The sequence below is a fragment of the Oncorhynchus nerka genome, linkage group LG28 (genome assembly GCF_034236695.1).
Source record: "Oncorhynchus nerka isolate Pitt River linkage group LG28, Oner_Uvic_2.0, whole genome shotgun sequence".
NCBI classification, from domain to species: Eukaryota; Metazoa; Chordata; class Actinopteri; order Salmoniformes; family Salmonidae; genus Oncorhynchus; species Oncorhynchus nerka.
This window is the reverse complement of record NC_088423.1, coordinates 42,225,825-42,444,658: the sequence shown is the minus strand read 5'-3', so window position 1 is coordinate 42,444,658 and position 218,834 is coordinate 42,225,825. Positions and strand designations below refer to the sequence as shown.

General features: G+C 42.9%; 2 protein-coding genes across 5 annotated transcripts in view; one reads left to right on the top strand and one right to left on the bottom strand.

The window, feature by feature from the left end:
- The first annotated feature begins 11,356 nt into the window (after positions 1-11,356).
- On the top strand, positions 11,357-161,525 carry LOC115113236 (potassium voltage-gated channel subfamily KQT member 5-like). Of its 3 annotated transcripts, XM_029640648.2 has the most exons (16): positions 11,357-12,723; positions 115,666-115,756; positions 135,592-135,718; positions 136,970-137,145; positions 137,398-137,523; positions 138,172-138,282; positions 138,401-138,496; positions 140,811-140,905; positions 141,987-142,013; positions 145,803-146,038; positions 148,483-148,591; positions 150,950-151,081; positions 151,281-151,415; positions 151,845-151,964; positions 154,153-154,279; positions 155,210-161,525. In XM_029640648.2, exons 1-16 carry the CDS (start codon positions 12,275-12,277, stop codon positions 156,320-156,322), a joined length of 3,270 nt encoding a protein of 1,089 aa, XP_029496508.2. In that variant the 5' UTR covers positions 11,357-12,274; the 3' UTR covers positions 156,323-161,525. The 3 variants fall into 3 exon arrangements, with proteins under 3 accessions (XP_029496508.2, XP_029496509.2, XP_029496510.2); XM_029640649.2 differs by lacking the exon at positions 151,845-151,964; XM_029640650.2 differs by lacking the exons at positions 151,281-151,415; positions 151,845-151,964.
- A 54,258-nt stretch (positions 161,526-215,783) lies between these two features.
- LOC115112699 (cyclic GMP-AMP synthase-like) overlaps positions 215,784-218,834 on the bottom strand; it is a 4,804-nt gene continuing 1,753 nt past the window's right edge. Inside the window, exons 3-5 of one of the 2 annotated variants that reach the window (XM_029639725.2) lie at positions 218,706-218,834; positions 218,251-218,350; positions 215,784-218,075 (exon numbers count right to left, since the gene is read on the bottom strand). The exon at positions 218,706-218,834 is cut by the window's right edge and continues 135 nt beyond it. In XM_029639725.2, coding sequence (XP_029495585.1) covers positions 217,739-218,075; positions 218,251-218,350; positions 218,706-218,834 — 566 coding nt within the window. In that variant the 3' untranslated portion in view covers positions 215,784-217,738. Of the gene's footprint in view, positions 218,098-218,250; positions 218,351-218,705 lie in introns of both variants that reach the window. The other variant, XM_029639726.2, reaches the window with a different exon arrangement.

Below are 218,834 nucleotides of genomic sequence, written 5' to 3'. Positions count from 1 at the left end.
TTGAGATTGCCTGCAATGAATCTGACCATCACCACTGGTGAGACAAAACCGCAACTCGTCAGTGAAGAGCACTTTTTGCCAGTCCTGTCTGGTCTAGCGACGGTGGATTTGTGCCCATAGGCAACGTTCTTGCCGGTGATGTCTGGTGAGGACCTGCCTTACAACAGGCCTACAAGCCCTCAGTCCAGCCTCTCTCAGCCTATTGCGGACAGTCTGAGCACTGATGGAGGGATTGTGCGTTCGTGGTGTTGCAGAATCTGTACAGAAGCACCAGATCATCTGAAAACAGTAGACATTTGACTTCAGATTCTAGTAGGGTGAGGCCGGGTGTTGCAAACTGTTCTAGTGCCCTCGCCAATTTGTTGATATATACAGTGGCTTGCGAAAATATTCACCCCCCTTGGCATTTTTCCTATTTCGTTGCCTTACAACCTGGAATTAAAATGGATTTTTCGGAGGTTTGTATCATTTGATTTACACAACATGCCTGCCACTTTGAAGATGCAAAATATTTTTTATTGTAAAACAAACAAGAAATAAGACAAAAAAACAGAAACTTGAGCGTGCATAACTATTCACCTCCCCAAAGTCAATACTTTGTAGAGCCACCTTTTTCAGCAATTATAGCTGCAAGTCTCTTGGGGTATGTCTCTATAAGCTTGGCACATCTAGCCACTGGGATTTTTGCCCATTCTTCAAGGCAAAACTGTTCCAGCTCATTCAAGTTGGATGGGTTCCGCTGGTGTACAGCAATCTTTAAATCATTCCACAGATTCTCAATTGGATTGAGGTCTGGGCTTTGACTAGGCCATTCCAAGACATGTACATGTTTCCCCTTAAACCACTCAAGTATTGCTTTAGCAGTATGCTTAGGGTCATTGTCCTGCTGGAAGGTGAACCTCAGTCCCAGTCTCAAATCTCTGGAAGACTGAAACAGGTTTCCCTCAAGAATTTCTCTGTATTTAGCACCATCCATCATTTCTTCAATTCTGACCAGTTTCTCAGTAACCGCCGATGAAAAACATCCCCACAGCATGGTGGTGGCAGGATGGTGTTCTCGGGGTGACAAGAGGTGTTGGGTTTGCACCAGACATAGCTTTTTCCAAAAAGCTACATTTTAGTCTCATCTGACCAGAGTACCTTCTTCCATATGTTTAGGAAGTCTCCCACATGCCTTTTCGCAAACACCAAATGTGTTTGCTTATTTTTTTCTTTAAGTAATGACTTTTTTTCTGGCCACTTCCATAAAGCCCATCTCTGTGGAGTGTACGGCTTAAAGTGGTCCTATGGACAGATACTCCAATCTCCGCTGTGGAGCTTTACAGATCCTTCAGGGTTATCTTTGGTCTCTATGTTGCCTCTCTGATTAATGCCCTCCTTGCCTGGTCCGTGAGTTTTGTTGGGCGGCCCTCTCTTGGCAGGTTTGTTGTAGTGCCATATTATTTAAATGTTTTAATAATGGATTTAATGGTGCTCCATGGGATGTTCAAAATGTCAGATATTTTTTTAGAACCCAACCCTGATCTGTACTTCTCCACAACTTTGTACCTGACATGTTTGGAGAGATCCTTGGTCTTCATGGTGACGTTTGCTTGGTGGTGCCCCTTGCTTAGTGGTGTTGCAGACTCTGGGACCTTTCAGAACAGGTGACAGATCATGTGACACTTAGATTGCACACAGGTGGACTTTATTTAACTAATTATGTGACTTATGAAGGTAATTGGTTGCACCAGATCTTATATAGGGGCTTCATAGCAAAGGGGGTGAAAACATATGCACGCACCACTTTTCACATTTTTTTATTTAAGTTTTTGAAACAAGTAATTTATTTATTTTTATTTCAGTTCACCGATTTTCACTATTTTGTGTATGTCCATTACATGAAATCCCCCCCAAATAAATTTAATAACAGGATGTAATGCAACAAAATAGTAAAAATGCCAAGGGGGATGAATACTTTTGAAAGGCACTGTACATTCCCAGAGTGCGACAGAACTGCAGGAGTTGTGACCCGTTTTTGTTGGTTATGTTGTCATTGTTGTGCCTAGGGCAGCATATGGGGGAGAGAATGCTGTCACCTCCAGGCAGGTGTTTATCCCCCTGTGTGCTGAGGGTGTCAGCTTCTTGTACGGTTCTGGCATTTAGGTCACCACAGACTAACTAGTACATGTCCCTGGACCTGGAAATGATGGATTTCCCCCTCCACGATGGAGAAGCTGTCTTCATTAAAGTATGGTGATTCTAGTGAGGGGGATATAGGTAGCACTCACTCTCTTACACACACACACACACAAGGCAGAGGCGTCAATCTATCACCTGTTGGCTCTGTGTGTCTCCCAGGACAGGCCAATAGGCAGAGTTATGAACCTACGATGCAATGTGAACATTGCTGTGACTAAAATGTGAAGTGCAGTCGCTAAAACCATCAAGTGCTATGATTAAACTGGCTCTCATGAGGACCACCACAGGAAAGGAAGACCCAGAGTTACCTTTGCTGCAGAAGATACTTAATCAGCATAGCTACCACAGCATTCTGCAGCGATACACCATCCAATCTGGTTTGTGCTTAGTGGGACTATCATTTCTTTTCAACAGGACAATGACCCAAGACACCTGCAGGCTGTGTAAGGGCTATTTAACGAAGGAGAGTGATGGAGTGCTGCATCAGATGACCTGGCCTCCACAATCACCCAACCTCAACCCAATTGAGATGGTTGGGATGAGTTGGACTGCAGAATGAAGGAAAAGCCAACAAGTGCTCAGCAAATGTGGGAACTCCTTCAAGACTGTTGGAAAAGCATTCCAGGTGAAGCTGGTTGAGAGAATGCCAAGAGTGTGCAAAGCTGTCAAAGACAAAGGGTGGCTATTTTGAATAATCTAAAATATATTTTGATTTGTTTACCACTTTTGGTTACATGATTCCATGTGTTATTTCATAGTTTGTCTTCGCTATTATTCTACAATGTTGAAAATAGTAAAAAATAAAGCAAAACCTTTGAATGAGTAGGTGTCCAAATGTTTGACTGGTACTGTACAACAAAAACATGCCTCAATGAGAAGTCATGCGTGGCACCAGATTTAACAGCTAATTTACATCTTGTCACGTTGGTAACAATGATTCCGAGAGACGAGTGTAGGAATGAATACGTTTTTTAAAAATTACACCTAAAATTACAGCGTGCCGTGTAAAAGGCACGGGGACAAGAAACAAACACGTACACAAAACACAGGGTTGAAACCCAAACAAAAGAGCAAGGAGTACCTCAAATAAATAACAAATGCACAATGATTATCACACGGGACGAGACCTGTAATCATCTGCGCAATCCACAAGGGCACGAAAGTCCAAAACACACAGCACAGGTACTCACACGCACCAACGGACATTGTAACAATAATCGATCAGACCATGGAAACCAAAGGGCACATATATACACATACTAATCAGTGGGAATAGGGGACAGGTGCGCGTGATGAATGTTCCGGAGGGATCCGTGACACATCTGAAGTCCCCGGGCAGGTGGACGTATAAACATGAAAACATTACATACGAACAGACAACATACATATAAAAACAGAGGTCAGGACATACAGTACAGACACATTTCAAAACAGAAGTCAGAAAAGTTATTGCACCTATTGAAATTGCACATGTGCTTTAGTGTGTCTTCTGCTGAATTAAAAAGTAATTGTGACATATTAGATTAAAATCAGTGTGAACACATCTGATTGGACTCCATGTTTTTGTCTCAGATGAGAAGGCTTGGAGGCTGCTAAAGCTTTCAGGGAGGGAGAAAGGCCATTCCATGTCTTTATTGCTTTGTATGAGAAGGCATATTGGGAGAAGGTGGTTGACTGTTTGGGGATTCTACAGTTCCCCCTGGTGGAGGTTCTTGTAACCCTGTGACCCTGATATTTAGGTCTGAGCAGAGGTTGACGAAGACCTGCAGAGGTGGAGGTGCTATACTGAGCTTTATCTTGAATAACAGGCAGATGTTTCAGTATAGAATGAAGTTGTAAAAACTGAACATGTCTAAACATATAATACATAAAGTATGTACTGTACATTAATCACCTTTATATGTGCTGACAGATGCTGCTGTACTACAAGAAGATATTTTTCCTCTTTCTATTTTTTTTAGTATTTTTTAAATTTTTTATATATTTTTTGCACAACTTTTAAATAAAAGGTAAGTTGAGTCGTGGACATAGATGTACATATGGACGAGCCACTGCAGGTCAAGGTAAGTTGTCTGTTACTGGGGGTTTGGTGTGTGTGTGCTACCCTGTCTGTCCGTTAATGAAGTATGTGTGTTACATTTGTTTGCTTTAGCTTACTGGGCGCCCTGCTTTCATGCTCAAGGAAGGTGACCATAAGAAAAAATGATACATTGTATGTATCAAGCAGCTCAGACTATGAATAAGGAGGTTCCCGACAGGTTAGAAATGCTGAGAATGACTCACATTTTGTCACACATGTATGTGTAGGAATAAAAGCTATTGATTGAAATGATCTATACTTCAAGACCCAATACAGCATTTAAAAAAAATGTCAATAACAAATATTTCCTGGGTAACAATTAAGTACCTTACTGTGAAGGGCCGTCTATAAGCGTAGATGTAGGATATCAAGGATCTGGAAAGGCTCTGTATGCAGTATTGGTCTAAGATCCCTCCTAATGTGTTCTACAATCTCACAAAACATTTTAGAAAGAGGCCCAGAGACGTTTTCCTTGTATATGTATATGTTCTAATACTATTGTAATACTCTATATATAGAATACTGTATATGTTCTAATAGTATAGTAATACTCTATATATAGAATACTGTATATGTTCTAATACTATTGTAATACTCTATATATAGAATACTGTATATGTTCTAATAGTATAGTAATACTGTATATATAGAATAATGTATATGTTCTAATAGTATAGTACTACTCTATATATAGAATACTGTATATGTTCTAATAGTATAGTACTACTCTATATATAGAATACTGTATATGTTCTAATAGTATAGTACTACTCTATATATAGAATACTGTATATGTTCTAATAGTATTGTAATACTCTATATATAGAATACTGTATATGTTCTAATATTATAGTAATACTCTATGTATAGAATACTGTATATGTTCAAATATTATAGTAATACTCTATATATAGAATAGTGTATATGTTCTAATAGTATAGTAATACTCTATATATAGAATACTGTATATGTTCTAGTAGTATAGTACTACTCTATGTATAGAATACTGTATATGTTCAAATATTATAGTAATACTCATATATATATATATTTTAACCTTTATTTAACTAGGCAAGTCAGTTAAGAACAAATTCTTATTTTCAATGACGGCCTAGGAACAATGGGTTAACTGCCTGTTCAGGGGCAGAACGACAGATTTGTACCTTGTCAGCTTGGGGGTTTGAACTTGCAACCTTCCAGTTACTAGTCCAACGCTCTAACCACTAGGCTACCCTGCCGAATAGTGTATATGTTCTAACAGTATAGTAATACTCTATATATAGAATAATGTATATGTTATAATAGTATAGTAATACTCTATGTATAGAATACTGTATACAGTATGTTCTAATAGTATAGTAATACTCTATGTATAGAATACTGTATATGTTCTAATGGTATAGTAATTGTCTATGTATAGAATACTGTATATGTTCAAAAAGTCTAGTAATTCTTATTAAACAACAATATAATAGATTCCCAATCAATGTACCACATTTTTCTCCATAAAAGTGCACATTATCCTGATATATACTGAACAAAAATATAAACGCAACATGTAACAACTTACAGTTCATATAAGGAAATCAGTCAATTGAAATAAATGATTGAATCTATGGATACAGATACCTTTAAAAAAAGGTGTGGATCAGAAAACCTGTCAGTATCTGGTGTGTCTACCATTTGCCTCATGCAGCGCAACAAATCTCCTTCACATAGAATTGATCAGGCTGTTGACTGAGGACTGTGAATGTTGTCCCACTCCTCTTAAATGTCTGTGCGAAGTTGCTGGATATTGGCGTAAACTGGAACACGCTGTCGTACACGTTGATCCAGAGCATCCCAAACATGCTCAATGGTTGACATGTCTGGTGAGTATGCAGGCCATGGAACAACTGGGACATTTTCAGCTTTGAATGTAGAGATGGAGATAAAACTGTCCAGTTTGAATGTTTATTGCAGCTCGTACCAGTCGCTAGCTGCAACCAATTGAAAAGAGGAGTGACCCAGTGATGTGTGTGCTTTGGGGACCCTGAAACGAGATGTGACTGGCAGGACCAGTGTTGTATGTGGAGGATGAGGGTTGCAGTAGGTATCTCAGATATGGTGGAGTGAGGCCTAAGAGGGTTTGTATAAATAAGCACCAACCAGTTGGTCTTGCGTCGGGTATACAGAGATGGCCAGTTCACAGAGAAGTATAGAGTGCAGTGATATATCGTATAAGGAGCATTGCTGGAAAATCTGATGGCCGAATAGTAAAGAACATTTAGCTGCTGGAGAGCAGCCTCACCTGCCAATCTATAAATTATGTCTTCAAAATCTAGCATGGGTAGGATGGTCATCTGAATCAGGGTTAGTTTGGCAGCTGGGGTGAAAGAGTAGTGATTACAATATAGGAAAGCAAGTCTAGATTTAACCTTAGCCTGCAGTGTGGATATGTGCTGAGAGAAGGACAGTGCACCGTCTACCCATACTCCCAAATACTTGTGAGGTGACTACCTCAAGCTCGAAAGCCTCAGAGGTAGTAATCACACAAGTGGAGGGGGTGGGGTGGGGGGGTATTGTTCTTACCAAACCACATGACCTTATTTTCGAGGTGTTCAGAACAAGGCTAAGGGCAGAGAATGCTTGTTGGACACCATGGAAACTTTGTTGTAGAGCACAACATGGGCCAGCTGAGTGTAACTGTATGATCTGCATATAAATGGATGAGAGTGCTTCCTACTGCCTGAGCTATGTTTGTTGATGTAAATTGAGAAGAGCGTGGGGCTTAGGATCAAGCCTTGGGGTACTCCGTTGGTGACAGACAGTGGCTGAGACCGCAGATGTTCTGACTTTATACACTGCACTCTTTGAGAGAGCTAGTTAGCAAACCAGGCACACATTCCAGGCACACAGGAAGCAAACCAGGCACACAAGAGGTAGTTAGCAGACCCACAAGAATGGAATGGTCTACTATATCAAAAGCTTTGTCCAAGTCAATAAAAATATCAGCACTACATTGCTTAAAATCAAAGGCAATGGTGACATAATTTAGGACCTTTAAGGTTACAGTGACACATCCATAACCTGACCGAAAACCAGATTGCATACCGGAGAGAATACTATATACATAAAGAAAGCCAGTCAATTGATTATTGACATGTTTTCCCAAAACTTTTGATAAACTGGGAAGTAGCATTGCTTGGTTCTCACTGTGTAGTGGCAGCAGGCTCCATGGCTCTGAGAGATAGTTAGTTCTCGGGCAAAGTGGAAGCTAGCTAGTGTTCGCCTCGTGGGCAAATAACCTCGCTAGTTAGCACAATGCTAGCCGGAGACAGCGCATGCTTTCTTCATCTCTCGATGAACTAAGCGTGTCTCTCAACTGACAAGCTGTGAAGCTAGGACAGCCAGTTTAGTCAACTCGGCACAAGGTTTGAGCTAATCGAGAGAGGAGAGCTAGTAAATTATACATTTCCAGGTAGAAAACCTAGTTTGGTTCTACAGCTGGCCTTGCGGCGAGCTAGCCAGGTTGGCTAAGCCTTGCGGCGAGAGCTAGCCAAGTCTCAGTAGCTAGCAGTGTGATGCTAATTCTACAATAACCAAAATCTTTCCTTTTGGTCAGTTGGACGAGAGCTGAAAAATCCTACATTTGGCAACATTAACCTCGCGGTTCACCTGAGAACAGTTAAGCAGGATGACAGGGATCAAGTCATGCTGAGGAGAGCTTCAAAAGAGCTCTTTGCAAGGAAGAGACGAGAGAATGACCAAAGGATGGGCGAGTGGCGCCTTATAATGAAGGGAGGGGCTCACCTCATTTGCCACTTGACCTGTCTGTCTCCGACTTTGATTTGTCCTTCCCCGATTAGTGATTCTGAGCAAATCCCAATGTCATACATCGAAACTAGTATATGAAAGAGAACCCTATTTGGTTGCTCACTTGATCTGAGTTTATTTCAGCTGGAGGTGAGAAGGTGCTCAATCTCCCTGCCTGGCACAGCATTCCACTATCAAAATTACCACCACTGTGGTATAAAAAAATATATTTTAAAGGAATCTGATTTATACCTGGGCTCTAGCAAATATGCTAAGAAGCATGTCAAGACTGGAGCTCATCTCCCACTAGCATCCACTGCTTATATTTAAAGGCTCATTACTCATGGGGCGCAACCTTGATCCCGATAGCCGTGTAATCTCCTCAGTATTTTTACGGCCCGCGTTACGGGGGCGTTTGTCTGGCCTCACGCTATGCCTCATAGCTGTGCCATACTCCGGCAGCTCTGAAAAAAATACTGCACAGGAGGAAGAGAGGCCTAAACATCCCATAAACCAAACTGGCCTCTCATTGTTCTCGTTCTCTCTGTCTGTAGCACATTTGCTCTTTCTCTCGTGCTCTCTATCACTTTCCACTCTCTTTTCTTCACCCCCATGGCCCTCTGTCTTGTTCTCTCTCTCGCTCTCTGTGGAGGCCTAGTCTTGTAGCTCTTTTTGACACCCCATATATTGGTTTAGGCCTAATGGTTGAAAGATTTGTGCTGTCAGTGGCATTGTTTTCCAAAATGGTGGATCAGCTAATTCCTTTTGCAGAACCATTGATTTTATAAAGCCGTACCAAAGGAGATGAGTTGCTGATAGATCCCACAAGGCTATGACTTACAACTGAGTTCATGTATGCTTGTATGTTTGGACTGTCTGCTGTGAAGGGAGACCTTTAATTGTGTGCAAGTTTAATTACCTCTATTGCAGTTTAATGAGCGGATTTACCTATATAATTAAATATGTATACTTTATCACTCTTATCCCTTGAATGCGTCCATGATTAAATGACAATTGTAACAGTGGAGCAAAAGTGAAATGTGAACTTTCATACCTGAGTCCCCCCCAAAAAGACAGCTTGTGATGTCAACCTGTCACCACTAGAGGGGGTACTTATATTACGACGCAGACAGCCTTACTGATGTTGGGGAACAGGAGGATGACTTCTGCCCTGCTGAGAGAGGCAGTGGATATGGCTCAGTAATGGCCTATCAGTAACCCCTGAAGGACATCATCTTCGTAGACACCCTGTCCATAGAGCTCCCTCATCCAACATAAACACAGCAAATGCACAATCATGCACGCACGCACGGACACCCACACACACCCAAGCACTTGCTATGCTCCTCTAGCCAAGTCTCCGCTCAAATCCATTGTATTTATTCCTCTGGTGTTTGATATCCTGTCATAAGGATGCCTGTGGGCCAAATGGTAACTCTATTCTTAGTCTAAGAGATTAATTTGAGGGACACATTCCCTGTCTTCTTTCTACTGTATTTGAAAAGAGTAGGGTGCTACAGAATGTTTGGATATAATGTGTCTGTCTGTCTGTCTGTCTGTGCGTGCGTGCGTGTGCGAGAGAGAGATGCATGCAGAGCAGAATTAGGGCTATACCTGCTAGTTATCAAAATCCAGCAAAGATTGTCCAACCACCTAAAAGGAAGCGATGCCCACACATTCCACCCCAAAGTCCTCACCTACAGAGAGATTAACCTGGAGAAGAGTCCCCTCAGTCAGCTGGTTCTGGGGATCTGTTCACAAACACAAACAGACCCCACAGACCCAGGACAGTAACACATTTAGACCCACCCAAATTATTAGAAAGCAAAAAGATAACTATTTGACACACTGGATAGAATCAACCAAAAAACAGAGTAAATTGGAATGCTATCTGGCCCTAAACGAACAGTACACAATGACAGAATACCTGACCACTGTGACTGACCCTAAATGAAGAAAATCCTTGACTATGTACAGACTCAGTGAGCATGTACAGACTGGCTCTTCAAAGATGACATGCTCCGTGCCCACTGCCCACAGAATTAGGTGGAAACTGAGCTACACTTCCTAACCTCTCCAATGTATGACCACTTTAGAGACACATATTCCCCCAGATCAACAAAGAATTTGAAAACAAATCAAACATTGATGAACTCCCATATCTGTTAGGCGAAATACCGCAGATACTGCAACAAGATTTGTGGCCTGTTGCCATGACAAAAGGGTAACCAGTGGAGTACAAACATTTGAAATACAACCTATATTTATGTTTATAAATATAAATAATAACTACTTACACATTGTTACAACACTGTACATAGCCAAGAAAATAACATTTTAAATGTCTATTTTCTCTTAAAACTTGTTTACTAATGTTTCCCTTGTTAATTTCCCCTTTGTTTATTGTCTATTCCATTTGCTTTGGCAATGTTTCCCATGCCAATACATACATTTGAATTGAGAGAGAGAGAGAGAGAGAGAGAGAGAGAGAGAGATGAGGTATCTCAGTCTCTGTTTTACCAAAATAAGGAGGCTTTTAGAGAGCAATCACATAAATTGATTGTGAGGTTTTAATTTACTAAGCGAGCAATCAGAAATGTAACTAGAGGCACCCCACTGGTGCTTCCCTGGGTATAGATAACGAAATTAAATAGTTTATATATAGGCTACATGACATATAGGCCTACAACACATCACTGCATTTTAAAGCTAACGTAGGTTGCTCTGTAATTGCTTTACATACAGCATCTGCACTGTCTGCAGTACTGTATAACATAGGCCATGAGATTTGTAGGTTTTTTTAAGGTCTGTCTATGTTTTAGTTTTTTTCCAGAATGAATATGATTTCACAAACATTTCCCTGCCCTGACACAGTCCATGTGCAATTGAAACGTTTTTCAATGAGAGTGTAGGCTATACCCACTGGGCACAGATGTCAGATCAACTCCATATACATTTGGTTAAATGGCCAACTAACGTGAATTCAACGTGAAATCAATAAATGCCACCATGACATTGGATTTAGGTTAAAAGTTGGGTGGGAAAAAAATCCTAAATTCCCTTAGGTTGATGACTTTTTGCAAATCCAATCCGCTTTCCATCAACGTCATCACATTGAATTTTTGTTATTGAAATGACCTGGAAAAAAAGTTGATTCAACAAGTTTTTGCCCAGTGGGTAGTTTGTTTTATCCCGCTGCATAGGCCTAAAAGGCTACAATGTATAAAGTGTGTGTGTGTGTGTGTGTTTCACTTGAGGTCACGTGGTCGGACAAAATCCATGTTGCCTGTGAAGAGTGTGACCTAGAGTCACAAGCGCAAAAAGTTCAAATACACGTATTTACATAAACGAAAAATTAGGAGAGAAAATCGTATTTGAAACGAAAGTAAACGAACATGGACATCAGACCGACGACTCTTTGGCCACGGATGAATCTCGTTGTAATTGTCAATGCCCATATTCAGCGCTACATGAGAGTCTACAATCCGACAATCTGGGACACCGTGAGTAGGAGGGAGGACAGTGAGGAACTGGATTTACCCAATGTGTATATCTGCTTTTGACGCGAGTTAGTTTCTTGTTTTGGATGACCGCTTATTCACCCGCCTTTAAAATGGAAGTGTAAAAGCCTACACGCGCTTAATTGGAGTTTATTCCATAGGAGCCCGTTGATATTTTAGAGGTGAGGTCGCAGTGTGTGATTATATCGAGGCAGTGTTTCCGAATACAGATTATTACACTTATCCCGAATAGATTTTCCCTGGTAGCCATGGGCTTGTTGGTGCTCTCTAATACCACATACTTGGTTTCTGAGTGATTAAACTGCCGTGTCATGATTGAAGACGCGCGCAGTGAAGAACCAAACAAAGTGCCACAATTCGGAAAGCTAGCTCGCACCTGGTTCAGAAACATCAATCCTCTTGTCTGTCTGTGCAAATCCTGAGCCGCGTGGATATTACATATCGAAGTCAGAGAAAGAGAAGGGGGAGGGAGTTAGTGTCGGGTGATTTCCTCCCCTAGCCAAATTTCTGTCCGGGAGTCGTTGACACTCCTTCATAACCCTGCTATTTCGCGCAGATGGCCAATGCGCCGTGGGCACAGAAGTCTCCAAACCCCAGAATTCTACTTACCGCACCGAACCCCAGTAGACAGACCACCGAGATAGAGGATGAGACCATAAAATAGCCTAATGTTAATTGTAGTTATTTCAATTAATTCATGAATATAGCCGTATGGTTTTCTTTCCTACACCTTTGTGCAAACTCATCTACACTCTATGTGCACGTCCCCGGTACCAGCTGCACATCCCCAGCCGGCGTTGGTGATGCCATGCCCCGCAACCACAGTGGCGATGAGGCCGGTACTGGGCTCTGGATGAATACCTCCCCAGGGCGTCGGGCTCAGGACTACGGGTTGAAAGATGTGGAGTCTGGACGGAGGATGATGAACAACGCGGTTCGAGTCGGAGACAGGATGCTTTCGCTGGGCCCTGCAGGTGCAGACGGCGCGGAGAGGCAAAAGGGCGCCCGGATGAGTTTGCTCGGGAAGCCGCTCATCTACAGTGCGCAGAGCGGGCGCAGGAATGTGCGCTACCGGCGTCTGCAGAATTACCTCTACAATGTGCTGGAGAGACCCAGGGCATGGGCGTTCATCTACCACGCCTTCGTGTGAGTATACGAGCTGTTATCATGTCATCTAAACACATTTAAACAGTACTTTTATGGCAGGGCACTAAATCAGTCACCTGTTGCTGGGAATTCTCCCAGCGCACAAAGCTACGTAGGGGAAAGGGAATGATTAGAGGTTTTGTCCAGGTGAAGTGTAGGCTACCAGAACCACACTGTTAAAAAAATCGTTATTCAATCTTTTGTGTTAACTGCGCATTTTTAATTGGCCCAAATTTAGCTTCAAAATGAGAAAATGTTGGCAAACATTCAGTCAATTTAAAATTATTTTGATACCGTGCTTTTAACATACAATGTTTTCAATTGACATATTTGACACACATGATTACATTGTGCATGTTAATTTATACAGTAATTATTATTCAACATGTTCTCAACTGGGAACACACAACCTATTGGTTCACAGAATTCCAATCTTTCTGCTATGCCACTGTGTAAATAACAGATTTCACCTGTATGGCCACACTTTGCTGTTCAAAGTAAATCTAAGCTCTGTTAAAAGTACACTCAAGAAAAACTCAATTAAAGAGAAAATTAAGGAGTAACATTAAAACATATATGCCCAACCAACATTAGACAACTATACAGAACCCCCCCAAAATAAGTAAAGCAAATCAATGATGAGGGAATAGACAGATTAACTGATCATTGACCCAGACATAGTGGCATAGCAGGAAGATCAGAATGAACCAAGTGGTTGTGAGTTCAAATCCCAGGTCAGTAATACAATTTCCTGTATACATGGGAAATGTCAATGTGTATCAAATATCTAAGTTCTATGTTAAAATCACTGTATGTGTAACCAGTTGCACAGCCTTTTCTAGTTAAGATGCCCAAATAATAATTCATTGTAGAATGAACATACTGTATGAGACAAATTGAGCAAATACATCATTTAAAATTTACAGAGCTAAGTTTAGGCAAACTATTTTTTTCTGTTCAGCTAACACCTGGACCGAAAAGTTTAGCAAAATGAAAAAAAAGGCTGTGGATCCAAGTGTCCAAGTGCCTTGTCTGGATTGTTTCATTGTAACAGTTGGATGCTGCTGTTGTAGAGTAGTGCCATACGAGTATGTTTACACGCACGATAATCATGTTTACACGCACACTAATCACTCGATATTAAAGTGATTATGGTAGTAGGCCACGTATGGTATTAGTCATGTAAACACCTTACTCTGCTCATCTTAATCGGCGTAAAGTCATAATTGAAGTAAGCATACGCCGATTGAAACATCTGGTTTTCTGAGCAATCTTTCAAATGATTAGGACATGTAAACAGCTTCATCAGATTTCCAGTGGTGTATTTAATCTGCGCATGTGCCAGCACCATATGTTGCATGCACGTCTCCATTTCAACCAACAATCAAAGTACAAAAATAGGACTAAATCATATCCGACTTTGTTTGAAGTGCATTTACATTTTTTGGGGGGTTGAGATAGAGATGTGAATCCAACATATCAATTATTGATTTGTAGACAAACTGGAATTAAATCCAGACTAAATGGCACAGATGGAACTATCTAAGCAGAAGATAAATCTCCCTCAAATGTTGATATTTGGTTGCGTTGACAACCAGACACAATTCAATATCACATTTGAAATACAATAAATAGCCTATGAACTTGTGAACAAGTCAACAAATTATATGTTGGATTCACGTCTTCAACTCAACCAAAAATATAAATTAAAGAATGGGATTAAGCCAGTGGCTCAGATGGAACTATCGAAGCAGTAGATGCATCTCCTTTAAATGTTGACATTTGGTTGCATTGTCAACCAAACACAATTCAATATTACTATTGTAAAACAATAAATAGCCTAAAGTTAAGGCTATCTCACAAACTAATGTAACAATCAACCTTAGAATGAGTAACACATCGAAGGCCACATTTTGAGGTTACTGCAACTCTAAATGTTTTATGTAATCATATAAAGTGTGCATGTTCAAGATAGCATGCATAGGTCATTGCAGATCTGTGGAGATCTTCACAATTGCTGCAATAATCTGTGCAGAATCTCGAACAGCATTGATACTTTTAATGTAATCTCAACAGCAATCCAGGTCATTTGGTTCTGCTATTAGATAAATCATAGTGATAACACATGAATCTTGATAGGCTACCCATATTCCTCGCACCGGCCAAACGCTACATCACACCCACGGATGTTAGTTTCTTCTCTGCAATGAGTGTGGCTCTGAGTACCTCCCTGACGATTTGTAGAATGGAAATCCATTCCAGACGGTCTGATTTGTCCCAGAAACCGATGGGTTGGGCCAGAGACAGAACACGAGGGTAAAGCTGCGATTTGATAATTCGTCATTGGCTTTAATACTCTGATTGGTCAGAGATGATCCAATCTCTGATTACTTTGTTTTGTACAACATCCCTCATTTTTTGATGTCACCACAAACGACTTCAATAATAGCAGTCTCAGACTGAAGTACACCATATATACAAAAGTATATTTTGATATTTCAAGTATATTTCAAATTAGTGGATTCGGCTATTTTAGCCACACCCGTTGCTGACAGGTGTATAATATTGAATACACAGCCATGCAATCTCCATCGACAAACATTGACAGTAGAATGGCCTTACTGAAGAGCTCAGTGATTTTTGACATGGAACCGTCATAGGATGACACCTTTCCAACAAGTCAGTTCATCACATTTCTGGCCTGGTAGAACTGCCCAGTCAACTTAAAGTGCTGTTATTGTGAAGTGGACACGTCTAGGAGCAACAACGGCTCAGCTGTGAAGTGGTAGGCCACACAAGCTCACAGAATGGGAAGGCCGAGTATTGAAGCGCATAGCTTGTAAAAATCGTCTGTCCTGTGTTGCAACACTCACTACCGTGTTCCAAACTGCCTTTGGAAGCAATGTCAGCACAATAACCGTTTGTCGGGAACTTCATGAAATGGGTTTCCATGGCCGAGCAGCCGCACACAAGCTTAAGATCACCATGTGCAATGCTAAGCGTCGGCTGGAGTGGTGTAAACGCGTTCTCTGGAGTGATGAATCACGCTTTACCATCTGGCAGTCAGACGGACAAATCTGGGTTTGGCGGATGCCAGGAGAACTCTACCTGCCCGAATGCTTAGTGCCAACTGTAAAGTATGGTGGAGGAGGAATAATGGTTTAGGGCTGTTTTTCATGGTTTGGGCTAGGCCCCTTAGTTCCAATGAAGGGAAATCTTAATGCTACAGCATACAATGACGTTGTAGACGATTCTGTGCTTCCAACTTTGTGTTTCAGCATGACAATGCCCCTATGCACAAAGTGAGGTCCATACAGAAATGGTTTGTCGTTGTGGTAAAAGGTTTATTTTGATTGGCGATTTTCTGCATTTATCAAACTCTCATCAGGAAGCCTGATTTCAGATGTGTCCATGTAAACAGGACTATTAGGGTAATCATTCTTCTTGCAAAGCATGTAAACGTTTAAATCAAACTATTATTGTGTGCACATAACCGTACTCGGTACAGTTCGGGTTGAGAAATCCTATTTTATGTTATCGGACTCCTTTAGTCAAAGTTAGAGATCTAATTTCTCATCATGGGATCTGAAACAGTAAATTACATTATAGGTAGACTCAGTAGGTTGGGTGGTAGGTAGCCTCGCGGTTAGAGTATTGGGCCAGTAACCTAAAGGTTTCTGGTTTGGATACCTGAGCCGACAAGGTGAAAATCTTTTGATGTGCCCTTAACAAGGTAATAAATCCTAAAATAGCCCTTTTCCTTGTGGGGACCAACGAAATGTCCCCACTTATCCACATTTTCATTGATGAAGTATCCAGGACTTCTGGTCCTCACAAGCATAGCAAAACCAAACACAAACAAACAAACAAAAACACACATGAGACAGAATCAATGCGTGTCCAATTCCCATCAGTTGCAGACTCAAAGTTCTCTCTCTCACACACACACACACACACACACACACACACACACACACACACACACACACACACACACACACACACACACACACACACACACACACACACACACACACACACACACACACACACACACACACACACACACACACACACACACACATATTTGTGCTGACTTTTTATTTGATTTAAGTTTAAATATTATCCTAACACTACAGCTTATTCGTGCCCGTGGAGTGTAGGGAGGAGTATGTGAAGGTAATGGAGCTATCAGGTTGGGTAAGATGGGGCACGGCGAGGGGCTGTGAAGCAGGATGTTGATGGTTTATTTGTTCAGGCGGGACAGCAGGGTCACCGGGGTTAAGTCCTTACATCTGCCCTGACCACAACTCAGCCTCACAAGTGGCGTTTATTCATTGATGCCAAGGGAAGCCAGGCTTCCTCCAAAAAATGACCAAAAAAAAACCATACAAAGTTTCATAAATGTCCTTCAATTCACAAGAGGCTGAATGTGTCTCCCGGGGGAAAGCATCCAAGCGAACGGAACAGCGTCCGTCTGTCTCTTTATGTGTAGCCTATCTATGCTGTCGGGTCAAAAAGATCATGACATTGTTGCAGGCGTAGCACTGAATGCTAGGGAAGCCAGCGAGCATTTCGCCTCCCTTGATAAATAAAAAATAAATAAATAACCAATCAGCATTGAGCTAAACTGAGTGAGCTCAGCTGTGAATGGTCCTGGCGTACCAAACAAAAGTGTCAAGGGAAGCCAGTTTGGATTTGGCTTCACACCAATCACATTACATTAGAAGCCAAATGTCATTGACAGAAAACTTGAATTGTTGCATCTCGTTGTGTCGTTGTTCTCCGGTGGCCAGTTAGCTAGCTAAAATCATCCCTTTCCTAACTAAGCTATGGATGGAGATAGAGATTTTGACTTTTTTAATCCTTTTTTATTATTTTACTGTAAGTTCAACATGTAGCTAGATTTAGTTGGCTGGCTAATGTTAACGAGCTGGCCTGGCGCATCGTTTGCCTATGAAAGGAAGTCAGTCTAGTGAGCAAGCATTTTAGCCAGGTAGCCTAGGACAACCAAAACTAACAGCTTGTACTGGATGGCAGAGTCATAGACCATTCAGGCAACATGAAAGAGGATGGCATTGGCGTTTCTCTACAAGTAGGGTGAGTCAACATGTTTTTGCTACTTGCATGTGCGTGTACACACAAACACTACTACTGCTATTCTCTCTTCCGGGATGCCTACAAGGCCCTCCCCCGCCCTCCCTTTGGCAAATCAGATCACGACTCCATTTTTCCCCTCCCTACCTATAGGCAGAAACTCAAACAGGAAGTACCCAGGCTAAGTTCTATTCAACGCTGGTCTGACCGATCGGAATCCATGCTTCAAGATTGTTTTTATTACACGGACTGGGATATGTTAACATTGATGTATACATGGACACGGTGACTGAGTTCATCAGGAAGTGTATAAGGGATGTTGTTCCCTCTGTGACTATTAAAACCTACCCAAACCAGAAACCGTGGATAGATGGCAGCATTCGCCCTAAACTGAAAGCGCAAACCACCTCATTTAACCATGGCAATGTGACTGGGAATATGGTTGAATAAAACTGTGTAGTTATTACCTACATAAGGCAATCAAACAGGCAAAACGTCAGTACAGAGACAAAGTGGAGTTGCAATTCAACGACTCAGATATGACACGTATGTGGCAGGGTCTACAGACAATCACAGATTACAAAGGGAAAACCAGCCACATCGTGGACACCGACATTTTGCTCCCAGACAAGCTAAACACCTCCTTCGCCTGCTTTGAGGATAACACAGTGCCATCAACGTGACCCGCTCCCAAGGACTGTGGGCTCTTGTTCTCCGTGACTGACATGAGTAAGACATGTCAGTCAGCTCAGCCTTCAACACCATAGTACCCACCAAGCTCATCATCAAGCTCGGGGCCCTGGGTTTGAATCCCAGGACTTCCTGACGGGCCGCCCCCAGGTGGTGAAGGTAGGAAACAACACCTCTACTTCACTGATCCTCAACCCACAAGGGTGCATACTCAGCTCCCTCCTGTACTCCCTGTTCACCCAATGACTGCGTGGCACACATGCCTCCAACTCAATCAAGTTTGCAGAAGACACAACCATAGTAGGCCTGATTACCAACAATGACGAGAGCCTACAGGGAGGTGAGTGGTGCCAGGAAAATAACCTCTCCCTCAACGTCAACAAAATGAAGGAGCTGATCGTGGACTTTAGAAAACAGCAGAGGGAGCATGCTCCTATCCACATTGACGGGACTGCAGTGGAGAAGGTGGAAAGCTTAAAGTTCCTCGGCGTACACATCACTGACAATCTGAAATGGTTCACCCACACAGACAGTGTGGTGAAGAAGGCACAACAGCACAACAGAGGCTGAAGAATTTTGTCTTGGCCCCTAAGACCCTCAGAAGTTTACAGCTGCACAATTGAGGGCATCCTGTCAGGATGTATCACCGCCTGGTAGGGCCACTGCACCGCTTGCAACCGCAGGGCTCTCCAGAGGGTGGTGCGGTCTGTCCAACGCATCACCGGGGGCACACTTCCTGCCCTCCAGGACACCTACAGCACCCGTCACAGGAAGGCCAAAAAGATCATGAAGGACATCAACCACCCGAGCTACGGCCTGTTCACCCCGCTATCATCCAGAAGGTGAGGTCAGTACAGGTGCATCAAAGCTGGGACTGAGAGAGTAAAAAACGGCTTCTATCTCAAGGCCATCAGACTGTTAAATAGCCATCACTAGCCGGCTACCACCTGGTTGTTCAACCCTGCACCTTAGAGACTGCTGCCCTATATACATAGACATGGAATCACTGGTCACTTTAATAATGTTTACATACTGCTTTACTAATTTAATATGTACATACTGTATTCTATTTTACTGTATTTTAGTCAATGCCACTCCGACATTGATCGTCCTAATATTTATACATTTCTTAATTCCATTATTTTACTTATAGATTTGTGTGTATTATTGTGAATTGTTAAATATTACTGCACTGTTGGAGCTAGGAATACAAGCACTTCACTACACCCACAATAACGTCTGCTAAATATGTGAATGGGGCCTCCCGGGTGGCGCAGTGGTCTAGTGCGGCTTGGTTTGGTTATGTTTCGGAGGATGCATGGCTTTCGACCTTCGTCTCTCCCGAGCCTGTACAAGTTGTAGTGATGAGACAAGATAGTAACTACTAACAATTGGATACCACAAAAAGGGGGTAAAATTCATTTAAAAAATATACAGTGCCTTGCGAAAGTATTCGGCCCCCTTGAACTTTGCGACCTTTTGCCACATTTCAGGCTTCAAACATAAAGATATAAAACTGTATTTTTGTGAAGAATCAACAACAAGTGGGACACAATCATGAAGTGGAACGACATTTATTGGATATTTCAAACTTTTTTAACAAATCAAAAACTGAAAAATTGGGCATGCAAAATTATTCAGCCCCTTTACTTTCAGTGCAGCAAACTCTCTCCAGAAGTTCAGTGAGGATCTCTGAATGATCCAATGTTGACCTAAATGACTAATGATGATAAATACAATCCACCTGTGTGTAATCAAGTCTCCGTATATATGCATCTGCACTGTGATAGTCTCAGAGGTCCGTTAAAAGCGCAGAGAGCATCATGAAGAACAAGGAACACACCAGGCAGGTCCGAGATACTGTTGTGAAGAAGTTTAAAGCCGGATTTGGATACAAAAAGATTTCCCAAGCTTTAAACATCCCAAGGAGCACTGTGCAAGCGATAATATTGAAATGGAAGGAGTATCAGACCACTACAAATCTACCAAGACCTGGCCGTCCCTCTAAACGTTCAGCTCATACAAGGAGAAGACTGATCAGAGATGCAGCCAAGAGGCCCATGATCACTCTGGATGAACTGCAGAGATCTACAGCTGAGGTGGGAGACTCTGTCCATAGGACAACAATCAGTCGTATATTGCACAAATCTGGCCTTTATGGAAGAGTGGCAAGAAGAAAGCCATTTCTTAAAGATATCCATAAAAAGTGTCGTTTAAAGTTTGCCACAAGCCACCTGGGAGACACACCAAACATGTGGAAGAAGGTGCTCTGGTCAGATGAAACCAAAATTGAACTTTTTGGCAACAATGCAAAACGTTATGTTTGGTGTAAAAGCAACACAGGTCATCACCCTGAACACACCATCCCCACTGTCAAACATGGTGGTGGCAGCATCATGGTTTGGGCCTGCTTTTCTTCAGCAGGGACAGAGAAGATGGTTAAAATTGATGGGAAGATGGATGGAGCCAAATACAGGACCATTCTGGAAGAAAACCTGATGGAGTCTGCAAAAGACCTGAGACTGGGACGGAGATTTGTCTTCCAACAAGACAATGATCCAAAACATAAAGCAAAATCTACAATGGAATGGTTCAAAAATAAACATATCCAGGTGTTAGAATGGCCAAGTCAAAGTCCAGACCTGAATCCAATCGAGAATCTGTGGAAAGAACTGAAAACTGCTGTTCACAAATGCTCTCCATCCAACCTCACTGAGCTCGAGCTGTTTTGCAAGGAGGAATGGGAAAAAAATTCAGTCTCTCGATGTGCAAAACTGATAGAGATATACCCCAAGCGACTTACAGCTGTAATCGCAGCAAAAGGTGGCGCTACAAAGTATTAACTTAAGGGGGCTGAATAATTTTGCACGCCCAATTTTTCAGTTTTTGATTTGTTAAAAAAGTTTGAAATATCCAATAAATGTCGTTCCACTTCATGATTGTGTCCCACTTGTTGTTGATTCTTCACAAAAAAATACAGTTTTATATCTTTATGTTTGAAGCCTGAAATGTGGCAAAAGGTCGCAAAGTTCAAGGGGGCTGAATACTTTCGCAAGGCACTGTATATCACGGTGTCAAAGCATATGAACTAACAGGTTATAGAGCAAACAACGCAATTATCGCAACACATAATCTGGCATGGTTTCCATGGTGATTTTACCCACACACCGCTACTGAGCCTCACAATGCACCACAAGAGATGGACACACATGCAGTTCATTTGGAAAGTATTCACACCCCTTGACCTTTTCCACATTTTGTTACGTTACAACCCTATTCTAAAATGGATTAAATAAACAATATCCCTCATCAATCTACACACAATAACCCATAATGCCAAAACAACAACAGGTTGTTCGAAATTGTAGATAATTTATTAAAAATTTAAAAAGGAATATCTTATTTTCACAAGTATTCAGACTCTTTCTTATGAGAGTCGAAACTGAGCTCAGGTGCATCCTGTTTCCATTGATCACCCTTGAGATGTTTCTACAACTTGATTGGAGATAGAAGTACCTTCCAGAAGGACAACCATCTCTGCACTCCACCAATCAGGCCTTTATGGTAGAGTGGCCAGGCGGAAGCCACTCCTCAGTAAAAGGCACATGGCAACCCGCTTGGAGTGTGCCAAAATTCACCTAAAGACTCTCAGACCATGAGAAACAAGATTCCCTGGCCTGATGAAACGAAGATTGAAGTCTTTGGTCTGAATGCCAAGCGTCATGGCTGGAGGAAACCTGGCACCATCCCTACGGTGAAGCTGTGTGGATGCTTTTCAGTGGCAGGGACATAGAGACTAGTCAGGATTGAGGGAAAGATGAACGGAGCTGTAGTTTCTGTGATCTACATCTGTTTATATTAGTTACTATGCTGTTACTAAGCAGTAATGTATTACGGCAGTGTTACGTTACTACATCTAATAGGAAATGCACATGCACACTATTGTGCCGGGGGCTGGAGAGCATGAGAGTTTTTGACTAAACGAAACTAACTGTACTCCCGTCTCCTGCCTGGTAATTTTTCCACAACACAAATATTGCAGTGGCGATGAGGTGATTAAGCTTCTTAAACGGACATTACTTGAAGGGAAGAATGTTGCGTGAGTAAGGAAACTCTAAATAATTATGTATATCGTCAGGTATTTTTTTTTTCTTCCGCCAATAGAAAAGTTTAAGCACTGCTAGCAGGCACAGTGTTCAGGAGCTGCCAAGTAGCAAGCATATTGGAGTCCAGGATAGCGACACTGTCCTCTGGTGGTTAAATTAAAAAACAAATTGAACCCATTGAAATTAGGCGATCTCAGTGGAGAAATATTGTAGAAAAAAAAGCAAGAAGGAATGTAACACTATGTGTACATTATTACAAATGAGTGCAGTGAATGAAGTAATTGCAGAAACTTCTGAAGTGAAGAATTAGATTAGAAAATTAAGGAATACAAGGAATGAGGAAACTGAACAATTAACTGTGAAAATGGCAACCATTGGTCGAGTACTAGAGTTTGAGGCTACAAAAGAGGATTTTGAGTCCTATTTAAAGCGTTTTGAGCGTTGGCTGGCTGCAAATGAAATCAAATATGAAAAGAAAGCAGATGTATTTCTCAGTGTTTTAGGTCCAACTGAGTATGGATTGCTGAAAGGTCTCATTGAACCAAGAAAAGCAGTGGACTTGACCTATGCAGAACTGACTGAAACCCTTTCAAGGCATTTCAAGCCTAAGCCAATTCTCATTGCAGAACGTTTCAGATTTGACCAACGTCCCCAGAGTCCAGGGGAAACCGTGGCTGACTACATCCTTGTTTTTAAAAAGGCTGGCAAGTACATGTGAGTTTGCACAATTTCTTGATGATGCTCTCCGAGACAAGTTTGTAGGTGGTCTCACAGGTGAAGCATATCACAGAAGGCTCCTGTCAGAGAAGGACCTGACCTTTAAGAAAGCCTGTGATATCGCACTTGGACTCGAGCTTGCCCACAGGGATACTATTGAGCTATCGGGACATGCAGAACATCAGAAAGGTGTTCACAAGGTCAGTGAGGCATGTGGTGAAAAAGGCTCACAAAAGTCACACTTTTCTCAGTCCCGTCCTCAAGGTTACACGGGAACAAAGCAGCCCACATAACAAAGGTCTAAGCCAAGTTGTGGGGGAGATAATCACCAGCACAGTGAATGTCGATTCCAAAATGAAAAGTGCCACAATTGTGGACACATCTACAGACAGTGTGTAAAACTCCAAAACGCATGCCTAAGGCACGTTCACGCAGATGAGGAGGGACCCTGGGCATCCTTCTTTTGGTGTTTTTCAGAGTCAGTAAAAAGGACTCTTTAGTGTCCTAAGTTTTCATAATTGTGACCTTAATTGCCTACCGTCTGTAAGCTGTTAGTGTCTTAACGACCGTTCCACAGGTGCATGTTCATGAATTGTTTATGGGAAACAGTGTATAAACCCTTTACAATGAAGATCTGTGAAGTTATTTTGATTTTTACGAATTATATTTGAAAGACAGGGTCCTGAAAAATGGATGTTTAATTTTTTGCTGAGTTCATTTTCACCTACTCAAAAAGACAGACAAAAGTTTGATGAATTGCCAATGTGTTTACCACTATGCTTTCAACCATCTAAAAGCGCAACCAAAATCCAATTAAAATCAATGTCTGATTTGTTATTTAGTTGTCACCTAAATGTGTTATCACTGCACATTCAACCATTTCAAATGGGGAAAACAATATCAGATATTTTGTTTATTTATCCAACAACTTAATGTGTTATTACTCTGCGTTATCTAATAGTACAACCAAATGATCTGGATTGCAGTTAAGATTACATGGTGCAAGTGATCAATGCTGTTTGAGATTCTGTGCAGATTATTCAACGTGCTCTCACAGCCTCCCAGCATAATTAGACGTTCATCCACATTCATCAAATGTCAAATTTCAAAGCTTCTCCAACATCAAATTTGGGGGGGAAAAAATGTTTTTGTTGCTTCTGCTGCCCTGTATAGTTCCTCATCTCTCTCTGTATCGTTTCATTTCTCTAAACGTAAAATGCCAAAGTTATAAGGGTTAAGTTTAGGCACATTCCGATTGGCTACAGTAAGGGTTAAGGTTTGGGATAGGGTTAAAACATTGTTTAACTCATTCCGATTGGTTAAAGAGTAGGCAGCATAAACATATCCACATACAACATATGGATTTGAAATGTCCCAATGAAAAGTTACACCTCCCTTTTCTATTTTTCAAGTTATTACATCAAACTTATCAGAATTCCAAAGAATGCCAAAGTTACGTCGGAATATGGAGGACCTGGCAAGTCAGTCTATTCCCTATAATGTAAACTCCAACAGAAATAACTTCAAATGAAACCAAATTGTTAGCACTCATGACTACTGGTTTCAATGACATTTTCAGACAACTTACAAGCAAATACTTAATGAATTTATTGTTACAAATCAACTTACAAGGTTGCTAGTCAAAGTTAGCCCTACTAGCCTGCTAATGTTTGGTTAGCACTACATGAGTCAGCCAGTTGCTATCAACACCTACAGTAGCTTACATTAAAGTAAACCAACATTTTGGAAATACATAACGCCATCTAACCAGTTATCAGAGAATGTTAGCTATATGCAGTTATATTAGCCAGCAAGCGAGCCAGTCAGCTAACATTATCTATTTAACCAACCAGCTATTAGCCTATCCAGCCACCATTGTTATGGTCGGCAAGCTAGAGCTCAACTACTGGAGACTAGCTAGAACCCAACTAACACAACACAACTAAAACATAACCACAGATCAAAGCAAAGAGAGAGCAGAGACTTACTGAATGATGGCTGGGGCCCATTCAATGGTAAATATTTTAAGTGTGCAGGCTGAGTTAGCTACCAAAGCCAGGGGGAGGCGAGCGTGTCACTGGCCGATTGAGAATCCCAAATAGATAGGTTCAGACATATAACACTAAGCCAAGTTGTAAAAAGTTACCAAACTCCCGTAGCCTACTTCACAGAGAACATGCCGGAAAGTTGACAAAACAAAAAGGAAAACAGACTAGGTACTACAAAAGCATATCATTCTCTCTTTCGTTTTGAACCCATGGGAAGAAGGCACCAAAGCCTGCCATGCTAATGAGTTCCCACTAGGGGTGTGACTAGGGGTGTTTAGTCTAGTTTATTATTTCTATGTGGGGTTGTAGGTTTATTTTTCTATGTTGGTGTTTGTGTATGATTCCCAATTAGAGGCAGCTGGTAATCGTTGTCTCTAATTGGGGATCATATTTAAGTTGCATTTTTTCCACCTGTGGGTTATGGGATATTGTTTATGTTTAGTTGCCTGTTCACACTGAATTGTCGTCACGGTTTGTTTATCCTTTATTTGTTTTGTATTTGCTTAAGTTTCACTTTATTCATTAAAAGTATGTGGAACTCGAAGTACGCTGTGCCTTGGTCCGACCATCATTATTACGAACAACGGGACAGAATATCCCATCTACAAAGGACCAAGCAGCGTGCCAGGGACGTAATGGCATCCTGGTCTTTGGAGGAGATTAGGGAGATAACATTCTGGACTTGGGACGACATAATGGCAGGAGAAAAGAGCCATGGAAGCAGGCGGAAGCAGCAAAGGAGGGACAGCGACGATGTCCGGGAGGAAGGTCACAGAAACCCGAAGAACATTTGGGCGTGGGCACATGGAGCAGTCGGCGGAGCAGTCGGCGGAGCCGAGGAGTGAACCAGAGCCAGTCTGGGAGAAGAAGGAGAATTTGGAGGAGAGAGAAATTGGAGAGTTGTTGAGTTGGTGAAGGATGCATGATTTGGAACTAAAGGAACGTGTTGTCAGTTTGGTGCCACCTGAGTCAGCTCCCCGTACTCGTCCTGAGAAGTGTGTTAAAGTTCCGGAACAATTGATACCGGCTATATGCACCAGGTCTCCAGTACGTCTCCACAGCCCGATAGTCCTGTGCCTGCTCCTCGCACCGTCCCTCAAGTGTGCCTTCCCAGTCAGGTGCGTCCTGTTCCTGCTCCTCGCACCGTCCCTCAAGTGTGCCTTCCCAGTCAGGTGCGTCCTGTTCCTGCTCCTCGCACCGTCCCTCAAGTGCGCTTTCCCAGTCAGGTGCGTCCTGTACCTGCTCCTCACACTCGCCCTGAGGTGTGTCCTGTGCCTCCTCCCCGCACTCGCCCTGAAGTGCGTGTCACTAGTCCGGTGCCACCTGTACCGGACCCACGCACCAGGCCTTCAGTGCGCCTCCCCAGTCCAGTACGTCCTGTGCCTGCTCCTCGCTCTTGCCCTGAGGTGCGTGTCACCAGCCCAGTACCACCAGTGCCGGCCCCCCGCACCAGGCTGCCTGCGTTGAGTCCCAGTCCAGAGCTTCCGGCGACAGTTCCAGGTCCAGAGCTTCCTGCGACAGTTCCAGGTCCAGAGCTTCCTGCGACAGTTCCAGGTCCAGAGCTTCCTGCGACAGTTCCAGGTCCAGAGCTTCCTGCGACAGTTCCAGGTCCAGAGCTTCCTGCGACAGTTCCAGGTCCAGAGCTTCCGGCGACGTTTCACAGTCCGGAACCTCCAACGACGGTCCCCGGTCCGGAACCTCCAACGACAGTCCACGGTCCGGAACCTCCTGAGACGGTCCACGGTCCAGAACCTCCTGAGACGGTCCACGGTTTGAAACCTCCAGGTCATGGCCGGAGCCATCCCCTGCGCCGATGCCCAGGCTAGGCACAGCGTCCAGTCCCGCTCCATGGCGGGAGCCTTCCCCTGCGCCGATGCCCAGTCCAGACAAAGTGTTCAGCCTGGGTCCATGGCTGGATCCACAGGATGAGCGGGTACTTCGTCCCGCACCAGAGCCGCCCCCAATGCTGGCGGATGAGCGGGTACTTCGCCCCGCACCAGAGCCGCCATTGACACTAAACACCCCCGCTAACCCTCCCTTTTTGTTTCAGGTTTTGCAGTTAGATTCCGCACCTTATTTTCTATGGTAAAGTAGGTCAGGACGTGACTAGGGGTGTTTATTCCAGTTTATTATTTCTATGTGGGGTTGTAGGTTTATTTATCTATGTTGGTGTTTGTGTATGATTCCCAATTAGATTCAGCTGGTAATCATTGTCTCTAATTGGGGATCATACTTAAGTTGCATTTTTTTCCACCTGTTGTGGGATATTGTTTATGTTTAGTTGCCTGTTCACACTGAATTGTCGTCACGGTTCATTTATCCTTTATATGTTTTGTATTTGCTTAAGTTTCACTTTATTTATTAAAAGTATTTGGAACTCGAAGTACGCTGTGCCTTGGTCCGACCATCATTATTACGAACAACGTAAAAACTGTGTCCACGACTGGGATCGAACACGCAATCTTCTGATCCAGAGTCATAAAATAAAATATAACTTTAAATTCCCTTTAATACAGTTTGATTTGATTTAATCCTATTCTTTCACTTTGATTTTTGGTAGAGATGTAGACGTGAATTCATCATATTTATTATTGACTTGTATATTCCATTTGATATCAATCAAAGTTTGAAAACCTAGGCCTATATGTATTGTCTATTTTTTGTTGAATCCTTGGCTGAATTCAAACAATAGCTGTGGATGACTTCCAAAATACTATATTGGCCTAAATAGCATCTTGGATGAGCGATTAACCGAAATGTAAGGTTATTTTTTAAACAAGAGGTTCGCAATCTTTTTCACTCGGTGTCCCCCTTCCAGCATCTCGCGACTCCCCTGCGCGTGCGAGCCCACGCCATGTCTATTTCTATGGGCACACCATTGGTGGAGAGGTTTAAAGCGTATTTCCTGAAATTCTACACATTTTGTCATGGGTGCAAAGAAATGTTGCAGTTTTAAAGCTAATTTTCTTGCACTTCTAAACATTTTTCAATGTCTAATGTGTATTCATGTCATATTTGAGTGACAAAAAAATTACAATGATATCGATGAGACAATTGTTTGGGGAGGCTGACATGGACTAGTTGATCTGGACATTTCTGACAAGTTATAATAGCTCTCTAAGGTATGCAATGACTAACATGACAAGAGGAACTGATGAACACTACCAAATTTCAAAATTGTGCATTCTACTATTACAACTGTCAAGAGAAAGTTTAAAGCTGGACTCTAATTCCTTTAATATATATATATATATATATATATATATGTATTTATTATTATTTTTTATATATTTATATATAAAAAAGTAAAAAAGCTTTACTTTTATGACTGCTGAATACCAACTATTAATAACTTAGATCATGTATTTTCAGGTAGAGATACCTCGCGAAGCAACAGCTGCTCTCTATATCACCTCTATATCACATGCTTCTCACTTCCGTAGTAGCAGGCGTAAAAGAAGCACAGACCGGACAAGTATATGCGCAATGGATTGTGGTCATTGTAAATAATTACCACATTTTATGCGCCAAACTATGTTGAATATTGACCTGTTGGAAACTACAACTCCCTATTACATCACACAGTTCAGTCTGGATCTGATTTATCTCTAGAGGAACTGTGCGACGTGCGCATTGAGCTCACGGAAAGTTTAAAAAACTCAATGGAATTAAAATAATTGAATTGACATCGGCCAATAAATTGTTTAAAACAGTGGTTCCCAAACTGTGGGGTGCACCAAATTTGGCAGTATGTCCAAACGGCCTCACAACCGCAGACCATGTGTATGGGGTCTTGTGGGCGAGCGATTTGCTGATGTCAACGTTGTGAAAAGAGTGTCCCATGGTGGTGGTGAGGTTATGGTATGGGCAGGCATATGCTACGGACAATGAACACAATTGCATGTTATCGATGGCAATTTGAATGCTCGGAGATACCTTGACCAGATCCTGAGTTCCATTGTGAAGCCTAATGAATTGATTTCAATTGACTGATTTATTTTTATACAACAGGTGTCTCATGGTAATGAACGTGTCGGGAGTAGGGAAGAGACAGAGAGGCATGAAGCGTTTCTCAACCAGTAGTAATCATGAATCAGCTGCAATAATTTGTATGGATATATACAAAGAAATGTAAACTGAAAAAAGGTCAAACGAAACAAAGTGCAGCTAGTTTGTTGTCTTTCCAGCTTCAGTTTGAAATGATTGTGTTAGCTGTGTTGTTGGCTAGGTCCTCTGAACAACAGAGCATTCTTTTCAAAAACAAGGACATTTTTAAGTGACTGAACTTTTTAACGGTAGTGTATGTCTCAAGATAGAGAGAGAGCGATGTGGGCACAGGTAGGAAGCTCTCTGAGGATGGTTGTGTATAAATGTTATGAGCTTGTGGATGCCAAGGTGAGTGCTTAACTTACTCTGGATAGTAGTTGACCATAGATACCTTCCACATCATAAAACTTACCTTCACTCAGTCTATGGGCAACTTCAATCCAGGCTTATTCCCCCTCAACCCCACTCTCCACTCACTAATCCTGTGTGGATTTCCCTGAGTTGTTGATATCTGCGGTTCTGGTCCAACCACTCTAGCATGAATCCAATAAAGACCAGGCCCTACCCTTGCCAAATAGTGCTCCGTTATTGAATCAATAATGACACTACGATCCAATCTCGTAATGTGCTGCTGTGTGTTTGAGTAATCACATTTGCTGAGCCGGGACAGAACCACCAATTTGCATCATGTGCTAGTCTAGGAGCCAAAGTTAGTTTCCACTGACTTATCGTGCGTGCGTGCATGTGTGTTTGCGTTTGTGTATTTGTGATGAAGAGCCAGTTTGTACTAAGCTTACGCAGCAGCAATAATTGGATTGTGTTGCTCACTTTTCAGCTAAGTGCGTCAGCACAATTCATTCAAGAGCCTCTGCGGTGCATTGATAGGTAACACATCTCATCTTGATGGCACTCTGACATTACGTACGTTGACGTTACCTCACCGCTAACCTCATTTACACAGTAACTCAGTGGGATTTTCACTCCTTTTTGCGTCACCGGTCTCACAGACAACTATATACAACCTACATGCACATAAAACACCTTGTGTTTTGGTCCACCGTTAAAAGGTACATATGGAGACCGGTGTTGGCAAGTACCCAATGGAAAAATTAGGCAGTAGAATCCAGACAGATAGGATGTTGTGAGAGGGAAAGAGAGAGAGAGGGGGGGGGGGAAGAAAAGATGAGAGAGAGGTGCATGGAGGCACATAAACAGTGTGACAGTGTGTATTCCAGTAAGAGTATGAATGGGCAGAGAGAGGCATTAGGTGAACATGACACTGTTTGATCCTTTACTGGGCTCTGTGACACAACACAGTCACCACATCACTGCTGAGCTTCTTCTTTCATTTGTGCCCAGAGAGAGAGAGCGGGAGAGCGAGGGAGAGAAGGAAGGGGAGAGAGTCTGGTGCCTGTGATTAAGAATGTGATGGTTATCTCATTATCTCTAAACGATCTCCTTATCCACCAACCCTAATGCACATAAGCACAGACACCCACTCACCTACGCAAGCACCCGTCTCCCATGACACTCCCATGACACTCTCCCATGATCTCTTAATGTAAAATCATTTTCTGAAAACCCTTTCATAATGATATAGTCTTGTATACTTCTTATGAAAAGTAAGCCAGATAGGTTTTTAGTGCAAATGTCTAAACTACGTCTGAAGTAAGCAAAGAAGGTGCTTTAAAGGGATTAAAGGGATCTTTAACTGTCCCCATATAGGAGAATTCACTGAAAATAACTACTTTTGGTTCCAAGTGGAACCCTTTCACTAAAAACAAGGTTCTACATGGAATCCTTTCCCCACTTAAAGTAGGGGGGTGTACGTTTAAACGTTAAAATGTTTAAACAAAATTGGGATCCTTAACATTAAGACAATTCCCTAACCGAACACCTGTTATTTGTTTTCTTAACTGCACTATTATTTACATTATATTATCACAAAACATATTATTTTACATGTTATAGCCTAACTAGACGATAGATTATAAAGGCTTGGGGAAAATTGGGTAATTTAAAGGTAGACTATGCGATTCAGAAAGTAAACAGTATATTGGGTCAATTAACGCAACAACAAAGAGCTTTTAAGCACGAGGCTCATTCTCTCCACTGTTTTGGTGCCCTGGAACTTTATACCTCAGTGGCTAGCACCCTGTGAACCCGTGCACATGCGCAGATACTGTGTGTTACTGTGTGAGAGCGAAGTTTTGATCATTTCATTTCATTGCGAGATACAGATTTTGATTGCTGATAGATAGGCCTAGTGCACGGTTCTGACTCTGTCTGCCTGGTGGCCGACCTGCATATATTGTGCCCCTGCCCTCTCTCTCGGTGCTCACTTGCTACGCTATGAAAGACGCAGGTGTTTGTGTTCTCTGAAGTACGGCAACTAATCAGTCTCCTCGGTTCCAAAAAATTAAGAGCAAATACTTGGGAGTGACATTTGACACTCAGAAATTAGACGGGAGTCGACGTGCAAGGAGTTGCGGAATCAATTATTTTGGAGTCGACACTCCGCCACTATATCATTGTCGTTAACAGTTGGAAAAATGGCAGAGAAAGGCAAACGACAGCAGTGAAGTCTTGCATGGCAATACTTAGAGAAAATACTATTGCTATTTTTAAAACAAGCCATAAAAGGTTGGTTGACATTTCAGTTTAATCCACTAAAAAAGACAAAACAAATAATACAACAAATATTATGGTTAAACTCAAATATACTAATTGATTAAAACAATTAAAATAATTGGAAAAGTTATAATCTTTATAACTTGTGGAGAGTTGTCGCACATGCAGCTAACAAAAATATATGGAAATGTCTGCTCTACCCAAAATTACAACTGATTGCAGCATTACCTCAAAAATGGAAGAGGCAAGTGGAAGGAGGACAAAGTAAGGAACTTGTCTGTCGGCCCTGCATTACAGACCAAAATTGGTTAAAGAAAATTGTGATAAATAAAAAAGCATACCAGTTTCATTTACGGACCAAAAAATTGACAGCTGTGCCATATAGATTGCAAAATAGTTGGGAAGAGATTTTCGATATACCGATTCCATGGCACATGGTTTATGAACTGATACACAAAACGACACCAGATTCAAAACTTAAAATCTTTCTATTTAAATTATATTATTTAAATTATATTATACAAAATTCTTGCAACCAATAAAATGTTATATGTACAGTATGGGGGATACAACTATGCCAGCTATGCAGATTTTACGAAGAGACAGAATCATTAGATCATTTGTTTCGGTCCTGTAATTGGTTCCTCAATTACAAGTTTAGAGCTTATGCTGCAACAGTTTGTGGTAGATGGTGGCAGACGGTGGTAAATGGCATCATTCTGTCATTGCGCCACACTATCACAAGGGGTGTTAGAATGCTGATCTATCAGTAGTCTAAACTGTGGCACAAATTGGGGTATTTTTCACACCGAGCTGAGCTATTAGACTATCCTTGGGTAAATTCCCGGAGGTGTGAATGTTTCCGTCCGAGATTCTCTCTCCTCTGGCACTAGAGCCCTGCTTCAGATCAAAAGAGTATTAACTGGTGTGGTCCTGGAGGTGAGATAGATATTGGGTAAGTAAATACAATGGCACAATTACACTTGACATGTGGACTGATGATTTTCAAAAAATAGGCAAGTGGGCTTTTGGTTTCTCTCCCTCTAAAAACAGAAAGCAATAATTCTAAATAAACGTACTGGCTTTATTTACCACAGTGTGAAAGAGTGATATCCCCTCTGTATAAAGTGAGTTTCTGAAACACAGAGTCCTTCTTTGCTGATGAGAAGAAGAAACTGAATGAAAGAGGGTCCAGCAAGGGGACAAAGGTTGCCCATATTTTAAAGACCTGAGCTACTTAATTCATTTTATTTATGAAATGTACTAGTTTATTTATGCAATTTAATATATAGTGCATTCATAAAGTATTCAGACCCCTTGACTTTTTCCACATTTCCACAAACTCCAAGCGGGCTGTCATGTGCCTTTTACTGAGGAGTGGCTTCCGTCTGGCCACTCTACCATAAAGGCCTGATTGGTGGAGTGTAGCATAGATGGTTGTCTATCTGGAAGGTTCCCCCATCTCCACAGAGGAACTCTGGAGCTCTGTCAGAGTGACCATCAGGTCACCTCCCTGACCAAGGCCCTTCTTCCCCGATTGCTCAGGAAATGTTTTTATTTAATCAATAGAGCTGTAACGTAACAAAATGTGGAAAAAGTCAAGAGGTCTGAATACATTCCGAATGCACTGTATTCGTTATTTTTTTATATATTTTTTTCTCAGCATAAAGCTATACTTCTCAGCATAAAGCTGAGTGACTCACTCATTTGTGGCTTTGGATCCAAATAAATAAGTGCCAACACTGTTTCTGATCATCTTTAATAAACAAATGTTTTGACCAAGTTAATCTGCTCATGTTGTGTGTGTGTGTGTGTAAGTGTTCAAATATGTGTGACAGCGGTTACAATGAAGAATGGAAAGGAAATAAATCAAATAAATCCCATTCATAATGAATCATCAGATGTGTGTTGCAAGCTTGTCATTTTTCCTTTTTAACATTTTATTATATTTTTTGAGACATTACAAAACATACACACAACAACTACATCACCAACCCACCATACTCTGGGCCACATATTACATTTACGTTATTTTGCAGACATTCTTATCCAGAGTGACTTACAATAGTGAGTGCATACAGTACATATTCATACTTTTTCATACTGGTCCCCCGTGGGAATCCAACCCACAACCCAACAAGTGCCATGCTCTACCAACTGAGCTAGACAGGGCATACAGCCTCAGATTTCACCATTTTGTTTCTGTCCGTTGCCCACCCACTTTAATCATTTGGATAGTAAAGCATTTAAAGGCTGACATTGGTTGATTTTCAGTTAAGTATACGTTTTTTCAAGATGATTGACAAGAAAAGTATCGTCCAACCCATAGGGTATCACACGGCACCCTTAAATGTCATCTCTTGAAGTATGGAAACAGACAGATTGAAAGTTGATTTCCATTGTAATAATTCTGACAGCCCACGACTGGCTCGGAAGAGGCGAAGTCATGCGTCCTTCGAAACATGACCCGCCATGGCCAGTTGTGGCACAGCCCATAAAATGAACCCGGGCCTGTAGTAACGCTTCTAGCACTGCATGCGATGCAGTGCCTTAGACCGCTGCGCCACTAGGGAGGCCTGACAGCTGACTTTCTAACTCCGCCCATATCTTTTAGACTTGATAACATTCCCAGAAGGCATGGATTATTATAACCTAATGAAAAATGAACCTGGTAATCTAATTTAATTTGCTGCTGGCCTATAGGTTTAACCTTCTGAATGAATGATTATATTGAAGATAGAAGCCGCCTCTTAATGAGTTCCGAGAGCCTATAACATCAATTTATTTAGTCTAATTGTTTTTTATGACAACAGACAGTAGGCTATTATTCCTCTTTTAATGCATTAATGTATTTGCCTGCATGGTCTATTCAACCTTTGGCTAAAAAGAAAACATGCATGAATCATGAATGTCACAATGCAATGTGGCACATTGACAACTCAAATCGCTTTAAAGAGCCTTCTAATATTAGACAACAAATAAATATACTAAAACAATAACTAGTCCATTCATCACTGGATTTCTTCAAATTGATGTGCAGGAAAAGGACGTCACCCACCGTGCCTGGAAACAGGCTCCCAACTGGCTTCTCTCTGAAACCACAAATCCATCTGTAGATGATGCGTTTTCCTTTGGAACCACACAATTACCAGTTGGACAGTAGGCCTCTGCAGTTTTGAGCTGCATTGTCCCACTCTGTGGTGGATAACAGCCACTCTTCATTTATGTAATGGGTAAATGCACAAGTATCCTATTTTTTGAAAATTGTCAGTCCACATGGGAATAAATATCGCTGAATGTCAAAAATATTTGAGTAAATTAGGCTAATGCAATTGACGGCAACAAATTGTTGCTTACTGATACAATCATCCCAGCTCTGCAGATTTTGCTGCGAAGAGACAGAATCATTAGATTATTTGTTTTGATACTGTCCATATGTAGCTTGCTTTTGGTCGCAGCTTCAGGATTGGCTGAAGAATTGCAACACTAACCTGGACTGTCGTGTCTCTTTGCTTATTTGAGCTGGTTTTTGCCATAATATGGACTTGGTCGTTTACCAAATAGGGTTATCTTCTGTATACCACCCATACCTTTTCAGAACACAACTGATTGGCTCAAAAACATTTAGAAGGAAAGAAATTCCACAAATTAACTTTTAACAAGGCACACCTGATAATTGAAACGCATTCCAGGTGACTACCTCATGAAGCTGGTTGAGAGAATGACAAGAGTGTGCAAAGCTGTCATCAAGGCAAAGGGTGGCTACTTTGAAGAATCTCAAATATAAAATATATTTGATTTGTTTAACACTCTTTTGGTTACTACATGATTCCATGTGTGTTATTTAATTGTTTTAAGGTCTTCACTATTATTCTACAATGTAGAAAATAGTAAAAATAAAGAAAAACCCTTGAATGAGTAGGTTTGTCCAAACTTTTGACTGGTCCTGTACATCACAGAAGACTGAAATATAACAAAACCGTTTAACATAGAAACAGCAGATTTTCGTCGTAAAAAAAAAGAAGTTATTGAACTCATTATTGAATTATGAAAAATATTAATAGCATTCCACCCATGAGGCCACTAGGTCATTTGACTACAGGAAGGGGCTACAAGTTCCCTTTTCATCACCAAGGAGTTCTACCTGGAACCAAAAAGGGGACAAACAAATAACTTTTTTTTCTAAACGTGTAGATAGAGCTGGAGTGGAGTTTGAACTGATTATAATATATCAATATGGCAATATGTGTAACTCAGAGAGTTAGAGTTAGACATCAGGGTCTAAGCCAAGTAAAGGGCTTGTGTATGTACAGTATGTTACTGCTGCTGAACTGGTCGTAGGATGTGAATGTCAAAGTTATAATGTGTGTGTATGTGTGTTTGCGTGCGTGTGTGTGTGTCCGTGCGAGGCAATAGTCAGAGAGCGTTTGTGGTAGAACCAATAATGGTAGAACAGTGTGTGCGTGTGTGTAAGTGGTCTTATTTGGGAAATGTGTGCTTCAGTGTGTGACTGTTTGCCTTTTTGTGGCAATGTGTGTGTGTTACCAAAGGTTCTAGAAATCACTGTGCTCAGAAGTTGTGGTGTGTGGATCTCTGTGTGTGAGTATTAGTCATACAGTAGCCCCCTATCAGCATAGGTGCCACTTCCCCCAGACAATTTTGGAGCTGATTGATGGAGACAGGCAACTGAGTGCTCTCTGCCCACACAAAATGCACTGCGACTGGTGTTGAGCTACCCTGGGCTCTCCTGCCCAGCAACACTGGAGCAATCCCTCTGTCATATCTTACCATGCAGTGACATCCCCCTACCTTCAGCCCAGGGGATTGTGTGTCTGTGTCTGTGTCTGTGTGTGTGCGTGCGTTAGAGATTATTTTGGTTTTTACTCACGTTCCCCCTGTGCCCCCCTCCCCACTACATTATCTTGCTGTTGCGTTAGTTAGTCATCCAGATATCTCCCTGACAGCCTTCCTGATTCACGCAGAGGGTTCTCTCACCTCCCCCACACTTCCATGTCGCTTTTCTCCAAACACAGTTTGGCAAAGACCTTTCCTTCACCATGGGAGAGACAGGCAAGCGCTCAGGGTGAAGTACTGTACATTTTCACCAGGATAAAATAGCTGACAGTGTCCAGGCGTGTTTAAATTGTTTTATATATTACCTAGCTCTCCCTGTTTCCCCCTTTGTCTGAGTCCACAGTGAGATGTAGAGGTAGAACTGTCTGAAACTATGTCCAGGGGCAGGTAGCATTGGTGATTCATCCTGGAAATTACACATTTTTTCACCCTGACCACTCTCTCTCTGTCTTTGTTTTTCCATGTCTCTCTCTCTCTCTCTTGCTCTCAAATCAATTCAATTCAATTCAATTCAATGGGCTTTATTGGCATGGGAAACATATGTTAACATTGCCAAAGCAAATTAAGTAGATAATAAACAATAAAAACAAACAGTAAACATGAACAGTAAACATTACACTCCAAAATAATACAGACATTTCAAATGTCATGTTATGTATGTATACAGTGTTGTAGCGATGTGCAAATTGTTAAAGTACAACAGGTCACAAATCTTGCTGCTGTGATGGCACACTGTGGCATTTCACCCAGTAGATATGGGGGTTTATCAAAATGGGGTTTGTTTTTGAATTCTTTGTGGATCTGTGTAATCTGAGGGAAATATGTGTCTCTAATATGGTTATACATTTGGCAGGAGGTTAGGAAGTGCAGCTCAGTTTCCACTTCGTTTTCTGGGCAATGTGCACATAGCCCGTCTTCTCTTGAGAGCCAGGTCTGCCTACAGCGGCCTTTCTCAATAGCAAGGCTATGCTCACTGAGTCTGTACATAGTCAAAGCTTTCCTTAAGTTTGGGTCAGTCACAATGGTCAGGTATTCTGCCACTGTGTAGTCTCTGTTTAGGGCCAAATAGCATTCTAGTTTGCTCTGTTTATTTGTGAATTCTTTCCAATGTGTCAAGTCTCTCTGTCTCTCTCTCTCTTTTGAGGAGCAATTTCTCTGATTCCTATGTTGGTCTCACAGTTTGCTAGAAAACCCCAAAACAGCTATTGTTCAAGTAAGGCAATTACTTCCAGGTCATCTTCTGACGTGACCCCTTGCAGAAAGTGACGTGTAATGCCCTGGCCTGAGGAGGGTGGACCTTGTTGCTACCTGTCTAGCAACCGTTGCCTGGGAGTTTAATTGTTGGTGAAGAACCTGTCGAGCACAATGCCTGCTCCCCAGCCAACCTGACACATGCAGGAGGAGAGAGAGTGAGGGAGGGATAGGAGGAAAGAAACAAAGAGTGGAAGACAGAAAGAAAGAGAGAGGATGAGTGTGGGGCAGAGATTGAGGGAGAAGGAGAGAAAGTAAGGGAGTCAGGAGGGGAGAGGGGAAGAACTGGAGAAACACGGGGAGAAAAGAGTTATGGGAGGAAGCTGTATAGAGAGAAAAAGACGAGAGATAGAAGAGAAGGAGAACGTCGTCAGGGTGACGTTTGTCTCATCTGTGCCTTCCCACTTCCCATCAACGTTGCTTCCACGTCATTTCAACAAAAACATTTAATCTGATGACATTGAATCAACATGGGGAAATGATTGGATTTGAAAAAAGTCATCAACGTCAGGGAATTCGGTCTTTTTTTCACCCAACTTTTAACCTAAATCCAATTACAGGGTGAAATGTTTTGTTGATTTCATGTTGACTTCACATTAGTTGACGTCTCAACCAAATGTAAATCAAAACTACACGTTGAAATTACGTCTGTGCACAGTTGGTTTGCTATTTCCCATTGCGATCCATATTATGCCTTTGCGATAGGGGCTTCCTCAAATGTGACTGTTTGCTCATCAGTGGCTCTTTGGCATCAAAAGTGGACAATGAACACCTAGTCTTTGATAAGAAGTTGTTGTGGTTAATTAAAATTGAATCGAGTTAAACCTGAGTGGTTATGAGGATAGGAGACAAGGAGAGGGTAGAATAAGCTGTATTGGGGATTCATTTGGGGACAAAGCCTCCATCTCATCACGTCATCCCTCGCTCTGCTCCTCCTCCCCTGGAGCCAGCCTCTGATGGTCGTCCAGCCATTCCCCCCCCCCCCCCCTCCGTGTGTGTCCCGTCCTGATGAAATATGCATTGAAAGCACATTAATGGAATGCGTCTGTTTGTCTTGCAATCTTTTGATTTAATCAAATATTAAAATAATTTTGACCGCCTCGCTCTTTTTTTTGCAAGCTGTTGTGAATCAAGTGCAAACTTGAATCATGAGCGCATAGTGCGTTATTGCTGTTTAAAGATTGCTCTTTTGTTGTGGCCCGTCTGCCCGTAACCGTCCTTTGAAGTTCAGCGAGTGTGGAATCTTTGCACATGTGTTAGTAGGCTTAATGAAAACGACTGAAGCACATTTTTTCCATTTGTCATCAGAGCCATCAGAAGCTGTGAATCCCGCATGGATACCATTCCTGACAGGGACTCATTCCAAGTGTCAGGGCTGTGTTCAGAGTTCAGATCGATAGACAGTGTTCATTTCTCAACACTTGAATCGTGTGACTTTATCAGCTGGGAAACCCCTTTATTGGACGAAAATGTATAATGATTTTTTCCCTGGACTTTAGTACTACCTTACAGTCTCACTAGTGTGATGGAAAGAGTGTGCCTATTGTGTGTGTGTGTGTGTGTGTCTCTGTGTGTTTGTTTGTACAATGAGGTATGAGATATGTGATAATGAATTTGGCTTGATGTGTGTGTGTTTATTCAGCATCATTGTGGTTAAAAACAGTTTGTCTTGCATTGAGGGTAGGTGTGTGTGGTGTATGCTCACAGATATTATGTTCTCCCCAAAGTGGACATTGCTATTATTGCTACCAAGAGCCTAACCAGAAGGCAATGACTCAAATTACCCAGGATAAAAAGCTCACTGTGTGATAGAATGTGAGAGTGTATGAGAGTGTCTGTCTGTTTATCATTCTTTCTGTGTGTTTGTGTATTTCTGTTGGTATGTTTATCTGTGTTTGTGTCTGGGATAGTTATGCATGTGTGGATCGGTGTGTTTATCCAGGCTTTGGGCCCAGTCCATTGACTGGAGCCTAATACACTCTGAGTCTGTTTTCTCTAAGTAAGCCTGCTCCCAGGACTCCAGCCAGCAGATGAGCGAGCCTGACACAACAAGACAGCTGAGTGTTTGAATAACAAGGTGTGTGTGTGTGTATAAAAAAGAGAGTGAGAGACAGAGAGAAAGAGTGTGGTTTTTGTGTGTGTGTGTGTGTGTGTGTGTTTGTGACTGCTAAATGTCACATCTGAATGACATGATTTTCCCAATGAAGTTTCCAAAGTGTAAATCTGACACTTATTTAATCTCACTTTGTCCAAGGATGACGCCCTCTCCTCATCAATATAATGCTCTCTCTAAGCCTGTTCTCTCGCTCCCCATCCCTCTCTTCTTTCTCTCCTGTCTTCTCTCTCCCTACCTTTTCCTCTCTCCCTTTCCTTTCTGTCACGTTTATAGATACGCTGTTTTGGATAGGATAGGGGAGAAGCAGCCTTTCAGAGGTTTGGGTAGGCTTAAATAACTTCTGTTTCTTTGGGCAAGGCTTGGGATTGCGAAACAGAGTTATTGTCCCTGACACTTAGCAACAGATGGAAAACCCACCATTGTTACAGCCTTTTTGGAAAATTAAGAATGATTTTATCAACGATTTATATCTAACTTTTATTCAGTCACAATCCTCAGAGAGGGCCCTTATATACAGTTGAAGTCGGAAGTTTACATACACTTAGGTTGGAGTCATTAAAACTAGTTTTTCAACCATTCCACAAATTTCTTGTTAACAAACTATAGTTTTGGCATGTCGGTTAGGCCATCTACTTTGTGCATGACACAAGTATTTTTTCCAACAATTGTTTACAGACATATTATTTCACTTATAATTCACTGTATCACAATTCCAGTGGGTCAGAAGTTTACATACACTAAGTTGACTGTGCCTTTAAACAGCTTGGAAAATTCCAGAAAATTATGTCATGGCTTTAGAAGCTTCTGATAGGTTAATTGATATCATTTGAGTCAATTGGAGGTGTGCCAGTGTACTATTTCAAGGCCTACCTTCAAACTCAGTGCCTCTTTGCGTGACATCATGGGAAAATCAAAAGAAATCAGCCAAGTCCTCAGAAAAAAATGAGTAGATCTCCACAAGTCTGGTTCATCCTTGGGAGCAATTTCCAAATGCCTGAAGGTACCACGTTTATCTGTACAAACAATAGTACGCAAGTATAAACACCATGGGACCACGCAGCCATTATACCGCTCAGGAAGGAGACGTGTTCTGTCTCCTAGAGATGAACGTACTTTGGTGTAAAAAGTGCAAATCAATCCCAGAACAACAGCAAAGGACCTTGTGAAGATGCTGGAGGAAACCGGTACAAAAGTATCTATATCCACAGTAAAAAGAGTCCTATATCGACATAACCTGAAAAGCCGCTCAACAAGGAAGAAGCCACTGCTCCAAAACCGCCATAAAAAAGCCAGACTACGGTTTGCAACTCCACATGGGGACAAAGATCGTGCTTTTGGAGAAATGTCCTCTTGTTTGATGAAACAAAAATAGAACTGTTTGGCCATAATGACCATCGTTATGTATGGAGGAAAAAGGGGGAGGCTTGCAAGCCGAAGAACACCATCCCAACCATGAAGCACTGGGGTGGCAGCATCATATTGTGGGGGTGCTTTGCTGCAAGAGGGACTGGTGCACTTCACAAAATAGGTGCCGTCACAAGTAAGGAAAATTATATGGATATATTGAAGCAACATCTCAAGACATCAGTCAGGAAGTTAAAGCTTGGTCGCAAATGGGTCTTCCAAATGGACAATGACCCCAAGCATACTTCCAAAGTTGTGGCAAAATGACTTAAGGACAACAAAGTCAAGGTATTGGAGTGGCCATCACAAAGCCCTGACCTCAATCCTATAGAAAATGTGTGGGCAGAACTGAAAAAGCATGTGCGAGCAAGCCTACAAACCTGACTCAGTTACACCAGCTCTTTCAGGAGGAATGGGCCAAAATTCACCCAATTTATTGTGGGAAGCTTGTGGAAGGCTACCCGAAATGTTTGACCCAAGTTGAACAATTTAAAGGCAATGCTACAAAATACTAATAGAGTGTATGTAAACTTCTGACCCACTGGGAATGTGATGAAAGAAATAAAAGCTGAAATAAATCATTCCCTCTACTATTATTGTGACATTTCACTTTTTTTTTAAATAAAGTGGTGATCCTAACTGACAGTGAATTTTTTACTAGGATTACTAGGATTAAATGTCAGAAATGGGGAAAAACGGAGTTTAAATGTATTTGGCTAAGGTGTATGTAAAGGTTCGACTTCTACTGTATGCGCTTGCGTGTATGTGTGTGTGTGTGTGTTTGTGTGTGTGTGTGTAGTTGAGGACCAGCAAATGACTCGGTACACCTACAGTAGATGCACATACGCACACAGTACAGTATTAACTATTTTCATGTCATCCAACAAATGTAAAATGCCTGAAGTTTCGTCAACTTCGACACTTAGATTGGAACCGGTGTTATGCTCAGACGACATGAAAATAAAGCTATTTTGCCACGCACACCAGTGGTGGGTTTGGCGTTTAAATAAAGATGCATAGGCAGAAAATAACTTGCTTCAAATCAAATCAAATCAGATTTATTTATATAGCCCTTCGTACATCAGCTGATATCTCAAAGTGCTGTACAGAAACCCAGCCTAAAACCCCAAACAGCAAGCAATGCAGGTGTAGAAGCACGGTGGCTAGGAAAAACTCCCTAGAAAGGCCAAAACCTAGGAAGAAACCTAGAGAGGAACCAGGCTATGTGGGGTGGCCAGTCCTCTTCTGGCTGTGCCGGGTGGAGATTATAACAGAACATGGCCAAGATGTTCAAATGTTCATAAATGACCAGCATGGTCAAATAATAATAAGGCAGAACAGTTGAAACTGGAGCAGCAGCACAGTCAGGTGTACTGGGGACAGCAAGGAGTCATCATGTCAGGTAGTCCTGGGGCACGGTCCTAGGGCTCAGGTCAGTTGAAACTGGAGCAGCAGCATGGCCAGGTGGACTGGGGACAGCAAGGAGTCATCATGTCAGGTAGTCCTGGGGCATGGTCCTAGGGCTCAGGTCAGTTGAAACTGGAGCAGCAGCATGGCCAGGTGGACTGGGGACAGCAAGGAGTCATCATGTCAGGTAGTCCTGGGGCATGGTCCTAGGGCTCAGGTCCTCCGAAAGAGAGAAGGAGAGAATTAGAGAACGCACACTTAGATTCACACAGGACACCGAATAGGACAGGAGAAGTACTCCAGATATAACAAACTGACCCTAGCCCCCCGACACATAAACTACTGCAGCATAAATACTGGAGGCTGAGACAGGAGGGGTCAGGAGACACTGTGGCCCCATCCGAGGACACCCCCGGACAGGGCCAAACAGGAAGGATATAACCCCACCCACTTTGCCAAAGCACAGCCCCCACACCACTAGAGGGATATCTTCAACCACCAACTTACCATCCTGAGACAAGGCTGAGTATAGCCCACAAAGATCTCCGCCACGGCACAACCCAAGGGGGCGCCAACCCAGACAGGATGACCACAACAGTGAATCAACCCACTCAGGTGACGCACCCTCCAGGGACGGCATGAGAGAGCCCCAGTAAGCCAGTGACTCAGCCCCTGTAATAGGGTTAGAGGCAGAGAATCCCAGTGGAAAGAGGGAACCGGCCAGGCAGAGACAGCAAGGGTGGTTCGTTGCTCCAGAGCCTTTCCGTTCACCTTCCCACTCCTGGGCCAGACTACACTCAATCATATGACCCACTGAAGAGATGAGTCTTCAGTAAAGACTTAAAGGTTGAGACCGAGTTTGCGTCTCTGACATGGGTAGGCAGACCGTTCCATAAAAATGGAGCTCTATAGGAGAAAGCTCTGCCTCCAGCTGTTTGCTTAGAAATTCTAGGGACAATTAGGAGGCCTGCGTCTTGTGACCGTAGCGTACGTGTAGGTATGTACGGCAGGACCAAATCAGAGAGATAGGTAGGAGCAAGCCCATGTAATGCTTTGTAGGTTAGCAGTAAAACCTTGAAATCAGCCCTTGCTTTGACAGGAATCCAGTGTAGACAGGCTAGCACTGGAGTAATATGATAAAAATTTTGGGTTCTAGTCAGGATTCTAGCAGCCGTATTTAGCACTAACTGAAGTTTATTTAGTGCTTTATCCGGGTAGCCGGAAAGTAGAGCATTGCAGTAGTCTAACCTAGAAGTGACAAAAGCATGGATGAATGTTTTTGCATCATTTTTGGACAGAAAGTTTCTGATTTTTGCAATGTTACGTAGATGGAAAAAAGCTGTCCTTGAAATGGTCTTGATATGTTCTTCAAAAGAGAGATCAGGGTCCAGAGTAACGCCGAGGTCCTTCACAGTTTTATTTGAGACGACTGTACAACCATTAAGACTAATTGTCAGATTCAACAGAAGATCTCTTTGTTTCTTGGGACCTAGAACAAGCATCTCTGTTTTGTCCGAGTTTAATAGTTCCACTGGTTCTGGGGCCCTTGTTAAGGTTTTTTTATTTTTCATTTTTTATTTCACCTTTATTTAACCAGGTAGGCTAGTTGAGAACAAGTTCTCATTTGCAACTGCGACCTGGCCAAGATAAAGCATAGCAGTGTGAACAGACAACACAGAGTTACACATGGAGTAAACAATTAACAAGTCAATAACACAGTAGAAAAAAGGGGAGTCTATATACATTGTGTGCAAAAGGCATGAGGAGGTAGGCGAATAATTACAATTTTGCAGATTAACACTGGAGTGATAAATGATCAGAAAGTCATGTACAGGTAGAGATATTGGTGTGCAAAAGAGCAGAAAAGTAAATAAATAAAAACAGTATGGGGATGAGGTAGGTGAAAATGGGTGGCTATTTACCAATAGACTACGTACAGCGGCATCATGAACTTTACCTAGTACCAGGACATTTTTGGTTAAGAAACCTGCTTGCCTCTACTAGGAGGCTGAAACTTGGCTGCAAGTGGATCTTCCAGCAAGACAATAACTCTAAGCATACTTCAAAACACTCAAATAAATGGTTAATTGACCACAAAAATCAACATTTTGCAATGGCCATCTCAGTCTCCGGATTTGAAACCCATTGAAAACCTGTGGTTTGAATTGAAGAGAGCTGTCCATAAGTGCAGACGAATGATATCAAGGATCTGGAAAGATTATGTATGGAGGAATAGTCTTAAGATCCCTCCCAATGTGTTCTCCAATCTCATAAAACATTTTAGAAAAACACTCAGGGCCGTTATCCCTGCAAGGTGAGCCACTGAAAGATATTGAAAACGGGTGTCAATATATATTATATTATTACATGTTATACAAAATCTATTTTTCTGAGCAATTGTATTACTATAAAATATTTTTTTTGGAGCATACAATATAGCTCAGTATTTATCAAGCGGGGGGGGGGGCAATCATTTTGGACCTGAATGCATGTGTTTAATTAGGGCTGGCAACTGTAACTGATGATTGTTGATGAAAGTCCATCATGAAAAAAAAATATATATATATATATACTTAAATGTTCAAGTTGGCAAACTTTACCCAATAGCACGCCTGGTGTACATCTGTGACTAATTTCAAACTAGGCCTATGTCTTGCGTCACTACTTCACAGGAGAGGCATTTGAACTAGTACATTTTTTCATCAAAAGGCGTTTTCTTTTGGCAGAAATGCCTTCTGGAACATGTGAACTTTCATGTGCCTTAATAACAAACTTGTATGTCATCTGTAAATACAAATACAATTGTTAAATTTAGAGTGGGTTTAGCCATGGAAAAAACTAGGAACCTTCCCGCTAGCCATGATTGGCTGAGATAATGGATGGGCTGGACATGCCGAGAGATGAAATCGGATTGGTTTGACATGTAGCACGCTACTCAGTATGTGTGGGTAATCCTTTCTAATGCTGCTTTAAAAAAAATATATTGCGAAGAACTGAAGTCCACTTTCTGTAGAACTGAGTTTTGAAATCAGTGGAATGTCCGGTGGAAGCAGAGTGTGATAGTTAAGGAGATGGAGAAGATTATGGCTTTTGATTGCAAATATGCGGAGGGAGTTGAAACTAGAACACATAGAAGGCTGTTGTATAAAACACCTGTCTCCGGATTACATCTTCAAACTAAGGGCAACCATGGCATCCGTGACAAAGAGGGAGAAGTGTTTATCTATGTATATGGGGAAGAGTCGAGCAACATTTTAAGTTATTATACGTTGATGATTTTGTCAGAAAGTTGTTTTCATTGCAAGTTAAAGCTTACTGTTAGCTATCTAGCTAAAGTTAGCTGGCTGGCTCGCTAGCTAGCCTTACATGTATGATCAATTTAGTAAAATTATTCATTTCTCAGCGCCATTTGCATTGCTAGTTATAGCCTAATGTTAGCTAGATAGCTAACATTGAACCTGGTTGGTTAGTTTTAGCTACCTGCAGATTCTTGCAGGGTAGTAATGTTATGAGTTGGGATTATGGTTCTTTGTTTAGGTAGCTAGCTAGCTACATGTCTTAACAAAAGACTCCAGTATGCAAGTAATCATTCCACTGTACCGTTTACACCTTCTGTATCTTGTGCATGTGACAAATAAACTTGGATTTTATTTGATATAGTCTTGTTTAGCAGAGACGGTAACACGAAGAACAATTTGACCTGCACCAAAGTCAAATTAGGATATAACATTAGGCCAAGGAGACAGTGCCCAAATTCTAAAATTCTCCGGTAGAATGTCCTGCTTTTATTTTGTCACGCTCACAATCGTAAGAAATTTTCTGTAATTAGCTCGCCATTAACTTGTGAATAAAGATCTTGTTGTGAGTTTATTTTCCTGTAATATTGAATAGAAAATTAGCTAAAGTTAAGACGTTGTCAGCTATATGATATGGTAATTATTTGAACTGCCTAGCCAGCTAATTTAACATTAGCTAGCTAGCTAACAAGCTATAAACAAACCAAAACATGTTTTAGACAGTTGCTTTTAGTTGCCTGGTTTGCTAGATTGACATATACTAAATTCATTTTTAAATGAATGGGATTATTGGTGTTAAAACACACCAGTTAATAAATCCAATGTGAAATGTGATAAGTACAGTATCCCTATTTAGCATTGAAAGAGTTATTCCATTTTTCTCTAATTAAAAATATCTCTCCCTATTTTCTGAATCACGCTTGTAAAGTCAGTAGGCTACAGATATGCAAAAGGAGGCAGAGGGGCAGGTAGCCTACATGCACACACACTGGCAAAGATTTTTTTAGCTGGCTGGCAGGCAGACGCTGGAATAATTTTCTGATTGTCAGAGGGAGGGATTTGCATTGTTGCATTTTTTGTGGGACTGGAATAAAACGCCCGGGATGTAAAATAACATTATTAACCGGTTACCATGCTTTTAAAATAACGGTTCTGTTCCGGAACAATATAAATAATTTTAGTTTGTGGTTCTGATTCTGTTCCTTTCATTTTTTGTTGTTATTTTGTGATTTTCGGTTTTGTTCCCTGAACCGTTTCCAACCCCTGGTACTAACCCTCTTTTTTTAAAGGACAATACTCAATAGGACCAGATTATTATTTACCAATCTCCCTATCCCTAATCCAATAAAATCACAGGTTGGTCATGGGGGACTCGGACGCAAATCCTTTGTGCTTAATCCAATCGATAACAAATATGGGGAATCTAATTGTGAGATTCTTTATCTCTCCAACGAGAGATGCGTCATAGTCTCTGTCTCGTTATTTATGTCCATGCGTGATATTTTCTGGCCTTCATACATTACATCTTTACCATCTGGATCAGAGCTCACACACACACACACAGGTGCCCTATGCACACACAGTCGTTACTGCAAACATCCACATCTCCACGACAACTCATCTCATCCACAGAAACCTTTCCCAATTACCTATAACAAGCTGCTCTATCGTCAATGTGAATGTCACCACCCACCGAAAGGCTCCACAGGAGAAAGCTGTGGAGTTGCGGATGTTGATGATGACTGTGTGTGTGTGTGTGTGTGTGTACTTTGTTTCTCTCACATCTTTGCTTAATGTCTGTTCAGCACTGTTCACATTCTCACTGCTGTCATCACAATGTCACCCCAGAAAGCAATATTGTTTGTTTTGGGAAAGCAATGTGGCAATTATTGAAATTATAGATTTAATATCTTAGCTGTGTTGCTACAGGCAGGATGATGGAATACACTCATACGCACTGAGGCACAATGAAAAACATGTGGGGACCAGCGCTACAGATTCTCTGTGTGTGTGTATAATAAAACTCAGTCCCAAAGTGAGTTACAGTGCCAAATTAATAGACATACACTACATGACCAAAAGTATGTGGATAACTACTCGTCAAATATCTCATTCCAAAATCATAAGCATTAATATGGAGTTGGTCCCCCCTTTGCTGCTATAACCGCCTTCTCTCTTCTGGGAAGGCTTTCCACTAGATGTTGGAACATTACTGCAGGGACTTGCTTCCATTCAGCCACAAGAGCATTAGTGAGGTCGGGCACTGATGTTGGGCGATTAGACCTGTCTCGTATTCGGCGTTCCAATTCATCCCATAGGTGTTCGATGGGGTTAAGGTCAGGGCTCTGTGCAGGCCAGTCAAGTTCTTCCACACCGATTTTGACAAACCTTTTCTGTATGGATCTCGCTTTGAGCACGGGGGCATTGTCATGCTGAAACAGGAAAGTGTCTCCCCCAAAATGTTGCCCCAATGATGGAAGCACGGAATCGTTTAGAATGTCATTGAATGCTGTAGCATTAAGATTTCCCTTCACTGGAAGTAAGGGGCCTAACCCGAACCATGAAAAACAGCCCCAGACCACCAGTTTGGAACTCGGTAATGAGTGTTGCAACCGAGGACATACGATTTTTACGTGCTACTGACTTGTTGGCATCCTAAGACGGTGCCACGTTGCAGTGTTATATAGACAAGCTTCACATGCTGACATTTCTCTGATTTGTTTTTATACTCATATGGAAAAATTATGTAAATCAATTTCTACCATAACCTTTACCACAGTATGTGGAGGTGGAGGGAGTGAATGTCCCATGTTCTCTTATGTGAATATGGTAATCCAGCAAGTCATGTCCTCAAAGCCTACATGTCGCCATTTGAGTATGTGGGTGTCTGGAGCTGTTTTTCCGTGTGTATCTATCTGTTTGTCTTTGTGTTCTGTTCGGGTCCCTTTGTGTGTAGTACTGGGAGGCATTGTATGTATGTGTGGCTTCAAATTAAAAATGATTTCTCAAACTCCTTCTAGCTCTGTGGGACTAACAATGACAAAAGTGTTCGTGTGCATTAAAAGAAAAAATATTATAATTTTTATTCCTGGGTCTTGAAGTAATTGCTGGATTTATGTGGTGGCCAGGCAATAAAACTTGTATCCTTTTATCCCTCTTTCACTGGCAGCCAGAGAAACTATGTGTGTGTGTGTGTGTGTGTGTGTGTATGTGTGTGTGTGTGTGTGTGTGTGTGTGTGTGTGGACATGTTCTTTTTCCATTATAAATCACTTTTATTTTTCATAATTAAAATAAGGAACCCGGCTAATACTACAAAGCAAACAAAAACACCCCCATTTGCCATAATGCAGCTGGTACATAATCCCCTTTCTAATTGAAACTAAATGAGAGGAAGAGATCAAAATGTCCACACAGAGGGGGAGGAGGGGGGCTGTCTGTCTGCACATACTCTTCTCTTTTAGCGAACGGCTGCGTTCTAATAGACTTCATGCCTACACTTGTCTCCTCTCCTACATCTGGCCTAGATAGAAGGACCAGGGGTGCATCTCAATAGTCTAAAGTATCTTCCTTTCCTCATCTCCTCTCCTTCACCTGCACTGATCTGAATGAAAAGGATAGGTTAATCAGATTGATCAGCAAGTGACAAGTTGGCCCCAATAACGTGGGCTCATACTGACCAAACATCCAATGAGATCCACAAAAGCAGACACAGGTGTGCTGGCGTGCCACATTGGGCACATTCTATCCCCTACTGTTGCTCCATTGTTCAATGCTATTTCAGCCCAAGTTAGAACACAAACACGCACACACACAGACACACACATAAAATGAAGAAGGTATTTGCTCATAAGGCCAGCAACAGATACCAGGTCACATACCCTGGCAGACAGAGGGATGTGAACAGTGTCAGCTCCCCTCTCTCACTTAAACCTCTCCTTCACCTTCTGTCCTCCCCTTCTGTTTCGCTCTCTCTCTTGCTACTAATATTCTTTAATTTGCTCTCTGTTCATGTTAGGACTCACCAGTACAGCTAAATGAAAAATGTTCACACACGTCACAGACTTGACTCTTCAATATCCCCTCTGACTTCACTCGGCCTCTCATTCTCTCACTCAGCGTGTCTTTGTTCATCTGGGTTATGATTGAGACTTTTAGTCTGGGTAGAGAGAGATGGAGGAAGTACAGAGGTTGAATAAGGGAAAGAAAACAAAGCATAGCCAGAAAGAGAGTTGCAAAGACGAAGAAAGGCACCTTCCTTTAGTGTGACAGTGTCTCTCTCAGGTCCTTAGTCCACCCGTCCCTGCAGGTGTACCCCCTCCTCCATCCCTTTACCTGCCAGACCTTTCAGTCAGCAGTTTCCATGGTAATAAGCTGGCCCCTTTCGCAGCGACGCTCGCCAGGCGCCTTATAACCGGTGTCAAGACTGCCACGAGTCAGAGAGAAACTCAATTATTTACTACAGCACTGTGGGTGTGTGTGTGGAGAAGGAAACACATTTCCCTTTTTCTTTGTTACCTTGCCATGGTCACCACTTCTGTGTAAAAAAATGTCAAAGACTCCAGTCACCCAAGTCATAAACTGTTCTCTCTGCTACCGCACGGCAAGCGAGTCTAGGTCCAAAAGGCTCCTTAACAGCTTCTACCCATAAGCCATAAGACTGCTAAACAATTAATCAAAAGGCCACCCAGACTATTTACATTGACACCCCTTTGTTTTTACACTGCTGCTTCTCACTGTTTATTATCTATGCATAGTCACTTTACCCCTACCTACATGTACAAATTACCTTGACTAACCTGTACCCGGTACCCCCTGCACATTGACTCAGTACTGGTACCCCCTGCACATTGACTCAGTACCAGTACCCCCTGCACAGAGCCTCGTTATTGTTATTTTATTGTGTTACTTTTTATTCGAATTTTTACTTTAGTTTATTTAGTAAATATTTTCTTAACTCTATTTCTTGAACTGCATTGTTGGTTAAGGGCTTGTAGGTAAGCATTTCACGGTCAGGTCTACACTTGTTGTATTCGGCGCATGAGACAAATAAAATTTGATTTGATCTGACTCATAGTGCAATAGGGCAGCAACTACAAAAGAAGACAAGGGAAGTAGCTAAGTAATAGGATCCATCCAGCCCTGCCAAGCTAACATCCCAGAACCCATACAGTCTAGTTAGCAAAGAAAGCTGCTCATTCAATTAAGTTAGCTCCCCTACTTAGTTTTATGTTGGATGTTTTGGCATTTTATAGCTGATATGGATGGCTATTGATGGTCCATTGCCAAGTCAATAAAGAAAATGAAATATGAAATAATTCCACCCCTCTGTGATTTCTTACTGGGATTCTACTGATCTCACTCACACCGCCAGACCTACTGTATAATGTTGTATACTCTGTCAATAGGAGGATGAATAGACAAAGAGAAAATGGGCTTTGAAGTTTGAGGCATCTAATATATTGTAAGACCAATTAAATGCATTGTTTAGGATGTCGATGTTAGCGTGTGTGTGTCAGGCAAACCTGTGAAGGTTATCTTAAGTTAACAACACCTCCTTTCTATAGGATGGCATATGCTTTTACATAACCAGTGGCTTTATATAGATCTCCCACATACTGAATTCTACGATGAGCTTGCAATAGATTAAAAAGAAAAAAAATACATTTATAGCCTGTGTTTTGCTCCGTATGTATGTCAGAACCTAGTTTTCCTATGTTTGCCATAGCTCGCCCACTTAATCTGTGCATTATTGGAGGGGATTTAAGGGTGTTTGTGTAAGTGAATGAAACTCTCCATAGGGTTACCGTGACCTATTCTGCTCCCACATAGCTCACAGATTCTTGTGACTGAAAGTTATTGGTTGTAATAATAATAATGTGCACACATGGTTATGTCAATCAAATATGTTCTCATAACCCTACAAAGCCAGCCAGCAATGTAAGTGGATGTGGAGGTGGCAGGTTTATTTGTTTATGAAAAATCTAAGGCTTTTCTGACAATACGACAAGTGTGAGGAGGAGGTTCTCTATATATGTTTGTGTGTGTGTTTGTGTGTGTGTGTGTGTGTGTGTGTGTGTGTGTGTGTGTGTGTGCAGCGTTGTGTGTGGAGGTGGGATATTTTCCTATGTTGGTGTGTGTGGGGAGAGTACATGTATATTTACTAAAATAAAGTATAAGTATAAGGTTTTTTCTTCCTAGGGTGGTGGTTGGTGCTCAGAGTATGTGCTGAACCTGCTCTGGACACTGGGGACGCCATGATGGGCTCAGTTTTGCTGCATTCATCTGCTTCACAGATTGGGACTGAGGGAATTGGAGGAAATATAGACAGGGCCACATCCTAATACATACCCAGAATGGCCTCCTTTCCCATTCTCCTATTTATTACAAATGTGAAAGGGCTTATGTGAAAGCAATATGATGGCCCATTGTGTGTGTGTGTCCGGTGTGTGTGTGTTTGTGTGTGCTTGTGCGTATGTGTGTAGACGTGTGGGTTTAGACATGTGTGCGTTTGTGTGTGTGTGGGTTATGAGCACCTCTTTTTGTTTGCTGAGGAGCCAGGGAGGTGTAGGCTACTACTTATTTCTCAGTTCATAACACTGGATTTTCTCTTCTAAACCTTGGGCTTAAAATTAAATAGATTTATTGGAAAGTGAGAGAATGCGTAGTTGTTTCTCAATATGCATACTACGGTTGTCACGATCGGCATGGGAAGAAGTGGACCAAAGCGCAGCGTGGTACGTGTTCATTCTATTTATTTTATAATGAACGCCGACAACAACAAAACAAAATACGAACGTGACATTCTGCAGGGCAAAATAACAACCAATGCAAAAAAAAAAGATCCTACAAATGAAAGAGGGAAAAAGGACTGCCTAAGTATGATTCCCAATCAGAGACAACGATGGACAGCTGCCTCTGATTGGGAACCACACTTGGCCAAAAACAAAGAAACAGATAAAATAGAATGCCCACCCCAAATCACACCCTGACCTAACCAAATAGAGAAATAAAACTCCATAATCTCATGCTCCTTGTGCATTCACCGAGGACGTTCACTTAAATACGCTCTTGTGAGAACGAGAGAGTGAACGGATCAAACAATACATTTGAGAAGCACTCGCCTTCCCCCTACTGTATTACCTCACGCTACCCCTCTATTCACTGAACCTTCTTTTAGCCAAGACAATTGCAACAATAGAGGAAACAAGATATACATTTTACTTCATAACTATCAGCTAGCTATATGTGAATCGTAATCATCTAGCTAACCAGATAGTTTAACAGACAAAAATATTTAAGACTAATGTTATGCAAGGTAGATGTCAATTGTTTGTGGGTAACTAGCTAGCGAACAATTCTTTGTGGCTTTATCAAATCAAATCAAATTTTATTGGTCACATACACATGGTTAGCAGATGTTAATGTGAGTGTTGTGAAATGCTTGTGCTTCTAGTTCCAACAGTGCAGTAATATCTAACAAGTAATCTAACAAATTCACAACGACTACCTTATACACACAAATATAAAGGGATGAATAAGAAAATGTATATATAAATATATGGATGAGCGATGGCCGTGCGGCATAGGCAAGATGCAATAGATGGTATAGGATACAGTATATACTGTACATATGCGATGAGTAATGTAGGATATGTAGACATTATTAACCTCTTCAACCTATGGGGGCGCTATGTCATTATTGGATAAAAAGACGTGCCCGTTTTAAGCGCAATATTTTGTCACGAAAAGATGCTCGACTATGCATGGAATTGACAGCCTTGGAAAGACAAAACTCTGACGTTTCCAAAATTGCAAAGATATTATCTGTGAGTGCCCCAGAACTAATGCTACAGGCGAAACCAAGATGAAGTTTCATACAGGAAATGCCCCAGATTCTGAAGGCGCTGTGTTCCATTGTCTCCTTATATGGCTGTCAATGCGCCAGGAATGAGCCTGCCCTTTGTGTCGTTTCTCCAAGGTGTCTGCAGCATTGTGACGTGTTTGTAGGCATATCATTGGAAGATTGACCATAAGAGACTACATTTACCTGGTGTCCCTCCCGGTGTCCTGTGTCGAAATTATTGCGTAATCTGTAGGTCCATGCGCGTTCCATTTCTTCAGAAGAGAAAGTCAACTGCCACGAAGGATTTTATCGTCGATAGATATGTGAAAAACACCTTGAGGATTGATTCTAAACATCGGTTTGCCATGTTTCTGTCGATATTATGGAGTCAATTTAAAAAAATTTTTTTTACCCAAACGTGATGAACAAAACGGAGCGATTAGTCGACACAAATAATATTTTTTGTAAAAACGGAACATTTGCTATCTAACTGAGAGTCTCCTCATTGAAAACATCTGAAGTTCTTCAAAGGTAAATTATTTTATTTGAATCCTTTTCTGTTTTTTGTGAAAATGTTGCCTGCTGAATGCTAACGCTAAATGCTACGCTAGGCTATCAATACTGTTACACAAATGCTTGTTTTGCAATGGTTGAGAAGCATATTTTGAAAATCTGAGATGACAGTGTTGTTAACAAAAGGCTAAGCTTGAGAGCAAATAGATTCATTTCATTTCATTTGCGATTTTCATGAATAGTTAACGTTGCGTTATGGTAATGAGCTTGAGGCTGTAGTCACGATACCGGATCCGGGATGGCTCGACGCAAGAAGTTAAAGTGCCGTTATTTAAAGTGACTAGTGATACCTTTACTAAATCCATTTATTAAATGTGTTAAAGTGGCAAGAGATGAGTCTGTATGTTGGCAGCAGCCACTCTATGTTAGTGATGGCTGTTTAACAGTCTGATGGCCTTGAGATAGAAGCCGTATTTCAGTCTCTTGGTCCCAGATTTGATGCACCTGTACTGACCTCGCCTTCTGGATGATAGCGGGGTGAACAGTGGCTCGGTGGCTCGGGTGGTTGTTGTCCTTGATGATCTTTTTCGGGTGGTGTAGGTGTCCTGGAGGGCAGGAAGTTTTCCCCGGTGATGCATTGTGCAGACTGCACAACCCTCTGGAGAGCCTTGCGGTTGTGGGCGGAGCAGTTGCCGTACCAGGTGGTGATACAGCCCGACAGGATGCTCTTGATTATGCATCTGTAAAAGTTTGTGAGTGTTTTTGGTGGCAAGCCAAATTTCTTCAGCCTCCTGAGATTGAAGAGGTGCTGTTGCGCCATCTTCACCACTCTGTCTGTGTGGGTGGATCATTTCAGTTTTTCCATGATGTGTACGCTGAGGAACTTAAAACTTTCCACCTTCTCCACTACTGTACCGTCGATGTGGATGGGGGATGCTCCCTCTGCTTTATCCTGAAGTCCACGATCATCTCCTTTGTTTTGTTGACGTTGAGTGTGAGGTTATTTTCCTGACACCACACTCCGAGGGCCCTCACCTCCTCCCTATAGGCAGTCTCTTAGTTGTTGGTAATCAAGCCTACCACTGTGTTGTCTGCAAACTTGAGAATTGAGTTAGAGGCGTGCATGGCCACGCAGTCATGGGTGAACAGGGAGTACAGGAGAGGGCTGAGAACGCACCCTTGTGGAGCCCCAGTGTTGAAGATCAGCGGGGTGGAGAAGTTGTTTCCCACCCTCACCACCTGGGGGCGGCCTGTCAGAAAGTCCAGGAACCAGTTGCACAGGGCGGGGTCGAGACCCAGGGTCTCGAGCTTAATGACGTGTTTGGAGGGTTCTATGGTGTTAAATGCTGAGCTGTAGTCAATGAACATCATTCTTACATAGGTATTCCTCTTGTCCAGATGGGATAGTGTGCAGTGTGATGGTGATTGCATCGACAGTGGACCTATTGTGGCGGTAAGCAAATTGGAGCGGGTCTAGGGTTTCAGGTAAGGTGGAGGTGATATGATCCTTGACTAGTCTCTCAAGGCACTTCATGATGACAGAAGTGAGTGCTACGGGGCGATAGTAACTTAGTTCAGTTACCTTAACTTTCTTGGAAACAGGAACAATGGTGGCCATCTTGAAGCATGTGGGCACAGTAGACTGGGATAGGGATTGATTGAAAATGTCCGTAAACACACCAGCCAGCTGGTCTGCACATGCTCTGAGTACGCGACTAGGGATGCCGTCTGGGCCGGCAGCCTTGCGAGGGTTAACACGTTAAAATGTTTTACTCATGTTAGCCACGGTGAAGGAGAGCCCACAGGCTTTGGTAGCTGGCCATGTCAGTGGCACTGTATTGTCCTCAAAGCGGGCAAAGAAGTTGTTTAATTTGTCTGGGAGCAAGACATCGATGTCCGCGATGGGACTGGTTTTCTTTTTGTAATCCGTGATTGATTGTAGACCCTGCCACATATGTCTCGTGTTCGAGCCATTGAATTGCGACTCTTCTTTGTCTCTATACTGACGCTTTGCTATTTTTATTGCCTTGCAGAGGGAATAGCTACACTGTTTGTATTCGGTCATTCGGTTTCCTGTCGCCTTGCCATGATTAAAAGCGGTTGTTCGTGCTTTCAGTTTTGTGCGAATGCTGCCATCAATCCACGGTTTCTGGTTAGGGAAGGTTTTAATAGTCACCGTGGGTACAACATCCCCAATACAACATCCCCAATGCTAATAAACAGTCTCACAGAGTCAGCGTATACATCAATGTTATTGTCTGAGGCTACCTGGAACATATCCCAGTCCACGTGATCGAAGCAATCTTGAAGCCTGGAATCCGATTGGTGTGCATTAGAAAAGTGCCCCCCATGCTCCGTTTTGCATAAAAATCAGACAATTTATATCAATTCATTACATAACTTACTTTCACATAACTGGGAATACAGATATGCATCTGTTGGTCACAGATACCTTTATAAAAAAGTAGGAGCGTGAATCAGAAAATCATGCAGTATATGGTGTGACCACTATTTGCCTCATGCAGCACGACACATCTCCTTCGCATAGAGTTGATCAGGCTGTTGATTGTAGCCTGTGGAATGTTTTCCAAGTCCTCTTCAATGGGTGTGCGAAGTTGCTGGATATTGGCAGGAACTGGAACACACTGTCATACACATTGATCCAGAGCACCCCAACCCGAACATGCTCAATGGGTGACATGTCTGGTGAGTATGCAGGCCATGGAAGAACTGGGACATTTTCAGCTTCCAGGAATTGTGTACAGATCCTTGCGACATGGGGCTGGGCATTATTATGCTGAATGGTGATAGCGGCGGAAGAATGGCACGACAGTGAACCTCAGGATCTCGTCACGGTATTGCCATCGATAAAATGCAATTGTGTTCGTTGTCCGTAGCGTAGGCCTGCCCATACCATAACCCCACCTCCACCATGGTTTCTTCGGTTACGAAGCCGAACTGCAGTCAGGTCAAGACCCTGGTGAGGACAACGAGCACACAGATGATCTTCCCTGAGATGGTTTCTGAAAGTTTTGGCAGTTATTATTCAGTTGTGCAAACCCACAGTTTCTTCAGCTGTCCGGGTTGCTGGTCTTAGACATTCCTGCAGGTGACGAAGCCGGATGTGGACATCCTGGGCTGGCGTGGTACACTTGGTCTGCGGTTGTGAGGCTGGTTGCCGTACTGCCAAATTCTCTAAAACAACGTTGGAAGAGGCTTATGGTAGAGAAATTAAATTATCTGTCAACAGCTCTGGTGGCCATTCCTGCAGTCAGCATGCCAATCGCACACTCCCTTAATATTTAAGATATCTTTGGCATTGTGTTGTGTGACAAAACTGCACATTTTAGAGTGACCGTTTCTTGTCCCCAGCACAAGGTGCACCTGTGTAAAGATCATGCTGTTTAATCATCTTATTGATATGCCACAACTGTCTGGTGGATGAATTATCTTGGCAAAGGAGAAATGCTCACTAACAGAGATGTAACCAAATTTGTTCAACATTTTTTGTGCGTTTGGAACATTTCTGGGATCTTTTATTTCAGCTCATGAAACAGTTTGGTTTATATTTTTGTTCAGTATACTTTGTGTGTGTTTCAAAACAAAACAGAGAGATAGAGGTGGAAAGAGAGATGGAAAGAGGGAGAGCGAGATAGAAAGAGACAGAAAGAACATGATAAAGGGATGGAGAGAGGGATGCAGAGGGAAAGAAGAGTGGGGGGAGGCAGCAATTAAGAGAAGGCTACAGAACAGACCGTACTCACTGCTTTATCTCCTCTCCTGCCATCGTAAAGGTCAGGGTCTCTCCCCAGCGTTCTGAAAAACACCAACTCAACATTAGGGATACTGTTGCTTGATTAGGAATATTCAGAGGTGTGTGAAGGAGTGTGTGACCTGGAATTAGTAGGTTTATTGTAAGCAATCTAATAACAGAAGAGTGTTTTTACTGAGACACCAATGTTACTATTGTAGGGTTGATAGCCCCCACAATAGTATGGTACTGGTTGAAGCTCAGTGTTAAATACAAATCTCTCTACCATCATATCTAAGCCAATATGACAGCAATCTCGGTGAATTCACACATTCACTTGATTGGTGGTACACAACACACTCTCCACCTCTTGTCATGAGCCGTCCGGCTGTTACCGAAGTAGGTTGGCTGCACCTTAAATGGGGAGGACGGCGTCATGGTAATGGCTGGAGCGTAATGGTATCAATCACATATAGTTTGATGCCATTCCATTTGTTCTCCATTACAGCCATTATTATGAACCGTCCTCCCCTCAGCAGCCTAGCTGGCGTTTACCTAGCTCAAATTCTAGATGATGGATTAAAATTAGACTGTAGCATCCAAATGGATTTAAAAAATGTCGGATTGACAACGTTGTTAGGTGCAACAATAATTTATCGCTCTGACGCGCTCATTTCCCTCCATTAAGGACCAATTAGATGCTGCCTTTTTGTAGCATTTCTGAGAAAGCTAACATCTTTTTAGCCGAATCTCAGTTCTGTCTAACCGGGTCGAGAATTTCAGTTGCAAAATGCTGCCAGTTACAAGAAGTGACTGATAACAAACCTAGGCAAAAAAATTACATTTAAAAAACCTAGGCTACTATACATCGCTATATGGTGGTATTCAAGCTGAGGTTAATCAATAATTGCAAACATATATTTTGATTAGCTAGCTAACGTTAGCTTGCTTGTCCAAAGTTCAGCAGCTAGCCTCTTTAGCTAGCTAACACCAGTCAGCTAAATGCTAGCTAACGAATTTGCAAAGAATGGTAGCTAGCTATATTTGTTTATGGAAGGTTTGTTACACAAATACCTTCAGCCATTAGCTAGCTAGCTAGAGCCAGACAACAACAGCTGACCTTGACACAGAAGCTAACTAACAATAGTTAGCTCCCGTCCAAATTCCAGTACTAAATTTGTCCACAAAACATAGTGTAATGACCCTGGGTTTATAAGCGTGGAAATCAACTCTGCCGCACGAGCATGCTTTTCCGGCACAGTCGATAGCGCGCCGGACCTCGGGCTCGAAGGTTGAGGGTTCGAGACCTGCTCCCTGCTGTTTCATTACATTGGTGTCAGAAGTGATCGGACCTTGCATCCACGACAGTGCGTGTGCTTGGCCGGTGAGCGTGTTCCTGTAAGACGTAAAGTCGCAAGCTAGGGCGAGGACGCGCTCTTTGAAAGGAGGGAGTAGTGTAACGACTCTGCCGCACGAGCATGCTTTTGCGGCACAGACGATAGCGCGCCGGACTTCGGGCTCGAAGGTCGAGGGTTCGAGACCTGCTCCCTGCTGTTTCATTACAATAGTTAGCTAGCAAGATACATCAGTTCAAAACCAACACCAAACTTTGGGCAAATCGTCACGCTTCTACCTTACAATGCATGCAATGTAATGGGATTTTGCAACACTAGCTATGGTAAGAGCTAGCCATATTTCACTGTCAGACAGGAAACAACTCAAACTGTAGCTGAGAAAACAAATGCACATGTAAAAAGCATGTAAATGCATGTTTGCTAGTGTAACAGTATAGCTTCCGTCCCTCTCCTCGCCAGAACCAGGGACGTTTTACGGACGTTGAAATCAGGTACATTTTCGATTCTGAATAAATGTTAAATACTTTCTGTACTGTAATGTATTGCACTCTACTGTGCTCTACTGCCATGGTTCTCAAACCTCTCCTCAAGGACCCCCGTACATTTGGCAATTTTGCTGTAGCTCTGAACTAGCTATTCAAGAGCTTGGGGATTATTTGACAAGTTGAATCAGGTGTGCTAGTGTAACAGCATAACTTTAGACCGTCCCCTCGCCCATACCCGGGCGCGAACCAGGGACCCTCTGCACACATCAACAACAGTCACCCCTCGAAGCATCGTTACCCATCGCTCCACAAAAGCCACGGCCCTTGCAGAGCAAGGGGAACCACTACTTCAAGGTCTCAGAGCAAGTGACGTCACCAATTGAAACGCTAACTAGCCGTTTCACATCCGTTACACTAGCTCTGTAAATAGATCATTTACATGGAACGGCCTAGGGTCCCCATGGAGAGGTTTGAGAACCGCTACACTACTGTACTGTACTGTCCTGTGCTGTCCAAACTTGTGAAACATAGATGTCTAATATTGGTTCAGATTTGTTCCAGTCTGGCCCGGACCAAATCTGAACCAAACAAAGATGTCTATGTTTTGAAAATGCTCTTCTAACGTGCTACGAAAGTAACTTGTATCGAAGTCGCGTGTTTTTAGGGAATCAAGTCCGGACTACACTAAAAGAAATACAAAAAAAGACATTGGCGTAGGTCCCCTTAGTCGGAAGTAGCCATCAACAAGGGGGATCTGGGGGGACTCTCTTTCCAAATGCTCACTCAAATGCTCACTCAATTTATTTAGTTCTTTGAGAGTCAAAGGAGCTGGTATGTGCATAATGAAAAGCAGCTGTTGATATTCACCCCCCTCTCCTCTTTAAAGGGAGAAGCCATATGTTTTGTGATGGAACTTTGCGATGGAACTTAAGCTTATGAGTGTTTTAACGATGCATCGTATCTATAACAGCCGTAGAACTCACATGGTTGCCTAAAACACCACGTAGGGAGAACTTTTAATAAGTGCGTCGTTAGAGCATGTGTCGATACTAATAGGATTGAAAGAAAGACAGTGCTGCTCTCAGATCAGCATTCTCCATTCAAATATTACCTTAACATTAGATACTGAGGACAGATCAGTCCCAAACTCGGTCCTCGGGACCCCAAAAGGCGCACGTTTTAGTTTTTGCCCTAGCACTACACTGAAAAATAAGTTTTTAACATAATTTTAATCGCAAAATTACATTTTTGAAAGATACCTTTTGCATGTTGAAATGTTGGATAATTTTGTGTAATCTCCTAACTGTCTAAAAACCATCAAAAACAAAAACCTATGTTTTAAGTGAGAAGTAGGCATTGGTCTGAAGCTGAAAAAGAAAGGAAATTCACTAGCACCACAATGCCTATTCCACCCATGCTCTACCAAGGTTTTCTAGCACACAGGTTTGACCTACTACAGTAGCTATGTTGGTATATTGTACTTCAAACAATGTGTATGCAGGTTGCTTAGGATTATAACCTTCTCCAACAGCCCAATTCATACTCTTCAAAGGAATAATGGACTTTACAGTGTCCTGTTATTAAAATTATATATATATATATATATAATATCAGCACAGCAATTGATAAAACAGGACTATTTTTGCAAAACAAGTGTTTCTGAGCTTATGTCAATATTACACAGGTAAGCTAACAGTTACAGAAATCAGGAAGGAAGATAGACTCTATAGACCTTTACATTTCAGTGACTGTGTCCAACACACCATCTGTTGTTATGTTGGGCACCTACTGACCAAAAAAAAAGATGCTATGAATTATATATTTGTGACTCACAACCTGGATTCGGTCTTATGTAGCAACATTTGAAATTGTGTTTTTTACATTAGATAAAAGTAGAGACTCAGAGCTACAAAGTGGTATATCATACACTGCATTTGAGGAACAATGGGAAAGTAACTCTGATTTGAAAGTTGATCAACTTGTAAACTCACTTTTGCGAAAATAGCCTTTGAATGTTTTGCTATCTAGTGAAGAGCTCTTCTTTGTCTTCACCCGTTCAGTATCATTCATAACCTCACCCTAAGCTTTAGCCCCACCCATCTCGGTTCGCTCTCGAAGCGCACACTTGACGCTCTGGCCGATAATTTGTTTACGTCTAGCATGAAAACAGCCTAACCAGGTCCGCTGGCAACAATTTCATTACGCTTTTTCTGCAGACGTTTACTGACGTCACTTAACATTAGCTAACGAGCCATTAGAACGTTGGCTAAGCTGGAACACTAGCGCGAGCCCATAGCAAATGAATGGAATCAAACGTTCTCAGAGTCTGTTTTGACTGGAGTGATGCTTAGGATTCCATTTCACCTAAATGGCACAAAAAAATGTATCCTTTTCATTTTACCACTAAAATCTGTTCATCGGACAAAACTGGAAAAAAACTGCTTGTGTAGAAAGTTAACATCCGCACCTCGATGGTGTCAACTGCGCTTATGTCTGCATAATGAGAAAGTAGGGGGAAAATGAAAACTTCGGACTATTTCTGGTCTAGTGATCATGACAAACAAGCTCACTGACCAGACTTACATAATTACAAAGAGGCGATTCTCCTGAATAAAATGGTGCCCGACTTGAAAAAAATCGAAATATACACATTGTGAGATATTGGCGAAATAGACTGGCATGCCTCGCCATAGGAAAACAATGGGGGGAGCTCAGCGTTCCAAGGGCAAAAAGTATTTTGTGGCTAGCATTTGATGACAACCGAAAGTCGCTGCCCAGACTTACATAATTAGAAAGAGGAGATTCTCATGATTAAAATGGCATCCGACTTGAAAAAAATCTAAGCATGCACATTGCGAGATATTTGGCGAAATTGACAGACATGCCTATATTTCCCCTATAGGAATCAATGGGACGACCTCAGAGTTCCATGAGTAATGTTTTGTTTTTGCTTACATTTTATCTATAGACAACGTGAGCAGGTCTCATTGCCAACAATAGCAAAGAAGGCATTGTGACGTAGAACAATAAGCTGGGAATAGAACGTTCGGAAGGCGAGTTGGTGCCACGGTGCTCAATAGAACTAATAGGAGCTGGCAGGGTGAAAAATGCCCTAAAATATGGCCTGTTTTTAGTGATTACTTCAAAACGATGGCAAGCAGCTGGGAAATATGGTCATATTATGAAACTGGGCTCCACGGCTTATGCACGGAACTAGTTTTTATCAGAAAAAAGCATTGTTAAAATGGTCATGTGTCCAGCCTACCACAGTGCTGGGAGCAAACCAACCATGTTCAATGTTAGCTAACTGGAACAGCAAACATCTCTGGGAAACGAATGATAACATCAGCTAAGGAGCCAGCCAGCTAACATTAGCTAGCTAACAGTACACTTTAGCTTGAAATGAAACCACTTTCAGTCAAAATTAGAAAACGTGTAATATCTGAAAATGTAGCTAGCTAACGCTAGACTATCATACCTGTATACATCATCCTGCATGGACGCATCTCCCTGTCAGGACTCCATGCCACAGTTGCCCTTAGTTTTAAGATGTAATCTGGAGACAGGTCTTTCCTCCATCTCTTTAGCTATCATACTCTAATTCCACTGATTTCAAAACTTGATCCCCCAGAAGGTGGAGAGCCACACTTATGCAGCTCTATTACACAATACATTTTTTTAAAGGCAGCGTTCGACAGGATTACCAACACAGACTGATGAGCTTCTATGGCAGACCAATCTGAACTCCTCGCCTCGTAATTTAACAATTTATTCAAATTTACAGATGGCATACAAGTTTGTTATTAAGGCACATGAAAGTTCACATGTTCAAGAAGGCATTTCTGCCAAACAACACATTTTAATAACATATTAAAATTTTAATAAAATATACATATTTTTAAGTTCAAACTGCTCTCCTGTGAAGACGTGACTTGTGACATACACCTAGTTTCCTGAATCGGGTCACATTTTTCCTCAATGACATGTATTGCTAAGAGAAAGGTTTAAGAAAACAGGCAGGCACCACATTACTACAAGACAAAATAGCTTGCTCAATCGAGCATGATGGTCTTGTAAATACAAAAGCAAAGCTTGCTTTCATATAATTAAAAAAAACTTGAAAAGGTAGTGGAATGGGATTAGTGTGGTGTGTGAAGAATATAATACTTTTACTTGTATGTGGTACAAATCACATTAGTGTCCCTTACAAAAAGTAGTAGTTAGAGTGCAGTATAACTGCAGTATGCAGCAAACCACAATAACAGTTTTTTTACTGCAGTAATTTTGCAGTGTATCTGCAGTTACAGTGCAGTAAAATTGCAGTTCAAATCCAAATAATTCTGCAATTACTGCGTCCAAAATACCACAGTCGACTGCAGTTACTTTTACGGCAGTTTCAAAACTGCAATCTTTTTTTCGTAAGGGGTGGGAGCGCCTCCTCTAAGACTATGAATTGGGCTGTTGGAGAAGGTTTGAATCCTAAGCAACCTGCATACACATTGTTTGAAGTACAATAGAGCAACTTAGCTACTGTAGTAGGTCAAAGCTGTGTGCTGGAAAAACTTGGTAGAGCATGGGTGGAGTAGGCTTTGTGGTGCTTATGTGAATTTCCTTTCTTTCTCGGCTTCAGACCAATACTTCTCATTTAAAATGTAGTGTTTTGTTTTTACACTGAATGAAAATATAAATGCAACATGTAAAGTATTGGTCCCATGTCTCATGAACTGAAATACAAAATCCCAGAAATGTTCCATACTCACAAAAATATTTTATCTGTCAAATTTTGAATAATTTCTGTCTGTTCTAAAGCTGTTTTGTGGGTAAAAACTCATTCTGATTGGCTCCCCAGTGGGTGGCTCCCATGGCTGCACCCATGCCCAGTCATGTGAAATCCATAGATTATGGCCTAATTTATTTATTTCAATTGACTGATTTCCTTATATGAACTGTAACTCAGTAAAATCTTTGAAATTGTTACATGTTGCGTTTATATTTTTGTTCAGTTTAATATGATATGTTATTATGACCTATCCAGGGTATAAAAAAATAGATATAAACTGTGTGTTTATCTGTTAGGTAGATATCCCTCTCAATGATCAATTTAGTGGGCTAGACTTGTAGCCTCCCCAGCTGAATGAATGGTCTCAAACTGATGAAAGTTTAATGTGGTACCATTTCCATAAACACACTGTAAGAGCTTATGGCGAAAGAAACCCAAAACGCTCTTAAATACGAACCATACAGTCCACAAACAATACACTTTTACACAACTTTACGTTAGCGTGCTTGATACCAGCGTGCTTTTATACCAGAATACAGTGGCTTGTGAAAGTATTCACCCCCCTTGGAATTTGTCCAGGATGCCTTACAACCTGGAATTTAAATATATTTTTGGGGATTTGTATCATTTGATTTACAGAACATGCCTACCACTTTGAAGATACAAAATATTTTTTATTGTGAAACAAACAAGAAATAAGACAAAAAACAGAAACTTGAGCGTGCATAACTATTCACCTCCCCAAAGTCAATACTTTGTAGAGCCACCTTTTGCAGCAATTATAGCTGCAAGTCTCTTGAGATACTGTATGTCTCTATAAGCTTGGCACATCTAGCCACTGGGATGTTTGCTCATTCTTCAAGGCAGAACTGCTCCAGCTCCTTCAAGTTGGATGGGTTGTGCTGGTGTACAGCAATCTTTAAGTCAGACCACAGTTTCTCAATTGGATTGAGGTCTGGGCTTTGACTAGGCCATTCCGAGACATTTAAATGTTTCCCCTTAAACCATTTGAGTATTGCTTTAGCAGTATGCTTAGGGTCATTGTCCTGCTGGAAGATGAACCTCCGTCCCAGTCTCAAATCTCTGGAAGACTGAAACAGGTTTCCCCTCAATAATTTCCCTATATTTAGTGCCATCCATCATTCCTTTAATTCTGACCAGTTTCTCAGTCCCTGAAAAACATCCCCACAGCATGATGCTGCCACCACCATGCTTCACTGCGGCAATGGTGTTTTCGGGGTGATGAGAGGTGTCGGGTTTGCGCCTTGATGGCCAAAAATCTCAATTTTAGTCTCATCTGACCAGAGTACCTTCTTCCATATGCTTGGGGAGTCTCTGACATGCCCTTTGGCGAACACCACTTGTTTCCTTTTTTGTCTCTTTAAGCAATGGCTTTTTTTTCTGGCCACTCTTCTGTAAAGTCCAGCTCTGTGGAGTGTATGGCTTAAAGTGGTCCTATGGACAGATACTCCAATCTCCGCTGTGGAGCTTTGCAGCTCCTTCAGGGTTATCTTTGGTCTCTTTGTTGCCTCTCTGATTAATGCCGTCCTTGCCTGGTCTGTGAGTTTTGGTGGGCGGCCCTCTCTTGGCAGGTTTGTTGAGGTGCCATATTTTCATTTTTTAACAATGGATTTAATGGTGCCCCGTTTGATACTCAAAGTTTCTGATATTTTTTATAACCCAACCCTGATCTGTACTTCTCCACAACTTTGTCCCTGACCTATTTGGAGTGCTTCTTGGTCTTCATCGTGCCACTTGCTTGGTGGTGCCCCTTGCTTAGAGGTGTTGCAGATTCTGGGGCCTTTCAGAACAGGTGAATATATACTGAGATCATGTGACAGATCGTGTGACACTTAGATTGCACACAGGTGGACTTTATTTGACTAATTATGTGACTTCTGAAGGTAATTGGTTGCACCAGATCTTGTTTAGGGGCTCCATAGCAAAGGGGGTGAATACATATGCATGCACCATTTTTCCGTTTTATATTTTTTATAATTTTTTGAAACAAGTTAGTATTTTTTCCATTTCACTTCACCAAATTAAACTATTTTGTGTATGTCCATTACATGAAATCCAAATAAAAATACATTTAAATGGTTGTATGTTGTAATGCAACAAAATAGGAAAACCGCCATGGGTGAATACTTTTGCAAGGCACAGTAGTTGATTACGTGCTAATAGCTTGCTAACATGGCACAAGATTAACTAATATTAACAAACAGTTGGAGCTAGGCTACAGCTAATAACGTCATATCGCTAGCAGACTTAAGAACATCAATTACAACACAAATATCCTTTCAGTACACGTTCTAAAGAATTAGAAAGATATGTGAAACAAGACCATTTTTAAAGACAGTAAATACCTTGTTCTCTTTCCATCTAGGTGCTAAATTTGACGTTGTTTCTTGGGTGCTTGAACAACCTTAACAAAAAGTTATTTTTGTGCCCATTTACCATTTACCCTTGGCGTGTAAACCAGAGAAGGCAAAAAAAAACACCTGCTTTCAAAATAAAAGTCACACTAAACTGTCAAATATACAGTGAGGATAGAAAGCTCATACAAGAACAATTAAATTCCAAATATAGAGCAGACATTGTGATCTAACACCCGTTTTAGGGGTTCATTTACAAGACTTCCTTTCTCTGTGCAACTGGCTTAGTGACACACACTGTCTCTCGATCGTACACATGCACATTCTTACACAAGCAAGTGTGCACACAGCCCTCATCGCCTTCACTCTCTTACTATATCTCTCTCCCATGTGTCTGTCAGATGTTTTGTTGCTGTCGTGTCACTCCTAAAGATGGGTGGCTGAGTGTGTGTGTGCTCATGTGTGCACATGTACAGTACCAGTCAAAAGTTTGGACACACCTACTCATTCAAGGGTTTTTCTTTATTTTTACTATTTTCTTTATTGTAGAACAATAGTGAAGACATCAAAACTATGAAATAACACATATGGAATCATGTAGTAACCAAAAAAGTGTTAAACAAATATAAATTTACTTTATATTTGAGATTCCTCAAAGTAGCCACCCTTTGCCTTGATGTTAACTTTGCACACTCTTGGCATTCTCTCAACCAGCTTCATGAGGAATTCTTTTCCAACAGTCTTGAAGGAGTTCCCACATATGCTGAGCACTTGTTGGCTGCTTTTCCTTCACTCCGTGGTCCAACTCATCCCAAACCATCTCAATTGGGTTGAGGTCGGGTGATTGTGGAGGCCAGGTTATCTGATGCAGTACTCCATCACTCTCATCCTTGGTCAAATTGCCCTTACACAGCCTGGAGGTGTGTTGGGTCATTGTTCTGTTGAAAAACAAATGATAGTCCCATTAAGCACAAACCATATTGGATGGCATATCGCTGCAGAATGCTGTGGTAGCCCTGCTGGTTAAGTGTCACTTGAATTCTAAATAAATCACAGACGGTGTCACCAGCAAAGCACCATCACACCACCTCCTCCATGCTTCATGGTGGGAAACACACATGCAGAGATCATCTGTTCACCTACTCTGCGTCTCACAAAGACACAGCGGTTGGAACCAAAAATCTCAAATTTGGACTCATCAGACCAAAGGACAGATGTCCACCACTTAAATGTCCATTGCTCGTGTTTCTTTTCCCAAGCAAGACTCTTCTTCTTTTTGGTGGACTTTAGTAGTGGTTTCTTTGCAGCAATTAGACCATGAAGGCCTGATTCACGCAGTATCCTCTGAACAGTTGATGTTGAGATGTGTCTGTTACTTGAACTCCGTGAAGCATTCATTTTGGCAGCAATCTGAGGTGCAGTTAACTCTAATGAACTTATCCTCTGCAGCAGAGGTAACTCTCCTTTCCTGTGGTGGTCATCATGAGAGCCAGTCTCATCATAGCGCTGGATGGTTTTTGCGACTGCACTTGAAGAAACTGTCAAAGTTCTTGAAATTTTCCGTATTCACTGACCTTCATGTCTTAAAGTAATGATGAACTGTCGTTTCTCTTTGCTTATTTGAGCTGTTCTTGCCATAATATGGACTTGGCCGTTTACCAAATAGGGCTATCTTCTGTATACCTTGTCACAACACAATTGATTGGCTCTAACGCATTAAGAAGGAAATACATTTCCACAAATTAACTTTTAACAAGGCACACCTGTTAATTTAAATGCATTCCAGGTGACTACTTCATGAAGCTGGCTGAGAGAATGCCAAGAGTGTGCAAAGCTGTCAAGAAGGCAAAGGGTGACTATTTGAAGAATCTCAAATATACAATAAAGCTGGATTTGTTTCACTTTTTTGGTTACTACATAATTCCAAATGTGTTATTCTACAATGTAGAAAATAGTAAAATAAAGAAAAACCCTTTAATAAGTAGGTGTGTCCAAACCTTTGGCTAAATGTGTACAGTATGTACTGTATGTGAGTGCTGAGCCAAAGCCGAAGCAAAAAGTGGTATTCTCACTGGGACTGACTAACCTCAAAAGGCCTCCTTTTAAATATTAATAACACATCTGCTTAGGACAGCACTTCTTACAACCACACAGAACAGTACTGTACTGGCCATAGGCTTAATTACCATGATCTGGTGAATGGTTTGTGTGTGTGTGTGGGGGGGGGGGGGTCGTCATGTATTATTATGTCAGGAAAGTGTTAATTTGGGAACTGATTTATCTTGGTGTGCAAATGTGTGTGCCTGAGTGCATGAGTGTGTGTTTGTTTGATTGCACCACCTAAGCTGACGATGAAACAGTAGGGGGAGACTGTGAAGTCGTTCAGTGGAACTGTTCCTAATTTACCTAATTTACAAAGAAGAATACGAGGAAACAAAATAGATTAGAGAAGAGAGAAGGGAGAGGAGAGAAGAGTGTGGAGAGAGTGGAGGAAATATGCACCTGTACCCAGGTCCTGTTAATCAACTCCTCATCCTGTCTATGTAAAAGAAAAAGTCCTGGTGGTTGGTTTGTGTGTATGTTTGAACTTATCCCCATTATCCTGTGGCATCTCCTGTCTGTATAAAGTGCAGTCAGGGATGTAGAACTGCTCTTAGATGAAAGCCTTGACTGGCGCTCCAGGTACACACACATAAATCAATGTCTGCAATCTCCAAGAATAGGACTCCGTAGGTAACTGAGATTTGTGAGGAAATAAAGTAATTTCCACTCACTGGTTGCTTCCCCCACAAATAATCTTCAATGGAGATTCTGTTGATGCACACACAATGTTTTAACCAACATGGTGTACTCCCCACCCCTCCCTGCCCCCTCATGGTTGTGTGTGTATGTGTGTGTGTGTGTGTGTGTTAGTTTTCATTCTACAGTATCACTCCTTTCCGATATCCAATTTTCCCCCTCACTTTCACTCTATACCCTATATATACACACCCTGACTCACTTTAACCTGCCATTCTTGGGTGACTCTTCTCTCCATCTCTACCTCCTCTGCATCTTCCCACTCTCCATCTGTCCCTTTCGCTCTTCTCCTCTCTGTTTCCCCTCTGCCACTTTATCTCCCCCTCTTTCTATCTCTCTTTCACTTACTCCTCCCTTATTTAAGGGTCATGTACATGTAGGTCTTTTCTAATGATGCTCTACATATTTCATTTCACTCTTTGTAAGCCTCTCTTTAATATTTCAGACAGCCCATGATTGATACCTGGGCCAAAAATAGTAACCGTGTCTCCACATGTCAGTAGAGGCCTTTCATCTGGCTACCAGTCCTGAATTCTATTGTGTGTGTGTGTGTGTGTGTGTGTGTGTGTGTGTGTGTGTGTGTGTGTGTGCGTGCGTGCGTGCGTGCGTGCGTGCGTGTGTGTGTGTGTGTGTGTGTGCGTGCGTGTGCGTGCGTGTGTGAACTTTGAGTCTGCAACTGATGGGAATTGGACACGCATTGATTCTGTCTCATACAACATACTTTTTGAATACGACTGACTTCAAGACCCATCTCAAGCCCTTTCTTGCTCTTCTTTATCTTGCTCTCCTCCAATATATCTGTTTTACAATCCTCAACTACCTCACTGTTTCTTTCTCTCACCCCTTTTCTCACACTTGGCTGTCTTACTCTTCCCTCGTCGTCACTCTCCTTCGTCTTGCACTTGCCTTCTCATTCTCCTCTATCGCACATTCCCTCCATCTCCTACTCTTGTCTCCTAAACTCTCTCAAACTTTTACAGTGGAAACTGAGTGTGGACTGGAGAGTGTTAAAGTTCTCAAAGCCTTGTAAAGATCTTTACTAGTCTTTTACAGGCCTCTAACTCACTGCCTACTGTCTCCCGATGTTTTGGGTAAGGTACCCACCGTTGGTTTGAATGGTGGATTCTATTCATGGAATTAGGGGCAGTGCATTAGGCTGAAGTGACATTATCTACTGACTGATAGGGGATTGACCTCTTTAGCTAATGCTGTAACTCAACGTCGTATGAAGTTGCGGGGAACTTTTACCTGGAATGTTTCCAGCATAGATGCTGATCAAAGAAACTGTACTTAGCACAACCACAGGTTCTGTATGATAACAGCCAGAAGAGGACTGGCCACCCCTCATAGCCTGGTTCCTCTTTAGGTTTCTTCATAGGTTCTGGCCTTTCTAGGGAGTTTTTCCTAGCCACCGTGCTTCTACACCTGTATTGCTTGCTGTTTGGGGTTTTAGGCTGGGTTTCTGTACAGCACTTTGTGACATCAGCTGATGTAAGAAGGGCTTTATAAATACATTTGATTGATTGATTGAGAACGTTTTCTCAATGAAATACCTAACTAAATTGGTAAGTACCATGAGTTTTGCAATGGCTTTAGGTATGGCCTTTAATTCTGTGTATTTGGAAAGTCCACCATTTACATTCAACCAGTCTCGTCATAGTTATAAACAATTTGACCCGCATGTAATGTACCACTTGTCTTTGATAACTGCAAAGTAAACATGCACCCAGGAGGACCAGACATGCAGGGATGTATCCTAGGTTGAAAGAGGCAGGAGGAAATTGGAGATGGTAATATAGAGTAGAGCTTAAGTGGCTGTTTAATCGGGACTTATCTCATATACTGCCTCCTGTGTACTGTGTACTGTGTACTGTGTACTGTGTGTGTGTGTGTGTGTGTGGTTTCCCGCTCGAACTCAACACGCATGCTCACTTGTACACACACACACACGAACACACACTCTCTCTCACAGACAGGATCAGGCTCTATGAATGGTTGGGGTTTAGGGGCTCTGTGGTGTGGATTTTGGCTGGTTTCAGGGAGTTGGGCAGCCTAATCCTCCTCTTAGCCTCCAGGACACAGCCTGTCACATAAAATTACCTAGAGGGCCACAGGGCCCTGAGAAACAGTGACTCAGGGACTGAGGGAGAGAGGGAAAGAGGAGGATGGAGAGAGGGAAGGAAAGGGACAGAGAGATGGACATTTTGGGCTTCCTCTGTCAATTGTGCAGTTGTTCTTTCATTGATTTAACGTTTAATTCATTATTTTCACTCCTATCCCACCTCCTTCGATCAATCAGCCCCCTCACTCCTCCATTCCTCATGAATTTGTTCAATCATTCATTGTTTTATTGTTCATTCACTCAGTTTTTTATTTATTTATACCCTGTCATTGTGTGTGTACGTGTGTATACTTGTCCGTGCAAGTGTGTGGGTGTGTGTGTGTATGACGGTCGTTGGCTGTTCCTCTGGCTCCCCTCCTCCCCTCCTGCACTAAACCTCTGCCAGGCCAGTGGGTTTATGTGGGAGTTAAACTAGGTTATATCAGACATGGCTAAGCTATATAAGAGGCCATTTATGATCTTTGACTCAGCTCTCTGTTCATATGCCTCCTCAAGTGCTGAAATGGTAGGGATTTGATATCCATTTAGGTAATCATTCTCTTGGTAGCTATATGTATTTTGAGGAGTCCCCGCCCCTCTCACTCGTTGCCATGGATGTGTTGTGTTACGGTGTGTGTGTGTATGTGTATGTGGGCTGTGGTACAGTTATGAGAGCAAGGGAATGAACAGTGTGTTTAACCGTATATGTGTTGCCCGCGGAACAGACAGACTGTCAGCACCTCAACTACACACACACATTTGCATATGCAGACCCCTGTTTAAACTGTGATTGCCACGGAAGATCTCAGGTTCTGAAAGGGATCCCAAAGAAACATGTAACATTGTATTTGATGATTTTCTTACTTCGTCACGTGTTGAAAATCAAATTAAATGTGATTTAAAAATTGAGAAAGGGTTGTTTTCCTATTTAGTTTGAAGGTGCTGAGTCTGTATTTAAGAAGTGTAGGAATACACATGAATACAGGTTGTCTAAAGGAAGCTCTATCCAACTAAAATCACATTTTACAACACATGCGATGAAGAAAGAAAATCATAAAATACAGTTTTACAAGTACACAGCATGTGAGGAGGATGGGAGCAGTTTAATAACTCCGAAATTGTGTTCTGTGTCCTGATTGACCATATTTGACTGAAGTAAAACCACAAGGCTAGCTATCCACTGGTGGTCAATTATTTTACTGCAGATCTGAATATTGCAGGTTCTGTCCCACATATTCTTCAACCATGTTTTTTTATGCATTAATTGAGGCTCAGATATACTCTACTAAAAGATGTATGAATCAAAAATGCAGAATTTAGACAAACTGTAAAAAAAAAAAATGTAACATTGAGTAACACCCGATATAATTCCTACTTTGAAACGCTTGATACGGTCCCTCCCGGCTTATTTTTTATGACCTGAAGTGCGAAAGTGATCTTAGATCAGTACTTATAGTCTTGAATACCTTGTAAATATGGGCGCAGAAGTATGCAGCATATAAAGAGGATGGGTGAAGTCAGAGGTAGTATTTCTGTTACATGTTTTAGAAATATTTGAATTACTTCTGAGTATTTTGTCATTTGAATTATGCTGTGCTGAACTACACTCCAATGTATTTTATATTTTCAAAATACTGTAATTTGTATTTTCAACGTAAAAAATACTTTTCTATACAATTTTTTACAGCGGTTTCACCCTGCATTGGTATCAGAAGTCTGATAAGACTATGGTGGGATAAAACCGTCTGCTAAATGAACTAAATATAAATGTACATGTAAATATGTATAATTGTAAAGAATGCTGAGTATTATTCTAATTAGCTCTGCCATAAAACAATACACAGTGTGCTTTGCAGTTCATTTTGGTATGTTCATTATCACACATACATTTATATTTTGGTCATTTAGCAGACATGCTTAACCAGAGTGACTTGCTCAACTAAGGTAGTTAAACGACATCATATCACAGTCATAACAAGTAAAACGTTGTTTTTTTGTAACCCTTACTGAGAACGTTGTTGCTGTTCGGGCCGGCTACTTGCAAATATATTTTTGTATTTTAAAATACAAAATACATGTATTTTAATTAAATACATTACAAAATACAAGTATCCCAATTATTTTGTAGTTTATATTGATCTTTATGGTGTTTTGTATCTGTATTTTGTAACATTAGTGATGTGAAGGTGAATAACCCAGTTAACAGTATATCTATGGGTTAGCGATGTTGGCTAGGATTAGGTTAAAAAAAATGTATGTGTCTCTATATCATGTAAATTGGTATTAAATCTGAAGAGAAACACAATTGGGATTCAATCCAATTTGCCTGCTGAGAATGTTGTGGTAATATATTTCAAACTTAAATGTAACATTTTCTAAATGTTCTGAGGACCTTCTAGACAAGGTAAAATGTATATTGCGTGAACATCAATGGAATATTATGTTGAACCTAAAACAAATACGCTATGAATGTCATAAAAACGGACTTATTTAATGATTATAACATTAAGGGAATGTCCTGTGCAACATAACATAAACATTGGATGAATGTCATCACAATGGAAGATATTTTGTGTTCTGGGCACCTATATCTTTTGTAATGTACCCACACTGTTCCCTTAACCTAATTAAATGTTCTGGGAACCTTTAAAAAACTCTGAAAGGCTGTTCTGTCAACATTCTTGCAACAAACATCAAAGGAATGTTTTGTGCACCCTGATACAAACATTACCTGAATGTCAGCACAAATGGACAGTTTTTGTGTTTTGGGGACATATTCTTGTCATGTCCCCACAATGTTACCAAAACCTAATAAAACATTCTGGGAACCATTAAAAAACAGACAAAATGTGTACTGGGAACGTTCTTGTTACATCAGGTGAATGTTTTTTGCACAAAAAAAACCCATCGTAGAATCTTCCACACAACTGGACACTTTTTGTGTTTTGGGAACATACAGTATATTTTAGGATGACCCCACAATGTTCCCAACAGATTGCTCCCACAACCTAACGGAACATTCTGGGAATCTTGATTAAATGTGTTATAGGAACATTCTTAAAGGAACATTCTTGCAACATCAGGCAAATGTCTGAACAAATACATAAACGCAACATGCAACAATTTCAAAGATTTTACTGAGTTACGGTTCATATAAGGAAATCAGTCCATTGAAATAAATAAATTAGGCTCTAATCTATGGATTTCACATGACTGGGAATACAGATATGCATCTGTTGGTCACAGATAGTATATCTTTTAAAAAAGGTACGGGCATGCATCAGAAAACCAGTCAGTATCATGCAGCGCGACACACACACAACATACACGCTGTCTGCAATCTGACCAGTACAGTTGAAACCAGGATTCATCCGTGAAGAGCACACTCCTCCAGCATGCCAGAGGCAATCGAAGGTGAGCATTTGCCCATTGAAGTCAGTTACGACGCCAAACTGCAGTCAGGTCAAATTCTTTGGTTGTGCAAACCCACAGTTTCATCAGCTATCCGGGTGGCTGTTCTCAGACGACCCCGCAGGTGAAGAAGCCGGATGTTGTAGGTCCTGGACTGGCATGGTTACACATGGTCTGCGGTTGTGAGGCCGGTTGGACATACTGCCAAATTCTCTAAAAGAAGTTGGAGGAGGCTTATGGTAGAGAAATGAACATTAAATTCTCTGGCAACTGCTCTGGTGGGCATTCCTGCAGTCAGCATGCCAATTGCACGCTCCCTCAAAAATCGATACATCTGTGGCATTGTGTTGTGTGACAAAACCGCACATTTTAGAGTGGCCTTTTATTGTCCCCAGCACAAGGTGCACTTGTGTAATGATCATGCTGTTTAATCAGCTTCTTGATATGCCACAACTGTCAGGTGGATGGATTATTTTGGCAAAGGAGAAATGCTCACTAACAGGGATTAAAGCAAATGTGTGCACAAAATTTGAGATAAATAAGCTTTTAGCGTGTGGAAAATTTCAGGGATCTTTTTTTTCAGCTCATGAAGCATGGGACCAACACTTTAGATGTTGCGTTCATATTTTTGTACAGTGTATAATCATCACCACGAATGGACAGTTGTTGTATTGTGAAAAGAATTTCCACGACCTTACTTAATGTCCTGGGAACTTTCACAGATACAACTTTAATTTGCCGGAAAAACATTACTGCTACATTGTGTTATTACAATACATTGCCTGGAAACCTAATGAGAACTTTTGGGGAAAGTTCTGTTGTGGTTGTTACAGATGTTGTACACAAGATGATTGCGAATGTTTGGAGAACATTCCGAGGATATTTCATGAAAACAAATTCGGGAAAATGTTTTATATATTTTCCTATCAAAAACAAAATGGCATGTTTTTGTAATGTCTGCTAAAACTCTAACTAGAACGTAATGGCAATCTTAGCAAATGTTCTTGGAATGTTCCCGGTTTTCTGGGTTGTCTCGTCTGTCTCGTTGGTGATAACTGAAGGCTGTAAGCAGCTGGACAGCTCCTCTGAGTCAGCCAGTTGAAAGTTGCACATGCTGTAGCTGGCATAGCTACAGCTCAGAATAGGCTGTGGGGAATTACTTGGCTATAAATTAATGTCCATCAATTACCTTCTCCCTGGCTAATTATGTTAGTGTCTGTTCATGTACAGTATGTACTTGGGTAATCTTCCCCTTAATCTTCCCTTTGGTAATATTTCCCTTTCGTCTGTGTTTAGAAATAAGGTGAAACAATATTTTCATTAGTTCCAATTACATATTGATTCTATAGTGTAACTCGTGAATAATGGTTTGTCCAAATTATGGGCATTTTTTTTTTAATGCTAATGAAAGTGCCCATACTGATGTTTACCACCTATAGGGGCGCAAAGTTTACTTTTAGTCTTGACTCAATTCAGTCTGATCCAATGATGACGATGACGGCGATGATGATAATGATGGTGGTGATGATTTGCATTTAGTGAACCACTTCTCTCAAATTCCAAGCTCTCTCCTTATTATGGTGTTGTAAGTTGTTGTTGTTTGGTTGTTGCCAGGATGACATCGGCCCTCTCCCTCTCCTTCTCCCCTCTCCCTCTCCTCTTCTCCCCTCTCCCTCTCCTCTTCTCCCCTCTCCCTCTCCTCTTCTCCCCTCTCCCTCTCCTCTTCTCCCTCCCCTCTCCTCTTCTCCCTCTTCTCCCCTCTCCCTCTCCTCTTCTCCCCCTCCCTCTCCTCTTCTCCCCTCTCCCTCTCCTCTTCTCCCTCTCTCCTCTCCTCTTCTCCCTCTCCCTCTCCTCTTCTCCCCTCTCCCTCTCCTCCTCCCTCTCCCTCTCCTCTCTCCCCCCCTCTCCTCTTCTCCCCTCTCCCTCTCCTCTTCTCCCCTCCTCTCTCCTCTTCTCCCCTCTCCCTCTCCTCTTCTCCCCTCTCTCCTCTCTCCCTCTTCTCCCCTCTCCCTCTCCTCTCTCCCTCTCCCTCTCCTCTTCTCCCCTCCCTCTCCTCTTCTCCCCTCTCCCTCTCCTCTCTCCCCTCTCTCTCTTCTCCCTCTCCCCTCTTCTCCCCTCTCCCTCTCCTCTTCTCCCTCTCCCTCTTCTCTCTCCCTCTCCTCTTCTCCCCTCTCCCTCTCCCTCTCCCCTCTCCCTCTCTCTCTCCTCTCCCTCCCCTCTCCCCCCTCTCCTCTTCTCCCTCTCCCTCTCCTCTTCTCCCTCTCCCTCTCCTCTTCTCCCCTCTCCCTCCTCTTCTCCCTCTCCCTCTCCTCTCCCTCTCCCTCTCTCTCTCCCCTCTCCCTCTCCTCTCTCCCCTCTCCCTCCTCTCCTCCCCTCTCCCTCTCCTCTTCTCCCTCTCCCTCTCCTCTTCTCCCCTCTCCCTCTCCTCTTCTCCCTCTCCCTCTCCTCTTCTCCCTCTCTCTTCCTCTCCCCTCTCTTCTCCCCCCTCTCCCTCTCCCTCTTCTCCTCTCCCTCTCCTCTTCTCCCCTCTCCCTCTCCTCTTCTCCCTCTCCCTCTCTCCTCTCCCTCTCCCTCTCCTCTTCTCTCCCTCTCCCTCTCCTCTTCTCCCCTCTCTCCTCTTCTCCCCTCTCCCTCTCTCTCCCTCTCCCCCTCTCTCCTCTCTCCTCTTCTCCCTCTCCCTCTCCTCTTCTCCCCCTCCCTCTCCTCTTCTCCCCTCTCCCTCTCCCCTCTCCCTCTCCTCTCTCCCCTCTCTCCCTCTTCTCCCCTCTCCTCTTCTCCCCTCTCCTCTCCTCTTCTCCTCTCCCTTCTCCCTCTCCCTCTCCTCTCTCCTCTCTCCTCTCCCTCTCCTCTCCCTCTCCCCTCTCCCTCCCTCTCCTCTCTCCCTCTCCCCTCTCCTCTTCTCCCCTCCCCTCTCCTCTTCTCCCCTCTCCCTCTCCTCTTCTCCCCTCTCCTTCTCCCTCTCCTCTCCTCTTCTCCCCTCTCTCCTCTTCTCCCTCTCTCCTCTTCTCCCTCTCCCTCTCCTCTTCTCCCCCTCCCTCTCCTCCTCTCCCTCTCCCTCTTCTCCCTCTCCTCTCCTCTTCTCCCCTCTCCCTCTCCTCTTCTCTCCTCCTCTCTCCTCTCCCTCTCCCTCCTCTTCTCCCCTCTCCTCTTCTCTCCTCTCTTCTCCCCTCTCCCTCTCCTCTTCTCCCCCTCTCCTCTTCTCCCCTCTCCCTCTCCTCTCTCCCTCTCTCTCTCCCTCTCCCCTCTCCCTCTCCTCTTCTCCCCTCTCTCCTCTCCCCTCTCCCTCTCCTCTCTCCCTCTCCCTCTCCTCTTCTCCCCTCTCTCCTCTTCTCCCCCTCCCTCTCCTCTTCTCCCTCTCCCTCCCTCTCCCTCTCCTCTTCTCCCCCTCTCTCCTCTCTCCTCTCTCTTCTCTTCTCTCTCCTCTCTCCCTTCTCCCCTCCCTCTCCTCTTCTCCCCCTCCCTCTCCTCTTCTCTCCCCTCTCCCCTCTCCTCTTCTCCTCCCCTCTCTCTCTTCTCCCCTCTCCTCTCTCCCCTCTCTCCCTCCTCCCTCTCTCCCTTCTCCCCTCTCCTCTCCTCTCCCCTCTCTCTCCTCTTCTCCTCTCTCCTCTCCTCTTCTCCCCTCTCTCCTCTTCTCCCCTCTCTCCTCTTCTCCCCTCTCTCCTCTTCTCCCTCTCTCCTCTCTCCCCTCTCTCCTCTCCTCTCCTCTTTCTCCCCTCTCTCCTCTTCTCCCCTCTCTCCTCTTCTCTCTCCCTCTCCTCTTCTCCCCTCTCTCCTCTTCTCCCCTCTCCCTCTCCTCTTCTCCCCCTCTTCTCCCTCTCCCCTCTCTCTCTCTCTCTCCTCTTCTCCCCTCTCCGTCTCCTCTGCTCAACCCACAGGAAGACTACGATCGCCCTGTCAAGCATTGACAAATTGGCTGACCACACCACCCACTCTGGGCTCTCAGTTAACACATGACACATAAACATGCTTCATACACACTCTGACAGACAGAGAGAGAGAGGGAGAGACAGGGAGGTGGGCGGGGTCATAATACTGAAGGGTAAGAAAGGACAGGTGACAAATAGAGAGCAAGAGGGTGGAGAGTGGTCAAAGTAGGAAGAGGGAGTAGGGGAGGGGAGAGAGAGAGAGAGAAGGAGTGAAATGTGCAAGAGATGGTCGAGTGAAAGTTATGAGAAAGGGGGTGGTCAGCAGAGAGAGTGAGCGAGATGAGGAGTGAGGGGAGAGAGAGAGAGAATTTAAATAATGCACTACATAACCATCACCACCTACAGAAGTCATTAAACCCCCACGGAGAGGTAAATGGGAAGTGACATAGGTGACACACACACACACACACACACTGACCCACACACACACACACATACTGTACACACACAAACACACACATACTGTACACACACTGACACAAACACAGGCTGAGATAGAGTGGCGAAAATAACTACTAAAGCACATTGACACATTACCCCATTTTTGGATAACTACACTTGAGTCATTATCTGCCTCAGTAAGTGACTTACATTATGACACTGACTCTTTCAGATGTTGAAATCCAAGCATCCCTTCCAGTCATAACAACAATTTACCCCTGCTCTGATATCGCCTCACAGTGAGTGGAGGGGATTAGTTCCATATGGCTGTGTCATTTCACAGTACATGGTGTTTGTCCAGTTTGGAACAGTACAGTAGTTGCTGGTGAGAAATGTTCTCAGTTCAGCCATACGGTGTTGGCGTTTATCCCTTGCCTAGCCCAAGGGTTATTTCGAGTTCAACGGAGGCCTGTAGGTTTGAAACGAGACTCTAAAGACAGAAATAGAATGCAAAACCAAGACAAAGAGACAAAAAACCTTGGCGATATGGCCTTCATTTAGTGTGTTTGACAACAGATACTCATCCATTTTAGTGCTGTCCATTAAAAACCCATAGGCCAGTCCTAGTTTTTTTATCCATTATTTTACCAGGTAAGTTGACTGAGAACACATTCTCATTTGCAGCAACGACCTGGGGAATAGTTACAGGGGAGAGGAGGGAGGATGAATGAGCCAATTGTAAAATGGGGATTATTAGGTGACCGTGATGGTTTGAGGACCAGAATGGGAATTTAGCCAGGACACCAGGGTTAACACCCCTACTCTTACGATAAGTGCCATGGGATCTTTAATGACCTCAGAGAGTCAGGACACCCGTTTAACATCCCATCCGAAAGATGGCACCCTACACAGGGTAGTGTCCCCAATCATTTTTTTTTTTTAGACCAGAGGAAAGAGTGCCTCCTACTGGCCCTCCAGCACCACTTCCAGCAGCATCTGGTCTCCCATCCAGGAACTGACCAGGACCAGCACTGCTTAGCTTTAGAAGCAAGCCAGCAGTGGTATGCAGGGTGGCATGCTGCTGGCATTGTTTAGTACACTACTGTATTTCAGTGCTCAGATGAGCTTCACATTGTATAGTCTGTTAGCTAGATGAACTCATCCACTCACTGTATTACTTGACGTACAGTGCTGTGAAAAAGCACTGGTTTCTTTTCAAAGTATTAATCAAATTCAATAAAACTAAGGATGAAAAACTATAATATTTCCACAATTGTCAGCTTACAATATGTAGTTATATGATATATTCAGTGCTTTGAAAAAGTATTTGCCCCCTTTCTGATTTTCTCTATTTTTGCCTATTTGTTATATAAAAAAGGGAACCTGAGTTTACAAATAGCCCATGCATCACCCAATTCCCCTGTGTGAAAAGTAATTGCCTCCTTACACTCAATAACTGGTTGTGCCACCTTTAGCTGCAATGACTCCAACCAAACGCTTCCTGTAGTTGTTGATCAGACTCTCACATCGCTGTTGGGGAATTTTGGCTCACTCTTGCATGCAGAACTGCTTTAACTCCGCGACATTTGTGGGTTTTCAAGCATGAACTGCTTGTTTCAAGTCCTGCCACAACATATCAATAGGGATTAGTTCTGGACTTTGACTAGGAAGCAGCAAAGCATCCCCAAACCATCACACTACCACCACCATGCTTGACCGTTGGAATGAGGTTCTTACTTTGGAATGTAGTGTTTGGTTTTCCTCAGACATAATGAGACTCATCTCCTCCAAAAAGTTGACTCAAGTTCGCCAAAAATCACCTGGAAGCACCTGGATGATCATCAAGACTCTTGGAAGACTGTTCTATGGACAGATGAGTCACAATTAGAACTTTTTAGACGACATGGGTCCCACTATGTCTGGCGTAAACATAACACTGCATTCCAGAGTATGAACCTTCAACCAATGTTCAAGCATGGTGGTGGTAGTGTGATGGTTTGGGGATGCTTTGCTGCCTCAGGACCTGGACGACTTGCCTTAATAGAAGGAACCATGATTTATGCTCTGTATCAGAGAATTATACAGGAGAATGTCAGGCCATCCATCTGTGAGCTGAAGCAAAGCTGGGTCATGCAGCAAGACAATGATCCAGAACACACAATCCAGTCTACATGAAAATGGTAAAATGAAAACAATAAAATAAAATAAAAATGGCCTAGTCAAAGTCCAGACCAAATCCCAATTGAGATGTTGCGGCAGGACTTGAAACGAGCAGTTCATTGAGTGTAAGGGGGCAATTACTTTTCACACAAGGGAATTGGGTGTTGCTTAACTTTGTAAATTAAATAAATAAAACAAGCCTACATTTTTTTCCCTTATTTGTAAACTCGGGTTCCCTTTAGCTCATATTAAGTTTTGGTTGAAGATCTGATAACATTTGGTGCAAAAAAATATGCAAAAATAGAGAAAATCAGAAAGCGGGTGAATATTTTTTCACAGCTCTGTACAGATGTTGGATTTTAATTTGAGCCAGTTTGCTACAGCAGGAAAATAATCCTCCAGCAACAGGAAATGTGATTCATTGTGTGGATTATAATGAATGGACATTTTTTGTTAGGGCAAATTAAGTTTGACATTTTAAAGTGTAAATTACAAACTTTAGACGCCTTTTTAAACCTTGAATACAACACAAGTTTGCATTTCCTGCTGTGCAGGACATTTCTCAGCAACAAAAGAGTGATCAAATTAAGATGTACTACTTACCTTGGGATTTTGACTTGGGCTAGTGTTCGCTTGTGTTAGCTAATGCTAGCGTTATTCTGATTCTGATTAGATAAGGCTTGATCTAGTTTCAAATTGTATTAGTCATATGTATGGGATGCGCATGGTATACATTGTCCAATGAAATGTTTACTTGCAAATTCCATCGAGACAATGCAACAACAATAACAAATAGTAAAAAATAAGAATACAAACATATTGGTGAAAGAGGGGATGGAGGCAAGTGTAGAAATTGAGCAGTATAACAAAAGTCTGGTAGCAGCGATTGTGCTGTGTGATAAGGTGCAGAGAATCATAGCAGGTGGTCAGTTCAGTTCATGTGATCAGTAGTCTGATGGCTTGTAGATGGAAACTGTCTCTGAGCCTGTTGGTATCAGACCTCCTGCTCCGATACCATCTGCAAGGGAGAGGAAGAGCTCGGGGCTGGGGTGTGTGGGGTCCTTGAGGATGCTGATTGCCTTCCTCCCTGTTTCGAATAGATGTCCTGGATGGGTGGAAGCACGGCCCCAGTGATGTACTGGGCCGTCTTCACCACCCGCTGGAGGGCCTTGTGGTCATGGATGGCGCAATTTCTATACCAGACTGTGCTTGCAACGCTCTCGATGGTGCAGCGGTAGAATTTGGAGAGGACCTGGGGCGGCATGCCATATTTCTTCAGCTGCCTTAGGTACAGTAGAGTGGCGGTGTTGTTGGTCCATGACAAGTCCTCAGTGATGTGGACGTAGAGGAACTTGAAATTCATGACACACTCTACTACAGCTTTAAACGTGGTTTAAAAGCATGTGGCTACAAGTATTTTGACATGACTGAAAACAGTTTTGCATTGCGGTTACTCCTGTTTTCGCACAATTTATACCCATGTACTTCATCATGTATGTGGTTGTGTAAGCATTCATTATAGACAACAAGAATCCTGGTTTACTGCTGTGTAACTTACTACCTCTCAGTCAGACAGAGACTAGATGGTGAGCAGGATGACCCTCACCCTACACTCTCACCTTTTTACCCCAGCCAGTTAGAAGAACCAGGGTAGGAGACGAGATGCCCTTGCTGTAACCCGGCTGCCTCAGGACCCCCTCTGTCTCAGGTTTCCCCCCGGGGCGTTTCCACAGCCCCCTTACTGCCCCCCCAGGCTTGTTACGAGGGGGCATAACCCCACTGCCAAGCCCCATAATGAGAGCGTCTGTGGGGGCATAACCTCACCGGCTGGCCCTCTTAAGGTGTGCCCCATTTTAGAGGCGGTTAAAACCAGGGGAGACGGAGGACAGGATCCATGTAATTCCATAAACGGGAGTAAAACTGGGAATACATTCCAGATGCGGCGGGGCCCCTGTAAACGATCCGACACACACAGCGCTCTGCCGGTGTGGGCTTGGAAACAGGCCAGGAACACCGGATCTGGGAAGCCTAAGGGTAAAGAGAGGTCAAAGGTCAAGGAATTTCTGAGATCCGTCAGCCATCACTCATATGAACCACAGATGGAGGGATTGAGGGGTTAGCTAAAGTTAAGGGGGACTGGAGGGGACGACTTATGGAGCTGTTAAGGCTGATTGATGCTGGTCCTGTCCCCTACCTCTTTCAAAGCCTCTGATACATCACTCAACAGGTTGGAACATATAACAGGAATACACATGGTGGTCTCGCTGACATTTGAAAAAGATCACAACCCCCCTGATTCCATACTTATGCACTCTCACGCCATCTCTCTCTCTCTCTTACACCATCTATCTCTCTCTCACGCCATCTCTCTCTCTCTCTCTCTCTCTCTCTCTCTCTCTCTCTCTCTCTCTCTCTCTCTCAGAGCACCTGTAGTGAGAGTAGTCATTGTAGCTGCATTAGACCCATCAGTTGGGACAAACAGTGGTGGAGAAACCTGTGAAGAGAGTGGTGAGTTGAGGAGGCTGAGGTGAGGTGAGGAGTGGTGAGATGAGGAGTTGTGAGTTGAGGAGGGTGAGGTGAGGAGGGTGGGCGGTGTTTGACTGGGGTTTTGTAAGCCCACCTTATGTCTCTGGACACACACTGTTACACACATACGCATCCACAAGAATACGGATAACCTAGATGATATAGCTAAATAGATAGAAACAAACAACAAACAAACAGTCCGACAGAGGCATACATACACCCGTTTGGTAACCAATGACGTAGGCAGTCACAGCTGACCTGGTTTCCCATGGTCTTGTCAGGCTATTGTGTCTTGGCTCCTCTGCTCCCAGACTGGTCTAATGGATACCTATTGCTGCTGTTTGTCTACCAATAGACATATTTCTCTCTGTCTGTCCCTATGTCTGTCTGTAGTGAAATCCCATTCAACTAGGTGGAGGATCTATGGATATGGTATGGTAGTACCATATGGTAGTAACATCATGTACTAAGGATGGGGATTGGGGATTGTAATTATGTTGGGGTTACTCACTGGTCAAAATGTATCTAGTGCTGTTTTAAGGCCTCAAATGGATGATAATTAATACACAGCCACAGACCAATGTTGCATTACACTGGTTATTTTGATCGTATGATTTATAACAGTATGTGTGTGCGCTAATTTTAGAATGTGTCTGGACCATAGTTGAAGAGAAATGTCACAGGATGTTCACAGTGACAAAGAGAATGAGGGTTGACTGACATGGTCGGCATCCAGTGTGTGTGTGAGTGTGTGCCTGTGTATGTGTGCCTGTGTGTGTGTGTGTGTGTGTGTGTGTGTGTGTGTGTGTGTGTGTGTGTGTGTGTGTGTGTGTAAGTAGGGGGCATTCTATTTTGAGGTCCGAATGGGTCCCCTGTAGGTACCCTCAACCTGCTATAATGATACTCTGTTCACGACACAACCGGAGCTTTCACCATGTTTATTATGGTCTGAACTGGGAATCTCTGTGTGTGTGTGACATCAGAGAATGTGTCTGTATATGGAGACACCCTTGGATATTCGTGCTGTGTGTATGTAGATTGAGGGAGAGAGGTAGAAAAAGAGAGAGAGAGAGCAAGTGAGAGAGAAAGAGAGAGAGTGAAAGAGAGGGTGAGTGTGGCTCCACATGACTTGGACTCAAATCTGACTCCAGTCACAAATTTGATGACTTGAGACTCGACTTGATAGAAAATAAAATGAGGTTTTGTCACGCGTTTTGTGACTTGACTTTTATATGAGACTGAACACTTTACATTTTCTAGCCAGGTTTTGTCAAGTTTTGACATTCGTTTTGTGGCACAGTCTCCATGGATTAGGCTACTCTCCACACAGCCAGAGACAGTATCGCACTTGCAAAAAAAACTGATTGGCTACTGAAATGCACCCTCCGCCCTCTGATTGGTCCAGCAAACTGTCAATCAGCAGTCACTTTGCTTATTCGATCTGGTCACTAACATAGGCCTGCAGCATTGCACCAAATTTTGTTTCACAAACATTTGTTTCAGAACCAATACATTGCGTAAAACCGTTGACCAGTCATCAGCATTGAAGCGCAAAGGCGAGCGCCAGTATCCAGATTAGTGACCAGAAAACGCTTGTTTAATTTTCTCCGGTTTTACCTGGTAAAAACAGAGTAGTCTGCCTACCTCCGCTGATATCATCCATATAGAATACAGTTTAGCAATCTGCAACGGACGCATCTTTGCCAGAACAATAGGCTACCTGGTGATTTCATTGATCATTTTCATATTTCAGACATGCCTAGTTTGGGTGGGTTATAATAATTATACCTCAGTGGTGGTACTGACTATACTGTATGTCTAAAGAAACAGTGTAGCTGTAACATCACGCCACCTTAGCTACTGTATGAGATGAAGATGTAACATTTTCTGACAAATGAATGACGATCCTTGTGAGGAAGAAGAAGGCTACAGACAGATCATGCTTTCCATCCAGGTAGGCCTTATGATCCTGCTGGTCTGGACACCAGATAAGTGACAATGTGACATGATATCCCTAGTTGATATTGACTATTAACATGAATGACTTTCAGCTCCAAATGCAGGTGTTAAACGCAGTTTATTTCTGTATCTTGCGTTTCGAAAATGCATCACCTTTTATGGCTGTAATGACAGGATACATTTGTGTAGCGATTGTGCGCTCGTGTTCGCGCTGTGTGGGCTGTCTGGTAGCCTCAATAATAGACCAAGATTTTGTGACCATGCGATTTTAAGGTTCTATCTGCGCAAAGCATAGTTCTGAAATATTGAGCATCGAAGTTTTCACATCCCAGATTTCAGAACTGTTTGGTAGTAAATGTTTCTTTCTTAAGATTTCTGACAGTGTTATTTATTTGATTGTGTGCTATTATTGCTGGCTAGACTAGCTAGATCGTACTTAGAGTGAGATGGCAAAGACGTGTTCTGATTGGTCCGTCTGTATTTGTTCAGACATATGACTGGATTGCAGATAGAACCTTATAGAGCCAAGTTCAAATGGCTTTATGCAGATAGAACATAACATTTACTTAACCATCTAAAGTTCTACCATATGGAACTAACTCATTTTTGACAAAAATGTCATAATCAACTTTATAGTCCCAAGATTATTTTTGTCCGAGTTGAGACTTGATTCGACTTGACTTGACTTGCTCTTCGAATGCACGACTTGGACTTGACTCGAGACTCGACCCGTTCTACTTGTGATTCGACTTGAGACTCGACCCGTTCGACTTGTGATTCGACTTGAGACTCGGACCTTGTGTGTGGACATGTGCGTGTATCTGTCAGTCTTGTATATGGCCCAGACATCCAGCCTGCTGCAGTGAGTGATTCTGTCCAGACATCCAGACGCAGAGCCACACAGGAGTCTACAGACACTACCGTGTGTGTGTGTGTGTGTGTGTGTGTGTGTGTCAAACGATGGATGGGACAGGACAAACTGTAAACTAGACGCGAGACAGCACATCAGAGATTCCATTACGTAGTGCTACTGTCCTTTTCCACAACAAGACTACTGCAGTACTGTGCTGGATCACAGTCTGAAACATATTAGATCAAAACAAATGGACTTACATGACTGGTTCTCACTCTTGGTTCTGTTAATACCTGACTTACATTACAGAATGGTTCAACAGTCTAATTAACCAACTGACAATTGGAAAAAGTATCCATAGATGGCCCAGCCTACCATACCAAATGATGCATTAGTATTAAAGAGCAGTACGCTGTAAAACAAAAGAGGTTGATTCATCATACAATTGTTAGGCAACTAGCTGCAATAGGATAGTTAGTTTGCTCAACATTTGGGCATATAGCTCAACCAACATACATTCTCAAGTTAAATTGTATGTTCACTCAACTATGAATTTTAGGTGGCGTGAACATACTGTACAATTCAACTTGAGAATTTACTATAGCTTATTTGCATATTTCCCAGTGTGCCTTGCCTTTCGAGGGAATTGTAGTTACTACCCATGACTGTATTTGTTAGCAACAGACACCTGTTTTTTGTATTCAATGGCTTTAATTCTGTAGCCTGTGATTCTCTAAGTGAACACCAATATGTTATGTTTAAAAGCTAACATTTTTTTGCATAAGGTCTTTCTTTGATGCCTAGTCACACCCTAACACAGTGGTCTGAAACTCCTGGTTTACTGGAACAGCCTTCTCAGTAACAGAGCAGTAAATCCAACTGCTGACAGATTGGATTAGTTTAGAAAATGTATGTTATTTATATTTCTGTATTATATTATTAATCAACCAATTAATGTGCATATAAAAACACAGGCCTTGAAACAAATAAAAAATCACCATGCAATAGAGCATGCTGGGAAATGTGATAATGATGGGCGTGGTCTTGAGTGATTTTGCGCAAACATTAATTTCTAATTTTACTCAACAAGATGGTTCAAATTCAGCTCGCTTCGAGCAGAGTTTGTTGAGTAAAGCAACTTTAACACATTAACTCAAACGATTGTCCTTTTCAAGTCCACTCAACTCACATAATGACGCTGATTAAACAATTGGTTAAGTTGGCTTTTTTACAGCGTAGGTTGGCTATATATAGGGCCTATGAGTAAGCCATAAGAGGAGAATGTTGACTGTAATTGTCTATAGTAGTAATCTCTTCCTCTCTTCTATTTTCTCCTTGGTCCTGCCCTGTCCATGTCTCTGTCCCGCATTCCATATGCAGCTGAGTACATTGCTTTGAATCATTTGTCAATCATTTTGTAGGAGATGACTTTGTTGTATTTTTATGATTCTTGGCACACACTCATGCCTGTAAACATTAACATGCATTGGTAGTTTATTAACATAAGCAAGTGGAATTGTGAGAAGTTACACAGGAGAGCGTGTGTGTATGCCTCTGGGAGCACGGCCACACTAATGGATGGAAAATCGTTCCACACACTGTCACGAGACGAACAGCCCCTGATACAGCCTCCTCTGATCTGGCTGCTCATCTGTCTCCCCCTTCCTGCTTTTTTAGCCCCCTTCTCCTCTCCCAACACCGTCTCAATAAAGCCCTATAGTCTAAATAAAGTTATTTCAAGTAAAAGTACCTCACATATTCATGGATGTCATTGAGTTTGGCTGAGGTTCAGGTGGGCCAGATTACCTTCTGAGTGGAGTGTCTCAGCAGATTTCTGGGTTAATGTGGTTTGCCGTAGTAATAATCAAAGGTTAAAAAAACTATTTTGCAGACTTAATATCTGATCCTTCTAGGTTGTTGTGTGACATTTTATGTTTCAGGTCATAGATTGTAGCAGAGATTATTAAATTAAGTTCATGTTTAAATGTATCACAGTTCGATTTATTTGATATTACTTAAATTATTACCGTGTGAGAGTTTATAGAATTAAATTAAGTAATAAAGTTCAAGTACATTTATATGGTAAGAAGTATGCATCCTGTTTCCATTGATCATCCTTGAGATGTTTCTACAACTTGATTGGAGTCCACCTGTGGTAAATTCAATTGATTGGACATGATTTGGAAAGGCACACACCTGTCTATATAAGGTCCCACAGTTGACGGTGCATGTCAGAGCAAAACCAAGCCATGAGGTCGAAGGAATTGCCTGTAGAGTTCCGAGACAGCAATGAGTCAAGGCACAGATCTGGGGCAGGGTACCCATAATTGTCTGAAGTATTGAAGGTCCCCAAGAACACAGTGGCCTCCATCATTCTTAAATGAAAGAAGTTTGGAATAACCAAGACTCTTCCAAGAGCTGGCTGCCTGGCCAAACTGAGCAATCGGGGGAGATGTGGCTTGGTCAGGGAGGTGACCAAGAACCCAATGGTCACTCTGACAGAGCTCCAGAATTCCTCTGTGGAGAAGGTAGAACCTTTCCAGGAGGACAACCATCTCTGCTGCGCTCCATCAATCATGAAGGAATTGTCCGTAGAGCTCCGAGACAGAATTCTGTCGAGGCACAGATCTGGGGAAGGTTACCAAAAAATGTCTGCAGCATTGAAGGTCCCCAAGATTCTCTGGTCTGATGAAATCAAGATTGAACTCTTTGGCCTGAATGCCAAGCGTCGCATCAGAAGGAAATCTCGAACCATCCCTACGGTGAAGCATGGTGGTGGCAGCATCATGCTGTGGGGATGTTTTTCAGCGTCAGGGACTGGGAGACTAGTCAGGATTGAGGAAAAGATGAACTGAGCAAAGTACAGAGAGATTCTTGATGAAATTCTGCTCCAAATCGCTCAGGACCTCAGACTGGGGCGAAGGTTCACCTTCTAACAGGACAACGACCCTAAGCACACAGCCAAGACAATGCAGGAGTGGCCCAGCCAGAGCCCGGACTTGAACCCGATCAAACATCTCTGAGAGACCTGAAAATAGTCATGCAGCGACGCTCCCCATCCAACGTGACAGAGCTTGAGAGGATCTGCAGAGAAGAATGGGGGAAACTCTCCAAATACAGGTGTGCCAAGCTTGTAGCGTCATACCCAAGAAGACTCGAGGCTGTAATCACTGACAAAGGTGCTTCAACAAAGTACTGAGTAAATGGTCTGAATACTTATATAAATGTGATATTTCAGTTTTTAATTTTTTCTAAATTTGCAAAAAAATCTAAAATGTCTAAAAATCAGTTTTTGCTTTGTCATTATGGGGAATTGTGTGTCGATTGATGAGGAAAATGTAATCAATTTTAGAATAAGGCTCTAACGTACAAAATGTGGAAAAAGTCAAGGAGTCTAAATACGTTCAGAATGCAGTGTGTGTACTTTCTAGGTGCAAATCAAAGGTTTTGTGTATTATTGTCGCTCAGCAAAAGGTGTGCATCCAATGGGTTGTGTGTAAGGTGTGTATCTTCTAGGTCCGCAGGGGTGTGTATGATGGATGCTGAGTAAAATGTGTGCGTCAGCAGTTTTTGGTGCTCTGGAGCGGAATGCTCTGTAGAAGCAGGGCTGCAGACACCCAGGAAGGCAGGTAAAGGTCTGCACCTTGACTGTGTATTTATAGAAGACCACATCAATTAAAGATGCAGGAACTGAGGGTCTATGGAGAGCACACACACACATAGTATACACACACACAATTATACAACAGGGTACATCTTTACTAGAACATGGTGAGGACAGCGACGAGAACACACACACACACGTGCGCACGCAGACACATACACGCCTATGCAACATACAATATACAGACATATGGATATAAACACACACACGCATGCGTATGTAAACCCATACACACACACACACTGCTGCTGAGCTGGTTAGCTGTTGAGCTTCAGTATATTGCTTTAAATGACTTTACAGTCAGCTTGGACAGCTTCCTTTTCCACTGGGAAATATCACTGCGAGAGACAGCTGCACTTGCTGTCGTAACCGACTGCTCAGGAAATAGCAGGCAGTTGAATGCGTGGACACGCACGCACACACACACACACACACACATGCACACACTGTACTGGCTGCTTTCCTGTCAGTCTGCAACAGCTGGGCACAGCTTAAGTTATACGCAAGTGTAAAGGCATGTGGCCACACGGTTCTCCTCAGCACTTCCCCCTAAGTGTGTGTGTGTGTGTAGGCGTGTGTGTGTCTGGGTGTGCACGTGTGTGTGTGTGTGTTCTCGTCACTGTCCTCACCATGCTTGGATGTTCTAGTGGAGATGTACCCCGTACCTCAGCCACCCAGACGCCAGTACTGGTGTAAATCTCTGAGGACTGAAAGCACACATATTAGCACTTCTGTATGCTTTCTCTTCTCTTTTCTTCACTTCACTTCACTTATCTTTTCCTTTGAACTTTTCTGTTTAGTTAGCAGCTTTCATCATTGTAAATAATGACAACACAAAACACTCCTTTGACTTATTTGAAATTGTCATACTTTTTAAGCTGAAAATGCATGTCCGATTTGTTTATTCATTAAAAGGACAATAACTGCGAGCTATTGATGTTATTCACAGACATGATTGTATTTTAATCTTTATATTTCTGAAAAAATAATGTTTTATTATATACTGTAATTTATTTCACTGTTTAAAATACTTGGTGTCAGCATATTTACCAGTTATCTGAAGTGAATTGTTTTGTTGAATTGTTGATGCTGTACACAGGCGTACCATGCACGAATCAAAATGGCTTAATAGCCACATGGCAGTGGCATAGCGGGCACAGAGCAGTGGACTAGTCTCTCTGGTGGTCGAGTGAGGGGTATGCAACACCTCCTCTAGGGCATGTTGTGTCATAGCAGCTCATGTGTAAATAGATGGACGTCTGTCTGTCTGTCTGTCTGTCTGTCTGTCTGTCTGTCTGTCTGTCTGTCTGTCTGTCTGTCTGTCTGTCTGTCTGTCTGTCTGTCTGTCTGTCTGTCTGTGTTATTCCTGGCAGCATGGGGCTGCATAGTAAGACTTACAGGAGACATTCCTGTGCATTGACTCTTTCTCGCTCACACACAACCATGCGTGCACGTATTCATGACTCCCCCCACACACACGCACACACACACACGCTCAAACCCATAGACAGTATAGAAATACACAAACTCTCCTACTCTCACACACACACACAAAACATTGACATAAAGCCAGAGTGGCGTTAATCAGGGCAACATGAGTGATATTGATGTGAATCAGGCAGTAATCAACTGGAATAATGTTTATGCTACACGGGTCTGGGCCAGCCATAGGCATCAAAGGAAGCACATTCTAACAAAAAAATGTTTTTGATCAAAGCCTACTCCCGCTACTCTGCCTCCCAGATTGTGTACGTTTGGTCCGATTGCAAGACACACAGGACTCACGCACCTTACACACATGCATATGCATACACTGGGCTCAGCTCCCCCAGCCTTTACCAATCAATGTTCCTATTTAGATCAGAGGGTTCATTGCCAAAAGTTCTCATCTGTGTTTATCTATCCTGAAGTGGTGTCTTTGGAACGCACAAGCACATTTCTCCAATCCTCTCATCTGCTTTATTTGGAGACTACCATGACAATAGCCTGGCATGTAGGAGAGACCGGGGTTGGTTTTCACACTTTTGAGTAATTTGAGCATTTCTCTGCACCGGTATATCTTACAAGACTGTTAGTAGAAACACCAAGGTACTGAGTTGAAATGGGGACCTTTTTACATTTACATTACATTTAAGTCATTTAGCAGACGCTCTTATCCAGAGCGACTTACAAATTGGTGCATTCACCTTATGACCTCCAGTGGAACAGTAGTGCATCTAAATCTTTTCAGGGGGAGGGGGGGTGAGAGGGATTACTTTATCCTATCCTAGGTATTCCTTAAAGAGGTGGGGTTTCAGGTGTCTCCGGAAGGTGGTGATTGACTCCGCTGTCCTGGCGTCGTGAGGGAGTTTGTTCCACCATTGGGGGGCCAGAGCAGCGAACAGTTTTGACTGGGCTGAGCGGGAACTGTACTTCCTCAGTGGTAGGGAGGCGAGCAGGCCAGAGGTGGATGAACGCAGTGCCCTTGTTTGGGTGTAGGGCCTGATCAGAGCCTGGAGGTACTGAGGTGCCGTTCCCCTCACAGCTCCGTAGGCAAGCACCATGGTCTTGTAGCGGATGCGAGCTTCAACTGGAAGCCAGTGGAGGGAGCGGAGGAGCGGGGTGACGTGAGAGAACTTGGGAAGGTTGAACACCAGACGGGCTGCGGCGTTCTGGATGAGTTGTAGGGGTTTAATGGCACAGGCAGGGAGCCCAGCCAACAGCGAGTTGCAGTAATCCAGACGGGAGATGACAAGTGCCTGGATTAGGACCTGCGCCGCTTCCTGTGTGAGGCAGGGTCGTACTCTGCGGATGTTGTAGAGCATGAACCTACAGGAACGTGCCACCGCCTTGATGTAAGTCGAGAACGACAGGGTGTTGTCCAGGATCACGCCAAGGTTCTTAGCGCTCTGGGAGGAGGACACAATGGAGTTGTCAACCGTGATGGCGAGATCATGGAACGGGCAGTCCTTCCCCGGGAGGAAGAGCAGCTCCGTCTTGCCGAGGTTCAGCTTGAGGTGGTGATCCGTCATCCACACGGATATGTCTGCCAGACATGCAGAGATGCGATTCGCCACCTGGTCATCAGAAGGGGGAAAGGAGAAGATTAATTGTGTGTCGTCTGCATAGCAATGATAGGAGAGACCATGTGAGGTTATGACAGAGCCAAGTGACTTGGTGTATAGCGAGAATAGGAGAGGGCCTAGAACAGAGCCCTGGGGGACACCAGTGGTGAGAGCACGTGGTGTGGAGACGGATTCTCGCCACGCCACCTGGTAGGAGCGACCTGTCAGGTAGGACGCAATCCAAGCGTGGGCCGCGCCGGAGATGCCCAACTCGGAGAGGGTGGAGAGGAGGATCTGATGGTTCACAGTATCGAAGGCAGCCGATAGGTCTAGAAGGATGAGAGCAGAGGAGAGAGAGTTAGCTTTAGCAGTGCGGAGCGCCTCCGTGATACAGAGAAGAGCAGTCTCAGTTGAATGACTAGTCTTGAAACCTGACTGATTTGGATCAAGAAGGTCATTCTGAGAGAGATAGCGGGAGAGCTGGCCAAGGACGGCACGTTCAAGAGTTTTGGAGAGAAAAGAAAGAAGGGATACTGGTCTGTAGTTGTTGACATCGGAGGGATCGAGTGTAGGTTTTTTCAGAAGGGGTGCAACTCTCGCTCTCTTGAAGACGGAAGGGACGTAGCCAGCGGTCAGGGATGAGTTGATGAGCGAGGTGAGGTAAGGGAGGAGGTCTCCGGAAATGGTCTGGAGAAGAGAGGAGGGGATAGGGTCAAGCGGGCAGGTTGTAGGGCGGCCGGCCGTCACAAGACGCGAGATTTCATCTGGAGAGAGAGGGGAGAAAGAGGTCAGAGCACAGGGTAGGGCATTGTGAGCAGAACCAGCGGTGTCGTTTGACTTAGCAAACGAGGATCGGATGTCGTCGACCTTCTTTTCAAAATGGTTGACGAAGTCATCTGCAGAGAGGGAGGAGGGGGGAGGGGGAGGAGGATTCAGGAGGGAGGAGAAGGTTGCAAAGAGCTTCCTAGGGTTAGAGGCAGATGCTTGGAATTTAGAGTGGTAGAAAGTGGCTTTAGCAGCAGAGAGAGAAGAGGAAAATGTAGAGAGGAGGGAGTGAAAGGATGTCAGGTCCGCAGGGAGGCGAGTTTTCCTCCATTTCCGCCGGCTGCCCGGAGCCCTGTTCTGTGAGCTCGCAATGAGTCGTCGAGCCACGGAGCGGGAGGGGAGGACCGAGCCGGCCTGGAGGATAGGGGACATAGAGAGTCAAAGGATGCAGAAAGGGAGGAGAGGAGGGTTGAGGAGGCAGAATCAGGAGATAGGTTGGAGAAGGTTTGAGCAGAGGGAAGAGATGATAGGATGGAAGAGGAGAGAGTAGCGGGGGAGAGAGAGCGAAGGTTGGGACGGCGCGATACCATCCGAGTAGGGGCAGTGTGGGAAGTGTTGGATGAGAGCGAGAGGGAAAAGGATACAAGGTAGTGGTCGGAGACTTGGAGGGGAGTTGCAACGAGGTTAGTGGAAGAACAGCATCTAGTAAAGATGAGGTCGAGCGTATTTCCTGCCTTGTGAGTAGGGGGAAGGTGAGAGGGTGAGGTCAAAAGAGGAGAGGAGTGGAAAGAAGGAGGCAGAGAGGAATGAGTCAAAGGTAGGCGTGGGGAGGTTAAAGTCGCCCAGAACTGTGAGAGGTGAGCCGTCCTCAGGAAAGGAGCTTATCAAGGCATCAAGCTCATTGATGAACTCTCCGAGGGAACCTGGAGGGCGATAAATGATAAGGATGTTAAGCTTGAAAGGGCTGGTAACTGTGACAGCATGGAATTCAAAGGAGGCGATAGACAGATGGGTAAGGGGAGAAAGAGAGAATGACCACTTGGGAGAGATGAGGATCCCGGTGCCACCACCCCGCTGACCAGAAGCTCTCGGGGTGTGCGAGAACACGTGGGCAGACGAAGAGAGAGCAGTAGGAGTAGCAGTGTTGTCTGTGGTGATCCATGTTTCCGTCAGTGCCAAGAAGTCGAGGGACTGGAGGGAGACATAGGCAGAGATGAACTCTGCCTTGTTGGCCGAGATCGGCAGTTCCAGAGGCTACCGGAGACCTGGAACTCCACGTGGGTCGTGCGCGCTGGGACCACCAGATTAGGGTGGCCGCGGCCACGCGGTGTGGAGCGTTTGTATGGTCTGTGCAGAGAGGAGAGAACAGGGATAGACAGACACATAGTTGACAGGCTACACAAGAGGCTACGCTAATGCAAAGGAGATTGGAATGACAAGTGGACTACACGTCACGAGTGTTCAGAGAGTTAAGCTTACGTAGCAAGAATCTTATTGACTAAAATGATTAAAATGATACAGTACTGCTGAAGTAGGCTAGCTGGCAGAGGCTGCGTTGTTGACTAAGTAGGCTAGCTGGCATTGGCTGCGTTGTTGACACTACACTAATCAAGTCGTTCCGTTGAGTGTAATAGTTTCTACTGTGCTGCTATTCGGGGCTAGCTGGCTAGCTAGCAGTGTTGATTACGTTACGTTGCGTTAAAAGAACGACAATAGCTGGCTAGCTAACCTAGGAAATCGCTCTAGACTACACAATTATCTTTGATACAAAGACGGCTATGTAGCTAGCTATGTAGCTAGCTACGATCAAACAAATCAAGCCGTTGTACTGTAATGAAATGAAATTAAAAATGTGATACTACCTGTGGAGCGAAGCGAAATGCGACCGGATTGTTGAGTGCAGAAGTTCTGTTCGGTAGACGTTGGCTAGCTGTTGGCTAGCTAGCAGAGTCTCCTATGTTAAGGACGACATAAAACTACACACTCTAAACTACACAATTATCTTGGGTACGAAGACAGCAAAGACAACTATGTAGCTAGCTAACACTACACTAATCAAGTCGTTCAGTTGAGTGTAATAGTTGTGCTGCTAATCGGTAGACGGTGGACTAGCTAACGGTGGACGTTAGCTAGCTGGCTAGGTGCAGGGCAGTGTAGACTGCGTTAGGACGACGAAATACGATAATTACGCAATTATCTATGATACAAAGACGGCTGTGTAGCTAGCTAAGAAGAAATTGCTAAGATTAGACAAATCAAACCGTTGTGCTATGATGAAATGTAATGAAATGTAATACTACCTGCGGACCGAGTGCAGATGCGACCGCTCGCTCCAACCCGGAAGCAATACATCATTTTTCTCCCAAACTCAAATCAAATTGTACGCATATTTAGCAGATGTTATTGTGGGTGTAGCGAAATGCTTAGGTTCATAGCTACAGCAGTGCAGTAATATCTAACAATTCATAACAATACATACAGATATAAAAGTAAAGGATGGAATTAAGAAATATATTAATATTTGGACAAGCCGTGTCAGTCCGGAGTATAAATATATATATATGGGATGGAATGAATATACATTATCGACAGTATTTGGAAAGAATATTTTGTATATTTGTAGAATATGTAGGATAGAATAGTATACAGTGCATTTGGAATTGTTGAGTTACAGCCTTATTCTAAAATGTATTAAATATGTTTTTCCTCATCAATCTACACACAATACCCCATAATGACAAAATGAAAACAGGTTTTTAGAATTTTTTGCACATTCATTAAATATAAAAAACAGATATCTTATTCAGACCCTTTGCTTCGAGACTCGAAATTGAGCTCAGGTGCATCCTGTTTGCATTGATCATCCTTGAAACGGTTTCACCACTTGGAGTCCACCTGTGGTAAATTCAATTGATTGGACATGATTTGGAAAGGTACACACATGTCTATATAAGGTTCCACAGTTGACAGTGCATGTCAGAGCAAAGACCAAGCCATGAGGTTGAAGGAATTGTCCGTAGAGCTCCTAAACAGAATTGGGGAAGGGTACCAAAGGCACAGATCTGGGGAAGGGTACCAAAACATTTCTGCAGCATTGAAGGTCCCCAGGATCACAGTGGCCTCCATCATTCTTAAATTGAAGAAGTTTGGAACCACCAAGACTCTGCCTAAAGCTGGCCTCTGGGTCAAACTGAGCAATCGAGGGAGAAGGGCCTTGATCAGGGAGGTGACCAAAAACATGATGGCCACTCTGACAGAGCTCCAGAGTTCTTCTGTGGAGATGGGAGAACCTCCACTAATCAGGCCTTTATGGTAGAATGGCCAGATGGAAACCACTCCTTAGTAAAAAGGCACATGACAGCCCGCTTGGAGTTTGCCAAAAGGCACCTAAAGGAAAGACCATGAGAAACAAGATTCTCTGGTCTGATTAAACCAAGATTGAACTCTTTGGCCTGAATGCCAATCGTCACATCTGGAAGAAATCTGGCACCATCCCTACGGTGAAGCGTGGTGGCGGCAGCATCATGCTGTGGGGATGTTTTCAACAGTAGGGACTGGGAGACTAGTTAGGCTCGAGGGAAAGATGAACTGAGCAAAGTACAGAGAGATCCTTGATGAATATCTGCTCCAGAGCGCTCGGGACCTCAGACTAGGGTGAAGGTTAATCTCCCAACAGGACAACTACCCTAAACACACAGCCAAGACAACACAGAAGTGGCTTCGGGACAAGTCTCTGAATGTCCTTGAGTGGCCCAGCTAGAGCCCAGACTTGAACCCGATCGAACATCTCTGGAGAGTCCTGGAAATAGCTGTGCAGCTATGCTCCCCATCCAATCTGACAGAGCTTGAGAGGATCTGCAGAATAATGGGAGAAACTCCCCAAATACGGTAGTGCCAGGCTTGTAGCGTCATACCCAAGAAGACTCAAGGCTGTAATCGCTGCCAAAGGTGCTCCAACAAAGTACTGAGTAAAGGGTCTGAATACTTATGTAAATGTGATTTTTCATTTTCTTAAAACCTGCTTTCACTTTGTCACTATGAGTAATTGTGTGGAGATTGATAGGGGAAAAAACAAATGAAACCATTTTTAACCTAACAAAATGTGGAAAAAGTCAAGGGGTCTGAATACTTTCCGCATGCACAGCAGTAGTTGAATAGGATGGCATTGACAAGAATACAGTGTATCCATATCAAATGAGTTAAACAGTATGTAAACATTATTAAAGTGACCCGTGTTCCATTATTAAAGTGACCAGTGATTCCATGTCTATGTACTGTAAATAGGGCAGCAGCCTCTAAGGTGCAGGGTTCAGTAACCGGGTGGTAGCTGGCTTGTGACAGCGACTAAGTTCAGGGTACTGGGTGGAGGCATGTTAGTGATGGCTATTTAACAGTCTGATGGCCTTGAGATAGAACCTGATTTTCAGTCTCTCTGTCCCAGCTTTGATGCGCATGTACTGACCTCGCCTTCTGGATGATAGCACGGTGAACAGGCCGTGGTTCGGGTGGTTGATTTTCTTGATGATCTGTTTGGCCTTCCTGTGACATTGGGTGCTGTAGATGTCATGGAGTGCAAGCACAATTCCCAATTGTTGCGTTGGGCAGATCGCACCACCCTCTGGAGAGCCCTGCTGTTGTGGGCTGAGCAGTTGCCGTACCATGCGGTGATACAGCCCAACAGGATCCTCTCAATGGTGCATCTGTAAAACTGTGAGGGTTAGGGACCAAGCCAAATTTCTTCAGCCTTCTGAGGTTGAGGAGGTGCTGTTGCGTCGATGTGGATGGGGGTGTGCTCCCTCTGCTGTCTCCTCAAGTCCACGATCAGTTCCTTTGTTTTGTTGATGTTGAGGTTATTTTCCTGGCTCCACTCCGCCAGGGAGTCATTGTTGGTAATAAGGCCTACTACTGTTGTGTCATCTGCAAACTTGATGATTGAGTTGGAGGCGTGCGTGGCCATTCGGTCATGGTGAACAGGGAGTACAGAAGGGAGTTGAGCACCCTTGATCAGCGTAGTGGTGTTGTTTCCTACCTTCACCATCTGGGGGGCGGCCCGTCAGGAAGTCCAGGACCCAGTTGCGCAGGGCGGGGTTGAGACCGAGGGCCCCGAGCTTAATGATGAAGCTGTGAATGGTCCTGGCGCAAAAAAAAAAGTGTCAAGGGAAGACAGTTTGGATTCGGCTTCAGACCAATCACATCACAAGCCAAATGCCATTATTGACAGAAAGAAAATGTGCATTGTTGCATCTCATTGTGGCTAGCTAGCTAAAATGGTCCCTTTCTTACTTTTTTTTACTAGTTTTACTTAATTCTCTGTACTGGCCAATGATTATAACAGGGATTCTGATCCAACCATAAATCCATACATTGTGCCCCTGGCCTGAGAAGATAGAAGTTCAACATGTAGCTAGATGTAGTATGCTGAAGTTAGGCTAGCAAGCAAGTATTTTAGCCAGGTAGCCTAGTACAACAAAAACTAAAAGTCTGTGCTGCATGGACAGCCACATCATATTTAGCTTACGTTGATTGAACTAAATTGTTTTTGCTATCTTTTAGTTGTCACTTTATTAGACTAAGCATAGTTGATTAGATGATGTTGAAATGTTGACGTTGAAATGGTGCTGGAATTGTAGAGCCAGCTCCTGTTTTCTTTGCGACTTGAGGTAACGTTCCGTGGCTCAAATTCAAAAGTTGTTTTGTAGTCCGAAAATGTCGGAAAGATGACCTTTCTTGTACAGTAACTGTTTATTATATGCAATATATTTTGTGGACTTCGCCAGACAGAGGTTGCTCTCCGGTTTTGTGGTGAAACAAAGGTGTGTTTTGAATTTATTCTTATTGTCTCCGTATTAGGTCTGGTGTCACGGTGTCAAAGCATATGAACTAGCAGGTTATAGAGCAAACAATGCAATTATCACAACACATAGGTTGTAATATGGCTTTTTTTTCTGGCTTGGCTTCCCCGGTGATTTTACCCACACACCACTACTGTACTGCACTGTACTCGAATATACTCTACACCTAAATTGACCACATGAATGACTTCTCCTTAAGAGGACACACATTTTTATCTTGAAATTATTAACCAGCCACCCCTTTTTTTGTAATAAGCGCTGTGACAACCAACTCATGAGACAACCAGACCTGCTCTCCCCTATCCCTTGATTTTTACCATAAGTTCAGAGGCAGATTGATTAGGACATTCAGAAAATTCCCAAATTGTCCCATTGTTGGAATGCTTGCTCTGCTAGGCATATTGTGTTTGTGTAATGTTATTGGCGGTGATTTCTCCCAGAGGTAACTATGTCATATGCAGACACAATGCCAGCTCATGGCAGGATTAGCTAAACTGTGACACCTGGAGATTTCTGTGGATATGACCAGTTAGCATTCTATTCTATGTGCTGAGTGGGCCTCTTTTATATACACTCATCACCTCACAGGCTATACCCCCTATTAACCCAACATGGCAGCTAGACATTTATCAGCACTGGGCAAATACACACACACACATACAGTGGGGCAAAAAAGTATTTAGTCAGCCACCAATTGTGCAAGTTCTCCCACTTAAAAAGACGAGAGAGGACTGTAATTTTCATCATAGGTACACTTCAACTATGACAGACAAAATTAGAAAAGAAATCCAGAAAATGACATTGTAGGATTTTTAATGAATTTATTTGCAAATTATGGTGGAAAATAAGTATTTGGTCAATAACAAAAGTTTATCTCAATACTTTGTTAGATACCCTTTGTTGGCAATGACAGAGGTCAAATCTTTTCTGTAAGTTTTCTGTAAGGTTTTCACACACTGTTGCTGGTATTTTGGCCCATTCCTCCATGCAGATCTCCTCTAGAGCAGTGATGTTTTGGGGCTGTTGCTGGGAAACACGGACTTTCAACTCCATCCAAAGATTTTCTATGGGTTTGAGATCTGGAGACTGGCTAGGCCACTCCAGGACCTTGAAATGCTTCTTACGAAGCCACTCCTTCGTTGCACAGGCGGTGTGTTTGGGATCATTGTCATGCTGAAAGTCCCAGCAACGATTCATCTTCAATGCCCTTGCTGATGAAAGGAGGTTTTCACTCAAAATCTCACGATACATGGCCCCATTCATTCTTTCCTTTACACGAATCAGTCGTCCTGGTCCCTTTGCAGAAAAACAGCCCCAAAGCACGATGTTTCCACCCCCATGCTTCACAGTAGGTATGGTGTTCTTTGGATGCAACTCAGCATTCTCTGTCCTCCAAACACGGCGAGTTGAGTCTTTACCAAAAAGTTATATTTTGGTTTCAACTGACCATATGACATTCTCCCCATCTTCTTCTGGATCAACTAAATGCTCTCTAGCAAACTTCAGACAGGCCTGGAGATGTACTGGCTTAAGCAGAGGGACACGTCTGGCACTGCAGGATTTGAGTCCCTGGCAGGGTAGTGTGTTACTAATGGTAGGCGTTGTTACTTTGGTCCCAGCTCTCTGCAGGTCATTCACTAGGTCCCCCCCCTTGTGGTTCTGGGATTTTTGTTCACCGTTCTTGTGATCATTTTGACCCCACTGGGTGAGACCTTGCGTGGAGCCCCAGATCGAGGTAGATTATCAGTGGTCTTGTATGTCTTCCATTTCCTAATAATTGCTCCCGCAGTTGATTTCTTCAAACCAAGCTGCTTACCTATTTCAGATTCAGTCTTCCCAGCCTGGTGCAGGTCTACAGTTTTGTTTCTGGTGTCCTTTGACAGCTCTTTGGTCTTGGCCATAGTGGAGTTTAGAGTGTGACTGTTTGAGGTTGTGGTGTCTTTTATACTGATAACAAGTTTATACAGGTGCCATTAATACAGGTAACGAGTGGAGGACAGAGGAGCCTCTTAAAGAACAAGTTACAGGCCTGTGAGAGCCAGAAATCTTGCTTATTTGTAGGTGACCAAATACTTATTTTCCACCATATTTGCAAATAAATTCATAAAAAATCCTACAATGTGATTTTCTGGATTTTTTTTCTCATTTTGTCTTTCATAGTTGAAGTGTACCTATGATGAAAATTACAGGCCTCTCTCATCTTTTTAAGTGGGAGAACTTGCACAATTGGTGGCTGACTAAATACTTTTTTGCCCCACTGTATGTGCGTGCGTGCGTGTGTGTGTGTGTGTGTGTGTGTGTGTGTGTATTTGCCCAGTGCTGATAAATGTCTAGCTGCCATGTTGGGTTAATAGGGGGTATAGCCTGTGAGGTGATGAGTGTATATAAAAGAGGCCCACTCAGCACAACTAGTGACACTCTATTTTACTGCCCCGCTGATACAGCTCCAGATATATAGACCATAGAAACCTCTTCATGCTCACTCAGAAAAAGGGAGGCCGATATTTCCACTCCTTTATGGTTCATGTTTGTTTGGAGGTGAGGAGAGGGCAGGGGAGGAGAGGTGTTGATTATTGCAACGCTCTCTCCCACACAGGGAGCTCCTGCACTCTCACGCTGGGGATGTCCTCATTGTCTGAAAACACTCTGTATCAGCCGAAGATGTTCAATCTAACGGAATAGAAGGAGTGGAGTATTTTTTCAAAGGGAGGACAGAGGCCCTTGAATACTTGTAAGGCACATTGTGTTTCCACAGACTGTCCCAGACACCAAGCACTGTAACCTTACTGTTAATCTCAGAGGGAGAGAGGAAGAGAGGGAAGTGAAGAGGAACTGATGCATTTCTCTCTACCCTGCAGGCTGGCTGTGTCCTACATCCTGTAGCAGAGACAATCTGAATCTCTCTCTCTCCCTCCTCTCCTGTCTTTGGGCCCTTCATTGGCTGGTCATTAGGGTTAGCCAACATTGCATCGCATTATGCATAACATCTACATTTACATTTACATTTAAGTCATTTAGCAGACGCTCTTATCCAGAGCGACTTACAAATTGGTGCGTTCACCTTAAGACATCCAGTGGAACAGCCACTTTACAATAGTGCATCTAAATCTTTTAAGGGGGGTGAGAAGGATTACTTTATCCTATCCTAGGTATTCCTGAAAGAGGTGGGGTTTCAGGTGTCTCCGGAAGGTGGTGATTGACTCCGCTGTCCTGGCGTCGATAGGGAGTTTGTTCCACCATTGGGGGGCCAGAGCAGCGAACAGTTTTGACTGGGCTGCGCGGGAACTGTACTTCCTCAGTGGTAGGGAGGCGAGCAGGCCAGAGGTGGATGAACGCAGTGCCCTTGTTTGGGTGTAGGGCCTGATCAGAGCCTGGAGGTACTGAGGTGCCGTTCCCCTCACAGCTCCGTAGGCAAGCACCATGGTCTTGTAGCGGATGCGAGCTTCGACTGGAAGCCAGTGGAGAGAGCGGAGGAGCGGGGTGACGTGAGAGAACTTGGGAAGGTTGAACACCAGACGGGCTGCGGCGTTCTGGATGAGTTATCTATAAGATATCTATAAGACTCCCCGTAGCCCTGTCATAATTAGATTATGACAGGAGACAGACTCTCTAGTCTCCCATTAATGCACAGGAACCGCTTCATGTCCCTTCTCAGCTTAACAACAGGCACTGCAAATTTTCTTCAAAACTTCAAAACCCACCGTGCGAAGATATTGAGAGTAGTAGACAAATAAATACAGTATTGATGACAATATGATTCAGGTCTTATTTGAACACCGTTCAACGTTATGAGTATTGTAGTCACTCAATCATACAGTATATCCCTATGGTCTATTAGTTTGTTGTGACTTACCATATACTCACTGCTCCTTGTGCCAAAGCAATACTCCTAATAATAATATATGGTACCTATCTAGTGCATTTCAATGACCCAAAAGTCACTTTATAATTGTAGAAACTAAACAAAAAACAGAGATCAAAACACACCTAAGATTACGATGCGCCATGCCAAGCGTAGGCTGGAGTGGTGTAAAGCCTGCCGCCATTGCACACTGGAGCAGTGCAAACCCGTTCTCTGGAGTGATGAATCACACAGCACCATCTGGCAGTCCGATGGACAAATCTGGGTTTGGCAGATGCCAGGAGAACGCTACCGGCCCGAATGCATAGTGACAACTGTAAAGTTTGGTGGAGGAGGAATAATGGTCTGGGGCTGTTTTTCATGGTTCGGGCCCTTTGTTCCAGTGAAGGGAACTCTTAATGCTACAGCATACAATAACATTCTAGACAATTTTGTGCTTCCAACTTTGTGGCAACAGTTTGGGGAAAGGCCCTTTCCTGTTTCAGCATGACAATGCCACCGTGGACAAAACAAGGTCCATACAGAAATGGTTTATTGAGATCGGTGTGGAAGAACTTGACTGGCCTGCACAGAGCCCTGACCTCAACACCATCAAACACCTTTGGGATGAATTGGAACTCTGACTGTGAGCCGGGCCTAATCGCCCAACATCAGTGCCCGACCTCACTAATGCTCTTGTGGCTGAATGGAAGCAAGTCCCCTTATCAATGTTCCAACATCTAATGGAAAGCCTTCCCAGAAGAGTGCAGGCTGTTATAGCAGCAAAGGGGGGACCAACTCCATATTAATGCCCATTTGGAAGGAGATGCTCGACGAGCAGGTTTCCACATACTTTTGGCCATGTAGCGTATATCTCAACGGTTTAGACACTCTTTAGAATGTTTAGAAAAACAGATAACCTCAGCTTCACTGTGTGGCTTCTGTAGGGGCAGAGAAAAACTCCACCAACTCATTTAGATGCGAGCCAGTACTTTTAGAGAGCTGTTTTCTCTTGCGTCCTATTACTTCCATGATAGGATAAAGAAAGAGAGAGGTTTCTTATCTGATCTAGAGGAATTCTTTGTGAGAAACTTCTAGTGAAAGCTCTCCACTTTGCAACCCTTTGCTGTTACATCCAGTGTTACACACCTGTTGCACAATTATACTTTTTTCCCTCCAGCTCTACACAACCTACTCTCTCTCTCACACGCACTTAACTTAAGAGCCCGCACTGCCCCCTTGACTGCAACTTCAAAGCCTCATGCAGCATCATGGAAATTTGGCCACTACACTGGTTCATTATAGCTCTCTCTCTCTCTCTCTCTCTCTCTCTCCCTCTCTCTCTCCCTTTCTCTCTCTCTCCCTCTCTCTCTCCCTTTCTCTCTCTCTCTCTCTCTCTCTCCCTTTCTCTCTCCCTTTCTTTCTCTCTCTCCCTTTCTCTCTCCCTTTCTCTCTCTCTCCCTTTCTCTCTCCCCCCCCTCTCTCTCTCCCCCTCTCTCTCTCTCCCCCCCTCTCTCTCTCTCTCTCTCTCTATCTCTCCCCCTCTCTCTCATAGTCTGAATGATGAGCTCTGAACTTTAAATCACTATTATCGAACAGCTTACCTATTAAAAACCTATCAGATATAGAACCTGGGCTTAGGAAATGAAATCTAATGTTTTCCAGCACAGTATGCATCACTGTAACATGGTTGTGATTGACTCTACTAGTGCCATTAGAATGTCTCTTATTTAACCAAGGGATCTACATACGTTTCAGGTCACTGTTAATAGGAAGAATATGAATGTACGACATTTGGAGAAAATGTGGAACGCTGAGGGGTTGTGGTTTTTCATTTTGGAGAAGGTCTCTCTGTTCCGTCCAGTGGCTTTGGCCCTGGTGTGTTTTGTGAAGTAGTTGCTTAGAAATAAAACCGTGTGCTTGATCGCTGCCATCAGCAGGTAAGTTACTGCACTTCACTTGATAAACACAGGGATGAACTAATAGACTCTTGGCAAGGAGACAGTAAGTCTGTGCCTCTCACTTTCTCATATCTCTTCTCCCTTCTTAACTCTTCTCGTCTCTCTCCTTCCCTCTCTATCCCCAGACCCAAACAAACTCTGGGCCAGCTTTCATTTGTCTCTTACATCAGTGGGAAAATATAGGAAAGCAATCACACACACACACACACACACACACACACATTGCACAGGGTGCTCCGGGGTTATGCTGTTGTATCGTCTCTCATGCTGGTCTACTTTTTAGGGATAGAAAGAGTGTATTTATAGCAGAATGTTATAAATACCATATATATCTGCACCGTTACCCTAAGAAGCCTTTCTAATTTCACTCCACATGTTCACATGTGCGGCACAAACATAATTATCATCAGTCAGTATTGTATAGTGATAGTCTGTTATACAGTAACTGTACATAGAAAAGTGCGTAAGTGAAGTTCACTGTAAAACCATTCCCTGTAAATGTATAGCATTATACTGGCACCAGATGTTTTTTATTTTTATTTAGCATTACAGCAGAGATGCTATAATATACAGTGAGGCTATAAAACATGAGGAGCACCTGCTCTTTCCATGACAGACTGAGCAGGGGAATCCAGGTGAAAGCTATAATGCATTATTGATGTCACCTTTTAAATCAAATCAAATTCAAGTTTATCAGTCACGTGCCGAATTCACCTTATAGTGAAATGCTTACTTACAAGCCCCTAACCAACAATGCAGTTTTAAAAAATGAAAAAAGAATAAGGAACAAGTAATTAAAGAGCAGCAGTAAAATAATAATAGCGAGACTATATACAAGGGGTACCGGTACAAAGTCAATGTGCGAGGGCACCGGTTAGTCAAGGTAATTGAGGTAAAATGTACATGTAGGTAGAGTTATTAAAGTGACTATAAATAGATAATACTAGAGAGTAGCAGCGGCATAAAAGAGGGTGTGGGGGGTGGGCAATGAAAATAGTCTGGGTAGTCATTTGATTAGATGTTCAGGAGTCTTATGGCTTGGGGGTAGAAGCTGTTCAGAAGCCTCTTGGATATAGACTTGGCACTCCGGTACCTCTTGCCGTGCAGTAGCAGAGAGAACAGTCTATGACTAAGGTGGCTGGAGCCTTTGACCATTTTTAGGGCCTTCCTCTGACACCGCCTGGTATAGAGGTCCTGGATGGCAGGAAGCTCGGCCCCAGTGATGTACTGGGCCGTACACACTACCCTCTGTAGTGCCTTGCAGTCGGAGGCCGAGCAGTTGCCACACCAGGCAGTGATGCAACCATGCTCTCGATGGTGCAGCTGTAGACCCGTTTGAGGATCTGAGGACCCGTGCCAAATCTTTTCAGTCTCCTGAGGGAGAATAGGTTTTGTAATTTTGCCTTGAATAATGGGCAAAAATCCCAGTGGCTATATTTGCCAAGTTTATAGAGACATACCCCAAAGAGACTTGCAGCTGTAATTGCTGCAAAAGGTGGCTCTACAAAGTATTAACTTTGGGGGGTGAATAGTTATGCACTCTCAAGTTTTCTGTTTTTTTTGTCTTTTATCTTGTTTGTTTCACAAAAAATATATTTTGCACCTTCAAAGTGTTGTGTGCATGTTGTGTAAATCAAATGATTCAAACCCCCCCAAAAACGCTTTCAATTCCAGTTTGTAAGACAACAAAATAGGAAAAATGCCGGGGGAGGTGAATACTTTCGCAAACCACTGTATGTGTGCCATTCAGAGGGTGAATGGGCAAGACAAAAGATTTAAGTGTCTATGAATGTGGTATGTTAGTAGGTGCCAGGCGCACCGGTTTGTGTCAAGAACTGCAAGGCTGCTGGGTGGTTCACACTCAACAGTTTCCCATTTGTATCAAGAATGGTTCACCACCAAATGGACATCCAGGCAACTTGACACATCTGTGGGAAGCAATGGAGTCAACATGGGCCAGCATCCCTGTGGACAGCTTTTGACACCTTATAGTCCTTACCCCCGATGAATTAAGGCTGTTCTGAGGGCAAACGGGGGTGCAACTCAATATTAGGAAGGTGTTCCTAATGTTTTATACACTCAGTGTATGTATGTTTTACAGTAGTGAAACAGTATTGTGTAATATATTACAGCATCTCTGCTGTGAAGCAAAATTACATTGTTTTACATATTAGCACAATCCTTTTTAATACCACACAAATTACCAAAATTACAGGCTAAGAATGGACAGAGAAATAGGCCAATGTGCTCATCTTATCATATTTCTCCAATTCCAAACCAGTGTGTCTCGTTTGCAATGACATTTTCTCTGTTTGCAAATAATTACATCCGAGACATCATTAGGAATCTGAACATGGTACTTTCAAAAGTTAGAACAATTTAAGCTTTAACTAGTGTCTACTCTTCTTCCGTGGCTTAACCCAACGAGAAGGTCACATGTGTTTCCCTGAGAGCTGTCTGGGTTTAAACATCTTCTATTGTACAGACAGTGAATAGCTTAATCAATTGATAGTGACACAATTCAATTACTTCCCAAGCAAATTCCATTTTTTGTCTCCTCGGCTATAGCAGATTGTAGCTCAGACTCTGAATGTCAAAGAAACGAAACAATGATATCCCCATATGCATCGGAGTCATGTCTTCCCGGGTATTTTAGAGCTTGTTTCTATCATAAAGCACTGCGGACCAAAGCACTGTTATAGATCACTTCATATAATAGGATCTTACACTAACAAGGGGGTAGCCTTATGCCTGCTCGAATTTGCCTACTTTCAGCACCATGAGCTGTCCATTTTCGATTGATTACGCCACAGATGCTGCTTCCAGTTTCAGCACCACAATGTAAGTTACTCGAATCTGGTTAATTGTGAAGTCAATAACTCTAATAAATACATCATGGGTAAATGTTTTTTTATTTTTATAAAATCAATTATAGTGGTAGCAAGCTATCAAAGTTGACCTTCTCAAACTGAACAGAACAGAGGCTAGTCCACACATAAGATTGTTTTGGACTAGGCCTAATAAAAAGAAAACATGGAAGAAGCCATTTTTTTACCTTTATTTAACAAATGGTTAGTGGGGAGAGGGTATACGGACACTCTTGGCCTGCAACACGATGTCATATGTCGCTCAGCTGAGAGGCGCGTGAATCAAATCCCACGAGGTTGAGGAGGACACTGTGTCCCGGTGTTGTTGCAGTTCATGCTCTCCCCATTGACTAATAGACTATATCACAGTGACATTTAGATGGTTACCGATGTGAGTTATTTATTGTGTAGGCTGCCACCCTACTTGAAATATAATCATCGGAGGGAGAAAAAAAATTGGCCACGTTACTAGCTACCGCCGGCGACATTGTGATAGAAGCACCTTAGGTCGACAGGCAACTCGATACAACACTGGTGCACTGTTCATTCTCATCAGCTTTAGTGGCTCGCAAGTACGGCCCACAACGTGGTTTACCGGTATGTGTAATGCAGCCCGTCAATCCCCATTAAGAAACGCTGCACCGGTAATATATTGGTAATATCTTTTGAACTGCTACAAACAAGCCATTTCTCTGTAGTAATGGTGAAACCTGTCTGTCAATTATTATCTGGGTGATTTTTTTCTAGGTCGCACAGTAATATACTTACGAGCAATTTAGAGCAGCTGAAATGGCTGGTGTCAACTTGAGCTAAATAGCTAGCTAGGTTAGCAAAGAAAACATGCAGTAACTCAACTAGTAATAAAGATACTTCTAAACAAGCCAAGGTACCTACCCAGCAACTGCTGAAAATATTATTCCACTTCACCGCAGCTTCAAAAAGATATTTACTAAGATAGTCGGAGCTTCATGTGTCTCACCTGACAGCATGAGGTTGGTGCCTGAAACGGATCATTTTAATCTACAGTAGGCATAAGCTATTACTGTAAAGAAATACAGTATGTTAGAGTAATTTTTACAGGAGGCTTCTAAAAACAGTTAACAACAATATTTTTCTGAATTTTGCCCATAATGCATTAATGCTGTAAAACACATTTACGGTATTTTACTGTGCATTCTACAGTGTTTTACTGTTGAAATTACAATAAGGTCTTAGTGTTGCAATTTCACACTCTCTTGTCCTCCGTATCCTTTTAGTTTTCTCTCTTTTGTTTGTATTTTTAGCACTTGGCCTTATTCTCCCCTCCCTCCCACTTTCTTTCTGATTGAAGGGGAATGCATGGCTGGCATAGAAAGAAAGGAGGAAATAGATAATGATACCAGGCAGTATGGTGTGGAAAACACTGACCTCTCACGTAGCTGAACCGTCACACACACACACACACACACACACACACACACACACACACACACACACACACACACACACACACACACACAGGATATTAATATTATACATTATACACACATTCTCTTTCATTCACGCACGCACGCATGCACACACGCACACACACACACACACACACACACACATACACACACACACAGCTGTATGTCTGCTCCTTGACTCTAAATCTTCGCCCAGTTGGATGAGTCCGCTTAAGGGAGATTCACGGCCCAGATGAAACAGGATGGTAAAATGTGTTTTGTGTGTGTGTCAGTCCATTCTATAATGTTGCTTGTGGAGTATTGACAAAAGCAGACTATTTGGGGCGGAATAATCACTAACGGTAAAAATGGATATTAAATGGACCTACAAGGCATGGTTAGCTAGAAACTGCACTATTTGCCTTCTCCACATTCACCCTGACCAAAAGCCATCTCCCCAGCCACATCCCCCTATGTCAGGGAAACAGAGTGGCACTCCAACAGAACACACTCCTAGGGCGTTTACACTCTCACGTTGGTTGTTCCATTTCATTAAGAGGGCATTAGGTTGGGGGGCGTTTTGGCTGTATATGGTTTTGTCTCTGCTCTTCCATGCACTCATCATTACCAGAGGAGAGAGTGAGGCACTTCACCTCTCCGTCTCTGGCTCTGTCTGTCTGCCTGTCTCTTTGTGTCCGTTTCTGTCTCTCTGCCTCTGTTTTTCTGTCTCTCTCTCTCTCTCTTCGTGTCTGTCTCTGTCACTCTGTTTTTTTTGTGTGTCTCTGACAGTTGCAGGGATATACAATTTACATATCAGCCACAAGCAGGTTAGACACAACAAGTTACAAAAGCCATCCAATACACGTAATCCAAAAGCCTGTTACTGTCCAATCATGGCAGTGATTTATCCACCTTGGTTGTTTATTGATCTCTCTGTCCAGGGAGGGAGTGGTGGATTGGTCCAGTCATCGATGAAGTCATTAGTCACAGAGGTGGCATACTGTCAAGTTATCGAAGTGTAATGACGCATGGTGGGTTGTGGTGGTGACGCCTGCACAGGTCATGACACACGAAGTCCCTCCCCATGTCAAGACACACAAAGTCCCTCCCCAGGTCAAGACACACTTTGTTATTTCACAATAGGGAGGGGTTCTGTCCCAATGGTGCTGACAAATGACAACCCATTGTTGATTCCAAATTATGTCCGATTGATCCTGTGAAATGTATCATTTATCTGTATTATTGTATAAGATCAATCCTACAAAAAGTTTGAAACTTTCTTCATCCACAGCACCCACACACACACACTCTCTCTCTCTGAGCAGCAGCAGCTGGGAGCGGATCTGGTGTCCGTGCATGGCCTGTCTGACAGTAAAGGCCTATTAGTGTCTGCTACTCTATCAAAACCAGATGTTCCTGGGCCGTTAGGTCCAAACCATGCCCTAACTCACCTCCCCCTCCAGGTATAACTCAGCCTGGAGTGGACCGCCGACAGCCCTTTACTCACCCTAATATTTCACATTAATCCCATGGAAAATAAATGATGTTCTGAATCACCATCTAAGAGGAAGGGGGGAGTTCAGCTCCAGGAGAGGGGAGAGAGGGGAGAGAGGGGACTAAGCGGGAAGGGGGATGAGGGGTGAGAGACGCAACACAAAGGTAAATACATAGTGAATTTCTCTCCAAGCCACTTATTAGCATCATCCTCCAGTAGTATCCCTGCTTTTCCCTCGTTTTACCGTCATACTGCACAGATAAAAACAGTCAGACACACACGCACAGAGAAACAGACACACCAATTAATACGTTAAGCCCCAGAGCTATGTGGAGATTAGATAAGATTTAAGAATACAGAGTGAGTGACACACACACACACACACACACATAGCAGAGGGTGAGACGAGCAAGTCATCAGACTAAGAGAATAACAACATGCATCTTGTTCACTCTTGACAAGATGACAAATTGCCTTTTTACTGGAAATGAAAAATCCCATCCCAGCCACAGAGTGGATTTACTTAGAGAGAAAGAGATATGGAAGAGGGGTAAAAACAGAAATAAAGAGATGAGATGAGCAGGAGAGGAAGATAGAGGAAAAACATTTCTATGTCAACTGCTAGTTCAGCTGGATAAACATCTACAGGTGCAGGATCTTAGTTTCACCTATATTGTCACAGCAAAAATAATCCTGCAGCAACAGGATTTGAACATTTAGTCCACAATGCTGCTTTGTCAGTAGTTAGGTTATTAGCTGGGGCTAAAGTAGGCTACATGAAAAGTGCAATAATGTTGTTGATATAACCGTGTGTTCGTATGGGTTTTCAGTGAATTTATGTAAATCATGGAGCTCATCTACGTAAGGAAAATTCTCAGCAACGAAAGAGTGGTCAAATTAAGATCCTACATCTGGAATTGGCCAGCAGTTTCCTTCCACTCTGTAAGATTCAGCTGCTTTCTACAGCTCCGTCTCTGTATCTGTTTCTGTCCCCACAGTTGTTCAACTCATTACTTTAGCGTTCTAGATCCTCATACCCCAGGGTACCCCAACTGGTGGCCTGTGGGTCGAATTTGGCCCGTGGGTGGCTTTATTTGGCCCCCTAAATTTTCTGAGACAAAAAAAATCATTTTTTAATTGTGTGAAATTTTCATTGTTGGACACAAAAGACTCTAAAAACACCAGGAAATCAGCTAAAGTTATTTTCATTTGAGAAATTTGTTCCCAAGTATTCCTACACATAATAGAGAGACACGTGATCATAAACAAATGTAAGTAAGGTTTGAAATGATTATGTTTTGGTCAAACATTATATCTGTTTGGGCTTCTTGCGGTCAATTTGCAGTCTACAAATTATTTGTAATTATGTTCCGACCATCCGCTCCAGAGAAAATCGCCCCACGACTGAATCTAGTTGATGATCCCCTAATAGTGCAAGGCATGGGTTTAAGGAAACAGTGAAAACAGGGATAGTTTTCTGTATCTGCAGTTTCATCCTCATTACAGTAATAAAGACGTTTTACTACATACAGTTGAAGTCAGAAGTTTACATACACTTAGGTTGGAGTCATTAAAACTCATTTTTCCACCACTCCACATATTTCTTGTTAACAAACTATAGTTTTGGCAAGTCTTTTAGGACATCTACCTTGTGCATGACACAAGTAATCTTTCCAACAATTGTTTACAAACATATTATTTCACTTGTAATTAAATGTATCACAATTCCAGTGGATCAGAAGTTTACATACACTAAGTTGACTGTGCCTTTTAAACAGCTTGGAAAATTCCAGAAAATGATGTCATGGCTTTAGAAGCTTCATAATTGACATAATTTGAGTCAGGTGTACCTGTGAATGTATTTCAAGGCCTACCTTCAGAATCAGTGACTCTTTGCTTGACATCTTGGGAAAATCCAAATAAATCAGCCAAAACCTCAGAGGAAATTTGTAGACCTCCACAAGTCTGGTTCATCCTTGGGAGCAATTTCCAAACGCCTGAAGTTACCATGTTCATCTGTACAAACAATAGTACGCAAGTATAAACACCATGGGACCACGCAGCCGTCATACCGCTCAGGAAGGAGACAAGTTCTATCTCCTAAAGCTGAATGTACTTTGGTGTGAAAAGTGCAAATCAATCCCAGAACAACAGCATAGGACCTTGTGAAGATGCTGGAGGAAACAGGTACAAAAGTATCTGTTTCCACAGTAAAACGAGTCCTATATCGACATAACCTGAAAAACCGCTCAGCGAGGAAGAAACCACTGCTCCAAAACCGCCATAAAAAAGCCAGACTACGGTTTGCAACTGCACATGGGAACAAAGATCATACTTTTTGGAGAAATGTCCTCTGGTCTGATGAAACAAAAATAGAACTCTTTGGCCATAATGACCATTGTTATGTATGGAGGGAAAAGGGGGAGGCTTGCAAGCTAAGAACACCATCCCAACCGCTAATCACAGAGGGGACAGCATCATGTTGTGGGGGTGCTTTGCCCCAGGAGGGACTGGTGCACTTCACAAAATAGATGGCTTCACGAGGAAGGAAAATGATGTGGGTATATTTAAGCAACATCTCAAGACATCAGTCAGGAAGTTAAAGCTTGGTTGCAAATGGGTCTTCCAAATGAACAATGACCCCAAGCATACTTCCAAAGTTGTGGCAAAATGGCTTAAGTACAACAAAGTCAAGGTATTGGAGTGGCCATCACAAAGCCCTTACCTCAATCCTATAGAAAATTTGTGGACAGAACTGAAAAAGCGTGTGTGAGCAAAGAGGCCTACAAACCTGACACAGTTACACCAGCTCTGTCAGGAGGAATAGGCCACAATTCACCCAATTTATTGTGGGAAGCTTGTGGGATGCTACCCTAAACGTTTGACCCAAGTTTTACACAATTTTATAAATAATTCTTTCTACTATTATTCTGACATTTCACATTCTTAAAATAAAGTGGTGATCCTAACTGACAGGGAATTCTTACTAGGATTAAATGTCAGGAATTGTGAAAAACTGATTTTAAATGTATTTGGCTAAGGTGTATGTAAACCTCCGACTTAAACTGTACATATTTGTGTGTATTATCTGTAGGTGTTATATTTATTATCTAATGTAGAGTTTGCGTGTTTCTCTCACCCAGGTTCATCTTGGTGTTTGGCTGTCTGGTCCTGTCAGTGTTCTCCACAATCCCTGCCCATCAAGACCTGTCCAACCACTGTCTGCTCATCCTGGTGAGTGTAAGGATATACTGCCACTTGCCTTACTGTCCTTGTGTGTGCATGTGGATGTCTCTCTGTTTCTCAGTGGATCAGATCTGTAGGATAATAAACACTATTCTATGGGGAACTCTGTTTTCAATACAACACTTATTGAATCAGTGTCCAGCAGAGTTCCCAAGCAGCATGAGTGCCTTATGTCTTATGCCACTACATTTTCCCTCAAGGCTGCTGGACGTATAAGTAAGAAGTACAGTTGAAGTCGAAGTTTACATACACTTAGGTTGGAGTCATTAAAACTCATTTTTCAACAACTCCACAAATTTCTTGTTAACAAACTATAGTTTGGCAAGTCGGTTAGGACATCTACTTTGTGCATGACACAAGTCATTTTTCCAACAATTGTTTACAGACAGATTATTTCACTCATAATTCACTGTATCACAATTCCAGTGGGTCAGAAGTTTACATACACTAAGTTGACTGTGCCTTTAAACAGCTTGGAAAGTTACAGAAAATGATGTCATGGCTTTAGAAGCTTCTGATAGGCTAACTGACATCGTTTGAGTCAATTGGAGGTGTACCTGTGGATGTATTTCAAGGCCTACCTTCAAACTCAGTGCCTCTTTGCTTGATATCATGGGAAAATCAAAAGAAATCAGCCAAGACCTCAGAAAAAGAATTCTAGGCCTCCACAAGTCTGGTTCATCCTTGGGAGCAATTTCCAAATGCCTGAAGGTACCACATTCATCTGTACAAACAATAGTACACGAGTATAAACACAATGGGACCACGCAGCTGTCATACCGCTCAGGAAGGAGACGAGTTCTGTATCCTAGAGATTAACGTACTTTGGTACGAAAAGTACAAATCAATCCCAGAAAAACAGCAAAAGACCATGTGAAGATGCTGGAGGAAACAGGTACAAAAGTATCTATATCCACAGTAAAACAAGTCCTATATCAACATAACCTGAAAGGCCGCTCAGCAAGGAAGAAGCCACTGCTCCAAAACCGCCATAAAAAAATCACAGTACGGTTTGCAACTGCACATGGGGAGAAACATTGTGCATTTGGAGAAATGTCCTCTGGTCTGCTGAAACAAAAATAGAACTGTTTGGCCATAATGACCATCGTTATGTTTGGAGGAAAAAGGGGGAGGCTTGCATGCTGAAGAACACCATCCCAACCGTGATGCATGGGGGTGGCAGCATCATCTTGTTGCGGTGCTTTGCTGCAGGAGGGACTAGTGCACTTCAAAAAATATGAGGAAGGAAACTGATGGAAGAAAAATGATGTGGATATATTTAAGCAACATCTCAAGACATCAGTCAGGCCGTTAAAGCTTGTTTGCAAATGGGTCTTCCAAATGGACAATGACCCCAAGCATACTTCCAAAGTTGTGGTAAAATGGCTTAAGGACAACAAAGTCAAGGTATTGGAGTGGCCATCACAAAGCCCTGACCTCAATCCTATAGAACATTTGTGGGCAGTACTGAAAAACATGTGCGAGCAAGGAGGCCTACAAACCTGACTCAGTTACACCAGCTCTGTCAGGAGGAATGGGCCAAAATTCACTCAACTTATAGCTTGTGGAAGTCTACCCGAAAAGTTTTACCCAAGTTAAACAATTTAAAGTCAACGCTACCAAATACTAATTGAGTGTATGTAAACCTCCTACCCACTGGGAATGTGATGAAAGAAATAAAAGCTGAAAGAAATAATTCCCTCTACTATAATTCTGACATTTCACATTCCTAAAATAAAGTGGTGATCGTAACTGACCTAAGACATGGCCTTTTTACTAGGATTAAATGTCAGGAATTGTGAAAAACTGGGGTTTTAAATGTATTTAGATAAGGTGCATGTATACTTCCGACTTCAACTGTAAGTAAGCCTTGTCCTAGCCAAATTGGCCCATAGGGGCAGGACTCTATCTCCTGTGTCAGAATGAGGCAGCTTGATGTAGAAGTACACCCCCTGGACAGGACGCTAGGACATATACATATACACACAGCATATTTCAGTGTCAACTGTTCCCGTGTCTATACTGGCCCACACCTTTCAGTGTTAAATTAACACACTGCTTGATGTAAAGCCTAATTTGCATATTTCCCAGTATGCCTTGCCTTTGGAGTGAATTGTTACGACCCATGACTGTATTTTTTAGTGACATGTTTGTTGCATTCATTTATTTTCATTCCTGTGGCTTTCACCAAGTGAGAACTAAGTGAATAAATGTTTTCACTAAAATTAAATTAAGACTATGTACTTCATAATGCTTTATTTTCAGGGCCTTGTTTTACCCTAATATATTGGCCTGAAACTCATGGTTTATGGGCCACATCAGGCCTGCAAGTCACATTATGCTGGCTTGCAAATTTATGTGTAATTCCTATTGGAATCCAGCCAGAGTGGGAATATCTAACATTTAGATTGTTCATTCACCCACAACCTGCATTCAGAATGACTCTCAGGGTTGAGAAGACTAAGGTATGAGAATACCTAAAGCATCTAAACTCAGTGGTGTAAAGTACTTAAGTTAACATTTTATTTTACTTCATTCACTACATTCCTAAAGAAAATAATGTACTTTTTACTCCATACATTTTTTCTGACACCCAAAAGTACTCATTACATTTGGAATGCTTAGCAGGACAGGAACATGGTCAAAGGAACACACTTATCAAGAGAATATCCCTGGTCATCCCTACTGCCTCTGATCTGGAGGACTCACTGAACACAAATGCTTCGTTCGTTAGTAAATTTTGTGTTGGAGTGTTATATTTTTGCACTTTCATTTACTTTTCATACTTAAGTATATTTAAAACCAAATACTTTTAGACATTTACTCAAGTAGTATTTTACTGGGTGACTTTTACTTAAGTAATTCTCTATTAAGGTAGCTTAACTTTTACTCAAGTACAACAATTGGGTACTTTATCCACCACTGTATGAACTGAAACAACCATTTCAGTAACAGGTGAAATAAGTTAAACTAACAGATTGGCTTAGTTTAGAATAATGTATGTTATTTATTTTTGAGTAGCATAAGATTAATTCATCAATTGATCAATGTACACGCAAAATAATATACATTGAAACAAACTATTAAAAAAATCTACCTGGACTAGAGCATGCTGGGAAATATGATCATGATGTGTGTGGTTTTGGTTTAACTGGTTATTATCACAAACACTGGGGTTCTTTTACACCAATAAGTGTTAATGTCACACCTGAATCAACACAAAAACAAATTTACACTGAAAAAGCAACGCTAGGTTACCCTGATCAATTTGCTGTGCATATATTTAAATGTGTGCATTTTCAGAAATTCAAGGGTAGCTGACGTGTGTGCTGAGTGCGTGTGAAGATCCGTATCATGTTTTATCATACACCGCAATTAGAGCATCCCTGCTACGTTTGGCACTGATGGATTGCAATCATATGAATTACTCGGTATGCCTCTAACTGCATCCCATAAGAACCAACAAAGCACATGCTGAGCAAAGTGTATGTATGTGTGCATGCGTGTGTGAACTGTACATGTGTGTGTTGCAGTAAAACAATGTAGACTCATGACTCTGCATACTAATCTTCCTGATTGCTTTCTTGTTATTTCGCAGGACCACAGAAATTAAAACTCAACAATTATGGAAATTCCATTTAATCTACTGCAGCTATACCTTATCAAGCTAGCAATCAGTGATGCTACAGATGTCGGATCTTAACTAGATCACTCTTTTGTCGCAGATCATTTTCCTGTTGCCTCAGGAAATTCAAATGAGCCTTGTGATTCCTTGAAAATTAGCAGTGCTCGTTTTCTCCATTGGGATCAAGCCTGCTATCAAAATAATATTCTCTCTTGCTCATACGGTATACAGTAGGCCTAGGTCCTATTACTGCAACGTTCAAATGTACAAAAATGTATCTGAAATGCAACCATACACATCCATAACCATCATTTTATCTAGCTTAATAACACAAGATAGATATTGGTCTCTACTCCACTAGGCTATGACATACAAGTGTGAAGTGTTTCGAATTAACTGTCAAATTTGTGTTCAATCATAGCCTGGGGTGATCTAGTGGTTAGGGCCCTGAGTGACTCAGTCATATAGCCTCGGCACCTACATGAAGCTGAGTGACTCAGTCATATAGCCTCGGCACCTACATGAAGCTGAGTGACTCAGTCATATAGCCTCGGCACCTACATGAAGCTGAGTGACTCAGTCATATAGCCTCGGCACCTACATGAAGCTGAGTGACTCAGTCATATAGCCTCGGCACCTACATAAAGCTTAGTGACTCACTAATTCATGGTTTTGGATCAAAATAAATAAGTACCAACATTATTTCTGATAGTCTTTTAATAAGTACACGTTTTGGTTATCCTGACCTGGACACCATGTATAGTCTCTAAAAGGAAAAATATTACCACTGTCTCTTGCACATGCCATTTTCAATATGGATCCATAACGAAATAATATGGGAATGCAGATCATTGAATGACAGAAATATTGTAGGCTAATGAAGGTAAACAAATAGTTGTTTAATGGAAAAAGTAATGGAAGAGGCAAGTGGAAAAGGGAAAAGACAGCATTCAGAGGTCAAGATGGCACTGCTCTGAGACAAGCATGGGGACTGGTCTTGATAAATCAATGAGATTTTTATTTTCACTGAATCTCTGTTTGGCTATTGGTTAGACTAGAATTAGGGTGTGGAAACTGTCACATTGTACAGCGCCATATTTTCCTAACGGAAACCCTGAGGGTTTTGTTTTGAATTTTTCTTGGAATAGAAACACCTTAATATTAATCAAATTAATTAAGCTAAATTTAAAATCAATCCAATATACTATGTTCTTACAAAAATGTTTTTAATTCTCTAGGTACAGCTAATATTACAAAAAGTCAAATGCTTCTCAAAGATGCCCTCTGGGGGTCAAACTAGTACTAACTAGCATTAATGGCAACAATGTCTGACAATTAAATAACGTGCCATAGAATTCTGCTGTAGCCCACAAGGTGTGCTGCAGTTTGATGCAACTTTTACAGGAAGAACCACTGTAGCATCTTCTGTCTATAAAATGAGCTGCTCGTTATGTGTAGATAATCCTTTTATGTGTAGATAATCCTACAGAAAAAAAATGTAGTTTTTTCTTTAGCCAAGGAGAACTGCAAATGTGTTGCTAATGCTCCCAATAACATTGCTGCCCTGAATTTATCAAGCGCTATCGACAAAGGTCAGTGGGAAAACGTTGTGATGAACTACTTTCAGGAGGACGATTGTACCATGCTGACTCTCTTTGACTCTGAAAATTAACCAGACAATGAGGAAATCCCTGATTTAGGTTTTAAAAAATGTTTTAAATGAAAAAGACATTGTAGAGTCTTCTCATGACAGTGATGGGGAAGAAACAGCGATCAACAGTGTTATTGTCACGGAAGAAGTTCACCGAGTTTTGAAATCAGTAGAATGTAAGGTAGAAGCAAAGTATGATAAGGAGATGAAAAGAGAACACAGAAGGCTGTTGTATGAAACACCTGTCTCCGGATTACATCTTCAAACTAAGGACAACCATAGCATCCGTGACAGAAAGGGAGAAAGATTTGATGATTCTTATGGCATTGCTCACGGTCAGTGTAAACCAGAGTGACTTGACACAACGGCCAAGCAAGCTGTACAAACAAAACGGAAACCACACAGGACGTCTTATTTAATGAAAAGGTTTGCAGTCTGCCGTGAAGCATTCATCCAGGTAAACAGGTAAGAGTCTAGCTACAGTTTCAGATATTATTCCCAGTCATCAGCACTATCTGCAGTACCTCTATGGACATTCACATGACTGTCTTCTAACACACATGCCATACGTTGCTCAGCCACTTTACCCCTGATTGTGTGCATATAACTACCTCATCACAAGTATCACTTATATTGTTGTTGTACATACTGTATATTATTTTGTTCTCTACTGGCATTGATACTTGTTACTTTTTTCTTTATATTGGCATTATTTTTGATATTGCTACTATGCAAGTAACCATTTAGCTGTACTCTACACATTCTGTAGAGACCTATCCACTTAGCAAGATGTGGCTGGGGGTTATATCATTTCTTTCACATGACCCATCAATTTAGACAGGTGTGTCTGGGTAAATTCCATCTAATATTTAGAAAATATTTTTCTGGACACTTTCTTTACCTGGAATGTTTCCTTATTGTAAGATACTACTTTTAGTCTTAATCTTTACCACACTACATGACCTCACATGTGAATCCTTAAAGAGATGGGTGGGGCTAAGGCTTTGGAGGGTGTGAACAATGCTGAATGGGTGCAGACAAAAGAGCTCTCCAGTAATTGTACCAAAAATATTCTATGGCCATTTTCTCAAAGTGGGGTTACAAGTTCAAAGCAGAATTACTTTCCCATTGTTCCTCAAATGCAGTGTATTATATACAATTTTGTAGCTCTGAGTCTCTACTTTTATCCAATGTAAAAAACACAATTTCACTTTAAATTATTTTATTTTTTTGTGAATTTTACCCCCCAATTTCATGGTATCCAATTGTTTAGTAGCTACTCTCTCATCGCTACAACCCGTACGGGCTCGGGAGAGACGAAGGTTGAAAGTCATGCATCCTCCGATACACAACCCAACCAAGCCGCACTGCTTCTTAACACAGCGCCATCCAACCCGGAAGCCAGCCGCACCAATGTGTCGGAGGAAACACCGTGCACCTGGCAACCTTGGTTAGTGCGCACTGCGCCCGGGCCCGCCACAGGAGTCGCTGGTGCGCGATGAGACAAGGATTTCCCTACCGGCCAAACCCTCCATAACCCGGACGACACTAGGCCAATTGTGCGTCGCCCCACGGACCTCCCGGTCGCGTCCGGTTACGACAGAGCCTGGGCGCAAACCCAGAGTCTCTGGTGGCACAGCTGGCGCTGCAGTACAGCGCCCTTAACCACTGCGCCACCCGGGAGGCCCAAAATTTCACATTTTAATACATAAGCCCGAATCAAGGCTGTTGGTCACACATGGACATTTTAACCCCGATCTTGTTTAGAAATTACTATACCAGACACTTTTGGATAACATAAATAGGAAACAAATAAAATAACAGTAGGTTACACCAACATTAGTTTTCATTCATACAAAGTGTTGGGTAAATTGCCACAGTAGATTTGTCATGCTACAAAATGCTCATCAAATAGATTCATCGCCTTTAGGGCTCCATTTTTGGCTGGCGTTAATGTGGTGTGCTAGTGTCAAACGCACGTTAGTTTGCAATTTCGTCATGGAAAAAAACTAGCACTGGCATTTTCCAGCCCTAACACCAGGTTCTGCATTTTACCTGTCTAACATCAGCACGCTTGCGATTAGATGGGAGGGGTGTCCTTAAAACCTCTTAAGGATCGCACCCTTTAAAAAAAACTTTTAGCCTAAAATGACATTGTTTTGCGGAGTGGAACGGGAACCCGAGCAGACTCAGACGAGGAGACTGGGATGAAGTAACCAAGGTATTTTTTGACACAGGGTGGACATGGAGTGCAGGTCAGGAGAAGCTCGTGCAGGTTGCTGGAAACTAGGAGCGGAGGCTGAGGCTGGCGCGAGAGGGGTTGAGACAGGGTAAGCAGGCCGGAGGGGAATCCAGGGGAGTAGTAGAGTGGGGAATCCAGGGCAGAGTAGCAGGATGAGGAGACGTAGGACTGGAGACAGGAACCAGAGTCAGACATGGCAGAACTGTAGAGGAGAGGAAAACAGGCACAACAGGATCTGAATAGTAACAAACAGCTAGAAATGTAGACTGACTGAGCAGAGATTACAATCTGGCAGCGTGGAAGTGGCAGGGTTGAGTATTTGTAGAGGTCTTTATTATGGAACAGGTTACAGCTGGTGGACCTGCTCTGACCCCAGCACACCTGTCTCTGCCCACATAATCACACACACACAGAGAGAGCGCGAGAGAGAGTACTGGGGGAGGGGTGGCAGGTCAAGGAGACACAGGATGAAAGGTAGAGGGCATTGCAGGAGCAGATTTGACAGACATACCCAAATCTAACTGCCTGTAGCTCAGGACTTGAAGCAAGGAAATGCATATTCTTGATACCATTTGAAAGGAAACACTTTAACGTTTGTGGAAATGTGAAATTAATGTAGGAGAATATAACACATTAGATCTGGTAACAGATAATACAAAGGGAAAAAAGTTTTTTTTTTTCTCTCATTATTTTCCCCATCATCTTTGAAATGCAAGAGAAAGGCCAAAATATAATATTCCAGGTTAGGTGCAATTTCAATTTTGGCATCAGTGTTTGTGCAAAGACTGATTCAATTAACCATTGCATTTCTGTTCAAAATGTTGTATCAAGACTGCCCAAACGTGCCTAATTGGTTTATTAATACATGTTCATACTGTAACTGTGCAGTCCTCCTCAAACAATAGCATGGTATTATTTCACTGTAATAGCTACTGTAAATTGGACAGTGCAGTTAGATTTATATTTTTAGCTTTCTGCCCATATCAGATATGTCTATGTCCTGGGACATTTTCTTGTTACTTAACACCTCAGGCTAATCACATTAGCCTATGTTAGCTCAATCTTCCTGAGGGGGGGGGGGGTGACACCGATCCTGTAGAGGTTAAAAATCCAAAGTGCTAAGTTCAGGCAGCGCTGGTAGGGAAGACCAACCAAAAGCTGGTTTTAGCGGTAACGCAGTTGGTTATGGCATTAATTTTGACAGCGGAAACGCAGCCTATCCAGCCGGGACGCACACTGCCCATATGCGCATGGAACAAGATGTAAAAACCAAGTATAGCCTACCCTCCTCTCAATGAGGTCTGTTTTCTTTTTGTCCTGCCAAATGTAATCAAGTAGCTCGTCAAGATCGTCGATAAAGTGTTTGGCTCGTGAGACTGCTTGGAAATACATTTTATTTACCAAATCTTTATTAAAATATCAAGTAGGAAAGGAGCAAAACAGTGAGCTGATGTTCTCTTTTTATCTATGTATCATAGGCGTTATTTTAGCTATGCTTTCATCGTGTGTAGAACCCCATCCATGATGTACAGTGGTTCCTCCTTTAAAAGTTGCGTGCTTACACCACAGGACTTAGAGGTATCCAGCGTCAAGGCTTCATTGCTCCAGACCACCACAAGCGGGAGTTAGAGAACTCATTATGCATTTGGGTCCCAAGGTTTTTATATGACCAATCATATTGAGTGGTTCCAAATGACGAATTTGACGTGAGCCACCGCTCCCTGGTGACTTTATTCAGCAAAGATGGCTGACAAAATGTAAATGTAAGTCGTTTTAACGTCATAACGAGTCAAGCAAAAAATGTACAATTGAGAGGAAAATGTTAGTTAATCTAGAGACAAATGATTGTGTGTATTTTTTTGTCATAAAGTTCATTTACGAATATTGCTATTTAGCACGTTTTTTTCTGTCATATCCAATACCAGGTGTATCAAACTCCATTCTGTGAATAATGCTGTGTCTGCATGTATGTATTACAATTATACACTTCAACAGTGTTTACCACTCCTGCTCCTGCTCCTGGGACATCAATGATTACACATTGTAACTATGCAATAGACTAGAAACACGATTTAAGTAAAGGCTGCTTTGTAATTCAGATATTCTCACAGTTCCTAATGGAAAATGCCCCTTAGATATCCATTTAGAGTCCTCCAATCCTATACGTGTACAGTGGGGAGAACAAGTATTTGATACACTGACGATTTTGCAGGTTTTCCTACTTACAAAACATGTAGGGGTCTGTAATTTTTATCATAGGTACACTTAAACTGTGAGAGACGGAATCTAAAACAAAAATCCAGAAAATCACATTGTATGATTTTTAAGTAATTAATTTGCATTTTATTGCATGACATAAGTATTTGATACATCAGAAAAGCAGAACTTAATATTTGGTACATAAACCTTTGTTTGCAATTACAGAGTTCATACGTTTCCTGTAGTTCTTGACCAGGTTTGCACACACTGCAGCAGGGATTTTGGCCCACTCCTCCATGCAGACCTCCAGATCCTTCAGGTTTCGGGGCTGTCACTGAGTAATACGGACTTTCAGCTCCCTCCAAAGATGTTCTATTGGGTTCAGGTCTGGAGACTGGCTAGGCCACTCCAGGACCTTGAGATGCTTCTTACGGAGCCACTCCTTAGTTGCCCTGGCTGTGTGTTTTGGGTCATTGTCATGCTGGAAGACCCAGCCACGACCCATCTTCAATGCTCTTACTGAGGGAAGGAGGTTGTTGGCCAAGATCTCGCAATACATGGCCCCATCCATCCTCCCCTCAATCCTCCCCTCAATATGGTGCCGTCGTCCTGTCTCCTTTGCAGAAAAGCATCCCCAAAGAATAATATTTCCACCTCCATGCTTCACGGTTGGGATGGTGTTCTTGGAGTTGTACTCATCCTTTTTCTTCCTCCAAACACGGCGAGTGGAGTTTAGACCAAAAAGGTCTATTTTTGTCTAATCAGACCACATGACCTTCTCCCATTCCTCCTCTGGATCATCCAGATGGTCATTGGCAAACTTCAGACGGACCTGGACATGCGCTGGCTTGAGCAGGGGGACCTTGTGTGCGTTGCAGGATTTTAATCCATGACGGCGTAGTGTGTTACTAATGGTTTTCTTTGAGACTGTGGTCCCAGCTCTCTTCAGGTCATTGACCAGGTCCTGCCGTGTAGTTTTGGGCAGGTGTCTTTTATACAGTTAAATAGTTCAAACAGGTGCCGTTAATACAGGTAATGAGTGGAGAACAATATCCTCTTAAAAATAGTGTAGGTCTTATTTATTTAACCTCTCTAGGGTATGTGGCCAACATCCAGTGAGATTGCAGAGCGCCAAATTCAAATACAGAAATAACTCATTATAATAATTCAGAAAATATACAACTATTTCACATAGGTTTAAAGATGAACTTCTTGTGAATCCAACCAAGGTGTCAGATTTTAAAAATGCTTTACGGCAAAAGCATACCTTACGGTTATTTGAGAACATAACCCAGCAGACAAATCATTACAAACAGTAACCAGCCAAGTCAGAAATAGAGATAAAATTAATCACTTACCTTTGATGATCTTCATATGGTTGCACTCAGAAGACATTCATTTATTCAATAAATGTTCCTTTTGTTCGATAAATTCTCTTTATATTCAAAAACCTCTGTTTTGTTCGCGTGTTTTCTTCAGTAATCCACAGGCTCAAAGGCAGTCACAACAGGCAGACAAAACAATACAAATAGTATCCGTAAAGTTTGTAGAACCATTTCAAACGATGTTCATAATCAATCCTCAGGTTGTTTTTAGCCTAAATAATCGATAATATTTCAACCGGACAATAACGTCATCAATATAAAAGGTAAACAAGAAAGGCACTCTCTCAGTCACGCGCATGAAAAAGCTCTGTGACACGGCAGGGTCCACTCATTCCGACTGCTCTTACTCCCTCATTTTTCAGAATACAAGCCTGAAACAATTTCGAAAGACTGTTAAAACCTGTTATGGCAAGGCGATCCCCGAGGGGACCTCCACCCCCCATTCAGCTGAAAAGGTGGCGCAGGTAATTCAAAAATATTCTTTAGAAATATTTAACTTTCACACATTAACAAGTCCAATACAGCAAATGAAAGATAAACATCTTATTCATCTACCCATCATATCAGATTTTTTAAATGTTTTACAGCGAAAACACAACATATATTTATGTTAGACCACCACCAAATCAAAGGAAAAACACAGCCATTGATTCCCAGCCAAAGATAGTCACAAAAGCAGGATTAGAGATAAAATGAATCACTAACCTTTTGAAAATCTTCATCAGATGACACTCATATGACATGTTACACAATACATTTATGTTTTGTTCGATATTATGCATATTTATATCCACAAATCTCGGTTTACATTGACACCATGCTCAGAAATGCCTCCAAAATATCCGGAGGAATTATAGAAAGCTACACCAGATAACAGAAATACTCATCATAAACATTGACTAAAGATACATGTTCTACATATAATTAAAGATACACTGGTTCTTAATGCAACCACTGTCAGATTTTTAAAAAACGTTACGAAAAAAAGCCTATCATGCAATAATATGAGACAGGCGCTCAGACGTAAAAGTATTTCTCTGCCATGTTGGAGTCAACAGAAATACGAAATTACATCATAAATATTCCCTTACCTTTGATGATCTTTCATCAGAATGCAGTGCAAGGAGTCCTAGTTCCACAATAAATCGTTGTTTTGTTCCATAATGTCCAATACTAGTGTCCAATTAGCTGCATTTGCTAGCACTTTCAGCTCACGTGCCCAAAAGCTGACGCTGGTCCAGGACAACTCGCACGAAAACTTCAAAAATATATATTCCAGGTCGAATAAACTGGTCAAACTAAATAGAGAATCAATCTTCAGGATGTTATTTTCATATATATCCAATAACGTTCCAACCGGATCATACGTTTTCATCTGCAGCCAAATGGAACGACGGAGGCACCCACAGAGAAATGCGCCACAGGGACATTGCATTCTGCCAAGACCGTGACTATTTCCCCTCCCATTCGGTCAAAGTTCACACCAGAAGCTCCATTCCATGTTCTACTGAATGAGGACATCTAGTGGAAGGCGTAGGAAGTGCTACTAGATCCATATATTGTTTGGAAAGGAAGGGGCGATGACGTCAAATTTGACCCACATTCAGAATTTCACTTCTTGTTTGGAAGATTGCCTGCCCTATGAGTTCTGTTATACTCACATACATAATTCAAACAGTTTTAGAAACTTCAGAGTGTGTTCTATCCAATAGTAATAATATGCATATATTAGCAATCTAGAACAGAGTAGGATGCAGTTCACTATGGACACGCAATTCATCTAAAGTGAAAATACTGCCCCCTATCCTCAACAAGTTTTAACATCTAGTGGAAGGCATAGGTTCTGCAATTTGAGTCCTACGTCAATGGATACTCTAATGGCATTGAATAGAAAACTACAACAACAAAAATATTCCTACTTTCTGAATGGATTTTTCTCAGGTTTTTGCCTGCCAGATCAGTTCTGTTATACTAACAGACAGTATTTTAACAGTTTTGGAAAGCGTTTTCTATCCAAATCTACCAATTAAATGCATATCCTATCTTCTGGGCCTGATTAGACGGCAGTTTAATATGGGCACGCTTTTCATCCAAAATTCCAAATTCTGCCTATTCTGCCTACTTCTGCATATTACAGTTAGAAGCAAAAGCCTACAACAATTTTAGCACCGTTTCGCGCTGCTCTGAGGAAAGCCTGGGGACTGGTCTTGATACAGTGGGGCAAACAAGTATTTAGTCAGCCACCAATTGTGCAAGTTCTCCCACTTAAAAAGATGAGAGAGGCCTGTAATTTTCATCATATGTACACTTCAACTATGACAGACAAAATGAGGGGAAAAAATCCAGAAAATCACATTGTAGGATTTTTAACGAATTTATTTGCAAATTATGGTGGAAAATAAGTATTTGGTCACCTACAAACAAGCAATATTTCTGGCTCTCACAGACCTGTAACTTCTTCTTTAAGAGGCTCCTCTGTCCTCCACTCGTTACCTGTATTAATGGCCCCTGTTTGAACTTATCAGTATAAAAGACACCTGTCCACAACCTCAAACAGTCACACTCCAAACTCCACTATGGCCAAGACCAAAGAGCTGTCAAAGGACCCCAGAAAGAAAATTGTAGACCTGCACCAGGCTGGGAAGACTGAATCTGCAATAGGTAGCAGCTTGGTTTGAAGAAATCAACTGTTGGAGCAATTATTAGGAAATGGAAGACATACAAGACCACTGGTAATCTCCCTCGATCTGGGGCTCCACGCAAGGTCTCACCATGTGGGGTCAAAATGATCACAAAAACGGTGAGCAAAAATCCCAGAACCACACGGGGGGACCTAGTGAATGACCTGCAGAGAGCTGGGACCAAAGTAACAAAGCCTACCATCAGTAACACACTACGCCGCCAGGGACTCAAATCCTGCAGTGCCAGACGTGTCCCCCTGCTTAAGCCAGTACATGTCCAGGCCCATCTGAAGTTTGCAAGAGAGCATTTGGATGATCCAGAAGAAGATGGGGAGAATGTCATATGGTCAGATGATACCAAAATATAACTTTTTGGTAAAAACTCAACTCGTCGTGTTTGGAGGACAAAGAATGCTGAGTTGCATCTAAAGAACACCATACCTACTGTGAAGCATGGGGGTGGAAACATCATGCTTTGGGACTGTTTTTCTGCAAAGGGACCAGGACGACTGATCCGTGTAAAGGAAAGAATGAATTAGGGCCATGTATCGTGAGATTTTGAGTGAAAACCTCCTTCCATCAGCAAGGGCATTGAAGATGAAACGTGGCTGGGTCTTTCAGCATGACAATGTTCCCAAACACACCGCTCGGGCAACAAAGGAGTGGCTTCGTAAGAAGCATTTCAAGGTCCTGGAGTGGCCTAGCCAGTCTCCAGATCTCAACCCCATAGAAAATCTTTGGAGGGAGTTGAAAGTTTGTGTTGCCCAGCAACAGCTCCAAAACATCACTGCTCTAGAGGAGATCCGCATGGAGGAATGGGCCAAAATACCAGCAACCGTGTGTGAAAACCTTGTGAAGACTTACAGAAAACGTTTGACCTCTATCATTGCCAACAAAGGGTATATAACAAAGTTTTGAGATAAACTTTTGTTATTGACCAAATACTTATTTTCCACCATAATTTGCAAATAAATTCATAAAAATGGTATTTTCTCATTTTGTCTGTCATAGTTGAAGTGTACCTATGATGAAAATTACAGGCCTCTCTCATCTTTTTAAGTGGGAGAACTTGCACAATTGGTGGCTGACTAAATGCTTTTTTGCCCCACTGTAAATCAATGAGATTCTTATTTTCACTTAATCTCCATTTGGGTATTGGTAAATTAGGATGCAGAAATGTTATGCTCTTCGTGTAACCTTTATATAATTAGGCAGGTCAGTTAAAAACAAATTCTTATTTTTCAAGTACAGCCTACTCCTTCCTCTTGCCCTGCGAGGATTCTTTAGCTAAACAACTTTACTTTACTGCCGACCATCACGTTGTACAGCTCCATATTTTCCGTTCCAGCAAGTGCCAGTCAAAAGTTTGGACGCAACTACTCATTCCAGGATTTTTCTAAATGTTTACTATTTCCTACATTATAGAGTAATAGTGAAGACACCACAACTATGAAATAACACATATGGAATCAGTTAAGAACAAATTCTTATTTACAAGGACAGCCTACTCCTTCCTCCCCAATGGAAATTAGAACCCCGCTCTCCCACGTGCCCCGCATTCTGTAGTACAGACATGCCCTGCTCCCTTATGTAAGGAATTAGGCACTTCCCCATGTTTACTAAAGTATGTATTGTAGACTGCACAGTAGCCTAAAAAACAAATAAACACATTTTATTAGTAAAATAATGATAAAAAATACTCTTTCAAAATGCAGATGTTGATTTAGTTATGGATCCATAACGAATTACTATGCGAATAAATATCACTGATTTACAGGAATATTGGAACAAAGTTGTCTAATGAAGGCAAACAATTTAGAATACTCCAATTCCGTAGCCTACTCCCGACCATCACGTTGTACACCGCCATATTTTCCATTCCACCCTAACGAAACCCTGAGGGTTTCTTTTTCTTTTTTCTCTGAATAGAAACACCATAATATAATTCAAATTAAGCCAAATTTCTTCAAATCAATCCCATATACTATGTTATTACAAAAAAGGCTTTAAATTCTCTGGTAATGCCAATACGGAATACTATCAAATGCTTCTCAAAGATGCCCTCTGGTGGTCAAACTAGCAATAGTAACAGAACAAATGTCTGACAATTAAATGACGTGCCACAGAATGCCGCAGTATGACGCCACTTTTAAAGGAGGAACCACTGTAGGCTACATGTGTCCATGTCCATTATGAAACAAGAGATGAGAACCTTGGTAAATGCTGGTGAACCTAGTATTTGGACTTAATTTATTTTAAACAAGCTCTCCGTATACTACCCTTACTCTAGGCCTACTATAATGAAGGCTGGTTCAACAGCACGCTCTTTATATTGGATCCTTGTCCAGGTACTGTGAAAAGTTTGGATGTGCATAATACCCTCCATAGTCTGTTTAAAAATATATATTTTATGCCCACGGGAAGCAGTTACGGTACCTGTAAGTGTATTTAGACATAGCCTATTTCAAACAATTTGTTGTTTCCTTTTGTTTAGAATTTGATTAGAATTATTTGCTCTCTGTCTTTAGGCCGTATCAGGTTCAAGTTAACATATTTAGCAAAGATGGGATAGGTTTACATTTTTTTTCTGTAAACCGGAATTGGAGTTGATTCGAAGGCAATACATAAAATACCATAAATACATACTTGAAGCAACCATGTATTTAGCCATGGAGCACATTCTGATTGGCCAGTGAGGGGCCAACCCACGACACACCCACAACTTGTTTATTCATCAATAAAAATAAATAATAACTAGATAAAAAATTGGTGTTGCCTGTTTTGCATTTTATTTTGGCATTAATATGTGTCACATATCAGTTTGCAAACAATGTAAAACATAATAAAATCATTGAGATAATAAAACCGCATACAAACACGGTCTCTTTTTTGCTTTCTTGAGTAAGGCAGCTCAAAAATGCAGGTGTTTCAGCCTAATTCAGTGCTTTTTGTGGTGGTGGGGCAGCCAGCAGAAAATACGGAGCGTAGGTGCTGGTAATGTTCTCTAGTTGGCTCAGTCTTCTGTCACTCATGGAGACACAACATCACTGCCAAATCTAAGGGTAGAGCTCGAAAATTCAAGCCCCTTGGATGCTGCCATAGAGTTAGAAGTACCCATTAGAAGTACCCATCCAAGAAGGCTCGAGGTCGTTGGCCACAGATACAATTATGTCAAATCACGTTATATCTACAGTAGCTTTGATTTCAAAATCTTAGCTAGCAGTCATCATCATGAATCAAGTCGATAATCTACTGGCAAATCTTTTTTAATCCTTGTCATGTGAAGATCAATAATGAAGAAAAATTATAGATCAAATGTATCAGTGCTCATCGGCCACTGGACATAAACATTACACAACAAGTTGGAAATGACAAATTCAGCAATGAGTGGTTTGTAAGGAATCCGTGGCTAACTGCAAGCATTGCAAAGCAATCACTAGCCTGCTACTCAGTGGAGTGGCTGTATGGTCCAAAGTCTGGGTTTAAGGGTCTCTTTTCTAAGCTTAAAATGAAAACATTCAACTTTGGCCATGCTGTCAATCCAGCATGATTTCTGCCCCGCTCAAAACAACTGTTAACTCGGGACTGGGAAATTTGACTTCAGTGAGTTCAAGACAACTGGGAACGCTTTGAACGGTCATCCAACTCAGAATTGTAAGTCATAATGATGTCATCATAACTTAGTTTTTTTCAGAGTTCCCAGTTGTTTTTTTGCCCACAAAGGACCACCACGCCACCTTCCTGTTCAAGTGGGTACAGCACAACAAGGTCAGTCCAAAAATGTGTAATATGCCAGGGAGATATGCATACTGTAGCTAAGAAAGTAATACTAAGTGTATGTTGTGTAATAAGCTGTTAGTAGCCCATGTGCCTCACCCTAATAATTGTGTCTATTTTTCCCCTCTTAATTTCGCCTACTGTTCTAACTTGGTGGTGCACATGTAGCCTATGACCTTTTTTAGAGAAATGTAATCATCAAATATTTCATTGTCTGCTTATGTGGCACCTTTATTTATCCTACGGTTCTGAATTGGTGTACAGGGAGAACACTGTAAGAACGGCCCATGCTCTGAATTCTTTCACTGTACATTTCAAAAGTGCTGAACAAATAGTTATATTGACTACGTCCGCCCTAGCTCGCTCATTAATGTCTTAATCGAAATTACGGATTGCCTCTTATCCTGATTGTCTCTTATTGCCTCTTATCTACTTGTTGTTCCCTTATGCCATTTTTTGTACGTCTCAATTGTCAGTAGAATAGTAGAATACATCCCCTTAAGCCTCCCCTTAATCTTATCTAGCTAGATAACGTTATAGTTATTGTAGTGGTCTGGGTGTAGCTGGTGCAGAGCTGTCAGGTGCAGGACAGCAGAGATGAGTAACACAAGTAACTTTACTCCAATTTTCCAATAACATGTCGTAATACCAAGCCCCCAATAACGGACCGAACATACATAAAACAATCACGCACTGAAGGCCCCTCGCCCGACACCTCAAATTCAGTATAGCCCAAACAGCATACGCCGGGGCCCCCACGATGTCCAGAGAGGGTGGAGGAACCTCCCGCACCTCAGACTCCTGGAGTGGACCAACCACCACCGGCCTGAGGAGAGACACATGGAACGAGGGGTTAATACGGTAATCGGGGGGAAGCTGTAACCTGTAGCAAACCTCGTTCAGTCTCTTCAGGACTTGGAATGGCCCCACAAACCGCGGGCCCAGCTTCCGGCAGGGCAGGCGGAGGGGCAGGTTTCGGGTCGAGAGCCAGACCCGGTCCCCCGGTGCGAACACCGGGGCCTCACTGCGGTGGAGGTCGGCACTCACATTCTGACGCCTCACGACCCGTTGCAGGTGCACATGAGCGGCGTCCCAGGTCTCCCCCAAGTGCTTAAACCACTCGTCCACCGCAGGAGCCTTGATCTGGCTCTGATGCCAAGGTGCCAGAACCGGCTGATACCCAAGTACGCACTGGAAGGGGGAGAGGTTAGTGGAGGAGTGGCGGAGCGAGTTTTGGGCCATCTCTACCCAGGGGATGAACGCCGCCCACTCCCCCGGCCGGTCGTGGCAATAAGACCGCAGAAACTACCCACATCCTGGACACTGGAGCGGAGTGGGCTCTGTACGTAACGCCCGCTCGATGTCTGCGTCCAGCTCCCACACCACTGGTGCCACCAGGCAAGAGGCCGGAAGTATGGGAGTGTGATCAATGGGCCGTGTCATACATCTGAGGCAGTGCGTCTGCCTTAGTGATCTGGGAACCTGATCTGTAGGACAGGGTGAAAACAAAACGGGTTAAGAACATGGCCCACCTTGCCTGGCGAGGGTTCAGTCTCCTTGCCGCCCGGATGTACTCCAGATTGCGGTGGTCAGTCCAGATGAGAAAAGGGTGTTTAGCCCCCTCAAGCCAATGTCTCCAAGCCTTCAGAGCCTTGACAAGAATCTCAAATATAACATATATTTAGATTTGTTTAACACTTTCTTTGGTCACTACATGATTCCATATGAGTTATTTTATCGTTTTTTTGTCTTCACTATTATTCTACAATTTAGAAAATAGTAAAAAATAAAGAAAAACCCTTGAATGAGTAGGTGTGTCCAGACTTTTGACTGGTAGTGTATAATAAAACTGTTCATTTAAAATAAAAATGTAAATAATATGTCTACCCCATACAAATATTATTATAATCTACATAAGAATTCACACAAGATGAGGTGTAGCCTACATTGGCTACTTGAATTGACGCCCAGTGGACCTGCAGTCTAAGTTACTGTAAACACCACTTCTAACTGCCCCCTGGCGGCTATTCTAAATATTCAATATTCATCCAAATCCTCCTGCTGCAGGATTATTCCGCGACAGATAGAGGGTCAAATGAAGATCCAACATCTGTATATTCATTATTGGATATCATTATTAATTGCTGGCTTTTCTATTCAACTGTCTGGTATTTACAGCATATTGAGCTTTTGCCCCTTGCCTCTTGACTCTCAATAATGGGCTGCGACTGTGTGTGTGCTTGTGTGCGTGCGTGTCCTGTAGGAGTTTGTGATGATCGTGGTGTTTGGGCTGGAGTACATCATCAGGATATGGAGCGCAGGCTGCTGCTGTCGCTACAGGGGATGGCAGGGACGCCTCCGCTTTGCCAGGAAACCCTTCTGTGTCATAGGTAACTGTGTGTGTGTGTGCTGCACTGCAAAGGTGCTATCACTCCACCGAGAGATGCAGCCTGATTACTAGAAATAGACTTAGATTTCGACATTTGAAAATGTCCTGATGTCGATATATGCCTTCCTCGTGGTTCACAAAAAAAGAAAAACAGTTGCTCCAACACTGGGCTCAAACTCATGATGCTCAGAGCCAAAGTGCACTGCTCAGACCACTGCTCTACGGCAGTTCACAATGCTCTAGCAAGTCGTGAGAATACTCAAGGATACTTGATGGAAACAGTGCTGGTTGGTTTGCGGAGCCATCCCCGAACCACAGCCCTTAGTTTAACCACTCAAAATTAAGGCCTAAACTGTTAACCTTTTGAGTTGTTTCTGTTTTAACCCTGTAATGCATTGAAAATAGACGTTCATCCATAATACGTTGCATTTCGAATGGAAGCTATGAGATCTTGTTGTTGAGAGATGATCATCAAGACTGTCAATATACAAGGCTGACTTCTGATTGACAGATGACGTACTTCAATACACAAACAGAGAAAACAGAAGCTGGCGTTGAGTTCTCATAAAAGAAGGATAAATACAGTTTACAAGAACAAAGATCACTATCTGTTTCTTCTCCCAGTAGAGAAGACTAAAACCAGCCACGGTTAGAGTTTCAGAATTTTAAATGTGTTTGCTGAAATGTGATAGATGTGAACTGGAGCGAAACACACTATCATCCCAGTGTACTGTAGGAGCAGTAGAGGTTTGTATGTTCTTCAGGACTATCTCCGTGGCCCTAAGGATGTGGGTTTGTGTGAACCTTCTTTACCCCTCGCATTCTCCCTTTATCTATCCCTCATACTCTCTCTCCTTTCTTCTCTGATTGTGTGAAAGTGAATACTAGGTACATTAGATCCATGTGATGACTCCTCCAGTACACTGTGTCTATTTTCTTAACCAGTCTCAGAGCTCCAGATCAACACAGTTTGTGGCCCCGGGCCCCCTCTACTCTCTCTGGTGTTGGGCTCCAGCAGCCTGATGAGTGGGGGACATTTTCACAGAGCTGGAACGTGGAGATGTTACCCACAACTACCATACCATTTCAAATCCTTAACTCTCCAAAACTTATTTGGAACATGTTGTACTATCATGTGTATCACTCATATGCACTGCACTACATTATCATTAGACTCTCATGAAAGTTTACAAGACTGTAAATACTACAAAAGTATTGAAGTTGGTTTTTATCTCTTTCTGTCTCTTTCCAGACATAATTGTCCTCATAGCTTCCATTGCTGTGGTGTCCGCTGGTAGCCAAGGTAACATCTTTGCCACCTCAGCATTGCGTAGCCTTCGCTTCCTGCAGATCCTGCGGATGGTGCGTATGGACCGCAGAGGGGGCACTTGGAAACTACTGGGATCTGTAGTCTATGCACACAGTAAGGTACAACCAAATTTGTAGTCCCAACAGTCTGGCCTAGATGGTCCTATGTACTCTGATCTTCTTAAAGAAAGAAAAGGATGTGCTCCCCCTCTACTGTCTGGTTCCTCTCATGTTCTTCCTAGTGAATCTTTCCTTGTCTCTTTCACTACAACTTGCTCTTTAGGGGTTTAGGACTTAGTGGCTATTAGGCTACACATCCAATACAGTGAGATTTGATGTATTTGTTTGAGCATAATCTTTGATTTCCTATAGGAGTTGGTGACAGCCTGGTACATTGGGTTCCTGGTGCTCATCTTCTCTTCGTTCCTGGTCTACCTCGTGGAGAAGGAGTTCAACAAAGACTTTGCCACCTATGCCGATGCTCTGTGGTGGGGCACGGTGAGTCTACACACACACGCAAACACACACGCACATGCACACACACACTCCACACACTCAATATGTTTCAACGTAGCCCATACCAATATTCACAGGACAGAGGTTTAATCAGCAGATACAAAAAAAAAACTAACCAGGACATCTCTGAAAGACAAAAAGAAAGAGTAGCTTTATATTCATTACTGGATTTGCCGACCAGTCTATAATATGACCTTAAGACACCTTAATGACACCGCTACAAGATCATGCTTGGCTGGTCTTCAAACACCTCCCAGGCGCTACTCTGCTAGACCTTATACAATGTCAACACAATTAATGAATGCCCACGGCTTCAGACGTGCTAACATGACCCAATCGATAAATGTAATTTCCAGTGTCTGTCAGGCGAGACTGAGGTATTAGATGTGCAAGGGGAGACAGGGACTGGAAGAGAAAGGGGGTCAATGAAATATACAACACACACACACACAAGTGCAGTGTTATTCAATCCTGGTCCTCAAGAGCTCTATACAGTGGGTTTTTCTATTCAGGAAGTACATTTCACTACCTGAATTGACTGAATTGAAAATGTTAATTGACCCAAAATAATACAAACTGGCATTGTGGGAAAATCGTTTTGTGACCTCTGACCTCTGTGTGTGTGAACAGATCACCCTGACAACTATCGGTTATGGAGACAAGACTCCTCAGACATGGACAGGTCGTCTGATCTCAGCTGGCTTTGCTCTGATGGGAATCTCCTTCTTCGCCCTGCCTGCCGTGAGACACCCACACAACCACATGCGCACACACACACACACGCACAATTTGACGTTGATTGAACGTGGTCCATTGTGTGTGTGTGTGTGTGTGTGGTTGTGTGTGTGTGTGTGTGCAGGGTATCCTGGGCTCAGGTTTTGCCCTGAAGGTACAGGAACAGCACAGACAAAAACACTTTGAGAAGAGGAGGAACCCAGCAGCCAGCCTCATCCAGGTACACAACACACACAAGTCTATCACCAGATATGATTTAACTGTTCTGTGTCTGCATGAAAGTGCCCACGTGTACGTGTGTTTGTATCAGAGTGTGTTTGTATAAAATATATATTATATGTATGTATGTGTGTGTGTGTGTGTGTGAAAACACGTGCGCGTGTGTGAGTGTGTGCGCGCGTGTGTGCATTTGATATCTAACCGTAGCTAAGACTCTTTGTCCTCTCTCAGGTCCAAAGGCAATACAGGGCTGATATTTATGAGCTGTTTCCACCAGAGCTATTCCCAGGGTGGATTTACCTCTACGCCAAAGCTCATCCTAACAGACAAGCCTCGGACTATTAAAATACACCATCAACTCAACATAGACAATAAACTCCACAAAGCAAACACACAGATCTTGTTTTTATAGAGATTTTGCCATCAAGCAGAAAAAACGATTAGGCTTCTCGTTTGATTCATATATTTAGCTCCCTTTTTCCATTGCTTTAAGGCCTGCAAACAGTCAACTAATTTAGCATTGTACTCTATTTATCCTATCTGTATAGTATGGCTGAGTTGATGTGGAACACTTCTAACCAGATATGTTTTATCCACAGACGGACTTCCAGTATTCAGTTGGCAGGGATGTGTTATCGCTGTTGTTTCTTTGTGCTGGTCTTTCACTATTGTGTCCCCTTTGTTCTGAACAAAAATATAAATGCAACATGTAAAGTGTTGGTCTCATGTTTCATGAGCTGAAATTAAATATCCCAGAAATGTTCCATACTCACAAAAGGCGTATTTCTCTACCCTAAGCCACCTTCAATGTTGTTTAAGAGAATTTGGCAGTACGTCCAACCGGCCTCACAACCACAGACCACATGTAACCACGCCAGCCCACGATCTCCACATCCGTCTTGTTTACCTGCAGGATCGTCTGATACCAACCACCAGGACAGCTGATGAAACTGTAGGCGTGCACAACCGAATATTTCCTGCACAAACTGTCAGAAATCATCTCAGGGAAGCTCATTTGCGCGCTCGTCTTCCAAGCAAGGGTTTTGACCTGACTGCAGTTTGGCGTCGTAACCGACTTCAGTGGGCAAATGCTCACCTTCGATGGCCACTGGCACGCTGGAGAAGTGTGCTCTTCACAAATTAATCCCGGTTTCAACTGTACTGTACCGGGCTTGCTGATATCAGCATTGTGAACAGAGTGCCCCATTGTGGCAGTGGGGCTATGGTATGGGCAGGCATAAGCTGTGGACATCGAACACAATTGCATTTTATTAATGGCAATTTGAATACACAGAGGTACCAGGACGAGATCCTGGGGCCCATTGTCGTGCCATTCATCCCCCCCCATAACCTCATGTTTCAGCATGATAATGCACGGCCCCATGTCAAAAAAGGTCTGTACACAATTCCTGGAAGCTGAAAATGTCCCAGTTCTTCCATGACCTGAATACTCACCAGACATGTCACCCTTTGAGCATGTTTGGGCTGCTCTGGATCGACGTGTAGGACAGCGTGTTCCAGTTCCCGCCAAAATCCAGCAACTTTGCACAGCCATTGAAGAGGAGTGGAACAACATTCCACACGCCTGATGAAAACATTCAACCAACAGGCCTGATGAAACGCCTGATGAAAAAGCCTGAATCACTCTATGTAAAGGAGATGTATTGCGCTGCATGAGGCAAATGGTGGTCACACCAGATACTGACTGATCCATGCCCCTACCTTTTTAAAAAAAATACAGATGCATACCTGTATTCCCAGTCATGTAAAATCCATAGATTACGGCCTAATTAATTTATTTCAATTGACTGATTTCCTTATATGAACTTTAACTCAGTAAAATCTTTGAAATAGCTGCATTTTGCTTTTATATTTTTGTTCAGTATACTGTATGTGTGTGTCTGTCTGTGTATGCGTTGTCCACCTCTGTGTTTATGATTACGTGTACCCCATCTCCTCACCATGATGCTATTCCTCCCGTCGATGTGTGTCTGTGTGCGTGTGTCAACTCGTACCCCAGGCGGCTTGGCGGCTCTACTCCACTGACGGTGCTCGTCCCTACCTCAGTGCCACGTGGCAGCACTACCAGGGTGCCCTCTCCCCCTTCAGGCATGTATCCCCCCTCCCCCTGCCCCATGATGCCTTGATACCACCGGTTTTACTAATCACTCTCTTTTTGTTTTCTTTCTGTTTCCTTTCATTCTCCCTCCCTCCCTCCCTCCCTCCCTCCCTCCCTCCGGCCTTGTCTTACAAAACATTTCTCCCCCTTCTCCCTCCTTTGTCTTTTTCTTTTGTTTTCTGTTGACTGCACGTAGTGTGTCTGGCGTAGTTATGCTGCTGATGAGAACTCGGTTTCCATAGCTACCTGGAAGCCTCATTTGAAGGCGTTGCATACCTGCAGTCCTGCAAAGTAGGTAACACCTAAAGTATGGCTGCTGCTCTGCTCTTTTCCTATTTGGTCTCTGTGCTCTTCCAGCTTTTTTTCACAATTTCATTCTCTGCTTTTTTAGTGGCCAGGTGTCTTTTTTAGTTTAATCAGCAACTACTTTTGACATTCCTCTGTATACTTATCTATGTATTATTGTCATTGGATACAGTACTTTTACAGTCATTTTGAAGGCTCACAGTCATCAAATAGTCCAATATTTCCAGGCACTCACACACAAAGAACCAAACTTTCACTAATTCATTTAAACATGGAAAGTAAAACCGAGTGTACAAACAAACATTTTCCAACTTATGTTGTCCAGAAATGACATCCATGGTTTCTCTGAAGGCTTTGGGGTATGTTAAAGGGCACAGGAGAGGAGCCTGGTAATATTGTCTGGATCACCTGCTTTATTGCACTCACTCTCTCTCATGCAAACCTACACCCACATAGGTCTACAAATATACACAAATACACAGAAATACATGCACAGACACACACACACACACACATACACCTTTCTATCTCCTTTCTCTGTTTGCCAGTGCTTTTCCTAGCCCTGTCATGTGGCACATCCATCGCTTGCATGTGCACCTGCTGCAATGTTCTGCAAACTAGCTGACAACATTTATCTTGCACAAGGCTTTGACTGTGGTGGTTTGTGTTCTTCACGCCTGACTGTTTGTGTTCATGTTCTGACATCATGTCTCGCATGCGACACACACAGACAGGATGTTAGGAAGCTGGCTGACCTCTGTCTTCATCTCGCAGTCCCGGTGGGAGACCCTGTAGACCAGTCCTGGGCAATGCCAGTCCTTGGGGGCCTGATTGGTGTCACACTTTTCCCCATCCCTAGTAAACACACCTGATTTAAACTTATTGCATTTTTAACTGAAGATGTTGATTATTGGAGTCAGGTGTGTTAGCTGGGGCTGGGGCAAAAATGTGACACCATTCAGGCCCCCGAGGACTGGAGTTGCCCAGGCCTGCTGTAGACTCTGTCATTAACTACTGATGTCTCTTCCCTTGTCTCTCTCTCCTCTTTTCTCACTAACACCTAAAGGAAAGAACAGGGCGAGACAACTAGCAGGTTTGTAGCTCTCACCTCTACACACATCGCGCAATCGTTTATTCAATGACGTCCACTCTAATAAGAAGTCGTATGCTGTTTGTTAAAAGTGTAGATACTGAACTCTTGTTTTCAAATTGTTTTGAAAGTCACTGTTTGGCCAGAGCTTCCTATCACCGGGGGGTCCCAGGTCAGAATCAGTCCCTGGTTAGAGGGGGAGAATGAAAATCAGCAGTGCTATGGAAGTCGATGTCTTGGTTTGAGAAAAGGCTCTCTAGTGTATCCGTCTCTGTCTCTCAGTGCACCTCTCCAAGCCACCATGAATGCAGTACCGGTCGTTTCTCTCTGTCTCTGCCATGTTTGTGTGTTTGAGAGAGTATCTGAGTGTGTTTCTATGCTTACTGTTTTTGTGTGTGTGTGTGTGTGTGTGTGTGTGTGTGTGTGTGTGTGTGTGTGTATTTCTACACTGTATGGGTTTGAGTGTGTGTGTTTCTACGATATGTGTGTGTTACAGTATGTGCAAACCGGCGTCTGCACCATGACGCACTTTTTCCATTCCAAGGGTATTTATATAACTCATCAAACACTAGTCTCAGTCGGCAGGCCGAGAGACAAGGAGAGGAGGAGGGAGAGACAGAGAGATTTGTGACTTTAATTATGATTTTTGGTTATTGTTTTTACAATACAGTGCTCCTTTGGCAATGGTGGATTTCTCATGTCATGCCAGTGCAGCTTTTTAAAATGTGGATTTTCTGTTGAGAGACATATGCATAGCACAGATGCAGTCACACACACACACACACACACACACACACAAACTGTAATTCTCTGCTAATTCTCCAAGCTATTAGAAGTTATGGGGTTTTGTATGCTTTCATTGGCTTCTCAAAGAACTTCTGTTGTGGTTTAGTCAATAACGCAAGAGCTTTTGAAATCGTAATGATACCCCATCTTTTCATGCACTTAAATTTTTACTATACAATTAGCTGTACAATTACATTTTTCCTACGCATCGCTCACATCAAGGGTTTATAACTTAGATAATGTTATTAGTTCCTTTACAGTAGCAAATTTGTTTGGTAAAACAGACGTATAAACTCAACCAGCTAAACTGTGTATGTGTGTGTGTGTGTGTGTGTGTGTGTGTGTGTGTGTGTGTGTGTGTGTGTGTGTGTACAGAAGGTGTGATAATATGAGACTGGGGGTGTGTCAGGGGGTGTGTCTGCTTATTCTGCTCTTTTGGAATCTATTCTTCACAACTTATGACTTCTGTCAATCTACACTCTTGAAACGAAAAGGGTTTAAAAAAGGGTTCATCGGCTGTCCCTTTTTGGTTCCAGGTAGTACCCTTTTTAGTTCCAGGTAGAAATATTTTGGTTTCCATGTAGAACGCTCTGAGGAAAGGCTTCTGAACCCTATCTCAATAGGGTTCTACCTGGAACCAAAACGGGTTCTACCTGGAACCAAAAAGGGTTATTCAAAGGGTTCTCCTATGGGGACAGCCGAAGAACCCTTTTAGGTTCTAGATAGCCCCTTTTTTCCTAAGAGTGTAGAGTGTAAGGACATAATCACCACAAATTAACCTTCATATTTTTCATGTAAACTCTAAGGCTTACAGCTAAATGTATGTGAGCCATATAATCCCCAGTGATATTTATTCTTCAGCACTGACAACATGGAATGTGAGATACATAATCGCAAGTTTAAACTTCTGACAGTATTGACCGTACAGATGTCTCTCGTCCCTCCCTTTCCTACTCCATGGTGTGTTAACCCCTTCCTCCTCTATTTGTCTTCCTCCCTACCCCCCTAGTAAGGGTCATAGTAATAGGAGGCGCTTCAGAAGGTATTACACACGGAAATTTAGGAGGTACCCACTACCCAGCATCCACTCCTCCCTGGTCACATGATCTCTGGGAATGCCTTCTAACTGCCAAGTGCATGGAGGATGATGAGAGAACCCCCAAACTGCCACCTACCCCCTTCCCGTCAATGAGACTATTGTATTTGCCCTTTGCTTGTCTAATGGGATTGCTGCCTGTTACTTGTTGCCTGTTGATTTTGACCCCCACCTCCCTTGGATCCCCTTATCAGACACAACCCCTAACTAACTGTATCCTGGTCCCCTTGTGTATCGGAAGTAGTTCTGTGTGTAGAAATCTGAACTCTTAATATAGTCCTTAATCTCTGAAATATACAGTCCATCTCGATCTCCATTGGTCTGCTGCATGCTTGGCTGCATGGTGCCACTGCATGAATTCATAAACAATGGTTGCAACCACCATGACTGACCTTTGACCCCCTCTGATCCCTGTCTTCCACACAACCCACACTGCCTTGATGCATCTTCATTGACCTGGGCTTGGGCAAGGTCCCTGTTATCGTTAATAACTTCCTTATCGTTTCTGGAGCGCAATATTCCCTCCTGAAGTTTCCACAAAAACTTTAGTGCCTGCATAATCAAGCCTGAGCATTGGGCTTACTGTCACACCATCACATTTCCTGTTTCTGCAGGACTATTTTCCTGCTGTGGCAAACTAACTCTAATTAAGATTCTATATCTGTAGTTCCTCGGGATCGGGGTTAGGGACCACTCTCTTAGAGAGCAGATGGGGTACTCTAAGTGTGTTGTGGATGAGGTAAGCATGTTTGGTTTTGAGGAAAGGACAGTTCACTGCACTACACTGTGAGTGTGCTCTGTGGGCACACATTTTTATCTCTCAGGTGGAATGCATAATATGCACAGCATTGCATGCCTGTCCGGTTGCCATTGCAGGGGGGGTTTAGGGTGTGTCACAGGTAGAGGCTCTCTGGCCATAAATCTAAGCACAGGCCCATCGGCACAATACAGGTCTAAGTGTCCTAGAGATAGAGATAGTAGCCTACAGTTTTAGTAGTAGGAACAGTAATTCTTTGCATCAATATGAATTGTAAGGCTTGCAGTGTTCCCTGGTAATGTTCTTTGTCTTAGAACAGTGGTCAGTGTCATACTACTGCAACTGCTCTCTAGAACAATAGTCCACAAGAGTTAGAGGTCCTAGAGAGCTACAATATGTGTACACTCTTATAAAAAAAGGGTTCTTTGTTTGTCACCATAGGAGACCCTTTTTTGGTTCCAGGTAGAACCCTTGTATTAGTGAAGGGTTCCACTTGGATTTGCGACAATAAAGGACACTTTATGGTTCTACGTAGCAACTTATTTTCTTAGAGTGTAGACTTCTGTTTCCACCCAGCTGATTCAGCTGCTTTAGTGCTGGGCTGGAGAAAAATCCTGCACATCCTATACAGATGTAGGATCTTCATTTGATCATCCTGTTGCAGGAGAACTCTCCTTCAATGCAGGACATTTTAAATGTGTAGTATATTTGAAGTTTAAAAAGGCTTCTGAAGTTTGTCATTTCCATTTTGAAATGTCAGACTTGATTTTCCATTATTTATAATCACATATTTCACATTTCCTGTTTCTGCAGGACTATTTTCCTGCTGTGGCAAACTAACTCTAATTAAGATTCTATATCTGTAGTTCCTCGGGATCGGGGTTAGGGACCACTCTCTTAGAGAGCAGATGGGGTACTCTAAGTGTGTTGTGGATGAGGTAAGCATGTTTGGTTTTGAGGAAAGGACAGTTCACTGCACTACACTGTGAGTGTGCTCTGTGGGCACACATTTTTATCTCTCAGGTGGAATGCATAATAACAGGCTTTTGTTCTTTCTCTCTCTCTCTCTCTCTCTCTCTCTCTCTCTCTCTCTCTCTCTCTTTCTTCCTCTCCCTCTCTCTCTTCCTCTCCCTCTCTCTCTTCCTCTCTCCAGTACAAAGTTGAGCTTTAAGGAGCGGGTACGGATGGCAAGCCCTCGCGGCCAGAGCATGAAGAGCCGCCAGACATCCATCAACAATGACCGACGCTGTTCCCCAGGCAACGATGTGGCGGGCGCTAACACGGGAACCAGTCCTGCTAAGGTGCAGAAGAGCTGGAGCTTCAACGACCGCACACGCTTTAGACCCTCCCTGCGCCTTAAGAGTCAATCACGCACCACGCCCTCCGAGGGTGAGTAGAGAGGATGTGTTGCCTCTGTGTGTCTGCGTATGCGTGGGTCTATGTGAATGTGTGCGAGTGCGGGTGTTTGTATAAGGTATGTGCTTTTTAAGAAGTCCACAAGGGGAGAGTCTAGGGCTGTTGCGGTGACCGTATTACCTCCACACTGACGGTCAGGCAGTAAAATTCCACGTGAACTTTTAGTTACGGTAAATAAGCTTCTCCAAGCTCCGATGCTGCTGATGGCCATTATTAGCCTACCAAACTTGCTAACTGCCTTGTACTCAGCACACTATTGTCCCTCTAATCACTCTGACATCAATGCAAATATAATCGAAAATCTAATCATGAGAGCCCATAAGATCCTCTTGTGCAACATTTCTATAGCTATGAAATGACTAAGTGATGGCCTCTATTAAAAAGAGGAGGATTCCATCAGCTTTCTATAGGCTGACTATATTTATTTCTCAACTTTCCTAATATTAAGCACATTGCTTCTTATTTACAACAGGTGTATAGCCTACCTGGCTGGCATTAAAATGAACCACAGGAAAACCGTCCTCCATTTGCTATTTTAGTGCAGAGATTACATGCAGTAAGCTGCCAGTCCTAAACGCAAAACACCAGTCTCAACGTCAACAGTGAAGAGGCGACTCTGGGATCCTGGCCTTCTAGGCAGAGTTTCTCTGTCCAGTATCTGTTCTTTTGCCCATCTTAAACTTTTCTTTTTATTGGCCAGTCTAAGATATTTCTTGTGGAATTTGTTAGATATTAGGTTCTGTTGTGGAATTGTTAGATATTATCTGTTAGACACTGCTGCACTGTCGGATCTAGAAGCAATTCACTACACTCGCAATAACATCTGCTAACCATGTGTATGTGACCAATAACAATTTGATTTGATTTCAATTTTCATTTGAGGAAAAAGATAAATAAATATTACATTGTTGAGTTTCAGCTTGGAGCGGAAGTCTGTAAGGAAGCTACAATCTATGTGCAATATTCTTACGGCTAGCAGCCCCCCTCGACAACATTCCGCTGAAAAGGCAGAGCGCAAAATTATTTTTTGTTGTTGTTGTTGAAATATGTAACTTTCATACCTTCACAAGTGCAATACACCAAATTAAAGATAAATGTATTGTTAATCTACCCATCGTGTCCGATTTCAAAAAGGCTTTACAGCGAAAGCACACCATATGATTATGGTAGGTCAGAGCCTTGTCACAAAAACACACACAGCCTTTTTTCAGTCACAAAAAGCAGAAATAGAGATACAATTCATCACTAACCTTTGATGATCTTCATCAGATGGCACTCATAGCACTTCATGTTACACAATACATGTATGTTTTGTTCGATAAAGTTCATATTTATATCCAAAAATCTTAGTTTACATTGGCACTTTATGGTCAGTAATGTTGTGCCTCAAAAACTTCCAACGAATTTTCAGAGAGTCACGTCAATTTACAGAAATACTCATAATAAACTTTGATAAAAGATACAACTATTATGCACAGAATTATGGATATACTTCTCCTTAATGCAACCGCTGTGCCAGATTTCAAAAAAGCTTTATGGAAAAAGCAAACCATGCAATAATCTGAGTACGGCGCTCAGACACAAAAACAAGCCATGCAGATACCCGCCATGTTGTGGAGTCAATAAAAGTCAGAAATAGGGTTAGAAATATTCACTTACCTTTGATGATCTTCATCAGAATGCACTCCCAGGAATCCCAGTTCCACAATAAATGTTTGTTTTGTTCGATAAAGTCCATAATTTATGTCCAAATACCTCCTTTTGTTAGCGCGTTTGGTAAACAAATCCAAACTCATGATGCACGGGCAAGTCTAGGCGAAAGTTCAGACAAAATGTTCAAAAAGTCATATTACAGTTCGTAGAAACATGTCAAACAAAGTATAGAATCAATCTTTAGGATGTTTTTAACATACATCTTCAATAATGTTCCAACCGGTGAATTCCTTTGTCTTTCAGCTCATGGCACTCTGGCAGGCCTCTGGTTGAATCAGCTCTCATTTGCCCCCACTTCACAGTAGAAGCCTCAAACAACGTTCTAAAGACTGTTGACATCTAGTGGAAGCCGTAGGAAGTGCAATATGACCCCATAGACACTGTATATTCGATAGGCAATGAGTTGAAAAACTACAAACCTCAGATTTCCCACTTCCTGATTGGGTTATTTCTCCTGTTTTTGCCTGCCATATGAGTTCTGTTATATTCACAGACATCATTCAAACGGTTTTAGAAGCTTCAGAGTTTTCTATCCAATACTACTAATCATTTGCATATATTAGCTTCTGGACCTGAGTAGCAGGAGGTTTACTCTGGGCACGCTTTTCATCTGAATGTGAAAATGCTGCTCCCTATCCCAAACAGGTTAAAGCTGATCTACCCCATAAAAAATAAATAACTTGACACTTCTTTCTGTCTCTCAGTGGACACAGGAATGGGGAATGATGACGCATTCGGCGACAGAGTTTGCCACTGTGATGTCACCGTGGAAGACCTATCAGCTCCATTGAAGGCTGTCATCAGAGCCGTCAGGTGAGTGCTTCAGCCAGGTCACCCGTGATACAAGTCAGTATTCGATGTAGAATACTGACGTAGAAACCGGCCACTAAGGGCAACAGTGAGCTCTGTTACCTTGAAGTATGTTTCTGTTTTAGATGGGCGTAAGCATCTCCCTCTGATTCCAAAGGTTGCATGTTCAAAGTTGTTTTTTATATTTTTGTTTTCAGTCTATCCCAAACCATAACCCTTACCTTAACCATTTGGAGTTAATGCCTGAACCTAACCTTAAACAGTTAAACTTATTCTTACACTCCAAAATTTGACGTTTGCGAAACTTGGATGAACGTCTAATTCTGACGTGGGATTGTGAGAGCTGGTAGGAGTGCTTATCTACAGTGAACTCTAAAAGTATTCGTACAGTGACAAATATTTTGTTGATTTTGCTCTGTACTCCAGCACCTTGGATTTGAAGTGATACGATGACTATGAGATTAAAGTGCAGACTGTCAGCTTTAATTTGAGGGTATATTCATCCATATCGAGTGAACCGCTTAGAAATTACAGCAGTTTTTATACACAGTCCCCCCATTTTAGAGGACCAAAATAATAGGAACAAATTCACTTAAGTGTATTAAAGTTGTCAAAATTTTTATATTTGGTCCCATATTCCTAACACGCAATGATTACATCAAGCTTGTGACTTTACAAACTTGGATGCATTTGCTGTTTGTTTTGGTCGTGTTTCAGATTACTTTGTGCCCAGTAGAAATGAATGGTTAATAATGTATTGTGTCATTTTGGAGTCACATAGTCCTGAATGATGAGTGATACAGACACACAACTATCATATCCCCAAGACATGTTAACCTCTCACTGTTACCATAAACATTTTTTGGTGGTATGATATTTAAGCCTCAAACTTTCTCACTCATCATTATTCACGATTAATTCAGGACTATCCGTAATCATGGTATCATCCATATTAATGTAGAAGTATTTAGAAGCATTCTATTCTCCCTTAAAATGGGGGGACTGTGTACAAAAAGTGCAGTAATTTCTAAACGATTCACACGATATGGATGAAAATACCCTCAAATTAAAGCTGACAGTCTGTCCTTTAGCCTCATAGTCATTGCATCATTTCAAATCCAAAGTGATGGAGTACAGAGCTAAAACAACGAAACGTGCCACTGTTCCAATACTTTTGGAGCTCACTGTATATCGCTATATAGATCTCTATATACAGTAGACTTTTGTTTTCTTACGTAATCTTTTGTAAAACATTATATTTATTTTGTACAGGACATGACTATTTTAAACAGTGTACATAGAAAACGCATCCCCGACCACAATCTTCACTTAAACATAGAGCCTTCCAGGGCTCCTTCACCTCCCCCTCTCCCCTCGGCTTCTAAGGCTTTTAGATACAACAAATCCAGAGCATGGGCCTCCTCTATGTTGTTCTAGCCCAGTGCTTCCAGGGGATTCTGCTAACCCAGTGATGGCTCAGGGAGAACAGTTTGGGTCTTTTTTGTTCCATCTGGCCCCTTACTCACTCTGACCCCGACAACATGTCTCTGTTTACTCATGTGGTCACCATACTGGCACTGTCTCTCCCTCTCCTTCACCATCTCCCTCCCTCACTCTCCTTCTTACTACCTCTTCTCTCTCTACCTCCCTCTATTTTTCCGTTTCCCTTTAACTCTCCATCTCCCCCACCTCTCTCTGGCAAAAGATGTCAAAAGATGTCCTATTTTGATTGTCTGCCAACACCTCAATTCCCACCCACAGGTTGTTGCTCCAGAGGACCCCCTCTCCCCTTGCCCAGCCTACTTGCTCAGCAGGCCCCCTTTGTGGGCAGCGAGAGTGGAGACGTGTCCCTGACTTTCCCAGGGTGTCGGGTTGACACCCTCTCAGTGAGAACTGTTTTCACAGCAGCTCATCTGTCATGATGGTTTCCATTTATACAGTGAGGATAATGAGCAACTGGAGCAGTTCTGGAGCCATTAGGGGGTCAGAATGAACCGACTGTAGAGAGCCACTTACCTGCAACAATATTATTCACTCAGCAGTAGCTGTACTTGTACATTAAGGTAGAGGGATAGTACAATTCGAGTGTGGTTTAGTTACAAAATAGCTCAGTCAGATTTTGTTTACATGACATGTGCTACGGTTTCATAATGTTCTTGTGATAGTATTTGAGCAATGTTTATTTGACCTATACTCCAAAAAACAAAAGGTAAAGGCTAAAGTAACTGTCAGCTTCTTGTCAACATACTGGTTTATGCATAGTTAAGCTGTTGTTTCCCTCTAGTGGCTGACTAAGAGATGACAGGTAGATCATGGCCCAATGACATGATTCTGTTTGATTCTCATCACTTTTCCACTCAGGATCATGAAGTTTCATGTGGCAAAGAAGAAGTTTAAGGAGACTCTGCGCCCGTATGATGTGAAAGATGTGATAGAACAGTACTCTGCAGGACACCTGGATATGCTCTGCAGAATCAAGAGTCTACAGACTAGGTGAGATGCACCCACCCACCCACCCTCACACACACACACACACACACACACACACACACACACACACACACACACACACACACACACACACACCTTCATATATATGTTCACCTTCACCACTTAATTCACATGTGTGTCTGTCTGTCTGTGTGTGTGTGTGTGTGTATATCTGACCCTCCTATGTACCTCTTCCTCCCAGGCTGGACACCATAGTGGGTCCTCCTCAGCAGCAGCTGCTGAGTCCCAGAGTCAAGACCTTTTCCTCCCCCTCCCTGCACTTATATTACAACCAGGCCAGGAGGAAGTCCATGCCAGGGACGAAGTCTGTCCCAGGGTTAGGCAACCCCCCACCCCCCACTCGCCTGCCTAAAATAGGCTAACTGTAGACATCTCATGCATCGATGTGTGACATTATGAATATTGTAGTCTCTTGCATGGTGTTATTTTTAACAATGTCTGAGAATAAATAATAATGTTTCAGGAGTTAGGATTGTTGTCTTCGGTTAAATCAGTGATATAACCCTGATTGACTTGATATTGCACTGTGTCTTTCAGCCAAAAGAGTGGAATCTACTATAGTTTAGTAGTGGATTGTAGTAGTGGTAGTCTAGTCTGGTTTTAAAGAATGTAATTGTAGCTCGTACATATGTGGTGCCTGTAGGTGTCCCTTTTTTGATACACTTCAAGTGTGTGTGTGTGTGTGTGTGTGTGTGTGTGTGTGTGTGTGTGTGTTGTATCTGACCCCCATGTCTCTCCCACACAGACTGGCCACTGGACTGGGTCCCACACTGGGCAGCAAACCTGGGAACATGTCCTCCCCCTCCCTGCAATTATATTACAGCCAGGCCAGGAGGAAGTCCACCCCAGGGATGAAGTCCCCAGGGTTAGATACCCCCCCCCCCCTCCCACACCAACCCCTAATAACGTAGACCCGCTAGCCACTACCCCCAACTCCATCCTGTCCCCCAGTTCCTCACACAGAGGACAGTTTGAAAGGAGATGGTGCTATGTCCATGTGTCCATCAGGGAGCACAAAGCCTGTGTTTGTAGATCTACAGAGGCAGGATAGGTTTAAAGGTGAGATGATGATGGCTCAACCTTCAGGCTTCCAAAGGGACTACAAGAGTTTCTAATACATTGCTTACACTATCCAATCACTTTTAGATCTTTAGATTTAGAGCATCATAGTTCTGTATATATTGACCAGAAAGGACACACTGCTTTCACTGAATCAACCCAGATTTAGAAGCTATGGACTCCCTGATGACATAAAGGTGTTCGGAAATGCTTCTTAAGAAATGGAAGCATTCAACTAGCAGATGTAACATATCCCCAAATGTGTGGTAGAAGTAAAGCTCCCACATGAAAGTTTACTATAGAATATAAAAGTACTCTAGAATTCTGTAGTAAACTGTAGAATACTGTAGAATACTATACTACACACTGTAGTGTCCCTCGATCATGTTTAGTACTTACTGTGGTATACTGTAGGGGTGGCAGGTAGCCTAGTGGTGAGAGCATTGGGCCAGTAATCGAAAGGTCGCTGGTTTGAATTCCAAAGCCGACTAGGTGAAACATCTATCGATGTGCCATTGAGCAAGGCATTTAACCTAATTGCTCCTGTAAGTCGCTCTGGATAAATGTACTACAGTATTATCTGCAAATAAAGCACTGTAGTAAATACTACAGTAATGTCTGCAAAAACACGACACTATTTAAATTACAGATTGTAAAGGCAACAAAATAGGAAAAAGGAGGATGAATACTTTTGCAAGGCACTGTAAGCATTTCACTGTAACGTCTACACCTGTTGTATTCGGCGCATGTCACAAATTCAATTCGATTTGATTAGTAAGGGGGGAAAAGTAAAGTGCGAGTGGGGTGGGGTGGGGGGTGAGAAGGGGTGCGGGGGGGCTGTGGGATTATTTAATATACTCTTTGAAGAGGTAGGGTTTCAGATGTTTCGGGGTTTCAGTCCTACCTACCGAGAGGTTATGGAAAATGATCTATTTTAGCATTTCTCCTGTACGTTTCCTGTAGGAGAAAGCCTCTACTTCCATGCCAAAGATAATAAAACAAAAACACGATAGTAAATACTACCGTATACTACAGTCTGCAAAAACACTACAGTAAATACTACCGTATACTACAGTCCGCAAAAACACTACAGTAAATACTACAGTATACTACAGTCTGCAAAAACACTACAGTAAATACTACAGTATATTACAGTCCGCAAAAACACTACAGTAAATACTACAGTATATTACAATCCGCAAAACACTACAGTAAATACTACAGTATACTTCAGTCTGCAAAAACTGTACATTAAATACTACAGTATAGTAGAATCCGCATAAACACTACATTCATTATATAGTATATACTACAGTTTTATTTTACTACAGTATTTATACTATAGTTAACTGTAAATGCTACAGTATAGTATTCACTGTTGTGTGTTTGTGGACTTTAAACACACTACAGTGAATACTATAGTAAATCTGCAAAAAAAACACTACAGTGAATACTATAGTATTTATCATAGTATTCTATGATATTCTTTCATGTGGGCTGCTATGAATGTGAGGTCTGTCTCAAATATCTTGCATGTTGCTGCGCTTAGGTGACATAGTAAAGATACAGCAGCAGCTGTCAATCTAACAGAATCGATGTTCCTCCTGCAAAGAATTGACTAATGAATAAGGATCTCTCATTGTGGAACTTTTGTGGACACAGGGAATGGCTGTAGTTACTAGTTGGTGCAGATTGTTGTTTTTAACATGAACTGTAGTTTGCACTGTAGCTAATTGAAGCTGTAGTTTAGAAACCCTGTATGATTGTGTGTTTGACTGTAGCCTGTGGTTTGTTGTGTGCACTGTGACTCTGTAGTGTGGGTTGTTGAATCTAATCATGGTGTGTCTGTTCTAACTAACTCTAACACTGACATATTTCCATTAGAGTTAGGTCTGTTGCCCGCTGTGAAGTGCCCTTGGAAGAGGCTGGGGTGACGGTCAATGTGCCCATTTGTCCACTTTTTGTGATTAATACAACAAGTGTGTGTATCGCAGGGTGGATCAGATACTGGGTAAGGGCCAAATCCCCATCGACAAGAAGATCAGGGACAAGCTGCACCCTGACAGGGATACTCTGGAGGACATGAGCATGCTGGGACGTGTGTGTAAGGTGGAAAGACAGGTGACCAATTAAGCCAATTACATTAGTTTGTGTGTACTCGTAGAGAAGTGTCATTTGCACACATTGTAAAAAATAATCTAGTTGATTCAACTAATAATTAATTTAGTGACTGAAACATAGCCTTTTTTAGTTTACTAAACATTTCGGTCGAAGTGTTACCTGAACTTAACATTTTTATCTGGCCCAAACTTAGTTCCAACTTGAGAAAAATTAGGCTAGGGACTCCCACACAGTGCTTTAACACACAATGTTTTCAACTTACATATTTATTCAACATGTCCTTAGCTGGGATTTGAACTCACAACCTTGTGGTTCAAGTCTTTCTGATCGTCCTGTTACACCACCATATGTGTCAGACAGATATCAGTTAATCTGACTATTCTCTCATCATTGATTTGATTTACTTATTTAATGATTTTCTGTTTGAATGTTACTCCTTAATCACTATAATAAATACAATTGTTTTTCTTGTGAACTTTTACCAGTGCAAAGTGTAGGAATACAGGTGAAATCAGTCATTGACACAGACATGGTGCTGTAGCAGGAAGATAGGAGTTTCATGAACCAAGAGGTTGTTAGTTCAAAATCCCAGGGGAGAACCTGATGAATAATAGTTACTGTATAAATGAACATGCACAATCTAATCATGTACAGTATGTCAGTATGTGTCAAAAACGTAAGTTGAAAAACATTGTATGATAAAAGCACTATTTGAATGTGTGGGTGTTGCTAACCCAATGTTTGACTAGTTTTATGAAGTTGGAGCTAACTAAGCATTTTAAATTCAGGTAACAATTTTACCAAAATGTTGAGTAAACTAAAAAAGGTTTTACTATATAATAATTAGTTGAATCAACTAGATTTTTTAGAAAGTGCAATGAACCCTTGCTGCTTTTAACGGTCATGTCTCTTGCTCTTCCCTCCGCCCAGGTGACGTCCATAGAGTCAAAGCTGGACTCTCTGCTGGATGTGTACAGGCAGGTGTTACAAAATGGTTCGTCTGCCCTCACCCTCTCCTCCCTGCCCCTGTTCGAGCTGGAGCACCAGACCTCCGACTACCGAAGCTCCATCCTCAGCAAGGACCTGTCCTCTGGCTCCCCCCAGGGAGGGGAGGGCAGAGGGGGGCATGAAAGTGGTGGGGGGATGTCCCGGTCAACAACAGGCCATCTCTCCAGGGGCCTCCAGCTCATCCTGGCCCCCAGCGAGCTCACCCTCAACACCTGCCCCCCGTCCTACCCTGCCTCCACTGCATCCCTCACGCCCTCACCTCTCCTGCCGCCTGACAGCCCCTACCCGCTCCTCACCACACCCAGTAGTTTCCCCAGGCGAGCGCACTTCCCTGACCTCCCGCCCCCTCCACCATCCGCTGGTGCTGCCACCCTTCAGCTGCCCCCCATGGGCCCCCAGCAAAGACGTCCCCTCAGCCCCACCCAAGATGCTACACGAGGGGGTAGGCTGGAGCAGAGCTCAGGCCTCTCTATGGTGGTGGGCTCCGTGGTGGACCATGGAGAGGAGGGGGACAGAGAGGGTGGACATAGCTGGGGCAGGGTGCAGCTGAGGGGGAAGCCCCATTTGAGGGAAGAGGGCCCCTGGAGGAGGCACATGAGCCTGGAGGTGGACCCCATGCTGCTGCTTTCCTCTGGATGTGATGACAAGCCCTCGGAGCAGGAACAGGGGCTGGGGAAGTCCCTGTCGGCACATAACCTCACCCAGCCATCTGCAGACAACCTTCCTAACCTGTCCTCCCCCCTCGGCAACAGTAGAAGTTCTAGTGACGACTGCCATGGCGACCCCGACGCTAGCAACTGGGGCGAGACAGACCTTTTCATCACCGGCCGTGACCTGGAACCGCAGGAGGACCAGTTTGATTTCCTGTCCCAGGGGAGTGACTTCCTGTCCCATCCCACAGCGGACGGTACTGGCTGCTTGGACGTTCTGCGGACTGAAGATGGGGGGTCCTTAAGCAGTCTGACTGGTCCCCGCACCCACACAACGGGCAGTGCAGAGTCCCTCAACCAGCCTACCCACGTACGACTAAAATAACTCTTCCATAGGAGTGAATAAGATAAACCCTCCCCCCAACACATACATTACCAATATTACCACTGGACAAACAACAAATATAATTGCAACTGTTGATTATAACTCTGTTTTTAAGAGATGGAGGGGGGGGGGGTTCTCACTCCTTTCAATTAAAGATTTCAGGCACCCTTTATACTCTCATACATATCATTGCATGGACTATTTCGAATTTCCTAAAACAGGAACAAGCAGAGAAACTAACAGGGGGAGGGGAGATGGGGGAGGAAGATTGGACAAAAGTTAGGATGGTCAGATAGTGTTAATGTTTGCTCTCTCGGCTATGCATGACCACTGCATGTCTAAACCGCACTTTGGGGTCGAGAGTATTCAAGCCCTGGAAACACAGTCATGATGGCTGAGCCCAAACTCATAAGTCCACATTTCACCTGTTTATCTGCATGTTCCTGTAATGTATCCTCCAAACCCTTGGGAGGCAATTATGAGCAGTCAGCAATTATTACCCAAATATAGAACATGTCGTAAATAGATAATACAATAACTAATTTGATAATAACATAAGATAATCCTACTGATGTAAAGTTGTCAAAACATTTTTTTTTAAATACATTTTACAATCTTGTGTGGCCATTTGATTTTGATGACAAATCCAATATGCTGATTGGGTGCTCTAATCTGACAAGGCCAGTAGGATTCAGTATTTTCACTTTTAAAGGCATTTGAGTGAAAGACAAACAGCAGCCAAATAAGATCAGTTATTACTATGGTACTGTAGATGGTGAAACAAGGCTGTGGAACACTGCAGTTGTCGGTCACAATAAACACCACAGAATTCAGGGTTCCTTGTCGTACAGCTCATGAGCCCACAGTATTCCCTTCTGTTACCAGCTGGTTGACAGGGGACACTTCAAACTTTTAAAATAAATACAGTATATCTTCTCAAAGTGGATGAACATTAGTCTATGACAGGTTGGGCACATCTCTACAAATGGTTAGCCAGCCTACACTTTGTCAGTAGATATAATGATCAGAACTTGTTACAGACTTGCCACGGTACAGATGAGCGGTGTGAGAGTAAGTCAGAGGAGTTGGATCATAAATACAGGGAGAGAGGACCTGATCCACTATATTTTAGTCCCTTTAAAGTGGTGGTATGTGAGCCTACAAGCCTGGCACTTCCAATAGAGCACACAGGATCTTTGGTCTAGAGAAGGCCACTGGTCTTGTGTGTCTACTGTCCAACCAATGTCATCCCTAATGATGCTGTCCATAGAGATACACAGACAGGAATGTCATGAACAAGCCATGTTGTAAGTGGATGGAAAATATGGCAACAAGTCTGCTGTCAACGAGCTCAACTTCTGAATGTGATTTGTCTGTTGTTTGCATGTCCCACTGCCTTACGAGGCAGCAGCACTGCTGACTGCCACTCAGCCTGAACACAGACGACTGCTCTTGAATGAGAATATGCACAAACTGTGTTAGACATCTTTATTTTCTCTATGTTGCACCTTTTTGTTGCTGAAGGAGAGAGGCACAGCAGTCTTATATGTATTCTGTGGAGTTAACGATGACAGCTTCCATTCAACATGTTTCTTTATGTTTTTATTTTGTTTTTTGATTGGTGCATAGGTGCATTGGCTTAGCTGATGAGCAATTATACTGTATAATGTGTATATTTTATGTTCATATGTGTGACGTGACCAGCAAAATCTATATAGCTGTGTGTTACAATGGGATTTTGTATGAAAATGGCCCGAGTTGGTACGATAAATGCACAACTGAAAGCACAATTGTTTGGAGACGTTGGAACCTGCATATGTGACTGGTGGTGTTATTCTCTGTCATGAAATGTTTTCCAGATACATAATCAAAAAACTGCGCTACAGACAGGAAGTACTTGTACAGAGGACAGATGCATTGGAGGCAGGACTGAATATTGAATCCACTTGGATAACTATGGAGTTATGAACTCTTTCATAATATCATGCTTGGTCTAAAGTCTGAAGTTATTATAATGTTTACTTCACTGACATTAATGGTTAATTTCCCTCAGTTGATTCTGGAAATGGTCGTTCCATATGATTTCAATCACTTTCTGACTGCACCCCTTTTGATTTGAACGAAACCTTCCATACATGTTTGCCCATGTGAGAAATGGTCAGAAAGGGACTTTTTGGTCCTGAATGCCAAAACATTCCGGATCTAGAGATGCTCAAAGTTGACACATTTTGCATACCCTCTCCTACCATGAGGCATCCATGTCTTCATTACTGAATACGATAAACGGTTGAGTTTGACATCATTTGAAAGCTTACAAACAGGGCTATCCAACTGTTATATGATTTATTGAAAGAAAGCTTTTAAAATAAAAATGATGTCCTTTTTTTTAAGCTTTAACATAAATGATCGAAAAACACGTCAACTCAGATTTTTTTTTCATGTTCATATACAGTACCAGTCAAAAGTTGGGACACACAAGGGTTTTTCTTTATTTTTTACTATTTTCTACATTGTAGAACAATAGGGAAGACATCAAAAATATGAAATAACACATGGGATCATGTAGTAACCAAAAAAGTTTAACAAATCAAAATATATTTTACATTTGACATTCTTCAAAGTAGCCTCCCTTTGCCTTGATGACAGCTTTGCACACTATTGGCATTCTCTCAACCAGCTTCACCTGGAATGCTTTTTCAACAGTCTTGAAGGAGTTCCCACATATGCTGAGCACTTGTTGGCTGCTTTTCTTTCACTCTGTGGTCCAACTCATCCCAAACCATCTCAACTGGGTTGAGGTTGGGTGATCTGATGCAGCACTCCATCACTCTCCTTCTTGGTGAAATATCCCTTACACAGCCTGGAGGTGTGTATTGAGTCATTGTCCTGTTGAAAAATAAACGATAGTCCCACTAAGCGCAAACCAGATGGGGTGGAAAATTGCTGCAGAGTGTTGTGGTAGCCATGCTCATTAAGTGTGCCTTGAATTCTAAATAAATCACAGACAGTGTCATCAGCAAAGAATCACCACACCATCAAACCTCCTCCTCCATGCTTCACAGTGGGAACTATCTGTTCATCTACTCTGCGTCTCACAATGACATGGTGGTTAGAACCAAAAAATCTCTCATTTGGACTCATCACACCAAAAGGACAGATTTCCACCGGTCTAATGTCCATTTATTTTGTTTCTTGACCCAAGCAAGTCTCTTCTTATTATTGGTGTCCTTTAGTAGTGGTTTCTTTGAAGCAATTCAACCATGAAGGCCTGATTCACGCAGTCTCCTCTGAACAGTTGATGTTGAGATGTGTCTGTTACTTGAACTCTGTGAAGCATTTATTTGGGCGGCCATTTCTGAGGCTGGTAACTCTAATGAACTTATCCTCTGCAGCAAACGTCACTCTGGGGCTTCCGTTCCTGTGCCGGTCCTCTGAGAGCCAGTTTCATCATAGCGCTTGATGGTTTTTGCAACTGCACTTGAAGAAACTTTAAAATTCTTGAAATGTTCCGGATTGACTGACATTCATGTCTTAAAGTAACGATGGACTGTCATTTCTCTTTGTTTATTTGAGCTGTTCTTGCCATAATATGGACTTGGTCTTTTACCAAATAGGGCTATCTTCTGTATAAGAAGATGTTTGTAAGAAATTCCACAAATTAACTTTTAAGAAGGCACACCTGTTAATTGCAATGCATTCTAGGTGACTACCTCATGATGCTGGTTGAGAGAATGCCAAGAGTGTGCAAAGCTGTCATCAAGGCAAATGGTGGCTGGATTTGTTTAACATGGTTTTGGTTACTACATGATTCCATATGTGCTATTTCATAGTTTTGATGTCTTCACTATTATTCTACAATGTAGAAAATAGTACAAATAAAGAATAACCCTTGAATGAGTAGGTGTGTCCAAACTTTTGACTGGTACCCTATGTTGTAGCTTGCTAGCACTTTGAAATGGTGCAACAAAGATGGTTGGAAGTCCACACATCAGAGCATATTGACTTGAGTGGGAATATCCATTGTTATAAATTAAGCTGTCAATCCTCCATAGGAAATGTATTGCAATCATAGAAATACAGATAATAGAATATACTTTCCCATTCAAGTTGACATTCAACAATGGGTGGACAATCAGCCATCTTTCTGGTAGTAAATAGAAGTTAAAGTTTCAATTCAAATGTCAATGGTGTACCACCTACTGTACATTTCATGGGTCTGAAAGGATAGGTCCATTCTATTAATTATATATCTATGATTAAATAAACACCCACCCTGTATTCAAGAGTATGTTATGTCTCAATCGATGACTGGCACAACACAAACACTTCAGATGATGTAAAATAGGGTCTAAACTTGAGAAAAATCAGAGTTTATGTGTTTTTAGATCATAGACATTAAAGCTTAAAGAACATCATTGTTTAATTAAAACAAATGTTCAATAAATCATAGAATAGTTTGACAACCCTGTTTGTAAGCTTTCAAATTTGATTAAACTCAGCCGTTTTATCTTTTTGAGAGATCAAGACATGGCAGGATGGGGTATGCAAAATTGATCAACTTTGAGTACCTCCTGAATGTTTTGGCATTCGGGTCCAAAAAGTCCCTTTCTGACCACTTCCACCATGGGCAAACATGAAAGTTCAAATCAAAAAGTGTGCAGTTCAAATCTAAAGGGGTGCAGTCAGAAAATGACTTAAATCATAGGGGCGGCAGGGTAGCCTAGTGGTTAGAGTGTTAGACTAGTAACCGGAAGGGTTGCAAGTTCAAACTCCTGAGCTGACAAGGTACAGATCTGTCGTTCTGCCCCTGAACAGGCAGTTAACCCACTGTTCCTAGGCCGTCATTGTAAATAAGAATGTGTTCTTAACTGACTTGCCTAGTTAAATAAGGGTAAAAAAATAATAAAATATGGAACGACCCAAAAGCTTAACGGTGCCTTTTTAGCATTTATATATGATGATATTATAATTTTTTCTCCACTGGGCTGCATATGTTTCTACAGTGCCTAACTAGAAGAACTCATGCAGATGTAAGCCCAGTTTCTGAAACTAGGATAACACACACGTTCAAAGTCTGCAAATCTACTACAGTACATTTTCCCTACCACTCGTACAGTGAATTTATTACACAAAACTGGCCTTAAAATACATGCTTGATAATGTTAACATTCTGATTTCTTTCAAATAAATGTATTAAAATGCACATAACAGAGATGACAGTCTCTGTGGATGAGAAATGCTAAATGAATTATAATATCACATGTAAATAAACTACAAACATGAAACTGTCTTTTTGGTCTGGATGTATTGAATGAAATATAACCACACCAATTTGCATTATATACAGCCTACAGAAAGCTGTGCAGCCATGTTCCGTGGAAACGTCTGCCACTTGAAATATATATTAGCAGAGCGGAGAGGCAGAGGCGAAGAATACACCATTCAGTATATACCCCCGTGTTTGATACTATATCCTATGCTGAGACAGAAATACACTATATATACCCTTCAAAATTTGTGGATTCAGCTAATTGCTGACGTGTATAAAATTGAGCACAAAGCCATGCAATCTCCATACACAAACATTGGCAGTAGAATGGCCTTACTGAAGATCTTTTCAACGTGCCACCGTCGCAGGATGCCACCTTTCCAACAAGTCAGTTCATCATATTTCTGCACTGCTAGAGCTGCGGTGGTCAACTGTAAGTGCTGTTATTGTGAAGTGGAAAGTGGTAGGCCACGCAAGCTCACAGAACGGGACCACCGAGTGCTGAAGCACGTAAACACTTAAAAACGTCGGTCCTCGGTTAGAACACTCACTACCATGTTCCAAACTGCTTCTGGAAGCAACGTCAGCACTCAAACCTAAGATCACCATGTGCAATGCCAAGTGCCGGCTGGAGTGGTGTTAAAGCTCTCCGCCATTGGACTCTTTACTATCTGTCAGTCCGACGGACTAATCTGGCTTTGGAGGATGCCAGGAGAACACTACCTGCCCCAATGCATAGTGCCAACTATAAAGTTTGGTGGAGGAGGAAAAATGTTCTGGGGCTGTTTTTCATGGTTCGGGCTAGGCCCCTTTGTTCCAGTGAAGGGAAATCTTAATGCTACAGCATACCTTCTAGGCGATTCTGTGCTTCCAACTTTGTGAAACTTTGTGACAACAGTTTGGGGAAGGCCCTTTCCTGTTTCAGCATGACAATGCTGTCGTGTATAAAGCGAGGTCCATACAGAAATGGTTTGTCAAGATTGGTGTGAAAGAACTTGACTGGCCTGCACAGAACCCTGACCTCAACCCCATCGAAAACCTTTGAGATGTATTGGAACAGCGACTGCAAGCCAGGCCTTATTGCCCAACATCAGTGCCTGACCTCAAAAATGCTCTTGTGGCTGAATGGAAGCAAGTCCCCTCAGCAATGTTACAACAAAGCCTTCCCAGAAGAGTGGAGGAGTGGAGGAGTGGAGGCTATTATAGCAGCAAAGGCGGAGACCAACTCCATATTAATGCCCATGATTTTGGAATGAGATGTTGGATGAGCAGGTGTCCACATAACTTTTGGTAATGTAATGTCCAACGCAGCTGTTTAAAAAAAAAATGCCCACACCTATAGAAGTATATATATTTTAGCTAAAATAGGAGGGCCAGAGCTTACCCATCATGTTGCACAATGAGTTAAGTCAATAAGTCATAGTTTTAGTCAAAGTATTTATTTATTTATTTCACCTTTAGTTAACCAGGTAGGCTAGTTGACTTACAACTGCGAAAGTATGGTATAATTGGGATTGAAGTTACAAATACGAATTGCAAACTTTGTGAAAATCCGTGTGAATGTGGTATCTTTTCCTATAATATAACATTATTTTTAACATACATTTGGTTTCAGGACTGGGTTTTATTGGAATGTTACCACACACCAGCATGGCATTGCTCATTAATTAGAAACAGCTGCAAAGTTATTCCTCTTTGCATCTGAGATGAGCCAAACAGCCGTGTGTCCACATGGAGCAAATTAAAATATGGGGTACAAACTTGTTTTTTGCACTCCACTTCTTTTACCAGAAAATTATCCGAATTCTTTGGATAGTATGTCAATTTTCACTTATTTTTTAGGAAGTCTGTATTTAAAAAAGGTCATTATTAATAATATATATATTTGGGGGGGAAATCCTCAGCGATCTACACATAATACCCCATAATGACAAAGCGAAAACAGGTTTTTAGGAATTTTGCTACTTTACTAAAAATAAAAACAGAAAAAACATATTTACATAAGTATTCCGACCCTTTGCCATGAGACTTAATATTGAAATCAGGTGCATCCTGTTACCATTGATCATCCTTGAGATGTTTCTACAACTTGATTGGAGTCCATTTGTGTAAATTCAATTGATTGGACATGATTTGGAAAGGCACACACCTGTCCAAGGTCCCACAGTAGACAGTGCTTGTCAGAGCAAAAACCAAGCAATGAGGTTGAAGAAATTGTCCGTAGAGATAGGATTGTGTCATGGCACAGATCTGGGGAAGAGTTCCAAAAAATGTCTGCAGCATTGAAGGTCCCCAAGAACACAGTGGCCTCATTCATTCTTAAATGGAATAAGTTTGGAACCACCAAGTCTCTTCCTAGAGCTGGCCGTCCGGCTAATCTGAGCAATCCGGGGAGAAGGGCCTTGGTCAGGGAGGTGACCAAGAACCCGTTGGTCACTCTGACAGAGCTCCATAGTTCCTCTGTGGAGATGGGAGAACCTTCCAGAAGGACAACCATCTCTGCAGCACTCCACCAATCAGGCCTTTATTGTAGAGTGGCCAGATGAAAGCCACTCCTCAGTAAAAGGCACATGACAGTCCGCTTGGAGTTTGCCAAAAGGCACCTAAAGGACTCTGATCATGAGAAACAAGATTCTATGGTCTGATGAAACTTAGATTGAACTCTTTGGCCTGAATTCCAAGCGTCACATCTGGAGGAAACCTGGCACCATCCCTTCGGTGAAGCATGTTACTTGGAGACTAGTCATGATCGAGGCAAAGATGAACGGAGCAAAGTACAGAGAGGTCCTTGATGAAACCCTGCTCCAGAGTGCTCAGGACCTCAGACTGGGGTGAAGGTTCACCTTCCAGCAGGACAACAACCCCAAGCACACTGCCAACATGCAGGAGTGGCTTCTCTGAATGTCATTGAGTGGCCCAGCCAGAGCCCGGACTTGAACCCGATCGAACATCTCGGCTGAAAATAGCTGCGCAGCAATGCTCCCCATCCAACCTGACAGAGCTTGAGAGGATCTGCAGAGAAGAATGGGAGAAACTCTCCAAATACAGGTGTGCCAAGCTTGTAGCGTTGGCACGTCTACTCCCGCTCACCTGCTCCTGCGCTCGGTGTTGCCGATTTACTAACCACCGGTCCTGGCAACCCATCATTACTGTACGCCCACCTGGCAACCCTCATTACGCACACCTGCGCCCCATCATGGACTTCATCACTACCCTGATGTATTTACCAGTCCCTAGCATCACTCTTCAGGCAGTATTGGTTCTGTGTTCATGTCCAGATGCTTCGTTATTATTATTAAACCCCCCAGCTGCACCTGCTTCCTGACTCCCGGCGTCATCGTTACAAACATCATACCCAAGAAGACACGAGGCTGTAATCGCTGCCATAGGTGCTTCAACAGAGTACAGAGTAAAGGGTCTGAATACTTATTTAAATGTGAGATAAGTGTTTCTATTTTTAATACATTTTCCCCAAAAAACAAACATGTTTTTGCTTTGTCATTATGAGGAATTGCTTGTAGGTTGATGAGGGGGAAAAATGATTAAATATTATAGAATAAGGCTGTAACATAACAAAATGTGGAAAAAGTAAACGGGTCTGAACATTTTCCAAATGCACAGTATATATATACTGAACAAAATTATAAACGCAACCTTCAACAATTTCAAAGATTTTGCAGTTCATATAAGGAAACCAGTCAATTTAAATAAATAAATTATGCCCTAATCTATGGAGTACACAAGACTGGTCAGGGGCGCAGACATGGGTGGGCCTGGGATGGCATTTTCTTTAATCGTTTTTTTACCTTTATTTCTACAGGTTTTTCCTCATTGAGATAAAATCTATTTTTCAAGAGAGACCTGGTCCAACAGCAGCAGGGGGCCAAAGTTTCAGACAAAAGCACTTACATACACTAACACAGCATTGAACAAAACTATAGACACACACACAGAACAATAATGACATATTATGTAAAGAAACACAAATGTCATAACAAAAAAACAGCTGTCCTAAAGACAATTACAATCTTCTATGATATTTACATCGACCAAATGTTTAAACCTCACCAAAGTGACTACAGTCGTGGCCAAAAGTTTTGAGAATGACACAAATATTAATTTCCACAAAGTTTGCTGATTCAGTGTCTTTAGATATATGTTAGTCAGATGTTGTATGGAATACTGAAGTATAATTACAAGCATTTCATAAGTGTCAAATGCTTTAGTTGACAATTACATGAAGTTGACGCAAAGAGTCAATATTTGCAGTGTTGACCCTTCTTTTTCAAGACCTCTGCAATCCGCCCTGGCATGCTGTCAATTAACCTCTGGGCCACATCCTGACTGATGGCAGCCCATTCTTGCATAATCAATGCTTGGAGTTGGTCAGAATTTGTGGGGTTTTGTTTGTCCATCCGCCTCTTGAGGATTGACCACAAATTCTCAATGGAATTAAGGTCTGGGGAGTTTCCTGGCCATGGACCCAAAATATCAATGTTTTGTTCCCCAAGCCACTTAGTTATCACTTTTGCCTTAGGGCAAGGTGCTCCATCATGCTGGAAAAGGCATTGTTCGTCACCAAACTGTTCCTGGATGGTTGGGAGAAGTTGTTCTCGGAGGATATGTTGGTACCATTTGTTATTCATGGCTGTGCTCTTAGGCAAAATTGTGAGTGAGCCCACTCCCTTGGCTGAGAAGCAACCCCACACATGAATGGTCTCAGGATGCTTTACTGTTGGCATGACACAGGACTCATGGTAGTGTTCACCTTGTCTTCTCCAGACAGGCTTTTTGTCCGGATGCCCCAAACAATCGGAAAGGTGATTCATCAGAGAAAATGACTTTACCCCAGTCCTCAGCAGTCCAATCCCTGTACCTTTTGCAGAATATCAGTCTGTCCCTGATGTTTTTCCTGGAGAGAAGTGGCTTCTTTGCTGCCCTTCTTGACACCAGGCCATCCTCCAAAAGTGTTCGTCTCACTGTGCGTGCAGATGCACTTACACCTGCCTGCTGCCATTCCTGAGCAAGCTCTGTACTGGGGGTGCCCCGATCCCGCAGCTGAATCAACTTTAGGAGACGTTCCTGGCGCTTTGCTGGACTTTATTGGGTGCCCTGAAGCCTTCTTCACAACAATTGAACTGCTCTCCTTGAAGCTATTGACGATCCGATAAATAGTTGATTTAGGTGCAATCTTACTGGCAGCAATATCCTTGCCTGCGAAGCCCTTTTTGTGCAAAGCAATGATGATGGCACGTGTTTCCTTGCAGGTAACCACGGTTGAACAATGATTCCATGCACCACCCTCCTTTTGAAGCTTCCAGTCTGTTATTCGAACTCAATCAGCATGACAGAGTGATCTCCAGCCTTGTCCTCATCATCACTCACAAATACTGTCAGCTGATCCTTTTGTGGCAGGGCTGAAATGCAGTGGAATTGGTTTTGGGGATTCAGTTCAATTGCATGGCAAAGAGGGTCATCTGATCACTCTTCATAACATTCTGGAGTATATGCAAATTGCCATCATACGTACTGAGGAAGCAGACTTTGTGAAAATTAATATATGTGTGATTCTCAAACTTTTGACCACGACTGTAGATCATCACATTTTTCAATGTTCAAGGGGAGAATTCCAGGACCACGGAGCTGAGTAACTTAAACTATTTAAACCACAACCTGTTTCAATTCTTGGTCCTGTTTTAAGCAAATGATAATGGGAACATAATTGATATTACGGCATAGGCCCACCCACTTCGGAACCAGGCTGACACACTGGGAAGCCAGGCCTAGCCAATCCTAATGAGTTTATCCCCACAAAAGTGTTTTATTACAGACAGAAATAATCCTCTGCATTCCCCCCTTACCCCCTCTGATGAGTCCGCAGGTGAAGAAGCCAGATTTGGAGGTCCTGGGCTGACATGGTTATGTATTGTCTGCGGGTGTGAGGCCGGTTGGACGTACTGCAAAATTCTCTAAAACAACATTGGAGGCGGTTTATGGTAGAGTAATTAACATGACAGTATCTGGCAACAGCTCTGGTGGATATTCCTGCAGTCATCATGCCAATTGCATGCTCCCTCAAAATGTAGACATTGGTGGCATTGTGTTGTGTGACAAAACTGCACATTTAAGAGTGGCTTTTTATTTTTCCCAGCACAAGGTGCAGCTGTGTAATGATCATGGTGTTTATAATCAGCTTCTTGACATGCCACACCTGTCAGGTGGATGGATTATCTTGACAAATTATAAAATGTTCACTAACACCTTAAGATGGCACTGGAGCAGAAGGCAGACATTTTATGTGCCCCCAACCGATTGTGTTTTTTGTTCGTTTATCTGCGTTGTTTGTAACTTATTATTTTACACATTTTGTACATGTTGCCGCTACCGTCCCTTATGACCGAAAATAACTTCTAGACATCAGGACTGCGATTACTCACGACAGGCTAGCAGAATCCTTTTTCTTCTTTTACAACTCTGACAAGCCCGAGGCGGAGGATATACGGCTCCCTCGGGACCAGGCCCCGACCCCAGTGATCCGGGTGAAGAGGAGGTGGAGAAAGAGAGGCCGGAGAGCGGGCTGCCTCCTGAGAAGTCGGGGGGTGATCGAATAAACCCCCACTTCCCTCAATTCTGCAAGCAAACATGCAATCTTTGGACAATAAAATGGACGAGTTACGGGGAAGATTAAACTACCAATGGGGCATTAAAAACTATCACATCTTATGCTTTACGGAGTCGTGGCTGAACGACGACAATATCAATATACAGCTGGCTGTTTATACGATGTACCGGCAGGATAGAACAGAGGCGTCTGGTAAGACAAGGGGAGGTCTATGTTTTTTTGTAAACAACAGCTGGTGCATGATAGTCTCAAGCTATTGCTCGCCCGAGGATGAGTTTCTCATGATAAGCTGTAGACCACACTACCTAACGAGAAAGTTTTCATCTGTATTCTTTGTAGCTGTTTACATACCACCACAGTCAGAGGCTGGCACCAAGATAGCATTAAATGAGCTGTATTCCGCCATAAGCAAACAAGAAAAAGCTCCTAGTAGCCGGGGACTTTAATGCAGGAAAACTTAAATCAGTTTTACCAAATTTCTATCAGCATGTTACATGTGAAACCAGAGAGAAAATAACTCTGGCCACCTATACTCCACACACAGAGATGCATACAAAGATCAATAAAAAAAAGTGGTCAGATGAAGCAGATGCTAAGCTACAGGACTGTTTTGCTAGCACAAACTGGAATGTGTTCCGGATTCCTCCAATGGCATTGAGGAGTACACCACATCTGTCATTGGCTTCATCAATAAGTGCATTGATGACGTTGTCCCCACAGTGACCGTACGTACATACCCAAACCAGAAGCCATGGATTACAGGCAGCATCCGCACTGAGCTAAAGGTTAGAGCTGCCACTTTCAAGGAGCGGGATTGGAAGCTTATAATAAATCCCGCTATTCTCTCCGACGAACCATCAAACAGTCAAAGCGTCAATACAGGACTAAGATCGAGTCATACTACACCGGTTCTGACGCTTGTCGGATGTGGCAGGGCCTGCAAACCATTACAGACTACAAAGGGAAGCACAGTCGAGAGCTGCCCAGTGACACAAGCTTACAGGACGAGCTAAACTACTTCTATGCTCGCTTCGAGGCAAAAAACACTGAAACATGCATGAGAGCACCAGCTGTTCTGGAAGGCTGTGTGATCACGCTCTCCGCAGCCAACTTGAGCAAGAACTTTAGACAGGTCAACATTCACAAGGCTGCAGGGCCTGACGGATCACCAGGATGTGTACTGCGAGCATGCGCTGATCAACTGGCAAGTGTCTTCACTGACATTTCCAACCTCTCCCTGTCCGAGTCTGTAATACCAACATGTTTTAAGTAGACCACCATAGTGCCTGTGCTCAAAAACACTAAGGTAACCTCCCTAAATGACTACCGACCCGTAGCACTCACATCTGTAGCCATGAAGTTCTTTGAAAGGCTGGTGGCTCACTTCCCTCACGACGCCAGGACAGCGGAGTCAATCACCACCTTCCGGAGACACCTGAAACCCCACCTCTTTAAGGAATACCTAGGATAGGATAAAGTAATCCTTCTCACCCCCCCCCTTAAAAGATTTAGATGCCCTATTGTAAAGTGGCTGTTCCACTGGATGTCATAAGGTGAATGCACCAATTTGTAAGTCGCTCTGGATAAGAGCGTCTGCTAAATGACTTAAATGTAATGTAAATGTAATCAACACCATCATCCCAGAAACCCTAGACCCACTCCAACTTGCATACCGCCCCAACAGATCCATAGATAATGCAGTCTCTATTGCACTGCACACTGCCCTTTCCCACCTGGATAAAAGGAACACCTATGTGAGAATGCTATTCATTGACTACACCTCCCTCTGCAACTGGATCCTGGACTTCCTGACGGGCCGCCCCCAGGTGGTAAGCGTAGGTAGCAACACATCTGCCACACTGATCCTCAACACAGGGCCCCTCATGGGTGCGTGCTCAGCCCCCTCCTGTAGTCCCTGTTCACTCATGACTGCATGGCCAGGCAAGACTCCAACACCATCATTAAATTTGCAGATGACTCAACAGTGGTAGGGCTGATCACTGACAACAAAGAAACAGCCTATAGGGAGGAGGTTAGTGACCTGGCCATGTGTTGCCAGGACAACAACCTCTAATTCAAAGTGATCAAGACAAAGGAGATGATTGTGGACTACAGGAAAAAGAGTACCGAGCACACCCACATTCTCATCGATGGGGCTGCAGTGGAGCAGGTTGAGAGCTTCAAGTTCCTTGGTGTCCACATCAGCGGACAAACTAACATGGTCCAAGCAGACCATGACAGTTGTGAAGCGGGCACGACAAAACCTATTCCACCTCAGGAGATTTGGCATGGATCCTCAGATCCTCAAAAGGTTCTACAGCTGCACCATCGAGAGCAACCTGACTCGTTGCATCACCGTGGGGGCCAAGCTTCCTGCCATCCAGGACCTCTATCCCAGGTGGTGTCAGAGGAAGGCCCTAAAAAATGTCAAAGACTCCAGCCACCCTAGTCATAGACTGTTCTCTCTGCTACCCCACGGCAAGCGGTACCGGAGCGCCAAGTCTAGGTCCAAGAGGCTTCTAAACAGCTTCTACCCTAAGCCATAAGACTCCTGAACATCTAGTCCAATGGCTACACAGACTAATTGCATCCAGATAATGATAATGAAAAGGCACCTGCAAAATAAAAGCCAAGGAATGTGTAGTTCCATGTCATTTGCAGCGTGTATGATCATCAGCAAAGCCTATCATTTCACTTGCTCCACTTCCCCTGCCTTACTGCTGTTAGCCCATAAAAATGCTTTAAATGACAGATTCATACTTTGAAAAACAGATCTGTCCCATATCTGAGAGATATAAAAATAGATCAGGAGAATATTTAACACAACCATTTGGGCACTAAATTACTTCCATATACATTGAGTGTATAAAACATTTGGGAATACCTACCCTTTCCATGGCATACTGACCAGGTGAATCCAAATGAAAGCTATGGTCCCTTATTGATGTCACCTGTTCAATTAATTTCAATGTAGATTAAGGGGAGGAGAGAGATTAAAGAAGGACGCCTTGAGACAATTGAGACATGGATTATGTATGTGTGCAAGTCAGAGGGTGAATGGGCAAGACAAATGATTTAAGTGCCTTTGAACGAGGTATGGTAGTAGGTGCCAGGTGCACTGGTTTGAGTGTGTCAAGAACTGCAACGCTGCTGGGTTTTTCACGCTCAATAGTTTCCCGTGTGTATCAAGAATGGTCCACTACCTAAAGGACATCCAGCCAACCTGATACTGTGGGAAGGATTGGAGTCAACATGGGCCAGCATCCCTGTGCCACGCTTTCGACACCTTGTAGAGTTCATGCCCGACGAACTGAGGCTGTTCTGAGGGCAAAAGAGGGTGAAACTTAATATTAGAAAGGTATTCCTAATTCTTTGTACAGTCGTTGTAGACTTCCATAAATTGTTTAACTGGTGCCTAGCTACATTCAAACGAGTCCTGTGAGGCTTGTGGGCGTCCTATTAGTGTCTAGCCCAAACTATTCAGACGCTTGTGGAGAACACCATCATGTTCGTGAGAGCCCAAACTTTTCAGACGCTACAGACAGAAGTTGGCAGATCGGTGGTGCCGACTTCAGACGTTTGTGGAGAACACCATCATGTTCGTGAGAGTCTCGTCTTTTCATTCAGTGGTCATATTAGTTTGTAGGCCAAACCGTTCGGATGCTACAGACGTTTTCGGGAGAAGACAGATTTCCGGGATGTCTTAAGGTTCCCCAGATGCGGAAGACCATTGGTGGCTTCAGACGCAGCCCCATACAAAAAAATCACATCTATAGCTTAAACAGACAGATTTTTGATGGGGATTTGTTTATTATGCCAATTAGATTTTTCCACAGGGGCTCGGACATGGACTCTAGAGGGGCAAAGCCAGCCTACCATAAACATGTTTCCAAGTTCCATTAACAACCACGAAAACCAATAGGCTACCAAGAAAACCATAATAGAATGTATCTATTTCTATGATTTAACATACCGATATCTAGATATTCTCTTGGGTCGTCATTTTGGTTCTTGCATTGGAATTTGATTGAATTCTGCTTTATCACACTGTACCACAATAAACATAAAAGTTCAAATGCACGGCGCGAAATCTCCGCTTCACTCTATCAGCACCATGGACAGTGCCCTAGACAATTTTATTTTATTTAACCTTTATTTAACCAGGAAGGGCTCATTGAGATTAAAATCTCTTTTTCAAGAGTGCCCTGTCAGCACCAAGTCATTACAAAAAAATTACAGACAGACAACATGAAAAACTACAAGTTTTACAGCATTATAAGGCTGTGTTGTGGCAATGATCTATCATGACTCAAGCTCAGCTCAGTTAATCCCTACCATTGTGTCACTAAGTTGGCATAATGCTTCAGCAAATGTATATTATCCCAGGGCCGTTGGAAGACACAATGTAAGTAACCTAATGTATGTCCCTCGAACTGCCCTGAATGCCTCTGCTAATCCCATAGCTATTGTATGCAGTGATCATGTGCCTATGAACCAGAGTTATACTGTTAGCTCTGAGGCGGTGTGCCCTAGTAGAACGTCCATTGTGTGCATCTCTCCCTGCACTAACATGAATAACATGAGCATATCTTCTGCTAAACTTCCCAGTAAAGCAATGAAAACAATCAAGCATCCAAGAAAAGTGCTAAAAATAGCCCACATTAACATATGTAGCTTAAGAAAAAAAGTGACTGAAGTCAATAACTTGCTAGTAACAGCATACGTTCATATTCTGATCTCTGAAACTCACTTAGATTCCTTTGATGATACAGTGGTAGCAATACATGGATATAACAGCTACAGAAAATACAGAAATGCCAATGGGGAATGGGGGCGGTGTTGCGGTCTATATTCAGAACCACATTCCTGTAAAGCTTAGAGAGGATGTCATGTTAAATACTGTTAAAGTAATATGGTTACAGGTTCATCTGCCTCACCCAAAGTTTGTTCTTGTGGGAAGCTGCTATAGACCACCAAGTGCTAACAGTCAGTATCTAGATAATATGTGTGAAATGCTTGATAATGTATGTGATGTCAACAGAGAGGTATATGTTCTGCGTGATTTCAATATTGACTGACTTTCATCAAGCTGCCCACTCAAGAAAAAGCTTCAAACTGTTATCAGTCAACCTACCAGGGTAGTTACAACCAGCAGAGGAATGAAATCAACATGTGTTGATCACATCTTTACTATTGCTGCAGAAATTTGCTTTAAAGCAGTATCTAAATCCATTGGATGTAGTGATCACAATATAGTAGCCATATCTAGGAAAACCAAAGTTCCAAAGGCTGGGCCTATTATAGTGTATAAGAGGTCATACAATATGTTTTGTGGTGATTCTTATGTTGATGACGCCGACAGAGATGGCCGCCTCGCTTCGCGTTCCTAGGAAGGTTTTTGCTTTTTTACGTGTTATTTCTTACATTGGTACCCCAGGTCATCTTAGGTTTCATTACATACAGTCGAGAAGAACTACTGAACATAAGAGCAGCGTCAACTCACCATCAGTACGACCAAGAATATGACTTTCGCGAAGCGGACCCTGTGTTCTGCCTTTCACCCAGGACAACGGAATGGATCCCACCCAGTGACCCCAAAAAACGACTTCGAAAAAGGGGAAAACGAAGCGGTCTTCTGGTCAGACTCCGGAGACGGGCACATCGTGCACCACTCCCTAGCATTCTCCTCGCCAATGTCCAGTCTCTTGACAACAAGGTTGATGAAATCCGAGCAAGGGTAGCATTCCAGAGGGACATCAGAGACTGTAACGTTCTTTGCTTCACGGAAACATGGCTCACTGGAGAGACGCTATCAGAGACGGTGCAGCCAGCTGGTTTCTCCACGCATCGCGCTGACAGAAACAAACATCTTTCTGGTAAGAAGAGGGGCGGGGGAGTATGCTTTATGGTTAACGGGACGTGGTGTGGCCAAAACAACATACAGGAACTCAAGTCCTTCTGTTCACCTGATTTAGAATTCCTCACAATCAAATGTAGACCGCATTATCTACCAAGGGAATTCTCTTCGATTATAATCACAGCCGTATATATTCCCCCCCAAGCAGACACATCGATGGCTCTGAACGAACTTTATTTGACTCTTTGCAAACTGGAATCCATATATCCGGAGGCTGCATTCATTGTAGCTGGGGATTTTAACAAGGCTAATCTGAAAACAAGACTTCCTAAATTTTATCAGCATATCGATTGCGCAACCAGGGCGGGAAAAACCTTGGATCATTGCTATTCCAACTTCCGCGACGCATATAAGGCCCTGCCCCGCCCTCCTTTCGGAAAAGCTGACCACGACTCCATTTTGTTGATCCCTGCCTACAGACAGAAACTAAAACAAGAAGCTCCCGCGCTGAGGTCTGTTCAACGCTGGTCCGACCAATCTGATTCCACACTCCAAGACTGCTTCCATCACGTGGACTGGGATATGTTCCGTATTGCGTCAGACGACAACATTGACGAATACGCTGATTCGGTGTGCGAGTTCATTAGAACGTGCGTTGAAGATGTTGTTCCCATAGCAACGATTAAAACATTCCCAAACCAGAAACTGTGGATTGATGGCAGCATTCGCGTGAAACTGAAAGCACGAACCACTGCTTTTAATCAGGGCAAGGTGACTGGAAACATGACCGAATACAAACAGTGTAACTATTCCCTCAGCAAGGCAATCAAACAAGCTAAGCGTCAGTATAGAGACAAAGTAGAATCTCAATTCAACGGCTCAGACACAAGAGGTATGTGGCAGGGTCTACAGTCAATCACGGATTACAAAAAGAAAACCAGCACTGTCACGGACCAGGTTGTCTTGCTCCCAGGCAGACTAAATAACTTTTTTTCCCGCTTTGAGGACAATACAGTGCCACTGACACTGCCCACAACTAAAACATGCGGACTCTCCGTCACTGCAGCCGACGTGAGGAAAACATTTAAACGTGTCAACCCTCGCAAGGCTGCAGGTCCAGACGGCATCCCCAGCCGCGCCCTCAGAGCATGCGCAGACCAGCTGGCTGGTGTGTTTACGGACATATTCAATCAATCCCTATCCCAGTCTGTTGTTCCCACATGCTTCAAGAGGGCCACCATTGTTCCTGTTCCCAAGAAAGCAAAGGTAACTGAGCTAAACGACTACCGCCCCGTAGCACTCACTTCCGTCATCATGAAGTGGTTTGAGAGACTAGTCAAGGACCATATCACCTCCACCCTACCTGACACCCTAGACCCACTCCAAATGGCTTACCGCCCAAATAGGTCCACAGACGATGCAATCACAACCACACTGCACACTGCCCTAACCCATCTGGACAAGAGGAATACCTATGTGAGAATGCTGTTCATCGACTACAGCTCGGCATTTAACACCATAGTACCCTCCAAGCTCGTCATCAAGCTCGAGACCCTGGGTCTCGACCCCGCCCTGTGCAACTGGGTACTGGACTTCCTGACGGGCCGCCCCCAGGTGGTGAGGGTAGGCAACAACATCTCCACCCCGCTGATCCTCAACACTGGGGCCCCACAAGGGTGCGTTCTGAGCCCTCTCCTGTACTCCCTGTTCACCCACGACTGCGTGGCCACGCACGCCTCCAACTCAATCATCAAGTTTGCAGACGACACAACAGTGGTAGGCTTGATTACCAACAACGACGAGACGGCCTACAGGGAGGAGGTGAGGGCCCTCGGAGCGTGGTGTCAGGAAAATAACCTCACACTCAACGTCAACAAAACTAAGGACATGATTGTGGACTTCAGGAAACAGCAGAGGGAACACCCCCCTATCCACATCGATGGAACAGTAGTGGAGAGGGTAGTAAGTTTTAAGTTCCTCGGCGTACACATCACAGACAAACTGAATTGGTCCACCCACACAGACAGCATCGTGAAGAAGGCGCAGCAGCGCCTCTTCAACCTCAGGAGGCTGAAGAAATTCGGCTTGTCACCAAAAGCACTCACAAACTTCTACAGATGCACAATCGAGAGCATCCTGTCGGGCTGTATCACCGCCTGGTATGGCAACTGCTCCGCCCACAACCGTAAGGTTCTCCAGAGGGTAGTGAGGTCTGCACAACGCATCACCGGGGGCAAACTACCTGCCCTCCAGGACACCTACACCACCCGATGTCACAGGAAGGCCATAAAGATCATCAAGGACAGCAACCACCCGAGCCACTGCCTGTTCACCCCGCTATCATCCAGAAGGCGAGGTCAGTACAGGTGCATCAAAGCTGGGACCGAGAGACTGAAAAACAGCTTCTATCTCAAGGCCATCAGACTGTTAAACAGCCACCACTAACATTGAGTGGCTGCTGCCAACACACTGACTCAACTCCAGCCACTTTAATAATGGGAATTGATGGGAAATGATGTAAAATATATCACTAGCCACTTTAAACAATGCTACCTAATATAATCTTTACATACCCTACATTATTCATCTCATATGTATACGTATATACTGTACTCTATATCATCTACTGCATCCTTATGTAATACATGTATCACTAGCCACTTTAACTATGCCACTTTGTTTACATACTCATCTCATATGTATATACTGCACTCAATTCCATCTACTGTATCTTGCCTATGCCGCTCTGTACCATCACTCATTCATATATCTTTATGTACATATTCTTTATCCCCTTACACTTGTGTCTATAAGGTAGTAGTTTTGGAATTGTTAGCTAGATTACTTGTTGGTTATTACTGCATTGTCGGAACTAGAAGCATAAGCATTTCGCTACACTCGCACTAACATCTGCTAACCATGTGTATGTGACAAATACAATTTGATTTGATTTGAATATTTACTGGTCTGTGGTGTGTAATTAGAAGCAATCAGACGCTACACTTGACACATTTATGAAATTGATTATTCCAGTTACTAATAAGCATGCACCCATTAAGAAAATGACTGAAAAAAGGCATTGAGGAGGAATTGGATTGATTGGATTGAGGAGGAATTGAAAAATTGTACAGTTGAGAGGGATGAGGCAAAAGGTATGGCAAGTAAGTCTGGCCAAATACATTTCAACTCAGTTTTTCACAATTCAAAGTAAAAATTCAGTTAGGATCCCCAATTTATTTTAAGAATGTGAAATGTCAGAATAATAGTAGAGAGAATTATTTCTTTCAGCTTTTATTTCTTTCATCACATTCCCAGTGGGTCAGAAGTTTACATACACTCAATTAGTATTTGGTAGCATTGCCTTTAAACTGTTTAACTTGGGTCAAACGTTTCGGGTAGCCTTCCATAAGCTTCCCACAATAAGGGTGGGTGAATTTTGGCCCATTCCTCCTGACAGAGCTGGTGTAACTGAGTCAGGTTTGTATGCCTCCTTGCTCGCACATGCTTTTTCAGTGCTGCCCACTCCAATACCTTGACTTTGTTGTCCTTAAGCCATTTTTCTGTTTATCAGCTGTTTATCGTTGTCTCTGATTGGGGATCCTATTTAGGTTGCCATTTTCCATTTTGTGGGTTATAGTCTATGTTTAGTTGCCTGTTCTGCACCTCTCATATTAGCGTCACGGTTCATTTTGTATAGTTTGTTCATTGTTCTCTCTTTCATTAAAGAAGATGTACGCTTACAATCCTGCAACTTGGTCTCCTCTATACGACGAATGTGACACTGGCCTTGTCTTCGATAGCTGCGTCCAAACCTGGCCACCAAAAGTAGCTGCATGCAATCTCCTTCATTCCCACCATGCCACAGTGCCCTGAATGGGGTTCTTCAAGCACTTTCCTTCTCAGTGGCGGTGGTATGATGACTCGAAAGCCCTGTAGCAAGCATTCAGACTGAGCTTGTTTCTCCTCACTAGGTAAGGTTTTAGGCTGTCCGACAGCTCTCCTCCTTTCCCATGAGTGACAATGTCCACAACCTCTGACCTCACTGGATCAGTGTAGGTGAACTTTTTCACTTGGACAGACGTAATTGGGGCGTAAGGGAAGCCTTGAGGCCGTCAGCATTGCAGTGCTGCTTCTGTACTTGATACTGTATCATACTGGTGAGCAGATAACAATAATGTCCATCGCTGCATGCGGCTGGCTGCGAGCGATGGAATGTCGGTGTGGGGACCAAAGATGCAGGTGAGGGGTCTATGGTCCGTCAGCAGTGTAAATCGCCAGCCAAATAGAACTGATTACATTTCTTTACTCCAAACACGATGGCGAGTGCTCCACGCTCTAACTGTGCATCATTGCTCTTGGCTTTACCTAATGTCCGTGATGCGAAAGCAATTGGCCTTCACCTGATGGCATGATGTGTGAGACCACAGTACCAATTCCGTAAGGCGATGCATCACATGCCAACTGTGATGGCAAGTTGGGGTTGAAGTGGGTTAGGGCCTTTCACTGGGCTAAGGCTGTTTTTTCACTTGAAGGCCTCCTCACACATTTGTCCACTTCCACTGTTTGGTTTTGTTCAAAGGTTCATGTAGTGGCTTTAACATGTTAGCTAGGTTTGACACAAACTTTGACACAAACTTTGCATAGTATGTCAGTAATCCTAAGAATGATCTCAGCTGACTCACGTTCTGTGGGGAGGGAACTTCTGACGGCCTTCACCTTCGATGGCGCCTTATGGAGCCCCGAACTGTCGATGACGTAGCCCAGGTATTCAACAGAAGGCCGTAAAAGCTTGCATTTTTCCTTCCGGACCCTCAGACCATACTCCTCAAGTCTCTGTAGTGTAGCGTTCAGGTGCTCCTGCTCATCTTTGCCGGTGATGAGTAGATCATCGAGGTAACATTGGACCCCAGTGAGCCCGCTCAGTGTCTGGTCCATAGCTCTCCGAACCAAGGCCGGAGCTGAGGTGATTCCAAAAGGAGGCCTCGAGGAACCTGTATAGTCCTTTGTGAGTCACTATGGTCAACAGTTCTTATGACTCCTGGTCCACATGCATCTGTACATAACTTATGTCAAGCCTATCTTACTGAATTTCTGCCCTCCAGCTAAACCAGAAAAGGGGTTGTCAATGAGGGGTAGTGGATATTTTTCAGCAGTCAAGACTGGGTTAATGGTGACTTTGAAATCACCACAGTCTGAGGGATCCATATTTGTTATGACTGGAACAACAGGTGTAGCCCATTCGCTGGATCAAATCCTGCACTCTCAACTAGTCTGTTTGGCTCAGTTTCAACTTTTGGTTTTATGGCATATGGGACAGCTCTAGCTTTGAAGCATGTTCGCTTGCTGTCTGGTTTCACAGTCGGTTTAACTGTTATGTCCTTCATACTGCCAAGTTCTCCTTTGAACACATCCACGTGTTTCCTCTATTTTTAAAAATCTTTATTTTAACTAGGCAAGTCAGTTAAGAACAAAGTCTTATTTTCAATGACAGCCTAGGAACAGTGGGTTAATTGCCTTGTTCAGGGGCAGAACAACAGATTTTTTTTACCTTGTCAGCTCAGGGATTCAATCTTGCAACCTTTCGGTTACTAGTCCAATGCTCTAACCACTAGGCTACTTGCTGCCACAATATGCCTTGTAGGTTTGTGTCCTCTTTTGCAACCATGTGAATTTCCTGCCCGTTTAGTTTGATCTTTTCCAGCCATGTGTGTCCTAGCAATGCTGGATGGTTGCCTTTCGCGATGTAGAGTGGTAGCACTACCTTCTGTTTGTTGAGCTCCACAGTGAAAATCATGCCTCCTCTCACTGGAACAATCTCACAGGTGTATGTTTTCAGCGTGATCTTTGTGGGCTGTGAGGTGATGTAGTTTCTCCTTCTATACAGCCTCAGATGGCAAAGATGAGGCTGCTCCAGTGTCCACTTGCATCCGTACTGCCTTTCCATCCACAGCGGTGTCACCCAGTATCCGTGTCCATTGTCTGAAATGGACAAAACATGCAAAGATTCTTCCGCCTTCAGACAGGGTATCACTTTGTTCATCCTCTGTGTGCTTCATTTTATGCACTTTCTTGTTGTACTTCCCGAAGTCGCTTTTCATTTGTTCAGTACTTTTGTTTGATTGTCTCTTTGTTTTTACATGCACGTTCGATGTGACCCTTTTCCCCCACAATTTCTGCAGTCTAAGTCTTTATACGAACACACCCCTGCTTGGTGACTTGGTTGTATGCGTTCACTATTGTAAGTTTCTCTGGATGTGTCTGCTAAATTACTACAAATGTGTAATAAACGTAACCCATCTATAGGCACCTATGCATTAGCAGCTGGGTCTGGTCTGCTTAGTTTATTGACTGTATATGAACCAGAGTAAGTGAGCTGAGTGTGCCCATTTTGGCTGGAGCGTCAGCCTTCTCGCCCGCACAAGTAGCACTCACTTCACAAGCTCAGGGCATGCTCGGCCCAGCATGCATTCATAGTCTACTTGTGTGCTGCTTTAGCCCTTTGCTTGTGCTACTCTCATGGAATTCTCTAAATATTTCATAAAGAAACTGATAAAACACACAGGTGCTAAATCAAGGTAACTTACAAAGATGAGGACCAATAGAGGAAGTGCGGTGATTAGTGCCCATAACTAAAGAATCACACTATCCCAAAAGCATGCTACGTGCACATGCTAAAAGAAAGGAACAAGGTGAGTAAATAACTAAGTGTGTCATTGTAGCAAAGTATTTATAAACAACAACAAAAAAATGTTTTGTTCGTTCTATCTATACAATTGGACATAATTTTGGCATATTCTCACTTTCAAGGAGATTTCTGTTTTGATTTGGTTATTTTGCCTAAAACTTTTAGGCCTATCTATAGAAAAATGCAAAAACAACTGCATCTCTTCCCAGCCTGGCAAGATTGGCCAAAGGGGTGTTTATCATCCCAGTAGCTCTGCAAGTGTGGAGAGGATAATATTTTCCACTGCTGGCCGCCTCTCCAGGCACCATCTTATGAGCCTGAAACCTCAGACTGGCCAAACTCATGTTTCAAAAAAATGAATTCAAAGGCACTAAGTCATTTTTCATTTGATCTGCATTTAATTCTAAGTAAGTCACATCCAATATGCGCAATTTATAGATTATAATGATTTAATTCAGCTAAGTGTTTAAATGCTGAACACTTTCTGTCCCTACCAGCCTATTGTGTCGCACTCGCAAATGCTTCACAATGTATTTCTTTGTAGGCTATAGCCTTGAAATAATAGAAATAATATTACCTAAATAATTTGTTCTTTCTTAGGCTCCCTGTCTGGCTCCTGACCTATTTAGAGTGTTTATATGCTGTGTAATATGACATGTAGCCTATTTGAAATTATGTTCGCTTCTTACAGTTACCTTTTCATGTTTATTCAAATACTTAAAAAACAATTGGTAGGTCCATGTAGTCACAAAAATAGATGGGTGTTGGTTAAATTGTTTTTTTTCTTCTTCTTGTGAGCATAGAGCGGTTTTTAGCTGAGCAGTAGGAAAGCAAACCGAGCAAAGTTCTGCAGGCTATACAGCAACTAACAAAAACAAGATCCCACAATCTCAGGTGGGGAAAAAGGGCTGCCTAAGTATGATCCCCAATCAGAGACAACGATAAACAGCTGCCTCTGATTGGGAACCATACTAGGCCAACAAAGAACTAGAAACACAGATTTGCCCACCCAAGTCACACCCTGACCTGCGAAGCGTGGTGGTGCATAAATGAATGACCATCAAATCATATTTATTTATTTGTCACATACACATGGTTAACAGATGTTAATGGGAGTGTAGCGAAATGCTTGTGCTTCTAGTTCCGACAATGCAGTAATAACCAACGAGTAATCTAACCTAACAATTCCAAAACTACTACCTTATACACACACACAAGTGTAAAGGGATAAAGAATATGTACATAAAGATATTTGAATGAGTGATGGTACAGAACGGCATAGGCAAGATGCAGTAGATGGTATCGAGTACAGTATATACATATGAGATGAGTAATGTAGGGTATGTAAACAAAGTGGCATAGTTGAAAGTGGCAAGTGATACATGTATTACATAAAGATGCAGTAGATTACATTTACATTTACATTTAAGTCATTTAGCAGACGCTCTTATCCAGAGCGACTTACAAATTGGTGCTTTCACCTTATGACATCCAGTGGAACAGCCACTTTACAATAGTGCATCTAGGTCTTTTAAGGGGGGAAGGATTACTTTATCCTATCCTAGGTATTCCTTAAAGAGGTGGGGTTTCAGGTGTCTCCGGAAGGTGGTGATTGACTCCGCTGTCCTGGCGTCGTGAGGGAGTTTGTTCCACCATTGGGGGGCCAGAGCAGCGAACAGTTTTGACTGGGCTGAGCGGGAACTGTACTTCCTCAGTGGTAGGGAGGCGAGCAGGCCAGAGGTGGATGAACGCAGTGCCCTTGTTTGGGTGTAGGGCCTGATCAGAGCCTGGAGGTACTGAGGTGCCGTTCCCCTCACAGCTCCGTAGGCAAGCACCATGGTCTTGTAGCGGATGCGAGCTTCAACTGGAAGCCAGTGGAGAGAGCGGAGGAGCGGGGTGACGTGAGAGAACTTGGGAAGGTTGAACACCAGACGGGCTGCGGCGTTCTGGATGAGTTGTAGGGGTTTAATGGCACAGGCAGGAGCCCAGCCAACAGCGAGTTGCAGTAATCCAGACGGGAGATGACGAGTGCCTGGATTAGGACCTGCGCCGCTTCCTGTGTGAGGCAGGGTCGTACTCTGCGGATGTTGTAGAGCATGAACCTACAGGAACGGGCCACCGCCTTGATGTTATTTGAGAACGACAGGGTGTTGTCCAGGATCACGCCAAGGTTCTTAGCGCTCTGGGACGAGGACACAATGGAGTTGTCAACCGTGATGGCGAGATCATGGAACGGGCAGTCCTTCCCCGGGAGGAAGAGCAGCTCCGTCTTGCCGAGGTTCAGCTTGAGGTGATGATCCGTCATCCACACTGATATGTCTGCCAGACATGCAGAGATGCGATTCGCCACCTGGTCGTCAGAAGGGGGAAAGGAGAAGATTAATTGTGTGTCATCTGCATAGCAATGATAGGAGAGACCATGTGAGGTTATGACAGAGCCAAGTGACTTGGTGTATAGCGAGAATAGGAGAGGGCCTAGAACAGAGCCCTGGGGGACACCAGTGGTGAGAGCACGTGGTGAGGAGACGGATTCTCGCCACGCCACCTGGTAGGAGCGACCTGTCAGGTAGGACGCAATCCAAGCGTGGGCCGCGCCGGAGATGCCCAACTCGGAGAGGGTGGAGAGGAGGATCTGATGGTTCACAGTATCGAAGGCAGCCGATAGGTCTAGAAGGATGAGAGCAGAGGAGAGAGAGTTAGCTTTAGCAGTGCGGTTAGTGGAGGAACAGCATCTAGTAAAGATGAGGTCGAGGGCGTATTGCCTGCCTTGTGAGTAGGGGGGGGAAGGTGAGAGGGTGAGGTCAAAAGAGGAGAGGAGTGGAAAGAAGGAGGCAGAGAGGAATGAGTCAAAGGTAGACGTGGGGAGGTTAAAGTCGTCCCAGAACTGTGAGAGGTGAGCAGATGCTTGGAATTTAGAGTGGTAGAAAGTGGTCCTCAGGAAAGGAGCTTATCAAGGCATCAAGCTCATTGATGAATTCTCCGAGGGAACCTGGGGGCGATAAATGATAAGGATGTTAAGCTTGAAAGGGCTGGTAACTGTGACAGCATGGAATTCAAAGGAGGCGATAGACAGATGGGTAAGGGGAGAAAGAGAGAATGACCACTTGGGAGAGATGAGGATCCAGATGGGTAAGGGGAGAAGAGAGAGAATGACCGGTGCCACCACCCCGCTGACCAGAAGCTCTCGGGGTGTGCGAGAGCACGTGGGCGGACGAAGAGAGAGCAGTAGGAGTAGCGGTGTTGTCTGTGGTGATCCATGTTTCCGTCAGAGCCAAGAAGTCGAGGGACTGGAGGGAGGCATAGGCTGAGATGAACTCTGCCTTGTTGGCCGCAGATCGGCAGTTCCAGAGGCTACCGGAGACCTGGAACTCCACGTGGGTCGTGCGCGCTGGGACGTGTATGTATGGTCTGTATGGTCTGTGCAGAGAGGAGAGAACAGGGATAGACAGACACATAGTTGACAGGCTAGAGAAGAGGCTACGCTAATGCAGAGGAGATTGGAATGACAAGTGGACTACACGTCTCGAATGTTCAGAAAGTTAAGCTTACGTAGCAAGAATCTAATTGACTAAAATGATTAAAATGATACAGTACTGCTGAGGTAGGCTAGCTGCGTTGTTGACACTACCCTAATCAAGTCGTTCCGTTGAGTGTGAAGTTTCTACAATGCTGCTTTTTCGGGGGCTAGCTGGCTAGCTAGCAGTGTTGGTTACGTTACGTTGCGTTAGGAGAACGACAATAGCTGGCTAGCTAACCTAGAAAATCGCTCTAGACTACACAATTATCTTTGAAACAAAGACGGCTATGTAGCTAGCTATGTAGCTAGCTACGATCAAACAAATCACACCGTTGGGACTGTAATGAAATGAAATGAAAATGTGATACTACCTGTAGAGCGAAGCGGAATCGACCGGAATGCGAAAGTTCTATTCAGTAGACGTTGGCTGGCTATTGGCTAGCTAGGAGTGTCTCCTACGTTAAGGACGACAAAATAGCTGGCTAGCTAACCTCGGTAAATTAAGATAATCACTCTAAGACTACACACTCTAAACTACACAATTATCTTGGATACGAAGACAGCAAAGACAACTATGTAGCTAGCTAATACTACACTAATCAAGTCGTTCAGTTGAGTGTGATAGTTACTACAGTGCTACGGTAGACGGTGAACGTGTTGGGCAGATAGGAGACGACGAAATACGATAATTACGCAATTATCTTTGATACAACGACGACTATGTAGCTAGCTAAGAAGAAATTGCTAAGATTAGACAAATCAGACCGTTGTACTATAATGAAATGTAATGAAATGTAATGAAAAAGTTATACAACCTGCAGACCGAAGCGCGGATGCGACCGGCTCGCTCCAACCCGGAAGTACTCTTTTTTAGATGATATAGAGTACAGTATAAACATATACATATGAGATGAGCAATGTAGGGTATGTAAACATTATATTAAGTAGCATTGTTTAAAGTGGCTAGTGATATATTTTACATCAATTCCCATTATTAAAGTGGCTGGAGTTGAGTCAGTGTGTTGGCAGCAGCCACTCAATGTTAGTGGTGGCTGTTTAATAGTCTGATGGCCTTGAGATAGAAGGTGTTTTTCAGTCTCGGTCCCTGCTTTGATGCACCTGTACTGACCTCGCCTTCTGGATGATAGCGGGGTGAACAGGCAGTGGCTCGGGTTGTTGTCCTTGATGATCTTTATGGCCTTCCTGTGACATCGGGTGGTGTAGGTGTCCTGGAGGGCAGGTAGTTTACCCCCGGTGATGCGGTGTGCAGACCTCACTACCCTCTGGAGAGCCTTACGGTTGTGGGCGGAGCAGTTGCCATACCAGGCCCGCCAGGATGCTCTCGATTGTGCATCTGTAGAAGTTTGAGTACTTTTGGTGACACGCCAAATTTCTTCAGCCTCCTGGGGTTGAAGAGGCGCTGCTGCTCCTTCTTCACGACGCTGTCTGTGTGGGTGGACCAATTCAGTTTGTCCGTGATGTGTACGCCGAGTAACTTACAACCCTCTCCACTACTGTCCCGTCAATGTGGATAGGGGGGTGCTCCCTCTGTTGTTTCCTGAAGTCCACAATCATCTCCTTTGTTTTGTTGACGTTGAGTGTGAGGTTATTTTCCTGACACCACACTCCGAGGGCCCTCACCTCCTCCCTGAAGGCCGTATCGTTGTTGTTGGTAATCAAGCCTACCACTGTAGTGTCGTCCGCAAACCTGATGATTTGAGGCGTGCATTGCCATGCAGTCGTGGGTGAACAGGGAGTACAGGAGAGGGCTCAGAACGCACCCTTGTGGGGCCCCAGTGTTGAGGATCAGCGGGGTGGAGATGTTGTTACCTACCCTCACCACCTGGGGGCGGTCCGTAAGGAAGTCCAGTACCCAGTTGCATAGGGTGGGGTCGAGACCCAGGAGTTTGGAGGGTACTATGGTGTTAAATTCTGAGCTGTAGTCGATGAACAGCATTCTCACATAGGCATTCCTCTTGTCCAGATGGGATAGGGCAGTGTGCAGTGTGGTTGCGATTCCGTCATCTGTGGACCTATTTGGGCGGTAAGCAAATTGGAGTGGGTCTAGGGTGTCAGGTAGGGTGGAGGTGATATGGACCTTGACTAGTCTCTCAAAGCACTTCATGATGGCGGAAGTGAGTGCTACGGGGCGGTAGTCGTTTAGCTCAGTTACCTTAGCTTTCTTGGGACAATGGGGGCCCTCTTGAAGCATGTGGGAACAGCAGACTGGGATAAGGATTGATTGAATATGTCCGTAAACACACCAGCCAGCTGGTCTGCGCATGCTCTGAGGACGCGGCTGGGGATGCCATCTGGGCCTGCGGCCTTGCGAGGGTTAACACGTTTAAATGTTTTACTCACATGGCTGCAGTGAAGGAGAGTCTGCAGGTTTTGGTTGCAGGCCGTGTCAGTGGCACTGTATTGTCCTCAAAGCGGGCAAAAAAGTTACTTAGTCTGCCTGGGAGCAAGACATCCTGGTCCGTGACGGTGCTGGTTTTCTTTTGTAATCCGTGATTGACTGTAGACCCTGCCACATACCTCTTGTGTCTGAGCCGTTGAATTGTGACTCTACTTTGTCTCTATACTGACGCTTAGCTTGTTTGATTGCCTTGCTGAGGGAATAGCTACACTGTTTGTATTCGGTCATGTTCCCGGTCACCTTGCCCTGATTAAAAGCAGTGGATTGCGCTTTCAGCGGGAATGTTTTAATCGTTGCTATGGGAACGACATTGTCAATGCACTTTCTAATGAACTCGCTCACCGAATCAGCGTATTCGTCAATGTTGTTGGAAGCAATGCGGAACAGATCCCAATCCACGTGATTGAAGCAGTCTTGAAGCGTGGAATCAGATTGGTCGAACCAGCGTTGAACAGACCTGAGCGCGAGAGCTTCTTGTTTTAGTTTCTGTCTGTAGGCAGGGAGCAACAAAATGGAGTCGTGGTAAGCTTTTCTGAAAGGAGAGCGGGGGAGGGCCTTATATGCGTCGCAGAAGTTAGAATAGCAATGATTCAAGGTTTTAGCAGCCCTGGTTGCGCAATCGATATGCTGATACAATTTAGGGAGTCTCGTTTTCAGATTAGCCTTGTTAAAATGTCCAGCTACAATGAATGCAGCCCCAGGATATGTGGTTTCCAGTTTGCAAAGAGTCAAATAAAGTTCATTCAGGGCCATCGATGTGTCTGCTTGGGGTGGGAATATATACGGCTGTGATTATAATCGAAGATAATTCCCTTGGTAGACAATGCGGTCGACATTTGATCGTGAGGAATTTTAAGTCCGGTGAACAGAAGGACTTGAGTTCCTCTATGTTGTGATCACACCACGTCTCGTTAACCATAAGGCATACGCCCCGCCCCTCTTCTTACCAGAATGATGTTTGTTTCTGTCGGCGCGATGCGTGAAGAAACCAGCTGGCTGCACCGATTCCGTTAGCGTCTCTCGAGTGAGCCATGTTTCCGTGAAGCATAGAACGTTAGTCTCTGTCTCTCGGGAATGCTACCCTTGCTCGGATTTCATAAAACTTGTTGTCAAGAGACTGGACATTGGCGAGTAGTATGCTAGGGAGTGGTGCGCGATGTTCCCTTCTCCGGAGCCTGACCAGAATACCGCTTCGTTTGCCTCTTTTACTACGTTGTTGTTTTGGGTCGCAGGCTGGGATCCATTCCGTTGTCCTGGGTGGAAGGCAGAACACCGGATCCGCTTCGCGAATGTCATATACCTGGTCGTACTGATGGTGAGTTGATGTTGCTCTTATATTCAGTAGTTCCTCCCAACTGTATGTAATGAAACCTAAGATTACCTGGGGTACGAATGTAAGAAATAACACGTAAAAAAAAAAATACTGCATAGTTTCCTAGGAACGCGAATCGAGGCGGCCATCTCTGTCGGCGCCGGAAGTAGTAGACCATGAATTAATCATAATGCTTAAATATAGCATGAGTTTTCCATGGGTTTGCGACACCATTTTTTTAAATGGAAACTGCGACAGAGCATCTAAATGTCGAACTGGAACACCAAATGCCCTGAGACGTTTCTGGCCAGAATTGATCCTCTAAATCATTACGCGACATGAGACACATTTGATAGAAGTACCGAAAGTAACTAAATTGTAGTACCAAACCATTTTTTTATGTTCAAGTATCAAAAAAGTACAAAGTATAATGTGCATAACTAGGAGAAAGGAGATGTTATTGGGACATACCCTTTGAAGCTCAATGAAGGATATTTGTGAGAAAGCTTTCTGTCTGTAATGACTCATAGCTTCCTGTTATCTGTGGTTATATCCATTATGCTGACTACACTTCCTGCACCTAACATCAATAACGGCAGCATACACCCATTCTGTGATGCATGGGTGGGCATTGACAAGATCTTTATTCTGAGATACAATAATTAGTTTTAACAATAAAACCCACTACTGTGATGGCATGGTTGGTACTTGGTACCATACAAAATTACACTGTAACTCCCATGTTGTCAGTGTCATTCCCATGCTGATGACAGTTGTGTCCCAGTCTCAGGCCTGGCCTGTGTCACTGAAAGGAGAAGACCTGATTGCGATCGCCCAGACAGGCACAGGGAAGACCCTGGCCTACCTGGCTTCATCCACATGTATGCACAGTCTGAGTTTTACACCATAAAAAAAAATATATAATAACATTCAACCTTTATTTAGCAAGGCAAGTCAGTTAAGAATACATTTTTTATTTACAATGACGGCCTACCCCGGAAAATGCTGGGCCAATTTGTGCGCCACCCTAAGGGACTCTCAATCACAACTGGATGTGATACAGCCTGGATTCGAACCTCTTGCACTGAGATGTAGTGACTTAGACCGCTGCCCACTCGGGAGCCCATACTGGTGTAATTTCAATCCATTGCTCAATCCAAAATTAACCTCTACCCCTTATGTTCTTGTTTCGTTCGGAGGGAATGGTATAGACATTTGCTGTATTTCTTACACTGATTGTATGTGTGCCCACAGAAAAAGAGATGTGGGACGTCCCTGGTATGCTGGTTCTGACTCCCGCTAGAGAACTGGCTCTACAGATTTAGTCAGAGTACCACAAGAATAGCTCCAAGGGCTTCAAATGGTACCATACATACTACTAATGCACTATAAAACTAGGGTTTTAACAAGTAGCACATGCAAGCTACTGTAATAACTTTATGCAACCAAAACCTCTTCACGGGATCAAATATATTCAATGATTGTGGTGTCTGTATGTGAGTTCCGCTGTCCAGTGTCTGTGTTCGTTTTCCCATCTTAATCTTTTCTTTTTATTGGCCAATCTGAGATGGCTTTTTCTTCGCAACTCTGCCTAGAAAGGCAGCATCCCGGAGTGGCCTCTTCATGGTTGATGTTGAGACTGGTGTTTTGTGGGTCATATTTAATGAAGCTGAGAGTTGAAGACTTGTGAGGCGTCTGTTTCTCAAACTAGACAATTTAATGTACTTGCTCAGTTGTGTACCGGGGCCTCCCACTCCTCTTTCTATTCTGGTTAAGCCAGTTTGCGCTGTTCTGTGAAGGGATTAATACACAGCATTGTACGATCTTCAGTTTCTTGGCAATTCCTTGCATGGAATAGCCTTCATTACTGAGAACAAGAAAAGACTGAGTTTTGAAAGAAAGTTATTTGTTTCTGGCCATTTTGAGCCTGTAATCGAACCCACAAATGCTGATGCTCCAGATAATCAACTAGTCTAAAGAAGGCCAGTTTGTTTCTTTAATCAGCGCAACAGTTTTCAGCTGTGCTAACATAATTGCAAAACGGTATTCTAATGATCAATTAGCCTTTTTAAAATGATAAACTTGGATTAGCTAACACAACGTGCCATTGGAACACAGGAGTGATGGTTGTTGATAATGGGCCTATGCAGATACTCCATAAAAAATCTGCCGTTTCCAGCTACAATAGTCATTTACCACATTAACAATGTCTAGACTGTATTTCTGATCAATTTTATGTTATTTTAATGGACAAAAAATGTGCTTTTATTTCAAAAACAAGGACATTTCTATGTGACCCTAAACCTTTGAACGCAGTGTATATACAGTTGAAGTCAGAGGTTTACATACACTTAGGTTGGAGTCATTAAAACCCGTTTTTCAACCACTCAACACATTTCTTGTTAACAAACTATAGTTTTGGCAAGAATGTTAGGACATCTACTTTGTGCATGACGCAAGTAATTTTTCCAACAATTCTTTTGCAGGCAGATTATTTCACTTATAATTCACTGTATCACAATTCCAGTGGGCAGAAGTTTACATACACTAACTTGACTGTGCCTTTAAACAGCTTGGGAAAATTCCAGAAAATAATGTAATGGCTTTAGAAGCTTCTGGTAGGCTTATTGACATTATTTGAGTCAGTTGGAGGTATACCTGTGGATGTATTTCGAAGCCTACCTTCAAACTCAGTGCCTCTTTGCTTGACATCATGGGAGAATCAAAAGAAATCAGCCACAACCTCAGAAAAAGTCTGGTTCATCCTTGGGAGAAATTTAGAAACGCCTGAAAGTACCACGTTCATCTGTACAAACAATAATGCGCAAGTATAAGCACCATGGGACCACGCAGCCGTCATACCACTCAGGAAGGAGACGCATTCTGTCTCCTAGAGATGAATGTACTTTGGTGCGAAAAGTGCAAATCAATCCCAGAACAACAGCAAAGGATTTTGTGAAGATGCTGGAGGAAACAGGTATAAAAGTATCTATATCCACAGTAAAACGAGTCCTATATCGACATAACCTGAAAGGCCACTCATCAAGGAAGAATCCACTGCTCCGAAACCGCCATAAAAAAGCCAGACTACAGTTTGCAACTGCACATGGGGACAAAGTTCATACTTTTTGTAGAAATGTCCTCTGGTCTGATGAAACAAAAATAGAACTGTTTGGCCATAATGACCATTGTTATGTTTGGAGGAAAAAGGGGTGGCTTGCAAGCCAAAGAACACCATCCCAACCGTGAAGCACGGGGGTGGCACTATCATGTTGTGGGGGTGCTTTGCTGCCGGAGGGACTGGTGCACTTCACAAGATAGATGGCATCATGAGGATGGACAATTATGTGGATATATTGAAGCCCTGTATACCACCCCTACCTTGTCACAACCTTGGCTCAAATGCATTAAGAAGGAAAGAAATTCCACAAATGAACTTTTAACAAGGCACACCAGGTGACTACCTCATGAAGCTGGTTGAGAGAATGCCAAGAGTGTGCAAAGGGTGGCTGCTTTGAAGAATCTCAAATAGAAAATATATTTTGAATTGTTCAACACTTTTTTTTGGTTACTACATGATTCCATATGTGTTATTTTATTGTTTTATGTCTTCTCTATTATTCTACAATGTAGAAATTGGTAAAAAATAAAGAAAAACCCTTGAATGTGTAGGTGTATCCACATTTTTGACTCATGCTGTTGTCGTGTCTTTGCTATCATTAACTGAAGACTGATAGTTTTTATCAAAGATTATCTGTAATTAGTTACTATGCGATCAACTGACTAATCACGTAACTAATTAACTAGGAAATTGGGGCACCAAGGAAAAATATTCAAATTAAAGTTATCATTTCCTAAAATTAATTGATCTGTCAGGCATATGTGTATAGGTGGCAGGGAAGTCAGGAGTCAAACGGAGTGTAAAATGGAGTCTTTTAATAATGTAATAGTAACATGCTCCATAACACTAAACAGGAAAAGAAACATAAACAAATATGGGTACGAAGACCCGTCGCGCACCTATACAACAAAAACACTACACTGACAATAAACAATCTCTGACAAAGACATGAGCGGAAACAGAGGGTTAAATACACAACAGGTAAGGAATGGGATTGAAAACAGGTGTGTGGGAAGACAAGACAAAACCAATGAAAAATGGATCAATGATGGCTAGAAGACCGGTGACGTTGAACGCCGAGCACCGCCCGAACAAGGAGAGGCAACGACTTCGGCAGAAGTCGTGGACGACCCGGAGGGAAAGGTGCAGGGCGATCCGGATGGAGACGGTGGAATTCTGATAACATGGAAGGATCTAACACGTCCTCCACCGGAACCCAGCATCTCTCCTCCGGCCGTACCCCTCCCAGTCCACGAGGTACTGAAGGCCCCTCGCCCGACATCTCGAATCCAAAATGGAGAACAAGGAGAGGCAACGACTTCGGCAGAAGTCGTGACATGATCAGATAAATCATCTGAAAAGTTGTCTTCGAATTAATGAATTATTTATTTTACCTCACGTTAGTCTCATTCCAAACGTCGTAAATTGTTGGTTATCTGCACAAACCCAGTCTTCACTATGAGTCATCCATACATCAGTTGTCTTAAATGATTTATTTATTACTAAGTAATTCACAGAAATGCACAAACAAACAAACATGGTAAATGTGGTTACATGAAGTGACAGGAAAATGTGCCGTAGTGGGCTGAACCGGCATGGCGGCTTGTTAGACAAAGGGGAAATGGGGGTCGACTAAGAAGTCACTACAGAGTGATAATTATAACAATTAAAATGCTAATCCTTTACACATGAACGCTCACTCATTCGGGAACAATTGCAATCAATATATATATTTATGCTCAGTGTGTCTTGATCGCTGGTGAAAAGTTTGTCTTTTGTAGAATTGTCCGTCTCTCTCTGTCTTGGTTAGAGGGGATAGTTCAAAGTGACATTCGTTATAGAATGAATGTTTCGGCGGTTGTCGTTCTTCGCATTCAACGTTACCGAATTCCTAGCTGCAGACTAGTAATTCATATCAGACTTGTTCTCATTCTGTCGGTATCAATAGTCTAAGAGTTTAACCACGTATGGTTAAGATTCTGCTACCTTTAGCCATCTTGTAATTGAGGTAAGCTCGTCTACAAACTTAATCCCCCTCCTAATGGAGAAAAACATGGTCTGGTGATAATTTCTCAAAGTTGGGTTTTATTCGGAATGGCAGGAAAGGGCTGTCCCAGGATGTCTGACCCCAACTGTGCTCAGGGGTGGTCCTCTGATTTAGTTAACTCCAATTCCCTTTTTGAGTTTTCCTTCATTAAACAGTCCAAAATCACATTGTAAAATTGTGTTAACAGTATTATACTCACTCATTCATCTTATACAACAATTAGCTGTAAACCTCATATCTGGGGCTATTATATAAACAGCGTTATGGTAATGCGGCCACACCGTCTCCCATGAGCTTCCCAAGTTGTGACAAACGGACCAGTTCGTAGCTGGATTCTTCACCGATCTTTTACACTTCTCCGGAACATGAAATTGGTTCGTACCTCAAGTTCTATGAGGTGGAAGGATTTCCTTTGTCTCCATGAAAAACTATCCTCTATAACTGTGTCCATGAGGTCTTCTCAGGAATTTACGACCTCTGACCACAGCAGTCTAGTTGAAGGAGGCAAGGGGGAGGCAAGGGGGAGGCAGGGAGAGGGGGATGGGCTTGCTATACCCAAAAAGGCCAACATTATGACACTGTATATACTGTGTGTTTGTATATATATATATATATATATATATATTTCCTCCAAATTCCTTACAATCTGTGTGTCGCTTCATTGGCCTGGGCTATTGTTTGTTTGAATTCAAGACCAGATTGATCTCAGTTTGTCAGTGTCAGAGTAGCCACTCGTTTCAGTCATTTGTGTGGTATTTAAAAATATTCAGGCAATGTATTTTGTAGTGTAAATGAGGTAGAATTGCATGAAATATGTTTTTAAAATACATGTTTTTTCCTAGAACCTGATAAAAGAATTCCCAGTGTGTGGAAATCCTAAAAATGCCTCTGCTCAGCTGTAGCCTGTACTACATAACACATGTTATTATGGCTTTACTATAAGGGGGCATTTTCTTCAACAGTACATTTACCACACATCGAACTGCATCTTAGTGCACAGATTTGTATACCTAAAATTATAGTGTGTGGGGCGTTGGGGGATTGAGGGGGGAGGTATGTAAAGACCTAGAGTGGGAGTCAATCCAATTGAGGGTTTATATGAATTGTAGGTTTTAAAGGCAATTTCCGATTGAGCTGGCATATGCAGTGTTTACTGTGAATGGGATTCCGCGCACGAGGGACAATTGCTTTGTAAAGACCCAGTGCAGTCCAATCTTGATTTGACTGTGTGTTATATATATATATATTTCCACACAATGAGGTTGGAATAATAGTGAAATAGTGAAAATGATGAAAATTCCCTTTTAGTGTAACAGCTTATTGAAAAGGCCGCCTGAAATTTCATCCTGTTTAGGTAGGATGGGGTTTTGGCCTGCCTGATCCGCCCTTTTTTTTCAATTTTCGCCTAAAATGCCCTGAAGCAAGTATATGCATATTCTTGATACCATTTGAAAGGAAACACTTTGAAGTTTGTGGAAATGCGAAAGGAATGTAGGAGAATATAACACATTAGATCTGGTAAAAGATGATACAATGGAGAAAAAAAACCGAAGCTTTTTTTGTACCATCTTTGAAATGCAAGATAAAGGGCATAATGAATGTCTCGCCCAGGCGCAATTTAGACTTTGGCCACTAGATGGCAGCACTGTGTGTGCAAAGTTGTAGAGTGATCCACTGAAATCTTGCATATATATTCAAAATGTTGTATCAAGACTGCCCAAATGAGCCTAATTGGTTTATTCATACATTTTCAAGTTCATAATTGTGCACACTCCTCAAACAATAGCATGGCATTCTTTCACTCTAAATACTACTGTACATTGTACATTGCAATATACAATATTAACAATAAATTAAGCTTTCTGCCCGTATCAGATATGTCTATGTCCTGGGATTTTTGTTTTGTTTCTTACAACCTCATGCTAATCACATTAGCCTACGTTAGCTCAACAGTCCTGTGGACGGGACACCTTTCCTGAAGAAGTTTTTAAATGCAATTTGCGATTGAGCTGGCATATACAGCGTTTACTGTGAATGGGATTCCGCGCATGAGGTACAATTGCCTTTAAAGACCCAGTGCAGTCGAAACTTGATTTTACTGTGTTTTATATATATTTCCACACTACAAGTTTGGAATAATAGTGAAATTGTGAAAATGATGATAATTCCCTTTTAGTGTAACAGCTAATTGAAAAGGCGGTGGGGTGTTTAGGTGGGATGGGGTTTTGGCCTGCCTGGTGTCATCACTAGGATGTGCCAATAAGAGCTTGTTTTCAGTTTTCCCCTCCTCACTCAGACCAATCCCAGATGGTCCTAGCAAAAATCTAGCTTGAGAAATTGCTCTTTGCTAAGATTATTACTCTTTTGGGACCATTTTAATTGAAAATAATCACATTGATAAGGTACTTAATTGTTATCCAGAAATGTTTTTAATATTGAGATTAAAAAATGACTGCATTGGACCTTTTATGAGCTGCAGTGCTTATAACCCACTATCAGATTGGATTGGCTAGATATGGCTCGGGGAAACATACCTCAATCCTGGGATAAGAAATATGTTTTCTCCCCATCTTCTTCTGGATCATCCAAATGCTCTCTAGCAAACTTCAGACGGGCCTGGACATGTACTGGCTTAAGCAGGGGGACACGTCTGGGACTGCAGGATTTGAGTCCCTGGCGGCGTAGTGTGTTACTGATGGTAGGCTTTGTTACTTTGGTCCCAGCTCTCTGCAGGTCATTCACGGGGTGAGATCTTGCGTGGAGCCCCAGATCGAGGGAGATTATCAGTGGTCTTGTATGTCTTCCATTTCCTAATAATTGCTCCCACGGTTGATTTCTTCAAACCAAGCTGCTTACCTATTGCAGATTCAGTCTTCCCAGCCTGGTGCAGGTCTACAATTTTGTTTCTGGTGTCCTTTGACAGCTCTTTGGTCTTGGCCATAGTGGAGTTTGGAGTGTGACTGTTTCAGGTTGTGGACAGGTGTCTTTTATACTGATAACAAGTTCAAACAGGTGCCATTAATACAGGTAACGAGTGGAGGACAGAGGAGCCTCTTAAAGAAGAAGTTACAGGTCTGTGAGAGCCAGAAATCTTGCTTGTTTGTAGGTGACCAAATACTTATTTTCCAGCATAATTTTCAAATAAATTCATAAAAAATCCAACAATGTGATTTTCCTGGATTTTTTTTCTTCTCATTTTGTCTGTTGTCATAGTTGAAGTGTACCTATGACAAATTACAGGCCTCATCCTTTTAAGTGGGAGAACATGCACAATTGGTGGCAGACTAAATAATTTTTTGCCCCACTGTATGTGTAAGTTCCTACTAGTGGTCAATTTCAATGTTGCAAAAACACTTGTGTGGAGGCGACTCTCAGATAAACACATTTTTCAGACATATTTAGTACCTTACTGTCAAATTAAGAGATTAGTGTGTTAATTTATGCACATGATAACATACTACATGGGAAATAATTACTATTGCTTGCCAATTGAAAATATGGGCTTCTCATGCTGGCAGTTGCACCATGTGTTAATACAGTAGCAACATAATTTGGTGAATCACAACATGGCTGAGGCATGGCGTGGGAGCCTGCCGAGCCAACCGATGCTTGTGAGCCTCTCAAGCCAGCTGAGGCATGGGAGCCTGACAAGCCAGCTGAGGCATCCCCGGTTGCTTCGGCAGCGGGACCCAACGTCACCAACAAAAACCAAAAAACTCCCTGATGCTTCCAATTGTGGTGTCTGCATTCTGTAATGGTTCCGTAACTACAGACGCTGGGAGACGGAAAGCAAGTACAGGGTGAGGATTTAATAATAAATAGACATGAAACTAAACAAGAACAGCGTCTGAACAAGAGAAACTAAACAACATCAATGCAGACACGGGAATGAAACTGAAGTGACAGATATAGGGGAGGCAATCAATGATGTGATGGAGTCCAGGTGAGTCCCATGAAGCACTGGTATATGTAATGATAGTGACAGGTGTGCGCTATGATGAGCAGCCTGGCGACCTCGAGTGCCAGAGAGGGGGAGCGGGAGCAGATATGACAAAAAACACCCTCTTTATGTAGAATGCAAATGGAAATATATAAATATTGTTCAATATTATAATATTGTAATATATAGTTTATATTTATACCCCAGACCATTGGTTTTCTAATCATTTATGAGTAAACTTTGCTATTATTTGTTTTGACCATAAATATTTGCTGTTCCTATTAAGCCCAGTTTGCATTGAAATCCATAATATTCAATAAACCTGAGCATAAATATGTTTTTTCTTCAGATCTAAGTTACACATATTATGCATCTAGCCATGGTAGCTTTACCAAGATTAAAAGCAATTAGGAACCCCCATCTAAGAACCACACATCACTGGTTATAAACATGTTACTGAGGAGTAACATGGAAGTGAATTCTACTTCCAAGATGGACTGTCACATTTTTGACACGTATTGTCTACACAGATTGTTACATATCTTGTCTATCTTTAAGTAGACAGATAATTCTACGGGAGTCTCTGGGATTTAGCAGTCATGGAAATAAAAGTTCTGAAAACATGTCGCCTCACTATTTTAAAGAAAAGGTGGAGAACAAGCTATACGATGAAAAACAGTGTAGGCAAACATCACGCAAGTTTGTGGCAAATAGTGTGTTACAAAATGTTGCCAGAAATTTGCAAATGTTTGCCACTAGTGTTGAATCTGCAGAAAACCTTTGGCAACAATCTTTATTGCCACAAGTGCCAAACAGTTCACCAGAGTTTTTTTTCTTCTGGCAAACAATTCTCTAAAGAATCTTTTAAATCTCTGGCAAACCTGCGGCAACAATATTTATTGCCACTAGTGGCAAACAGTTTACCAGAAGACGTTTCTAACCGATGACAACAAATCACGGGGATTAGAGAAATCTGTAGGAAAATGGAAACCAAATTATCTAGCTAGCTACCTACCAAAGTTGTCCAGTGAGTGTCTAACAATTACATTTACTTTTGATACTCAAGTATATTTAAAACCAAATACTTTTAGACTTTTACTCAAGTATTAAGTTACTGGGTGACTTTCACTCCTATTACATTTCCTATTTGAGGTATTTTTACATTTTCTCAAGTATGACAATTGGGTACTTTTTCCACCACTGGTTTGTGGTGCACTCACTCATAACACTTTCTAGTGATAAAGTAGTGTCATCTTCAAGCTTGATAAGGTAAGCAAAATGCAGAAATTATTCTCATAAATATAGCCCACACATTCAATCTTTGTAATAATTAGATATTTCATTTCTTTAAACTAGTAGCTATCTCATCTTGATCACATGTTCCTTCTCTCTTTCTAGAAGGCAAAAACAATGATTGAGGCCTTCAATCAAACTGAGAACAGTGAAATATGTGTGCACTAGGTCAAGACTTCTTACATTCATGGTAAGTTATCAATAATACATTTTGGAAAAATAATATGAATTTTCATATTAGGCATAATAACTAAATGTTATGTTGTTTTTCTTCCACCTGAGTCAGGAAGAAGAGACAACTAGTAGACAACTTTCTCTTAAAGTTGCACTGCAGAAATCGCTCTGCCATTTCCTGGTTTACTAAAATTCTAATAGTTTGCCTAATTTCAGTTTGACAAAACAAGCACGTATAGTGTAGAGATCATTGTACCATCTCAACCACTGTGAAATATATTTTCCATAACTAAAAATATTGCATTTTCAGCTGTTTGAAGCTGGTGTACAAGCCTGAAAGGAAGAAGCAAAAAAGAAACTTAAGAACGGGAAGCGTAGAAATAGCGCACATAGAACAGATCTACCACGTCCTAGACTTGCTTTCAAGGAAAATGACGGATCTATAACTCAAATTTCCAGGCGAATTTGGTCAGACTGCCCCAAAAGTTACATATTGCAGCTTTAATGATGAAGTCCCAGCCTAGATTGAATATCATAATCAGTTTGAATCAGTTGTGTTGAGGCTTGGCTGTCGAAAAAATATTGTATACTGTGGCTCTCTATGAACAGTTGGCCACACATTTCAAGGTCAATTTACTAGGCCTAAGTCCCAGTTTATGCCAGCTACATTGTTTGTCTAAATAGCATTCATACAAGTGAAACATTGTTTCCTTGTTGAAAAATTTATAGAATGCCAGTTTCAGTGAGAAGTATAGCAACATCAAGGCAACTACAGTTGAAGTCGGAAGTTTACATACACCTGAGCCAAATACATTTAAACTCAGTTTTTCACAATTCCTGTCATTTAATCCTAATAAAAATTACCTGTCTTAGGTCAGTTAGGACCACCACTTTATTTTAAGAATGTGAAATGTCAGAATAATAGTAGAGAAAATAGTATTTATTTCAGCTTTTATTTCTTTCATCACATTCCCAGTGGGTCAGAAGTTTACATACACTCAATTAGTATTTGGTAGCATTGCTTTTAAAATGTTTAACATGGGTCAAATGTTTCGGGTATCCTTCCCACAAGCTTCCTACAATACGTTGAGTGATTTTGGTCCATTCCTCCTGACAGAGCTGGTGTAACTGAGTCAGGTTTGTAGGCCTCCTTGCTCACACACACCTTATCAGTTCTGCCCACAAATGTTCTAAAGGATGAGGTCAGGGCTTTGTGATGGCCACTCCAATACCTTGACTTTGTTGTCCTTAAGCTATTTTCCACAACTTTGGAAGTATGCTTGGGGTCATTGTCCATTTGGAAGACCCATTTGCGACCAAGCTTTAACAAGACTGATGACTTGAGATGTTGCTTCAATATATCCACATAAATTTCCTTTACCATGAAGCAGTCTATTTTGTGAAGTGCACCAGTCCCTCCTGCAGGAGAGCACCCCCACAACATGATGCTGCCTGGGGGTGGCACGGGGGTGGTGTTCTTCATGGTGTTCTTCAGCTTGCAAGCCTCCCCCTTTGTCCTCCAAACATAACGATGGTCATTATGGCCAAACAGTTCTATTTTTGTTTCATCAGACCAGAGGACATTTCTCCAAAAAGTACGATCTTTGTCCGCATGTGCAGTTGCAAACCGTAGTCTGGCTTTTGTTATGGCGGTTTCGAAGCAGTGGATTCCTCCATGCTAAGCGGCCTTTCAGGTTGTGTCGATATAGGACTCGTTTTACTGTGGATATAGATACTTTTGTACCCGTTTCCTCCTGCATCTTCACAAGGTCCTTTGCTGCTGTTCTGGGACTGATTTGCACGTTTCGCACCAAAGTATGTTCATCTCTAGGAGACAGAACGTGTCTCCTTCCTGAGCGGTATGACGGCTGTGTGGTCCCATGGTGTTTATACTTGCATACTATTTGTACAGATGAACGTGGTACCTTCAGGCGTTTGGAAATTTCTCAATATTCATTGCTTTATACTTGTGTGGGTATATGGAACCTGTTAGGGATTGAGGGTCTTTCTGGGATGTGCTTTGGTATATGATTGCTGTATATGTGTGTTAGCTAGCGTGCTGGTCACATAAGCCCACTGCTAACACAGTTGTTTTCATGCTACAGATTTGACCATCGACAGCCATCAACATCATCAAGCCCTGCACAACTAACGTGCTGTTTCCTATTTAACAACAGCAGATAATAAATAATGCTCAACTGGGACCACTGGCTGGGGTGATTTTTTTGGGACAAAACACAATGCACGGAGAGTACGATCAACATCTGTTACATCTTGTCTTCGCCAGATGTCACGTGGATGGTTCAGAGACCTGGCTTCAAGAAGTACTGCGGTTGCTGATGCACACCAGTGGCCTAGGTTTTGCATTCTGCACAAGTGGAATTCTCTGGGAGCTCCTGGTAGCATGAGTGAGTGGGGGAAATATAATATACTGTTTATTACTTGTATGCGGGGATAGTATAATTATTTAGTGATGTATTTGTGCTGTTATGCTAGTAACTTTCCGAAGCCAATTAACGTGAATGCGACGCCTTTTTTCTTGCCAAACGGTGGTGACGGCTATTATTTGAGGGCGTTTCTTGTTACTTTTCTGCGTCGATTCTTGGTCTTGTTAGACAACTACTACTACTAGCTATTTTTATGTTCATATTGATTGTGATATATAGATTTTTTTACCAAATTTTATTTACATAAAAATAAATATATAATATATATGTATATGTTTAAAAAATAAAATTAAATGGAGAGTTTTGGGAGAGGTAGGGGAGTTCTCATGTTTAACCCTTCACCGTCAGTGGGTAGGGGGGGCGGCTATTTCTCCACTTACTTCCACACCTCTGGCCAGGCCAACTGCACAGTCAAGTATGCGCCTTCCACATTATTTAGAGTTACCTCAACTCAGTGCATTGGAGCCAGTTTCACCTAGTCCTAGGAATGAGAATGTGTCTGTGGATTTCCTGGCAGATTGGGTGGAACTTCAGAAGGCTGATTTATGTAGTGGTGAAAAATGATGTCAGGGAACCAGTGTGTTTCAGGCGGGGTGGTTCAGAGGAATGCATGAGTGGGAGGAGATCATGTTAGTGTACATGCAGAAGGGGTTTGGTGGGCAGGAGAGGTCAGATTATGTTTTGGGCAAGCTGACGGGGCAGTCACGTGACATGGTAAGAGTAAGCCTATGCAGTATTCATGTTGACTTAAGCCAGGGCCCTAGACCGGTTTTTGACATTCTGAAGCATCACATTAGTGACACAATCAACTCTGACATGCCCCTAGCCAAGGGCGGACTGAAACAATAATTCAGGCAGGGAATTTGACTCCATCCCAGGCCACACTGTTCACGCAAACCACCAGACCGCTAATTTTGTAGGCTAACCCTATTTGTTGATGTAACAGGTACCAAACCTAGTTATACATTTGGACACTATGTTCATCTGGGAAGAAAATTATCCACATTACAAAATAGAAACATTTGGGACTGACCAACAAGTAGCCTATCTGAACACTGAGTTTACGGTATGCTATGGCTATGGGTGCACCCTCAACTCACTAGGAATACACCAATCATAGCACATACAAATGTACAAGGCTAGAGACACAAAACAATTAACCTACACTTTTTAAAAAGAGAATGAGATATCCAGAGTTAGCTCAAATGTTCAAATGATTATCTTTATATTCAAGCATCAAGCATATCAAGAGTATCAAAACACTTCACACACACACATTCACTGAACTTGAACATAAGCTACAACAATGTAAATAAGTATAATACAAAAGCCGAAAAAGCAGTCCTCTACAAAAAATGTAGATTTTAATGTTCCCTTACTGGTGTCCATAAAGCCAACAGCACACAATAAACACATCTATACACCGAGTCAATGAAATTGAACATTGGCTACATAACTGCAAGTATAATATGAAAGTCCAAAAAACATGCCTCTGTACAAAAGCTTTAACTCACAGCAAATGTTCTTTCACCCTTGTCAGCCTGTTAAGGAAGAGTCATAACATAGCTCCTTCAGAGTAACCAGGAAGTAATTACCACTAGTAACAATATAAGCTCAAAAAACTAGCCATTATTGTCTGCCTTGTTTTCCAAATTATATGCAGCTTCGTGTCTATGTCCTCTGTAGCTAAGCCCACATTTACCAATAACTTTAACTACATCAATCACACGTTCCATGACCTGCCACCTCTTTCTGACCTGGTCTCGTTGAACTGACATTTGCTTATCACTCAGAAGGGTACAGATATCCGCCATTTTCTGTTTGTGCCTTATTTGGAGTGGAATACATTGGGAATGACTCTTTGGGGGGTTTGTTTTGGGTGGTACTGAAAAAAAGAAGTCAAAACCCTTGGTCTGAGGATGGGCAAAATAATCAGATGGATTTTCAGTGCTTTCGCTGTCCATTTCTATTTTCCCTGTACTGGGCTCTGAACCTCTCTCTGCACATCTGGTTGCTCTGCAGAATGAGATTAACATTGTAAAACCCTAAACTTAAACTTGTATTACTTGTGCAGTCATCGATTGTATGCCCCCCGATTACAGTCCTACTGATAATCTCATAAATAAAGTACATACTGTATTAATCTAAAATCATAGCCTACAGGTTTAGGTTTGTGCTCTTAAGTTGTACTTGAAGGTTCCTGCTCTGAGTCTGACTCTGAACTGACCACCCGTTCTGCAGGAGCACCTGAAGCTCCAGTGCTGCTGCTGCTTCCTTCTGCACCTTTACAAAGAAACAACTCTATCATACTCACTGTCATTAGTGTATCAGTAGGCTACATTAATACAGCTCTGGAATTTTTTTTGGAGTGGTCTCTTAATTTGGATTGGTCTGTTAATTTTTCCCAGAGCTGTATATTGTAGTAACTTGTAATACTGGTACTAATTGCGCTAATGATCTTTATGGTTAAGGATGTATTATGGATATGTTATTGTAGCCTGTTTCGCTGTACAGTGTGTGCACTTTCCCTAGCCTATGTGGTATGAGTCATGCTGGCAAGTCCTTAGCCTAGGTTTACTATTTTTTTACTAGTTGAAACATATTGCCTTCAATGTCATATTATGATCGGTATGTTGCACTCAATGCTATGATATATTTCCTTCACGAAGATGTAAGACGTGCAAACTGTTTAGCCTACTGGCCGTTGTGTCACTATTATTCGCTAGGCTACTTAGCTAGCCATGCTGGGTGTTGTGTGTGTGGTTTAGCTAGTGTTTTTGACTGACCTGGTCCGTTACTGGCGAACATGTCGCTTATTTTCGCAACATGTCGCAACTTCTCCACTCACTGGACCCTTTTGATCACTCGACTAAGCATGCCTCTCCTTAATGTCAATATGCCTTCTGCTGTTCTGGTTAGTGTTTATTGGCTTATTTCACTGTAGAGCCTCTAGTCCTGCTCACTATACCTTATCCAACCTATTAGTTCCACCACCCACACATGCAATGACATCTCCTGGTTTCAATGATATTTCTAGAAACAATATCTCTCTCTTCATCACTCAATACCTAGGTTTACCTCCACTGTATTCACATCCTACCATAGCTTTGTCTGTACATTATACCTTGATGCTATTTTATCGCCCCCAGAAACCTCCTTTTACTCTCTGTTCCAGACGTTCTAGACGACCAATTCTTATTGCTTTTAGCCGCACCCTTATTCTACTCCTCCTCTGTTCCTCTGGCGATGTAGAGGTGAATCCAGGCCCTGCAGTGCCTAGCTCCACTCCTATTCCCCAGGCGCTCTCTTTTGACGACTTCTGTAACCGTAATAGCCTTGGTTTCATGCATGTTAACATTAGAAGCCTCCTCCCTAAGTTTGTTCTATTCACTGCTTTAGCACACTCTGCCAACCCGGATGTTCTAGCTGTGTCTGAATCCTGGCTTAGGAAGACCACCAAAAATTTGGAAATTTTAATTCCAAACTATAACATTTTCAGACAAGATAGAACTGCCAAAGGGGGCGGTGTTTCAATCTACTGCAAAGATAGCCTGCAGAGTTCTGTCCTACTATCCAGGTCTGTACCCAAACAATTTGAACTTCTACTTTTAAAAATCCACCTCTCTAAAAACAAGTCTCTCACCGTTGCCGCCTGCTATAGACCACCCTCTGCCCCCAGCTGTGCTCTGGACACCATATGTGAACTGATTGCCCCCCATCTATCTTCAGAGCTCGTGCTGCTAGGAGACCTAAACTGGAACATTCTTAACACCCCAGCCATCCTACAATCTAAACTTGATGCCCTCAATCTCACACAAATGATCAATGAACCTACCAGGTACCTCCCCAAAGCCTTAAACACGGGCACCCTCATAGATATCATCCTAACCAACTAAATACACCTCTGCTGTCTTCAACCAAGATCTCAGCGATCACTGCCTCATTGCCTGCATCCGTAACGCTGATTCGGTGTGCGAGTTCATTAGAACGTGCGTCGAAGATGTCGTTCCCATAGCAACGATAAAAACATTCCCAAACCAGAAACCGTGGATTGATGGCAGCATTCGCGTGAAACTGAAAGCGCGAACCACTGCTTTTAATCAGGGCAAGGTGTCTGGTAATATGTCCGAATATAAACAATGCAGCTATTCCCTCCACAAGGCTATTAAACAAGCTAAGCGTCAGTACAGAGACAAAGTGGAATCTCAATTCAATGGCTCAGACACAAGAGGCATGTGGCAGGGTCTACAGTCAATCACGGACTACAAGAAGAAACCCAGCCCAGTCACGGACCAGGATGTCTTGCTCCCAGGCAGACTAAATAACTTTTTTGCCCGCTTTGAGGACAATACATTGCCACTGACACGGCCTGCAACGAAAACATGCGGTCTCTCCTTCACTGCAGCCGAGGTGAGTAAGACATTTAAACGTGTTAACCCTCGCAAGGCTGCAGGCCCAGACGGCATCCCCAGCCGCGCCCTCAGAGCATGCGCAGACCAGCTGGCCGGTGTGTTTACGGACATATTCAATCAATCCCTATACCAGTCTGCTGTTCCCACATGCTTCAAGAGGGCCACCATTGTTCCTGTTCCCAAGAAAGCTAAGGTAACTGAGCTAAACGACTACCACCCCGTAGCACTCACTTCCGTCATCATGAAGTGCTTTGAGAGACTAGTCAAGGACCATATCACCTCCACCCTACCTGACACCCTAGACCCACTCCAATTTGCTTACCGCCCAAATAGGTCCACAGACGATGCAATCTCAACCACACTGCACACTGCCCTAACCCACCTGGACAAGAGGAATACCTATGTGAGAATGCTGTTCATCGACTACAGCTCGGCATTCAACACCATAGTACCCCCAAGCTCGTCATCAAGCTCGAGACCCTGGGTCTCGACCCCGCCCTGTGCAACTGGGTTCTGGACTTCCTGACGGGCCCCCCAGGTGGTGAGGGTAGGCAACAACATCTCCTCCCCGCTGATCCTCAACACGGGGCCCCACAGGGTGCGTTCTGAGCCCTCTCCTGTACTCCCTGTTCACCCACGACTGCGTGGCCATGCACGCCTCCAACTCAATCATCAAGTTTGCGGACGACACAACAGTGGTAGGCTTGATTACCAACAACGACGAGACGGCCTACAGGGAGGAGGTGAGGGCCCTCGGAGTGTGGTGTCAGGAAAATAACCTCACACTCAACGTCAACAAAACTAAGGAGATGATTGTGGACTTCAGGAAACAGCAGAGGGAACACCCCCCTATCCACATTGATGGATCAGTAGTGGAGAGGGTAGCAAGTTTTAGGTTCCTCGGCATACACATCACAGACAAACTGAATTGGTCCACTCACACTGACAGCGTCGTGAAGAAGGCGCAGCAGCGCCTCTTCAACCTCAGGAGGCTGAAGAAATTCGGCTTGTCACCAAAAGCACTCACAAACTTCTACAGATGCACAATCGAGAGCATCCTGGCGGGCTGTATCACCGCCTGGTACGGCAACTGCTCCGCCCTCAACCGTAAGGCTCTCCAGAGGGTAGTGAGGTCTGCACAACGCATCACCGGGGGCAAACTACCTGCCCTCCAGGACACCTACACCACCCGATGTTACAGGAAGGCCATAAAGATCATCAGTAGAGGATGCCTGGATATTTTTTTTAAATGCCTTCCTAACCATCTTAAATAAATATGCCCCATTCAAGAAATTTAGAACCAGGAACAGATATAGCCCTTGGTTCTCCCCAGACCTGACTGCCCTTAACCAACACAAAAACATCCTATGGCGTTCTGTATTAGCATCGAACAGCCCCATGATATGCAGCTGTTCAGGGAAGCTAGAAACCATTATACACAGGCAGTTAGAAAAGCCAAGGCTAGCTTTTTCAAGCAGAAATTTGCTTCCTGCAACACTAACTCAAAAAAAGTTCTGGGACACTGTAAAGTCCATGGAGAATAAGAACACCTCCTCCCAGCTGCCCACTGCACTGAAGATAGGAAACACTGTCACCACTGATAAATCCACTATAATTGAGAATTTCAATAAACATTTTTCTACGGCTGGCCATGCTTTCCACCTGGCTACTCCTACCCCGGTCAACAGCACTGTACCCCCCACAGCAACTCGCCCAAGCCTTCCCCATTTTCGCCTTCCCCATTTCTCCTCCCAAATCCGTTCAGCTGATGTTCTGAAAGAGCGGCAAAATCTGGACCCCTACAAATCAGCCGGGCTAGACAATCTGGACCCTTTCTTTCTAAAATTATCTGCCGAAATTGTTGTCACCCCTATTACTAGCCTGTTCAACCTCTCTTTCGTGTCGTCTGAGATTCCCAAAGATTGGAAAGCAGCTGCGGTCATTCCCCTCTTCAAAGGGGGGGACACTCTTGACCCAAACTGCCGCAGACCTATATCTATCCTACCATGCCTTTCTAAGGTCTTCGAAAGCCAAGTCAACAAACAGATTACCGACCATTTCAAATCTCACCATACCTTCTCTGCTATGCAATCTGGTTTCAGAGCTGGTCATGGGTGCACCTCAGCCACGCTCAAGGTCCTAAACGATATCTTAACCGCCATCAATAAGAAACATTACTGTGCAGCCGTATTCATTGATCTGGTCAAGGCTTTCGACTCTGTCAATCACCACATCCTCATCGGCAGACTCGACAGCCTTGGTTTCTCAAATGATTGCCTCGCCTGGTTCACCAACTACTTCTCTGATAGAGTTCAGTGTGTCAAATCGGAGGGTCTGCTGTCCGGACCTCTGGCAGTCTCTATGGGGGTGCTACAGGGTTCAATTCTTGGACCGAATCTCTTCTCTGTATACATCAATGAGGTCGCTCTTGCTGCTGGTGAATCTCTGATCCACCTCTACGCAGACGACACCATTCTGTATACTTCTGGCCCTTCTTTGGACACTGTGTTAACAACCCTCCAGGCAAGCTTCAATGCCATACAACTCTCCTTCCGTGGCCTCCAATTGCTCTTAAATACAAGTAAAACTAAATGCATGCTCTTCAACCGATCGCTACCTGCACCTACCCGCCTGTCCAACATCACTACTCTGGACGGCTCTGACTTAGAATACGTGGACAACTACAAATACTTAGGTGTCTGGTTAGACTGTAAACTCTCCTTCCAGACCCATATCAAACATCTCCAATCCAAAGTTAAATCTAGAATTGGCTTCCTATTTCGCAACAAAGCATCCTTCACTCATGCTGCCAAACATACCCTTGTAAAACTGACCATCCTACCAATCCTCGACTTTGGCGATGTCATTTACAAAATAGCCTCCAATACCCTACTCAACAAATTGGATACAGTCTATCACAGTGCAATCCGTTTTGTCACCAAAGCCCCATATACTACCCACCATTTCGACCTGTACGCTCTCGTTGGCTGGCCCTCGCTTCATACTCGTCGCCAAACCCACTGGCTCCATGTCATCTACAAGACCCTGCTAGGTAAAGTCCCCCCTTATCTCAGCTCGCTGGTCACCATAGCATCTCCCACCTGTAGCACACGCTCCAGCAGGTATATCTCTCTAGTCACCCCCAAAACCAATTATTTCTTTGGCCGCCTCTGATGTTTTTTCTACGTTGTCAATGGAAGGGGAGACTCCATTTGACTCCTGGGTCAGACTGAACAGGGCCATAGAGGTGGCACAGGACTGTTTGAAGAGGCAGAACAAGGAGCTAGACAATCCATCACGTGTTCTGACTGTCATGTTCATCAAGCACTGTCCGAACACAGAGATGTCATTGATATTCATGTGCAAATCATTGCATGAATGGACAGCTGTGGAGGTCCATGGGAGGCTGGAGGAGTACCAGAGGAAGTGCCCTCCCAGGGGAACGTGCCCTCCCAAGGGAAGATTCGGTCCTTTCTCTGAATGATACTCTATTACCAGCAGTTCATTGAGGGGTGCTCCACCATCGCTAAGCCGCTGCATGGGCTGACAACTGGGACGAAGGCACCACGCCATGGGAAAGGCAAGAGGAAACGAGGAATACATAGGAAACTCACAGTAGCAGACTGGACTGGTGAGTGCAAACAGGCCTTCAGTCAGTTGAAACACGCTCTCCTCGATCAGGTCATGCAAGCCCACCCTGATTTTAGTAGACCTTTCTTACTGTCTGTCGATGCATCTAGTAATGGCTTAGGTGCTGTCCTCTCCCAGGTGCCAGAGGATGGGTCTGCGGCCAGACCCGTAGCCTTTGCTAGTAAATCACTTACTTATGCATAGTCAAAGTATCCTGCCCATAGGTTAGAGTTTTTTGCTTTACGCTGGGCCGTCTGTGAGAAGTTTAATCATTGGTTAAGGGACAAGCCTTTACTGTATGGACAGAGAACAACCCATTAACCTTTCTAGGGCAGGCGTTCCGCTAGCGGAACCCCACGACAACATTCCACTGAAAAGGCAGCGCGCGAAATTCAAAAATATTTTTTGAAATATGTAACTTTCACACATTAATAAGTCCAATACAGCAAATGAAAGAAACTTCTTGTTAATCTACTCATTGTGTCCAAATTCAAAAATGCTTTACAGCAACAAGTCCTTGGATGTTCTGGTCGTCATTGACCATTTGACTAAGATGGCCCATGCCTTCTTGTGTCCGAACCAATCAGCCAAAGCAGTGGCCCTTTAGCTGTGGAACAACATCTTCTGTGTGTATGGTTTTCCTCATCGTATCCACTCCGACCAAGGGGCCAACTTTGAAAGTAAATTAATTGCTGAGTTTTGATTAGTGCTGCAGGAGTCCAGAAGTCACACACGACTCCCTACCATCCGATGGGGAACGGGGGATTCGAAAGGTTCAATAAAATGCTGGGAAACTTGATCAGGGCCTTACCTACGAGAGCGAAGCACAGGTGGCCCCAGAAGCTAAAGTCGTTGAACTTTGCCTACAACTGCACAGTCCATGAAACAACGGGCCATTCCAGATGATGTTTGGGAGAACCCCACGTCTGCCTGTTGACATGATGTTTGGTACTGTGCTGCAAGACTCAGTGGTTGTAGACTATGACGAGTACATCAAGTCCCTAACGAGAGACCTGAGGGAGGCCATGGAGACGGTACAGGTGTCGGCAACCAAACAGCTGAAGAGGCATGCAGGCCTCTACAACAGGAAGATCAGAGGAGCTCCAGTGGAGGTCAGTGATCGGGTGCGGCTGGCGAATAAGGGTGAACATGGAAAGAGGAAGCTGGCTGATCGTTGGGAGAACAACCTCTATATTGTTACGGAGAAGAATAGTGACATCCACATCTTCAAGATACAGAACATGTTGACTAGCCAGGAGAAAACAGTCCACCATAATCTGATCATGCCTGTAAACTTCTTGCCTCTCCCTGACACTGCCTTGGAGACACCTAATATGGGAGACCGTGAGGATCAGAGTGAGGAGATGGAGGACTCATCCATGAACGATATACCAGAAATGGACATTGGTGAGAAGACTGGTGTGTTGGTATCAGAACAGACCTCAGAGGAAACACAGTCGGAGCCCTCTGAAAAAGAGACCCCAGATGTGCTGGAAGATGGGCCACTGGTGAGGGACCCTCAGAACTCAACACTTCTGAGGGTACCACTTGTGGCACAAACACGTCAGAGCTAACCTTTGGAGAAAAAATGTCCGAAACCTCTGAAGAAGGAATCATTCTGAAGATGCCGCTGGTAGCACAAGCTCCAGCAACAGTCACAGAACCTTTGACCTTGACTATCCACCGACTGTGGACAGTGACCCAACAATGGTGGTTGTAGTTGAACAGGTTTAACATAATGATAACTCTGTTAGGCCTGTCAGGTCAGGGGCTAGTCGGGTTAGGAAACGCCCAGTGAGACTCATAGAGACTATGCAGACACAGAGGGGTTTTCATACAGATTTCATTAGAATACCTAGGATTGGAATACAAGTTGGCCTGTAGATTTCAAGGTCTGTAGCCCATTTTTTTTTACTTTCAAGAGACCCCATGGAGGTAATGGGTCAGTGGTCAAGTAAGCCAAGGTTTTTCTGTCTGAGATTCTTATTGTCACTGAGTGTACTGAACATGTAACAGGCATCTTTTTCTACGGGGTCTTTGAACTCCCCTAATTCTCTTTATGCTACAGATTTGACCATCGACAGCCATCAACATCATCAAGCCCTGCACAACTAACGTGCTGTTTCCTATTTAACAACAGCAGATAATAAATAATGCTCAACTGGGACCACTGGCCGGCTCCCCTATCTCCACTGGGATTCTTTGCCTCTGACCCTCAATTCAATGGCTCAGACACAAGAGGCATGTGGCAGGGTCTACAGTCAATCACGGACTACAAGAAGAAACCCAGCCCAGTCACGGACCAGGATGTCTTGCTCCCAGGCAGACTAAATCACTTTTTTGCCCGCTTTGAGGACAATACAGTGCCACTGACACGGCCTGCAACGAAAACATGCGGTCTCTCCTTCACTGCAGCCGAGGTGAGTAGGACATTTAAACGTGTTAACCCTCGCAAGGCTGCAGGCCCAGACGGCATCCCCAGCCGCGCCCTCAGAGCATGCGCAGACCAGCTGGCCGGTGTGTTTACGGACATATTCAATCAATCCCTATACCAGTCTGCTGTTCCCACATGCTTCAAGAGGGCCACCATTGTTCCTGTTCCCAAGAAAGCTAAGGTAACTGAGCTAAACGACTACCGCCCGTAGCACTCACTTCCGTCATCATGAAGTGCTTTGAGAGACTAGTCAAGGACCATATCATCTCCACCCTACCTGACACCCTAGACCCACTCCAATTTGCTAACCGCCCAAATAGGTCCACAGACGATGCAATCTCAACCACACTGCACACTGCCCTAACCCACCTGGACAAGAGGAATACCTATGTGAGAATGCTGTTCATCGACTACAGCTCGGCATTCAATACCATAGTACCCTCCAAGCTCGTCATCAAGCTCGAGACCCTGGGTCTCGACCCCGCCCTGTGCAACTGGGTACTGGACTTCCTGACGGGCCGCCCACAGGTGGTGAGGGTAGGCAACAACATCTCCTCCCCGCTGATCCTCAACACGGGGCCCCACAAGGGTGCGTTCTGAGCCCTCTCCTGTACTCCCTGTTCACCCATGACTGCGTGGCCATGCACGCCTCCAACTCAATCATCAAGTTTGCGGACGACACAACAGTGGTAGGCTTGATTACCAACAACGACGAGACGGCCTACAGGGAGGAGGTGAGGGCCCTCGGAGTGTGGTGTCAGGAAAATAACCTCACACTCAACGTCAACAAAACTAAGGAGATGATTGTGGACTTCAGGAAACAGCAGAGGGAACACCCCCTATCCACATCGATGGATCAGTAGTGGAGAGGGTAGCAAGTTTTAAGTTCCTCGGCATACACATCACAGACAAACTGAATTGGTCCACTCACACTGACAGCGTCGTGAAGAAGGCGCAGCAGCGCCTCTTCAACCTCAGGAGGCTGAAGAAATTCGGCTTGTCACCAAAAGCACTCACAAACTTCTACAGATGCACAATCGAGAGCATCCTGGCGGGCTGTATCACCGCCTGGTACGGCAACTGCTCCGCCCTCAACCATAAGGCTCTCCAGAGGGTAGTGAGGTCTGCACAACGCATCACCGGGGCAAACTACCTGCCCTCCAGGACACCTACACCACCCGATGTTACAGGAAGGCCATAAAGATCATCAAGGACATCAACCACCCGAACCACTGCCTGTTCACCCCGCTATCATCCAGAAGGCGAGGTCAGTACAGGTGCATCAAAGCTGGGACCGAGAGACTGAAAAACAGCTTCTATCTCAAGGCCATCAGACTGTTAAACAGCAATCACTAACATTGAGTGGCTGCTGCCAACACACTGTCATTGACACTGACCCAACTCCAGCCACTTTAATAATGGGAATTGATGGGAAATGATGTAAATATATCACTAGCCACTTTAAACAATGCTACCTTATATAATGTTACTTACTCTACACTATTCATCTCATATGCATATGTATATACTGTACTCTAGATCATCGACTGCATTCTTATGTCACTAGCCACTTTAACTATGCCACTTTGTTTACTTTGTCTACATACTCATCTCATATGTATATACTGTACTCGATACCATCTACTGTATGCTGCTCTGTACCATCACTCATTCATATATCCTTATGTACATATTCCTTATCCCCTTACACTGTGTATAAGACAGTAGTTTTGGAATTGTTAGTTAGATTACTTGTTGGTTATCACTGCATTGTCGGAACTAGAAGCACAAGCATTTCGCTACACTCGCATTAACATCTGCTAACCATGTGTATGTGACAAATACAATTTGATTTGATTTGATTTGATTTGATTTGATTTATTACGGGCACTTGTTTACTAGTGCTATTGCATGCCATTTCTAGGAAGGGTACCAGGCTTTTATGCATTATACTCGACTTGAGTGGGTTGAGTCACTGACTTGATCTTCCTGTCCGGTCTTGCTCCCCCTCAGGCTCGTGCGGTGGAGGAGATCTTCATGGGCTATTATCATCCTTTTGTCAGTGTAGTAAGTTGGTGGTCTGTTGATATCCCTCTAGTAGTGTGGGGGCTGTGGTTGGGCAAAGTGGGTAGGGTTATATCCTGCCTGGTTGGATGGTGCCACAGTGTCCCCCAACCACCCCTGTCTCAGCCTCCAGTATCTATGCTGCAATAGTCTATGTGCCAGGAAGCTGTGGTCAGTCTGTTATACCTGGTGTAATTATCCGGTCTGATCTGGTGTCCTGTGTGAATTTAAGTATGCTACCTCTAATTTTCTCTCTCTCCCCGGAGGACCTGAGCCCTAGGATCATGCCTCAGGAGTACCTGGCCTGATGACTCCTGGCTGTCCCCAGTCTACTTGGTTGTGCTGCTGCACCAGTTTCAACTGTTCTGCCTGTGGCTATGGAACCCTGACCTGTTCACCGGAAGTGCTACCTTGTCCTGGACCTGCTGTTTTCTCCTTCTCCCTCTCACTCTCCCCCTCCCTCTACCGCACCTGGTGTCTCGACCTCTGAATGCTTGGCTATGAAAAGCCAACTGACATTTACTCCTGAGGTGCTGACCTGTTGCACTCTCTACAACTACTGTGATTATTTTTTGATCCTGCTGGTCATCTATGGACGTTTGAACATATTGAAGAACAATCTGGTCTTAATGGCCATGTACTCTTATCTCCACCCTGCACAGCAACCCCTCAGAGCCTGGTTCCTTTCTAGGTTTCTTCCTAGGGTCCTGCTTTTCCAGGGAGTTTTTCCTAGGCACCGTGCTTCTACGTCTGCATTGCTTGCTGTTTGGGGTTTTAGGCTGGGTTTCTGTATAAGCAATGTGACATCTGCTGATGTTAAAAGGGCTGTGTTATCAGTTTGATTGATTGACCTGTGTAATGATTATGCTGTTTAATCATCTTCTTGGTTTGACACACCTATAAAGTTGATGAATTATCTTGGAAAAGGAGAAATGCTCACTAAAAGGGCTGTAAACAAATTTGTGCACAAAATTGAGAGAATTAAGCTTTTTGTGCATAAGGAAAAAGTCTGGTATCTTTTATTTCAGCTCATAAAACATAGGACCAACACTTTACATGTTGTGTTTATATTTTTGTTCAATGCATATATAGTACACATAGTTTAGTTCTCTGTGAATTAAGTGCATTTAAAATGGTGATTTAGTTCATGTAGATACATTTCAATGTTAACACACAGTAACCAAAAACCTGATCAAATTTTCAGAAAACAGTAGAATGTTCACAAGTTTCCCAGAATTGTTTGCCAGAAGTTCACAAGTCGCCGCAAATTTGCCACAACAGTTTGCCACAACTACTTTGCATGTGGAAATATGAGCTTGCAGCAAGGTTTTCCACAACTGTTTGCCAGAAGCCTGATATTTTGGTAAGGGCATGACTGGAGACGTAAGCAGAATATTGTTTATGACCACACACATGACCAAAATTACAGGCCACTCTGACACTGATAAACAATAGTGGTTTTAGCTCTAGGCTATTGTTACAGAAACAGTAGACCAGGGCTATCCAGCCCTGTTCTTGGAGAGTTAACTTTCTGTAGGTTCTCATTCCATCCCCAGTTGTAACTAACTTGATACAGCTTACAGTGCCTTGCAAAAGTTTTCATCCCTGTCACGACTTCTACCGAAGTCGGTCCCTCTCCTTGTTCGGGTGGTGTTCGGCGGTCGACGTCACCAGCCTTCTAGCCATCACTGATCCATTTTTCATTTTCCATTGGTTTTGTCTTGTCTTCCTTCACACCTGGTTCCAATCCCATCAATGACATGTTTTGTATTTAACCCTCCGTTTCCCCTCATGTCTTTGTTGGAGATTGCTTGATGGTATGTGACGTGCATGTATTATGTTGGTGTGTGATGGGTTTTGTACCCACTTTTGTTATTTTGTACATTTCGTTTTTTAATTTTTTTATCAGCATTTATTAAACAACTCCGTTTTTACCAAGTCCGTTCTCCTGCGCCTGACTTCCCTGCCTTCCAACACCCACCCATTACAATCCCCCTTGGCATTTTCCCTATTTTGTTGCATTACAACCTGTAATTTAAATATATTTTTATTTGAATTTAATGTAATGGACATACACAAAATAGTCCAAATAGGTGAAGTGAAATGAAAAGAATACTTGTTTTAAAAAAATGATAAAAACAGACAAGTGGTGCTTGAATATGCTACGAAGCCCCAACATAAGATCTGGTGCAATCAATTACATCCAGAAGTCACATAATTAGTTAGATTTCACACAGGTCGACTTTATTTAAGTGTCACATGATCTCAGTATATATACACCTGTTCTGAAAGGCCCCAGAGTCTGCAACACCACTAAGCAAGGGGCACCACCAAGCACGCAGCACCATGAAGACCAAGGAGCTCTCCAAACAGGTCAGGGACAAAGTTGTGGAGAAGTTCAGATCAGGGTTGGGTTATAAAAACATATCCCAAAACTTTGAACATCCCACAGAGCACCATTAAATCCATGAATAAAACATTTTAAGAATATTGTATGGAAGGTGGCCGATCTACAGCAGTGTTTGTCATACCATGAGTAAGTAGCCTTGCTTGTGCAAGCCGAAATGTCTCATAGGGCAGGAGCCTATCTCCTGTTTCAGTAGCATGAGGCAGCTTAATGTACAACTACACCCCCTAGCTAGTCTATCTAGCTCCTTGCCAAGCAAAGACACATCAGGTTTCATTTTTACAGTCTTTGGTATGACTCAGCCAGGGATTGAACTCACAAAATTCCCATCACAGGGTGGACACTCAACCATAAGGCCACTGAGTTGTCAGACCATGCCTATTGAACAGGTTAAGCATACATGTGTGAAGAAAAGGGGTAGGGTTTCAACAATAGTCTAGTCCTTTGGGTTCACAGAGATAAGAAAGACATCTTTCCATGATGTGTTCTGTTTTATTAAAAGTAGGGTATTTCACACATGCACATTCCAATTTATTGGTATACAGCTGAAAACACCTCTGCCCTCAGGCCTTACATTCCAATGAATGGCTAATAATAAACTTGTGTGAACAAAAGCTGAACAGAAATACATATCGGGTAAACAGAGAGGCACCTGCAATGTGTTCACATCACACACACACACAATCTCTCTCTGTTAGACAGTTCGAATCAATGACCGTGGTCACAAAAATTATAGCTGGAGTTTCCCAGCATGCACCTGGACATACTGTCACACAGTCAGTTTCTAACAACTCAAAACAGCAAAACATACACCAGGGAAAATCTGTTTCTTCCTCCTGGTTTGGCCAAGACAGACACATAGGTGGACAAATACTCTGCAAGGAATAGATGGTGTTGACATCCTGAGTAGGTAGAATTTAGTATGGAATTATTTTTAAGGGATTTTAAAAAAGTTATGGAAAATCCTCACTGAAAGCTCATGTTAGCTCCTAGTGCTAAAACTACTAATATTTTGTGGTTTAGAATCCAATATCCCATTGCCAATTGTCTTTTGAATCTGTAATTTCTTTCCTCAGAAGAAGAAGCAACTTGCAACTTCCATGCTGGAACCTCCAGTGTTCAGCCTTTTTTTGTGTTGCACATTTGTATGTTTATTTATTTATTGAACAATTAATAGTGTTGTACTGAGTTTGTTTAACCTTTTACTGCTGTGGGCAAAATGTAGGGTCACACAGAGTGATTCTTGGTAGTCTTAAACAAAAGTATACACCTCAAACATGGTTATGGGCTTAAAAAAGAAGACACCTGTACCGTGTCAGATACAGAGTTGAGATGTATACATTTTTTACTTTGCATCCCAATATTACACTTATAAACATCACAGAACACTGAAATATAGCAAAACTGTTTGACATAGAAACTCCAGATTTTCGTTGGGTTTTTAAAAATAATCTTTGTTATGAAATTACAAAAAAATATATCAATAACATTCCACCCATGAGTCCTAAGAGCGCGATTTTGTTCATTGACAGCAGGAAAGGACTACATTACCTTTTATAATTTGTTGGAGGAGCAGTTGGCTCTCACTCAAAACTCGTCAAGTAAGATCTGAATGAAATTAAACTTCCGACTCCTCTGCTCTTCAATTCCTCCTGCCTATGCCTTTGCTTTAAGAATAGACAACATTATGGGACCACCACTGTACTCCACTTATGCCTATTGGGCCTCTGGGTGAGTCATTAAAGGGAGGTGTTCGAGGTCCCGACTCACTTGCGGAAAATGGGGAAACCATTGTTGCGTTCCTCCTCGATGCGCCGGGCCAGGAACTGACAGCTCTTGCGGTCATGGCCGGAGCCCAGTAGATTGTGTTTGGGGATAAAGAAGTTGGGGAGCATGCCATCTTTCAGGTGGCCCTCAAAGTCCTCCAGCAGCTGCTGGAAGCAGAGTCCCAGCTGGGCCGCCTCCCAGTCGCTGTCCTGGTTCCTGGAGCAGCAGGCGTGGAGCAGGGTGGTCTTGGCGTGGTAGGAACAGAACTTGGACAGACTAGGGTTCTCTGCCTTCAGCAAGCCCAACAGGTGCTTCAGAAGCTTCAGACAGAACTTCCTGAAGCAAGAAAATGGCAAGTCTAAGGAACACATGATAATACACAATTTATCAAAGGAAATGGGTTTAATGACGAGTTCATAAAATGTGGAAATTCATACGACTAGGAAAAATCCACTTGATCGTTATGACTACAGTTTTCATGTTTGTAGTATTCATTCTATAGTAGGCTTACCTGCAGCAGCGAGTCCCGCTGGCCTCGCAGCAGGTCTTCTGGGAGCCATGATTTGTTAGGATACTCTTCTCCACATGCGAGAATGAGATGCGCCATGCGTCTGTAGGTAACAGGACAAGAAAAACCCATTTAGGAAACTCAGAAAAAGGACATAGTTACATGCCACTTCCCCTTTCTCTGGAAAGGGGGGAAGCAGTGCTGAATTTATTTTTTGACACCTATATGTGACCTCTAATACAGGACTAGTAAAGGCCCTAATTTTGTGAGATTTTTTTTCTTTCAACAATTAAAAAAAATATATATATCAGATTTTTGTTTGGGGGGAGGGGGGTCTGCAGGCTTCCTGATCGCCCTTTGCAACTCCCATTCATGAAGAAATCACAAATGAAAGTGATAGTTTTATTCAAGATGTGTAAGCTTTAATAGTGTTGACTTAATGTTTACAAAAGGGTTACCTTTAGCGCAGACACCTTCCCGTTCCACCGTGCCCTTTCCCTCGTACTTCGGAACGAGGTAGTACCCCTTAAGCTTTTGTTCTTTCTTCACTTTGGTCCCGAGCCAGATGTCTATTTTGTCTATGCCTC

Coding starts and splice junctions, on each gene's coding strand:
- LOC115113236 (XM_029640648.2), top strand. CDS start 12,275: ATGAATATAGCCGTATGGTTTTCTTTCCTACACCTTTGTGCAAACTCA. Junction 137,524..138,171: donor ATGCTCTGTGGTGGGGCACG/GTGAGTCTACAC, acceptor GTGTGTGAACAG/ATCACCCTGACAACTATCGG. Junction 138,283..138,400: donor CCTTCTTCGCCCTGCCTGCC/GTGAGACACCCA, acceptor GTGTGTGTGCAG/GGTATCCTGGGCTCAGGTTT.